This window comes from Manis javanica, chromosome 8 (assembly GCF_040802235.1).
Source record: "Manis javanica isolate MJ-LG chromosome 8, MJ_LKY, whole genome shotgun sequence".
In the NCBI taxonomy this organism is placed as follows: domain Eukaryota; kingdom Metazoa; phylum Chordata; class Mammalia; order Pholidota; family Manidae; genus Manis; species Manis javanica.
The window spans coordinates 59386783-59675140 of record NC_133163.1 but is presented as its reverse complement, the minus strand read 5'-3'; the positions used below and the strand labels follow the sequence as shown (position 1 = coordinate 59675140).

The following is a 288358-nucleotide window of genomic DNA, read 5'->3' as shown; positions in this document are numbered from 1 at the left end:
CCGGTGCTAGGGAGGCAGGGCGGCGGGACTAGTGAGCGGGTGCCTGGGACCGGCACCTGAGGACAAAGAATATCCCGCATTTTTCCCTGTGGGACCGGTGGGTGGGTGCCTGAGACCAGCACCTGAGGACGGAAGAAATCGCGCGTTTTTCCCCTTTTTTTTCTCTCTTTTTGCCGAGTGCTTTTTGGAAGCCTTGAAGGGACAGGGACCCCGGTGCTAGGGAGGCAGGGCGGCGGGACTGGTGAGCGGGTGCCTGGGACCAGTGCCTGAGGACAAAGAATATTCAGCGTTCCTTCCCTGCGGGACCGGTGGGTGGGTGCTTTTTGGAAGCCTTGAAAGGACAGGGACCCTGGTGCTAGGGAGACAGGGCAGCAGGACCAGTGAGCGGGTGCCTGGGACCGGCACCTGAGGAGAAAAAAAAAAAAAAAAATCGCTTGTTTTTTCCTTTTTTTTCCTTTTTTTTTTCTCTTTCTTTCTGTTCCCTCTCTCATTGTGGCTGCTGTTGTTTTGGTTTGGAGAGTGCTTTTTGGAAATCTTAAAGGGGCAGGACAGGTCACTTAGACCAGAAGCAGGGAATCTGGGGATCTCTGGGCACTCTAACCCCCTGGGCAGCAGGGAGCACAGAGGCCCCTTACGGAGATAAATAGTCTCCTGGCTGCTCCCCCTCCAACGGGGCTCCACCATTTTGGAGGAACAGCCCCAGCCAGGCCAAGCCCACAGCAACAGCGGAGATAAACCCCAAAGCAACTGGGCAGGAAGCAGAAGCCCTGTCTGCGCACAGCTGCCCAGCACAAGCCACTAGAGGTCGCTATTCTCCCAGGAAAAGGCTACAAACCAACAAGAAGGGAAGCTCTTCCAGCGGTCACTTGTACCAGCTCTGCAAACTATCTCTATCACCATGAAAAGGCAAAACTACAGGCAGACAAAGATCACAGAGACAACACCTGAGAAGGAGACAGACCTAACTAGTCCTCCTGAAAAAGAATTCAAAATAAAAATCATGAACATGCTGACAGAGATGCAGAAAAAAATGCAAGAGCAATGGGATGAGATGCAGAGAAAAATGCAAGAGCAGTGGGATGAGATGCAGAGAAAAATGCAAGAGCAGTGGGATGAAGTCCGGAAGGAGATCACAGATGTCAGGAAAGAGATCACAGAAGTGAAACAATCCCTGGAAGGATTTATAAGCAGAATGGATAAGATGCAAGAGGCCATTGAAGTAATAGAAGCCAGAGAACAGGAACGTATAGAAGCTGACATAGAGAGAGATAAAAGGATCTCCAGGAATGAAACAACACTAAGAGAAATATGTGACCAATACAAAAGGAAAAACATTCGTATTATAGGGATACCAGAAGAGGAAGAAAGAGGAAAAGGGATAGAAAGTGTCTTTGAAGAAATAATTGCTGAAAACTTCCCCAAACTGGGGGAGGAAATAATCGAACAGACCATGGAATTATACAGAACCCCCAACAGAAAGGATCCAAGGAGGACAACACCAAGACACATAATAATTAAAATGGCAAGGATCAAGGACAAGGAAAGAGTTTTAAAGGCAGCTAGAGAGAAAAAGGTCACCTATAAAGGAAAACCAATCAGGCTAACATCAGACTTCTCAACAGAAACCCTACAGGCCAGAAGAGAATGGCATGATATACTTAATGCAATGAAACAGAAGGGCCTTGAACCAAGGATACTGTATCCAGCACGACTATCATTTAAATATGATGGTGGGATCAAACAATTCCCAGACAAGCAAAAGCTGAGGGAATTTGCTTCCCACAAACCACCTCTACAGGGCATCCTACAGGGACTGCTCTAGATGGGAGCACCCCTAAAAAGAGCACAGAACAAAACACACAACATATGAAGAATGGAGGAGGAGGAATAAGAAGGGAGAGAAGAAAAGACTCTCCAGACAGTGTATATAACAGCTCAATAAGCGAGCTAAGTTAGGCAGTAAGATACTAAAGAAGCTAACCTTGAACCTTTGGTAACCACGAATCTAAAGCCTGCAATGGCAATAAGTACATATCTTTCAATAGTCACCCTAAATGTAAATGGACTTAATGCACCAATCAAAAGACATAGAGTAATAGAATGGATAAAAAAGCAAGACCCATCTATATGCTGCTTACAAGAAACTCACCTTAAACCCAAAGATAAGCATAGACTAAAAGTCAAGGGATGGAAAAACATATTTCAGGCAAACAACAGTGAGAAGAAAGCAGGGGTTGCAGTACTAATATCAGACAAAATAGACTTCAAAACAAAGAAAGTAACAAGAGATAAAGAAGGCCACTACATAATGATAAAGGGCTTAGTCCAACAAGAGGATATAACCATTCTAAATATATATGCACCCAATACAGGAGCACCAGCATATGTGAAGCAAATACTAACAGAACTAAAGAGGGAAATAGACTGCAATGCATTCATTGTAGGAGACTTCAACACACCACTCACCCCAAAGGATAGATCCACCGGGCAGAAAATAAGTAAAGACACACAGGCACTGAACAACACACTAGAACAGATGGACCTAATAGACATCTATAGAACTTTACATCCAAAAGCAACAGGATATACATTCTTCTCAAGTGCACATGGAACATTCTCCAGAATAGACCACATACTAGCTCACAAAAAGAGCCTCAGTAAATTCCACAATATTGAAATTCTACCAACCAATTTTTCAGACCACAAAGGTATGAAAGTAGAAATAAATTCTACAAAGAAAACAAAAAGGCTCACAAACACATGGAGGCTTAACAACATGCTACTAAATAATCAATGGATCAATGAACAAATCAAAATAGAGATCAAGGAATATATAGAAACAAATGACAACAACAACACTAAGCCCCAACTTCTGTGGGATGCAGCGAAAGCAGTCTTAAGAGGAAAGTATATAGCAATCCAGGCACACTTGAAGAAGGAAGAACAATCCCAAATGAATAGTCTAACATCACAATTATTAAAACTGGAAAAAGAAGAACAAATGAGGCCTAAAGTCAGCAGAAGGAGGGACATAATAAAGATCAGAGAAGAAATAAACAAAATTGAGAAGAATAAAACAATAGCAAAAATCAACGAAACCAAGAGCTGGTTCTTTGAGAAAATAAACAAAATAGATAAGCCTCTAGCCCAACTTATTAAGAGAAAAAGAGAGTCAACACAAATCAACATAATCAGAAATGAGAATGGAAAAATCACGACAGACTCCACAGAAATACAAAGAATTATTAAAGACTACTATGAAAACCTATATGCCAACAAGCTGGAAAACCTAGAAGAAATGGACAACTTCCTAGAAAAATACAACCTCCCAAGACTGACCAAGGAAGAAACACAAAAGTTAAACAAACCAATTACAAGCAAAGAAATTGAAACAGTAATCAAAAAACTACCCAAGAACAAAACCCCGGGGCCGGATGGATTTACCTCGGAATTTTATCAGACACACAGAGAAGACATAATACCCATTCTCCTTAAAGTGTTCCACAAAATAGAAGAAGAGGGAATACTCCCAAACTCATTCTATGAAGCCAACATCACCCTAATACCAAAACCAGGAAAAGACCCCACCAAAAAAGAAAATTACAGACCAATATCCCTGATGAATGTAGATGCAAAAATACTCAATAAAATATTAGCAAACAGAATTCAACAGTATATCAAAAGGATCATACACCATGACCAAGTGGGGTTCATCCCAGGGATGCAAGGATGGTACAACATTCGAAAATCCATCAACATCATCCACCACATCAACAAAAAGAAAGACAAAAACCACATGATCATCTCCATAGATGCTGAAAAAGCATTTGACAAAATTCAACATCCATTCATGATAAAAACTCTCAGCAAAATGGGAATAGAGGGCAAGTACCTCAACATAATAAAGGCCATATATGATAAACCCACAGCCAGCATTATACTGAACAGCGAGAAGCTGAAAGCATTTCCACTGAGATCGGGAACCAGACAGGGATGCCCACTCTCCCCACTGTTATTTAACATAGTACTGGAGGTTTTAGCCATGGCAATCAGACAAAACAAAGAAATACAAGGAATCCAGATTGGTAAAGAAGAAGTTAAACTGTCACTATTTGCAGATGATATGATACTGTACATAAAAAACCCTAAAGACTCCACTCCAAAACTACTAGAACTGATATCGGAATACAGCAAAGTTGCAGGATACAAAATCAACACACAGAAATCTGTAGCTTTCCTATACACTAACAACGAATCAATAGAAAGAGAAATCAGGAAAACAATTCCATTCACCATTGCATCAAAAAGAATAAAATACCTAGGAATAAACCTAACCAAAGAAGTGAAAGACTTATACTCTGAAAACTACAAGTCACTCTTAAGAGAAATTAAAGGGGACACTAATAAATGGAAACTCATCCCATGCTCATGGCTAGGAAGAATTAATATCGTCAAAATGGCCATCCTGCCGAAAGCAATATACAAATTTGATGCAATCCCTCTCAAATTACCAGCAACATTCTTCAATGAATTAGAACAAATAATTCAAAAATTCATATGGAAACACCAAAGACCCCGAATAGCCAAAGCAATCCTGAAAAAGAAGAATAAAGTAGGGGGGATCTCACTCCCCAACTTCAAGCTCTACTACAAAGCCATAGTAATCAAGACAATTTGGTACTGGCACAAGAACAGAGCCACAGACCAGTGGAACAGATTAGAGACCCCAGAAATTAACCCAAACATATATGGTCAATTAATATTTGATAAAGGAGCCATGGACATACAATGGCAAAATGACAGTCTCTTCAACAGATGGTGCTGGCAAAACTGGACAGCTACATGTAGGAGAATGAAACTGGACCATTGTCTAACCCCATATACAAAGGTAAACTCAAAATGGATCAAAGACCTGAATGTAAGTCATGAAACCATTAAACTCTTGGAAAAAAACATAGGCAAAAACCTCTTAGACATAAACATGAGTGATCTCTTCTTGAACATATCTCCCCGGGCAAGGAAAACAACAGCAAAAATGAGCAAGTGGGACTACATTAAGCTGAAAAGCTTCTGTACAGCGAAAGACACCATCAATAGAACAAAAAGGAACCCTACAGTATGGGAGAATATATTTGAAAATGACAGATCTGATAAAGGCTTGACGTCCAGAATATATAAAGAGCTCACATGCCTCAACAAACAAAAAACAAATAACCCAATTAAAAAATGGGCAGAGGAACTGAACAGACAGTTCTCCAAAAAAGAAATACAGATGGCCAAGAGACACATGAAAAGATGCTCCACATCGCTAATTATCAGAGAAATGCAAATTAAAACTACAATGAGGTATCACCTCACACCAGTAAGGATAGCTGCCATCCAAAAGACAAACAACAACAAATGTTGGCGAGGCTGTGGAGAAAGGGGAACCCTCCTACACTGCTGGTGGGAATGTAAATTAGTTCAACCATTGTGGAAAGCAGTATGGAGGTGCATCAAAATGCTCAAAACAGACCTACCATTTGACCCAGGAATTCCACTCCTAGGAATTTACCCTAAGAACGCAGCAATCAAGTTTGAGAAAGACAGATGCACTCCTATGTTTATTGCAGCACTATTTACAATAGCCAAGAATTGGAAGCAACCTAAATGTCCATCTGTAGATGAATGGATAAAGAAGATGTGGTACATATACACAATGGAATACTACTCAGCCATAAGAAGTGGAAAAATCCAACCATTTGCAGCAACATGGATGGAGCTGGAGAGTATTATGCTCAGTGAAATAAGCCAAGCGGAGAAAGAGAAATACCAAATGATTTCACTCATCTGAGGAGTATAGGAACAAAGGAAAAACTGAAGGAACAAAACAGCAGCAGAATTACAGAACCCAAAAATGGACTAACAGGTACCAAAGGGAAAGGAACTGGGGAGGATGGGTGGGCAGGGAGGGATAAGGGGGGGGAAGAAGAAGGGGGGTATTAAGATTAGCATGCATGGGGGGGAGGGAGAAAGGGGAGGGTGGGCTGCACAACACAGAGAGGACAAGTAGTGACTCTACCACATTTTGCTAAGCTGATGGACAGTAACCGTAATGTGGTTGTTAGGGGGGGACCTGATATAGCGGAGAGCATAGTAAACATAGTATTCTTCAGGTAAGTGTAGATTAAAAATTAAAAAAAAAAAAAAAAAAGAAAGAAAGAAAGAAAAGGGGGATTACTCCTTAACAGGATAAAACTATTGGTAAATCAAAGATCAACGCATGCTTTAAATATCCTTAATGTTGATCACTTAAAGGGTGTCAGATGATCAGCTATGGAGGTGCTCTTTTCTGATAATATTCCTTTCTCTTAATTTAAAAAAAAAAAAAAAAAAAAAAAAAAAAGCAGTTACTGTGTGCTGACCTCCAATGAGTTCTGCACAGTGGTATAGAGGGCATGTCAAAGTGTGGGCAAAGGGTCTGTTTGTTTCTATGCAGAAGATCAAGGCCTAGCTTGGATACCCAGAAAATGAACTAAGATACGATATGAGGAGGAGCTTCCGGCATCAGCACTCTCTGGAGGACTCGTGCCGGGGGATGATCATCAAAAAGCCTCCACAGGGATCCGGACGATGCTGCGGTTGTGGCTGCATCCAGCCCACAGTCTCCTGGACTTGCCATAAGAAGGAGGAGGGAGATGTCTAGGCTGGCATGTGCATACAGTGAGACAACGAATTTGACTGGATCTGTACTGTTGGAACTCAACCAGGAGTTGGGAGGGGTGCAAGTTGTAGCACCCCAAAATCTCATGACTATAGACTATCTATGGTTAAAAGAACATATGGGATGTGAACAGATCCCAGAAATGGGCTGCTTTAATTTGTCTGATGGTTCAAGTACAGTTGGAAAATATCCATCATATCATAGATAAATTTTCACAAATGCCTAGGGTGCCTAAATGGTTTTCTTGGCTTCACTGGAGATGGCTGGTAATTATAGATTTGCTTTGTTTATGTCACCATATTCCTATTATGTTAATATGTGTGTGCAAATTAGTTAGTAGTTTAAAACCTATACATACTTAAGGTACTATACAAGAAGATATGTCAAAGAAATAATCAATCCTCCCAAGTTTCCTTCATATGCTACATCTATAGCTTTTCTTCTTCCTTCCTAATTACAAACCTTAAATAGAATTCGTGCCTCATATAGAATTTACCGAGTATCATAATTCCTCCAGGTGGTAAAGATACCTCGAGACAAGTGCTGGGCATAGAAGCCACAGGGCATAAATCTGCAAAGAAGTAAAAAGCTAACCTTTGCAAACAATATGGCTTCTCTCTCACTTACCAACTTTACATTTCCCTGTATGGCCCCGGAAGATGACTGGTTAGCCAGAGACGGGTAAGATTCCTCAAGGGAGGAACAACCTAAGACAGGCACAGTCGCAGGGGGGCCATCAGGTGAGAATTTGGGGATCAACAGAGGTGAGGCTCAGAACCTCACCCCCCCTGCTTTGAGAGAAATCTTCTGCATCCGTGGATGTCTTGCTGCCCTTGTCTAGCCTGGATTAATACTTAGTCCATAGGCACACACCTGATCATCTGATCATCTACATTTGCCTTCTTACAGCACTAAACTATGTTTTCTACCTTTATCTTGCATCTACCTACCACTTCAGCATCTTATTAAAAATAAAAATAATAATAATAATAGGAGAACTGTGGGATCAACATATAAATCAAGTACAAAAATCAAATGAATATTCATATTTGACCTGATTGTTTATAGGTCATAATGCATGATCAAAACCGAAAGTTTCTGTGATGAATGCCCTTGTACTGTTCACCATGTAAGAACTTATTCACTATGTAAGAATTCGTTCACCATGTAAGAACTTGTTTGTTATGCTTCAGAAGATTGGAGACTGACGAGAATTAGGCTTGAGATGGATTAATGATTGTACATTGAGCATTGACCCCCCTATACTGAATTTTATTGTTGTTAACAACCATTTGATCAATAAATATGAGAGATGCCCTCTCAAAAAAAAAAAAAAAAAAAAAAAAAAGAATAGAAAATATGACAGCAACCAAACAATGCAAGAGATAGTTGAGTATTTAAGAGCATATTTATTCTCTATAAATTAGACTTTAAAGACACCACTAATAACTAAGGAACCAAATGCTAAAACCTTTATTCTCTGACATTTGCTTTTTAACTTAAAATAACTTATTTAATTGGAGAAAAGAAATAGCTATCATTACTGATAATTGTCCTTTTGTCTATATTCAGTATACCCCAGTAGAGAGAAAAAGTAATTTATTATGAATAACATATAATAAAAACATTCTAAAATTAACTAGAAATTATCTTAAATTTTATATAATAAGTAAATCACTAAAACAGGACATTAAGTTAAAGGACTTTAAAAAATAGGCCTTAATTTATCTAAGTACCTGATGATTTGTCCGTAGATTGTCGATTTGTTTCTTAAATACTGTAGTCCAAAAATCTTTACAAATGAATTTCATGATATCTAACTCATCCTTGAACCTTGCAGTATCTTTTGTAAACCTAAAAAGATTGACTAGATGTAATACAGTATTTTTCCTCCAAAAAAAGCAGGAGAGGCAAATTATTCACTAATTTCAAAAGCCAGAATAGTACTGAACATTTGACAGTCATAAACTCAAAAGCGCCAAGCAGAGGAGATCCCATATCAATGGATTCACATTCTCAAATAATTACGGTGTTAAAATTAGCCTAACAGTATATTAGTTTACCAGTAAGCCACAATTTTAGGTACAATTCATTCTAGCATAAAAAAAAAACAGGCTGAACATGATCCTGGTATTGTTAAAGAAAATACAATAGGAGTTCACTATTCAGAGAGTGAGAGATAAACACTAAAAAGAATTGACCTATAAATTGAAAGATTACTGAATTTATAAACATAGACTCTAAGGCATTCCTATCCTTATGCATTTAAACAAAATTCCGCTTAAGTTTAAGAACCTACTAAACCTTAAGTAGGAAATGCAACAAGATTTTAGTTGTTTCAGTATACCAAAGTTTTCAGAAAAAAGTCTAAAATGTAAAATATCTATTTTCTTCAAATACCAAGTCATAAAGTTGGATAAAAAAGTTAAAATAGCATCAGACCTAATAAGATAGTTCAACTTGTGATATTAAAGAACACAGAATAAATAAAATATGGGAATTAAAATTAAAGTTATCTCAAATTTTAGGTAATCTTTTGAAATGGATCATCTTTGTTCATAACCTACCTGGAAGAAAATTTTCAAATCCATACTGCTCACCTTTCTATCAATCCTTGTCCCACTCGAAACCCCATGTTTTCCAGTTTAGTAATACAGCGTCCATTTTCCTATTTTAAAAAATAATAGTTTTGAGTACTTTTAGAATGCCAGAATGTTAATATTCAAAAATTGTTTTAAGATGTTGGCTAAAAATTTTAATGTAAATATTTACACTTTTTCCACTGAAACACTGAATTACAAGTGATACTTGAATTTTCTTAGCACTAATCATTTTCATAAGGCAGTAAGATAAACAGGAACTGCTACTTATTAATACTTTTCAGAAGCACCAAAGCCTCTTCCTAACTACAGCTACCCCCCTCAACACTTTTTTCTATTTTCAACTATTTTCATCTCTTCAATTATAAAAGTGAGGTTAAAGGTATCACCTTTGACTGTTTTCCATCAGCCATTCCCTTTGTGCTGTCATTGAGTTTTATGGTTCCCTGCTTCAAAATCTCTTAGAGTCATCCAAGTTTTCCGGTTCTCAGTGAGTCTTCGTTCATGATCCCCCCATCCTATGCCTGGAATCACGCAATTACTTTGCAATTCCTTTGACAGTCTCACCTAGTCTTAAGGCTTTAAGTATCACCCCTTATTGTAACACTTTTCAGACTGCCCAGATCCTCTAGATGACCTACAAAGCCTTATACAATCCAGACTGCTGTACCTCTCTGACCTCAACCTTCTACTTTTCACTCATTTGTCTCTAGCTACACTGGTCTCCTTGCTGTCCTTAAACATACAGCCATGCTCCAAACTCAGGGCTCTAGCAAGGGCAGCTCTTCCTTCCGATAGTCACATGACCAATTTCCTTACTTCAAGTCTCCACTCACATGTCACCACCTCAGTGAGGCCAATTTTAACGATCTTCTTTAAAACCACAACATCATTGTTCTTCAGAAACTCCCTGTCCTAGTAATTCTCAAAAGTGTGTCCCAAGACCAGCAACATCAGCATCTCATGGGAACCTGTAAAAACTGCAAATTCTGTAATCCCACCCCCAATTTATTGAATCAGAAACTGCAGGTGTGGAGTTGTTTTTTAAGAAGCCCTCTAAAAAGTGATTCCAATGCCCGATCCCATTTCCCTGTTTAATTTGTCTCCAAAGAACTTTCATCTTCTAATACACTATACATTTTATTAATTTTATATTGCCCATGTATCCCCATCCTCACCCACTGCTAGAACACAGTTCCGAGAGGGCAGTGATTGTTACATATTTTGAAGCCCGTATGTCTCCCAGTAAGTACATCACAAGCCTCATTATTTACTGAACTTTCTTCTAAGGAACCATGTACTTCACTAGTGGGGCTGTGACTTCTCACTTTATTTTCAGTATGGATTTTACTGAAAATAGCCATCTGGAGGCCCCATAGGCCCCTCAAACTAGGAATATTTAAAATGATAGTCATTATCTTGTTCATTTACTTTGGCATCCGTGACTGCTCACTAGTAGATACCAGATTTTTAGAAAAATTAAACGAGAATATTTTATCCATTAGCCTTTAAAAAAATTTATATTTTTTATAAATTGGTAAATGCCTAATTGTTCAGTTTTCAGAGATTTTAATTCCTCTTCATAGTTTGACAATCCAATTTGGAGGGTGACAGTGGTTCTTTCCTCTATTTCACTTCAAAACTTACAGCTTTATGTCTGAAAAGATATATTAAAACCATTTCTAGGTGACATTATGTGCCTTCTTTTACATATTTTTATTACAAAAAATTTGAAATAGAGACACTAATGTAATGAATCCTTATACATCTAGGTTCCAACATGGATTCTAATCCTTAAGACTGCCACATAACTTTTTAAAAATCCATTTTGCTTATGTGCACTTTCAACTTTTTCCCATCATAAATAAATTGCAATAGGAAAAGAAAGTTATTTTTTTCTTTTGGAGTTCCTTTCTTATACGACTAACACATCTCTTAAAATTATCAGTCATGATTAGAATAGCTGTTTTATTTTAGTTAATCCATTGGAAAAAAGAGAGGAATTAAAAAAAAAAAGATTTTCCTGGGCCAGAGTTGGAAGAGGGAAAGAAATGAATGAGAGAGAATGAAGAGAATGGTGGGTGAAGAGCAAGGATTTTATAATAAAAGAGTAAAAGGAGTACATTGCTAATTATTCTTTGGGGAAAAGGGAGACTACCTTTGCACAAACAGCAAATGTCTACTACTCAGCATTTAGCACAGATGTTAAACATAAAAAATCATTGATTGTTGGCGATAAAGTTTGGTCCTTGGAAAAAATACTTATTATAGTGAGTCTGAATAAGAACAGAACTTGCTTCATTTTCAATAATCCGATATTTTCCTAATGAGATCTCCAAATGCATTATGCCCCTCTGCCAAAGACTGAATGTCTTCCCTCCAAATTCATATGTTGAAATCCTACCCTATAATGTGATGGTATTAGAAGGTAGGACCCTTGGCAGATGATTCTGTCATTAAGATGGGGCGCTCAAGAATAGGATTTAGTGCCCTTATAAAAGAGACCTGAAAAATAGCTAGCCCCTTCCACGTGAGCACACAGCCAAAAGGCATCTATGTATGAGCCAAAAGCAGGCCTCCACCAGTCACCAAATATGCTGGCATCTTGGTCTTGGACATCCTAGTCTTCAGAACTGTGAGAAATAAAGTTCTGTTGTTTATAAGCCACCCAGTCTATGGTATTTTATTATAGCAGCCCAAACAGCCTAAGACACTATTCTTTTTGTAGTTTACAAACCAGCAGTACCTTTTTTTGGGTGTCTGTCCTACAGAAACCTCAAAAAATTCAGTCTGTCCAAAATAATTCATTATCTTCACCTCTTTCTTCTCCTTTATTCCTTCTCCATCCAACTAAGCTGCTCAAGCTAAAAACTCGGGGATAATTTTTAACAATCACTCCTATACCTAAACATGTCCCAGAAATTCTACCTATCTTCTTCTATCCCTGTCTTAAATCAGATCTTCATTATCGCCTACCTAGACTGAAGGAATGGATCGTCTAACTACAAGAATCTACCCTCTCTCATCTAAACACTGGATTCTATTTCAAAAAGCAAATGGGCCATATCATTCCTTTCCTTACAAGTCCTCCACTGAGAAGGTCCGAATTCTTTGGTCAGACAAGGTTCTTCTAGCTTCAGTTCTCAACCCTTCTCACCCTCCACGCATTCAATCTAGTCACAGTGAAATGCTTAAGCATTTTAAATACACCACAACACTCTTTCTTCATATCTCTATACCTTTACTATGCCTAGGGTGATCTTCCTACCCCCACTTTCCACCCCTCTTCGTCAACAGCATTATAGAAAGGGCTACTGACCTGAGCATGACTTTGGAGTATCTCATTTATAAAATCCATTACAACTCCATGACTCTAATTACCACCCACTATAATATTTACTGAACCCCTATTTCATAACAACTGTGAGACAGGGGTTCTATCTAATTCATCTAACCCATTGTCAGGCCCACAACAAACAATATTTTCCAAATAAATCAATGAGTGAATGAGGACTTCCACATATTAGGAGTGACGTCCACGAATATGGGGTCATTGTTTCATTCATTACTCTATCCCTGCTCCTAGAACTACCTCTGACATATAATGGGCATCAAACAAGTATTTTTTTAATTAAACTTGTGTTTCCTATTTACAGTAACGCCTGCAAACTTTCCTCTACTTGGACCTCAGATCTCATAGGCCTTCTGTCTTCGAGTCGTGTGGGAGTTGATATTGGTTAGGGATCTGGAGGGAGGGTCAGGATTCTCTTAAGGGTGGGACAGGTCTATCGAGTGGACTGCTCAGAAGTGCTAGCTTAATTAAGTAGGGGCGCCAAAACCAGCTGTGCAGTTTACCCTGCCGTAGATCACGGTAGGGAGAACGTTGAAAGTAAAAGCTGTGGCCTGCAGGACAGATACGAGAATGGATAAAATGTATCAGGTAGTACAAACTGCGAAAGAGATGAGGATTAAAGATTAAAGACAGCCGCTAAATCCTAGGGCTGAGGATACCTGGAAGAGGACCGCTGGTTTGTCTACGTTTGTCTACGCTCGGAGGTGTTCAGTGGTGATGCGACAGGGATTTAAGAAAAGAACTGAGGGGAAAAAAGGAGTGTCACCGCAAAAGGACCTGAAGGGCGTGTGGCAGCACTCACCACCTCCCCCTGCTCCGCGGACTTGTACACCCCAGACACCATCTCGTTATGGAGAAGCAAAAACAGCGCCTCGTCCGCCATTTCCCGCTTATTCTTCCAAGCTCCGGGCTTCAGCTCCCGTTTGGGCCGGGCTCCGGGGTTCCAGCTAGCGCCTGAGCTATGCGAACTGCGCCGCCGCTCCCTCAGTTCGCACCCGTCCCTCGTCGCTAGGAGGCCGAGGAATTCACTCCGTCCTCTGAAGGCTGGTACCAGAGTGAGCACTGAAGCCGGGAGAGCACAGCCCAGGGCCACAGGCTCACCACGCTCCCGGGTGAAGAGTCTGACAGCAATGGGAACCAAGCCCAGCCGGCAGAGGCCCGGTCCCGCTCCAAGGCAAGGGGGGAAAAAAACAACTTCCGGTCCCCTCTACCCCGGCATTCCGCCAACTCTATGGTCATCGAGTTCCTTTCCCTGGTGAAGACCTGTAGGAAAAAGGTTCCTTTCCCACGTGCTGTCCGGAGGTGGCGGGTGGTGAGTGAAGTAAAGCAAAAGAAGGTCCCGCTGCCGTCCCTGTGTTAGTTAGCAGTGTTAGAACTTACAAGAATGTCTATTAGCTTCATTGAAAGCCTCCACATCTGCCATGTTCCCCAAAATAAAAAGTTGTAAAGAGTAAATAAATCATTTTTTCAGGCCATAAGTTTTAGGTATATTGGGAAATGATCCGAGTCCATTTTGAATTAAGCCTGGGTATACAAAAAGTTTTAGAGCTATTTCGGCCACCAGAAAGTTTACTGGGAGTGAGGTGTAAGGTACAAGAGAGATGAAGTAAGCAAAGAAAATGATAAACTTGAACAAGAAAATACAGATTAATTAGAGGAATAGGTGAATGGAAAAGTGCTAAAGACTTAAGAAAATCGACATCACTATGAAATGGAGTTTATAAGAATCTACGGTGGATGTGAGACAACTACGGAGGTGCAAATACATGTTACATTATATGCACCTTTTACATTTGTCAAACTGGCTCAAAGGTATTGATTAGCCTGTGATTACATTTTGCTTAGTAATTCACAAGGGCAGAACTTCTTTTCCAATTAATTTATTGATACTCTCCAGCTGAGACAAGGACCATGGGTGTAGTCAGTAGGGTGAGGGCCTCTGGAAAAAGACCCCTATCAAAACTCCATATTAAACAATTAAGCAAAGACAAAGTACATTAATTCTCTAAAATAAAATATCAAACTAGGAATATAAGCATCTTCAGTAAAGATTAGTTAAAAGTAAAAAGCCAGGAGTAACTTGGCCTAGAATATTTGAACATCTCCCAGATAAGAAAATACCTCAACATAGCCCATGTCTTGTTTGTGTCAATTAAATGAGGTATTGTAAAATTTACTTAAGTCTGCTAAAAGGCCCAGTTTATCTTTAACTTTACCCAGATGCTGCTTTTCCTCCTCCAGCCCAAATCAAGTCAATAGCTCAGCTCACCTTGAAAGTAAGACAAGCAGCCTTGAGTGATATACTCCCAAACCAAGAAAGTGCTATCCTGAGAAAGAATCAATACAGTAAATTTCTTATGTTAACTCTGCAAAATAGTCCAAAAAATTGATAAGAAATGTAGTGTCTCTTTAAAAATAAACATTTAGCGACCATTTGGTGGATCTACATCCCTAGCTCTTTGTCTCTCAACTGCCTATAAATACCCTAGACACCGCTAAGGACTCTCATGTCCCCTCCTGGTGTGAGCCAGGAGCTCTGTCCTCTCACTGTATCTCTAAATAAAATCCTCTCCCTGGCTCTCCTACCTTGACTGCTAAGTTCATTCTTCGACTCTGCAAACAAGAACCCCGGCATCACAACTAACACTGAAATTTCTCAGCTTGGTCACAATAAATTTAAGATCATGATCAATAATTGGAATTATGACATCTTTTTTTTTTCTTTTCACATGTCCCTTCTCCCTTCTAATGTTTGTATCAGTTTATTCAATCATCACATAAATCCAGCATAAAAATTCCAGCTAAGATGGAAAACATTAGTGTAGTTTTGCAGGGTATTTTGCAACCATGATCTTAATTTTTCCAGCACTAAAATTTCCCATATGTGAAATGAAGTCCCTTATGTTTCAGTTGTATTCTCCCCTCATCACCAACATCAAGGAACAGGAGTCCAAGCCCACCATTTCTGTCAGAGTAAACAACTAACCACTTTAGTAAGATTGTTTTCTCAAACCACACTAACATGGGGTTCTTAGAATATTTTGAAGAACAGAGGGAAACTTAGGTTTATTGATCATCTACTAAATGTCAAATGCTGCATTCCACTGATTCTGTCCCATAAAAGAGACTGTTAAATTGCCCATGATCCTAGTAATAGAGTCTATGGAAGTAGGAATAGATACTATATTTTTGTTAACTCTAAAAACATTTTCCCATAGAACAAATGTTACATATAGCAGTTAGTATCCACTATTACCAGATTCTCATGCTTCATGTACTGCCTATTACAAACTGTTGTAAAAAGGATCAGTGAGACAAAGTATGCTCATAATCAGAATTAAATAATTACATATCAACTTTTCATCCCTTACTCAGCTTTACTTTTCTGTAGCATTTCTCAACCCTGACATGCTGTGTAATTTACTTAGGTCTATCGACTGTCTCCACACTTGAGGGTGGAGACTTATTGTACACTGATACATCCAAATACGTAGACTAGTGTCTGGCACATTGTAAGCACTCAATAAATATTTGTTGAGTCAATGAATGAGTGCATAAATGATCTTTGTTTCGTGAGGAATCTACAAACTCCACCGAGGAAGAACCCCAGGAACTGTGTTCTCAGCTCTATCCTCAGAGACCAGCATACTGGGGACACACAGGTGGGGCTTTTAAAGGCGGTTGGATGAATTAAAGTGGTAGTTCAAGTTACATACTATTGGCCCGCTAAAGCTTGGTACAAAGAGGATGCTCGACTGAAGGAACTTGAGAGCCCAAAGATTATTTATAACACTGTCTCTGTGGAAAACTGCTTTCTGAACTATAATTCGCAAGTGTTATTTTTGGAACAAAGCCAGTTCTCACGTTGGCAGTGTAGGTGGAGCAGGACCTGAGGTCAGATGACACCCATACACCAAACAGTAGAGCCGCTCTCCCAAACTCTGTATTAAACCAAGCAGCTCTAGACTAGGTTACGGGCTAAGGCCTGCCTCAGAACCGCTTTCCTTTTCTTCTAAGACAGCGTCGCACGGGGTGTGACCGCGCGGTGGTTCTCGGCCGGCGTGGTCTAGGGACCGTTACAGTATCTGCAGACTCAATTTCCGTATTAGTAATAAGAGGCACTTCCATCAAGCTTTTTGTTGTGATTGATAAAGCATGCAGAGCGTTCCACACGGAGTACAGAACAAGACTGCCTGTTCCTTTTTCGCTTCCCTCTGCCCGTTTTGGCGTAACCTTATCCTGGGAAGCCTGCGCCACTCCTCCCACCCACTCTATGGGCATGCGCGCCAGTAGAACAGCCGCACCCTTTCGTAATCAAATCATTGACTGAGGAAGAGGGGAAAATAGACTCGAATACATCCTACTCTGTGATTAGGTGGCTAAAACGATGTAAAGTACGTCAGATCACAGGTTTAAAAGGCTGAAAAACACCGCGATCTTCACCAGGAAATCAGGCTCACAAGCCCGCATCTCGGGGGACCCGTGGGCTCTCAAACCCGCCCCGGCCCTGCGAATGATAAGGAGCCCGGCCACCCGCGGGGAACTGGGTAAGGCGGGGACCGCCTGGACGACTTTTCCTTGGTTCAGTCCCCCTTCCGGTCGCTGAGTGGTTGAGGCCGAAAAACTACGCTTATAGTCATTGGCTGATCCCAGCTGTCAGTCCTCTCGCGTCTCGCGGCGCGACACAGCCGGCGCGGCCTGTAGAGCAGTCGGGAAGCCTGCCGCTGGGAGAAGATGGCGGTCGCGGTGAGAACTTTGCAGGAGCAGCTGGAAAAGGCCAAAGAGAGCCTCAAGAATGTGGATGAGAATATTCGCAAGCTCACCGGGCGAGATCCGAATGATGTGAGGTAAGGGGCTATGGAAAACGCCGGTTCCGAGAGGCAGCTATCAAGCCGGGGTGAATTGGGGGTGGGGAGGTCGGCCAGTCCTGAGAAGACTGGAACTTAGGGGCGCGTTCCCGGGGCGGCGGGAGAACTACGTCCTCAGTGAGGTGCGATTCCCCAAGGCCCCGCGGTCGGTCCCGGAGCTCAGGTGTGTGAGGAAGGAGAGCGGGGCCCGGGTGTGCTGCGCTGGCCCCCCGGTCTGTAGGAAGGCCCGGGCTGCCGATTCCCGCCCTTGGCCCCGCAGGCCCGGCCCTGCAGCACAAAGCCCCTTCCTTGTACCGCTGCCGCCGGGCCCGGGGCTGGCGGGAGACCCTCCCGGGACGCCTTCCGCCGCCTCGCGCCTAGGCTCCTCACCACGTGCGTCTTCCTCGGGGTTGGCAAAATTAGGACCGGATTCTTAATGTGTAGTGGCATTGAAGTAAATACAATTTCTGTGATACTGGTCTTGGAGAAACAAGGAAGTTAAAATAGTATATTTCCTGTCCAGTTTCAAACACGTGGATTTGAAACCGTCTTTATACTTTTGGTTATTTTTTCCTTATGATGAATCGCACCCGTGAAATTATTTAGTACCTCTAGGTGTGTCCACGTAACAATTTTTGTACTAATTTGTAAATATCTCACAGGCCTATCCAAGCCAGATTGCTGGCCCTTTCTGGTCCTGGTGGAGGTAGAGGACGTGGTAGTTTATTGTTGAGGTAAGATTTCCTTAGCACTTAATTCATATGCTAACACTACTGGTAGTTATTCCGCTAAATTAATATATCCGTTTTAACAAAATTTGTGGTAGAACTAGGGTTAGAAATGTTTGTGTTTGTTTAAAGTTTTGATCAGCTGTAGTTTTCTGTATAGTTAATCCTGGAACTTGGTTTACTTGCAAACTGTTGAGATTGAAGACTATATTAACTACCAGTTTTGTATATACACTTGATTATTTTTGTAGTTTTTAGAAAATGATGTAAAAACATCTCGGGAGTGAATGTTTACTTGAGGTTGCTTTAATTGGGTTTTTAAGACACCAGCTAAATTTTCTTGGTAAGTGGAAATGTTCGTCTTAAACTTCAAGTGGTTTAATGTTGGACATTTTTAATTGCAGGCGTGGATTCTCAGATAGTGGAGGAGGACCCCCAGCCAAACAGAGAGACCTTGAAGGGGCAGTCAATAGGTATGTTGGAGGAAAAGGCATTCTTGTATGCTGTTTTCTGAGGTAGCTTACAGATACAAGTATTTAATAAATATTATTGAATTGTATTAGAATTGAGTAATATTCCTCTTCCCCTTGATATTTGATTGAATTGAGACAGCAATTATCTCTCAGAACTCAGTTCTTTACGAACCGTAACAGAAATTTTACCAAAATAAAGGTCATGAGAAGAGTAAGATTGAGAAAATAGCCAATTTGTGCAACCTAAAAAACTTAATCACCTTAAATATTATAGAGACCAAAGTTTGGATTGGGTATTTGTGATACATTTTGTCTTTTAGTACCAGAGGAAAGAGTAAAATAGGATGGGCACTGAAAAAATGTGGCTTCTGGAACTGTGTCCTAGAAAAAGTCACTTTTCCTAGGTATGTACTTCTGGCAAATATTACAGTGATGCTTAAATTCCTTTTCCTATGTCAGGCTGGGCGGGGAGCGTCGGACGCGGAGAGAATCACGCCAGGAGAGTGACCCAGAAGATGATGATGTTAAAAAGGTAATTGAAACTAAAGAGTTACTTAGAGGATGAGCATAGTATTTTCACTTTACTACATTTAAAAGAGTGCCGTCATATACTACTTAAATTACTAAGATGTATTTTCTCCTGCAGCCAGCTTTGCAGTCTTCAGTTGTAGCTACCTCCAAAGAGCGCACTCGTAGAGACCTTATCCAGGATCAGAATATGGATGAAAAGGGAAAGCAAAGGTATTTTTAGCATCCATTTACCGGGGGAGACTCCTGTCAGATAATGCAGTTTGAGAAGATTGAAGGAATTATTCAAATGCCAATACTTATAGGAAATGGCAGGCTTAAACGAAGTGAAACCTATCGCAACTGAATTTTCTTTTTCTGTTCTTTAGGAACCGACGAATATTTGGCTTGTTGATGGGCACCCTTCAGAAATTTAAACAAGAATCTACTGTTGCTACTGAAAGGGTATTTATGCAGTTTTTTCCTTTCCTTCCTTTAAGTTACCAAAGTAGTGAATTACATGCTTTTTTAAAAGCTGAAAAACTCTCTTAATTAAGATATTTGAAAGCCTAAAAATAAGCCAAGGAAAACTTAATGAAGTTGTTGTATTGTTAACTGATTTTTTGTTGTTGAGCTGCTATGAAGTAACTGAGGGAACTTCTCTTTGTAGTGCAAAGAGTTCTGGTTGGTGCCTCAAGAGAACCAGTGCTTTCTAGGGAGTTGAACTCCATGATCACTATAACTAGTTTTTGTAAAAAATTTTTTTTTTAGTAATTCTAATTTTTAAAACTTATTTATACACTCAGAGGCAATACTTAGCACTTTTGAAGCACAAAGTATAAACGTTGTCTGCCCTCCACAGTTTAACTGTGCCATCTTTTTAGAAGCTTTTATTTACTAAGGTTGCACAATTGTGTCCTTGGAGTTCAATACTGAATTACTGCTGCTAACGGAGATGTAGTGGAAGGAGAGAGAGCTAGTCATTTATAGGATATGAACAAAATTTCATTTCAGCTTTCAATTGGTGACTTTACTAGAGAATGTAAAATGTATAAAAGCATTTTAATGTTTGAGGAATAAGTCATTAGGTTTTTTTAAATAGTTGACTGTTCATTAGGATATTACATCGAATTCTTTGATTTAGAGACAGACTGAAGATAATCTACAAAGATAGTGCTTTTCTTTTTTAGTTCAATTTATGAAAGAGTCTTCCTAGAAGTTAAGTTGGAATGGAACAGTAATTTAATATAGCTAATGGCCTTGAAGTTCAGATTTTTACATGAAAAAGTTCTGGTCCCCAGTTCCTCAAAGAGAAATTGCAATCAATTTCAAATGCTAAGTGGTAAATTTGAATTAGCTGGTATTCTGAATGGCAAATGTGAGACATCTAAATACTTTAATAATATAGAGTTTCACATAATCAAGATACATAATAAGCTTTTAAAGATTATTATTTACCTTCAGCAAAAGAGGCGCCAGGAAATTGAACAAAAACTTGAAGTGCAGGCAGAAGAAGAAAGAAAGCAGGTAGAAAATGAGAGGAGAGAACTGTTTGAAGAGAGGCGTGCTAAACAGACAGAATTGCGGCTTTTGGAACAGAAGGTTGAGCTTGCGCAGCTGGTGAGTAGTATTTTGGAATTTTAGGATTGGTAATCCTTTATGTTTACAAAAGTACTGACCTTTTACCTTTTCTGCAGCAAGAAGAATGGAATGAGCATAATGCCAAGATAATAAAATATATAAGAACTAAAACAAAGCCCCATTTGTTCTATATTCCTGGAAGAATGTGTCCAGCTACCCAAAAACTAATAGAAGAGTCACAGAGAAAAATGAATGGTAAGTATGTCAGGAGGCCCATAGAAATTTTCTTAATGGGTTGTATACATATATTTCTTTGTTTCCTGTAATAATTGTGATTGACTAGTTCACTTCTCAAAACAAATACTCTAAAATGTTAATGTTGGCGGGCAGGAGCATTTGTTACATTTTAACCTGAAACATACATACTGTAGGCAGACATACTGTAGGCAGTGCTTAATGCATGTGTATTTCTTAAGCATTTGAGGGAGATGACTTTTTTTTGTAGCCACATACAAATGCTAATGAAGAAAATAGTGAACATGGATTAGTCCCTTGAGGGAGTACACATGGAAGAATAGGCACCTCTAAGACAGTTGTTAATGATTTGCCTCTTGGGTTCAGAAGAATTAATGTATGATATGATACCATAAAACTGACTTTTAAAGAAATTTTATTCTTTTATTTAGCATAAAGTAAATAGCAAAGATTGTTCTGTTTTTCTATCACCTAGATAATATGGCAGAGTTTTGTCTGCTGCTAACTTAGTATATGTAGGTTTGCAGTAGATCTTTGCTTTTGTTGTTGTATGTCAGTTTTATTTATTTACTTGTCATAATCAGTCTTTAGTCATTTCCTTACAAAAATTAAAGATCAACGACAGTTGTGATGAGGTGTCAAATTGTGACTTTGAAGTTTAATGATAGTGAACTGCACATGTCAATTTTTTTATTCTTCAGCTTTATTTGAAGGTAGACGCATCGAATTTGCAGAACAAATAAATAAAATGGAGGCTAGGCCTAGAAGACAATCAATGAAGGAAAGAGAGCATCAGGTGGTGCGTAATGAAGAACAGAAGGCGGAACAAGAAGAGGGTAAGGTGGCTCAGCGAGAGGAAGAGTTGGAGGAGACAGGTAATCAGCACAATGATGTAGAAATAGAGGAAGCAGGAGAGGAAGAGGAAAAGGAAATAGGGATAGTTCATAGTGATGCAGAGAAAGAACAGGAGGAGGAGGAACAGAAACAGGAAATGGAGGTTAAGATGGAGGAGGACACGGAGGTAAGGGAAGGTGAGAAGCAGCAGAATAGTCAGCCTGAAGAAGCTATGGATGTGCTAGAGATGGTGGAAAGTGTCAAAAATGTGATTGCTGAGCAGGAGGTCATGGAAACCAATCAAGTGGAAAGTATAGAACCTTCAGAAAATGAAACTAGCAAAGAATTGGAGCCAGAGATGGAGTTTGAAGTTGAACCAGATAAAGAATGTAAATCTCTTTCTCCTGCAAAAGAGTATGCTAGTGCTGTAGAGATGGAAAATGAGCCTGAGGATAAAGAGGAGAAAGAATCTGAGCCCCAACCTGAGCCTGTTGCTCAGCCCCAGCACCAGCCCCAGTCCCTGTCCCTGTCTCAATCCCAGCCCGTGGCCCAGGCCCTGTCCCTGCCTCCTTCCCTACCTCAGTCCCAGCCCCAGCCCCAGCCCCATCCCCATCCCCATCCCCATCCCCATGCGGTCCCGCAGCCCCTGTCCCAGGCTCAAGCCCAGGCAACCCCGCAACCCCAGGCAGTCCCCCAGTCCCAGCCTGTCCCACAGCCCCAGGCAACCCCCCAGCCCTCCTCCCATCCCGACACTTTGCCCATTGCCGGCTCACAGCCAACACCTCAGGTCGCCCTCGAGCAGGGGCAGCCACTCCCTGCAGAGGTTGTCAAAGCTGTCGAGGGCACAGGGGTAGCCGTTGTAGCGGTTCCTCTCGATGGCAAAGGCAAGGCCAAGGCGAGGAGCAGCAGCAGGGGCCGCGCTAGGAACAAAGCAAGCAAGAGTAGGAGCGGCAGCAGTAGCAGCAGCAGCTCTAGCAGCAGCTCAACCAGCAGCAGCAGCGGCAGCAGCTCCAGTAGCGGCAGCAGCAGCAGCCGCAGCAGCTCCAGTAGCAGCTCCAGCACGAGCGGCAGCAGCAGCCGCGGCAGCAGCAGCAGCAGCACGAGTAGCAGTGAGAGCAGAAGCCGGAGTCGGGGCCGGGGGCGCCGCAGGGACAGGAAGCACAGGCGCAGCACGGAGCGCAAGCGGAGGGACCCAACAGGGCAGGAGCGGGGGCACAAGGCCGCCAAGGGTGGGGGGAGGGACGCCAAGGCTCCCAAGGATAAGAGCGCCCGGTCCGACAGAAAGAGGTCTGTGTCAGAGAGTAGTCGGTCGGGCAAGCGGCCAGCGCGGAGCGAGAGGGACCGCAAGGCAGACAGGAAGGACAAGCGGCGCTGACGGCGCGGTCGCCGGCCCGTCGCAGCAGCTGGCCAGAGGAGTGGGACTGCCCTGCTTTGTGAGGAGAATGCTGCCTTAAGCATTGCATGTTGTAAAAAATCTTTTTGGATAATACAGACTGTTTGTTTACCAGACATTCTTGTACTTTTTGCATAATTTTGTAAGAGTTATTTATCAAAATTATGTGAGGTTCCAAAATATGTAAAAATAATAATAAAAAAAGATTAACATCCCTTGTCATCTTTTTTAAATATCCTATACTCTTCAGGAGGAATCTGTATATTTTAATAGGTAAATCTTTAAGTCTCTTCCCAAATCTGTATAATACATTCATTGCTTTCGTAGAAATAAATGTGTTTATTTCATTAGTTTTGAGATGTCGTCGTTGACGCTTGTATAATACCTCTTGATAACATTTTCAACTTTTGTCATTAGATACTGAGTGTGGTTAGAATGTCTTTGAAGGTCTCACTTTTATTTGCCTTAGGTATTTGAGTTGTCAGATCTTCGCAGCTTTGAGGGGAGACAGTCTCCTTAAAATCATTTACTTTTTCTAATGATCTTGTTATTTTAATCTAAGCATTTTTCTGTTTCTCATATTTGGTAGATTAAGCAGTATGATTTGGTGGGCATTTTCTTCATGATTATGGGAGCATCATTTGTCTCCAAGGTTACTTTTGGGATAATAGCATATGCATCTGTTAAAATAGTCACATCCCTAGGGAAGGGAGGTAGAAAAGTATATTCTAAACTTGGTTTTGAGTTTGTGGTCTTGTCTTAACTTTTGTGTTGGCTTTAACTGAAACATGCCAATGTGTGTTTTCAAGACTTTTTAAGTTGTATGAAAGTTTACAAAATGAAGGAAGTTCATCTACACTTGAATCTGTAAGCAAGAACACAGTGTACCAAGTGATGATTAACTTTGTTTTATAAATCTGTATGCATCTGGAGTATCTGTTGCCCATTACTATACATGTGCAAATAAATGTGGCTTAGACTTGTGTGACTGCTTAAGACTAGTACTTGTATTAACTTTGTGATGCTTCATACAAGAGCACATAAATTGCAAATGGCCTTTTTTGATTTCATTATTTAACATTGTAGCTTTAGGTTTGATTTTGAATACTTAAACATTCTCTTGACAAGTAAATGGTAATAGTGAAAATGTCAAGCATTTCCAGCATTGTATAAATGTAAGCGAACATGTTAAAGAACTGTTTTAAAATCCTTGGTGTAATTATTAAGCAGAACAAGCAGAGCTTCTCAAACTGCAGAGCTAGCTACCTGCATCCTTGGGCCATTTATTTCCACCAAGAGTCACATCATATGGGAATTTTAATGCTCTCCATGCGGTGCAGATTTTATTTTTCTCTGTCATGATGGGGAAAAGACTGGTAAAAGGGATGACCATAAGATTAACCTGATTCTTAAAATTCTTACTCTGAATCTAAAATAATTATATGTATTAAGATCCTTTGTACAAATTCAGTTTTCACTCATTTTTTACCTGGAAAATTTGAAGAACAGTCATGCTTATGAAAGATAATAGTTTTGGCTTTAAATTTTTAATGGTGGTGATTGGGCTGTGATGCATGGCGATGGAAAATAACTGGAACATCAGAGCAATTTTCAGTTGAGTCTGCTGATATGTAAAGAACTCTAATACTGTTGATTTTACTTACTTGAGTGGTATACATTTAAAAGTGGGAAGGTTTCATTTTTAAAATCGAGTTTTTAGATTTTGATGTTTTCAATTAATGCTTTATCCTTAGCAATGAAATTTTAGGGAATTTATGTTCAGAGAACATGTAATTGGTTCTTTACAAAGATACAAGGAATGTTACAATGTAGAAGTAGAGACAGTTTCCTAACAGGAAAAAGACAGGGCCACTCCTCTTAGGTTACAAATCAGTGCTTATGGAAAAATTGGAACCTGGAGAGAGCTAAGTAAAACTAAGGACTGAAATTAGTTTGGAGTTCTTTTAATAATTAGCATTAAGGGGCTGTTGAGGAAACATTTTGTTGACTGAGGTTCCAAGATTTGCACAGCTGTAGCATATTCATGATCTTTAATGGGCTGTATCTCCAGTCTAGGGTTCATCTGTTCACTCTCTGGAACTAGAAACTATACTTGTGTATACTCAAGTGATTAGAGGTAAGTAAAACCCACCAAAGCAATTGTACAAGAATTATAAATTGACAAAAGGAAAGCTAATGATTACATGACATAGTAATGCGGGCCGGTGCTGTCAGAATAAGATACTAAAATGTTTTAGGGTTCAATTAACAATTTTTAAAAACTTATTCAAATCCTTGGGTAAAAAGCCTTAGTGGTTTCCCCTTGAGGTAGTGCCCAGTGGCCCAGAAAATGTTGGCAATGTAGATGTGGACCTTCCTACTCCAGTCAAAGGGGAAGAATGCAACTTGGTAAAAATAAACCTACTTCCCACTGCCATTTGAGTATCCTATTTAAATTTGTAACCACCACGTTGCTCGCCCTCTCTGTCCTCTTCCCTTGCTTTATTTTTTCCATAACATTTAGCATGCTGTTGTATAGTTAGAGTTTGGTTTACTGTCTACTGCCCACTAGAATGCAACCTAGATAGGCAAGATGGGGTTTTTTGGCTTGTTTTATGGCTTGTTTTAAGTAATCCCATTGGTCTATATCTAGGATGGGGCCTTGTATGTCATAGGCAATATGAATATATTATGACAGGTTCTTAATGTGGCTTATGTAATTTAATCTGCTTGTTTAATTTTAGTTGCCATGTCCAACACATCCACATATGCTTATTTGAAACAATGAACCCAGGTAAAAAGGAGCCATTGTGGCTGGAGCAGAGTAAGCAAGGCAAAAAGTAGTGAAGTAGTTCAGAGGTTATAGAGGGCTTAGTTTAGGGCCTTATAGGCCATTTAAAAGCCTTTAATAACTTTATCTGTGGTGAGTCAGCATTTGAACAGAAAAGTATAGTATTTATGTTGTAACACAGTTACTCTGGCTGCTGTGCTGAGAAAAGAGTAAATAGGCCAAGGTCAGGAATGGAAACATTTGGGATGCTGTTGCAACAATTAGGCAAAATATAGTGACAGACCAGGGTGGTAGCAGAAGTGATCAGATTCTAGCTGTATTTGAAGATAGTTCCAAAGGGATTTGCTTGTGGCTTGTGTGAGAAATACAGAATGAAGATTTTACATGAGCAACTAGAAATGCCATAAGCTGAGATCAAAAGACTACAATGAACAGACTTGGGGATAGTTGAGATGGGTGAGGCAGGAGATTAGTTTTGAGATTTCTATTAGCCAAGTGAAGATGTGGAGTAAAGGAAGACAATCTTTGGGTTCAGGAGATCTGTACTGGAAATAGGAATTTCAGAGTTCTGAGCATGTCAATGATAAAGTCAAGGAGTGAGCAGATAGAGATCTAATGAATTCAGCAACATTTGTCATTAGTGACCTTCAGAAGAATAGTTTCAGGAGAGTGATGGGGTTAAACACCTGATAGGACTCTAGATGTACAGATAAGCATTACTTCCAATTGTAGTTAAATTGGACTAACCCTCCACTGAGAACCAGAAAAGCTTTTCTAATATTTATAAATGGCTTTGGAGAACCATTAAGGCACTAAAGAATTAATAGGGCCATGATCTGAGAAAGGAGGAAACCCAAAGGAGCACATGGAATTTAGAGCTGTTTTACCCCTAAAGTTTATGGAAGAGGACGTCAAGAAGCTGAAAACATCCTTCTACAGAAGGAGCCAAGCACACAGTTTGGGATTCAACAATCACTGAAATGAGGAGCTCTTTAAACCCTACCATATCCCAGGCTATGGGTTTTAGACTAGTCTTCAGAGGAACTGAACCCTAGTGGATTATGTGATAGATTTGGGTTTACTGGTGCTTCTGGCCTAACTGCTCAGGAGCATAAGTTATATCTCCTATGAAGATGATAGCACCAGAGTCTTGCATTATCTATGCAATTTTCTTATGCAATCAGACATAACTAGGAATACATGGAGATAAGATCATGTGATCAAAAAATGAGAACAGCCACGAGGGGTCCTGATAATGCAGATAGCCCTGGACTTTGAAAATAACTGCTTAGTATATTCAAAGAACTAGAAGTAAGATTGAGAATTTCAACAGAGAATGGAATACTTTTTTAAAAAGAACCAAAAGGAAATTTGAGAACTAAAAAATACTTTTTGAAATCAAGAATTAAGTGGCCAAATTTAACAGATCAGAGATGGTCAATGAATAATGGCTGAGGGTTTTCCCTTTCCACAACTGGAGAAACAGAAGGCCCATAGACTCGAACCTCAAACAGGATAAATAAAACAGCTTAAGCATATAAAACTTTTGAAGATGAAATACAAATTGCAAATGTATGGGAATTTTCTCATCTGTTTATTGATTTCTAGCTTAATTCCACAGTTCCTAAAGAGCATACCCTCTCTAATTTCAACTGTTTAAATTTGGTGAGAATTGCTATTAGGCCCTGGATAAGATTAAGTTTGGTCACTACTACATGCAGCCTTGAAAAAAAATGTTGATTCTATAGATATTTGCAGTTTAGTTTATATCATTTAGGTGCATTTTATTGTATTATTCAAATCTTTTATATCCTTACTGCTGTTTTGCCAACTGTTACCAAGAGGTGTGTTATAATTTTGCATTATCATGGATTTGTCTTTCTCCACTCAATTTTTATTTTGTGTATTTTGAGGCTGTTATAGTAGGTACATATACATTTAAAATTGCATCATCTTCCTTGTGAATTAGCCCTTTTAGAATTTTCAAATGTCTCTATTTCTAACAGTGCTTTTGTCTTAAAGTCTGCTTGACCTGAGATTAGCATGGCAACTCCAGCTTGCTTTGGGATAATGTTGGTGTAATCTACCTTTTTCCATACTTATACTTTCAAGCTTTCTGTAAGCCTTATATTAAAGATGTGTCTTACAAACAGGATATATTTTTTTGAACCAGTATTATAGCCTTCATCTTTTATTTGTAGTATGCTAAAATTTAATTATTAATATATTTAGGTTTAAATCTACCATTTACTAATTGCCTTGTTTTTCTTGCCTATTCTGTTTTTCTTTCTTTTGAGCTGAATGACTAATTATTAATATTCTATTATTCCCCCTCTATTAGTTTGATACATTTTTTTCTTCCCTGGTTTTCCTAGGACTTACAACATGCTTCCATGCATGATGCAAGACCCTTAGAATGTTTTACTCCATTTACATGCTGATTTTCCATGTAGTTTGTGTAAATATATTTTAAGCCTCAAAACATATTACTGTGGATTTATACATTCTGTATTCATTTACTTTTCATTGCTTTTCATACTTTATCTGCCTACAGAACATTCTTTAGGCAAAATTACTTCTAATGTGGGTCGTTTGGTGATTAGTTTTCTGTTTATCTTTGTTTACCTTGAAGTTTTTTTATTTCACCTTCATTTTTGAAGGACATATTTGCTCAGTGTAGAATCCTAGATTGATAGGTATTTTCTATCTACACTGTGAAGATACTGTTTTACTGTCTCCTATATTCTGTTGTTTCTTTTGAGAAGTCAAATGGCAGTTTTATTTTTGCTCCTTTGAAGGTAATTCAAACCTTTCCCCCAAGGAGAGGAGGAAGCAGGGAGCAAAGGAAAAAATTAACAGGCTCAGATCATTTAACCAGTGAATTGGATAAGCATAGAGGAAGAGGAAACACTTCTCAGATCATTTAATTAGGTCTGTATAACCCTGATAGCAACATGACACAAGGATATTACATGAAGGGGAAAATTACAGTGCAGGTTCACTCAAACATTGATGTAAAAATCTTAGAAGTTGGAAGGTCAAATCCAGCAATGTATATAAAGGGTATACAGTGGTGAAATTGAACTTTCTCCTTGAGATTGGAAACAGAATATCCACTCTCTCTTTTTTCATTCAACATTTTTCTGGATGGAAAACTCTAGTGCAATAACTCAAGATGAAAAAATAAGTGGTAGGAAGATTGGAAAAGAAAAATGAAAACTGTGTCTATACAGAAAACTATAAAAGATAATTGAGAGAATTTTAGAAATAAATGGAAGAATGTACAGGTTCAATTTTTAGGACTTAGAAGTCAATTTCCCCCAAGTTGAGCTGCAGATTCACTACAATTCCAGTAAAGTTTCCAACAGTGTGTGTGGGAAGAGGACGGTGAGGGAGGGCAGCACATGAGAATTGGCAGCATTTCTATAATGTATATGGAAATAGAAAAAGTAAAGAACTAAAATCCCAAACAAAGTGAAGACTGACTCTACCAGACAGCAAAGACTTTTTATAAGCTAAAGTTACTAAGACTGTGGTACTGGTGCAAGTACAGTCAAATAGACCAATGAACTAGAGTCCAGAAATAGGTGCTCACCACAATAGCTAAAATTATAAGTGACAGTATCAATCACTGGTAAAAAGGTTGTGGACAAAGGGAACTCTCATACTATTGGTTACAAAGTACTTTTGTAGAATCACTTTAGAAAACTGGCAGTATCTGCTAAAATACATTTCCCCATATTCTATATTAAAACAGTTTTATTCCTAGGTATATACCCAGTATAAAAGTATGCACTGTTCACCAAAAGATATGCATAATGTCTTAGAAATTAATCTGTGGATAGTAGTTACCTTTAGGGAGAATGGAGAGATTAATGTTTGAAAGCAAGCATGAAGGACACTTCTAGATTACTGGTAAAGTTTTATTTCTTCACCTGGGTAATGGTTACACTTTGAGCTAGTCCACTGAGCTAGTTATATACTTTATGACTTGCACTTTTTGTACCTTGTTATACTTAAAGCCATCTCAAACATGCTTATGGATTATTGTTACTTCTAAATCAATCCAAACAAGTTAGTCTCTTAAAATGTGGGTGTTAATAACCCAGCTTATTTTAAGTTATTCAATTCAGGAAGCAGTTACTGAACATCTGTTTATTAAGTAGACATTTCAGGCATTAGAGATTGAATGGTAGTCCTTACCTTCCATTACAGAGAAAAAATTTAAGTCGATTTCTTTTACTATCTTAAGGACTGATAATAGTCTTTCATTCTACAAATATTTCTTGAGCATTAACTATATGCATAAATGGGAGTTAGGAATTGAGTGGTGATTGAAAGGGAGCCATTAATTTGAATAATTTCAAAGGAAAAAGTGAAGATGAAATAATTTTCTATAGCACGTAAAGATAAAAAAACCTTATGAATTCAAAACCTTCAAATAGGTGACATAGACCTCATTGCTTTCTAAAGATTCAAAAGTCTATAATATATTGTGGTATTAATTTCTAAAATTTCTCACAATTTTCCTACAAGAATATTTACTAAAACTAAGATTGTAATGGTTATGTCATGGAATTAATTTCCTATGAGGTGATAACAGTGTTCCTTTAATGTGCAAGTAAGTACTTACAAAGGTAAATACTGTTTGCTGGGCAATTTTGGAAGACGTCTGATTTTTTATTTGGAAGAAGTTACTGGGGAGATAAGCAGTATTAGCAAAAATTGAAAAAAATAGATGTATGTATCTTCAGAATGTGGAAAACTTCAGAATCCTGATGATATGACCTAAGCCTGGAAGTGGAATATTTTGTTTCCAGCCATGGTACACAAGTGCCAATGAAAGGACTAAAATGTATGCATATATAACAAATCAGATTTATGTGTTGGCCCCAAGGGAGTCAGGGGAAACCTTTGTTAGCAATGCAGAGGGTTTCTAGGAACAAGTAGAACAAATGTTGTTGGTTGTGGTTTGGAGAGGTGTGAAGTTAGAGTGTGTGGTGATTCACAGTGTCAGCCTATGGTGTACTTAATTATTTTTCAAAGTATTTTCAGTTAAAAAATATAAAAGTTCTGATCAAATAAGTTTAGGAAGTTATATCCCTTCTTTAGAGATTTATAATGTATATAATCAACTTATTAAAGGCCCTGAGAAATTCTATGGCAAATCACACTGCTTAATTTTGTGTTCTAATTTGGCTGTGGAATTTTCTTATTTAAATGAAAAGCTATTAGAAGGTTTTAAGTTAGGTTTTAGAGTAGGGATTAAAAAAATTAAGATCATGTTTTAAAACCTATTCCTCACTATAAACAAAAAGATTATTCTTCCAGTTATCCACCTTTCCTGTTACTGTAGGTGTTATTTAACAAGAAGGGAAAAAATATATACTAGAGTAGGAATAGAGCGTGGCCAGTGAAAGATCCTAACAATCTTAGTGTTGCTTAAAATTGTCCTCCAAAATACTTTTTATCTGCGTAAGAGAGAAAAAATGCCCCCAAATGAAGTATGGGGTACGAGGATGAGCCCAGGTCACAAAATTTCTGTTTTTTGAAGTTTGAGGTTTTATTTTTTTAATTCACAAAAATTTTGCATTCTATATCATAATTCAGTACTATGCTGAATTACAAGAATTATGTTTAAAATTACCTATCCTGAGGAAAACAATACCTAAAAATTTTCCTACTTGTTAATAAGCTAAATGCTCATGCATCCAGTTTATCGATTTTAGGACAAAGTGAGATGTTCACTCCTTGGCAGTCATCCCATGGCTAACCAACAAATGTTATAAATTAAGAGAGAGAGGTGAAATGCAGCTAAAAATGTATTAGTGTGTGGTTTTCATGCTACCATTGATTGATATTTCTTTAAGTGTATCCTCTTGATGAGAAGTCAAGTGTTAAAATGCTGAGAGAGATTGGATGGGATTAAAGATGATGGCATGAGAGGTGAGACAAAAACCTCCACCCCAAACCACATATAATATGAAAATATAACAAATACATCAAATACTGAAAGAGCAACAGGAAAGAAGGCTGTAGCAGACTGTCTACACCTGGGGAAAACAGCAGACCTCAAGGAAGAGGTTAATGTACCAAAGCCACAATCTGGAGAGATCCAAGCCCTTCCCCCACACCAGCTCAACAGAGGGAGGAAGAGAAATGGAGCAGGCAAGGGTTGGAGGCCTAGGACTGCTGAACACCCAGCTCTGGAGATCTGCTCTGGGAGTATGAACCTACATTACATGGTGCTCTGGAGATTAGTGGGGTTGGAAAGCTAAGACAGGCAAAATACTTGGAGAGACTGAGATTCCAGACACGTGTGGAAAACGGATCCACATTCAGCTGCTCTGGAACAAAAGAAAGGTGGACAGTATGAGAGACTTCCTAACAGCAAGAGGGCTGCTAAAGGGGCAAGTATTGCACAAAGCTTGCTGCTCAGGAGAAAGGACAGGTGAACAAAATTGTCCGGGCACATTCTGTCCAGTATGTTGGACACTTTAAGGAACTTCGGGTGCTCCCTCTCCCTGGCTGACTATGCAGCTACAAGGCACCCTATGAGGCACCCTACCAAGCCTGCTGTGCCTTCCTCCTGGCCAGTAACAGCTAGCAAACTGGCTGCCCCTGCCATTGCACCAGGCCAGCCAGAGGGCAGCACTGACTATAGCAGCTACAAGTGCAAAGCACACAGGCTTCTCGCTGCATGCTCAGCCCACTGGAACTGGCAGTGGAGACAGGCACTGCATCTGGAGAGCAGGAAAGACCACTTTCCTCCCCCCAGGCACCAGTGCCTCTCTGCTGCAAACCCTGGCATTGCTCCAGGAGCTGAAAGGCTCCAGAGAGTAGAGCACCTGGGCCCTAGAGGGCGCTACCTACAAATATGAAATGTCAAAGGAACCTGGTTCAAACCAAAATCCCACAAACACCACAAAGAGGGCCAAGTGAAACTGAACTCATCAATCTTCCTGAAAGATTTCAGAATAAAAATCATGAATGTGCTCATGGAACTACAGAAGACAACAACTCAGGGAGTAATTCATGAATGAGAAACATATGTTCAAGAATACAATATCTGAAATGAAACATACAATGAAGTGAATTAAAAGCAGATTAGAGGAGACAGTGTAAGTAAAATAGTAATTAGAAAACAGGAATGCAAAGAAGCCGAGGCACAGAGAGAAAAAAAGGATCTATAGGAATGAAAGAATAATGAGAGAACTGTGTGACCAATCCAAATGGAACAATATTCACATTATAGGGGTACCAGAAGAAGAGAGAAAAAGGGAGAGAAAGTGTCTTTGAGGAGGTAACTGCTGAAAACTTCCCCAATCTGAGGAAGGAGATAGTCTCTCAGGCCATGGAGGTGCACAGATCTCCCAACACAAGGGACCCAAGAAAGACAACACCAAGACACATAAATAAAATGGAAAATATCAAGAATAAAGACAGAGTATTAAAAGCAGACTTAGAGAGAAAAAAGATCACATACAAAGGAAAACCCATCAGGCTATAATCAGACTTCTCAACAGAAACCCTACAGGACGGAAGGGAGTGGCACGATGTATTTAATGCAATGAAGCAGAAGGGCCTGGAACCAAGAATACTCTACCTGGAAAGATTATCATTTAAATTTGAAGGAGGGATTAAACAACTTCCAGATAAGCAGAAGCTGAGAGAATTTACCTCCCACAAACCATCTCTACAGTCTATTTTGAAGGGATTGTTATACACTGAAGTGTTGCTAAGGCTAAATAGTGGTCACAAGAGGATACAAAACCAGAGTAAAGAAAATAGAACAATTAATTACTAGGCAGATGCAAAATCAAATCAGCTACCCCCAAAATCAGTCGAGATATACAAAGAGTACAGAATACGATACCCAACATATAAAGAATGGAGGAGGAAGAAAAAGGAGGAAACAAAAAAGAACCTTTAGATTGTGTTTATAACAGATTACTAAGTGAGTTAAGTTAGACTGTTAGGTAGTAAGGAAGTTACCCTTGAACCTTTGGTAACCATCAATCTAAAGTCTGCAATGGCAGTAAGTACATACCTACTGATAATCACCCTAAACGTAAATGGTCTGAATGCATCAATCAAAAGACATAGAGTCTGGATGAAAAAACAAGACCAACATATATGCTGCCTACAAGAGACTCACTTCAAACCTAAATACATACACAAACTAAAAATGCAGAGAAGGAAAAAGACATTTCATGCAACCAATAGGGAGCAAAAAGCAGGAGTTGCAGTATTTGTATCAGACAAAATAGACTTCAAAACAAAGAAAGTAACAAGAGACAAAGAAGGACATAATGATAAAGGGGTCAGTCCAACAAGAAGATATAACCATTATAAATATCTATGCAACCAACACAGGAGCACCTACATATGTGAAACAAATACTAACAGGATCAAAGGGGAAAATAGAATGCAATGCATTCATTTTAGGAGACTTCAACACAGCACTCCAAAGGACAGATCAACCAGACAGAAAATAAGTAAGGAGACAGAGGCACTGAACAACACATTAGAACAGATGGATCTAATGGACATCTATAGAACATTCCACCCAAAAGCAGCAGGATACACATTCTTCTCTAGTACACATGGAACATTTTCCAGAATAGACCACATACTAGGCCACAAAAAGAGCCTCAGCATATTAAAAAATATTGAAATGGTACCACTGAGCTTCTCAGACCACGAAGGTATGAAACTAGAAATAAATTACACAAAGAAAACAAAAAGGCCACAAACACATGGAGGATTAACAACATTCTCCTAAATAACCATTGTATCAATGACCAAATAAAAATAGAGATCACGTAATATATGGAGACAAATAACAGTAACTCAACACCAAAAAAACTGTAGGATGCAGCAAAGGCCATGCTGAGAGGGAAGTATATTGCAATACAGGCTTACCTCAGGAAAGAAGAACAATCCCATATGAATAGTCTAAATTCATAATTAATGTAACTTGAGAAAGAAGAGCAAATGAGGCCCAAAGTCAGTAGAAGGATTGACATAATAAAGATTAGAGCAGAAAGAAATAAAATTGGAAAGAATAAAACAATAGAAAGAATCAAATAAAGCAGGAGCTTGTTCTTGGAGAATATTAAAAAAAATAGATAAACTCCTAGCCAGACTTATCAAGAAAAAAAGAGAGTCTACTCACATAAACAGAATCAGAAATGAGAAAGGAAAAAAATCACTAAAGACACCACAGAAATACAAAGAATTATTAGAGAATACTATGAAAAATTATATGCTAACAAACTGGATAACCTAGAAGAAATGGACAACTTTCTAGAAAAATACAACCTTCCAAGGCTGACCCATAAAGAAACAGAAAATCTGAACAGACCAATTACCAGCAATGAAATTGAATTGACAATAAAAAAACTGCCTAAGAACAAAATCCTGGACCAGATAGCATCACTGCTGAATTTTATCAAACATTTAGTGAAGACCTAATACCCATTCTCCTTAAAGTTTTCCAAAAAGTAGAAGAGGAGGGAATACTCCCAAACTTATTCTACGAGGCCATCATCACTTTAATACTGAAGCCAGGCAAAGATACGACAAAAAGAGAAAACTACAGACCAATATCCCTGATGAACATAGATGCAAAAATACTCAACAAAATATTAGCAAATTGAATTTAAAAATACATCAAAAAGATCACCTGTCATGATCAAGTAGAATTTATTCCACGGATGCAAGGATGGTGCAATATTAAAAATCCATAAACACCATTCACCACATCAACAAAAAGGACAAAAAGCACCTGATATCTCCATAGATGCTGAAAAAGCATTTGCAAAATTCAACATCTGTTCGTGATAAAAACTCTCAACAAAATGTGTATAGAGGGCAAGTACCTCAACATAATAAAGGCCATATATGACAAACCCACAGACAACATCATATTTAACAGTGAAAAATACTGTTTTTTTCATACTTTCATACTTAAAGCTTTTCCTTTAAGATTGGGAACAAGACAAGGATGCCCACTCTCCCCACTTTTATTCAACATAGTTCTGGAGGTCCTAGCCATGGCAATCAGACAAAACAAAGAAATAAAAGGCATCCAGATTGGTAAGGAAGAAGTTAAAGTGTCACGGTTTGCAGATGACATGATATCATGTGTAGAAAACCCTAAGGAATCCACCCCAAAATTACTAGAACTAACAACTGAATTCAGTAAAGTTGCCAGATACAAAATTAATACACAGAAATCTGTTGCATTCCTATATACTAATGATGAACTAGCATAATGTGAAATCAAGAAAACAATTCAATTCACAATTGCATCAAAAAGAATAAAATACCTAGGAATAAACCTAACCAGGGAAGTGACAGACTTATACCCTGAAAACTTCAAGACACTGATGAGAGAAATTAAAGAAGATACCAATAAATGGGTATACATCCTGTGCTCATGGATAGGAAGAGTTAATATTGTCAAAATGGCCATCCTGCCTAAAACAATCTACAGAATCAATGCAGTCCCCATCAAAATACCAATGGCATTCTTCAACAAACTAGAGCAAATAGTTCTAAAATTCATATGGAACCACAAACGTCCCCGAATAGCCAGAGCAATCCTGAGAAGGAAGAATAAAGCTGGGGTAATTGCGTTCCCTCACCTCAAGTTCTACTACAAATCCACAGTAATCAAGACAATTTGGTACTTACACAAGAATAGATCCATAGATCAATGGAACAGAATAAAGAGTCCAGATATAAACCCACGCATATATAGTCAATTAATACATGATAAAGGAGCCATGGATATACAAGGGGGAAATGACAGCCTCTTCAACAACTGGTGTTGGCAAATCTGGACAGCTACATGTAAGAGAATGAAACTGGATTACTGTCTAACTCCATACACAAAAGTAAACTCAGAATGGATCAAAGTCCTGAATGCAAGTCATGAAACCATAAAACTCTTAGAAGACATCATAGTCAAAACTCTCTTGAATATGACCTTGAGCAACTTTTTCCTGAATGCATCTCCTTGGGCAATGGAAACAAAAGCAAAAATGAACAAATGGGACTTCATCAAGCTAAAAAGCTTCTGTACAGAAAAGTATGCCATCAGTAGAACAAAAAAAGCATCCTACAGTATGGGAGAATATATTTGTAAGTGACCTATCCAACAAGGGGTTAACATCCAAAATATATAAAGAGCTCACATGCCTCAACACCCAAAAAGCAAATCACCATATTAAAAAATGGGCAGAGGATATGAACAGACAATTCTCTAAAAGAAGAAATTCAGATGGCCAACAGGCATATGAAAAGATGCTCCATATCACTAATTATCAGGGAAATGGAAACTAAAACCACAATGAGACATCACCTCACACCAGTTAGGTTGGCCTATAATGTAAAGACTGGGAACAACAAATGCTGGTGAGGATGCGAAGAAAGGGGAACCCTCCTACACTGTTGGTGGGGATGTAAATTAGTTCTAACCAATGTGGAAAGCAATATGGAAGTTCCTCAAAAAAATAAAAATAGAAATACCATTTGGCCCGGAAATTCCACTCCTAGGAATTTACCCAAACAAAACAAGTTCTCAGTTTCAAAAATGTTTATTGCAGCACAATTTACAATAGCCACGATATGGAAGCAACCTAAGTGTCCATCAATAGATGAATGGATAAAGAGGTGGTACATATACACAATGGAGTACTATTCAGCCATAAGAATAAAACGAATTCTACCATTTGCAGCAATGTTAATGGAGCTAGAGGGTATTATGCTCAGTGAAATAAGCCAGGCAGAGAAAGACAAGTATCAAATGATTTCACTCATCTGTGAAGCATAAGAACAAAGGAAAAACTGAAGGAACAAAACAGCTGCAGACTCATAGACTCCAAAAAGGTAGTAGCGGTTACCAAAGGGGAGTGATGGGGGAGAGTGAGTGGGGAGGGAGGGAGAAGGGGATTGAGGAGTATTATGATTAGTACATATGGTGTAGAGCAGGTCACGGAGAAGACGGTGTAGCATAGAGAAGATAAGCAGTGACTCTATGGCATCTTACTACACTGATTGACAGTGACTTCACTGGGGTATGGTGGGGACTTGATAATATGGGCAAATGTAATAACCACAGTGTTTTTCATGTGAAACCTTCATAAGAGTGTATATCAATTATACCTTAATAGAAAATATACAGAAATTGTTTCTGACCTGCTGGTTTCTTTTATTCTAATCTCGGAAATTCTCTATTTTTTGAAAGAAGAGAGATGACTCGTGATGATATTCCTTTAATATATAAATTTCCAAGCTGTAGTTCTCACCATTTTCTTATACTTTCTCAGTGGTGTGGTTTTCTTCATATACAAATGAAATTACAGGTTTAAATGGCCCTAGAACAAGGTCAACTCTTCATTTCAAATGTAAACTTCAATTATACAGCAGCAATCATTTCATGTGCTCTTAAACACTCAGTTTTCCCTTGCATTTGTTAATTGAGATTACTATACCTGGAAAAACTATGTGCTAAATAAGCCATCACTCTCAGATACTCTTAATCATTCAATTTATTTTGGTTTTGATAGTTTAATATGATACTTTTTTATGTTAGTTTTGAAATATAACTAGAGAAGGGTGAATATGGTGAATATCCATATCTCCACCACATGAGTTGAGCTATGGAACATTGGTAGTGATTTAGCAGCATTTTGTATGTCCCTCTAATGGATCCTTCTTCAAAGGGGTGCCACTGTTTTGACTTGTGATAATCATTGCTTTTCTTTATAATTTTAATACCTATGAATGCATTTCTAAAAATATATTTTAAAAATGTCACTTAATTTTGCCTGATGCTATATTTTATATAAATAAAACCATATTGTACTTGTTTATGACTTGTTTTTACTCATATTTTTAAGAATCATCTATTGTAGTTAATTGTTTTCATTGCTGTATACTTGTCCATTATATGAAAATAACTTTTTAAATTAATGCTGATGATCCTTTAAGTTCTTTCCAGTTAGTGGTTGTTATAAAAATATTGTTCATACAGAATTTTGTACATCTCCTGCTGTGTGTGTGCAAGATTTTCTCTAGGGTAAATATCCTAGGAGTGACATTAGGTTATTGGCTCTGTTCAACTTTACTCGATGTTGCCAAACTAATTTCCAATGTGATTATACCCATTTATATTTCAACATGCATGGATGTTCCTGTTACTCTATTTTTTACTTTCTGATTAGTAGCTCATGATTTTAATTGAATTTCCAAGATTGCTAATGCATTCAAGCATGTTTTCATAGATATATTATTGACAACTTGGATTTCTTTTTTTGTGAAATGCCTGTTTCTTGCCTGTATTTCTGTTGAGTTGTTTTTTTATTATTTATTTATTAGTAGGAATTCCCATATATATATATTCCAGATACTAGGCCTTTGTTGGTTATATTATCACAAATATTTTCTCTAAGAAGTCCTTAATTTTAACATAGTCAAAGCGATATATAATTTATATCTTAAGAAACCCTTTCCTACCCTGAATTTGGGTACATATTCTCACATATTTCATTCTCAGGGCTTCATATGTTTGCTTTTCAGATTTAAGTCTTTAAATTTTTAGATATACATTTTAAGTATGGTACAAGGAATCTAATTTCTTTCCTTTTTTTTTCTTTTAAACAGGTAGATTACCAGTTGTTCCAGCACCATTCATTGAAAAGACCTTTCCAGTGGTGTCTGATTTTGGATTCTTTATGCAGTTCCCTGGGTCTATTTTTCCATCCCCATATCCAACATTACACTGATTTAATTACATAACCTAAGTGATACCTGTCAGGGAAAATCTCTGCTGCTTATTCTTTTACAGTGCGTTTTGGCTATTCTTGGCCTTTGCACTGCCATATACAATTTGTTAAATTCCACAAAATAGCCCATTAGGATTTTGATTCAGATTGCATTGCCTAGATAGATCTGTGTTGTCCATGTGGCTGTTGAGCCCTTAAAACAGTGGTGAGTCTAAACTGAGATGTGCTGTATGTGAACAATGTATACTAGATTCCAAAAACTTTGTATGACCAAAAGAATAAATTATTGCATTAATAACTTTTTTTATTGATTATATCTTGAAAATGATAACATTTTGGATTTATGGGATTAAAAATTAAATGCATTACTAAAATTAATTTTACCTGTTGTTGTTTTTTTTTGCTAAGTGGCTTACTAACAAAGTTAAATTATATTTGTTGTTCACATTGTGTGCCTATTTGACCACAGTGCTACAGATTAATTTGGGAAGCATCAAAACCTTTGCAATATTGAATATTCCAAACTATGAACATTTATTCAGTTTCCTTTAATGCCTTTCCCATAAAGATCTTACACATCTTTTGTTAGGTTTTATTCCTAGCTACCTGACTCATACATGGATAAGATTATTCCTTTATTGTGAAGAACACAGATAAGCAAAACAAACTATATACAAGTTAGTGAATTATCGATGCTAACACCTAAATAATCACCCAGGTCAAGAGGTAGAACACTGCCAGGACCCAAGAAGTCCCTCTCATCCTTTTTGGTTTCTCCCTCCCTTGCCCACCCTCAGAGGTAACCACTGCTAAAGTATCATATAAGGAAGCTATTAGACTGAGTGGCTTTACCGCTTGGCAGCCTTTGTAAGCAAACTGAAACCTAAACCAGAATAAATTTCTATAAATGCCGCACAGTTAAGAAATCAAAAACCTATGAACAACAAATCACAAACAGCTAACCAGGCTTTTCCAATTAAAGTAATTGCTTAAGCCAAACCAATCAAATAATTTCCTTGCTTTGCTTCTCGCCTGCTCTATAAAAGCCTTTCCCTAGCTCCTGACCAGAGTTTGCCTAGCCATTTTGAGTTTGGCACTGCCCAGATTCCAATCAGTGTTTGCTCACACTCTTCAAAATGTTAATACACCTCAGTTTATCTTTTGATAACACTATCCTGACTTCATGGTAATCACTTCCTTGATTTCTTTCCCAGTTTTAAAAGTGATGCAGACATCCTAAACACTATGGTTTTCGACTTCCCAAAAACTTAACTACTAATAGCTTACCATTGACCGACCAGTAGGCTTCCTGATAACATAATTTACAGTTTGAATAACTGTTTTCTTACAATAAAGTAAGCTAGAGAAAAGAAAATGCTTTTTCAAATTGTTGCAAATATCCAGAAAATATTCCAGTATATTTATTGAAATAAACCCACATAGTTCAAACCCATGTTTTACAAGGATCAACTGTATACATACATATGTGTGCACATGTACAAACACACACACATAATCTGTCATCTAAAGTCCAGTTAAAAATACCCAAATGCTGTATGAGTATATTCTTATTCATGATGAGAGGCATTCTTGGAGAATGTTACAGTTGGATATGCTTATGTTAAGAGTGCACAACTTTCACAATAGCCAAGATATGGAAGCAGCCTGAATGTCCATCAGTAGATGAAGGGATAAAGAAGATGTGGTACATATACACAATGGAATATTACTTATCCATAAGAAAAAAACAGATCCTACCATCTGCAACAACATGGATGGTGCTAGAGGATATTATGCTCAGTGAAATAAGCCAGGTGGAGAAAGACAAGTACCAAATGATTTCACTCATATGTGGAGTATAAGAACAAAGGAAAACTGAAGGAACAAAACAGCAGCAGAATCACAGAACCCAAGAATGGACTAATAGTTACCAAAGGGAAAGGGACTGGGGAGGATGGGTGGGAAGGGAGGGACAGGGTGGGGAAAAAAGAAAGGGGCATTACGATTAGCATGTATAGTGTGGGGGGGGCGCACAGGGAGGGCTGTGCAACACAGAGAAGACAAGTAGTGATTTAACAGCATCTTACCATGCTGATGGACAGTGACTGTGAAGGGGTATGTGGGGGAGGACTTGGTGAAGGGGGGAGCTTAGTGAACGTAATGTTCTTCATGTAATTGTAGATTAATGATACCAAAATAAAAAAAAGAGTGCACAACAGCCTCACTGCCAGCTACTATTGAAGTTTTGCTTATAAAGACAGATACTCAAGCCATTTTTTCTGGTTGACTCCAAATTTTAAAAAAAATTCATATATCTTGTAAAAAATTTCTTCACTTTGAAAATAAACATGCCTTTTCAGATATCACTAATTTAAGTATGGTAAACAGGGAGTAATAGAGAGAGACAGAGAAAGAGAGAGAAACACATTTCCATATACCTGCTAACACTTGGTATTGTCAGTCTTTCTAATTTTCCTTTTGTGGTTAGTGGTTAGTGTATAATGACATCTCATTGTAGTTTTTGAGTATGTTTTCCTATATTTTTTTAACCCTTTGGGTATTCTCTTTGGAACTGTCTCTCCTTGATTTTAAGAGTTTTGCATATATTCTGGAAATGAGTGCTTTGTTAAATATATGCACTATAAATATCTTCCAATTTGTAGCTTGATTTTACCTTCTAGGAGCCTTATTATCTTACTGTTCACTTGCAACTCTGTAATTTTCCTGGAATTAGTTTTTGTGTATAGTGTGAGCTGGGGACTAAGTCTCATTTGTTTTTCCCATATGAATGTCAGATTGCCCAACTTCAGTTATTGAAAAGTCTGTGCCTTTCACACTGCTCTGCAGTATCACCCTTTTTCCATATCATCTTTCTCCTTTACCTCCTATATCCTCTATCTATTCATATATGCATGGTTCTCTTTCTAGACTCACTATCCTATTCCACTTGTCTATTGTTCCATTCTTGAGCTAATACCACTGTCTTAAAACTGTAGCTTCATAATAAGTCTTAATGTCAAATAGAGGAGATTCTCCCACCTTGCTTTACTTGACTCTCCTGGCTATTCTTGCCCATCTGCATTTTCATATAAATTTCAACTTTTGAATATCCATGAAAAAATTGTTGTGATTTTGATTTGAATTGCTTTGAACCCATAGATCAATTTGAGAATTGACCCCTGTACAATATTGAGTCTAACAATCCATGAACATTGTGTATTGTTAAAAATCAGGATAATGATTATTTCCTTTTGTTTTATATAAATATAATCTTTATATTCATTCAACATCAGACTTGTGAGATTCATTAATTTTGTTACTTATAATTGTAGTTTTTTTATTAGTGCATTATTCCATTTTATGAATATCCCACAGTTTATATGTCCATTCTATTCTTGGTGGACATTCGTGTGATTTCCATACAGTTTGAGGCCAGTATGAACAGTGCTGCTATCAACCTCCTTACTCATGTCTTTTCATGCACATTACTTACACATTTCTCAGGGAGTTTATAAATCACCTGATTTTTAAGTTAAAATGGAAAGTGCCTGTGGCTTCTTCTTCTTCCGTTCCAACAATCCACACCATCAACTCTTTCATACATAAAATGCTTATTTCTCTTAAGAGATATTTTTCTAGATCTCATTTCTTTTCCTATGGTTCCTTTCTCAGATTTAAAATTTGGGTTGTTTTCGTACTTGTCCTTGCAAAACCTCTTTCATTTCATCTTCTGCCTCTAATTTGATAAAAAGTTCCTTTAATTCTCATAAATACTTTTAAGATTTTCTTTTTACATTTTTACATTTACCCAGGCATTCTGAGTGTTTTCAGGGGAACAGTTAACTTAGATGTCTAGCTATCCATATTACTAGAAATAGAATTCAATGTAATTCAACAAATATTAACCACTTACTATATATCAGGCTGTCTTCTAGGATTAGGGATAGAGTATTAAAAAAAAAAAGACGAAATTTCAGTCCTTATCCCAAAGTTCTCAACCAATATCTCTTCAAATATTCCTTCTGTCCCATTCTTTCTTTTCTCCTTGTTTTAAGCTTAAACATATGTTAAACCTCTGATTTTCCTCAGTTACTTTGTACCTATCTTTTACATCTTTATATCTCTCAATCCTGGTTTCTGGAATTTTTCAGATAAATATTCTAGTTTATTAATTCATGTCATGGAAGCATACATGTTTTTCCCCTCAATGAAACAACTCAGTTTATAGAGACAAGTATTCAAACCACTGTTATTTTGTTTAAATATATATACAACTGGCTTTTGAACAATCTCTGTGAAGTTAAAAATTTGCATATAACTTTTGACTCCCCAAAAACTTAACTACTAATAACTTACTCTTGACCAGAAGCCTTCTTGATAACATAAACAATTAATGCATAGTTTGTGTATGTATGATATACTGAATTTTTACAATGAAGTAAGCTGGAGAAAACACTTTTTCAAATAGTTGCAGATCTCCAAAAAAAGATTCCAGTATATTTATTGAAATAAACCCAAATGTAAGTGGGCCCACATAGTTCAAACCCATGTTGCTCAAGGATCAACTATATACATACATATGTGTGCATGTGTGCAAACACACACACAATCTGTCATCTAAAAGTCCAGTTAAAAAGACTCAAATGCTCTATGAATATATGCTTACTCATGGTGGGAGGCATTCTTGGAGAATGTTACACAGCTGGATATGCTTATGTAAGAGTGCATAGCAGCCTCACTGCCAGCTACTACTGAAGTTTTGCTTGCAAAAAAGGTATTCAAACCACTGTTATTTGGCTATAACTATGGCTACAACTACACATTCTTTTCTGGTTGACTCCAAGTTAACAAAAAAATTCATATATCTTGTTAAAAATTTCTTCACTCTGAAGATAAGCATCTTCTCAGATATCAACAATTTAAGTGTGATAAACAAGAAGTACACAATTGAGTAGTACAGTGTGTAATTTTATCCAAACAGAAGAATTCACTTACTCCCTGTCTCTCATCCAGTTAAAATATGTTTTAGTATGTAATTATGTTGCAGACATTTTTTAAAAATAGCCAAAATTGTAGCACATGCTATACATATATGATGAACTTATCATCCAGTTTAAGGAATAAAATGGGGCAAAATAATGAAAACCTTTACTCATTCCCCTATCCCCACAACCCAGAGTTACATTTTAAGTTTTTAATTAAGTTTTCTCATATGTCTTTTAAGCATATTAAGATCCATCACTTTATAATATCTTTTAACAGGGGCCCTTTTCTCAGCTTGCCCGTCATTTTGTGATGCAAAATTAATTCATCTTAATGCTCAATGAGATTTTCTTTACTATTACATGAGCTTCACTTGTTATTCTCAAGTAGTTTTGAATCTGGACTTAAGCAAATTCACGCACATAAAATTGATGAGTCTAAGAGATGCCTGAAGCATACTGGAAAATTATGCAAATTTATACTACCAGCTATAGATAATATTGCTTTTCTCTCCACATCCTTACCAATGCTGAATTTTGTCAAATATATATATATATTTATATAATATATATATATTATATAAATATATATATATTTTGCAATCTCATAAACTAAAATCTTATTCTAATTTTTATTTCTTTAATAAAAAGTCAAACATATTTTCTAGTGGATTTGTGCTTTGGAGTTTTTCTTACATTTAATTTTTAATTTATCTGAAATTATTTAGTTGTTAGAAAAAAGTAGGGATCAACTTTTTTTCCAAGTTTCTATTTGTCCCAATATAATTTATTGAATAACCTTTGTCTTCCTCCCTATATTGAAATGCAATCATATAGCATATTACCATGTGTTCTTGGTCTATTTATGAACTCCATTCAGTTGAGTGCTGTATTGTATTGCTTAAAGTTATTTTATTTATTTTATTTTTAAAGTTATTTTTTAATAGGTTTGAATTATAGGTTTTAATCTGGTGTGCTATATCCTCCCTCAATTATGCTTTTTTTTTTAACTAGGCAAAGAACTTCAGTAACTTTTGCTCCAAACTTTATTCTCAGCCTCCTTCACCTTACTTAGCTGTAAAGAATGACTTTTGTATAAGCAAAAACTGAAGAGGTGCAGTGTCCAAGGGGTTTGGGCTTAAAACTATCAGAGATCTAGATTTTATCAGATCCTTAAAAATTTTAAAAGCAGTTCTAAAATGAAAGAGCACCTCCTAATAACTTCTTCATTTTGTCTTCTTCAAAAATTGACTCCAGTTTGCCACTTTCTTGGAAGCCACATGAAAATTCTCCATGAGATCTGGAAATTTATAATCATCAACCTCTCCAGTAGCAAAGCAGTGCTTTCCTATTCACAGATGCTTTGGGCAGAGCTTCAGCCAGAAAAACTACTCAAGACTGTCTGCACCAAGCTAGTTTAAGTCAGCAGCTTTGTCTAGGCAGGGCCCCTAAGGGTGAAAGTGTTGGCTGCCAGAGATGCCTTAATTGTAGAGTTGTTAAAATGCATCACAGTGACGCCTGAAATTGAGGGTTGTTAAGTGCATCACTGTTCCTTGGTTTGTGAACATAGTCACTTCTTCAACACCAGAGATATTGTTTACCCCTAACTTTCCTTAAACTTTTAAAGAAGAACTGAATTTTTTTTAATCATGTGCTGTAGCTCTTCTATGAACCACCTTCTTCTTTCTGTGAGCAGTTCCTTTCCCACCAATATGCCCTTGTGCATTCAGTTTCCTGAATCTCTTCTGCTCATGATAGTCCCTTTCATCTTATTGGAGCAAAAATGGGGCTGCACAAGGGACTGAGGCTGTTGCTCAGGGGGTCTCAAGCAGAGCAACTGGGATTGGGGCACACACATGGGGACACCCCCACTTATACTTCATTCCCAAGTTTCCCAAAACATACTTACATATTTAATGAAAACTTTAAAATCACTTTTCACATTCCCAAAAAAGCGGTAATTTTTATTGCAATTACATTGACTTTATAATTTAGGAATGATCAACATCTTTGAATAATAAGTATGTCTAAACAGAAACTAGCTTATTTTGCTTATGAATAGCAAACTGGAAATTTCCTATATACAAACAACAACTAAGTGGAAACATCAGGACAGGAGAAAAAACCTATTCAAAGTAACAAAGATACACACACAAACCCTCGGGCTAAACTGAATAAAAATGTGCAAGACTTGTATGACAAAAACTATAAAATTTTACTAATATGTATAGATGATAGAATAAATAGAGGGGCACACTAGTTTCTGTCACTAACAATGCTCTGTTGAATCTCCCTCTCTTAACAATTCAGTCCAATTTTGTAATCTTAAAAAAAACCCTGTATTATTAAATGGAAGGACAAAGGGTTGAACAGACTTCTTCAACTGCATCTTGTTTTATAGTCTCTACTCTGAAACCATTTATTTCACATAACTAAAACACTTGAATCAAAAAGAAAAAAAATCCCTAGAAACCTGAAATAAATGGATACAAATGACATTTGGAGTATATCAGATTAATGGCATAACCATACAGAAAAAAAATATTTTAAATGATTTAAAAACTCAACCATTTGATGTTCCTCCCTGGTGGGATATACCTAAGGAGTAAAAAGAACCACAATGAGTTATTCAGTTGCAATTGGTAGTTCTATTATTAGTAGTAATATTAGTATTATTGCTTTGAAACTATTTTACAGACAATATTTATCATATATGTATATATTTTAGATATACACAAGCAAATAAGCAATTATGTTAGTGTCATTAGAACAAAGATTTTCAGGAAAATAAAAAGACAAATATAAAAATCAAAGAATTTAAGGAAAAACTCTACAATATTTCATTTGAATTGGAAATAACCATATGAACTCACAATTTATTTTTCTTTCTAAGATTCACACATTTCCTACCTTTTTCTACTAAGGGGGCATAGAAATAATGGCAGTCCAATAGCAGTGACACCCCCAGTAACCACCTGCAGTCTTTAGATGCCATTTTCCAACAAAAGGAAGCAGGGATCCCTGACGAAATGGCTGCTTCTAGTTCTGGGGTAGGAAGTATACAAAAGGAGCTTGAGACATCTTGTCAAGACAGAAAGCAGGGATGCTATTAATACTACTGCAGTTCTGTGGGCACAGGAGCCAATTCCAAAGAGTTTACGCTGTCCAAATTTGGGACAATTTGAGGCTTACATTACATAGAAATTCATGTGCCCTAAAAAAAAAAAGAGAGATACCATGAGAGGTTTCTGGGACAATAACTAATTCTGAAAATTGATGAATAGAGGAAAAGAATTATTTATGCTGCCATTTTTTTTTTAGATAATTATTTTTTATTGAAGGGTAGTTGACACACAGTATTACATTAGTTTCAGGTGTACTACACAGTGATTCAACATTTATATACATGATAATTCTAGGTACCAGCTATCACCATACCAAGCTGTTACAGTATTTTGACTATATTCCTTATGCTATACATTACATCCCGGTTACTTATTTATTTTACAATTGGAAGTGTGTATTTTTTTTTTTGTGGGGCATCTCTCCTATTTATTGATCAAATGGTTGTTAATAACAATAAAATTCTGTATAGGGGACTCAATGCTCAATGTATAATCATTAATCCACCCCAAGCCTAATTTTCGTCAGTCTCCAATCTTCTGAAGCATAACGAACAAGTTCTTACATGTAGAACAAATTCTTACATAGTGAATAAGTTACATGGTGAACAGTACAAGGGCAGTCATCACAGAAACTTTCGGTTTTGATCGTGCATTATGAACTATAAACAGTTCAAATATGAATATTCGTTTGATTTTTATACTTGATTTATATGTGGATACCACATTTCTCTCTTTATTATTATTATTTTTAATAAAATGCTGAAGTGGTAGGTAGATGCAAGATAAAGGTAGAAAACATAGTTTAGTGTTGTAAGAGAGCAGATGTAGATGATCAGGTGTGTGCCTGTAGACTATGTGTTAATCCAAGCTAGACAAGGGCAATAAAACATCCATGGATGCAGAAGCTTTCTCTCAACACAGGGGGGGAGAGGTTCTAAGCCTCACCTCTGTTGATCCCCAATTTCTCACCTGATGGCCCCTCTGCGACTGTGCCTGTTTTAGGTTGTTCCTCCCTTGAGGAATCTTACCCGTCTCTGGCTAACCAGTCATCTTCCGGGGCCATACAGGGAAATGTAAAGTTGGTAAGTGAGAGAGAAGCCTTATTGTTTGAAAAGGTTAGTTTTTTACTTCTTTGGATATTTATGCCCTGTGGCTTCTATGCCCAGCATTTGTCTTGAGTACACTGCCATTTTTATGTGAACTATATTTCAGAGTAACCAACTTATAAATGAGGAAAATTAACGATAGAAGAAATACAACTGGTAAATGCAGAAAGAATGATAGCATTAGAAAAACACTATTTTGAAACTCTCAGTTGACAAATTAAGCAACAGTCACTCCATTGCCTGTCAAAACTTTCAAGTGATGTATTGATAGAGAAATTTATAATGGACAGAAGAAGTTGCTAACACTTAAACCACCTGATAAATCTTAACACCATTAGAACTTTAGAACCAGGCGCCTGCTTTCTAATGTGATGCAATATTAAGTTGCCAGAATCATATATTATTCCCCAAATTGAATCTGAATCTAATTGAGCCTCTAGAACTAACGTGCAGGAAATGAGAAAGGAGGACAGAAGAACATGCTAAATGAAAATACAAGGGTGCAATCCTGGAGGTGGGAAATTCTATAGGACAAAGGTGCTGGTTTTTTCCACAAATAAATGGCATTGAAAATAAATGGGAAGGAGGGAGATGGAACTATTATAGATTCAAAGAGACTTAAGAGATATATAAATATTGCCCAAATGTGGATCTTGTTTGAATCTGTTTAAATAAACTGTAAAAGGATTTTTTTGAGACAATTGGGAAATACATAGTCTAGGTATTAGAAAGTGTTAAGGGATTATTCAATTTGTTAAATGTGATAATGCTATTCTAGTTACATTTTTAAAACATCTAATATTACAGTCTGAATATTTATGGATGGGATTACATGGTGTTTGGGATTTGTTTTAAAATCTAGCCTTTCCATAAAATGGTGTGAATGGGGTAAATAGGTGAAATAAGAATGGAAAAGCTGGTTATTGTTGAAGGTAAATGATGAATACATGGAAGTTCATTATACTATTCTATACATGATAGTATACTCATATACTTTTGTTCATGTTTGAAATTTTTATAATAAAAATTTAAAAGACAGGAAATCCTTGCTCAGCCAAATGGTCCATCTTTTTGTGCTGTCTCCTCTGAGCATTTAAAGTGAACAGATGCCATCAGGGGTGCCAAGGAGTGTCTCAGGAGACCTTATTCTCTTTATAAATTTTCTTGCCACCCAAAAAAACATATGACCTAAATAAAAATGGCATGCTTTCTATACAACATAACTTCAGTAAGAATCCTCTATCTCCTCCTTCCAACCAGATTGCTATATCCAGTATAAAATTTCTAGAGCCACATTGATCAAATATGTTCTCAAAGAATTTCTTGCCCTTCCTGTAATTTGCTTAAGCCTTTAGCACACATCCCTTCCAACTGGAGGGATATTAATAGGTTCTTCCTGAGTTTCTTTCATGTTACCTGAAACAGTTAATTGTGCTAATAAAACAGGACTTATGGTTAGCTCCTGACAACCTTGTAAAAATTTGATGTAAGCCATCTATTATGGGTCTAATATTATTTAGAGTTTGTGATATGAGATTGGGGCTTTATTATTTTTTTTAATATCAAAATAGATGACTCTTCCTCTCTTTACTCTTTGGATGTGTATCAAGAGAAGAATGCTGAATAAGAGTTCACATATATCCCTTTTTTCTCTGAAAGAAATGACAAATATCACTACAGCAATCATAATTTTATATACTTAAGATTTATCAAGATTTTTGTTTTTTTTAATCTTAAAAATAAGATGTTTATTTTCATTTGCACAATAACAAAAATCTGGGTATTAAATAAGCACTCAAGTTCATTTTTTGCTTTTTGGATTATGTGATGGCTAAGTTTACCATCACATTTGAATGTGTCAAATTCATTGGCCACAAGTGCCCAGATATTTGGTGAAACATTATTCTGGATGTGTCTATGAGGCTGTTTTTGGATGCAATTAACATTTGAATTGGTAGACTGGATAGAGCAGATTGCACTCCCTAAAGTGTGTATGCCTCATTCAAGCAGTCTATGGCCTAAATCTTGGAAATAAGAGGGAACCCCTCCTGTCTGATGGCTATGAGCTGGAACACAGAGCTTTCCCCCCACCCTTTTGGATTTGAACTGAATCATTGACTCTTTGGTTCTGAGCCTGCTAGTTTGGGGACTGAAACTTATACTGTCAGGTCTCCTGGTTCTCAGGCCTACAAACCATGCCATGTATATATCCATCCTGTTGGTTCTATTTCTCTGGAGAACCCTAATAATCATTAACTACTGCTTGATATCCTTCCATTGGCTGGACTGGGGAGCTTAAGGGATCACTGCCATATCCATCACAAATGTTTATGATTTCAGGTTGTTTCCCTCATTATTTTCCTTGTTTCCATAGGTTTGAATGTTTTTAAACCTCAGACCCATAATTTCAATTGAAAATAAAAATGAAAAATTTTTCATTAGTTCACATTAGAAAAATAGTCAGAGTGGAGGCCAGGATGGTAAAAGTTGCTCCCTTGAAAATTGTAAAGAAAACTTCATGAGCCTGGCAGAGTTCACACTCTGTAAGGATATCACCCAGAGATCCATGTTCCTGTTGGAGAACTTTGGTGTGAAAGAAGCTTTACCTCTGTGTCAGAGGCAATGCTGTGTAGTTATTATTCCTGGTGAGAGAGGAAGATAAAATTTGCTCCCTCTTCTCTCATTTGCAGTTATGTGGAGCCATGTACTTTATTCTGGTCAATAGTATGTAAACAGGAGTAATTTACACCACTTCCAGGCCTGGTCTTTAGCAACATCGAATGCAGTTCTCTTCTTCTTTCATAGTGGCTTTGAACACCTCATCTTCCGGATGGTGTAGCTAGGGGTTAGCTGTGTCAAGGACAGTTCACATCTGACAGTAGTATGAGCAAGAAATAAACCTTTATTGTGTTAAGCCGCTGAGATTTCTGGGTTGTTTGTGATCCTAGCTAATGAATTACCCTGATGAATACACACTGTGGGGACAATGCTGTATTAACTCCTACTTTGTGTAACCTTCTGAGTAACGTCCCTAAGTGTAACCTCCCTAAGTATCTGTATTCTTTGCCATTAAAGGAAAAGGAGTTTTATATCCTGCAACTGTTGGTGAGTTTCCACAGATCACATCACCATACTTTGGTATCAGCTATTTAGTAAACAAAACATGATATACTAGCTTACCATTGGTAGTTTATCAGATTTGTAGGAAATGATAGTTTCTCCTGTAATCACAAGAGAGCCTAGTGGCAAACACCCTTTCAAAAAATCTCGCTGTATGGACAATCGTGGAGTCTGTAGCAGGTATCAGCATCAGCAATGTGACATTAGCATAATCTGTGGCCTCCACTGCACTACATTCTCCTCACTTTTATTTGAATGGAACAATAACACCAGTGGGTTCCCTGATATTACAAAAGTGTCAACTATTCCCAGTCATCTCTGCAGATATAATTTTTCTGCTCTTTGATATTTTAAGAATATACAATGTGAGATAGTAATATTATGCTGATTTTGCTTATGAATAATCTAATAAAAAAACCAAAATCATACAGTTAAATTGACAATCCAAGAGAACAAGTGTCCTTAAAAGTGGAAAGGAAGATGTGACTACAGAAAAAGACACAGAGAGATGTATCATTATTGGCTTTGAAGATAGAAGAAAGGGCCTCTGAGAATTTGGAAAACACAAGGAAACAAATTCTCTCCCAGAGCCTCCGAAATAGAACAAAGTCCTGGCAGCACCTTAGTTTTGGCCCAGTGAGACCTACATTGGACTTCTGACCTACAGAAAAATGAATTAATTAATGAATTGCTAAATAAATGAGTTTGTTTGTTTTAAGCCATTGTCTCTGATAATCTTATAGCAGCAATAGGAAAATATAATTATATAATTAAATCATGACATTTTGGATGTATTTGCTTAAATAAAATATACTTGAAGTTAATTTCACCTCGCTTTTAAAAAAATCATTTTTAATGTGGCTACTAGAATATTACATACATGGTTCACTGTTGATTTCTACTGGAAAATGCTGATTTAGAACCTTATGTCTTGGTCATTCTGGGTGCTGGAGCAAATACAAAATTACTTTTTGAGAAGACTCTTGGACTGTCCCCAAGCCCTCCTTTGGCTTACCGTCAGGGTGAGACTAGGAGGTGACTTCCTGTTTAGTCATTTGACCTCTTGAACTCCTCAGCTTTCCTAAGATAATATCAACCTTACCTCCACTTTGCTGAATTAATGATTCAACATTAATAGGCAGTATAGAACAGTTACATTCTACATATTGTTGGGAGGTATGACTGCAGACTCACAGTTGTTCAGTACTTAGAATATGAACAAAAATCACAGTTTAATGCTCATTTAAACTGTTTATGGCCAAAATTACAGAGGTGAAGGTAAGTGTTACTATGGGCCTTTCTGTAAGCCTAGTTCAGGACTAACAGTAGATATTTGCAAAAACCAATAGAGGTTTTTGTGCTAGAAACTAGATAATAGAGACCAAATATTTCTTCTTCCTGGGCACACATTTCTTAGACTTCCCTGCAGGTAGTTTGTAGCCGTGTGACTGGATCTGTCCAATAGTAGTGAGCAGAGGGGGTATACTTCCAGGCCTGGCCATAGAAGCCCATATACTATCATTCACATGTTACCTTTCCCTTCTGTGATAACTTCAGAGACCATGTGTTTAAGAGAGCAAAAACCACAAAATGGAAGCATTATGGATCCCCAAGTTACCACCTGCAAGAAAGCCACCAAAGAAATTTGCATAACTGACTTTGTGATTGAGAAAGAAACCATTCTTTAAGTCACAGAGATTTTGTGATTTACTTGTTATTACAGCATATCTTAGCTTACCCTAATATAGTTCTATTTAATAATGACTTTTTAGGAGCTGTTTAATTCTGGAACCACATGGTTAACTTTATTTCCAATCACACATAATTTGCAAAGTATATATGCCTATCATCTAGCAGGTAAAGAGCTCTTGAAATATATATAATGCAGAAATGTGTCCTTGGAGGCTGATGTGATGATTCACAAATTCATAACAGAAGAGCATGATTGATTTTGTTGTAATTCTATAAAGTTACAGTTTAGTGCTCTACTGGAAGCTAGGTACTTACAAATTCCAAACAAAAATAGTCAGGTGTCACTTTCTCTTGTTTCTATTCATAATTTTAAGGTCTAGTATTTTCCCACAAAGGAAGTATTTCTTCAACTAAATTTTTATTATCTCAAACTGCTCCCAGATTCTTTTGCATAGTAGCAACATTATTAAAGTATTTCTTGATATTTTTGAAGCTTGAAGAAAAAAGTCAAAGCTCCTTTGCCCATTTTTGTTTATTTAATGTTGTTCCACATAACTATTTTGTAACCAATAGGAACTTCAATTATAGATCAAAGCTAACTTTATTACTGAAGCTTTTAAAGTCTATGTAGTATTTATATTTATAACAAGTCAATGAGGCTATTCTTTTAAAAATCCTTAGTCAACACGCAAATAAAAACACTTCCCTATATGTTCATCACCCAGCTATAGTGAGAAATGGCATTTGATCTGGAATCCTAGATTCATGTCAAGGCTACCAGTGCTTCACAAAGCCAAAGTTGTACTTTTTTGGAGGGGGAAGTGGGGAGAAGGTAAGAGGAAGAATGAAGTCCATGAAGAATGAAAATAATAATCATTTAGAGTGATTCATTACCATTCTTATTACCAAGAATTCACAGGGATATCTCTGTACTTTGTCTTGTCCAGCTGAGTTACAGTATCATACACCACATAGCTATGCTATTAACAATGTCATGTTGTCCTGTACTGTTGTTTCTAATAATGCTCATGCTTAAAAGTTCAAGAGGACTAATCACAAAGGCCTTTAATGAGAAAGGTGCAAAATTTCTGCACTGAGGCCTTGGAAGTGAGATATTTAAAATGGCATAGGTATGAGATCTTGAAACATATTAGAAGCTGTAACAGAGTCAAGCTTAGTCATAGTACATAATGGTTGTAATGTGAATTTTTACTTCTGTGGCTATTTGCAGTAAACTTAAAATCCCAGCCAAATTTCACTTGCCCTAAAGATTACCTTCAAAATGGCTTTTTGCCAGCAACTCACATATTTTCAGAGAAATATAAATTCATTTAAATATAAGTATAAGAAAAATGTTACTAGAAAAATAATGGCAATTATTTCCCAGGATCTCATAATATGTTCCAAATCAAAATATCAATGACTCAATTATTCTCATTGTTAATGAAGTTACTTGAGAGTTGATATCAGACATTCCTCCAAATAGAGAACTGTTTAGTTCAGAGGGACTTGTACAAAATGAAAAAATTATTAAGAACAGTAAAGTTGATACAACAGTGGAGGCCCTTTGGTGTTTCTTTCAGAGGTATCAAAGATCTGCAGTGCTAAAGTGAACAAGGACATAATTATTACCATGCTTTACAAATTTATAACTACAAAGGGAATTTGTCATTTCTAAATCAACCATAATAATCACAACATTCAGATAATGGCAGAAACTTCTAAAACAGTGTAGCATGTGAAGATGAATTCCCAATATTCTTTCCATCACATTGTAGGGGATAAAGAAATTTAATTTAAAAAACATAATAGTATCAGAGGACCCAGGAAAAATTCATAACTTGTCAGCATCTTGGACTCCTGGCCAGGAAGCCATCATGCCACATGTTTCTAGGATCTCAACTAGCAACCTTTCTCACAAAAGTTTAATAAGTCAGTAAAAATTGCCTTGATCATATTGATTTGATATAAAGTAAAATGTACTTCATATGGTTGTTCTGTGAAATGTTGTTGTAATGAAAACTGCAGACTCATATATATCATAAATGGTAAGTAGTGTTTGAAAATATTATGTCTTGAGGAAATACAAAACAAACTCCTAAGGTGATAGTATTATAAAATGTTTGAGACATGGGGGGAAGAAGAAAGGGGGCATTACAATTAGCATGTATAATGTGGTGGGGGTGCACAGGGAGGGCTGTGCAGCACAGAGAAGACAAAGTGATTTTACAGCATCTCACTATGCTGATGTACAGAGACTAATGGGGTATGTGGGGGAGACTTGGTGAAGGGGGGTGTCTAGTAAACATAATGTTCTTCATGTAATTGTAGATTAGTGATACCAAATAAAAAAATTTTTTACAGAGGAGAAAATTTAATCAGAAGGATTAGTTGACTTTCTTTTTTGAAATGCGAAAAAGAGAGCAGTTGAGCTACACAGCTGAAGATAGAACATTTAGTCATGAGGTATGAAGGATCTTGCTCTTGAAAGGAAATCATTTACTCATTCACTTATGTATTCTTACATTCGTTCAATAAAAAGTTACCGAATGACATATTTTCTAAGTGATTTAACCTATGAGACCAGAAGAATAAGTAGGAGTTTTAGCAAAAGCAAAAAAGTGAAGTTGTATGGTAAAAACGCAGATAATGTCATTCTCTTCCTTAAAACTTCCTGTGGCTGCTCTTTGCACTTAAGATACAAATTCACACTCATTTCCACAGTCAAAAGACCCTGCATGATTGGATCTCTATGTCTCTTACCTCATCTCCTACTACTCTCCATATAACTTATCACTGCCTGCAATTATCATTTGTCTGCTTATTCTTGTCTGTCTCCCTCCATTAGCATGCAAGGTCCATGAGAGCAAGGACTTTGTCCTTTTCCCTCCTGTCTCTCCAGTCCCTGGAAGAGTGCATGACACATCATGGGCATTTAATAAATAATACCTATCTCACACAAGATGAGATTTGTATGTGAAATGTTAAGTTCACTGGTACAAAGTCTGTACTCAACAAATATTAAATCCCTTTCTTACTCATTGACAAGACTAATCAATTCGGTCTCCTGAACAGTAAATAACTCACATGTATCATCTTGGATGCAGACGATGTTTCATACTGTTATTCAAAAACACACAGTAAAGGAATAATGACAGTGTGTGGGGAATTCTTTTTTTAATCCTCCTAATCCATTTTCCACTCTGCCACCCTACTCTATGTACCTGAACCACAGAGTTTTAAGACTGCTTCAAAGAGTTCCTTTCTCTCTGGCTTCTGGCTGAGTTTGGCCAGTGGAATGTATGATCAGGAGATCATAATGTAGGAAAGTGACGTTTTCTTGACTGAATTCCTTTACTGAGGCTGCGGATTCTGGTTGAGCTGCCCTCTCCTGTAGTTCTCTCTCGGCAGTAATCACCATTCCTTCACGCCTGGGGATGTTACATTCCCTGTTGCTTTCCCTTAACCCTGCTCACACCTTTGTAAATAGTCCTTCATTAAAATCTCCTCAATCATTGAGTAATACCAAACCTCAAAATGGAATACCCATCTCTTCCTGGTAGAACTCTGACTGATACAGACAAAATGAGAAAAAGTAGGTAGAATTAAGACATTATCTTCATCAACACAAAAGCAACAAAGGTAAGAAGAGCCATGGTGTGACGAGCACAAACGGGCCAAAAGGTGCATGTTTTGTCATCTCCTCTTTTTGCATCTGTGGGTCACTAGCTTCTGAGGTTGGATGCTCCAAAAGTAGACACTGAGATGGAGCCTGGGGTTCAAGGAACCCCAGTGAAAGGAAGGGGGAGAAAGCAGAATTGGGCAGAGAGGAAAGTCAAACTTCAATGGAGGCTCTACAAAGCTTCCGTCAATCCAGCCCAACAGGGAGCTCTAGAGTGAGGAATGCCTGTCAGAGTGTACCATGCACCATTTTAGGCTTAGATGACCCTGTCTTGTACACCTTTGTCATTTATCCACAGATCACCCAGGAAGGAGTGATCTGGAGTAAGGAAGTTCTCCGTAGCAAGGCAGGCCTTCAAGTAGCTGCCCGCCAGAGGTTGCCTGCGAACTGTATTCCCTGAGGAGGGGATGCAGAGGGCCAGCTCCATGTCTTCACATCGGATTGAGTCCCAGTCTCTCCTGGGCTTTTTCTCTCACTGCACACCTAGCCTTTGGAAAGAGTTCTACCACAGGAACTCTTTCCAAAGGCTCTGTTCTAGCGCCCCCTCCCTAGCAAAAATACACCCCAGTTTAATCCATTCAGATAAAGAAGTGACTTTATCCCAAGTCACTTCTAATCAAATTTCTCTATCTTATAAATTGCCAGAGGAACAGGCAGCTGGTTGAAGGAATTATATTCCCACTTTAGGAAATATGAGGTACAGACAGCCAGTACGGTAAAGTATTAGAAGTTAACATGGCTAACAGTAGAAGCACAGCATTCGTGATTGTGTCTTCATATTCTCATGCAAAGTATTGCTTTGTGGTATTTTCTGAACATGTGCGGCTTTGATGATTCATGCTTTAGCTTCATGCAGTAGAAACTCCTATGTCCTGTACATTTCTGGAGAATGTTATAGACCTTCCAAATCAGTATCCTGACAGCTACCATGAAATCTTCCTCAGCAGCAGTATTATACTTTAATATTGACAGAACACTTGATCTGAAAAATGCATCAGCAATTAAATAGCATCTGGCTAAATAAATGTGACTGTTTTTTATAAGGAAAATTGATACTTTGGTTTCTTTAATGGAATGTTCTTACCCCTTTCATGTACCACCTCTCCACCTGAGTCAGTTAGAGACAGTTCACATTGTGCTGCCACGTTTTCAGGTATCTTGTAAAATTATCTTTAAATAATGATCTCACCATAAAATGAGATCATTTGAATACATAAAGTAGCAAGAAAGTGGGAGCATTTCTAGTAGGAGTAAATCTTTTCAGACTGATATCTTAGGCGAGAATTTTTCACTTATTTTTCTTGACTCAAATCTCCTTCAGGCCAATTGATAGACAAATTAAAATTTAGGTGAGTTCTCTCTCTTAACGTAATTCATAATTAAATGAATCAGTTCAGAACTTAGCCATAATGTCTTAATATTAAATACAAAAAAGGATAAAGTACACTAATTATAAAGTATCTCTATTTGATGTTATAAATTGTGCAAGTATTTTCTGTCAAATTTAGAGCTGAAGAGTTAATCTTTCTTTAAATGTCTTTGGTAACATTTTCATAGGTTTACAAAAGTATTCAGGAAACTAGCATACACCTTTTTGAGTGTGCATGTGTACAGTCATGCAGTGCTCTCATTGCAAGCTAAATGACCCTCAATTTCATCTGCATCAGATTCTTTCTGAGAACCTTGTTGGGAAACAAACAAAAACATGCTTTCTTTTTTAGGACCTTGAAAGCAAAAGTCCATCATATCAGCTGGCTCAGGGGCTGCATATTTGTCTCACTTATGTCAGGCACTAAAGGGGAGTATGGTGTCATACAAGTGCTGCCTTCTGCACACTGTACTTGCAGCCATGCCCAAATACAGGGTAAAGTATAGGAAAGAAGGGCTTATTGAAAATACTGTCTTAAGATTGAAATAGACAACTGTGGTTTCTGAAATTTTACTGAGATCTAGTGTTTTATAAAAAACTTCCCCAAATAGGTCCTGATCTGTTTTTGGCAACAATAACATTCAAGTAACTTTATTTTCATAGCTTTATTGTTATTTAAAAATGATATATGTTCACTGATTTTAAAAAAGAAAGTCAAACAATATAGCAAAGTACACAGAAGAAATGAATACAGTCAGCTAGCACTATATACTTCCATGGCATTGGGGAGGATTCTTTGAGACATCTCTCTTATTCTCTCTCCACTCACAGAAATATGCATACAATTTAAGATTAATGGGATGATACTATAGTTTCTGTTTCTGGAATAGTATTATTGCAGATGGAGTAGGCATTATTCTGTGGCAGATGTCTTGATTATTGGTGGTAAAGCATAGTGTTTATGAATAGGAGGAATCATGGTGCCTAGGTTTAAATTTCTTCTCCACTCACTATATGACATTGGGCAAGTGATTTATTTAACCCATCTTACTGTACTTCAGTTTCCTCATATGCAAAAATGGGGATGATAAAATTAGCTACCTTAGAGAGTTTGTGTGAGACTAAAACCAAATCACCTAATTGACAGCACCTGGAACATAAGTACTTACTACATTTTAACTATTATTCTTGACTAATACAAGTTTCAACTTTAACTTTGTAACACTGAAGATTTTTAAAATTAAAGTTGGAATATTTTTAGAATACAAAAGTGGGATTTTTTTCAAATAACTTTCATCATATTTCAAAACCATGCTTTTAACACAAATTATTACTGCTTCTACATATAACTATATACTTTCTCCATTAATGCTGGGATTTGCATGCAGCAAATCCTCAGTTTGTATTTATTGACTGATCTACCTGAAGTCTTTAATAGAAACAGATGAACTACCTTTCTTGTGGAGGCCTGTTTAAGAATTGTTCTATTGAATGTGAGGTACCTTTAAATGAGACAGTTTTACATGGGCCACCTTTGTAAGACAGGAGTCCAACTAGAAATCCCTGTTAATTATTAAACTCCTATGTATTATCTGGATACCTGACACTGCAGATTGAGAACAGAGGGTGTTTGTCTCTTAAATTAAGCCCAAACATCGATAGAAAATGTAGTTATCAAGGGATTTAAAAAACCCAAAGCTTTTTCTCTTATGTTTAGTAAAGAGGGTGGGATATCTCCTGCTTTGGCTGACATTTCTACAGCCTAAACAATTTGAGGATTCCTGCTTGTTTTAGCATGGCGGAGCTTGGAGTTCACAGAATCTTCCTTTTGGTTATTTCTCTGACAAAGTGTCTGGAGGGAACAAAATTGCTGGCAGACTTTAAAAAATGTGGTGACTTGGAATGTGAAAGTAAGTTTGCTTTTCTTTTTTTCCTTCTTTTACTCTTAAACTGAGGCTCTGAAATGACATAAAATGTCATTGTAGTCATATGCGATAAAAATAAGCATTAATATCATTGAGAAATATTTGCAATTATAAAGCACAGTCCACATAAAAAGGAAATCTTGTGATAGTTTTTAATGTAAATATGCATTTACATATTCACAAGGGGAGCAAAGATCAGCCTGATATACAAACATATCAGAAATTATAAAGATATGAATCCAGGCGTCAAAAACAAAGTAGCCATTTTACTATTTGTAAGATAAATATAGTTGATGTGTAATTGAAAAAATATCAAGCCATTTGATAGTTCTTTATTTACAAAACCCTTATATTTTTAGTTTCTATTGCATAATCAGGACCTTCTGATTCTCATGTGTTTTCTAAAACTTTTTATTTCAAACCATCATGATTTATTGTCTAGACTTTATTAGTCATTTCTGTTTTCACTCATATGTAAAAATACTGAAATTAAGAGTACATAATTTTGTTTATAAACTTGAATATTAAACTTCCTCTATCTTCTACAAAGAAAAGCTAATTTTCATTTTATTGCTTTAGGACTTATTTTCTGTTATTAGCATTACGGTACAAAATGAATAGCATCCCAATATATTAAAATTGCTTTAAATATGTTCTATCTCTATAGTATGTGAGAATTATTTTTAATTTGCAACATGTAAATTAAAAATATGCAAAGCATTATTATAAACATAAATAATTTATAAGTAAAATTTTTATGAGTAAACATTTTCCTTAGTTATTTGGCTATGTAATTTAATACAGAGAGATTTACTAGATGGTGTATTATTATAATAATAATGATCTTTCTTTCTCTCTTTAAAATCTCATTTTAGTTTCTTGAGGGCCAGACACAGAACATGGAAAAGGAATATTCAAATATACAGTAATTTATAATATTATTTTAACTTTAATTACATGACTTAATAAAAATGTTTTACATATGTTAATATAATATTTAATATGCTGTGTATATTACTTTATGTGTTAAAGGGCTAATTTTAGCATATGTGATTATGATCATACTTACTGAGGGCCTATTATGTGCTGGGTCTGGAGGGGTGAGGAGTGAGTTCCTAAGAGGAATAAAATGAGATGGAAGACAAGTTTCCTGCTCTATAGGAACTTTCATTCTAGTAAATGGTGACAAATAGGTCAATATGAAACAATAAGTAGTGATACAACATAAGGATAATAGATAATATTAAAGTTCAGAGAAGGGGCAGAGTAGGCTGGACTGAACAGGAATGTCTCATAGAGGAAGTAGCATGTGAGTTGACCACGAAGAGACTGAAGGGTTTTTAGGGTTAGGAGAGGGGAAAGAAAGAAAAGCTCAGATATGGAAGGCGGATGTTGCAGTGAAAAGAATCTTAGTTCCCCCTTATCCAATGGGTTACTTCCTACAGTTTCAGTTACCTGTAATCAACCACAGTCCAGAAACAGTCAATTCTCCTTCTGAGTTATTGTCAGAAGATCAGTAGTAGCCTAATACCACGACGTCACAATGACTACATCATTCACTTCATTTCATCGTGTAGGCATTTAACTATCTCACATTCATCACAAGAAGGGTGAAGTACAATACAGTAAGATATTTTGAGACAGAGAGAGACCATACTCACACAACTTTATTATAGTATAGTCATAATTATTCTATTTAGTTTTTTTACTATTTATAATAGAAAAATTATTTTATTATTGTTGTTAATCTCTTACAGAGCCTAATTTATAGACTAAACTTTATCATAAATATGTATGCATAGGAAAATCAGTAAATAGGGTCCAGTACTACCTGCAGTTTCAGGCATCCATTGGGGGTCCTGGAAGATATCCCCCAGGGATAAGGGGGGACTACTGTAGTAGGTACCAGGAAGAAAACTAATTACCTTTTCCTTCCCCTCCTTACTGATGAGAATGATAAGGACACATTCTAGGGACAATGGACAGATGAGCTTGCCTGTAAAGGAATAAAAGGAAGTAATTTTAAATAAAGAAGGAGGACCCTAGGTTTCAAGATAATGGACAGCCTTGGATACCAAGCCAAAGAGCTTAGAATTGATTCTGTATGCAGTAGGAAGCCTGTACATGTTTCGGAGAATAAATGATATGAAGAAACTAGCATTTCCAATTCATACACAAGATATACTGGAGGAAGGCAAGATGGGAGAGGGAGAAATAACATTTTAATTTAAATTGTGTTTCTGTTTACATGTCTACATAGGTTTAATAAGCAGAGTCTTAGCCATAAGAGATTACGAAGGACCTGACTGCCGATACCTGAATTTCACTAAGGGAGAAGAAATATCTGTTTATGTTAAACTTGCAGGAGAAAAGGAAGATTTGTGGGCCGGAAGTGTAAGTATCTAATCTTAAAAACTGAATGCAGAATAAATGGCCAGCCTGAACAAGGATGCATGCTTTTCACCTCTAAAGGCAGTTTATCTGAGAATTTCAAACATATATATATATATATATATATATATATATATATATAGATCCTTAACATCATAATATTCTTTAAAAAAAAACGGTCATGCCGAGTGTTGTTTCCAGCATTGCTATAAAAGTAGTGTTTGGTAAGGCAGTCTGGTTGGGATGGAGAACAAAGAGTGCCCTGAAATTATTTTTACATAGCATGCATAGTATTTGACCTTAGATTTTATATTGACTTGGAGAGTAAATTTACTTTAGAGGTGCCGATGGGGATTGTTGATCCCTTGGAGCTGCCAATGGACAAGATACACAAGGAAGTTACAGTTAATCATATTAAAAAGACGTCTTTCTGAGCAAATAAAAGACTAAGTTGTTATTAAAAAGATCTTCAGAAGATTAGTAGCCTAGGGAAGTGAGGTATATGAATTTTTCACGGAAAAAAAGAAGAACTGGGAGAGGATTTGGCCCGAAGTCCTAATACACTGAAATTCCTAAAAGCCTGAATCATCTTTCTGAATATGTAATATAGGAAAATTAATGATTAATCTTTTAAGTTGAAAATAGGTCTGTATCTTTGTATCATTATGCTTTAGAATGAAAAGATGTCATGATAAGTGATTTTGGTCCCAGGCTTGCCGAGTGTGACCAATTGGATACATGTATCATTTCCACATTGAATGTGCAGCCTTTGTGATCACTATTTGAAGGAGCAGATTCTATTTGGATCTGTCCTGTTTTTTGCATAAGGGGCTGTATTACTGAATCTCTGTCACTGGTCAGAATTGTTTTCCTGGACTCTGCAACTCCCAAGATTCCTTCTTGCGTTTGGTCCCTTAAACATACCAATGTATGTATTTAATGCACTGGAGGCACCCAATGCAGCTCTGAGAAAATTGACACAGTAGATATCATAAAAGGAAAAGAAATCTTTCTTTCTTGTTTACCATGTGTGAAACTGATAGTTCCACACAAAAGGAGTGTGTAATGTGTAGTGCCAGGGTGAAGTTTCAAGTACATTTAGTCTTGTGCATTAGGTGTTCCATCCAGTCAGATAACTGTTTAAGGAATCTTACTGTAGAGCTGGAAGAATTACAGTTGAGGTGTAATGGTGCTGGATCAAAGAACAAAAAGAAACATATTCTTTGAGCTTTAATAGGGATAGGAAATAATGAGAGTGGTTGTGTGAAGCCTTCACTCTCAGGGGACATCCTGCATGTACTTAAAGTAGATTAGAAGGATCTCTATTACCAAAGTAGCCCCGGGATGGATTGAATGGAACCAGATTTTCCCTGGAAGACTCAGCTCTTCACTATCTTGAATCTATCTCAGCCCATCCGAACTTAAACCTTTTACCTGATTCTGATATCCTGAAAATGCTGAATATGTCACAGCTCCATCTAGCTTGGCCATCACCATTTCCTTGCCTTTAGATATTTACAAATATAAATCTACCTGGGCAAGGAAGGTCATTAAGGAACACAAAAAGGAAGAAAATAAGTATGTAGGATGGTTTTCCCTCTGAAGTTTGAAAAAGTGGATCTTTGTTCCCTCAAATTAATGCTGTCCTTTTGAATAACAAAAGGAATATGATTCAGTCCCTTTCTTTTAGATGGCAAATGAAAGCTAATTAATGTTTGTGATATGGAAGAGATGAAAGCTGAGGACATGGGGCAAAATTAGGTTCAATAGTTATTATTGCTTTGATAACTCTTCCTTGCTAATCTTTGTTCTTGATCTTGATAGAAAGGAAAGGACTTTGGATATTTTCCCAGAGATGCAGTCCAGATTGAAGAGGTGTTCATATCTGAGGAAGTTCAAACATCAACTAAAGTGAGTAAACTCATTTTGGTTACTGAATTGAATTTAAAATTTTTTGGCTAAAACAGTTTTCTGTAGCGTAAGTGCCATTGGTTTTGTATCTTGTGCAGTGAATACATAAAATAGTTGGTCTCACTCTGGGAATAATAGAGAACTCACTCTAGTAATAATCTGAGTATGTGAGTAAAATTAGGTAAGACAAAGTTGTTGATAGGCAAAGATTTTGCTTTCTGAAAAGTTAAGACAGGCAGTAGAGTGTAGCTGTTAAGAGCATCATTTCTGGAGGTGGACTGAGTTCAAAGCCTGAATTAGCCACTTAATAACTATGTGTCCTTATGTGCCTTAATTTTCTCATGTGTAAAATGAGGATGTTCATAATAGAGCACTACCTCCTAAATTTACAGAAGAAAAATGAGCATATGTAAAGTACATGAAACAACACTTAGTGTTATGTAAATGTTAGATATTATTACTAATATTATTGTCCTACTGGGACAAAATTTATTTTCCATCACACTCTCTAGGTCTCCTCTGTACACCCTTTGGATATTGGAGTTTTAAATGAGCTTGATAATATCGGGTTTGATCATGTTAGGCTTGATGATGAAAAAAGGGAATCAGAAAGTGACTTTTCAATATGTGAATCTGATTAGCCCATTGTAACTCTGGGGGGAAAATATGTTCCTAGCACAGAGCAAATAAATCTTTGATGCTGAAATCAGTCAAAGGGAGAAATACAGTGGGAGAAACCCATTTATTGCTTACAAGCAGTCATCTACTCCTGCTCGCCTGTGTCTCTCATAACCCAGCTTCAAAGGCCCCACCAAACCTCTACCAATCAGGTGCACGCTCGCTCCCCACCCCCACTTTAATCGTCTCTTGATATGGAGATGGACTACTTCTCTCCACGCCTTGGAAACACTTACTGATACAGAGATACACTAAGGCCAGGGGAGAGATTCCGGAAATATTGCAATTTTACCCACAGTCCACCTCTCCAGAAATCTCATCTCACAACCTACTCACTCCCCATCTTCTACAATGGCACTGTGTGAGAAAATGGGAGCATTGTAACCAGACTAATAATACACAGTAACAACAGCAATAACATCATATAATCCTCAAGCCAGAGGATTCATTTGGGTTCAAAGTCCTATGCAAATTAAATCCATAGCTTGCACATTCCACAGGCAGTCAGTAGCTGAACAGGTAGGGAGTTCAGAGCAAGCATCACATAGCAGTTGCAGACAGGGAGTGGGTCCAGGCCACAGGGACTATAGAAGAAAATAATCTTAAGGGTGATAATATACATGTTTTAATGATACCAGCATAGGTAAATCTTGCCCATCAGGTAGGATGCATGCAAGAGAGTGGTGCTGTGACAAGACAGTGGCAGGAATGGGATCTTGTCCTGGTCTAGCACACCAGACCTTCACCCACCTCCCTGTGGGAGTTACTGATGGGTCAATATATAAGACTATGGGAGGTACATGCACTGGCCATAAAAGATAAAACAAAACTTCCCTGTAAGCTGTTCTTACCTCCCAGATGTTTTGTGCACACTACTGTGATCTTTGAGGGCCACTCTGCTGTTACTCCAGGAACACAAAGGAGGCCAGCTTCCAGGCCTTTTCCCTAAGGTGCCAGAAGGGCCAGCCATCACTGGCCATGTGTTGAAATGTCCAGGGCCATGTCCAATCAACAGAGTATCCAAGGTTGAACACAGTTGTTGCTGGCAGCAGGATGTTGCTCTGCTGGCCATATCCTGGCTTCAATAACTCCTCTTTGGTGTGCACATATAGTTATATAGGAGAAGTGGCAATGTGTGTTAGCATGTCCACAGGTCTCAAGGCTCCTTTTTGGGGCTTCTCATTCAAAAGTTGTCCATAAGTGAACTGAACAGCCCTATAGACTCTTGGTGTCTGACTTCAGGCCAGATTTCAATAAACTTCTCTATCATGTCTGCTCTGGTAGGGTTATATGGTACATGAAATATCCACTTTATTCCTGAATGTTGCACCAATTCTTGTAATACATGTCAAGTAAAGTGGGTGCCTTGATCACTCTTGATCCTCAGCAGCTGGGCATAGGCAACAAAGAGACGTTCTAGGCCCCTTTTGGTGGTTTGCTGATTTGGACTATGTAGAGGAAAAGCAACCAACAGTCCAGCTGTGTCCACACAAGTCATGACATACTGGTATCCTTCTGATATGGGCAGAGGCCCAATATAGTCTATCTGTCACCTGACATGTGGTATCGGCTCCTTTACTATTGACCCATGTTGCTAGGTGTCTTGGTGTAAGTCCCTCTTAGAGCACATGAGAGGGACTCTGCTGACTTCTTTAAAGGTCAATGGTGAGCCCCACCGATGGGCTACGGCCCACATTATCTTTTGCCCCACATGTAGCAAATGCTGATGTAACTATTGGGTTACATCAGAGGCAGGCTTTCCTTCTAGCCAATGCACCTAGGCTAGTGTGTCTGCTTCATCATTTCTGGGTATACCAAAGGCAAATGGCCAGTCACATGATATGCAGAAACTTTCTTAGTCTGATCAGGGGACCATAGGTTTTGCCACAACTCTTGCCCCCAAAGGGGCCGGTGATCAACCATCCAGTTGGCATGGTACCATGTCAGTAGCCACAGGGTTAAGCCCTGATAGATGGCCCAGCTGTCAGTGTAGACAACTATAGGGGAAGGCTCCTGGGTGATCACAAGCCATACTGCCCACAACTCAGCCCATTGACTGCTCTTCCCCTCTCCATCCTCCATCTATATTGTCTCAGTCTTAAGATGGAAAGCCATAGCCCTCCACTTCAATGGCTGCCCATGACTGGAGCTCTCTGTGTACCAAGCATCTTCAGGTACAGGGGATTTTCCCTCCTGATAAGGACTCCTGGTTATCAATGGCTCAACAGCAAGTTCTTCTTACTTTCCACTGGTATAGGTCACTGGCCCAAATAAGTATTGGAGTTCTCCACTTCAGAGGCTAGTAGAAAGGCCACTATGCTGCTGTAAATATGCACCCCATTCGACCAGTGTAGGTGTCTGTGCCACACCACTCTGTGGCCTTTGGGTCCAGTGTCACACCCACCCTATGATGGGATACATGGTTTTTATCTCAGTCAGAGCTGTTCTAGTGATGGGCTCTATAGCCAGCAAGGCATGGTACACAGCAGCCAGTTGTTTCTCTGTCAAGGTGTACCAGACTTCTGCTCCTTTCTATAGTCGTGACCAGAATCCAATAGGTTGGCATATCCACTCAAGCTGCTGCCAAAAATCCCATCCATAACCATCTTTGGTTACATGATCGTCTAGCTCACAGGGCCTTGGTGAGTCCATTACACTCAAGGCCTGTACAGCCTTGACTGCTCGCTTAGCAGCAGTAAAAGCAGCTGCACATGTTTCAGTCCTGCCTGATGCTCTTTCATACCAACTGGTATAAGGGCTTCAGAATTTGTGCCAAGTGTGGGATAAACACTCTCCAGTAGCCCCAAAGACCCAAAGACTCTTGTAATACTGACACAGTGGTAGGGGTAGGGAAAGCCTGGACCTTGCCTATTATTGCTTCTGGGATAACTTTAGTTTTACCCAAGCAGACAACCCCCAAGAACTTTACAGACAAACCAGGTCCCTGAACCTTGGTGCTTTTCACAGCCCATCCTTTCTCCTGTAGATGTTGCAGCAGTCTAGGAACTACATTTTCTAAATATGCAAGAGAATCAGATGTGAGCATAATACCATCAATGTAATGCTACAGCTGGCACCATTTGTGGTTTCTTCCATGTGGCCAAGTCCTGGGCTACAAGTCCATGACAAATGGTGGAACTGTGGAGGTAGCCCTGCGGAAGGACAGTGAATGTCCACTGCCAGCCTTCCCACATGAAGGCAAACTGCCCTGGACTTTTCTATGCTATGTGAGGAGAAGAAAGCATTAGCAAGGTCCACAACATAATGATACATCCTTAGATCATGATTGAGGGTGTCCATAAGGGCTGTTATAGAGGGGAACAGCAGCATGCAAAGGGGGTGTGACTTTATTCAATTGCCTGTAATCCATGGTCATAAGCCAGGAGCCTTCTGGCTTTTTCACTGGCCACACTGGGAAATTAAAAGGACTATGAATGGGCTTTATGATGCCCACCTTCTCCAACTCCTGTAGAGTTTCTCCAATTTCCTTGTGTCCCCCAGGCTATTTATATTGCTTAGTATTTGTCCCCCACCAAGGTACCAGCAGAGCTATAGGAGGGTATTTGGCATGTCCTCTCAGAACTGCCTTTACCACATGTACCCTCACTCCAAACTCACCTGCAGTCGTCTGTAACCACAGGCCCTGCATGATATCCACCCCCAAAATATATTCAGGGATTGGAGAAATGTACAAAGTATATTTCTTTAGGGATAAACACCCTACCCTTAATGGGATTTGGGTTTTTTTCATTTTAAGTGGCTTACCCCCATAGCCATCTATTACAGCAGGGGTCTCATGAAAACACTCAGAGTTGCCATAAGTCAGAGAACATTCAGCTCCTGTGTCCACCAGCACCAGGACACATTGTACATTCATGAGGGACCAATGCATTGCTAATTCTACATGTGGCCTCTGGTCCCCACCATGTCTTCCAAGATGGGGGACTTGACCTTCCCCTCAGTCAAACTACAATTGCCAATTGTCATCCTGTGGGGGTGAGGGCCCAGGCAGAGTCTGAGTACTGTCTCCCAGGAAGTCTTGCAGGGACACAGGTCAGACATTCAGACATGGGGCTTTGCCTCTGGCTTCCATGTCCTGGACCTCAGCGGCTGAAACTGCTCTGGCTTTAAATGGTGCCACAGTTACAACAAGATCCTATTGGGCTGTTGATCAAGTTTTTTTTCATTCTCTCCGCCTTTATCAAGTCAACCCACAACTCCTGGAAACCTTCACAGGGGCCCTTTGCACCTCTCCTTTCAGTCATAGTTCATACTTCCTTCCATGCCCTTATTGTTTCAACCTCCCCCCAGATCTGCTAAAGTACGAGAAGCCTCACTTATGGGTTGCCCTATGTGGGGAGCAAAAGTAGTCACTAGGGACCCAAAGACAGATGGGGGAGCTGTATGGAGCACCAGATTTCTCATTCCCATGGTGAAAAACTCCTCATTGGGGCCCTGGGGTCCATATTATAGATGATATTTTTCATGCCCAGCTGCTGTAACACCTGCTAGAGCTCTGCATGTTTTCCAGCTAGTGAATAAGTATGGAAAATCACCCTGATTAGGCTGCTGTCAGGCAATGCAGAAGCACCTGATTCCCTGAGGTGTGATAGGCATTTTGCAACCACTACCAGAGGAAGGGTGAGTCATCAGAGAAGCCAGTCTACGCATTTTGGAACCTGACATAACAATGTTTTCGACCCCCATATCTCAGAGATGCAGAAGCCATGTAGGCAGAGGTTCTGATGGCTTCTGCCAACACTGTATGCTCATGCCCAGTAGCTCATCCCAGGAATAGGGGTGGAGCATGGAGCACTCCACAACCTGGGTATGGGGCGTCTCTTCCCCCCTAAGGAGCCCGTGGTTGTTGCAGTTCTTAATTACAACTGGGCTGGCTTTTAATACAGGAGAGATTGGTGCCTCTGGTGGTTGTGGCACTGGCAACAGTTCTGCCCTCAGCCCCACACTGTCATCGTCTCCTGACATCTCCTTTACCCTCTCCAGGGCTGAAGACTCTGCTCCTTCCTCCCACTCCCCCACGGCCTCCTGCACCACAGCTTATCTTGCTGCTTCCTCCCTCATTGCTAATGTATCTTCCAGGAGTGTGACCTGTCTTCTCAATAACTGTCTCTCTTTCTTAAGGGAATTCCATAAGTCATCACACAGCTCCTCTAAGTGATGCCGAAGTGTGTCTTTCTCCTTGATAACACTTTCTAACATCTCAGGACAAACATCCCACAATCCCGGCAGCTACATTGCCACTCAGGGCCTCTAAGCAGTCTTCTATCTCTTGGAGGGCTAATTCCACAGCTTCCGGTGTCTCCACCCTTCCCTAGTTCTGGGGAAGGCCCACCCATCTAGGAGGTGCTTTACCCTAGACTAATTCCCCACTAGAGGCTCCCTGAATGGAAGTCCCATGGGTGGGGTTTCCCAGGTGAAGCTGCACCATCCACCACTGCCAGAGGGAAGGATGAGTTGTCACCGTCCACCACAGCAGCCACTGGGGCTTCCTCACCACACACAGTGGGGTTTCTCGGTATCTCCCCACCATCTCTACGGGTAGCCTGCCCAAGCATGGAACCCATAAAGACATTTTGGGTTCAGAGGTCCTACTGACTTCCACCAGGTGTAACTCCAGGGTAAAATATGTTGCCAGCCCAGGGCAAATAAACCTTTGAAGCTGAAATCAGTGAAAGGGTGAAATAAAGTGGGAAAAACCTGTTTATTGCTTACAAGCAGTCATCTCCTCCTGCTTGCCCATATCTCTTGCAACCAGGCTGTCAAGGCTGCACCATACCTCTCCTGTCCCATTGCATGCTCACTCCCCACCCTGCTTGTAATCACCTATTTATATGGAGATGGACTACTTCTCTCCATCCAATGGGAACACCTACTGATATGGAGATGCACTAAGGCCATGTGAGAGATTGTGGGAATAAGAAATTTTACCCACACTCATTACTTCAAATTCCAAGTTAAGCCAATTTACTTTAAATAAAGTTGGTGTAAAGTAAGTCATCCTAGGTAAGCAAACTTTCTATTATCTGGCTCTTTCCCAGCACAAATTCTGGGATTAACTGTTCATTTACTATATAATTACTGGTCCTGTCAATTCTATCTCCAAAATATATCTGGAGTATGTTGTCTTTTCATCATTTTCAATCTCTGCATGGCCCTAACCCAAAGCATCATCATCTCTTGATTAGAATACTACAGTATAACTTTCTAACTGGTCTCCTTTCTTATACTTTTGCCCTCTTCCAATCCATTCTCCAAAAAGCAATGGATCCTATAAAAATAAAAAATCCCAAAAGTCAGATCATTTCATTCCTTTGGTTTAAAGCCCTTTAACAGCTTTTCACTGAACCTAGAATCAAGCCCCATTCCTTATCCTGGCTCTATGTGATATGTTCCTCTTCCCATTGCCGAACCTGTCTTTGCCACTCTCCTCTTACTCACTGTGCTCCGGGCCATGCCAGTGTGTTGACTTTGTTAGAACGTGTCAAACGCTTTCTCAGGCCTGAGACTCAAACAGGTTGTTCCCTTTGTCTGGAATACTTCCCCAAATCTTTACTTGGCTAGTTCCTTCTTATCCTTTAGGTCACAGCTTAAACATTAGTGCCTCAGACAGACCTTCCATGATTATTCTAATAGAATTATTGCTTCTTAATCACAGCTTCCTGTTTATTTCCCCCAGAGTGCTGATCACAATTTATTACTTTTATTTATTTGTTTTTGTTTACTGTAGAATTCCAGCACCTAACAGTATAGAGCACATAAAGCATACAGAAGTCCAAAATTTTTAGGTCAAGTTCCCTGAAAACAAATTCTGAGATGGACTTTTGTATCCAAGAAATTTACTGGGGATTGCTCTTAGAAATAGCACCTGTGTAGAACCAAAGGAAAAGCCTGGTTGGGCACAGAGAGAAGTTGAACTGTGATGCAGTTGTAACAAAGGTCATAAAGAACTCTGAAGCTGGGATGGACTTCCAGAGTTGTCTTGAATAAAGGCAAGGGGTTGGGCCTTTTTACTGTCTCATTACTGGCTCATCTGGAGTAGTGTAGGCTAGTGTTCATTATTCCTTACTATTATTTATTATGGATACTAGTTACTATTGTAAGCATTTGATTCATTCACCTGTAAGGTCGATATTGTCATTATTCTCATTTTACAGATAAAGTGACTGAGGCATAGAAAGGTCATATAATTAATTCACCCAAGGTCACAGAGCTAGTAAATCACAGGGTTAGGATTTGACCCCAAAGGATTTGGCTTGAATTTGTCCTTAATCACCTACTGTATTGCAGTACCAAAAATATATTGTAAAATGTCAATTCTAAAGTTTATTTTTAAAAAATTCTGAGCTTTGTTCTCATTTCATGGTGGTGATATCCAAAGAGCAGTGCATATCATTGCTTCAAACCTTCAGATTAAAAAAAAATAGCTTCACCATTTTTTTCTTGATGATTTCGCTCTTCTGTGAGATTAGCAAAGGTTTCTCCACCTCCACTGGCTATATGCAATATCTCAATGAAAGAAGTTTAAATGTTTTTGCACAATTTTTAACCAGGTCTTTGTGCTTCAGTCTCTTGTATGTATGAGCTGTGACCATGTGCTGTGAAATTGTTCTCCCTTAAGTCACTCTACAGCTTTATGTGTCCATTCAGTGCACTCTTAGGAGGAGTAAGATTTTGTGAATGTGTATGTCTTTTAATGAGTTTATTTGCAGAATATACTCAGAGCCTTGATTGTATCTACTTATCAAATTCTTCAACTATTTTATAACAAATAAATCCTAAGATAAAAAAATTTTTCGTTTAGGTTTATATCATTAACCCTGAGAAGTGAGTTGTGATACAAGTGTTTGAGATAAGGAGAGCTGATTTTAGTTTTTGCTCTGATGTTGAGCTAGTTGTGTGGTTTGGGGAAAATCATAGTCATCCATTTTAAATGATTTGGGGAGAAACAAAGAATTTTTGTATATTTATGTCAATCACAATTGCTTTTTCCTTTTAGGAATCTGATTTTCTTTGTCTTCTTGGAGCAAGCTACATATTTGAAAATGAGGATAGTGAGTTAAACAGTGAAAGCAGTGAAAAAATATATCCATATAAAGAAGATGAAGACGAAAAATCTAGTGTACATGAAAGTGATTTTCAGATAGAATCTGGATTTTATTCAACTTTTGAAAGTACTTTGTTTGAAGACCAATTTCCAGCATTAGAGTCTTCTGAAGATATCAGAAGTAGTAGTAACTCAAAAGACTGGGACAGAGTAGAAGCTGGAAATGTGGAACAGGATCCTATGCCAGAAGTAGATCTTGTCCCACCATCCTCAACTGTGTCTGAAGTGAAAGCGTGGTTTGGATTCAGAAAGGAATTTGAACCTTCAGAAGAAAGCTCCCTTCAAAGTAGAAAAATGGCAGCTGAAGGTGAGATTGGCCTAGAGGAATTAAATAATGGTGAGCTCCAAACAGAACATAAGCAAGAACCTGAATCAGATCTCAATTCAGTGCCAAAGAAACAGTCTGAACTAGTATCTGAGTCAGAACACATTCTCAACCCTCAAGCCACTGGTTGGTTTGACATTGGATTTACAAGATACTTAGGTATTGGAGGTGAGGATACTGGGCTTGAATTATTGTCCAAAGAAAGTGATCCACCACCTCAAGATGTTCCTAAGTCTGTAGGAACTGAGGAAGAATCCACAGTTCCATGTGCAGAAGTATTAACAGAAAAAGAAGACACAATCACTAATGACAGCTCAACTCTCAAGCGAAGTTGGTTTGATTTTGGTTTTGGTATGCTGGGTTTTGCATATGCTAATGAAAATAAAATTATATCAGATGATGGAAAAAATGAAGAAGGAGATGGAGGAGATAAACATGAACATCCTCCAAGTGAATTGGACCCTGATAAGGAACAGGAAGTTAAAACAATAAAAGTTATGGATATGGAAGATCAAATAAACAAGAAAAGTGCCTTAGAGAAAGCAGATGATTCAGATGCCTTGCCATATTTTAAAAAGATCTTGTATAATTTTGATACTTGGAATTTCCAGAATATTCCAAAGGAAACAGATTTACCATTTCCCAAACAGATACTGGATGAAAATCATGTAGTTGGAAATGATCAAACAGAAGAATTTTCAGCTGAAAATTATCCTACAGATAATATGAAAGTTATAATGTTGAGGAGCAAATACAGTCAGTCAGGTTAGTATAAAAATATCTGTACTGTACTTTATTTTTGGAAATAGAATTTATTTTTATAAGTACAAATCATGAAAAAGTCCAGGAATCCATGTTTCTCAAAATATTCAATAATGAACAATAACCTTGTCACTAGACTTTTTATCAATTTCTTGTTTACTCTGGGACTTAGATCTTATAAAATAAAATCCCAAAGGAGAAAGAATGATTGGAAGTATGTGGGTGTTCCAAGAAGATCTTAAGGTATTTTACAATAAATTTTTATTTTCATTAAAGTATTATATATAAGCAGTTTAGAAATATAAATAGCTCTAAAGCTATTTTTTAAACAAAAGCAATTTCTGTTCCGTCTGTCCATCTCTCCTACCACCTCTGTCCCAGGGACAATAATTTATTTATTTTTAAAACAAATTTCCTTTAGTATTTATCTCTACTTTCTAAATGGCATGTTTATATTGCTCTGCTTTGATCAAAGTATTTTAGACAATGTCCATTGATTGTCTATTCTGGTAAAAGGATTTTTGCTCATTTACAGTCTCTTTTTAGGGCATTTTTACCTTCCCATTATAATAATATTTAAATGGCTTTCTTAGAAAACTAAGCTTGAGAGGAAAAAATTAAGCGAGGAGAAACAGTATTTCAAAATAGTCTTGATTCCTAAATCCTATTTTATTCTAGGTCTGTAGTCCACCCCCTCCCCCGCAAGAACTATGATCACAGGGATTTTCTTTAAGTGTGCAAGATAATAAGGAAACTCAAGCAGAAATAAGGTAGAAAGTTTTCAATTTTTCCCCTCAAATTATCTCAATTCTGGGAGCTCAACAGAGGGCAACAGAAGAGAGCCAAGTGTCAGAGGCTATTTCTCTATCTAGATCCAGGTATCTAGTAACACCTATGATTAAAAACATGTGAACTGTATTTTAAGTAAAGAATCATGAAACATGACTTTCCCACATCTCTATTCTGATGTCTCTGTGTTGGGCAGATTAGAAATTCAGCAAATGTTGGCTTCAATTGAACCCTGGAATGACAGAAAATCTTTCACAAGAAGAGATCGACAGTGTTGCAAACTCAGAAGGAAACACGTTTCCATTTGAACTATGTGGTTTTCTTGAATTTCCAGAATTATATGCCATTTCTTAATACTGAGCTCTAAGTTGATTGACATCCTCAACCAGAACATAGATTAGATTCTAACTCTTTTCTAAATGAGAAAGGTGTAGGTGTGATGCTTTTCATGACTAAAAACATTAGAGACCTACATTGTGATACGCTATGGAGAAATTATTTTGTTCCAAACTTGTTAGATCCTAAAGGAATATTTGTCAAAAAGCAGATAAGAGTAATTGGAAAGAAAAAGAGAGAGCAATTAAAACAAAGCAAAACAATATGAGGTCCAGAAATACAGAAGATTCAAAATACAGATACATGAAAATATTTTAGAGCACACTTACAGAAACTCCAGGGATCCTGAATATCATTTTAGTAGAATTTATCATTCTATATAGTGATGCTGGGAGAATTTCTAAATATGAAAAACCTGGTGAACAGTCAAATGAAAATTATGCAATTGTGACTAGTTTTGAGGGACTTTCATAAAAATATTCAGAAATTCCTTGAAGTTTGAGAAAAAGGATATGCCATACTATAAACAAAGTAGATTATTTTAAAACATCGTAACATTAACTGAATGAAAACCAAACTGGGGTCATGCAGTTTATTTAAAAAAATACTAAAAGAGGAATTCAGATAAAACTGCAGCCAATATTTTTAGATAATTTCAACAAGTATTAGGAAATAACAAATGAAACTTGCCTTAATTAGAAAAAGTGTATATTAGGAAATAACAAACAAAACTTGCCTTAATTAGAAAAAGTGTATAAGAAAAATAAACCACTGATCTTGAATCAATATTTGTGAAAAGCCGAGACTTGAGATAACCACTTTTACAGAAAGTTGATAGAGGATTTACAAGACATAAATTAGGCAACAGTTATTTTTATTACAATATTAATAATTATTTACAAAAAGACTACAAACTGTTTCCTAAGTACAGTTAAAAATGAAAAATTATTCATTATTTTATTTGACTTAAAATTCTGTTTATAACAATTGTAAGAAAGGCATATCTGGATCTAATGTAAATCTTGAAGCTTAGGTTTAAGTCATGAGAACAATACTCTGAAACTGCAAATACGAAAATAGAGGAAATATTGAATGAATGAAGATTGAAAAAATGAATATTTCTTAACAGATTTATTTCAAATGCAACTTAAAACAATATCTTAAAAGAATGAACTTAGACACATATAAATTTGAGTGTAATTAATTATTGAATAAGCCCCTAATGTCATTAAACATCATTGTAGATAACTATTTGAGTCCTGTATTTACAACAGTCCCATAGTATTCAGTCTTCTGAGTTGATTGATCATTTTTAACCTTAATGTCCACAGGCTGCATTATTAAATTACTGATATATATTTGCTCACTTGGGACTTCTTTTAAGCAATGCTAAATAAGTGGCAGCATGAAAGTGCTGTGCTAAATTCATAACTAAAAGAGCAAATTTAGACATGAATAATTAACTTACTATCTTTACTTATTTACTTACTATTGTTTTCAGGACTACACTGATACTTTTCTATACTTGTTTTAAAAAGTAACTGATAATTAAATCCCACAGTTTACTTGAATACTGTACTTCAGGCTAGAACTAGTAGAATTTTTTTTCTTTCATGCTTTTTGATTATTTGGTTCAATCAAATGATCAGTTTAAACTATGTTTGAAAATTGCATTGTCTTAAAATAACTGGCTATTTGACATGGCATGTACAGAAATATATGATACAACATTAAAAACATGGCAAGTTTTGACATAATTTTAAAAAATTAATTTTGGGGAAGGGTAATCCTTTTTAAATGAGGTTTCTCAAGAGATATGCATACATATTTGTACTCTAAATTTGAACTCAGGCATATCACTTCAAGGTATAAATCATTTAAATATTTAATATGTGGCATAAGAAAGCTGAAAAGTCAGGAATATTTAATTTAATTTATTTTATTCTATCATTGAATTCCTTATTTCATTGAAATGCAGAATAAAACTTAACATTTTCCCTTAAGTAATGATCATATTATTAGTAGGATAATATGTATTTTTACCTGACAGTAAAGATTTATCAGACTTCTGTAAAAAAGCAGGGAAAGATTTTACAATCTCTTGAGATCCTTTTCAGAAATTTATGACACCCTCATTTAAGTAATATGTGAACTCATGAGATCACCAATTTAAGGAAACATCAATCTCATGTGAAGTTTTACCTTTTCCAGACACATGCATTGTATAGAAATGACATTCAAAATGCAAGTTAGGATTGATTTTAACTTGATTTCTCAGCACACCTTGTGCTGTTATTGGATCTGAAAGAGAAAATAAGCATATGCCTGTGTATACTCATGGAGGCATGTATTTTACTAACAGATGAATGAGAATATCTTGCAGTTATTTTTAAATTCTATTTATAAAATCAGTATTTTCCCTCTACTGAGCCAACATACAAACTGTTATTATAATGTTGCTAGTTTTCTATTAAAAATTTCTATAATACATGGATAACTCCTAAAATAACTTAAATAATGATGTCAAGAATATATTTTGGACTTACATTACCTCTATTTGTTTTATACGACACACGCTAGTGAATTAGTAAATAATATAATGTGCTTTAAGATATAAAACATCCTTTAATTACTAACCAATAAGGATGCTCTCAATCATATCTTCCTCCAATATTTTCACTTGGTATAAGGGATATATTTGATTTTAGGATTTAAAAACCTTCTATTCATCATTGTTTCCCTTATATACTCATTGGATGATATGATATATGATATAATGTAAGACAATATACTATACTGGACATGGGATGAGGGGGCAAAAAGATTGAACTTTGAAATTAATGAAGCTCCAAGAGAGAAGAAAAACTACAATACCTGACATTTCATTGGTATCTTATCATTTCAGATTTGTTTTAAGTATCATAATATGGGTGCTTTTCTGTGCAAATAGCTAATACAGTTTCTTTAGTAATGGGTGGTTCTTCCATCTTTGGAGCAACCTCATTAAAGTTTCACAATAATGGCTTTTATATTTAATAGTACATATTAGCAAAATGTGTTGTAGATATGGATGATCCAGTGGAACAGATTTCAGACCTTGGAAATTAATTGCCTTAAGTTCTAATATTGTCTTTCTTTGTATAACTAGTTCAGTTTGTTCTATTTATTAAACAGAATTAACTATCAACACCAAGTAGGCTGTAAATAATATAAATAATTTTGGTCACTTGACTGTTTTTTTGATTCTTTAGCAGATAAAGAAAAATCTATGTTGCCAATTTCTTTAACAGTAGGGGATATATATTTTTGTAATGGCATTTCAATACTATACATTTTTGGAGAGTAAATGTGTCTAAGAGGAATTAAATCCAATGGGGAAGTATTTACTGTCTTATTCATAAGTTTATATAGTATAACCTTATGTTAGTTTTTTAAAGTATTGTTTTTAAAACAAAAAGGCAATGTAGAGAATAGAATTACATACAGTTTTTAAAAATTCTTCCTTGGTCAAGGAATAAAGGAAAGGCTATGTGGCAAGCTGAATAATGGCCCTTCAAAGATGTCCATGTCTTAATTATCAGAAACTCAGACCCATGTTACTTTACATGACAAAACGGACCTTGTGGATGTGATTAAATGAAGCATCCTGAGATGCAGAGATTATGCTAGTGGGCCCAATACAGTCACAAGATTTCTTACAGGAAGAAGGTGGGAGGGGCAGAGTAAGAGAGAGAGAGATTAGAAGATACTACACTACTGGCTTTGAAGATGAATGCCAGGCCCATGAGCCAAGGAATGCAGATGACCCCCTGAAAGTGAAAGGAAGGAAATGGATACTCCTCTAGAACCTCCAGAAAGAACACAGCCCTGCCAACATCTTTGTTAGGCCTTTTGACCTCCAAAGCTTGAAGACAATATATTGTGTTGTTTAAGTTACTGAGTATATGGTAATTTGTGACACCAACAGTAGGAACCAACACAGGCTATAATTTATATTTTAGTGAATTCTTCCCATAATATAGTGTCACAATGACGACAAAAATTCAAAGAATGACCTGCCTAAAAAATACAAGGGAAGCCCATAACAAAGCAAATATTAAGAAAATCCCAAAACATTTTTCTCTTTATTTGCAGATATGGTCTCTAAAACAGAGATACCTATGAGAATTCAAGAAGAAGTACATTTCAAAACTCCATCTTCTAAAAATAATGAAGATAAATCAAAAGCTTCACTAGATACTGAAGGACCCACTAAGATGGAAATAGACATATCTGTGGAAAACACTTTGCCAAATCAGTTTTCAACTGATTATTCTTTGTTTTCTCAAAATTACATTGCTCAAAAAGGTAAGATACAAGTTATTTGCTCTCTAATGCAATAATTAAAGAAGAAATTAGATTAAAAAATTACATCATATCAAGTATTAACATTTTTATTTATGAATTGACAGATGATGCTTCTGAGCCTCAGATTTTGAAATATTTATTTCAATTTGATATTTATGATTTCATGAATTGTGCATTTTCACCAATTGTAATTCTTGCAGAAAGGGTAAGTTGACTTTTTATCTTTTGCAATAATTTTACTAATTTTGCCAAATATAAGAGCAGTTGAAAATTATGTTTGAGTGAATCCTCCCCGTGCAAATGTTAACATAATGTTTCTCTTTCTATGAAGTCTTACATGTAAGATTTCTCCTTATATGAACATTTGGTTGCATGGATATTGTTAAGGAGTTTGAAAAACATTTCCTTAAACTTTGTTGATCTTGAGTATTTTTTTTCTTCTCTTTCTTTCAAATCAGGAAAAATTATACTAAAAGAGCTAATACCTCAGAATTAGTATGAACTACAAATGAGTCTTAAAACAAATTATTAGTATCTGAATGATAGCTGTGACTTCAAAAATGGTATCATGTGAGAATCTTACAAAAGGAACTAATATAAAAAAATTAACCAAGCTATAACAAAAATTCCAAAATTTGTTCATTTTTTCATTTATTGTAAAGTCTACTAAATCCTCCATTTATTGTAAATGAGATACTGCAAAGGGACCTAGCTGTAGTACTTAACACAAAGGAGGCCTTTCACAAATGTTGGTTCCTTCTCCCATCTACTGCTACCATTTAATAATTGAGGAAATAAATTCATTTAAACATGAAATTTAACAGTGTTTGCCTTCAAGGAGATCATTGTAGTTGGAGGACACATGTAGGAAAAGCAATAATGATAATACATAATAAAATAATGCTGGAATGCTGTAGGATGCTACTGATACATAGAAGGAGCTGTTTAGTAGACTGGAAGTGGTAGAAAGAGAGGGTGGGGAGGAGCCTGGGAGTGTCTCAGAAGACATCATACTTGAGCTAATCTTGAAGGAAGGGTAGGAGTTCCAGACAAGGAAAGAATGGGCATTCTAGGTTGAGGAGAGGGCATTTTTAAAAGTACACAAGTGTGAGAGACCATGGAATTTTTGGAGGACTATCAACTATTCAGTCTGATTGAATGTAAGGTGACACTGAAGATATATACAGAGATTATCAAGAATAGTTTTTTGTATGTTATGATAGGAAGTTGAACTCTTATCTTGTAGATGATGAGGCACTATTGGAGAACTTTAATCAGGGAGTAAAATGAAAAAGTTTCATTTATAAACTCTCTGTCAACATTATCAAGTAAGGATTGAACAGGTAAAGACCAGATTCAGGGAGCCCAGTCAAGAAGTTACTGCATTTGTTCAGGAAATGACTGGTGAAGGTCTAAATCAGAGTTTACAAACTGAAATGAAATGAGTGAAGCTTAATTAAAGTGAAACTGGAACCAACTGGAGAGTGTATGCCTTCTCCAAAGGATGTACTGCTATTTACTTTCAGCTTGGTTTTGCCAAATCTTGTATTATGTCAAGAAAAATTAGAAATCTGGATTTGTGTGTGTGTGTGTGTGTGTGAAATCTCTTAATTTTATTGCTGGCAAATACTCAGATTAAAAAGAAATATCATGCAGGTCAGATAAAACATTCTGTGGGTTGGGTTGGCCCATTAGCCTACATTTCTTAACCTCCAGTCTGATGGTGGTTGTTAAAATGATTTGAAGGACAAACCAGATATATCTTCTGTAGATAGAAATAATCATATTTGATGATTGACTAAGTGTATCAAGGAGAAGAAAACATAAAAGTATGGATAACTTACCAGGTTTCTAGCTAGGATGACCAGGTAGATGGTGGTGTCACCAATTAGTCTTTGTGAAAACTGGGCTTAATGACATTGTTTTGCTTTCAGAGGCTTCCTCTTCCCTTTCCTTGCTAGTTTCCAGAGAGTTGACATTCCCTGGTAAATAAACCCAGAGAAGTGAGTAATTTACTCTGTATGATTTGGTCTTGAAGATTGATTAAAAACTTTACTTAGAAATCCAGTCCAGCATAGGAAAAAGAAAAACTAATAATAGTGATGGTAATAATAAGTCATAATGGAATTAATTGTACTTGTTATGTCTTACTGACATATCCCTCACTTACCATCCCCTCCCCCACAAATTATACCAATGAAGTTACTGACTTAAAAAAAATAATTTATTAATCAGTATATCATAGTCACCTCTCATATGAAGTGCTTATTCAATAAAAGCTATGCAGAGTATGCTTGTTTTTGTGGATTCAGTAAATATAGTCAAATACATTTTACTTGAACCATTTTGGTTGAAGTTCTTTAGACATGAAAATATTGAACTTATATTAATGTTAATTATCTTGTGACCTTGGAAGGTCACTTATTCTCTGGGGAAGTCTCAGGTTTAAAACTCTTTAATATCAGAACCTTAGGCTAGATGACAGGCTGCTGGTCAAAACTGGCTTGCACATTGTTAAAAAAATTATGAACCAATTGCCAACCTTTAAAAAGGTGAATTCATATAAAAATCCTTATTTCTGGGTTCTCTTGAAAAAGCAGAACTTGTAATAGATAGTTTCCTATTCTTATATGACAATAAGAAGTTCAAGTTAAATAGTGCTTACACTGAATAGATATGCATTCTTCATTTCCCTACATTTATTTCACCTGTTTAGCTTCTACAGGGCTTTGAGTGCTGTATAGAACATTCATAATTGCACTCATGTTCTGAAGCCGAGGCCCTAGACTTCCAAGGGTGATCTAGAATTCTAACAATTTTTAACAATCTTAGTGCATCTATTAAGCATCCATAATACAGTTTTGAATAGCTGCATTAAATAGAAAATTTGAACAACTTTCAAGTTAAATTTATGCTAAAGAGTTTCATTTTCTTCTTGCCTAAATGTTTCAGATAATTGTTTCTACTCACTGGTAATTTCAGTTAGATTTTGTACACAGCATACTTTCTTTGAATTAAGTAAAAGAAATTAATACCACTTTTTATATCCTTTATTCTATAATTTCTAATATTTATATATTCTTAACTAGAATGCTTCATTTATATGTGGACTAAACAATGGAAATTACCCAACCCTAGCTCAACAGGTAGCTCGTGATCCATTATGTTCTGAGTACAACTCTTGCATCACTAGCACAGAGAATGAAAATGTGGCTTGGCCTGTTTGATTTTCTTCCAAAGGACTAGATCTCATAACCTGTGATACTGCCTGTTTAATTAAATGGGAGTAACTAATACTTACAGTTTTGCAATGGGGCCCTTCATAAGGGGGAGTGTTTCAAGGTTGTGGACAAAGTTACTGGTTAACATGTTCCCAATGTTTTTGAATGCTTTCTGTAGCTGTCACAGCATTTACTTTTTAATTTTCTTTAAAGCAGGACTATATAAAATGGCAAAATCTCTTCTCTACTTACGGAAAATCTCTGAATCTCTTTTACATGGTGAAAATCATGTACGCTATATCAACAGACTATAGAATAAAACATTCTATTTAATTTTTATCAGTTTCCAAATTCAGGATTTCTCTTTTCATTTGTAGATTTTAAGAGGACAGTTAAATGTGTGATATTAAAAAAATAAGTATAGTTAGTTGGAACTGATGTCCATGAAATTGCATGATGGGTTGGTACTCACAGCTCCACCTATAGCACCCCTTTACCACACAAGTGTCAAAACAGGATCACAGACTATGTGGAAACAGAAAGAGTTCAGGATGTATTAGAATCTGAAATCTTTCTCAAGGATATGAGGTGGTCAGTAGAACTTTTATTTACACGTGAGAATATTTTAACATGAACTTTATAAAAAATGGAGTTGAAAGATCTAGAGGAAGAGGTAAGTTTCTATGACTTCAGTGGAAGAAATTAGATTTGAATCTGGCACTGAGTTTAAGTTTTACTGTGATTTTGTTATGGGGGAGACTTTTAGATTTTTCTTTTCAAAATTTAATTAGCTTTTTTTGTCCCTAAGCTTTGTTTTTAATATTTGGAATGGTAATTATTTAAAAATTGGAAAGGCCAAAGACTTCCTTGGAAGGGCAAATGGATTTTTTTAAATGTTTGAGGTTATTTAAGTCCTGAAAGGTGAAAATGATTGAATTCCCTTAAAATTTCATACTTACTAGAGAATGTTTTCTCAAATAATACATTCTAATTGAGGCGTACTGTTCTGAGAGTATTCTAAATGCTAGCATTTATATATTGCTTTTTTTGACTTTAATAAGCTATTCACATAATTTAATTTCAATACACACTTGTCCAACACATGAAAGTTGGGTAATACCTTAGAGATGGAGAATTATTAAGCAATTTCTGCTACTTTCTGATACTGATAGTTCCTGTGACTCCTTAGGCTGATGTGGCAAATTAGAGTGAGCACTTTGAGCTCCAAAAAGCTAGGCAGCATTTTGGTCCTGAAAATCACTTGCTGTGAACTTGGGCCATGTTTGGATTCTTTTTGGCACAGCAGTTCTGTTGCTGGTAGTGCTTCCATTAGGAAAATTTCCTTAAATTTTGTTCAATAAAAGATTTCATTGAGTTCTCTTGGGTGACTGGTTTAGGAAGAAGTATCTGTTCGCTTTTGAGTTGCTTCACCAAGGACTTGAGTTAAAAGGCCGAATTTGGTGAGGATTATCGTGCTGGCCAGGAAGATTTGGTGACGGTTTATCCTTTAAAAACACCTCCCACGAACAAATCCAGCCCCCGGTACTTTACTCAGGACCTAAAAATAGTGTCCTAAACTTAGACAGCAAGGTGCTACTTTTAGCTTCTCTTCTCAGAGAACCACATGGGTCCCTGAGGATCCACACGGGTTTGTAACCAGGAGCTCATGGGATTTAAGGCAGTTCTGCCTAGCAAGTGCCCAGGTAACGCAGGTAAAAGTGAGTAAACGCCTCGAACCCTTCGCTGGGCAGAGGAGACCCGCTCGTTGTAGAAGTTAAACTCTGCCCAGGCCACAGCTGACCCGAGACGTCTTCCCGTCCCAAGTCCAAAGTGCGGGCACGGTTGGCACGACGCACAGGCGCAGGCCCTGCAAGCCATTTTCTGATTGGAACACCGGCGGCGGCCAGTTTCCAGGGCCCGCGCGCTCCCCCGGGGTACGACGCCGTCAGGACTTCCGTGGGGTGCAGATAGCAGGCTCCTGCGGGGCTGCGCGAGGGAAATGGGGGTCGAGGCTGGCCCTGGAGCTGGCCCTTCTCCGGAGGGGCCTCGCTGCCGCCGCTGCCACCCAATGTAGGGGGTTCCGGGCCATAGCCCTGGTCTTCGGAGCTGTGCGGTCAATACACAGGGCAGCGCCGAGGTTCTCGACTTCAAAGGGTGGGCGGCTGCGCCAAGCTGAGCGTGTCGCCTTTAAGAATGCCAGACAAGGACACGTCTACGAACTGCGTTCGAAGGAGGAGGGGAAACTTGCGGGCTCCACCCCCCACTCCCGACCCCGCCTCCCCGCCTCCCCGCCGCGGCCCGGCCGAAACCAAGCCGAGGGCTGGGCCGGTGAGGGGTGAAGGCAAGTTGCAGGCTCATGCGCGACCGGCGTGGACCTTCGGTTCATTGGGACTTAAAGCGTAACGTCGGGGCCGAGGCTCCTCGGGCGGGCAGCGCGAACACTGAGGCCTGCCGGCGCGCTTCCCTCCAGTAACCCCCCGAAGCCGGCTCCGCAGTGGTCTGCTCCTGTAGCCGGGTGCGGGCTGGGGTTCCGGATTCAGCGGCGCTCGTTCTCTGCCGCTTATTGTGGCTCGGCCAGGCCCCGGCCGGGGCCACCGGAGCCAAGGTAGCTTTGGCGCGATGGAGGGGCCCGGGACTGCCCCTCAGCCGTACTTGGGGTTGGTTCTCCAAAAGCTACGCAGGGTGAGTCTGGGCGCGAGCAGGGTCATTTGGCCCTCGGGGCGCGGGAGCCGCCCGGCGGAGGCAGCAGCCGACTTTGGCTTTGGGGTCTGAGCGGCTGTGGTCAGAGGTCCTGAAGCCCGTCCTCGGTCTGTCCCGGGCCTGGCCTGGGTCCGACGCGGTGCCTCGGTTGGTACTTGGGCGGTTTCTTGTGTGATGGAAGGAGACCTGGAGATCAGGGAGGTGGAGAGAGCATTTGCTTAGTGTGACTTTCAAAGGTGTGTTAAATGTTTCCTGATGCCTTAAACGAATTAGCTTTTCCGTCCTGTTATTTGTTTTGGATAGGGGTCAGTGACATGTGATTCTCCCGACTGTGAGAAACTTGAGGGTTGATCCTTTGAAATGAGTTCCTTATAGTGATGAAACTTCTCGTCTTGAACGGACACCTAAGCCTGGACGAGTAGTTGGGATTCTAATTATGCATTTTCTTTTAATAAAGATGCTGTTTTGAGATGCTTTACTGTGAGAGTATTCTCCGCTTCTCTCTGTTTTGTTAATGTAAAAGGTCACGTTAATGTAACGTCTGGAGATATTAAACTCCTAGAGTTCAAAATTTATTTTTGTCAGGTTCAGTTTATAATCAGATTGCAGCGATTTTTCTCTGTGTGTTGCTGTCTTTGTTGACATATTAAGGGGGCATTTAAATCACCGTATCTTAATAAAGTATTTGCATTAAAATGTAAAAAGCCTTCATAAATATTGAAGCAGTTATGATTATTGATTTCTTGTTACATAAATTAAAAAGGACTGTTGCTGTGATGTTTGTTCATTCAGCTATAATGTGTCTAGTGATTACACATAATGAATGAATGAATGACAGTTACATGGAGTTTGGGCCACTGGTATCATGCTGATGAGGGGGAGAAGACAAAAATACTAAGTACAAAGTGATGAAATGCTTACTGAATCATACACACAAAGTGCTAGGGAAATTGGTGAGAGAGATATTTTCTTGAGTGTTTAGGAAAGCCTTTCTAGGCTTTGCCTAGCTTAAGCAGAGGAGGTATGAAACAACGTGGTGTGCGCAGCTAACTAGGAGCTGTATTGCTAGTGTAAAGTGGGCTCGGAGTGATGTGCAGTGATGCTTGCTGGGGACCTAAATAGGTTCCAGGTGATGTAGTTTCTGGAGAGTCTTTGAACAACTTCAGTGGTTAGACTTTTGGTTTAAATAGATCTTTCTGATAGTAGCATATAAATTAGATGTAAGGAAGGCAAAACTAGAAACGGTGTAAAGGAGAGATAACAGAGTGGTCAAGTAGGGATAGAATAAGGGTACTGAATGGGAAAATATCTAGTCGCTTAAGAGCTAAAATGGGTAGTAGTACTTTATTGAGTAAATGTGAAGGATGAGAGAGAAGGAATCAAAAATTATTTCCAGGTGTCTGGCTATGGCAGGTTATTCACAGAGACAGGGTTCATAGGAAGAGAAATGTATTGTGGGATGAGAGATCATTTCAGATTGGATGTTTTTCCCTTTACTAAATACAGTAATCAAAGCTTAGTTCTTATAGGCCTGTTAGCAGAGAGAGACATGGGGACGGGTAGCTAGATTTTGTAGAATTTTTTTCTAGTCCTATAACAATATATTCATCTGGATGATTTTTTTGCTTAATGACGCTATAATTATCAGACTGGCCTCAGGGCTAGGGATAGCACAACACTGCTCTTTACTTTTATTAAAAAAAATTTTTTTTATTGAGTTGTAATTCACAAAGATTCAGCTCTTACATTATGGTCTGTGATCCATTTTGAACTAATTTTTATATATGGTATAAAGTATGATCCAGATTCATTCACTCTTTTGCATGTGAATATCCACTTGTCCAAGGGCCATTTGTTGTAAAGACTGTTTTTTCCCCATTGGTTTGCTTTTTATGCTACCGGAAATCAATTGATCATTAATTTAATAGTTTTTTTCTAGATACTCATTTCCCTTCCACTGGTCTATATGTTTATTCTTAGGCTCTTACCAAATTGTTCTGATTATTTTAGCTCTGCATTAAGTTTTGAAATAGGGAAAATTGTTTTCTTTTGTAGTATTGTTTTGGCAGATAGGTATGATAGATTTGTCAGGCTATCTATCTATGTATATATATCTATATATAAGGAAATACTATACCTTGCATTTCCATACGAATTTTAGAATCAGTTTGTCGATTTTTGCAAAAGAGACAGTTGGAATTTTGATAGGGATTACATTGCCTCAATAGATTAATTTGGGGAGTATTGCCCTCTTGACATATAAAGTCTTCCAATCTTTGAACATGGGATGTCTTTCCATTTATTTAGATCTTAAATTTCTTTCAACAATATTTTGTAGTTTTAAGAGTATAAGGTTTGTGCTTATTTTGTTAAATTTATTCCTGAGTATTTTGGTCTTTTTAATGCTATTGTAAGTGGAAATGTTTTCTTAATTTCATTTTCAGATTGCTTATTGCTATTGTATAAAAATATGACAGATTTTTCTGTATTGATTTTATATCCTTTAACTTTGCTCAACTTGTTTATTAGCTCTAAGAGCATGTGTGTGTGTGTGTGTGTGTGTGTGTGTGTGTGTGTGTGTGTGTGTTGTTTTAGAATTTTCTATATTTGAGGTTATGTCATCTTCAGATGGAGACAGTATTACCTTTTCCTTCACAGTCTGGGTCCCTTTTATTTCTTTTTCTTGCCTAATTGTCCTTGCTAGAATCCCCAGTATAGTCTTGACTCAAAGTGGAGTGAATGGACGTTCTTGTCTTGTTTTTGATCTTAAGGTGAGAGCTTTCAATCTTTCACCATTAAGTATGATGTTAGTTGTGGGTTTTTCAAAGATGCTCTTTATCAGGTTGAGGAAGTTCTCCACAGGCATAGTTTTTGAGTGTTTTGATCATGAAAGAGTGTTGGATTTTGTTAAATGTCTTTTCTGTGTCTAGTGAGATGATGATTTTTTTCTTCTTCATTTTATTAATATGGTATAGAGCATTGATTCATTTTTGTTTGTTGAACCAACCCTGAATTCCTGGGATAATTCTACTTGGTCGTAGTGTAGAATCCTTTTTGTATTCTTCTGAATTTGGTTTGTCAGTATTTGTTGAGGATTTTTGCATCTAGCTTTATAACGTGTGGTTTTCTTTTCCTGTGATGTGTTGTATTTGTATGTCATATCAGGGTTGTACTGGCTTGATAGAATGAATTAAAAAGTTTCCTCCTCTTTTGTTTTTTGGGAGTTTGAGAATGGTGTTAATTCTGTAAATTTTGACAGAGTTCATGAGTTAATACATCTGGTCCTGGATTTTTCTTTGTTGGAGGTTTTTTTTATAATGCTAACTCAGGTATTTACTTGCTATAGTTCTAATTAGTTTTTTTACTTCTTGAATTAGTTTTGTTAGTTTATGTGTTTTTTATAATTTGTCTGTTTCATCTATGTTATGTAATTTGCTGGCATACTGTTGTTCATAATATTCTCTATTGCAGTCACTGTTCATCAGTGTAGTAAGATGCCGCAGAGTTACTACTTGTCTTCTCTGTTCTACACTGCATTCCTCATGATTCCCCCACACCATGTGTACTAATCATAATACCCCTCATTCCTATTCTCCCTCCCTTCCCACCCACCCTCCCACACCCCTACCCCTTGGTAACCGCTAGTCCCTTCTTAGAGTCTGTGAGTCTGCTGCTCTTTTGTTCCTTCAGTTTCTGATTCTGTTTATGTGTGTAGACTCTTTTTTTTTCCTTGATAAGTCTGGCTAGGGGTTTATCTATTGTGTTTATTTTTTCGAAGAACCAGCTCCTGCTTTCATTGATTCTTTCTATTGTTTTATTCTTCTCGATTTTATTTATTTCTGCTCTAATTTTTATTATATACCTCCTCCTACTGACTTTCGGCCTCATTTGTTCTTTTTCTAGTTTCACTAATTGTGAGTTTAGACTGCTCTTATGGATTGTTCTTCTTTCCTGAGGGTAAGCTTGTATTGCAATATACCTCTCTCTTAGCATGGCCTTTGCTGTATCCCACAGAGTTTGTGGTGTTGAATTATTGTTGTCATTTGTTTCCATATATTGCTTGATCTCTGTTTTTATTTGGTCACTGATCTATTGATTATTTAGGAGCATGTTGTTAAGGCTTCATGTGTTTGTGGGCCTTTTTCATTTTCTTTGTGTAATTTATTTCTAGTTTCATGCCTTTGTGGTCTGAGAAGCTGGTTGGTACAATTTCAATCTTTTTGAATTTACTGAGGCTCTTTTTGTGGCCTAGTATGTGGTCTATTCTGGAAAATGTTCCATGTGCACTTGAGAAGAATGTGCATCCTGCTGCTTTTGGGTGTAGAGTTCTGTAGATGTCTGTTAGGTCCATCTGTTCTAATGTGTTATTCAGTGCCTCTGTCTCCTTACTTATTTTCAGTCTGGTTGATCTGTCCTTTGGATTGAGTGGTGTGTTGAAGTCTCCTAAAATGAATGCATTGCATTCTATTTCCCCCTTTAATTCTGTTAGTATTTGTTTCACATATGTACGTGCTCCTGTGTTGGGTGCATAGATATTTATAATGGTTATTACCTCTTGTTGGACTGACCCCTTTATCATTATATAATGTCCTTCTTTGTCTCTTGTTACTTTCTTTGTTTTGAAGTCTATTTTGTCTGATACAAGTACTGCATCACTTGCTTTTTTCTCCCTATTAGTTGCATGAAATATCTTTTTACATCCCTTCACTTTTAGTGTATGTTTTGGGTTTGAAGTGAGTACCTTGTAGACAGCATATAGATGAGTTTTGTTTTTTCATGCATTTAGTGACTCTCTCTCTTTTGATTGGTGCATTCAGACTATTTACATTTAGGGTATTATCCATAGGTATATACTTAATGTCATTGAAGGCTTTAGATTCATGTTTACCAAAGGTTTAAGGGTACCTTCCTTACTGTCTAAGAGTCAATTTAACTCACTTAGTATGCTATTACAAACAGAATCCAAAGGTTCTTTTTTTTGCTTCTTCCTCCTACATTCTTCATATATTAGGTATCATATTCCATACTGCTTGGGTATCCCTTGACTGACTTTGTGGTTAGTTTATTTGATTTTGCATCTGCTTAGTAATTAATTGTTCTACTTTCTTTACTGTGATTTTATTTCCTCTGGTGACAGCTGTTTAGCCTTAGGAACACTTTCATCTGTAACAGTCCCTCCAAAATACACTGTAGAGATGGTTTATGGGAGATAAATTCTCTCAGCTTTTGCTTATCTGGAAATTGCTTAATCCCTCCTGCAAATTTAAATGATAATCTTTCCAGGTAGAGTATTCTTGGTTCGAGGCCCTTCTGCTTCATTGCATTAAATATATCATGCCACTCCCTTCTGACCTGTAAGGTTTCTGTTGAGAAGTCTGTTGATAGCCTGATAGGTTTTCCTTTGTATGTGATCTTTTTCTCTCTCTGGCTGCTTTTAATACTCTGTGCTTATCCTTTATCTTTGCCATTTTAATTACTATATGTCTTGGTGTTGTCTTTCTTGGGTCCCTTGTGTTGGGAGAACTGTGTACCTCCATGGCCTGAGAGACTATCTCCTTCCCTATATTGGGGAAGTTTTCAGCAATTATTTCTTAAAAGACACTTTTTATACCGTTTTCTCTCTCTTCCTCTTCTGGTACCCCTATAATGCGAATATTGTTCCATTTGGATTAGTCACACAGTTCTTTAAATATTCTTTCATTCCTAGAGATACTTTTTTCTCTCTGTGCCTCAGCTTCTTTGTATTTCTCTTCTCTAATTTCTGTTTCATTTATCATCTCCTCTACTTCATCTAATCTGCTTTTAAATCCCTCCATTGTATGTTTCATTTCAGATACTGTATTCTTTAATGATTGAATCTCATTCCTGAATTCTTCCCTGAGTTCTTGAATATTTTTCTGTACCTTGTTAGCATGTTTATGATTTTTATTTTGAAATCTCTTTCAGGAAGACTGATGAGTTCAGTTTCACTTGGCCGTCTTTCTGGTATTTATGGAATTTTGGTTTGAACCAGGTTCCTCTGACGTTTGGTATTTGTAGGTAGCGCCCTCTAGCGCCCAGAAGCTCTACTCTCTTGAGCTCCTCAGCCTCTGGAGCAATGGCAGGGGTCGCAGGCAAGCGGTGCTGGTGCCTGTCAGGAGGAAAGATGTCTTTCCTGCTTTGCAGCCACAGTGCCTGTTCTCCCCTGCCAGGGCCTGTGGGCTGAGCAAGCAGGGAGAAGCCTTTATGCTACGCACTTGTAGCTGCCATAGGCAGGGCCTCCCTCTGGCTGGCCTGGCACCCTGATGGGGCAGCTGATTTGTGAGCTGGTGCCCCCCAAAAGCAAGGCACTGTAGGGTGTGTATCACGGTTGCTGGCTTCGGAGCTGTGTAGCCAGCGGGATGGAGTGCCTGAAGCTCCTGGAAGCTCCCAATCTGCTGGGCAGAGTGTGCCCAGACAATTTTGTCCACCTGTTCTTTCTCCTGAGCAGTAAGCTCTGTGCAGCCCTTGCCCTTTAGAAGCCCTCTTGTTGTTAGGAAATCTCTCAGACTGTCCTTTCTTTTGCCCTAGAGTGGCCGGATGTGGATCCCTGTTTTCCACATGTGGCTGGTATCTCAGTCTCTCCAAGTACTCCACCTATCTTAGCTTTTCCTTTATCTCTATGATTGGCTTTGGGAATGACCACCTCCCTCCCCACATTATGGGTGATACCATAACCCTTTGGAAGAAGTTTGTGATTTCAATAAAACATAGACTGTAACAGATGGTCTGACTATAAAGTGGTCCCTCTAGGACATGCACATAGATTTGTCCCAATAAACCAGTGTTATAAAATTCAAGAGTTGTTGTCACAGATTTGTGAATTATCATTATAGTGGTAATTAAAACCTTGAAAATAGATGAGATTAAAAGGAGAGTATGTTTTGTAAAAGTATCTGGCATTTAGCTTGTTAATAAATGTGAAATAAGTGAATGGGTGGATGGATGTTAACAGCTTGTCTTGAGGTAATTATTATTTTGCAGATGCTGTTTCACCTTGCTGAGGCTGAACTCTAATTCTGCCCTACTTCTTTTTAGACTATTTGACTCTAAAGCTTTCCTAATCCCTTTTAAAGGATAATAATTGTTATTACTTTTACTTTATGGTTACCAGTTTACATTTATGTAAAATAAAAAGAGACCTAAGAAAATTAAGAGGTATACTAAAAACAGTTTTCATCAAACTTGCTTGTGAATAATGAGTCAGTCAGTCCTCCTTTTAAACTTTTGGTGGTTTACTACTAATTACAGGGGAAAAAAAACCCCTCAATTTTTTAGCATGACTAATATATAAAGGGGAAATTATTTTGTTAAGTTCTGTATTTTGGAGAAGTATGCTGTCATGGAACTTTGCCTTATAATCAAGTATTCTCAAGGCTTGTATGTTGACATTCTATTATGTTGTCTTTATTAATATATATCTTGTTTACTTGAGGTTAGATGGAAAACAATTTTAATTTTACCCTACCACATTTTGTCAATTTGATCGTTTCTTTTAAAATACTGGGTCTGTAACTCCTTTAGTACTCATGTTTTTGCGTGAAATAGGTCTTACGTGTTTTGCGATTAATCACTATTATTTTATGCAGGGTTACCTGTCTCTTCTAAATTTTAGGACCACTTTACCTAATTGTGTCTAAATCATATTTATTGATGTTTGATTTGGTTATTCTTTCTATACTTTTGTGAGATAGGATACTATAATGCAGTTAAAAATTTAAGGGTGGAAAATCTCTGTGAGGAAGCCAGAATATTTAAGACTTGAGCACTGATTTGAAATGAATTCTTGAGTCCTAGATTCTTTTCTGTTCTTCAGTCTACGAGATTCAACCAGCTCAAGGCTTTAACCTAGAATTTACCATCTCCTTTCAGAACAGAAGGGCTGATAAAATGCTATTGAACTTAAGAATTATCATTATACTAAAGATAGCTGCATTTTTTATCTGAGTGATGCTTTTAGAGTTGTCCCTGAAAGTGTTGGAGTGTTGTAAAGAAATCATATTGATTAGATTTTCAAAGCAGTGTGCATTTTGTTTTGAAATGGTGAGTTGAAAGTAAGATGCTTAGAGAATATATGAACTGTAAAGAAACTTATTTTCTCCACAGTATTGTGTGTTGAATGCCTCTTTTTCTCAGAGGCAGAAATATATTTATATCTCTATATCTATTTTATGATGGATTGGCTATATTGATGTCATATTTCTGAGAACTGGTGACCGAGGTAATGTAGGGGGAGACAGAGGTAGAGATCAGGGTAAAGGCAGTATTTTTTACAAGAGGTATAAGCAAGTGTACTTAATACAGATTAATGAACTGTGGTGGCAGTTTGGAAGGAGTATGTATGTGAATCAGAATTATACAAAAGATTTTGGGGAGAATAGACAATAAATGGTGTTTCTTCTTGGTAGAAAGGGAAGATTTGCCATAGAGGGTCTGGGTTGAACCTGGAAAGAACCAAACCTGGTCAGACTTCAAATTTTTCTTAAAAGGACATTTTTCTTTTCCTCCCTACCATTTTCTTTTCTATGTGATCAAGTAATACTTGGGGCCTGGTAACAAAGAAAAAAATAACACTATTGAGTCAGGATGGATACTGAATTAGCCCAGAGAAAGATGAAATACAGAAGCAACTGCAAAAGCCTTAAGCTGTTTTGTGCTGAAAGCCTGCTAGAGAGAAAAGTAATGTAGAAAGGCCATGGTTATAGGATTGTGGTCTTTGAGGTGGAATAATAGAAATAGTTATCTTTACTGAGTGCCTGACCTGCATGTTCAAACAGCATTATTACCATTACAGATAAGATGAAGGAGCCACAGAGGTAGAGGGACACAAATTCCAAACCCAAAGCTCCTTTAGTGGTTTTCACTTTTCCTCCCCACCCACTACCCCCACCCCACATAGGGAAATCTTACATGGAACCCAGCATACTCTGTACACAAAAAGCTTACCTTCTTTCTTTGACCTCCTCTCTGCACTTCTCTCATTCTCAGAAGCTCTGAGGCACCTCTGTAGAACTCCAGTTTGGAAATCATTGCATTTCACTATATTGTGGTTCTTAATCAGTTGGTGATAGTGTTGGAAAGTTGCCAGAGAAATGTGCCCTGATACCCTGTGTTTGTTGGTAGTCTGCCAGCCCATTTTGTGAAAAGTGTGTTAATAGCGTTTATACATAAACTTGTACTTATGTTTGTGTTGTAATGTGTTTAGGCTGCTGTTAACAGAAATGCCCTATCTCGGTGGCTTAAACAACTTTTCTTATAGTTCTGGAGGCTGTGCACCAAGATCAAAGTGCCCCAGATCCTGTGTTTGCTGAGACACACTTCCTGGTTTATAGTCTTACTATAACCTCATGTGGTGGAGGGGTCAAGGGAGCTCTCTGTGGCCACTTCTTTGACAGTATAAATCCCATGCAGGAGGGCTGTACTCTATGACCTAATCACATTCCAGAAGCCTTACTTCCAGTCACCATTATACGGGGGATTAAGTTTTAACAAATAAATTTTGGAAGGACACAGACATTTCATGTATAGCAGTTTGCAATCAGCAGTTTTTATCAAAAGTGTGTTTTTAAGAAGTTAATTTTCTTTGTCTTGAAGGTTGTGGCAGCATTGCCTGAAGATATGAGACCAGGTCCTAATCCCTATGGTTTTCCATGGGAATTGGTGATATGTGCAGCTGTCCTTGGGATTTTTGCTGTTCTCTTGTTTTCATGGAGAGGTTTTCGATCGGTAAGTCACCAGTGCTGTATACTAAGGGAAAGTTCACTTTGCCTTCAGGTTGAACAAGTAATATGAGAATCATAGCTCTTATTTTAAGGGAACAAATTAGGTTGTCATTATAGGCTTATGGGTTTAAATACCTAAGTGTAAACATTTTAAAGAATTTCTGTGTAGGAGTATTTTACACTAATACTGAAACACTGCCTTTATTAATTTGTTCATTAGGTCTGTGTTTATTTATTTATTTGTTTTTATTAAGGTATCATTGATATACAATCACATGATGTGATTACTACATATCCCCTATTATCAAGTCCCCACCACATACCCCATTACAGTCACTGTTCATCAGCGTAGTAAGATGCTATAGAACCACTACTTGTCTTCTCTGTGTTATACTGCCTTCCCTGTGCCCCACCCACATTATGTGTGCTAATTGTATCGCCACTTTTTCCCATTCTCCCTCCCTTCCCACCAACCCTTCCCAGTCCCTTTCCCTTTGGTAACTGTTAATCCATTCTTGGGTTCTGTGAGTCTGCTGCTGTTTTGTTCCTTCAGTTTTTGCTATGTTGTTATACTCCACAGATGAGTGAAATCATTTGGCACTTGTCTTTCTCTGCCTGGCTTATTTCACTGAGCATAATACCCTCTAGCTCCATCCATGTTGTTGCAAATGGTAGGATTTGTTTTCTTCTTATGGCTGAATAATATTCCATTGTGTATATTTACCACATCTTCTTTATCCAATCATCTACTGATGGACACTTAGGTTGCTTCCATATCTTGGCTATTGTAAATAGTGCTGTGATAAACAGGGGTGCATATGTCTTTTAGAATCTGTGATCCTGTGTTCTTAGGGTAAATTCCTAGGAGTAGAATTCCTGGGTCAAACTGTATTTCTATTTTTACTTTTCTGAGAAACCTCCATACTGCTTTCAACAATGGTTGAGCTAATTTACACTCCCACCAACAATGTAGGAGGGTTCCCCTTTCTCCACATCCTCCCCAGCATGTTGTTGTTTGTCTTTTGGATGGTGGCCATCCTAACTGGTGTGAGGTGATATCTCATTGTGATTTTAATTTGCATTTCTCTGATGATTAGTGATGCGGAGCATCTTTTCATGTGCCTGTTGACTATCTGAATTTCTTCTTTGGAGAAGTGTCTGTTCATATCCTCTGTCCATTTTTTAATCAGGTTATTTGTTCTTTGGTTGTTGAGTTGCAGGAGCTCTTCATATATTTTGAATGTTAACCCATTATTGGACATGTCATATATGAATATATTCTCCCATATTGTAGGATGCCTTTTTGTTCTACTGATGGTATCCTTTGCTGTACGGAAGCTTTTTAGTTTGATATAGTTCCACTTGTTCATTTTTGCTTTTGTTCCCCTTGCCTGAGGAGATATGTTCATGAAAAAGTTGCTCATGTTTATATTTAAGAGAGTTTTGCTTATGTTTTCTTCTAAGAGTTTTATGGTTTCATGACTTACATTCAGGTCTTTGATCCGTTTTGAGTTTCCTTTTGTGTATGGAGCTAAACAGTAATCCAGTTTCATTCTCTTGCATGTAGCTGTCTAGTTTTGCCAATACCAGTTGTTGAAGAGGCTGTCATTTCCCCATTGTATATCCTTGGCTCCTTTATTGTATATTAATTGACCGTATATGCTTGTGTTTATATATGGGCTCTAAATTCTGTTCATTTGATCTATGGGTCTGTTCTTGTGCCAGTACCAAATTGTTTTGATTACTGTAGCTTTGTAGTAGAGCTTGAAGTTTGGAAGCATAATCCCCCGTGCTTTATTCTTCCTTCTCAGGATTGCTTTGTCTATTTGGGGTATTTGGTGGTTCCATATAAATTTTAGAACTATTTGTTCTAGTTCGTTGAAGAATGATGTTGGTATTTTGATAGAGATTGCATTGAATCTGTAGATTGCTTTAGGCAGGATGGCCATTTTGACAATATTAATACTTCCTACCCAAGAGCATGGGATGAATTACCATTTATTAGTGTCCTCTTTAATTTCTCTTAAGAGTGTCTTGCAGTTTTCAGGGTATAGGTCTTTCATTTCTTGGTTAGGTTTATTCTTAGGTATTTTATTCTTTTTGATGCAATTGTGAATGTAATTGTTTTCCTGATTTCTCTTTCTGCTCGTTCATTGTTAGTGTATAGGAATGCCACAGATTTCTGTGTATTAATTTTGTATCCTGCAACTTTGCTGAATTTCGATATTAGTTCTAGTAGTTTTGGAGTGGATTCTTTAGGGTTTTTTATGTACAGTATAATGTCATCTGCAAGCAGGGACAGTTTAACTTCTTCCTTGCCAATCTGGATGCCTTTTATTTCTTTGTGTTGCCTGATTGCCGTGGCTAGGACCTCCAGTACTATGTTGAATAAAAGTGGGGAGAGTGGGCATCCTTGTCTTGTTACTGATCTTAAAGGAAAAGCTTTCAGCTTTTCTCTGTTAAGTATGATGTTTTCTGTGGGTTTGTCATATGGCCTTTATTATGTTGAGGTACTTGTCCTCTATACCCAGTTTGTTGAGAGTTTTTATCATGAATGGGTGTTGAATTTTGTCAAATGCCTTTTCAGCATCTATGGAGATGGTCATGTGATTTGTGTCCTTCTTTTTATTGATATTGTGGATGATGTTGATTTAGTTTCAAATGTACCATCCTTGCATCCCTGGGGTGAATCCCACTTGATCATGGTGTATGATCCTCTTGATGTATTTTTGAATTTGGTTTGCTAATATTTTGTTGAGTATTTCTACATGTATATTCATCAGGGATATTGGTCTGTAGTTTTCTTTTTTTGTGGTGTCTTTGCCTGGTTTTGATAGTAATGTGATGCTAGTTTCATAGAATGAGTTTGGAAGTATTCCCTCCTCTTCTATTTTTTGGAAAACTTTAAGGAGAATGGGTATTATGTCTTCTCTAAATGTCTGATAAAATTCAGTGGTGAAGCCATCTGGTATGGGAGTTTTGTTCTTGTGTAGTTTTTTGATTACTGATTCAATTTTATTGCTGGTAATTGGTCTGTTCGGATTTTCTGTTTCTTCCTGGGTCAGTTTTGGAAGGCTGTATTTTTCTAGAAAGTTGTCCATTTATTCTAGTTTATCCAGTTTGTTAGCATATAATTCTTTGTATTTCTGAGGTATCTGTAGTGATTTTTCCTTTCTCACATCTGATTCTGTTTATGTGTGTAGATTCTCTTTATGTGTGTAGATTCTCTTTTTTTCTCCATATGTCTTAGTAAGGGTTTATCTATTTTGTTTATTTTGTCAAAGAACCAGCTCTTGGTTTCATTAAAATTTTTTCTATTGCTTTATTCTTCTCAATTTTATTTTTTTCTTTGATCTTTATTATGTTCCTCCTTCTACTGACTTTGGACAATATTTGTTCTTTTTCCAGTTTCAATAATTGTGACTTTAGACTGTTCATTTGGGATTGTTTTTCCTTCTTTAAATAGGCCTGGATTGCTATATACTTTTGTCTTAGAACTGCTTTTGCTGTGTCCCACAGAAGTTGTGGCATTGAGCTCTTGTTTTCATGTATTGCTTGATCTCTGTTTTAATTTGGTCATTGATTCATTGATTATTTGGGAGCATGTCATTAAGCCTCCATGGGTTGTTAGCCTTTTAGTTTTTTTGTACAATTTATTTCTAGTTTCATACCTTTGTGGTTTGAGAAGCTGGTTGGTACAATTTCAATCTTTTTGAATATTCTGAGGCTCTTTTTGTGGCCTAGTATGTAGTCTATTCTGGAAACTATTCCATGTGCTCTTGAGAAGAATGTGCATCCTGCTGCTTTTGGGTGTAGAGTTCTGTAGATGTCTGTTAGGTCCATCTCTTCTAATGTGTTGTTCAGTGACTCTGTCTGCTTACTTATTTTCAGTCTGGTTGATCTGTTCTTTGGATTAAGTGGTGTGTTGAAGTCTCCTAAAATGAATCCATTGCATTCTATTTCCCCCTTTAATTCTTTTAAGTATTTGTTTCAGACATGTAGGTGTTGCTGTGTTGGGTGCATAGATATTTATAATGGTTATAGCCTCTTGTTGGACTGACCCATTTATCATTATGAATGTCCTTCTTTGTCTCTTGCTACTTTCTTTGTTTTGAAGTCTATTTTGTCTGATATAAGTACTGTAACACCTGCCTTTTTCTCCCTATTGTTTGCATGAAATATCTTTTTCTATCCCTTCACTTTTAGTGCGTGTATGTTTTGGGATTCAAGTGAGTCTCTTGTAGGCAGCAGATAGATGGGTCTTGGTTTTTTATCCATTCTGTAACTCTGTGTCTTTTGATTGGTGAATTTAGTCCATTTACATTTAGGGTGATTATCTATAGATATGTACTTACTGATTTCCTTGGTTAGGTTTGATTCTTGGTCACTAAAGGTTCTAGGCAGCTTTTGATTCTTGGTTACTAAAGGTTCTAGGCAGCTTCTTTACTTCTTTACTATCTTTACTTACTATCTAGATAGTAAAGAAGTACTTGAATACTTGAATGTACTACAAGTACACAAGTACTCTACCCAGCAATACTATCATTTAAATTTGAAGGAGGGATTAAACAATTCCCAGATAAGCAAAATTTGAGGGAATTTACCTTCCACAAACCATCTCTACAGTGTATTTTCAAGTAACTGCCCTAGAGGGAAGTGTGCCTAAGGCTAAATAGCTGTCACCAGCGAAAATATAACCACAGCAAAGGAAGTAGACCAAGTAAATACTAACCAAATGCAAAATGAAATCAGCTACCCCCAAAATCAGTGAAGGGATACACAAAGAGTACAGAATATGACACCTACCATATAAAGAGTGGAGGAGGAAGAAAAAGAAGGGAGAGAAAAAAGAATCCTCAGATGGTGTTTATAATAGCATAATCAGTGAGTTAAGGGAGTAAAGAAGTACTTGTAGTACTTGTACACAAGTACTTGTAGTACTTGAATGATGGGAGTCGCGGGCAAATGGCACAGGTGTCAGCTGGGAGGACAAAAGTCCCTTCTTGCCTGCCAGTCACCTTGCCTGTCTCTGCTGTCTGTGCTGGTTAACCACGCACAGGAAGGGGACTCTGGGTTAATCCTCTAAGCTGCCATTGGCGGGCTGGCCCTTGGCCCTAGGCAATTGTGGGAGTTGCAGGCGAGTAACATGGATATTTGCAGGGATGGAAAAGCCCTTTCATGCTTCTTGGTCACTGTGCCTGTCTCCACTGTTTGTGCCCATTAACCACATGCAGGGAGTAGCCTCTGCGTTAATACCCTAGCTGCTGTCGGTGGGGCTGCCGTCCTGCTGGCCTAGTCGATGGCGGGGGTTGTAGGCAAGTGGCGAGGATATTTGCAGGGATGGAAAAGCCCTTTTGTGCTTCCTGGTCGCTGTGCCTGTCTTTGCTGTCTGTGCTGATTAACTGCTTGCAAGGAGCAGCGTCTGGGTTAATCCCCTGTGCTTCTGTGGGTGGGCTGGCCCTCCGGATGGCCTAGGGTGATGGCGGGGGTTGCTGGCAAGCAGTGCAGGTGTTTGCAGGGACAGCAAAGCCCTTTCATGCTTCTTGGTTGCCTTGCCTGTCTCTGCTGTCTGGGCTGGTTAACTGCACACAGGGTGAAGCCTTTGCGTTAAGCTGTGTAGCTGCTGTATGCAGTGCTGCCCTCTGGCTGTTCTGCAGCGATGGTGGGGCCAGCAGGTTCACGTACTGGTGCCAGCAGGGAGGAAGAAGCGGCAGGCTGCTTATTGCCATGAAGGGCCTCGAGGCTGCGTTTCCAACCATGGTGATAGGTCGCCGGAAGCTCCTTAAAGTTCCCAAGTTCCCTGCCTGTTGGGCTGAGTGTGCCAGGACAATTTTGTCCACCTGTTCCTTTTCCTAAACCCTTGCCCCTTTAGTAGCCCTCTGACTGTTGAGAGGTCCCTTAAAGCGTCTTTTTTTCTTTTGTCCCAGGGCACCCGGTTTTGGGAACCCGTTTGCAGTCTTAGTCTCAGACTTTGCTTTTCAGCTCCTCTAATCTCCAGAGCACCATGCAGTGTGGGTCTATGCTCCCGGGGTAGATTTCCAGGGCTGGTTATTTAGCAGTCCTGTGCTTCCACTCCCTCCCCACTTTGATTCTTTTCCTCCTGCCAAAGAGTTGTGGTTGGGGGAGTGCTCGGGTCCTGCCGGGTCATAGCTTTTTATCTTACCCTTGTCTGTGACATGTTGACTTCTCTCAGATGTAGACTGGCTAGTGTACTCTTACTTCTAGTCACTCTTTTAGGAATAGCTGTATTTGCTGTATTTTCAAAATATATGTCGTTTTGGGAGGAGATTTCCTCCACACTTCTCATGCCGCCACCTTTTCTCCTTGTTCTTTTCTGTCCATTTGATTCTTATTCATTTGCAAGTAATCTGTTTTCTGTGGAAGCTTTTAGAATCTTTTGATTTAATATTCTTTTTTCGATATAGTGTGTCTAGGTTTGAATATTCGTTTTCTTATTTCTTCTTTATAATTCTCTGAAATCTTTAAACATGAGCTCTTTTATCTTTTTAAAATCCTTTAAACTCTTTTAAAAAATTAATATAACATTTTTTAAATGGGAATTTTCTTCTGTATTTTGCATTGTTTTCCCCTCTTTTTGGGACTAGTTTTCAGGTGTTGGCTCTTCTGAATCTGATTTCTGTACTGCTTTGACTTTTTTTTCCAAATTTTGTATGGTGTTAACTTTTGAGATAGTTCCTCATCCAATGTTTCAATTCACTTATTATTCCTCATCTAGTGTACTTTGACTTTTAAGTTTTGTCTCTTTTAATTTATCCCTAAACATCTTCTGTGGATGATTTAAGTCCCCATTGTTTTTTCTGCTTGCTTATATTACCTCAGCCTTAAGCCTGATTTCCATATAAAGTAATTTTCCTTCGTTATTTGAGATAGAGAAGTTAAAGAAGAAAATGGTTTGTTTGCTCTTTATACTCAATTCAGATCCAAGGCCCAATGGTAATGTTTCCTTCAACTGTGTTACTTTGGATATTAGCTCTAGGGGAGAGGATAACAGGGCTTTTGGAATTGTTTTAGAGTTATTTTTGAGGAACAATGGGCTGAATGAAATGAAAGGGGTATCTTTAAGATAGAGTTATTTCAGAGTCTTTCATATGCTAATACACATTGTGAATCTTCAGTAGTGACCCTTTAATACATAACCTTTTTCTCATTGGAAACAGAACACTTTCCGTTAACTTGTATTCATACTAAGGTATTAAGAAACCCATTATTTTGAAGTTCGCAGTAGAAGTTAAATCAGATATACTTGAAAATATATTTGTTTTAATGTTTTTTTTCTTAAAAATTTGTTTCAGATTAGAAGCTGGCTTTATGTGGGTAAGCTCTCTTTTCTATTATAGATCTCATCATTGTTTCTAATTTTAAGACTTTAAAAGTTTCAAATGGTCATGACCTTACTTTTTTTTCAGAAAGAGAGAAAAAACTTGCTGTAGAACTTTCTATACTAATTGAAGAAAAATGTAAACTACTTGAAAAATTTAGCCTTGTTCAAAAAGAGGTAAGACATTTTTGAAAATGTTAACATTCATGGTAGAACCTGAGGACTTCTACTTTTCAGTGCATATTCTTCTATGTAAGTTTAAGATTATTAAGATTATTAATGCTTATTTTTCAAAGTGTGAGTGTTCAGTTGCTACTCATATTACCAATCTTACTAATTTTAACCATTGTGGAAGGTGTGTAATGGTGTCTTATTGTGGTTTTAATTCACATTTCCTTGACTGATGAGGTCAAGCACCTTTTCATATTTTTTTGGCCATTTGGATATTCCTTTTGTGAAGGTGCCTGTTCAAACCTTTTCACTTTTTGAAAGGTATGATTATCTTTTTCCTTTTTGATATGTATGATTTTTTCTTATTTTGTGTATGAACCCTTTGTTAGATATATATATGTTGTAAAGATCTTCTTCCAATCTGTGATTTGCCTTTTTATTTCAAATGTGTCTTGGTCAGCAGAAGTTCTTAATTTTAACATATCCTGTTAGGAAATTTAATTACAATTACATTGAATATATATATCAGTTTGGAGAGAACTGACATTTTTACAATGTTGAGTTCTTATCCGTGGACTAGGGTGTATCCCTTTATTTATATTTTTAAAAAATTCTCATTATTTTATATATTTTTGTTTTGAGGTTTTACAAGGCTTTTCTTAGATTTATTCTCTGGTTTTGATGATTTTGAAATTATTATAAATAGTACATTTTTTGTTCAGCTCCTTTGTTAAGAGATAATTCACATACTATGAAATTCACTCATTTAAGGTATACAGATGAAAGGCTTTTAGTATATGCAGAGTTGTGTGTCCATCACCACAATCAAATTTAAACATTTTTATTACCCCTGAAAAGAACTCTGCACCTCTTACCTATCATCTTTCACCTAATCCCCCCTACTCCCAAGCCCAACTCTCTACCTGTTTCTATAAATTTGCCTATTCAGGTTCCATTTCACACAAATGGGATAGTACAATATGTGGTCCTTTGTGACTGGCCTTTTTTCAGTTCCATAATGTTTTTTCGGTTCATCCACATTGTAGCATTTATCAGTACTTAATTTCATTTTTTTTTTTTGCCAAATAATATCCATTTCCCAGTTGATGGACATTTGGGTAATTCTGTGTCTTGGCTATTACACATGATGCTGCTCTGGACATTCATGTACAAGTTTTTGTGTGAATATATGTTTGCATTTCTTTTGCATGTATGCTATGGGTGGAATTGCTAGGTCTGTATGTAACTTTTTGAAGAATTGCCAAATTTTCCACAGTGGCTGCACCAGTTTACATTCCCACTAGCAGTTTGGGAATGTTCCAGTTTCTCCACATCCTTTCTACACTTTTTATTATCTGTCTTTTTGATTGTGGCCATCCTAGTGGGTGTGAAGTGGTATCTAATTGTGGTTTTAATTTTCATTTCCCTGGTGGCTAATGATGTCGAATTTCTTTTCATGTGCTTATTGCCTTTTGTATGGTTTCTTTTTCTGTATATCCAATTAGTTACTTTACCTGTTTTTTAATTGGTTTACTTATCTTTTTATTATTGAGTTATAACGTTGCATATTATAAACATGTGTTCCTTATGAAATATGTGATTTGCAAAAATTTTCTATCATTCTTTGGGTTGTCTCCTCACTTTCTTGGTGGTATCTTTGAAGCATAACAGTTTTTTAATTTTGATGATGCTCATTTTATCTATTTTATCTTTTGTTGGTTATATCAACAAAAGATAGATCTTTTGGTATCATAACCTAAGAAACCATTGCTTAAAACAAGTTCACAAAGATTTACATCTGTATTTCCTTCTAAAAGTTTTACAGTATTTGTTCTTATGTTTAGGTCTTTGATCTGTTTTGAATTCATTTTTGTATATTGTGTGAGGTAGGGGTCAACTTCATTCCTTGGCATGTGGATATTCAGTTTTCCCAGCACCATTTGTTGAAAGGACTATTCTTTCCCCACTGAACTGTCATGACACTCTTGTTGAAAATCAGTTAACATAATTGTGAGGGATTGTTCCTGGACGTTTCTATTTCATTGATCTGTATGTCTATCTCTATGCCAGTTCCATACTGTCTTGATTAGTGTAAGTCCTCCAACATTTTTTTCCCCCAAGATTGTTTTGTCTACTACAGAATACTGAGTCCTTTGCATTTTCTATGAATTTTAGAATTAGCTTTCAATTTTTACAGATAAATTGGCTGAGACTTTGAAAGGGCTTGTGTTGAATCTGTAGATCAATTTGGGAAGTTTTAACAAAATTAAGTCCTCTGATCTATGAATATAGATGTCTTTCCATTTATTTAGGTCTCCTTTATTTCAGTAATGTTTTGTAGTTTTCAGAGTATAAGGTTTGCACTTCTTTTGTTAAATTTATTCCTAAGTATTTTATTCTTTTTGATGCTTTGCATATTGTTTTTTAAATTTCTCTCTTGATTTGCTCATTGTTGGTATAGTGTTTACTCTCTTGTCATTTTCTAAACAGTTAGTGAGGTGTCCACCCTTTTATTTCTGATATTGGTTGTCCTTTTCTCTCTTTTTTTGCCCCTTTATCAGTCTTGACAATGGTTTATCAGTTTTTTAGTGTTTTCAAAGAAAACTCTTTTTGCTTAGTTGACTCTTCTACTTTTTTTCTGTTTAATTACTGTCTTTATTACTTCTTTTTTCACTTTTTTTTGGTTTATTTTGCTTTTTTTTGGTTTACTTTGCTCCTCACTTACTGGGATGGGTACTTAAATCATTGAGTTTTTTGCCTTTTATAACTTCTGCATTAAAGCTATAATTTGCTCTGGAAGTTTGGCATTCATTAAAGCATTTTCAGATCATTCAGTATAAAATATTATAAGTTTTTATTGTGATTTCTTCTCTGAAACATTGGTTATTTGGTAGGGTATTTATTAATTTCCTAACATTGGGATTTCCCAATAATTTCTGTTATTAATTATTAACTTAATTCTTCCTAGTTCTATTTAATTTAGAGAATATAGTCCTACATTGTTTGAGAATTTATGGCTTAGCATAAGATCAATTTCGGTATATGTTTTATATGCAATATAAATGTATGCCTGTCACTGTCCTTGTGCTAATACCACACTATTTTTATTTACTCTAGTTTGTTAGTATAAAAATATAGAAATCCAGTCAATTGTTAATTTTTTATTCTTTTTGTTTATTGGTTATTGAGAGAACTATGCTAAAATTTCCTAATGTGACTGTGATTTTGTTTTTCTCAAAGTTTTGTCAATTTTATATATATTGAGGCTATGTTAGGTGCATGCAGATTTAGAATTGTTTTGTTTTCCTGGTTAGTTGGATCTTTTATCATTATAAGATGACTTTATCTCTGGTAATTCTCGACTTTGTTTGATATTAGTGTAGTTATTCCAGCTTTCTCTCTGTATTTCCCATTATTTTACTCTCAGTCTTTTTTTTTTTTTTTTTGAGAGGGCATCTCTCATATTTATTGATCAAATGGTTGTTAACAACAATAAAATTCTGTATAGGGGGGTCAATGCTCAAAGCACAATCATTAATCCATCTCAAGCCTAATTCTCGTCAGCCTCCAATCTTCTGAAGCATAACGAACAAGTTCTTACGTGGTGAACGAATTCTTACATAGTGAATAAGTTCTTACATGGTGAACAGTACAAGGTTTTGTACTGTTCAAAAACTTTCGGTTTTGATCACGCATTATGAACTATAAACAATCAGGTCAAATATGAATATTCGTTTGATTTTTATACTTGATTTATATGTGGATCCCACATTTCTCCCTTTATTATTATTATTATTTTTATTTTATTTTATTTTTATTTTTTGTTTTTTATATTTATTTCATATGAAACAAAAATCACATGAAAAATAAAAATCAGTACAGGTAGTGAAAGCCATGCAGGGAACCAATCTAGACCCCTCCCCAGTCTCAGTCTTTTTATATACATACAGATCTTTTCCCATTATTTTACTGTCAGTCTTTTTATATACTTATATTTAAGCTGTCTCTTGGAAACAGCATATAATTAGTTGGGTTTTACTTTTTTTTATATCAGTCTAAAAAAACCTTTGTATTAGTGTATTTGCATTTAATGTAATTTCTAATTAGGGCTGAAATCTCACATTCAAAGTATTTATTTCTATTTGACTCACCTGTTCCATGTTATTCTGTTCTCTCTGATTTCCTTTTGGATTGAAATAGTTTATTTTTTATCAGTTCATTAATTTCTTCATCATTGGGTTAGTTACAGATTTAAAAAATTTTTCTTTTAATGGTTACCTTAAATATTATAACATGTATCCTTAATTTATTAAAGTTGCATTTAAATTAGTGCTGTTTTTACTGGACAATGTAAGGATCTTAGAATGCTTTAATTCCATTTGCCCCCTTTTATCCAAGTGTGATTATAGTATATTTTGATTTTATGTTAATAGTCAACATTCATTTGGATTTGTCCACACACATTTATTATTTCATCGCTTTTTGTTTTACTCTTCATTTCTAGCCTTCATCTGGGATGATTTTCCTTCCTCTAAAGGAAAACATTGGTCTTTCCTTTGTGAAGTACACTGTTGATAAATTATCTCAGTTTTTGTTTGGCTGATAATATGTTTATTTCTTCATTTTATATAATACTGTTTATAGAATTCTAAGTTAGCAGTTATTTTCTTTAAACACTTTTTTGAGTATATCATTCTACTGCTTTTTTCCTATCATGTTGTCTATGGGTCAAAGTCAGCTCTAAGTTCTATTAAATTTTGATATTAATCGGTGGTATTACATCTTTGTATCTTTTTTTCTTATCCAGTTTTTAAAATTTCAATTAAAAATTTACAATTCCTACAATTTTGTATAGTAAAGTAGATATTCTTAAATATGCAATTCAGAAGATTTCAGCAGACATAGTCATCCATGTATTTACCACCCCCATCAAGATATAGATCATTTCTGTCACCCTTAAATTTCCCTTGTGTTCATTTTCAGTCAGTCCCCTATCTCTTCCAAGCAACTACTGTTTTTATTTCTATCACTATAAATTAGTTTTTTGTCTGCTTGGAGTTTGTATAAATGAAATCTTACTTTGTGTCTGGCTCTTTTCAGTTAGCATTAAATATTTGAGACTTAGTATGTTGTTTCATATATCAGTATTAGTTTTCTTTATGCTGAGTAAATTTGCATTGTATCAGTATACCATGATTTGTTTATCCTTTTGTCTCTCAGTATGGTTATTTCAGCATTTGGCTGCTATGAAGAATATCGCTGTGATCATTCTCCTGGATTTTTTTTTGTGTGTGGGCATGTGCTTTCATTTTTCTTTTCTTTTCTTTTTTTTTTAAATTTTATTTTGGTATCATTAATCTACAATTACATGAAGGACATTATGTTTACTAGGCTCCCCCCTTCACCAAGTCCTCCCCACATCCCCGTTCACAGTCACTGTCCATCAACATAGTAAGATGCTGTAAAATCACTACTTGTCTTCTCTGTGTTGCACAGCCCTCCCTGTGCCCCCCCCACTATACATGCTAATAGTAATGCCCCCTTTCTTTTTTTCCCACCCTTATGCCCCCCTTCCCACCTGTCCTCTCCAGTCCCTTTCCCTTTGGTAACTATTAGTCCATTCTTGGGTTCTGTGCTTCTGCTGCTGTTTTGTTCCTTCAGTTTTCTTTTGTTCTTATACTCCACATATGAGCGAAATCATTTGTTACTTGTCTTTCTCTGCCTGGCTTATTTCACTGAGCATAATACCCTCTAGCTCCATCCATGTTGTTGTGAATGGTAGGATTTGTTTTTTTCTTATGGCTGAGTAATATTCCATTGTGTATATGTACCACATCTTTATCCATTCATCTACTGATGGACACTTAGGTTGCTTCTACATCTTGGCTATTGTAAATAGTGCCGCGATAAACATAGGAGTGCATCTGTCTTTTTCAAACTGGAGTGCTGCATTCTTGGGGTAAATTCCTAGAAGTGGAATTCGTGGGTCAAATAGTATTTCTATTTTGAGCATTTTTAGGAACCTCCATACTGCTTTCCACAATGGTTGAACTAATTTACATTCCCACCAGCAGTGTAGGAGGGTTCCCCTTTCTCCACAACCTCGCCAACATTTGTTGTTGTTTGTCTTCGGATGGTAGCCATCCTTACTGGTGTGAGATGATATCTCATTGTGGTTTTAATTTGCGTTTCTCTGATGACAGCAATTTGGAGCATCTTTTCATGCGTCTGTTGGCCATCTGTATTTCTTCTTTAGAGAACTGTCTATTCAGCTCCTCTGCCCATTTTTTAATTGGATTATTTGCTTTTTGTTTGTTGAGGTGTGTGAGCTCTTTATATATTTTGGATGTCAACCCTTTATCGGATCTGTCATTTATGAATGTATTCTCCCATACTGTAGGATACCTTTTTGTTCCATTGATGGTGTCCTTTGCTGTACAGAAGCTTTTCATATATTTCAGCTTGATATAGTCCCATTTGTTCATTTTTGCTTTTGTTTCCCTTGCCCGGGGAGATATGTTCAAGAAGAGGTCACTCATGTTTATGTCTAAGAGATTTTTGCCTATTTTTTTTTCTAAGAGTTTTATGGTTTCATGACTTACATTCAAGTCTTTGATCCATTTCGAATTTTCTTTTGTGTATAGGGTTAGACAGTGATCCAGTTTCATTCTCTTACATGTAGCTGTCCAGTTTTGCCAGCACCATCTGTTGAAGAGACTGTCATTTCCTCGTTGTATGTCCATGACCCGTTTATCGAATATTAGTTGACCATATATGTTTGGGTTAATGTTTGGAGTCTCTATTCTGTTCCATTGGTCTGTAGCTCTGTTCTTGTGCCAGTACCAAATTGTCTTGATTACTGTGGCTTTGTAGTAGAGCTTGAAGTTGGGGAGTGAGATCCCCCCCACTTTATTCTTCCTTCTCAGGATTGCTTTAGCTATTCGGGGTCTTTGGTGTTTCCATATGAATTTTTGAACTATTTGTTCCAGTTCATTGAAGAATGCTGTTGGTAGTTTGATAGGATTGCATCGAATCTGTATATTGCTTTGGGCAGGATGGCCATTTTGATGATATTAATTGTTCCTAGCCAGGAGCATGGGATGAGTTTACATTTGTTAGTGACCTCTTTAATTTCTCTTAAGAGTGTCTTATAGTTTTCAGGGTATAGGTCTTTCACTTCCTTGGTTAGGTTTATTCCTAGGTATTTTATTCTTTTTGATGCTATTGTGAATGGAATTGTCTTCCTGATTTCTCTTTCTATTAGTTTATTGTTAGTGTATAGGAAAGCCACAGATTTCTGTGTGTTAATTTTGTATCCTGCAACTTTGCTGAATTCCGATATTAGCTCTAGTAGTTTCGGAGTGTAGTCTTTAGGGTTTTTTATGTACAGTATCATGTCATCTGCAAATAGTGACAGTTTAACTTCTTCTTTACCAATCTGGATTCCTTGTATTTCTTTGTTTTGTCTAATTGCCGTGGCTAGGACCTCCAGTACTATGTTGAATAACAGTGGGGAGAGTGGGCATCCCTGTCTTGTTCCCGATCTCAGAGGAAATGCTTTCAGCTTCTTGCTGTTCAGTATGATGTTGGCTGTGGGTTTATCATATATGGCCTTTATTGTGTTGAGGTACTTGCCCTCTATACCCATTTTCTTGAGAGTTTTTATCATGAATGGATGTTGAATTTTATCGAATGCTTTTTCAGCATCTATGGAGATGATCATGTGGTTTTTGTCTTTCTTTTTGTTGATGTGGTGGATGATGTTGATGGATTTTCAAATGTTGTACCATCCTTGCATCCCTGGGATGAATCCCACTTGGTCACGGTGTATGATCCTTTTGATGTATTTTTTAATTCGGTTTGCTAATATTTTGTTGAGTACTTTTGCATCTACATTCATAAGGGATATTGGCCTGTAGTTTTCTTTTTTGGTGGGGTCTTTGCTTGGTTTTGGTATTAGGGTGATGTTGGCTTCATAGAATGAGTTTGGGAGTATTCCCTCCTCTCCTATTTTTTGGAAAACTTTAAGGAGAATGGGTATTATGTCTTCTCTGTATGTCTGATAAAATTCTGAGGTAAATCCATCTGGCCCGGGGGTTTTGTTCTTTGGTAGTTTTTTGATTACCACTTCAATTTCATTGCTGGTAATTGGTCTGTTTAGATTTTCTGTTCTTTCTGGGTCAGTCTTGGAAGGTTGTATTTTTCTAGGAAGTTGTCCATTTCTTGATTTTTGCTATTGTTTTATTCTTCTCAATTTTATTTATTTCTTCTCTGATCTTTATTATGTCCCTCCTTCTGCTAACCTTAGGCCTCATTTGTTGTTCTTTTTCCAATTTCGATAATTGTGACATTAGACCATTCATTTGGGATTGTTCTTCCTTCTTTACATATGACTGGATTGCTATATACTTTCCTCTTAGTCTGCTTTTGCTGTATCCCACAGTAGTTGGGGCTTTGTGTTGTTGTTGTTTGTTTCCATATGTTTCTGGATCTCCATTTTGATTTGGTCATTGATCCAGTGATTATTTAGGAGTGTGTTGTTAAGCCTCCATGTGTTTGTGAGCCTTTTTGCTTTCTTTGTACAATTTATTTCTAGTTTTATGCCTTTGTGGTCTGAAAAGTTTGTTGGTAGGATTTCAGTCTTTTGGAATTTACTGAGGCTCTTCTTGTGGCCTAGTATGTGGTCTATTCTGGAGAATGTTCCATGTGCACTTGAAAAGAATGTGTATCCTGTTGCTTTTGGATGTAGAGTTCTGTAGATGTCTATTAGGTCCGTCTGTTCTAGTTCAGTGCCTCTGTGTCCTTAACTTATTTTCTGTCTGGTGGATCTGACCTTTTGAGTGAGTGGTGTGTTGAAGTCTTCCAAAATGAATGCCTTGCATTCTATTTCCTCCTTTAATTCTGTTAGTATTTGTTTCACGTATATTGGTGCTCCTGTATTGGGTGCATGTATGTTTATAATGGTTATATCCTCTTGTTGGACTGAGCCCTTTATCCTTATGTAATGTCCTTCTTTATCTCTTGTACTTTCTTTGTTTTGAAGTGTATTTTGTCTGATACTAGTATTGCAACACCTGCTTTTTTCTTTTTCTGCTTTTTTTCTGTTGTTTGCATGAAATATCTTTTTCCATCCCTTGACTTTTAATCTGTGCATGTCTTTGGTTTTGAGGTGTGTCTCTTATAAGCAGCATATAGATGGGTGTTGCTTTTTTATCCATTCTATTACTCTGTGTCTTTTGATTGGTGCATTCAGTCCATTTACATTTAGCGTGCTTATTGAAAGATATGTACTTATTGCCATTGCAGGCCTTAGATTTGTGGTTACCAAAGGTTCAAGGTTAGCTTGTTTACTACCTTACTGTCTAACTTAACTTGCTTATTGAGCTATTATAAACACGGTCTGATGATTCTTTATTTCTCTCCCTTCTTATTCCTCCTCCTCCCTTCTTCATATGTTGGGTGTTTTGTTCTGTGCTCTTTTTAGGAGTGCTCCCATCTAGAGCAGTCCCTGTAAGATGCACTGTAGAGGTGGTTTGTGGAAGGCAGATTCCCTCAACTTTTGCTTGTCTGGGAATTGTTTAATCCCTCCTTCGTATTTAAATGATAATCGTGCTGGATACAGTATTCTTGGTTCGAGGCCCTCCTGTTTCATTGCATTAAGTATATCATGCCATTCTTTTCTGTCCTGTAGGGTTTCTGTTGAGAAATCTGATGATAGCCTGATGGGTTTTCCTTTGTAGGTGACCTTTTTTTTCTCTCTGGCTGCCTTTAATACTTTGTCCTTGTCTTTGATCTTTGCCATTTTAATTATTATGTGTCTTGGTGTTGCCCTCCTTGGATCCCTTGTCATGGGAGTTCTGTGTACCTCTGTGGTCTGAGAGGCCATTTCCTCCCCTAGTTTGGGGGAAGTTTTCAGCAATTATTTCTTCAAAGACCTTTTCTATCCCTTTTTCTCTCTCTTCTTCTGGTACCCGTATAATGCGGATATTGTTCCATTTCAATTGGTCGCACAGTTCTCTTAAAATTCTTTCATTCTTGGAGATCCTTTTCTCTCTCTCTGCATCAGCTTCTGTGCGTTCCTGTTCTCTGTTTTCTAGTCCATTAATGGTCTCTTGCATCTCGTCCATTCTGTTTTGAAGTCCTTCCAGAGATTGTTTTATTTCTGTATATTCCCTCCTTAGTTCTTGCATATTTCTCTGCAAGTCCATCAGCATGGTTATGACTTTTGTTTTGAATTCTTTTTCAGGAAGACTGGTTAAATCTATCTCCCCAGGTTCCTTCTCAGGGGAAGATGTAGAAGATGTCGAAGCTGTGTGGGTTAGTCTTGTCTGGATCAAATTTTTTTGCCTTTTCATGTTGATAGGTGCAATGGTGAGCTATTGACTTGTCTGTCAGCTGGGAGAGCCAAGACTTTCCACTTGCTCCTGGCCTTTCTTTACTGGGACAACTGCGACCCCTAGTGGCTTGTGTTGTGCATTTGTGTGTAGACTGGGTCTCTGTATCTTGCCCAGCTGGTATGGAGGAAGCTCCCTTGCTATGGGCGTGGCCAGCCTCAGGATGCTGCTCTGCTATTGTGAGGCCCCGGAGGGGTAATGGACGGGGTCTGTTTGGTTGTTTACCACCGTGAGGGGTCTCAGAGCTGTTGCCCAGGGTGTTAGTGCGCCCAGAGTTCCCTGGAATTTCCAGCTGCTGGACTGTGACCTATGATGCTTCCGTCCAGCGGTGGGGTACCTGTCCTTTAAGACTTTCAAAAAGCACTCGCTTTTCTTTGTCACAGGGGCACCAGCTTCGGGACCCACTCACAGGTCTTAGTGTCCTGTTTCCCTAATATCCAGGACCCCATGCATACACTGTGTGTGCGCTCTGGTGTGGATGGCTGGAGCTGGGTGTTTAGCAGTCCTGGGCTCCCTCTCCCTCCCCGCTCAGACTCCTCTTCTCCCGCCGGGAGCTGAGGTGAGGGGCCTCGGGTCCCACTGGGCTGCGGCTTGTGTCTTACCCCTTTTACCAGGCACTGGGTTCTCACAGGTGTAGATGTAGTCTGGCTGTTGTCCTGTGTCTTCTGGTCTCTCTTTTAGGATTAGTTGTATTTGTTGTATTTTCAAAAATATATATGTTTTTGGGAGGAGATTCCCACTGTCCTACTCACGCCGCCATCTTGTTTCCGCCTCCTCGTGTTTTCATTTTTCTTAAGCACATTCCTAATAGTGGAATTGATGGGTCCTAAGGCAACTTCTTATAAAGTTTAACTTTATCAGTCTTGGGGTTCATGGTGATTCTAGAATGAGTTTTGGAGCACTGTTGATCATTACTTTTTCAAATATTGGTTTTGCATATTTTTTCTTCTCTCTTCCTGAGACTCTAAATAGTTGTATGTTGACTTTTTACTCTATCCCATATATCTCTTTTGTTCTTTTCTGAATTTTTCATCTTTTTGCTCACACTTCAGTCTGGATGTTTTCTTCTGATCTAGCTTCTGTCTTCTAACTGTTGTCATCTATGTCTTCGTATCTTGTAAACCTCTGTGAAGACCTTAATTTCATTTACTGCCTTTTTTCAGTTCTATAGTTTCAGAGTGTGTATTTTTATAGTTCTTGTTTCTGATTCAGTATTGTTCTTTAGTTCCTTTTACATATTAAACTTACTTAATGTCTCACTGAGAATTCAATTATCTGCATCCTCTGAGAGTCTGTTTCTCTTGCTCATTTTTCTTCTTGGTTCTCAGTCAAATATTATCTTGTTGAATGCCAGGTTATTTTGTGTTGAGTGTCAGTGGTAGTATAACAAAAATTGTAGAGATAAGTTGGAGTTGTGGGTGGTGATATCTTTCTCCAGTATTTACTTTGGCTTCTCATAGGCAGCTAGACTAGGGACATTAGGATTCTTAGATGACTTTAATCACAAATTGATATGTGTGGAAGTTTGGCATCAGCGCAAAGGATTGGTTTTTTGATTTAGACTTTATTAAAGGGTAGCCATTTTGGGTTGGTATCTGTTAACCTGTTGCTCCTGTAACAAATTACTGAAAACTTAGTGGCATAAGAAAACACAGATTTATTCTCTTATAGTTCTAGAGGTCCGAAGTCTAAAACTTGTCTTACAGGGCTAAAATTAAGGTATCAGCAGGTTGTTTTCTTTTGGAGGCTTCAGGAAAGAATCTGTTCCTTGCTTCTTTCATTTTCTAGAGGATATGCATATTCCTTGGCCCATAGCTGCATCACTCCAATCTCTGCTTCCATCTTCACATGGTCTTCTCTCTTAACTTTGATCCTCCTGCTACCTACCCTCTTATAATGATGTTTGGGGGTTATATTGGGCCTATGAAGATAATCCTGTATATTCTCCCCATATCAAGGTCCTTAACTTAATCACATTTGGAAATTCTGGGTATTAGGGCAGAATTTGGGGAGGTCATTCATTATTCATCCTAGCACAGGGTCCCATCGTAAAATCTGAGCTAACTGGCTCATCCTGCTGAGCAGGTTCTGAAACCCAAGTTTTGCCCTCTCAGCTCCCAATTCTACTGTTTCTTAGCCTATCAACCTCTACTTTTGTAGGGGAAAGGAAATGTTAAATGCTGGACTGCCTTTTTGAGGATTCCTTCTGTCACAGATTCTCACTGTTTTGATAGCTCTCTGAGGCCTTCAGACATACCCGGTTTTTTTTTAGTATTTTTGCCCAGCTTTGCTTGTTCTTAGTGAGAAGGTTGATCCCAAACAATGTAGTCTTCCATTTATTTACTTTTTTGAGCATTGAAGTCAGTGCATTCTGCCACATCTTAAGCATTATAGGTTTCATTGTCTTTATTTTACATTTTTAAAGATTTTATATTCCCTACTTGCTTTATTTGTTGCATTACTTGAGTTAGAAGTGAAAATTTCTGAAGGTCAGTTAGTATAAATTTCTCTTTAATGTATAGGCAGACTTTGGACAGCTTTCTTAGTCTTCAGAGTGAAGTTTTGCCATTTTTCGCAAGCTAGTGGGTTGTGATATGTTAGCCTGGCTTTGTTTGTTATAGTGATCATATTTGAAGAACTTAAAGCTAAATATACAAGTAAATTGAACATACATGTGAACAGTGGATTCTCTCAGCTTCTTAGATACTTATCCATATAAATTTTGAAGTAAAATTTGTAGTTTTTACTTAAAGTGTTGTTTTCTTTCAGTATGAAGGCTTAGAGTCATCATTAAAGGATGCTAGCTTTGAGAAGGAGTCATCAGAAGCACAAAGTTTGGAGGTAAAAACAAATAATAGGATCATAAAAGCTGAGGGGAAGATTTTTAGTGAACAGCATAAACTTTAATGTATCTTCTCAAAACTATTTCAAAGGACATGTGAAAAAGCATGTCTAATGTTAAAACTTAAAAAGTTAAATATGGGAAATAGAACATTAGCAGGTAGCATAAAATATAACAATTTGAATTCTTGTAGCAAACTTTCTTTGAGTGAGGCATACTCAGCTCATTGCAATCTAGGGCTATATGGAAGCTCTTTCCTCTTCATTCCTCAGAAATATATTAAGATAGCTATTCCTTTTTTGACCTGGTTTTGCTACAGAAAGGAAAAATAGCATTCATTTTAATAAATTTAGGAATAATTGGTAACAATAAACTATGCAAATTGTGGCTGTACTTGCCGTTAACTTCATCCCTAGTATATTTAGGAGCTGACTACAGTTAGATCAAACATTTATATTATAAGCAGTGGTGTGCTGGTAAATGTTTAACAACTGGCTCTCTGAAAAGCAGAAGCCCTTTTTAGTATTTGTTGAATTCTGCTGGGTACTCCTACCATGACCAGTTTCAAGGTACCAGCATGACATCATTGAATGTTTAGTTTGGAAGATATATACGTAGTTGGTTCTTCTCAGCCAGGTATCATTTGGCTAATAGTAAGGAGGGAAGGCATGATAATTTGTCATTTAGCTGAACTATGCCAGATTAGGGTAAATAATAAGTGCCTTACTACTGTTCAGAGATGGAAGCATTGTAAAAAGCATACTACTAATAAAGTAGTGAACAACAGACTTTGTACCATTGGTGGCATACGTGTTCCGTCAGTCCATCTTGGCAGCTCTCACTCAGTGATGTTTATAATCATCAGAAAGTCTATGTATCATGATTCAGAATTTCTTAGTAGAGTCCAAAGGAAATTATAAATTGAATTCCATATGAAATAAATTTCTTAATATTTTCTTTCTTCATTTGTAAGTTATTAATATCCTCAAAAACTTGCTGAAATTATTTTTTTATTTGTTGACTGTTTTAATACCCATTCCAGGAGTAATTTATTGGTATGATTAAAAATGAAAGAATTAAAAAAAGACAGAAAGGATTTTAGAAGGCATTTATTTAGCACACCAACAGAAGAGCAAAAACGAGAGCAAAGGCATATACCCAAGCTTGGTAGTGTTGTTGGTTAAATAAAACACACCGATTTATTCTCAAGGTATTGAATTTACATAATGAGGAGTAAAATTAGCTGAATTTTTGCTTTAAATGAACATTTTGGAAAGTTTTCTATAAGTTTAGCAATTTTTAAAAAAGTGTTTTCAATATTTGTAAACGTAGTTGAATATAACCTATAATACAAAATATTTGATGGTTGAATCTATAGATAAAATTAAAATAGAGTAATTTTGATTCAAGTCAGAGAATTCTTATCAAATAGTCAAATTAGGGGAAGCACATATAAGTAGGTTTTTATCTACTATACTATATAGTATGTACTTCTGCTTTTATTTTGGCTGGCATTAAATTCTTTGAATCTCGGTTTATTTTTTTTTAACAAGTTTGTTGAAGAATCACAAATATCAGAGGTATGTTTATTATAGCATTTAAAATCCAATTGGAATACTCTAATAATGAATCATTTAATTAAAGTGATCACGATCACAGAAAATATATAATTTAATGTAGAGTATTACTATGAAGCAGGCTTGATTGTTTTTGAGTTTATTTTTAAATTTTATTAAGTCTAATTATATTAAATTTGATTTATTTCTCATTTTTCTCTTCATAATGCTTTAAAGCAGAGGTTGGCAAACTAGACTGTGGGCTCTCTGGTTTTGTAAATAAGATAATTGGAACACAGCCATGGCTGTTCATTTAGTATTATCTTTGCTTTCTCACTATATAGTTATAGTTGAGTAGTTGGGACAGAGACTGCATGGCCTGCAAGCCTGAAATATTTACTCTCTGGTTCTATATAGAAAACGTTTGCTGACCCCTGTTAGAATTGCTGTTACTTAAATGTCATAAGAATAAACAAATATATAAACTTATTTAACTTTTAGTATATATGATTGATTATAGTAATCTGATTAACTCTAATCAAAAATTCCTATGTCGATCTTATAAAATTGCTTTCCTCTTTTAGGCAGTCTGTGAAAAGCTAAACGGGTCCAAATCTGAACTTGAGGATGAAATATTTTTTCTAGAAAAAGATTTAGAAGAAGAGAAATCTAAACATTCTGAACAGGATGAATTGGTAAGGCTTTTGTATTTGTGGAGACTGTAGGAAAAAGAAAGTTATTGAATCCTAAAAATTTAAGATGATACCAGTTACAGTATTGCATGCACTGTAAAAAGTCCAAAAACTATGAAAGTTTTAAAGTGGAGAGTAAAATTTTGCAGATCCTGCAGCTCTTTTCATTTACTAGAAGTTGCTATTACCATGTTAAGTTTCTTGCATATTCTTATAGAAATTTCTGTATGAACTATGAAATTCCATATGGAATTATGGAAATCACATAATTTAAGTTGAATAATCAAATGTATAGTGGATCTTTTTTATTACTCAAAAAGTATATTAAGGACATTTTAGTTTTCCTTTATTTGTTATTCTATTTTAGTATGTGTCTTAAGGAAGATCTTGATGTGTGTGAGATTATTCAGTAAGATATATTAATGGATTATCTTGAGACTTTGTAACTTAAATGTCATGAAATATTAAAGATGCGATGAAATACTGTTGTTAGGTAACTTCCGTATAAAATCCCTTTAAGCACGTGGCTGGGAAGATTTCTTAATGTAAGCTCTCATTTTTTGAGCAAAAGTGTTTTGCTAAAAATTTATCTAATATATATAGCATCTGGAAGATTTAGTAAATATTTGTTTATTGACTGATACTGTCTTTCTAGATGGTGGATATTTCAAAAAGGATACAGTCCTTGGAAGATGAATCAAAATCCCTGAAATCACAAGTAGCTGAAGTAAGTTGAATTAACCTAATAGGTATGTTGCTTTTGAAAATTGTGTTTACTATTTTACTATTAAAGAATAAGATACATTAGAATTTGAGTTATAGGAGTCTTAGATGCGTAGTTTTTCTCTACAGGGTACCTCAGGAAAGTTAATTTTTTCATGGGACAAGTATTTGAGCTATTGCTATGTATTGGTCACTGTTGAAGGTGCTGGGCACTTGACATTAGTAGACAAAGTAGAAACACTCTCAGGGAGTTTAATTCTGGTAAGAGAGATAATAAGTTAACAAAATTTGCTACATATTAAGAGGTGTACAGGAAGTTAAAACATTTGTCCAAGGCCACATGGTAAGTTAGTGGCAGAGCCATGACTAGATCCTGATTCTAGGCCAGCCTTTTTTCTGCTATACCATGCTACCTCTTCTGTTAATATCTATATGCTTTTTACTTTAATCCCATGTTGTAGGCATTAAGTGTAAATAAGACCTACTGTATATAATTAATTCTTATAAATTTGATAATGTATTTTACATAGGCCAAAACAACTTTCAAAATTTTTCAAATGAGTGAAGAACGACTTAAGATAGCTATAAAAGATGCTTTGAGTGAAAATTCGCAACTTCAGGAAAGCCAGAAACAGGTTGGTACTATATGGGGATTCTTCAGCTTGTGAATATATAATTATAAATGTTCTGGACATACTCATGACTGACCAGTGGGCAAGTGTAGGTTTTTCCTGAAGAACACTAGAGCAGAACAGTCTCCTAAATATCCTTCAGTGTCTCTTCTGTACAGGATACAATAGTATATACTCCTAGTACCCTCTTCCCCCAAGAGTGAAGTTGCTTTCAGGGCATTTAGCATTTTGATAATCACTAAGCAAATAGCATTTAGCACTAACTTCTCAAAGCCAGACTGAAGGAGGGCAGAGAATAGCCACTAGAGTTATTGAAGCTATGGGTCTGGGGCCTTAAAAATAAAAGCAGTTCTGCTGGTAGATCAAGTGAGAATTTCTTTCAGTCTCTTCCTCCCTTATGTGTATGTGTGTCTTCCCCCATGTGTATGTGTGTAGACACTCCCACATACCCAGATTTACTTACTCACCCACTCTTCTCCCAATACAGTTATAGTGTTTCAGTGGGAATATTTTCAAGTGATTATGTTATTTACAATTTTCTAAATATTACAGCAGAGCTACATTGTATGTGTTGTGATTACATATTCTGCTTTACCCAACATTTTATTTGCCCTTAAGCTAATAATTGTCATTTCCTATTTACCTATCTTTAATTTATCTGTATATGTTCTTCTAGAGATGTTAATATTTATGCATTCAAATGCTTTGGTTAATCTACTGATTTCATTTTTTTCTTGAAGCAATCCTTCCTGGGGCCTTCTGTCCTCCTATGTCTGTTAATGCTTCTGTTGCCCTGAGATTTCATTTCACTCCCATCCTCCTGCTTGTCTTGGATATTCTATTCCTGTATCTAAGACTTGCTTTTCTGTGCTTAATTCTCTTGATTAGCTTCCTGACAGAGAGGTGTGAAGTTAACTTTAAAAAATTGCATGCCTGAGAATGTCTTCTTCTGTCATTGTTACTGGCATTTTGTTTGGATATCTTCTGGGTTGAACATTTTTTTTCTTGCAGTTTTGATATTGATCCATTCTATTCACTTGGCAGTATTGCTTTTGAGAAGTCAAATGCTATTTAGATTACTGAACCTTTTTGTTATCTGCTCTTTGCTTCCCTGTAAGCTTTAAATATCATTCATTATTTCTAGTTCTCTGAAATTTTTTGATGATGTGCCGTAGTGTGAGTCTTACTTCATACATTAGTTAAACACTCTCAGTCTGGGAACTCTCTTAATTCAGTTCTGGGAAATTTATGTGAATTACTTCATACTTTTTAGGGGTATTTCTCATGATATGGTAATCATTTGAAGATAACTTCTTTGGTTTCTTTGTCTCTATGATTCACTCATTTATCTGATATTTTTGTTTTGCTTATTCTTTTTTTGTTTCATGGTTTTATCTTCTTGATGAGGATATGTAATTTTTTTCTTTGTTGAAATGTTTTTCAGTTCTCTGAGTTACCTTATTTCCTTTGAGTTCCTTTATTTTTTGTTTTGGTCTGTGTCTTTTATCTAAGAGTTTCTTTTCTCAGATATTTGGTGATTCATAGCTGTCTGCTCATTTAATAATGAAGCTCTCCACATGTAACTGGGAGTTCTGTGTTTGTTGCTCGTGGCTCTTTTATAGGGTAATTTGATAGGGTGTTTTGCTGAAGGATCCCCATATACTGATATCGGAAGGCCATTTTCCATAGGGATCATTCTTGCATTGTTTCCATTGGAGAGGTATGCCTACCTTTGCTAACACTGAGATAAACAGCTTAGTGAGGGAAGGAGTGCTGTATCTCACTATTTAGAAAGTCAACTTTCATTTAATAATCACATGTTTTCAATATTTTACTCACACCTCCGCCTGGGCCAGGTGTTCCACAGTTTTAGGTTCCACCTCTCAGGAGAATAACCCTCTAGGCTTTTGCCAGATGTGTTATGTATGCCTGAAGTATGTGTGTGTGTGTATGTATGTGTATGTGAAAGATGGGATGGGTAGGAGGATTCATTGAGAATAAGAATGTGTGTATATGTATGTGTATATACATGAGAACATGGGGGACTAACTGCTTTTTATAGATACTTTTAGGCAGTTCTCTTTTTTTTTTAATCCTACTTAAACCTCCAGTACTAGTGACTCCAAATTATGAGCATTTCTGTGTTTTATCAGATCAACTTGCCTTAGATTTCAGCTCTGGTCTGCTAACTTTTCCATGATGTTTCTCTTTTTCTACTTTCCACTTCTAGAATTACCTTTTTCTTCATCACCTATTCTCTGTTCTCCTTGTGGTTTGTACCTTTAAAAAAATTTTTTTTTACTAAACTCCTTACTTTCATCTTTGTAGACTTCAGGAGACAGCGGTGGTAAACCCTGTGTTAAATTTGCTGTTAAAAAAAAGTGCCTTTTCTACCTTTAAAAAAACTTCACCTACTTTGTCTTACTCTTTACAGCTGCTTTTGTTTAGTTCTTTTTTAATCACCAAAGTTCTCGAAATGAATTATTTTGTATTCATTGGTTCTGTGTTCTAATGCACACCTTCTCTAATCTTTCAAGACTGCATGCCAAATATGCAAGCAATTTCTTTAGTAACTCACTAGAGATCACCTGATCACTAAAAATACATTTTTTCTTCTATCATTTGTTTTTAATTTGTCATGTCATCTTATTCTATTATATATACATAAAAAAGGATTAGCTTTCCCTGTACTAGGAAATATGCTAATGAAGTATTAGTTTTGCAGAGAAATCCAATAATTACTGTTTGAGAGAATAGAGTTCTAAAAACTTTAAATAAATTTGGGCTTTCTTTCATAAATATATGGGCTATTTCTTTTGTGAATTGTTTACTTATTTTTTTACCTATTTTTCTTATTGACTTCTAAGAGCTCTTTTGCATATTAAAGTTACCAACACTTTGCTACATATAAGAATGACTTTTTTGTCACTTCTTTGGTTTTAGATTTTATTTCTGTTATTTTTTGATTTATGGAGCTTTTAAGCATTATGTTGTTAAGTCTGCCTTTTTTAATCTTTATCTTTTGAGTCATGTTCAGTGCGTATGTATATGTATTCTTTCCTCTTCAATAAAGTATATACAATAAAAGATTGTTTATGCAGAATTTGATGTGTTCCAAATTAACAGTATTTCTGAGGGTTAGTTATTTTAACTATAGAACAACACATGATTAAAAAATAACATTTTATTGCAAGTAAGGTATAACATGTTATATGGGATATAAAAAATGGTAAGAAATGACCAAATCTAATTCATATATATGTCTCAGAAAGCCTTTCATTTGATAAATTAGTTATGTAAATCAGTTGAACGATGTTATTTTACGTTACTCCTCTTTTGGAAGCTCTTTGAAAACAGGAGTACCCTGTCTTCTTCCATCCTATCTTTCCTCCTATGCCCCTTTCTAGCAATACATTGTTTTGTGTATCTGTAAATGATACACCTAAATGTGTAAATAAATGTATCTATACATAAGTATGATTAATTTGCTTGCTTTTCCTTTTTTTGTGGGGTTTTAATTTTAGCTTTTACAAGAAGCTGAAGAACTTAAAGAACAAGTGAATGAACTAAATAAACAGAAAATAACATTTGAAGACTCCAAAACATATGTGGAACAAGTTCTGTATGATAAAGAGAATCAGATCATGGTATGGTTCTGCTGGTTTTAGAGCTGAGTCAGCTAGAATTTTATACTAATTCTGAAATTTGAAAAGTTTTGTTTTTAGCAGTTTTATTTTGATAATTTATTTGGCCAAATTTGAGGATGTCTGCTATTTTGGCCTACAATTTAATTTGTACCAGTATTATAATCCTTGCTACCAAGAGCTCCTTGAAGACTTGTAGTTTTGTAGTATATATATATCAACATTCTGTGTGTCCTTTTTTTCTTCTCTGTCTTTAGCCTAGGTATTTAATGAAGAAAGAGAAATGATGGATTTTACTTTTGTCTTTGGACTGCCATCTGTTTCTGATGATAAGAAGAGGTTGGAGTTTTAGAAATTGGACAGATGAACTTACATGTATTGGCTGAATATCTTTAATACCTAAATTAGCAGTTGTATATAACTCACAGAGATGAATACTTTTTAAAAACTAAATCTAATGGAAACTTGACTATAAAAGGAATGAAATAATTGATATTACTGTTAGGATTTGTTAACTTTTTCCTACTTCCTGTCTCCCCTTTTAACCCTTTTTCTGCCTACTTTTAAAATATTTTATGCAAACAGATACTCAAGTGTGAGTATCTATTCGTAAGATATAAAATTAACATTCTGTAATCTGCACAGTGAAGTGGATGTTATCTTGGAAGCTCTACATTTATGTTCTTTATGTTGCTACTAAGAATGTTTTAGGAATTGTGTTCATAATTTGACATACTATTTTATTTTTTTCCCTAAACTTACTGTGCTAGAGGATTTGGGATTCTTAAATAGAACAAAAATGAGATGTTAATCTCAAACTCTAGTCAGCGCTGTAAGCCATGTTATTTGTACCTAGAATTCGCAAGAGGAAGGAGATGAAAGGGTGAAAATTGCAGAGCAGAATGGGTTACTAGGTGGGTCCTTCCATAGAAATACACAGCACAGTGATTCTCTTACCTGTAAGTGCTAGATAATCATACTTTGTTCAGGAAAATTCAAGAAGTGCTGTTGAATCGGAAAACTTGTAATATTCCTATTCAGATTCTCTTTAACAATTTTTTTTCTTTATTTCAGTTGAACTCCTCAGCTGGATGTAGACTTGAATAAATTGAATCTGTGAAGTCTGTGATCTTTCCATAGATTATATATTTCACTTGCTGATTTGTTTGACTTCACAAGATTTACTGTCATGTTAATGGCCATTCTTATTTGTGACATGAGAAATGTCATACAAATGTTTTGCCATAAGGAAAACATCTTGTTACTTTATAGTCATGTGACGTATGTGACAAAAATGGGCCATTATCAAGTATTGTATTTGATTTCTAAATAACCACTTTTGGTTTTTAACTTGCAGAGTTTAATAGAGTTTTTCAGAGTATTTATACATCTTAATACTAGGTGGAACATAAGACCTTATGTTGTTATCTATGTGGATTGATTTTTAAACAGCTATACATTCAGAAGTTGTAAAGACGTTAGCATAAGGCATTGTCTTATCTTTTTTTCCCCCTTTGCTAAATATCAAGTCTCTGACTGAACGCTTGCTAAAGATGAAAGATTGGGCTGCTATGCTTGGAGAAGACATAACAGATGATGATAAGTTGGAATTGGAAACGAAGAGTGAATCAGAACATGGTGTGCACTTAGGTATTAAGTAATGACATCCTCTTTTGCTAAAAATGATGAACTAGCTCTTGTATTTCCTTTAGTTCATGTACACACTTATACACTTCTACTTTGATACATCTTGTCCATCTGTCTCTAATATTCTGTCCCTCTCTCACCATCCCTTATAGTTAAGCTTCAGCTAAAATACCACCTTTTTAGTAAATCTTCCTTCAACTCCTCAGATAGACTTATAGCCTCCTTCCTGTCTATTCTTTTTCTATAATGTACATGTCTTCATTATAGCAGTATTCATACTGCATCCTAATTATTTCAATGCCTGTTTTTCCCTGTACTGTAAGCTATCACATGGATTGGTATGTAGTTTGAAAAATGAGTGTTTTATAGAAGAATACCTTAGGATGCTTTATTTTTGCTTTAGTCAGTTGGTCTGGACGGTTAAAGTACTTCAGTCTTAGCCATCCCAAGTTGTTACTGCCATTGCTGGTTGCAGTCTGGAAACTCAGGCATGAGATTAGTTCACTATAGCTACTCACTGTATTCTCAAACTAATCATATTCCCTTAAATTTGAAAAATTTTTGACATAATTGTAGACTCACAGGAAGTTGCAAAAAGAGTATAGAGAGGTCTTGTGTGTCTTTCACCTACTTTCTCCCAATGGTAGTTCTTCTGACTTCAGTGTCCTTTCTCTTTTCTCTCCCTCCACCCCTTGCATAATTAACAAATTCATTAAGAAAGGAGAAGGTATGATTTGTAAATTTTTTTCTTTGATGATAGCATTAATGCAGTGGAAGAAAATTATATTCTCAAAGTAAATGCATACATTTCTGTTTATACTTTTTCACTTTTTTATCATGTAAGAATAATTCTTTTTCCAATGAGAAAACTCAGGCTTGCTTAAAATAATTGATTTGCAGTCTAATTCCACTTATTTACTATGCTGAAGGATTCCAAGAACCGTTGAGACTATGACTGTATTTAGGTGAATACAAAAGCCTTGTTTTAACTCTGTTCTTTGAGTTAGTGGTGAGGAACCTTTTAAAATGTTGTTATGGTATTTCCAGTGCTTTTATTGTTTAGTCTCTTGGGAGCACATCCAAGCCATTATGTAAAATTCCTTACTGTACTAAGAAGAGGAGTAATAAGGCTCTAGTTAGATGAACTAAAATCATTTTGATGTCTACTGTGCCATTGTACTGTTTTCCCAATTTATTGTCGTTTATTTATTTATTTATTTATTTATTTATTTTTACTATAGATAATCAGCCGAAAGGAGCTTTGAAGAAACTGATTCATGCTGCTAAGGTTTGCATTACTACATATGAAGAATATAGATGAAGAAATAGAACTTGGATTAAACCCTTATGTTCTTAGTAACTATTTTAGAAGTCAACTTTATAGTCACCATACAAGTGATCAGAATTTTTATCATTTTCTTTTGTCTTTTTAATAACTTCAGAAATTTATATTGTTAATTTTTAGAGTTTATCATAATAAAAAATTGCAAGGTCTGCACTCATTCCTTTAAATGAATGTACATTAAAAAATGTTTACTTGTATTTTCTTTCATACTACCCTCTTAGAGCATTCTTTTTCTTGGTCTTAGTATTTTCCTATTCTTATTGCCCCAGATCTTATTTTGAGAAGTAAATACTAGGTTTATTTTCTTCTGGTTTATCCTTTTCCTCTTCGATCCTAGTAGTTACAGTATCCTTATCTTTACCAATCCATCTGAAGTCTTGGTAATATAGTTTGAAGGTGGCTGTAATAAGAATTTGTGTGTTGAAAGTAAACAGAATGAAAACAGTCACTGTTTTTAAGCATTTGTCATGGATCTTCTGTGTCTGAAATTTATAACTATGGATGATATAACTTTCTGAGATGGAAGCTGCATTGCTGGTTCATGTATGCTAGGCAGTAATTTCATCAAAGTGATAAAAGAGCTTCAAAAGATTGGGGTGGTACATCAATATTTTGTTTGCTTATTTTTTTTTTTGGAATAATTGATTAATGTTGCTTTTTTTCCTTCTCCCATTCTTTGAAGTTAAATGCTTCTTTAAAAACCCTGGAAGGAGAAAGAAACCAAATTTATACTCAGTTATCTGAAGTAGATAAAAAAAAGGAAGAGCTTACAGGTAATCTACTGCTTCTAATGTTTTCTAAATAAATACATCTCCTTACAGAGAATGGTATTAACTGAATCAATTATGAGGAGATACATTTTGTTTTTTACTTTTACTTTTGTTTTTTATTTGTGAAAATTAGTCTTGAGTTTTTTGTTGTTGGTAAATAAAGCCTTACGGTTTCCTCCATATTCATATGAAGTTAAAATAATGAAATTATTTAAAAACATGTAAAGCCATACTTACCTTTGAATTTCAGTATTGTATGTGTGGTATGGTTTTAGATGTTAAAAGGTAGAAAATTGAAACTTAATTTTAAACAATCTTTGTTAATTGCAGAATTGATCTTCAGTAGTGGTACTATGTTTTATAGATCTTTCTTTTCACAGTATAATTTGCTCCTTGTCTAAATCAAACAACCCTAATATCAATATGCACAATATATTACCACAGATAGGTATGATATTAGACCTGTGAAACTGAAGGTTTTTTTTCATTGAAAACATTTTTATTGATTTTGCCAATAGTTTTTTAAAAAAGTGAACAGATTCTGTCAGTTGTGCTTGAAACATTTTTATGTTGATAGAAGTAACATCTCATTAAAAAAAAATTCACCTTAACCATTTACATAAAAAAAAGAATGGCAGGACATAAGCAAATGTCAACAGTGATTATCTTTGAATATGGGATTGTGGATAGATTTTTATTCTCTTTTTACTTATCTATTTTCAAAAATTTCTATAAGTGAACTGTATTTATATTGAAACCCTTTTTTGAAAAGGTTGAACCACTGAAGATATTTATAAAAATTTTCATAGCCCTTTTGTAGATGATACTGTAGTTAGATTTTATAAAAATTATCATAGCCCTTTTGTAGATGATGCTGTAGATTATTTTTGGATTTTGAGAAACAGTATTAACTTAAAAATAAAGTTTTGCTCTATATACTGCATAGTACAAAACTAAAAGCCATGGGAGGTTCACAGAAGGAAAAGAGAATGGAACCTGCTTTCAAGGAAGCTATATTTAGTATATTAACAGATACTCAGTGAGGAACTGTGTGTATTAAGTACAGAACAGCAAGGAATTTGCTCACCAGTTACCCCATCCCTTTGTACAATTTTTTAACAAATCTTAATTATTTTTTAAAGCTAGTATTTGGAAACCCTATGTCTGCTTATACCCTTCTCCCAAATCTAATTTGCTTTTTTTAATGGATAATGAAAGATAAATTTCTATAAGTGATTTTCTATCCATAACAGGAAGGTTCTCTTTTAAACTGTTTTCCCTCTTCTCCTGTCTGTTTTGGTAGTCATTTACAGTGCTCTTTTAAGATACAGAGAAGTTAAAACAAAATAGTTATAGTAGAAGTACAAAGATATAGTGATGGCTTAAGTGTCGCTTTATAGTTTCTTTTTTCCCAATAGGGATGATACAATTTTAAGAAGGATAATATCTGACATTAATGTTTGTTAAATGATTGTTCTTGGCAATGGCTTAAAGCCTAAGTCAACATATTCTTTTCTGTTGTAAAAAAAATTTCTATGGATAGACAGATGTGCATCATTTCCTGTGCATTTAATCACTGAATGTATTTTCTTAAACTGTCCTTTTGGTGTGTAAATTTAATAAATGAATAATTATATACATTAAATAATTATATATAGTCTCCAATATATTAATGCTCATTAGTATGATTTTGTGATTTTGAAATTGCCGCCTTTAGGCAGAGTACGTTTTGCTTTATATTAAGAATTGTTGTGTTGATTCATACACATTTTAGGAGATGGCACCTCACTCTTAGAGGAGTTCAGAGTTGAGATTATTATATTGGGAAAGAAATGAGTTTTAAAAAAGCACTAATTATAAAGCATTCATAATTATTTAGAATTCGTAACTATTTAGAATTGTTAATTTTTGTTTTTAATAGATGATTCTTCTAGGTAGTTTAGCAGTTGAAACAAAGCCAAAGTTGGTATTTCTCCTGTCTTGATCTGTTTTAAGCTAGCATGACTTTGGAGCATCTATTATCAGAAGAAGCAAATTTCTGGCTTGATTTACATATCAAAATTTTGGCTTAAAAGGAGGCTTGGTAGAAGTTAAGTATTAGCAAGTAAACTTTTTACTCAATAAAAGCAGGCATTGTTCATCATGTGGAGGTTGTTTCACAGGGAATGTTAAACTAAGATATTTTCCTTCAAAACTCTAGCCCCCAAAACCTTGAGAATTTTAGTGGCTTTTGGCTCCTAGCCTGACAATTAGATGCTAGCATTAGAATATTGGAGGTTTTGGGAACTCTTTAAATAATGAAAAGATTTATAACAATTCATGTGTCTCTTTAATTAAAATATTAAAAAACAGGTGAACAAAATATAGATTTTCTGTTGGAAAAAAATTTAGTTTATTAAGAAGTTATTATTTTTGGTAATTTTTATCTTTAGGAAATGTTAATGTGTATCTCAAGATATTCCTTTAACTGTGATTTTGAATTTTCTATAGAGTGTATTAAAAACTTTCAGACTGAACAAACATCTTTGCAATCAGAAAAAGCACAGTTTGAAAGTGAGAATCAAAAGCTTCAGCAGAAACTTAATGTAATGACTGAACTGTATCAAGAAAATGAAATGAAACTTCACAGGTAATAAAAATGCTGCTGCCAAGTCCACTGAATGGCAAGTAAAATAGCTTAAAAATATTGCACATTCAGCTTATGTGATGTTCAGAGTTTTCAATATATGGTTTGGTTATATTTCATCAGTTTAAGAAAGTTATGCAATCTTGAAACTTTTTCTTCTGAATCTGACTACTTTTTTCCACCTGCTATAGTACTAATAGGATCCGAATCACCATCATGTAGTGCCTGGTTTATTGCAGTGGCCTCATGCGTAGCTTCTCTCTACCCTTAATTTCATGTACTGGTTTTCAACAGCATGACTCTTCTAATACTTGATTATGGGTATTGTCACTCTTGCTTGGAGTCTCCTAGTGCCTTCACTTAGGATTTAAACCGGAGCTTTTTTCTTGGCCTACAAGACCCTGTAAGATTTGGCCCCTGGCTACCTCCTTAATTTTAGCTTATTCATTTATTGTTCCCTCACTGCCCTTCACCCACACCGGCCTTCTTGATGATCTCTAGCATGACATGCACATCTGTACCTCAGCGCCTTCTGCCCTTGCTTCTTCTGCCTGGGATGGTGTTTGAGCCAATTCTTCATTTCATCTGGGTGTAGGTCCCCATTTTGCCTCAAAGACTCCTTCCCTGCTACCCTAACCTAAATAATACCTGCCGTTCCATGTCCCCTTCATAGGTTTTATAGTCCTCAGATGATTGATTGTCTTTTCCCTCTCCCCTCACATTAAATGTACACTCTATTAGAGAATTACTTTATTCTTTTCTCTTCTATATTCCTAGTAAATAATATTCAGGCCCATGGTAGTTATTCAATAAATATTTGTTGACTATATGAATAACTGTTTAGTGCCTTAATATACTGGAGTGAAAGATTTGTGTGCGTGTGTATTCTGAAGCGTAAATGCACAGGTACACAGAATACTGTTGAGATACCTATTTGGAGGCTACAGATTTTCAGATACCACTATAGCACCTATTTTTTATCATAAGAAAAAATGACATGTAACAGACTTTCAATTCCCTTTAAAAAATTAATGATAGTTATTACAGTTGATCCTCATTCAGAGAATCTTTATTGGTGAACTTACCTACTTGTGAAAATTTATTTGTAACCTCAAAATCATCACTCACAGAGCTTTACTGGTCATTCTTAGACATGCACAGAATGGCAAAAAATTTGTACCACCCAATTTGCATATTACCAGTTGTGCTTGAACAAGGTGATGCTCTGCCTTGGTGTTTTCAGCATTCAGTCCTTAAATCAAGTGTTCTCACAGTATTCAGTGCTATATTTTTATGCTTTTTGTTGATGAATTAACTGTTTAAAATGGTCCACAAGGGTAGTGCCGAAGGGTTGTCTAGTGTTCCTAAGTGCAGAAAGGCTGAGGTGTGCCTTATAGGGAAAGTATGTGTGTCAGTTAAGATTTTGTTCAGGCATGAGTTATAATGCTGTTGGCTATGAGTTCATTGTTAATAAATCAACAATATGTATTAAATACAGTGTCTATAAAGAGAAACACATGAAACAGGGTTATGTATTGATTGATGAAAATGCTGTGACCAGAGCTCATAGGAACCTAACCTTGTTTTTCCTTTAGGAGCAATGGTTCAGTATTTGCTAATGTAGGATTTATGGTCACTTTATAAGAAATGAAGAAATGACTAGTGGGAATGAGATTCTGTTTTGTGTATTTGGAAACTGGTAGAGAATATTAATACTCCATTGACATCAGGATGTTTGGTGATTGGTTAAGTTCTTTCACTGCTGATCATTCTTTGGATTCAGTTCAAAATTTAAAAACCTTATATTCATCATGGACCTCTGATAGGGACTGCTCAGGATATGAAAGAGAAATATGACTTGACTAAATGGAAGAGCTACAGAGTAGCTTCCAGATTTCATCAGTTGGTCTAGTAATGGACCAGTAAACCTGGAAATGGATCTTTCTTTTTAGGTTAAGATGAAAGATATTGTGAGTAAAGTTTGGACATAAAAGGGGTTATTTGATGTGAAAGGAATACTTTTGAGTGTATCTTTTAAACAAAAAATATATGGTTCATATAGAATGTAATTAGGATTATTAATTTCAAAGAAAAAACTTCTCTGTAGATATTTAAAGCAAGGATGGGAAGATGAGTAGAATCCTAGCTCTGTGTTGTTCATATTGTGATTTCACTCATTTATTTGAACTGTTTTATGAATTCCTAAAATATTGTATATTCCATTCTCATATTTAAATTAAAATATTCACTACTGAAATTCAGTGAATTTTGCCACTGGTTGTTTGTCAGAGGATAATATAGAGAGTTGATAGTACTAGTAAAATGTTAAATTCAAATTCTTGCCCATATACAGTATGATTTAGATTCAGTCATTTTATAGATCCTGGATTGGTTTTTCATGACTAATACATTACATTACTAGCACTTTTCCAAATTTAATATTTGGAAGAAGGGAAGTAGTATAACATAGATGATTAATATGTTGCTTTACATATATGATTTTTTAAAGTTATATATTGGGTTTCCTGTCTTAGTGTAATTGCGATCATTAATGAGCCCCTACCTAAATTTAAGATGGAGTTCATGGACTTTACTTCTCAATGGTAGGGGTATCAAAGAATTTCTGGCCATTTTTAATCTCAAGAATCTGTAAAAATACCCCTCTTTCCATCTCTAAGCCCAGTACACTTTCATGCTTCTCCTAAGGAGATGACTTTTATTTTCTTATTGTACCTATGAAACGGTTGACCTGGGAAGTGCTTCTAAACAATAGGTAACATAGTGTGTGGAGTGTAGAACATTACTGCTTCCCTGTAGAATTTTTTCCATGGTTTGTCATGCTTCTCCCCAAAGTTGGTGAGGAAGGGGAGGTATCCATAGTTAGGACTTCAAATGTGTTTTCCTGTGGTGTCCAGTGTTTCTTAAGGGACCAGTGATACCATGTGATAACATGTGAAACAGCAGGTATAATATAGTATAATGGAGTCACTGCTTGCTAGCTTTATGCCTTGGCTCAATTACTTAGTTTGTGCCTCATTTCTTGTAGAGCTGTGGTAATTAAGTAATATATACAAAAGTCTAAGAACATTTTCTGGAATATACTAAATGGTTCAATAAATTATCAATTGTTATTAAAAGAACTAGAAGTACTAAGTAGGACTATTACTCTACTTTTATTGGGTTCATTATAAGACTGTGTGTGTGTGTGTGTGTGTGTGTGTGTGTGTGTGTGTGTGTGTTTGTGTGTGTGTATGAACTTGCCTGGAAGGCTAATTACGATTTTAACAACCAATTTAAAAATTATTGAAATACCAGTAATTGGGGACTGCTTATCTAATAAATGCAATGCTGCTTTATACAGGAAGGCTTTACAAATAATATATAGTTAAAATATTTTTAATATTTACCTTTGATAATCTTATTTTTATGGTAAATTCTTATAGAAAACTAAACTTTTATATTAGCAGTACTCTGTTAGACAAGATCCTTTATAATTTGAACTTATAATATCAAATTCTATACCAGCCATATTTACACAGGTGCTTTTTTTCCTTCTTGTGATGTTTTTAGTGGTATGCAGTTTGCTTTATGGAAATCAATTGTGATATAATTAAAAAGATATAATTGATTATTACACTTAGTAAGCAAAAATAAAAACACATTTTGTTTTAAGGAAATTAACAGTAGAGGAAAATTACCGGTTGGAGAAAGAGGAGAAACTTTCGAAAGCAGATGAAAAGATCAGCCATGCAGTTGAAGAGCTGGAGACCTATAGGTAGTAAATATATTTTACCCCTTCTTCAGGTGGGGAGGTATCTAACAACCCAATATCAGAAAAAATAATAAAGCAACAACATACTTTTGTTTCATTGTTGTTCATTTAGATGTTTTGCTATTATGCAATGATACAGAAAATATAAAAAGGGAAAAGTGTTTTTCTTTCAGAGTGTGTAATTTTAAATCTCTCACATTAGGTGTATTTGAATATGGGCAATCCTATTTTATGTTACTATCAAGAAATTTATGAGTAGTCATTAATTTCAAGATCTTTCCTCTTTGGCTCAAATGGGGCAGAATGCATACAGTATTAATGCATTCACCAAGTATGTCACAAGAAGAGTGAACCACAATTGAAGTTCTGAAGAAGGGAGAAGGGTTTATAAGACTATAGTCTAGTTTTTTCCTTGGTTCACTACTCAGTAGTTCCATGGAAATTATAGAAAACCTAGAGAAAATAAGGGGGCAGGATTCAGCAGTGTCCTAAGTAGTTGTGATACCTCATTTTACATTTGGAAAAGTAAAGTTGAGTTTTATCCAAAAGAAGGAATTATGTTGTTAGTCTTATAAAGGTAATAAGTAACATTTTATTTCATACAGATCATTGACTTCCTAGAATTTTATTAAGATTACCAGCATCTGAATAAATCTTCCAAGAGCACGCATCTTAAAAATAAAAACAAACCGGTATATCATATGAATCTTTGCATGACCTTTAGTTTAGGTTAAACCAAGTAGTAGTACCCTTAAAGCTTAATTAATACTAAAATTATATCAGGAAAAAATATACTTTAGAACCTCATAAAGGGTGATTAATATATGGAGTTCTGGAGTTATTATTCACATGAAACAAATGTTTACATGAAGCAAAATTAATATTTCAGTAGAGGCAGTGTGGTCTATCATTTCTTAATATGCATTAATAGTAGAATGATTATTTGTTCCTTATAGAAAGCGAGCCAAAGATCTTGAAGAAGAATTGGAGAGAACCATTCATTCTTATCAAGGGCAGGTATATATGTATGTGTGTATGTGTGTGTGTGTAACTTAAGCAGTTCTGATTTCTTTGAACTGGTATCTCTTTTTTTGATGCAGGTATATAGTTACTTGACTAGTTGCACACTTCTCTTGAGGTTGTTTCTGTCTCTGTGGAACATTTCTAGGGAGCTGAAGGTTCTGGGATGAGACCTTGTTTAAGGTTGCCATGTTTCCTGCTTTCAGATTGTGGATTGAATAAGTAAACAAACATATATAAGCTGTGGGGTCTCACATTCATTTGTCCTAGTTGTCTCTTAGTGGGCAGTTTCTGTTGTAGCTGATCATTTCTTAAAACAGAAATTTACTGGATGGACAAGAATTTCAGTTGTTTTTACATTCAGTTTTTATTTTAAAGTACAGTAGAGTAGAGCATGTTTGTATGAAAATTTGCTTTAAAAATCTTACTTTTCAGAGATATTTGGGTGATTTTTGAATTTATGAGTTGTGTACTGAATCATATTGGTAGATGTGAGTGTTTTTTACTTACAAAGAATACTTATCAGTTGTATTTTAATGACTTTCTTTTTCAGATTTTTTCCCATGAGAAAAAAGCACATGATAATTGGGTAAGTATTAAATTCTCATGAGCTCTTTGTCTGATTGTTCTTTTTCCTAATATAAATGAGCAGTGTAAAGATACATATTTACACTGAACATAAAGGTAGTATTTTTAAAAAGTCAGTTTCTTTTTATTTTACAAGTAGTGAAATTATGTTCTTTGTGAACTAAATACTTTTTGTTACACCACAGTTATTCACAAAATCTGTTTTTTCCTTCTCTGCTTTTAGCACATTGCCTCTTTGCAAGGAGTTTAACTCTCTCTGGGCAGGTGATGTAATGTTCATGGATTCATTGTTTTAAGGCACTGGGTTGCCACTAATTACTTGTGGAGAACTTGAAATTCTCTGGTTATGTTTATTCATCTGTAAAACAATGGGATTAGAATAAGTGATATCTAAAGCCTTTTTAAGTTCTGAAAGTCATACGGTTCAGGTATCTGATTCTCAGTGATAAGGATGCAGGTTTTGACTGATTATAAGACTGATTCTTCTAACATGTAGAACTGTTGTAACATTTGGCCTTTGGACGATTTGAGGCAATTTGCATAGCAGGTGAATTCATGCGGTCTGGAGTCAGCCTGTCTTGGTTGGAATCATGGTTCCATCACCTGCCACTGGTTTCTTTATTTATAAGATAGACCTTTATTTATAAGATAACCTATAAGATAGATATCAATAGAACCTATTTCATCAAATTTTTGTCATGTTTAAGTAAAATAACTCATCTAAGGCTGTTAGCTAGGTGCCTGACATAGTAAGTACTCAGTAAATATTAATTCTTACTACCATTGTTGTTATACTGAAGTTTGGGAGATATTTCTTAGGCATGGATGTTTCTTGTAGTGGAGATAGGTTGAGAAATTAGATAGGTTGAATGTCAAGGCCCTTCTCAATTCTAAGATTTTGTGTATTTCTGTATTGAAGGTTCAAGTAAAATTTGTTAATTAATTAAGTTGGGATTAGAGATGAATTTTGTCTTAAAGGCTTTTTTATATATATTACTCAATTCACACAGTAACTCTGTAAAGTAGGTATTAGAATTCAAGTTTTGCAGCTGTGTAAACAGCCCAAGATCACATGATCAGAATAAAGAGTGGAGATAGAAATTTTGACCATTTACATTCTAAAACTTGTGCTTTTCCTGATACCATACATTGAATTTCTTGTTTGGTAAATAGTGACATTGACTTTATATTAAAACATAACAACAAATGCCCTGTATGTCTCAAAATGAAAGGTATTTTTCATATTTTATAAAAATAATGTATACTCATTATATAAAAGTTTGGACCATATAATATAGAAAGGTACAAAGAAGTAAGCAGCAGTATCACTTTCATTTTCTTTAATTGAAGTATGGTTAATATACAATCTTATATTGGTTTCAAGTATACAACAGAGTGGTTCAGTAGTTATCTACATCATTAAATTCTCACCCCCACTAGTGCAGTTACTATCTGTCAATATAGAAAGATATTACAGTCATTGGCTAAATTCTTTATGCTCTGCTATCATCCCTGTGACCAACTTATATTATGATTGAGATTTTTTAACCCCCTCACCCTCCCCAGGCACCCATCCCAATCCCTCCTCCATGGTAACCACCAGTCACTTTTCAGCAACCATGAGACTACTGCTGTTTTGATGTTTGTTTTGTTTGGATCTTGTGTTCCACAAAAAAGTGAAATCTTATGGTATTTGTCTTTCTCTACCTGGCTTATTTCACTTAGCATAATACTCTCTAGGTCCATTCATGTTGTCACAAATGGCAGAATTTATTTTTTATGACCAAATAGTAATATGCTGTGTGTATGTACCACATCTTCTCTATCCATTCATTTATTGATGAGCACTTTGGTTGCTTCTGTATCTTGGCTACTGTAAATAGTGTAGTGATAAACATAAGGATGCACTTCCCTTTTCAAATCAGGGATTTTGTTTTCTTTGGTTAAATTTCTGAAAGTGGAGTTACTGGGTCATATGGTATTTCTCTCTTTATTTTTTTTGAGGAACCTCCACACTGCTTTCCACAGTGGCTGCACCAATATACATTTCTACCAACAGTGTAGGAAGGTTTCCTTTTCTCCACATCCTCACCAACACTTATTATTTCTTGTCTTTTGGATAGTGGCCATTCTAGCAGATATAAGGTGATATCACATTGTGGTTTTTATTTGTATTTCCCTAATGATTAGTGATGTGGTGCATCTTTTCATGTGCCTGTTGTCCACCCAATCTGTATATTTTCTTTGGGAAAATGTCTGTTCAGGTTCCCTGCCTATTTTTTAATTGGATTATTTGTTTTTTTGGTGTTGAGGTGTATGAGCTCTTTATATATTATTGATGTTAACCCCTTATCAGATAAATTATTTACAAATGCATTCTGCCATACTGTAGAATGCCTTTTTGGTCTGTTGATGGTGTCCTTTGCTGTACAGAAACTTTTTAGTTTGATGTAATCCCACTTGTTCATTTTTAATTTTGATGCCCAAAGAGATGTGTCCAGAAAAAAATCGCTCATATTTATGTTGAAGAGATTTTTGTCTTTGTTTTAGAAGTTCTAAGAGTTTCATGGTTTCATGACTTATATTTAGGTCCCTAATCCATTTCTAGTTTACTTTTGTATGTGGGGTTAGACAGTAATCCAGTTTCATTATCTTACATGTAGCTGTTCAGTTTGGCCCACACCAGTTGTTGAAGAGGTTGTCTTTTCCCTATTGTATATTCATGGCTCCTTTATCATATATTAATTGACCATACATGCATGTGGTTTTTTCTGGGCTCTCTGTTCTGTTCCATTGATCTGTGGGTCTGTTCTTGTGCCAGTACCATACTGTTTTGAATACTGTAGCTTTGTATAGAGCTTGAAGTTAGGAAGCGTAATTCCCCCAGCTTGTTTTTCCTTAGAATTACTTTGGCTATTCGGGGTCTTTTGTGGTTCCATATAAGTTTTAGAATTATTTGCTCTAGTTCATTGAAAATGCCATTGGTATTTTGATAGGGATTGCTTTGAATCTGTAAATTGCTTTGGGCAGGATGGCCATTTTGACAATATTAATTCTTCATATCCATAAGCATGGCATAGATTTCCATTTGTGTTTTCTTCAGTTTCTCTCTTGAGGGTCTTAAAGTTTTCAGAGTACAGGTTGTTTTGATGCAATTGTAAGTGGAATTGTTTTCCTGATTTCTTATCTGCTAGTTTGTTATTAGTATATAGGAATGCAACATATTTCTGTGTATTAATTTTATATCCTGCAACTTTGCTGAGTCCAGTTATTATTCTAGTAGTTTTTTGGTGGTCTTCAGGATTTTCTGTATATATCATATCATCTGCAAATAGTGAATTTTACTTCTTCCTTAGCAATTTGAATGCATTTATCTCTTTATCTTATCTGACTGGTATGGCAGGATCTCCACTACTATTTGAATGAAAGTGGTGAGAGTGGACATCCTTGTCTTGTTCCAGATCTTAGAGCTTTTTGTCATTGAGTATGATGTTGGCTGTGGGTTTGTCATATATGGCCTTTATTATGCTGAGGTAATACCCTCTAAACCCATTTGTTGAGAGTTTTTATCATGAATTGGTGTTGAATTTTGTCAAATGCTTTTTCAGCATCTGTTGAGATGATCAGTTTTTTATCCATTTTTTTAATGTGGTGTATCATGTTAATTGATTTACTAATACTGTACCATCCTTGCATCTGTGAAATAAATTCCACTTGGTCATGATGGATCATTCTTTTGATGTATTTTTGAATTTGGTTTGCTAATATTTCATTTGCTAATATTTGCATCTATGTTCATCAGGAATATTAGTGTATAATTTTCTTCTGTTGTGGTGTTTTTGTCTGTTGTTAGAGTGATACTGCTGCATAGAATGAGTTTAGAAGTATTTCCCTATCTTCTCCCTTTTGAAATACTTTAAGAAGGATGAGTATTATCTCTTCTTTAAATGTTTGGTACAGTGCAGCTGTGAAGCCATCTGGTCCTGGAATTTTGTTTGTTCAGAGTTTTTTGATTACCAGTTAATTTTTGTTACTGGTAATTGGTCTGTTCAGATTTTCTGCCTCTTCCTTGGTCAGTCTTGACCAAGGTACTCCAGAAAATTTGTCCATTTCTTCTTGGTTGTCCAATTTATTGGTATATATTATTTTTCATAGAATTCCCTAATAATTCTTTATGTTTCTGTGGTATCAATTTAACTATTCTTTTTTCATTTCTGATTTTATGTCCTCTCTCTTTTTTTCTTGCTAAATCTCTAATTAGGAGTTTGTCTATTTTGTTCATCTTCTCAAAGAACCAGCTTTTGGTTTCATTGATTTTTTTTCCTACTGTTTTATTCTTCTCCTTTTTATTTCTGCTGATCTTTATCATGTCCCTCCTTCTACTGACTTTGGGTTTCATTTGTTCTTGTTTCATTAGTTGTGAGTTTAGACTGTTTATTTGGGATTGTTCTTGTGTCTTGAGGTAGGCCTGAATTGCTATATACTTCCTCCTTAGAACTGCTTTTCCAGTGTCCCTCATGTTTTGAGCTGTTGTATTTTTGGTTTCATTTCTCTTCACGTATTGGTTGATTTCTTCTTTGATTTGTTCATTGATCCATTGAGCGTAAACTCCAGCCTTATGCTCATATCTTCTGGTTACATGAAACACATTCCCTTTTAAAAAATTCCCTAAATTAAAACTTTTTTACATTGAGTTTATTGAAATGGATATTTGCTTAAGTGTTTGTGGTACTTGTATGCCATCATTGTGATATTTATATATACTTATCTTTCATTTTAAGTGTGTATACATGTATCTTTTAAAATATACTGTTTTCTTTAAGTTGGCAGCTCGGACTGCTGAAAGAAACCTCAATGATTTAAGGAAAGAAAATGCTCACAACAGACAAAAGTAAGTATCTTAGTGGGAACACTTTAAAAACTTTATTATAGTTATCCTTAATTGTTATTTTATTAATTAGTCAATACTTTTATAAGGATTAACTAGAAACCTTGCAGTGAATCCAGCATATCTTGTAGAGAAATATCTATGGGTTTTACTAGGTGTTACTGGATTTTTAGTGTGAAACACTTTAGAGAGATTAGTTAACAGAAGAAGGAAACCGTTTGCATATTCTTTTGTAAACAGTGTAACTTCAAAATTCAAAAAAGGACAAAATCGAAACAAACCTGTATAGGTAGAAGGAGATTTACAAGGGAGGGAAGGAGAAAGAGAAAGGATGAGCCTTTGGACAAAGTAATTCTTAGAATATTGGCATCTGATAGTGAGTAAGTAGATAGAATAAATGTTTATTATTTCTGTTATCCTCTGGTTTTATTGTATTGGGTGTCATTGCTTTACAATAATAATGAAAAGGAGGATAAAAGTTTATGATGTACAAAGGGAAGAGTAAATGCTTTTCTATGAGGATTGTAGCAGTCTTCCCAGAGTGTTAAAAATTCTTGCTAGAATGTACTATTAACATTGTCCAGTATTAGTTTTAGTTTTATTCCAACCTTTTCTACTCAGAAATTAAAAACCAAATGATTAAATGTTTTATTTCAGATCTGATAATCAAGAAATAGAAATAATATTCTTAAAATATCACATTTTTAAGATAAAAAGTTTAGGCATAAAATAGTGGGATGCATTAAATTCCTTTTTTATGTTATGATTGGAATCATATGGGTAACATCATAATGGAAAGCATACGTGACTCAGAATCAGGAATCCTGTTTTTTAATCCTGACCTTTTAATTTTGAGTAAGTTATTGAAACTCCTGTCCTTAATTTTCTAAGTTATAAAGTGGTAGACCTAAAATGGGTGACTTTGGAGGAAGGACCCTGCTATTTCTAAAATTTGGATTCTGTTATACAGTACTCATTTATAGTCTAGTTTTGAAGAAAAACAGTTCCAGACCTCAACAAAACATTACTATTGCTTGGCAAAAAAGAAACCACAATAAGTAGTGTGGGATATAGAAAAGTATTTTGGTCAGAATAATTTTTAAAGAGCTATTTCTTCTATTGCAGATATTGAGATACTGAAGAGTAGGTTGTACTTGATAGTGGCATTTTTCTTGAAATGTGGGTGTTTCTCTTGGACGAGTAACTTAGAAATGTTTGTTTTTTATTTGCAGATTAACTGAAACAGAGTTTAAATTTGAACTTTTAGAAAAAGATCCTTATGCACTTGATGTTCCAAATACAGCATTTGGCAGAGGTAGTCTTTTTTTTTTTAACCCCTCATTTAAAATATACATACATACATATATATATATTATATATATATATGTATATTGCACATACAGTTTATATTAGTGTAAATTAACACTATTATTTATAAATATTTTAGGTTTTAGAGCCAGGTTCTCTGAAATCTTGGGAGCCAAAGTCTCCCAAGTTTCTGAGTTTTGTTTCTCTACTAATAATGTAAATAACTGCTGTCACCCTAATTCAGTGGGATTTTGTAAGATGATGTCTATTTAGTATCTTGAGCTCCTTGATAGCAAAGTGCTTGGCACATAGTAAAGGACTCATTAATTGTTTTGGAGAATGAATGAATGAAAAGTGTTTAAGTGGGATAGCATTGTAACTGTTTACATATTAATCTATGGGGTTTGCTTGAATTATTAAAATAAGTAAAACAATTGTTTTTTTATTATATAAAATACTAATTAAAAATTGGGAAACCTTAATAATCTGAGTTTGATTGCTTTAATTACACCCAGGAGAGGGAGGACATGTTCTTTGGAAGATGTATTTAATATTTCTGTCCATTTGTTAATTAGCAACTTTAATGTTCTTTAATGGTTTTGGTATTAGAAATAGCTTAAATTTTTCAAAATAATTTTGGTTGAGTTGGAATTAAGCTTCTGAGGCAGTGAAAATAAACCTATCTTTATATAGTTAGAATCCCATTTTAATAACCATTGAAAAGTTGTATAAATTACTTTTGAGAGTCCAGTTTCATTAAAATGAGTCTATTTGTACATTTTGAATAGCAGATTATTATAAATTTCAAATAGTAACAATTTGGAGTGGGAGGAATTATGCAGAAGGAATTATTGTCTGAACTTAATGCAAAAGTTTTAGAGGGGGTTAATAATACTTCTGAATCATTTGTTGTAACTATATTTGAATATCACATTAGCTACACGATATAATTTCACATGCTTAAGTATTATTTTTGTGGTGTTTACATTTATTTGTTTTTTGATGTTGATTTTTGATCTTTGGAAGCATAACCATTATTTGGGAATGGTGAAGTTTGTAAAATGATAGGGCTCTTAGTTGTATAGTGGTAGATACAGTGATTTATTTCATAAATAAATATATGAAAATGAATTTTTACTGGTAATCAAAAGTAATTTTTGATGCTTCAGAATATTTTGTTTATGTCTACTTTTCAAAATCTGAGCTTTACTTAAATAATTCATGGCCCAAACAACCTGTCTAGCTCTGATTTAAACTGAGCTCTTCCATGTTACAACCCTCACCAGTTGAAATATCCGGAAACGTACTGTCATTATGAGCAAAATGAAACCAAACAAACTTCATGCTCCTTAAATCCTCTTTATAGCTCCAAAATATCACCAGTATCCTTTGCTTAATATTGTATGTTTATCTAAGTGTGTCAGTTACTAAGAGGATAATGTTTTTATTGACCAAGTTGTCCATTGACTAGACAGACTTTAAAAACACAGGCCTCCATATTTAATTCTATTCCATATTAGCAAACTGCAAAGCATAGTTAGTGTAAGACATGCATTAAACTTAAATTGACAAAAGGATGACTTACTGGTAGTTGTTGAAATGGGATTCTAATCTGTAGGGTAGTTCCTTGAAACTATGAATTTAAATATGCTGTTTTAATTATTCCAGAGCATTCCCCATATGGTCCCTCACCATTGGGTCGACCTTCATCTGAAACGAGAGCTTTTCTCTCCCCTCCAACTTTGTTGGAGGGTCCACTCAGACTCTCACCTTTGCTTCCAGGGGGAGGAGGAAGAGGTATATTGTTTAAACATCTTTATTACTCCAGATTTCTTCCTTCCTTTATATTTCCATCTCAGCTTGTCTTTAAAATAAACCTTTGGAAAAAGCAGGCATTCCTTGCACTTATTTTGGGGTAACTTTTGTTTGGATAAAGAGTCTTATCTAATTTTCATATATTCATATATTAGAAACAGTATTCTAATTACATTTTGGTCAATCACTTAATGCATATTTTTTAAAATCATTGTTTTGACTTTATGTATTATACTACATAATATAAATTTTATAAAGAATACATAAAATGCAGTAATATAACCTAGCATAAAATTGTATTTTAATGAACTATAATTAGAGTATAGAAATTTTGTTTCATTCTCATGATCTTTTTATTGTAAAAAATCAGAAAACCAAAGAATCTTTTTTAGTGTTGAGGAATTTAGAAGTGCTCTCTTAGAGGCAGTTTTGATGGGAACCTTAAATGAGACCTAAATCATTTGTTGATACTTTAAGAAACCAACCCAAGATTGTCAGTTTTGTTATCCCCTTATCTATTTTTGAGAATTTCAAGAGCTACTTCAAACCTAAGCAATAGCAGTTGGTCTTTCTGCATTTATCTCATCAGCACTCATTGTGGTGTTACCTAATGGACTTGCAATTTCCCTCTTTTGATCTCTCACCATACTTTGTTCACGTTAAGTTGCTTTAAAATCCTTCCTTGAATTGTGGTAAGATTCAAAGATACAGAACCCTGTTTATCCCAGTATCAAGTCTTAGGTTTTTAGCCCCAGGTCTGTGTTATTTTGTAAGAGCTAATAGCATTAAATTAAATTAAATTAAATTAAACACCAAATCAAGTTAAATAAAATTTAAACACCAAACTAAATCCAGCATACCAATGGTCATATATTCAAACGGATATTACTCATCAAAATAATCTCTTGGGGAGTCTGTGTACTTTCCTGTTGAAGCTGCCATTTAAAAAATTGTTTTGAAACTCTACTTGGAATTGTCTTCAAAGAATATGAGAAAATTAATTTCTTACTTTATGGTTATGAGATAGTCTCCCTTTACCCATTTCCTATTTATATCATCTTTCCCTGTTCTCAGTGTGGTGCCCTTAGCTCTGGTCCCTCCTACCTCCCAGTCCCAATACAGGTTGGGCCCACAGTCTGGAGATACTTCAGAGAGAGCCCTAGCTTGTGTTGGCTTTGAACTGAAAGCTGCTAGTGAAAGAGACTGAGCTGTAGATTGACTCTTGGAGCCCTAGGGGAGCTTTGCTTTGAGCACTTCAGGAAGGGGGATAATTTTGAAATTTACATGCATATTGTAAGTGCCCTAAATCCATTTTCCCCCCAAATTTTAACCTTAACCTATAGTAAGAAATATATTTTATGTTGTTTTATATACCAACATAAATGTAATTGAAACTAGTTACATGAAATAGACTACCCTTACTATTTTTGATTCTTTCTGATATTTTCCATTCAGATCTATTCCATTTATTTAAAAAAATGCTGATTAAGACCAAGTTATTTTTGCATCACTATGGGTTGTAGCCAGCAGTGCCTTAGAAATAAGGGTATAATTGGCTAAACTGCAAATGTGAGTCACTGGAAGTTGAATGACATTAAGTCAAGGATTGCTTGTAATTAATTGAATATTTGAAATAAGAGTAAAAATTACCTTTGATTTCTCCTCTCCTATTTAAATTACTTTCCTCTACTTTTCCATTACTTTCAAGATATGATATGTTTGGAATATTTGCAAGGGTGTTTTACTATTTGTTAGAAAAGTATGGAAGTTTTAGGTAAGTTGTCAGCAGGTCAGAAGGGACTTGATTTGGACTGAAATATTCTGACCCACCAGAGAAGGATGACCAGTACCCATTCCTTTCCTTCCATTTATTATATTCTTAAGTTTGAAAGTTTGAATGAATATGTATTTGAGTAAGATTGAGTATAAGGAAAATCATTTCTTTTTAGAGTAAGTTGTGTGCAACTTTTGGTCTGAATTTTAACCTTTAGCATTTATAAGTTTGTAATTTTTCATATGGTAATAATTTGGTCCTTTGGAAGGAAGCAGTCAGGAGAAAGCCTTTGAATTGCTCCCTTTAAGATCTGTGCTTCACTCTAGATGAACCCAGCCTAATTGACTCTTGCACATTTTTTATGAATTTAGTTTTCTGCTTTTGAGCCTATTCTTCTAATAAGCTGATTAGAAGGATGAATAAACCAGAAGGAAAGATTTGAGGAATTTAGTAGAATGTACAACTATAACGAATAGAGGAAGCTGACCTTCTGACATAAAAGTCAGCTGACCTTCTGACTCTACAAAAGAGAATAGATAGAAAATTTTTAAAAAAGATTACTGTATATTAAAAATGAAAGAATTCTTATGTTGACTGCACAAATTTTCAAGTAAAGGTCAGTTAATTTAGTTTCTTCTTAAAAGAGGTACTGAAATGTGGGAAACATTTTATAAAGATTTCTATTAAAAAACTTTTTAAAAAGCTATTCCTTAAAAGGAATAAGCTTTTGTTTTCTGAGAAATATAATTTTGAGATCTTATTTTCTTCTCAATGATAGATAAATGAGGTATTAATATATTTTGTTTTTTAATGCTTAAACATTTTTTATATTTGTCTTTTCCATTTTATTTGAACATGAGTTATTATGTGAAGTACTGTCATTTCTGTGGGCATATAAAGGGAACTTTGAAATGATTCCCCTCTTTTGTGAACATAAGCATGCCATATTTTCTTATCCAAATGAGTATAATCTTGTTCAAAATATTTATGCCAACAGACTGTTTTTGAAACTGTTGTCTTAGACTTGCCTTTCCAGAGATGTGAGTTCTTTTTAAGAAAATTTTTTTTAAGGTGAATTTGATATTTAGAAATTGCTAAAAGCCATTATAAGTGAAATTTGTGTGGTAAATATGAAGTTTGTAATCAGACTGGTTAAAATCATATTTAGACAGAAGTAGAGAGTCATGTCACAACACTGAAATGTAATTTCTTGAGTGGCTCTTACATTAATCTGAGTACATTTCTTAAGAGAGTTGTTCTGAAAAATACTTTGTGTAGTTACAGAACTAGTAAACTAGGTATTTAGCCCCTAAAATGACTGTTTTAAAGGATTCATGCTCCTTTTAACTATTGGGTTATTAGTAACAAAAACCTCATTTTATAGTTATTTTACTCTGTTTGGTATAGAAATCTTTATTTTGCAATTTACTTTCTCCCCTGTATTTTTCATATGTTATATTTATAATTTACAATTTAGCCACTGATTTTATATGTAAATGATGGTGATAACATTTAAAAATGACTTCTATAGGCAAGTGTTTGTTTATATATATTTATATTATTTTTTCCTTGTTGTCCTAGAAATGGCTTTGATAGGGAAGGGTTATAGTCTAATGTCTTAGGGAAACTTTGTTGGGATACAGTTTTACTTTTTAAAAAGTATCTGGATTTTATTTGATGACAGGTTTTTATAATACTTTTTTAGATAAAACTGAATTTTTTTTCTAATTAGGCTCAAGAGGCCCAGCAAATCCTCTGGACTATCAGATTACCAGTGAAAGAGGAGAATCAAGCTGTGATAGGCTAACTGATCCTCACAGAGCACCGTCAGACACTGGGTCCCTTTCACCTCCATGGGAACAGGATTGTAGGATGATGATCCCTCCATCAGGTATGGAAAGAATATAGTTATTGTTTATATTTGAAAGGCAACCAGTATGTACAACATACAGGAATGGAAAAAAAAAGAAGTACATGTGTGTCCTGTTTTAGGAAAAACCATGATATGTATTAGAAAATAACAGTTAACACAAATTTCTAAACAAAATAATTAGGGGTGATTGTTTACATTATGGAAAGCTGTTTTATCCACCCCCAACCCCTAGTGGACTATTTTTATTATTTTTGTTACTCATAGAAATGTTACATGTCTATATAGAAAATCCAAACAATGTAGAAACGGTGATTAGGAAGATGAAAAAATACCCCTTCTCATCTTACCATGCCCCTTCCAGAATTTAGTTCTATATCTTTTAGGGATTTTTTAAAATGTATTCATAAACATAGGTATATAAATTCTTGAATCATTTCTGTTCAATTATACTATTCACCTTCTTGTAATTGTCTTTTTCACTGAACAATATATCTTAGATTAACTGCCATAGTATATTACCAGAAGAGTCACAGCAGAATATCCTGAAGTAAGGCTATAGTTGCTATTCTCCTAATAGCTTCTGCTGTCCCAAGGAATCTTTTCAAATTAATTAGTTTGCTAAACTTTTATTTAGGTATAGAGTTTCAGGGGCACTGTTATGTGAACTGAATTCTGTTTCTTTGTATAAATTGATCATCATTAAAAAAATACTACCTCAGATTCCTTCTAGGGGTGTTAGAAAGGGAAGAGTATTATAGTAAAATAAACTTTAATTCTAAGCAATATGTTTTGCTGTGGTGGTGTGTGTATGTTCTCTCAAGTAGTGGCTCTTTATACTGTGGTTTTCCTTTGTTTGATATCACTAAAATATCAGCTTCATAAAAACACAGATTTGGGGCACTTTTTTCAGTGCTATGTCCCCAGCACCTGGAACAATGCTAGGCATGTAGTATTTGCTCAGCAAATATTTGTTGAATTAATGAATACCAGAGTTATTCTGAGAAAGCTGAGTATGTATATGCCATGACTCAAAAACTCTTTTAGGAAGGTAACATAGAACATCATCTTTCAAAGATTCTTTCTTGACGTTAACATTCATTAAAAGTTTAGCTGTGATAAAAATGAAGATTAATTAACTATAGCCCCTTTCTGAAGGGACTTGATTGCAAGATTGTGGAGTAGCTCATATCTCTGCATCTGTGCAGAAGACCTTCCTTTATGGAACTTAAAAGCAGTCAGTACCAGGAGTCCCTGTCACATCTGCTTTCTTCCCTAGTAAGTGGTTCTAGTGTAGTTGTTCTCTAATTTGGCTTATCATTAAAAATAACCTAAGGAACTCAAGAAAAATGCAGATACCTGGGTCCTACGTCATATCAGACCTTTGGAACATGAACTCTGGAGGTAAGACCTCTATTTCTAAAAAAATACCCTAGATGGTTCCAAGGGATAGCTAAATTTAAAAACCTCTAATTCTCTTCATTTGTTACTCTTCCTATATGGAGAAGGGCACTGAGTCCCCAGAGATTTGCTGACAAACTTAGGTTAACATCTAGGTGAATAGGTGACCTATAACTCAGATAGTAATGACTTTATTATTGTTGTTCATTCATAAAATTAGAAAATAATTTTACATGTCCTTTAATGATTGCCTGAAATCTATAATTGTTCAGGCTTTCCAATATTATCTCTCAGATCCCTGAGTCTCTCTTCATTTTGTTTCTGTTGTTTTTATTATTACTATTTTCTTCTACTGTTTTTATTTTTCTTCTAGTTGAATAATTTCTATTGCTCTACTTTAAGTTTACTGACTTTTCTGTCATCTCCATTCTGCTATTAAGATATTTTTCAGTTCCAGAATTCCCATTTTTTAAATAGTTTTGATTTATCGGCTGAGATTTCTTATAAGCTTTTTTTAAAACCTCATTCAGCATAGTTTTGTAATAGCTTCTTTAAAGTCCTCATATGGTCATTCTAACATCTGGGTCATCTTGAAGATAGCCTCTATTGGTTGTCTTTTCCCTTAGAATGAGTCACATTTTCCTGTTTCTTGGTATATAATGAAGAGTTGTGGGTTCTTTCCTAGACATTATGGAGACTGTGTATTTCTACTATTGTTAGTTTTGTTTTGTAAGTCAATTAAGTTGGTCAAACACAAACTGTAGACTTTTTTCTCCTGTGATGGGCAGCAGCTCAAATATCAACTCAAGGTTTTAGCTTTTATTTATGTATAGAGTTTCAGGGACACTGTTATGTGAACTGAATTCTGAAAACTGAAAATTGCTTAGCTTTGCCTCACACATGTGTGGTTGAGGAGTTCGCCAAAATAGTTCGCCCAAGGAGACTTGGCAGAAAACTCAAGAGTTTTGGGCTCCACTTCTTTGGATCTCATAGGCTTTGTCCTTTGCTTCTCAAGCCAGGGAGATCTGAGAGTATTAACTGATCTATGCTGCAGCTTGCCTGTAGTCTGCCTTCAGGCTAAAATATAAAAATGGAAAACTTTCCTTTACCAGCCCCTTCTTCCAAGTTCCCATTCCTTTCCTAAATTTGCCTACTTTTGTTCATGCTTCAGAGCCTTAAGTTAGTTATTTTTAATTTTTAGAATTTGTCTAGGTTTATTGAGATATAATTGATACATAGCACTGTGTAAGTTGAAGGTGTAGCGCACAATGATTTGACTTAAAAATATCGTGCAATCATTACCACAAAAAGTTTGGTTATCACATGTCATCTCATCTAGATACAAAGTAAAAGAAATTTTCTTCCTTGTGATGAGAACTCTGTATTTATTTTCTTAACGTTATTTATATCGTACAGCAGTGTTAACTATAGTCCTCATGTTGTAAATTGTATCCCTAGTACTTATTTATCTTATAATCAGAAGTTTATAAGATTATATATCTTATAATCTTATAATCTCCAGTTTTCCCTTTCCTTTCCCCTCACATCTGGTAACCACAAATCTGATCCCTTTCAGTTTTTTTGGTTTTTTTTTATAGAGATTCCACACAAAAGTGACATCATACAGTATTTGTTTCTTTCTGTCAGACTTATTTCACTTAGCATAATGCCTGTAAGGTCGATCTGTGTTGTTGCAAATGACAAGATTTCCTTCCTCTTTATAGCTGAGTTATATACCGTTATGTACATTATTTCCATATCTTGGCTATTGTACATAATTCTTCAGTGAACATGGGGGGGCAGGTGTCTTTTTGAGCCAGTATTTTTGTTTTTTTTTGCTAAATATCTAGAAGTAGAATTGCTGGATCATATGGTAATTCTATTTTTAATTTTTTGAGAAACCTTCATATTGTTTTCTGGAGTAGCTACACTTCAGGTAGTTATTTTTTGTGAGTTGTCCAGAGTTGTTACAGGTGGGAGGGTCGGTCTGTTATGAGTTTACTCTGCCATATTAGAAGTGGAACCTAATGTCCCTTATTTTCTAACTAAAAATTCAAAATTGTGAGCTTCAAAATTAATGTCTTCATAGAAGAGGTATGTATCTATTCCATAGAGAATATCTCCAAATAGTTTCTGATCCATTTAGTTTAACTGATGGGTTACCTGTGTCAACTCTAATCTTAAAGAAGTGGAATAATTCTATAGACATAGCCAAGGAATTGTAAAGGCTATTCTAGACTTTATGGATAAATGGGGTAAAATGAGACTGAGACTCTAGTTTGAATTGAAGTAATGCTGATAAATGCAGTTAGCTACTTAGCCCTATTCCCATCTAGAGTAAAATTACAAAAATAGCCTATGTTTGCCCTTGGGACATCTCTATCCTATCTAAATAGTCACCACAAGTTTCTGGGTTAGTTCTTTTATTTTGTGTTACAATTAGCTAATTGGTGTATTAAAGCATTGAACAAAAAATGAGGAGACCTAGCATTTTATCTTACATTGTTTTTAATTTTTTGTGTAATCTTGAACATTGCATTTTGCTTGTCACTGTTTTCTCACCTGTAAAAGATGGACTTCCATAAAACAGAGATGGTAACAATTAAAGTAATTGCTCCCTACACTTTTTATTATGTTGAATTATCAGGGCTTATGAAGAGTCCTGCTTTCCAGTAATAATCATGTCTTTAAGGTATTTCTTAAATTTTAAAGTGTTTTAATTTAAAACACTTGTGTTAAAGTAATATGGCAACTAAAATAACTAAAATTTTGAAGAATATGGATTCTGTAGTTGAGATTTTCTGTAATTTATATTCTGTAAAAGTATTAAGTATATTTTGTAAAATTCACATATTCCATTAATGTATTAGTATTGGCAGAAATTTTTAAGTTTTTCATGGAGTTTTGCATGAGTAAGCAGAATAATTTTAAAAGATTCTTTAATTCTAAGGAATCATTTGTTTTAGCACTATTAAATACTTTGAAGGAGGAAAAAAAGCATTTGTACTTTATGTATATATTCAATTCTAGACATTTTTGTTGCTTAGATGTCTTGTTGGCAAGCGTAGACCTAGTTTCTTCAAGTAATCAGCATTTTATTCTCATTATATTTTTGCTGAAGATTCAGTCTTCTCATAGAATAATATAGGTTTTCAACGTCTTTTTTCCCCAAAACTCTGTATGGAATATAATGGTTATTAAAGGGTAATACACAGATTTGGCTGCCATATTTGGATGAGGCTGAGTCTGCTCCAGCACAGTTTGTGCACAGAGTTGATTTGAATAATGTACAAGTGCATTGTATCTGTCCATATAACATTGTTTCATGGCTTTATAACTTAGATTGCATATTATAGAGTAAGAAATGTTTAGGTAAACAAACATTGGGACTGGAAATTAAGAAATCTGGTTTCCAGTCTTTACTTTTTTACCTTTTAAATGATTTCTGAAACTTGTTTTATCTCTTTGGACCTCAGTCCTTTATATACTGAGAGAGATACACTAAGTGATCTGTGTAATCTGTTTTAGATGAATTAGTCAGGTACTAATGGTTAACACTGGGATTTGCTAGATAATTTTCAATCTAGTTGATAGACCAAATAATATAATATATAAAATTAGTGAAACCAGACTACATACAGCATTCTTCTCTCAATCTGATTGATGAACACACCTTTTTCATTTTTAAAAACTTCCAATCTGGAGACTTCCTTCCTGTTCTAGGTCAAGCTGTAATTTACTTGGATTGGTAAATGTTGACACAAGTAAGCTGTGGGAAGTTGTGTAATACCCTTAGCAACCACTGAAAAGTCTTTTTAAAGAGATACACTCCAAAACACTGTAGGTCGGATTCAGTAAAATGCAGTTCTAAAAAATGTCTAAGTAACCCACAGGAATGCAGGAAAAGGAAAATAGTAAAGTAAACAGAAGGAACAAATAGAAAAAAAAAATAGGGCAGACTTAAGCCCTAACTTAACAGTAATTACATTAAATGTAAATTGTCTAACATCAGCCTTTAAAAGACAGATTGTCAGAATGGATTAAAAACACATCCATGACTCAACTATCTGTTGCCTATACAAAACTCATTCAAATATAACTGTAGGTAGGTAGTTTGAAAGCAAAAGGATGGAAGAAGATAGACTATGCAAACATTAATCAAAAGAAAGCAGGAGTGGCTGTATTAAAATCAGATAAAGTAGACTTCAGAGCAAAGAAAATTACCAGGGACAGAGAAAGACATTATATAATGATGAAAATCATTGTAATGATAAAAAGGATCAAGAAGACATAGCAAATCCCAAATGTGTTATATGCCAAACGACAGAGCTACAAAGCATTTGAAGCAGAGTGATAGAACTGAAAGGAGAAACACACAAATGCACAGTTAGAGTTAGAGACTTCAGTGCCTCTCTCAGTTGATAGAAAACTAGACAGACAGTTCACCAAGGATATTCGAAGAAATGAACGGTAGAAGAATCAACCAACGGGGCATAATTTGTCTTTGTAGATTGTGTTACCTAATGGCTGCAGAATAAACATGATACTCAAGCCCCAACTGAACATTTCCCAAGTTGGGTCATAGCCTGGGCCATGAGACAAACCCCAACTAATTGAAAAAGAATTGAAATTGTGTAGTTTGTTCTCTGGCCACAGTGGAATCAAACTAGAAATAATGAACTATTGATACATGCAGCAATTTGGATAGATCTCAAGGGCACTGTGTTGAGTGGGAAAAAAAATCTTGGAAGATCAGATACTATATGATACTGTATGATTCCATGTATAATGCTCTTGAAATAACAAAATTATAGAAATGGAAAACAGATTAGTGGTTGCCCTAGGTTAAGGATAAGTAGGAGGAATGTAACTACACAGAGTAGACTGAGGGATGTCTTTTCAGTTAGTCTGCTTGAGCGCCATGGTGGTTACAGGAATCTACATACCATAAAATGGCAAGAATGCTACATATGCATTGTACAAATGTTGGTTTCCCGGTTGTTGCACTATAGTTATGAAAGATGTAAACATTGGGGAAAACTAGATAAAGGGTATGTATTATTTTTACAGCTTTTGGGAATCTTCATTCTAAGATCAAAAGTGAAAAGGCACCCTTTTTATTGATACAATACACATATAAGAAAGTGCAGGTATCCTTAAGTAACTTGATTTTTTCCACAATTTGAGCACACTAGCATTCAGATCAAGAGACAGTTTTCAGTTTATTTTTATTCATCTTATGAATTTAGATAGAAATCTTTACAATTTTAGCAGGAAAAAAGGTTCTTGATAATATAAATAAGTTATTAATAATTACATATCATGTATAGTAATCAGAATTAGAACTTTAGCAGGAATATATTCTGGAAATAACCAGCCCACTATAAGCTCTTAATAAATACTAAACTGTGACAAATATCTAAGCAATGAGATACACCTTGCTCCGTGCTTCATTCCGTGAGAAATGTGACTTCATTCTGTGAGTCTCATCCTTGTTGCTGAAGGATAGGAATAGAAAAGCAAAAACATGTAAGTGCTTTTCTAAGCTTCCCTTTGAATCAGGCAGAACAGTGAATATTTGACTGACCAAAAGCAAGTCATATGACAGAATTTAGAATCAGTGGACAGGAAATATAGTCCACCTCTTGAAGAGAAGGATTCAGGGAGGGGTAAAGAATTGAAATCATGAATGCAGTCTGCTAGAGGGATTATACTTTTATAATGTGTTTTCATTTGTTATAATAACTGTTTAAAAAGTGTATGTGTGTACTAGAATATTCTTAGATTTAGAATTACTCTTTGGAGGAAAAGAATATAAAGTTTTTTGTTTAGCTTTTCTAATGAATGGCTTCTAAGTAACTGCCTTGCTTTTTCTGCACTTGCTCTTGTTTACAAAGCTGTGCATATTAAACAATTCTGAAGAGTAATAGTTTAAGCAAGATTTTAGAAAATCATTGAGTACTAACCTGAACTCCCATATTTAGTAGTTATACATGTTAAGATATATGTATATTGAAATATTTTTATGCCTTATTTAAACTGTAATTAGTAACACATTTCAACAATACTAGTAACTAGTCATTCAAATACGAAAAGTAATGCTAGAATTTAAATGATAGCTTTTTGACTGTGGGAATGAATCTGCAGAATTCTTGGTTTAGCCTGTTATTTGATGAGAATTGAGAATTATATCTACAGGGAAGTTAGAAATAATTTATAGTACAGATATTATTCATAGTAATGATTCATCATATGTAAATGATTACATTCATGAACCTAACAAGAATGATAGTAATTGTCTCTAAGTTCATGTAAATATGTTATTTTGGTAGTATTTTACTTAAAAAAAGAAGTATAAGAAAACCACAGATACTTTAATGAAGCGAAGTTTCAGTTTTTATCACTTTTTTTTATACTGGTATTGATCTCTCACTGTTCCTCTTGATATTTTAGTGCTCTAACTTCAATAACCTATTCCTGTGTCTAGCTCTACCATCTCCTTTTCTAACAGGGAATAGTAATAGCAAATAAGAAAGAATCTTAATTCGCAGCAGGTTTCATGATACCTAGAATAGAGAGATATGAATAAAGGGGAATTCTGTCATGTCCCCTCCTTGTGTTTTTTTGAACTTAGGTATTCTAGTTTTAATTGTTGAAAGAGCAGGGAGTGTGTATATGGATTCTGTCATTTTTGTCATTAGGCAATTTTACTGATTTGGATAATACATTTTATGTAAGGGGTAACGGAGACTTAGCAGTTATGTCTTGGTGGTATTATGAATTAAGTCTGGTCTTCACCCTGGCATGTTTCAAAACTTGCTTTTATCCCTTTTTCTAGAAGAGCTGAGCAAATAAGAAACATGTACAGCCAAGTTGATGAGGACAGTTTTAAATTTTACTTTGAGAAACAAAAGCAGGCTCAGCAGGTGAGAACACTTGGGATAGCTTTAGAAACACAAGCATAGATTTTGACTTTACTGGTTCTTCTTTGTAGACATTTATGCAGACCATGGTCCTGCAGTTTGAGCATTCTTTCAGATGAGCCATTGATAGAATTATAATTTGTCTTAGTTTAGGACCATTTTGATCTTTTTGTTGAGATTTTAGAGACTTCATAAACTTAGTAAGGTGTCCTAAAATCTTCAGCAATGCTTTTATCCTTTTAGAGGATGATATTTACTTAAAAATTTTGGGTTTGCACTTTTTTGGGAGTGTATGCCTCTTGTCTCATTTACATCTTCTTGTATAATGGCCCTCTATAAGTTTTAATGATTATTATTTGATAAGTTACTGCTATATATATTTAATAAACTTTAAAAATCTGTGATTTTTCAGTCTTCTTAAAAAGAATAGATTGAGAAGAGATAAGGATTTTTGAAAAATTTTGCTTTCAGTAAATGTGAGAGATGAGGTAGTCGGAGGAAGAGGGGTTTTTGTTTTCTTAAAAAAGAATTACAACATGTTTATTTGCTGATGGTAATAATCCAATATGGAAGGAGAAATTGATTATGTATAGTTTTAAAAGTGAAACCCCTGAGTAGTAAACAAAAAGGATGAGATTCAGAGTGTAATTGAGAAATCAGATAGGAATTGAGTCACTTTATCCATTGTATAAAAAGAAGGAAGGCAGAGCAAGTGCGCGCAGATGTAGAGATTGGTGAGGGTAAGTGAGGTCATCCAGTTGCATCGGTGTTCTTGACAGGGCGAAGATCCTTAACTTGGGATGGGAGGTGAGGGGACTGACAGGGATTTGAAGAGACAGAAAAAGGTATATACTATAGCCATTTAGGAGACGAAAGGAACTAATATCAGTGAAGTATAGTATGAGTACAGGGCAGTATTAAACATCTATTTGAAAATTAGGGTCATAAATTTGAGACCAGTAAATGCTATATTTTTAATATAGTTTATAATTATAAAAAATGTCATTACAATTGCTTTGGGGTGCTTACTTTGTTCCAGGCATTATGTTAAGTGTTTTTATTTTCATTCTAACACTCTTAAGAGTGATATTCTCATTTTAGAGGTGAAGTAATAAAGACACATAATGTAGTAAAATCCCATATATTACTTTTTCAGAATTTACATGTTAATACTTGCTGCAGGTGTGTGTGTGCCTGCATGTGTGTGTATGTATGTGTGAATGTGTACATAGAATATAAGAAAAAATAGCACAGTATATAAATGATTTGAAGTCTATTCTGTTTCCTTTTTTTTTTGGAGAGTAAGGCAGAGGCTTTTATTTAGAGATAAAGCAAAAGGACAAAGCTCCTGGCTCATGCCAGGAGGGGACAAGAAAGTCCCCTATTCTGTTTTTTGGGGCCATTACCTTCTTTCTCCCAGAGGCAACTACTTGTGAGTTTAGTATGTATGTAAACTTACAATCCAAATATGATTACCAAAAAAGCTATATTTCTGTTTTATCAAGTTTCTTTATCACCAGTATGTTCTTGAGTTCTTTCCATTTTTATATACATAAAGTTTATAACTTTATTCAATACATAAATATACCACAGTGTATCCGCTCTCCTTTGATGAGCATTGAGGGTGTGTCCAGTGTTTCACCACTACTAGCACTGCCGCAGTTAAACCCTTTTGTACATGTGTTCTTTAGAGATGAGTCCAGGAAGTGAAATTGCCAGGTAATAGGATGCGCATATTTTCAGTTTTCCTCAAGAATGGCTATGCAAGAAGTATTTGAGAGTAACAGTTTCTCCAATACTTGATGTTAAACTTTCTTGAATGTTTGCAGCCATATTTTTTATCTCATTTTTCTTTGAAATTTGATTATTAGTGAGCTCTGGCATCTTTTCTGAGGTTGTTGATATTGTAGGGGTATATTTTAGAAACAAAATAATGATATAGTATCTTGAAACTTTGTTAAGAAGAGTTGGGAGATTAACATTTCCCAGTTTTTACCCCCTTGCCCAACTCTGCCTTTTATTTAATCCCATGTTTAAAGTAGAAGGGAAAACTCAATTTAGATCTGAGTGGTTGGTACTGGCCTTTTCTTCCATTTGGCTGACTTCAGACCTACTAAGACAACTCTTTGGTAAGGTTCTGAAGGGGGGAAGAAGTAAGCCTTTGAGACTGGTTGGATCTTTATCTCCTAAGTCACATCCCTTGACCCTTAGGAGCTCATTTAATATATATTGACTCTGGTTGATGCCAGGTGGTTTCCTTGGTTTTATGTGTAAAAGTGTGTCAGTAGGATTCCATATGGCTGATTCAGATGAGGAGTCCGACATACTCAGTATTGTAGAGAGTTCATATTATAGGCCATTTTCTAGGATAGTCATGGAAGGCATTTTGGGGCTGTTTATCCCCATCTATAAGGAGAGGAGAGAGTCACATATTTCACCCCCTTTGGCCCTCCCCATTTTTTTGGAGTTGGCGTATGCATACCACATCTATCAAGGTCTGCTGTCACCCATCAAAGATGATAGACTACCTGTATTTTTTCAAGAACAATGACTTCTATAAAGACCCAGAAATGACCATTTTGTCAACATAAATGACCCATGGGGACAAAAGAGGGTGGCTGTAGAAGCATCTCAGTTAATGTCTGTACTAAAACTTGTCTATTCAGATGTCCTTAATCTGAGCATTGTGAACCTTCCATTTATCACTGAGTCCGAGATCTTCCCCTTTAGTTTTAGAGATATTAAAGTTACCGATGGGTTACTGATAACCTCTGAATTATCCTTTTTCTGCTCTGGTGACTATTTTTTAAAAATCATTGTTCTGCAAAATTTCTTGATATGCTTACAACATACTCTATTTTTTCTTTCTTTGCTGGTAGCTGTCTACTCAGACTCTTTTATAATATACTGATGTATCCACCTCCTTACACTATTAAAATTGAAAGTTAAATGAATGTATATAACAAAATTCTATCCATATATTCTAATTTAGGTAGTAATTGAAACTTTCAAAATCCAGAGTAGCATATTATACTTCTTACTACAAAAGTATTTAAAGTTATTTCCTTTGGTAAAATATGTAATTTTCTTCAAGTTATTTACTATCGTTTACCAAGAATGTAGGTCAGAGTCTTTTAGGAAGCAAGAGAAATGTCTGCATTCACTGTATTAAACTTAAGTGAACCTGATTTACTTTTATACTAATAAAATATTTTAAAAACTTGTTTTCTAGGTCAACCATATCCTGATGCAACTTTTCCTTCACAAAGGCAAGACAAATTTTATTCCAATTCTGGTAGACTCTCTGGACCAGCAGAACTTAGAAGTTTTAATATGTCAGCTTTGGATAAAGTGGGTAAGAAATACTTTGTGTGTGTGGTGTATGTGATTTTTTAATAATGGTAGTGCGCCAAAGAACTGAAAGCTGAGTAAAGGACTGATGTAATTGCTATCTCTGGTAGCTCTTAAGGCCAGAATCTCTTACTTGGAAACTTCTTGGTTGTATGTGTCTTGTTATGTTGTGCACGCCTGCGGTGCCTACATAGGCGGTGGTGGTGGGTGTGGATATCATGGTGATGGTTTACTCTGTGTACCTGTGATGGTACATGTTACTCAGTACTTTGAAGTTTTTCCAGCCCGTTTACGTGTATCCCATTCAGTAATCAGGGAAACTAGGCTAGTGTGAATGTGTTTGTGAAAATTCACCAAAATAATAATTTGGGTGTCTGCTCTCTTGCTGGTTTTTACCTTATTTAAATTTTTCATACTTAGTTTTAACTAACATTTATTGAGCAACTTAATATTTTTCAGGCACTCTTCCTTAAACTACCTCATAGCAATTCACTGAAGTTGAGAAATATGTATATCTAATCGATCAATCAGAAGTACATAACATTAAGAATATAAAAAGGTTAAAAAATAAGTAGAGAATTAAAATAAATTTGTTGGTTAAAAACTTTCCTTAAGAAAGGGTATATACTGCGGAGGGGTCGTTATCTGGTTGAATATATGTTATATTAGAAAAATCAATCTTTTTTGAATAATAAAGAAGTAGGCCTATGTTCTGGATTTGTGTTATGTTATAATTAACTTAATTCTTTCTGTTTGACTTTTTTGAAATTGTATTTCCCCATTAATTCAGGTTTAATGGGATGAAAGTGTATGTGTGATTGAACACCTTTATAAACTAATGCTATTTAAAATTTTTTACATGACCATGTTTTTCATAATTGTACAATATCCAATTAGATTTTTTTTAAGTGCCTACTTTTTAGAAGGTGCCCTGCGTGACATAGCAGATAATATTATGAGGTATAGTTTCTGCCTATAAGACACTAATGATTAAATAGGAGAAGAAGACAAATATTCATCTTTAATACTGGTCTGAATAGTAAGTCCCATTAGAGAATAGGCTGTGTTCATAGAAAGGAACTGTCATCTATTTAAAATATCAAGGAAAATGCCCATGAAGGCAGTGTCATCTGAGCTGCTTTTGAGGGAATTGAAAAATTAGTTTGGAGATGGAGGTCTGTGCAAAAATCATGAACAGCATATGCAAAAACAGAAAATAGACAACATGAGTCATTATGGGTAATGACTGTAAAATTGAGATATTAATCACTTGGCAAGGTCTTATGAGGGTTAAATGAGTTAATGTGTGTGGAAGTGTTTTGTAAATAGAAAAGTTCTGTGTAAGTGTAATATATTACTAGTGTGTCAATATGGGCTATACACATGAAGGGGAATGGCGAGTGATGTAGTTGAAACACATTGACTAGTACTAGTGCTCAGTGAACATTTATGGAATGAAAATGAATTATCTGGTTTTATCTTCATGAACCTATGAAATAGACACTATCATCTTCCCTTCATAGATGAGGAAACCAAGGCTCAAAAAGATGCCAAGTTGGAAGTATCAGAGGCAGGATTTGAGCCCATGTCTGTCTGACTCCAGAGCCATGGCCTTGATCTCTATATTTTATTGAAATGGGAGGGCAGTGGAACCAGCCACCGATGCACTAAATGTCTATAGAGCACTTACTGTGTGCTGGGCGTTCCGGTGGTTGCTGTCTTCCAGTGGTGACTAGGAGCACAGCGTTCTTACACCTTGAAGCTGGTCAGGGCCTGCAGGCAGTTGCGCTACATAGTGACAAAAGTAATGAGTATAAAGTGTTACAGGAGCATGTGGGACACTCACCAAGTATTGGTGTTTTGAGTGTGGAATAGTCAAGAAAATCTTGGAGGACATATAACCTGAGAATTAAGGGAGGAATTAGCTGGATCCACAATAATGGTGAGAATGTTCTAGGAGAAGAGAATGACATCTTTAAAGATTTAGAGTTAAGATCTAGTGAACTGTGGTTGCAGCATGGGAGTGTGAGTCAGGGAGTTAAAGCAAGTAGTGAAAAGGTAAGCAGTGCAGAGTTCTCAGGGCCCTGCAAACCTCTTCAGAAATTTGGCCCTTACTTTCAAGGTATTGGGAACATATTAAAGGATTTTAAACCGAGAAATAATATAATGAGATCTGCATGTTAGAGAAATTACTGTGGTTGTGTTATGGTGAATAGATTGGAGGGAGTGGTCAAGATTGAGGACAGGGTAACTTTTTAGGAGATCATGACAGTGAATGATGGTGGTAATTAGCAGAGGGGATAGATAGATAGATGTGAGCAGATGTAGAGAAAATAGAATTGGGAGGATTCAGGATTGCAGGCGTGGGGAGAGAAGGGGAGGAAGGAGTCTTGGCTGATGCCCAGGTTCCTAGCTGTGGCACGTGGGCCATTCATTGTTCTGAGAAAAGGAACTGCAGACAGTTTGGTTGCAAGGATTCTAATACTTACAAAATTAGCACTTGTGAGACACTTGCATGAATATTCAAGTAGGCAGTTCAGGCTTTGACATCCTAGGAGAAATACCTAGATCTGAATTACACATCTGGAAGTCACCAGTAGTATATACCAAATAAAACTGTGGGAATGGATGGGATTTCTCAAGGAGAGAAAGAGAAGAGAATAGGGCCAAGGGTGGAACTCTGAGGAGACTATCATTTAAGGACAGAGGTAGTAAGAGCCTACCACAGACTAAGGAGCACCTAGAAAGGAGAGATAGAAGGAAGGGTGCCATTACAGAGATGAAGGCTGAGAATTTAAAGAGGGAAGGAAGTGTTCAACAATAGCAAGAAATAATACAAAATAAAGACTTTAAATATCTATTTTAATTTAGCCAAAAAGGAGACTTTTTGATCTTGGGGAAATTATTTCAGTGAAACAGTGGGTGTTGCATAGAAAGTGCAGTAAAATGAAGACAAAATGAGAGGAATTTGGAATAATATATACAGAACAATTCTTGATTATGAAAGAAAGAGGTAGCTCTAGGGGGATTCTCTTTTTCTGTGTCATTTTTAAAAAGTAGTTGGGAGACAGACTTCAAGAAGGGACTAGGGGTTACCAAAGGGGAGGGGTGGGAGAGGGCAGGTGGGGAGGGAGGGAGAGGGGGATGGAGGGGTATTATGATTAGTATACATGGTGTGTGTGGGGGTCATGGGGAAGACAGTGTAGCACAGAGAAGACAAGTAGTGACTCTGGCATCTTACTATGCTGAGGGACAGTGACTGCAATGGATTTGAGCCCATTGGGGGGGACTTGATAATATGGGTAAATGTAGGAACCACATTATTTTTCATGTGAAACCTCCATAAGAGTGTACATCAATAATACCTTAATTTAAAAAAAGGTAGTTGGGAGAGACTTGGTGATAGGACGTGTCTGTCAGGAAGAGCCCTGGGAGCTCTGTGAGGAGGGTTCTGAGCTCAGAATCAGGGTCACAGGTTGTCTCAAAGGGTCTTTTTCCATGATAATAGGAGGAAAGATTATAGTTGCTGATACATTTATGTGATGGTTACAAAAAATAAGAGCATTTCTAAATAATTGGTTTTGTAGGTTTGAGGAGAATGGAGGTTTGAAATAGCCGAGGATAGAACTGGCTTAGGAGACAGGGAAAAGGCTAGGCAGTGTGCTGTTTAAAGTTTGGCTGCAGATCCGGCAGCCTGGGGCAGTGCCAGTCTACACGGCTCTGTGTTTCATTTCACCTCCAGAAGTGGTAAGTGGTTCGGGTCTCGGCACAGTGGAAGCAGAGTGTTGGATCGCTGTCTAAAGATAGCACCGAAGTGTTGTCGTGGGAAATGGCCAGCAGGGCAAGGAATTGATGACTGGCTGACGTGATGGACTTTGTAGTCCAGTTAATGAGGGTAGGAATTGAAGAAGGGAGGAATCTGCGTGCTATCCGAGGGCTGGAAGCTTCAGTGACACCCAGGGACGGGTGGAGTGAGAGTCAGCCAGTCAGTCCGAAAGCTAGGGAGATAGGCCGCTGTGGTCAGAGAGGGTTGTTTAGATTTGCCTTCTCAGAAACTGAGCAGTTCTTGATGATAACAATGTCCAGGAACGTTTATTTAGAAACAATGCCTAAAATCAAATGCTGGTCTATGTTATCTGATGGGGGAATAAGGAAGGAAGGATGAGAGGAAGGAAAATGATGAGGGAAGGAAGGTGGGAGGGAGATAAGAAAATAAGGAAGTAAGGGAGGAGCGAGAGAGGTGCTCCCCCTAAAAGTCTCCTTGCAAGGCTGCTTGCAGCAGGTTGCCTAGAACCCGACTAGGAAACTCAGTGCCCCATGCCTTTGCACAACCTTGAGTCAGCCAAAATTTCCGGGGACCTCAAACTGGTCTTGGGGTCCTAAAATAGGATGCTGACAGGTTGCTGGTATCAAGCTGGTTTATGCACCAACTGGGGGAGTGGAAAAATATCAATGTCCTTTGTAATCTGGATATATTCTAGGAATGGAGTGAGAAATCATGTATATTTTATGGTTCTTAACTTTTATGTCTAGATGGGCCACTACCTTCTGAAATGGAATCCAGTAGAAATGATAGCAAAGGTGATGTTGCTGTAAGTATTGAAAGTGGAATTTTGTCCATGTATTCAGGAGCTTTCTAATCTGTTGGTTTGCTGTAATAGGAATTTAGCTAGCAGTCTAGCTTTTGATGATATAAAGCTGCTTTTCTCATTTTGATGATATAAAGCTGCTAGTCTCAACCTAGACTAGAGGCTTGAGTTAGTTTGCTATAGTTAAACAAGAATTTGTATTTTCTCCCTTGGATTTTTTATTTGAATGTTTTAATAATATATTATTTAACAAATATGATATATTTGTTATGATGTGTACATACATACAAATATGTAAATATATGTATTTGTTACTGTGTTTATAATTTCAGTTTTGGTCACTCTATAGTATGTTGAAAATATAAATATAAATATTTCTTTTTTTTGGAATATGCTTGATAAAAGAATGTGTATTTTGGTGCTCTTGGACTATTCCTGTGTTTTATCTTTAGCCAGAATATTACTTTGTTGTTTAAAGCTGTTTTCTATTAATAAAATGTTTGTGATAGTAAAAATCCACTTGCTGTATGTAGAAAACTGAATCTTTGTGAGGAGCTTTTAAAGACTATCATAGACTGCTTTCTGCGTAGGTGCCATCATGCTTTCTTTAGAACCTAAGATTTTCAGAACAACAATTGCAGATTTGCTGTTGTTTTAATGACTGCCATAATCTCAATTTGTTATAGAATTTAAATGTGCCTGATTCATCTCTCCCTGCTGAAAGTGAAGCAACTGGCCCTGGATTTGTTCCTCCACCTCTTGCTCCAATCAGAGGTCCGTTGTTTCCAGTGGATACAAGGGGCCCGTTCATGAGAAGAGGTCCTTCTTTTCCTCCACCTCTTCCAGGAAGCGTATATGGACCATCCCGAGGTTATTTTCCATCAAGGGATTTTCCTGGCCCACCACGTCCTCCATTTCTAAGTATGCTTTTTTTTAAAAAACTAAATATGTGTTTTATAGAGTAAATCAGAGAGATTAATTCTACTTTCTGTTCATATAGTAATACAGTGCAAGAAAATTTTTCTCATGTTTTGTGAGTGTACCATTACTTTTCCAATATGGGAAGGCAGCTAGCCATTGGTACACTGTAAGGAGGCTTCAGTTTGATTCATCTTAATAATGTGGAATTATTCCTGTATTTCAGTAGTCAAGAAAGTCTTCAGCTTTTTGCAGCAGTCTTATGTTAAGACTAAAATTGTTTGATAGAAACTGGTTACTGCATCAGTTAGTAAAAATAATCACAGTATGTATCTCACTATTAAAATTACTGGCCAAAATATTTTTTAAGAAATCTTTTTCATAAGTAGTTCCCTTGTAATCCTACTTATTTAAAAACTAAAGTATTTATCATATTTGGACTAACTGTTGAACTCATTAAAATTTTCATAGACTTACATAAAAAAAGGAATAATTGATTGTATTTATATCTATACATTGCCAATTAGAACTATAAGTTTCTACAGAATAAATACATAGTTACCACACACTAGGCAGAGGCCTATTACTTGTCTAATGAGGTCATTCCTTCCCTTATCTCTCTTTGTTTATAAAGTTTAAGATGAATTTAAATGAACTTTTTGGGGGAATTTCAAGGTGATGTTTGATATATTTATAAATGTTTTAGTATAATATCAAAAAAGAATTGGGAATTACTGAACTGAATATAAGTCCGGTGACAATTATGTTACATGAAAGCTTTTTTTAAAGTTAAAGTAAGTTTTGTATACTTTGAAATAATTCCTCTCCTTTTTAACAAGTGTTAAGATGTTAGATTTTCATAGGATAAAAGCTGTCTAAATTAATGATATTCCCTTTAGTCATGTGTAATTGAAGAGAGTATATTTTCTTCAAGGTTGTAAAAATTCATTTTTTTAGATTAAGGATTTATTCTGCCATCAGTTTTTAAGTATAATAGATACTGAAAGTTATAAGCTACTATATTAGGGCTGCAGAATAGGTTCTTAAAGTTAAAAAATGTCTTTTATCAATCTCTTTGAACAGTGAGAAATACCTACCCACCAAGAGGTTTTCCTCCTTATCTTCCCCCAAGAGCTGGATTTGTGCCCCCTCCCCCACCTCCTGAAAGTAGCAGTGCGTTCCCAGCAGGGTTGACTCGGCCTTCGCATGAGCCAGCTGCTGAACATCCAGAACCACAAACAGAAACTTGACAATATTTTTGGTCTCTCTTCAAAAGTAATTTTGACTTCTCTCTCATTTTCAGTTAAGTAACTGCTGTTACTTAAGTGATTATACTTTTGCTCAAATTGAAGCTTAATGAAATTTATAATTCTCAGGATAGTATTTTGTAAATAAAGATGATTTAAATATGAATCTTATGAGTAAATTATTTCCATTTTATTTTATTCAAGATGGTATAATTATTTTAATTTGATTAACTAATCCACTATCTCATGAACAATAATAGGAATTTGATATATGTAATCTTTCAGTTGGGGATGTTTTAAATCCCAAAAGGCTGTTTGTGTCTTTATGCTCAAGAACTGTATTTACTATGGTTGTAGACAAATGTGAAAATAAATTTATGCTTAATTAAATAAATATTAATTGATTTAAAGACTTGTTTGGCATTGATAATAATAATAATAAAATCATCTAGTTTTTCCATAAATATGGCTCCATTAGTTAGTTTTTTACTTCTTCCAGTAGATTTGAGGATCAAAATTAAAGTTTTATATGGATCTTTCCCTTTCATTTATTGTACAAATATGTGCCCTCTTTCTTGCACAAGTAGATATGAATGACCAAAGCAACCAATTAACATACTTTTAAAAGTCAAAGTTGTTTATATTTTAAGGAAAACCAGAATATTTTCTAATGGCAAATTTCAGATTTTGGATCATCTTAGCTCATTCACTAGTTTCCTCTACAATTTTATTTCTCTCTGTTCATTTGTAAGATATTTACTGTTTTTAGAGGGGAGTGTTCGATTTACTGTAGGAGAAGTGTATTCAGGCAATGTGTCATCATTTTGAGCTTTGGACTCAGTATCTATAGAATGTTTCTCTAACTCCAGTTTGTATTCTATTATTAGTCTTTTTGCACATTAATATAATTATGAAAGGAAAGGCAATTAAGTGTAGCTAATAAAATATTACAATACTTAGGTTGAGAACTTGGTTGTTTTTAGTTGTTTACTTGGATATTGTCTTCAATGCCGAAAGACATAATTTAAATATTCTTGAACACAGCAGTGATGCATTATTATTGGAACACTTCATGCCAGTGTTTCCCGACATGTTCTTTGGAACACTCTTCTTGTGAGTTATTTCCACTCTTTTCATTGTTACCCCCCCACCCCTTAGAAAAAAAGGCGAAAAAGAGAAAGGCTCCATGTGAAATGCTTGGATAAAATATTAAGTAGAATGGGAACTGTAAAGGTATCATTACAGTTGGTGTTTAAAAACCAGATTTCAAGGGGAAATATAAACTCCTTTATAATGAAGAAGAGAAACAGGAATGGAGCGATACAGAACATTCCAGTCAAGACAGAATTTGTTGTTTGCCCTCAGGTCGGGGAGAATTGGCTCATGAGAGAAGAGAAGGAGAGCGGAGAATACAGATCAAACATGATAGAGAGAGTGGTAATCAACTGAGGAGGCAGAACCATAGAGGAGGCAGGGAAGACATTGGATGAGAGCAGGTGGGAGACAGGAAGACCAGATGTGAGCTGAGTAGGTTAAGGTACTTTGTGGTTCTAGAATAAATGAACGTATTTAGCTTTAAAAAATATTCTTCTTAAAGTCATAGAACCAAATGGAAATAAATTATAGTATTTAATTAAATAATAGTATGTATTTTAATAGTAATTAAAATAATAGTATTTTAGGATGAATAGCAAGTTTTTCCCATTTACTCATTTCCCTGGTTCTATTTCCTAGTTTCTCTTTTAGCTCTTTTTCCATATTTTATTCTGTGATTGTAGAATTTTAGATCTCATACCTCTAATCCCTAATTAGATTATATTACATGTGTGATTTATTAAATATATCAGTTGGGGTATTGATTCCTTGAGATGAAAAATTAGAGGACTTAACATGTATACTATTCCCATCCCCATTTTCCTTTGCTCTTTATATTTGATATTTATCTCAATTAAACTTTTCAATTGTTACCTTTGTAATTTGAATATATTTAAACCTCTGTTAGTGCTCCTTCTCTGTATTCCACCTTCCCTTATCCCCTACCCTGGCCAAAATCCTGTTCTCTTGGGTATACATTTATGTTTTCAAGATTGCTAATAATTATGCCTATAAGCAATAACCTCTCTTCTAGGTCCGTAGTGGATTTAAAATTCAAAAATCAATAAATACAATTTACATTATCATCATTTAAATATTATTCACTGTCAGGCCAAATCATATACTAAGTTTATATTTCCTTCTCTATGAACCGCAGTGTCATAATTCCTGGGTCATTCTGAAGAGAATGTTCTTAAACATCAAGGTCAGATGAGTATTTTTTTTTATCTTGCTCTGTCTTCCTGCATTTACCCATAATAGTAAAAAATAATAGTCACATTTTGGTTAGCTTTATACCTAAGCCAAGTATACAAACCCCTTTTCCACTTTTCTAGTGTGTTTTTTCTGCCCCCACCCAAAATTATTTATCATTATCATGCCCTAATTAAAAAAAAAAGTCTCTGTTGGATGTATTATTTATTTATTTGTTTGTTTATTTTTGTTGAAGACTTGTAAGCCTTTGTTCTTGCTGCAAACCAGACTGGCTGCTCTCTAGACCTTTGAACAGAAACTGTCTTTTTAATGACTTCTTGGGATTGTTTCTGTTTCATAGATCCTCTATCTTGTTGGGTTTTATTTATTTTTTTTAGGTCTTTGTTTTACTAGAGTTTACTCTTAATTTCCTAAGAAAGAATATAGAGAATGTAAAATTTATGAATCCTTGGATGTTTGGAAAATTTCAATCCTCCCATCCCCTTTCTTAGTTTATGTGGGTCAGAGTTTTGAATATATTATTCTTTTAGTATCAATTAATATAAATATATTGTTCTTTAATATTCATTTTTGTTGATAAGAAGTGTGAAGGGAATTTGATTCTGTTGTCTGTAGATAGCCTGATTTTTTTCCTATAGAAATGTAAGATTTTATTTTTGGTGTTCTAAAAATCAGTTTGATGTGTCCTCATGTGAGATTCTTTTCATTCACTTTTGAGTTATGTCAGATTCTTTGAGAAGCAGATTCCAAAATGGAATTAGATACTGAAGAGATTTATTGAGGGAGACACCTGGGAAGGCTTAAGGGGAGAGAGCCTTCAGACTGACTCAGATCGCTCTCTGTGAAAGGACAGAGGATAGGAAGGAAGACTGGATAGAAAGAGCCTCAGATTGCTGGGCAGCTCGGCAGCAGCCTGAGCTGGGCAGAGGCAATCCTCAGGGCAAAGATGGCCTGTTGGAGGATCTCTCATTGGGTAGGAATGGCTCTACTCCAGTAGCCCTGTGTGCTCTGTCCTTGGCTGGGAGCGGACCCCAGGGAGAACCTGGTCTTGGCATGAATGCTGCATGTGCAGCAGCAGTTGGAGGTTGCCGATAACTATATTCCTTGCAACAGTCTGTCTCTTGAAGGGAGATAGGATGGGTATACTCTTGTCTGTCACATTGTTAGGCACTTAAACTCTGAAGAGCTGTGTCTTAAAACTCTGGGAAATTCTTTTTTCTCTTTGGTAAATTTTTGCTACTTTTTCTCTCATACTTTTCACCTTTTTTTTGTTGTTGTGGAAAATTTTCTCAACTCTATATTCCAGTCACTCACATAAAGTTTTTATTTTCAGCAATCATGTTTAATCTTTAAAAGCTTTTTTTAAAATTATACTTTGTTCCTTTTTCATAGATCCTATCTTTTTTGTAAGGATAAAATATACTGAACTAGATGGCTCTTACTCTTCTGGCTTGGGTTAAAGTCCCATTTCCGAACCAGTCCTTTGTGGCTGGGACATGAAATCAGAAGCTATCTCCTATAGTTGAGCAGGGTAATCCCAACCTGAATTTGTGGAATAAAATTCTTATAAGAAGGGTTCTTTTATCAGAAAGCAGAAATAGTAGGGTCCATTACACACAAGAACAATCTTATTCCTCTTTTCCTAGAAAGCTAGGGTTTTTGTTTTAAGGTTTCCAGCTTGCTTGTGTAAACTCGACTTTGTGTGAAAATGTAAAAAAAAAAATTCATGCAGAATAAATATGAAATATCATTTTTTAGATTTAAAAAATTGTTTTGGGAATAGTTCCTGTGTCAAGGAGCTATGGCTTATAAGGGAATACAGCATAGTGTGTATGCAGCATAATAGTATGATGTGGTTGACAGAACAGATTAAAGATTTATATAATGTTCAGTATCCAAATTAGATTTAGCAGTTTTTGGATAATTTTGTTCTCTTCTGAATGCCATGTTAAATGTGGCTTTACATTCTGTCATCTTAGTAAATTTTAATGATTTGAGGATATGTTTAGTTGAGAGATCTAAGAGTGTAGAAAGGGGAAATATACTTTAAAAAGGATCTTAAAACCTGATAAAAGCTTGCACTGATGCAGTGGAGCAGAAAGAAGTCCTAAGGACTGATGTTTAGTGTGTAAATGGGTACAGAGACTCTATACAAAGCTAGGGCTAAACACTGAATATAAAGATCTTAGAAGACTCACTTTAGAAGATTCAGAAGCTACACTGTAGTACCGCTTCCTCTAGTGATGACTTGTGCATGCCCATACTTCCCACCGTAACTGAGGTCATGATAAAAAATAAGTGTGCTCTGAGGGAAAACCAGGAGATACAACAGGAAAATTAGCAACCCAAGTCACTAAATTGAGATAATAATCTGAATGAGGTTATGAAGTATATTTTTTAAATAACTTGCGAGAGAAAAGAAAGAATGAAAGCCACAAAGAACAGGACAGTATGAACAAGGTCAAGGCCTAATTGTAAAGAATCAAGTAGAATATCTAGAAATGAAAAAACAAGTCACTGGAAAAGCAAAACTCAAGGGATGAATTAAATTAGCAGATTGGACCTAGGTAAAATGAGAAAAAAAATATGGATCTGAGGAAATTACCACAATATAGTGCAGAGATAAAGAGATAGAAATTATGAAAGAGAGGTTAAAGGACATGGAGGATGTAAGGAAAAGCCCAGCAGGAGACTAGTGTGAGTTGCAGAGGGAGAGACTGGAACAAAGGCAACATTCAAAGAAATAGCTGAGAATTTCCCTGAATTGATAGGAGGCATAATTTCTCAGACTGAGGAAGCACTCTAAAGTCCAAAGCAGATTAATAAAAGCATACCTATATCTAAACATATCATTGGGAATATGTGGAATATTAAGGAAATAAAATTCTAAAAGTAAGCAGTGACGAAGATAAATTACCTTATAAACAATCAACAGACTGATAGTAGCCTTCTTGGTTATTGTACAATAATGTAGTATGGAGTACTTTTTTTTTTCAGCTTTTTTGAGTTGTAATTCAAATAAAACTGTAATATACTTGAAGTGTACCATGTGATGATTTGATATATGTACACACTGTGAAAGGATTCCTACCATGGAGTTCACACATCTATCACCTCACCTATTTTCTTTTTTGTGTATGTGAGAACACTCATGTCCTACTCTCTTAGCAAATTTCAGTGATACAGTATTATGAATGCACCATGTTGTACTTAGATCCTCAGACCTTATTTATCTTCTAACTGAAAGTTTATGCCATTCCCATTTTCCCCATCCCTCGGCAATGACTATTCTGTTCGTTTTTGACTTATTTCACTAAGCAGAATGTCTTCCAGGTTCATCCATATTGTTGCTGCACATAGCAGACTCCTTTTTAAGGCTGAAAAATATTCTATTGGGGGTGTGTGTATGTGTATATGTTTTGGACAGTTAGGTTGTTTCCTTGTCTAGGCTATTGTAACTAATGCCACAGTGAATATGGGGGTACAGATATTTCTTCAAGCAACTGACATTTCTTTTGGGTATATTCACTGAAGGGGCATTGCTGGATCATATAGTAGTTCTACTTTTAATATTTTGAGCAACTTCCATATTGTTTTTCCATAGTGGCTGTACTAGTTTACATTCCTGCCAGCAGTGTATAAGGTTCCTTTTTCCCAAATTCTCATCAGCATTTATCTTGTTTTAGATAGTAACCATTCTAACAGATGTGAGGTGGTGTTTCATCGTGATTTTGATTTACATCCCTGATAATTAGTGATGGTTGAACATCTTTTTATGTACCTGCTGGTCATTTGTATGTCTTCTCTGGAAAAATGTCTATTCAGATCCTCTGTCCATTTTTAAATTGGATTATTTGGTTTTGGCTGTTTGGTTACTGAGTCATGCCAGTTCCTTGTGTATTTTGGATATTAATCCCTTATTGGATGTGTGGTTTGCAGTTATTTGCTCCCATTCCATAGGCTGTCTTTTTATTTTGGTTGTGGTTTCCTTTGCTGTGCAAAAGCTTTTTAGTTTGATATAGTCCCACTTGCTTATTTTTACTTTTGTTGCCTTTGCTTTTGGTGTCAAATCCAGAAAATCCTTACCAGGACAAATGTTAAGGTGTTTACCCGCCTTGTGTTTTCTTCTTGGAGTTTTATGGTTTCAGGTCTACGTTCAAATCTTTAATATATTTTGATTTTATATATTGTGTAAGATAGGGGTCCAGTTTCATCCATTTGCATGTGAATATCCAGTTTTCTCAATACTATTTATTGAAGAGACTTTCTTTTCCCTATTGTGTATTCTTGGGGCCTTTGTTGAAAATTGACCATATATGTGTGGGTTTACTTTTGGGCTCTGTTTCTTTGTTCTGTTTCACTGGACCATGTGTTTGTTTTTATGATGGTACTAGGATTTGATTATTATAGCTTTGTAATAGTTTTGAAATCTTCAGGTGTCAGAGTTCTTTCTAGCTTTGTTGTTCTTTTTCAAGTTTGCTTTGCCATTTGGGGTCTTTGTGGTTCCATAGAAATTTTTAGGATTTTTTTTCTTTTTCTGTAGAAAAGGTTATTGAAATTTTGAAGAGGAATTGCATTGAATCTGCAATTACATTGGTAATGTGGACATTTTAACACTTCCAATCTAATCTGGGGAATTGGGAAGGTTATTTTAGATATGTAAATTTCATATATTTAGTAAGCTGTGTTTTCAAAATATTTAATACATTTTTTCCAAGATGATCTTGTATATATCTATCTGCTGTTAGGTTAACAACAGTTGAAAGTAAATGAAGAACCAGTTTTATGTAACTAAGTCCAGCCCCTCATGTCAGATTAGGAAACTGAAACTCCAGTAAGAATCTGTCCAGAATAGAGTAGAAAACAGATGTCCAGCCTCCCATTTTAGTGCTTTACTTCACCGACCTATATACATATAGGTATAAAAGGTCTTCTTTTTTCATGTTTTGGGTACTGTTTTGGTACTTTAAATACATAAATACATTGATTCATTCAAAGGAGTTAGATGTGTCCAGGAAAAAAGGAAGCAGTGGGTATGATGACAGTTCTTTGTGTACAACACATTATTCCCAGGTGAGGCAGTACCTGGAGGAGTCAGTGTCATGAATGATTAAGGAGGGAAGATGGAAGAAGGAAAACCGTTTTCTTTCTTATAGAAGACAGCTATTTGTCTAACAATCAAGAACAGAGAGTACAAAGCCAAACTAAAGTATTACAGGGGTTTATGAACTATTTAATATTGGCAAATTAAAGTATTTTTGCACCAGTATAGTTTTTAAAAATAAGGAGTTCCTATAACATGTATTTTACCATATCAATAATATATTCTAAATGCATAATACTTTTGGATTTTGTGCTAACCAATCTGTCATTTGCTTTTAAGCTTATATTTTGGCAAAGAGCTAAAAAAAAAAAAAAAAAAAAAAAGAAGACTTTCCAAACTAGTCACCCTAACAACACATTTTATGATATATTCCCAAATTTAAGCTTTACTGCATCAGACTACAACAGGAGCTAACATGGTCATGCACAATGTAAAGATTACTGCAATTTAACACTAAAAATGTTTTCATGCTTCATATACAATAAAATGTATTACAATGATCACTTTTTAATGCTTTATTCATTGATTAAAAGAATATACATTTAACATAAACCATACAACATCAGTCATCAGGTCAAACATTCAGCTGGTTTCCTTACAATTTCTGTCAGGAGTTATTTTATCTGATCACATTTATAAGATAAAATCTCACCACATCTGGCATTTATACACACTGTGCCAGTGGATTCACACTACTGATGTACATATAAAATCCGCATGGTATGTGCTCACTGGAGACAAAACAGTGCACACCTGTCAAAAGGTCATTTTAATATAAGATGGTAAAACCATTTGTAAAATACATATAAACTTTTTCCATAAATAGAATCATATCTGGACATCTGTTGCATAAATTGTGTTTCCAAAGCTTACAATAGAGCAGCCAGGTCTCAGCACTGCTGGGCACCCACGTTGGCTACTTAATTATTGCAGGCTGTCCTTTAACATTAAATGCACAACATTCGTACCACTTAAAACTGGGGTCAGGTGGAAGTCTCACAGAGACCACGTCTGTACCGCGGTTGCCCTGAAACAGTTAAATTGGCTTTTAAAGCCTCTCAGATATAACAAGGTTTTAAAACATACTTCATGGAATGTTCTTCATGTATCATAGCAGCTCATACCTGTGATAGAACAGGCTTTCAGTTTGTCCTTTCTTTCCTTTACATTCACTCTTCACAGTGAAACAGGTGCATGGTTTTTTTTTCTTTTTTTTGTTTTGTTTTTTCAGAGTTCTGAGGTTGCTGACTGAGCCACAGCACAGCTGTGTACCACAGGTCGAAAATTCGACCTTAAATATTACAATCTAGCAGTTTCTGGCTGGCCAGAGTGGGCCGGCCCCTGCCAGCATGTGGGCACTTCTTCAGTTAAGTCTATTCTTTGGCAGCTGACACGCGCGCTGACAGAGAAAAATCCAGTGACTTGTTGCTAGGGATTTCACGACTAATGTTTATTCGTAAGCATGTGTGTGTACATTTCTGTTTTTTACTTTCTTTGAGGAGGTTTTACCCTGCAATATAGCTTGTTTCTTCCTCTACTATTTGAAATCTGGGCTAAAAAGCTAACTTGAATGAATAATGTAATTGATGAATAAAATTATGTCAGTTATAGTTTTAAAAAAAATCCAACAATTGGAGTATTCATGTTTATGTAAATGATTAAAGAAATTAAGCAATGTTCTAACCTAGTATTATACAAAATTCAGAATGGTATTTGGTGATATCAACTATTATATGTGATGAAAGGTAAATCTTGGCTTTTCTGCTAAGTATAATTCATTTGAGATATTATCCTCCCTTCTGCCATTTCAAATAAGAATTAATGAAATGCTATCAGAATGCATGCATGCAGTGCATTGCATACAAATCCACCAGGCTATGGATATATATCTCTCTATATATATGTATAAAAATAGTTTGGCTCCTGAGCTCTTTACTTTGACTCAAAAAGAATAAAAACATCAAACGGCAGAGTAACTCAGTGAAAAATAAAGTTAGCCAGCAACCTCAAACCACCTTCGGTTGTATATCCTTAAGGTTTGGTAACAAGTCCATTAACCGTGAAAGCCCTATACATTGTCACTTTGAACTTCTAAACCAATACCCGACTACGTTCTTTGATCAAGAAGTAGAATATACATATATAATTCTATAAACTAATACTGATTAAACACAGCATAAAGGGATTAATTCACACTACTGAAGAAAAAAAACATAATAGGACCCTACTTGCATATGTAACCACAGGAATTGTACATTTTTAAAAAAGCTAAATGTCTTCGCTGAAGTTTTGCATCTCTCTGTAAAAATGACGATTTGGTTCAGTGAAGACACTCAGTGATTCAATGTCCATGACTGCATGCCAAGGTTGACCTAGGCCCAGGGATACCTGCTCAATGAGGTTATGCACGGGATCCACATCCTGGTCGGCCAGTTCACCTTGGTCAAAATCAATGCTTTCTTCAGTGACTTCAAGGACTCTGAGATCAGAGCCACGAAGACGAGCAATGGCGATAAGGTTGTGTGCCCACACTGTGTAACCTTAAAAATAAGCACAAGACAAACACTGTCATTTCTTGGTGTTTTGTTTTGTCTATTTGATTAGTCTTTTCCACAAACTTGTATCTCACTTACTGCTTTGTTCCTTTCCCTTTAACAAAACATTGAAATTGTAAAAGGAAGTATGATTGTTTAGCCCAGAAAAGAAAAAAGATCGTGAGTTTGATACTGTCTCCAAGAACATCACTGTAGATGGTGAATTGATAGGTGCTGTAATCCCATTCTGGTATTAGTGCACGTAGTAAAATCAAAGACATTTATATTTATAGCTTTAGATAGAGATATAAAAAACATTTTTATTTTATATGTATCCATTAACAATGCACAGTAAACTGGTATTTTTCATTGGTAAAAAATCATCTCCTATGATGTTTCACAGTCAAAAGTTATGAAGTGACACTTTAAAAATAATTTTTTTGTCAGTAGCAAATATGTAAAATATTAAACAGTCATGGGACTATGTATTAACTTCAGAATAATCGTAACTTCTTGGAAAGAATAAAGGGCAATGGATGGAAGGGCATTAGGTGCATCTAACATCTTATTTCTGAAAAGAAGAAAAAGACTGGCTTAAATTAACCTGACATTTCTTTGTTCTATAAAAAAATCTACATTTGACTTATTACCTTCAATATTGACCTATTCTTTGCTACTACCTCTGATAACTTGCCAAATTATAAAGCAAAACTTGAAAAGGTACACACTTTCCCACACACAAATGGGGTTAAAAAATTAATTTCAAAAATAATGAAACGGCTAACAGAGTTTAAGATGTTCATAAGGACTTTCTATTTTGTATTCTGTAAATATAAGTTCTACAAAAGGAAGTTAAAGTGTTCTTCTAACTTGTTAGAGTAGCAACTCTCTTTTCAAATGAGAATAGTTCACTTTAAGATGAAAGGTGACAGTATAACACAGAGAAGACAAGTAGTGATTCTCCAGCATCTTACTACGCTGATGGACAGTGACTGTAATGGGGTATGTGGTGGAGACTTGATAATGGGGGGAGTCTAGAAACCATAATGTTGCTCATGTAACTGTATATTAATGAAACCAAAAAAAAAGGTGCCAGTAAGAAAAAGCATACCCAATCAATAGAACCATCATTTAAAAAATGTCATACAGGTTAATATGCTGATACCTAGAATCTAGAAGATAAAGCAGTCATCACAAAAGAAATCATTCTTTTCCTTCTCTGTTATATTTTTATAACAGATTAGGGGAAGTGTGATTAGAGGAAGAAATATATAGAAATATCACTGTCTACTTTTAAGTGGCATATCTTATTAAATATAAAAATTTGCACACTATAAATATCAGTTCTGTCTTTTTATTGCTCTAAAATACTTTGGGTGTAATATCAATATCAAAATATAGTGAAGAAAAATCACCTACCATGAACTGCCAGGAGAGAGAGCTTTGTGCACCTCCATGCTAATAAAACCAGTGGATCTTCATTTCGGTTGTCACTAAGATCTGGAAAACCAGACGTGTCAATCACATCATTCATTAATATAAAGTGAGTGAGAAACCTGTCGTACTGCCTAGATATAAGATCAACAATAGCTCCGGAAACACAAGTGATGTAGCTGTCAAAATGAATCCTCTCTAGTGGTATACTGGGTTTCAGAATTTTTAACATATCTTCACTCTTGATATCAAAAGCCATTATATAGACCCGAAGGCTGGTGCTCTTCCGTGACAAGGCTTTCCAATGCTCATCACTTGGCATATTGTCCAGAGATTTGTGCATTACAGAAACATTGTGGACCAGGAGAGACAGTCGCTGCAAAGGCACATGGTTGCTGTCAGTTAAGACTCTTGCCATCTCAGCTGTAAAGTCACAGAAATCCAGGGCAAGTGAGCGCAGATTCACAAATCGCTCCAGTTCAACTGCGGTGATGAGGGTGTTGTTACCAGGTATATTGTTGTCCAGTAAACTCAGGTGCTCCATGGTGTTGGCAATAGAATTTGAGAGAGATGACAATGATGTTGGGGTTACTATTTCCAGCATAAACCCACAGGACAGCCATTTTAGTTGCCTACTATTACTTAGTATTTCTTCAAATAGCTGCTGAATTCTGTAGGGAAAACAAACCACAACAATCCTGTTAGCATTTAACTCTATTATCTTTGAACAATGACTTGAAAATAGGCAATGAAGTGGGATGCAATGTTGGGATCCATTTTCTCTCTTTTGTTAACTTCTATCCAACCCACAAGTAATATTATCATAAATACTACTAAAATTCACATTAAAATATGAATAATATGTATTAAACATATAGATACAGTAAACATGTATATGTATTAAACATCTAGAAATATGTTCATCCAAGGAAAGCAGCACTTTACAGTAGAAAAGACTGATGCTATACAATTTATGTTATAGCAAAGGCAAGTACAAAAGTAACAGTTTTAAATAACACTATCCAGCAAATTCTCTGATTTGTCTTAAAGATTTATGACATGGAAGGCACATATTGATTACTATATTTCATAATAAAGATATTTCCAGGACATATGTTTTTAAGAAAAAAGTATCATTACTCTTCTGATTTATCAGAAAAAACTAAAATTATTATATAAGCCCCTTTCCACTCTATAACTTACTGTTTAATTTTTTTGCCATCAGGGTCCACCTTGCTGAGGTATGTATTTGACAGACTTCCTTGCTGTTGTAAAATGCTTATGTCTCCAAAAAGACTAAACTTCTGGAGGTTCCTATAAGACATGTAATTTAAAATTATTGTGTAAATAATTACATCAAAATGTATCCAAAATAAAAATATGCAGCAGATATATTCTAGAAAAGTTTCAGCCTTATAACTCAGAATCCAATTAACTACTTTCTGATTGCTTTTTACATACAATGAAAAGCAACATGATATGGCAGAAACAGCAAAAGCTCTAAAGAATGAAGATTGGGGTCTAATAATTAGTTCAGGAACTCAATATTTTAATGATTACAGAAAAGTGGTCTTAATGTCACTGGGACTCAATTCCTTATCAGTGACAGTATTTACCTTAAAGGGTTTAGGAATGAATAAATAATAAAATGACATTTGAAAGAACAGTATACATTCTTTGATATAGATGTTAATTATAATTAAAAAATTTCCCAAACCAACTAACTTAGTTAATGTGTTAAATGTGCAAGGGTAGGGTACTGCCCTGAAGATATCTTCTCAGTAAGAAATATTCTTTGATTAATCTAGAGAACCTTCCCTGGTTTTATGATCAAATCTATTGTTTATGATCAAGAGATTTAAAAAATCATGTAAAAATTGGTTTCAGATAATTTTACCTACCAAACATTTTTCTAATAGTAAAATTCTAAATAAAGCAGGAGAAAACAAGTAACTGGATAAGGATAAAACCTAAATGCTAATGATAACCAACTGGAGATTCCATTTGTAACACAATTTAGGGATACCTTTAATAAGAAATGTATAATCCATAAAAGTGGTAAAAGATGTAAGTAAATGAAAAATAACAATTCTTGATAGTATGTCACATTTCCCCAAATTAATAACCTTAGTTTCACTAAAAAACCTGATGATTTTAAAATTCAGCTTGAAGAATAATCAGCAATTCAGTTTTTCATCCAACCAAATATTCCCTGAGGGCCTAACTAAGTGCCAGACTCTACTGGAGACATGACAGTGATCAGGTGCTGTGACAGACAAACATACGGTGCTACATAGTAGGGGATCTGACACTGTGCAGGCAGAGAAGTGTTCCCTAACATAAATCAACTGAAATGGGACCTTGCAGATATGTGGGAGTTGGCAAGGAGGAGGAGCGTAAGGAGAGGCTGCTACAGAGAAAAGGCGAAGCATGGGCAGAGCCCCTGAGGTTGAAGGGAGCCAAGGAAGGATGGGACACTGAAAGGAACCCTGGGTGCAGAGAGAGTGAACATAAAATGGAATGAGGCTGTAGCTGCAGATGGAGTTCTGTGGCAAAAATTTTTGGCTTTTGCCTTCAAAACAATGAGGTACCTCAAAACAGTTGTAAGCAGGGAATAAACATGATTAAACTGTATCTGGGAAATGCTGTTGTTAGAACAGCCTGGAAGAAGGCATGCCGAGTCTAAGTGTAGAGACTAGTTAGTAACTTAAGAGAGAGATGAGAGGGAAATGCTGTAAGGGAAGGATTAAAGATGGCGGCGTGAGAGGTAAGACAGAGGCTTCCTCCTAAAACTGCATATAATATGAAAATATAATTAATACAATTAATCCTCAGAGAGCAACAGGAAAGAGGACTGCACCAGACTGCACACAACTGGAGAAAAGAGCAAACGTCACGGAACAGAGTAACGTACCAAAGCTGTGGCCCTGTGGGACCCAAGCCCTCCCCCCACCCCAGCTCACTGGCGGGAGGAAGAGAAACTGAGCAGGGAGGGAGTGGAAGGCTTGGGACTGCTGAATACCTAACTCCGGAGATCTGCTCTGGGTGCACAAAACTACATTTCATGGTGCTTTCATGATACTCTTGTGATTATGGGGTTGGAAAGCTAAGAGTGGTAGAATTCCTGGAGAGACTGAGATTCAAGCCGCTTATAGAAAGCAGGGATCCATATCCAGCTGCACTGGGACAAAAGCTTATACCTGTGTGCTCGGCCCACTGGCTCAGGCAGTGGAGACAGGCATAGCAGCCAGGAAGCAGGGAACAGCTCTTTCCTTCCCTCAGGCACCAATACCGCTCCCCTGTGACCCCCGCCATTGTTTCAGGGGCTGAGCAGCTCCAGAGAGTAGAGCTTCTGGACACCAGAGGGTGCCACACACAAATATGAAACGCCAAAGGAACCTGGTGCAGAGTAAAATTAATATAACCCTGGAAAGATGACATGGACCTCATGACTCTTCCTGAAAGGGAGTTCAAAATAAAAATCATTAACATGCTAATGGAGGTATGGAAAGATATTCAAGAACTCAGGAATGAAGTCCCGTCAGAGATCCAATCGTTGAAGAGCACAATGGAGGGTATTAAAAGCAGATTGGATACAGTGGAGGAGATGATAAATGAAATAGAAACTAGTGAAAAGACATACAAAGAAGCTGAGGCACAGAGAGAAAAAAGGATTTCTAAGAATGAAAGAATATTGAGAGAACTGTGTGACTAATCCAAATGGAACAATATTCGCATTATAGGGGTACCAGAAGAAGAAGAGAAAGAGAAAGGGGTAGAAAGTAACTCTGAAGAGGTAATTGCTGAAACTTCCGCAATTTGGGGAAGGAGATAGTCTCTCAGGCCAAGGAGATCCACAGATCTCCCAACACAAGGAATGCAAGGAAGATAACACCAAGAAATATAGTAATTAAACTGGCAAAGATCAAGGATAAGGACAGACTGTTAAAAGCAGCCAGAGAGAGAAATAAGATGACATACAAAGGAAAGCCCATCAGGTTAACATCAGACTTCTCAGCAGAAATCTTACAGGCCAGAAGGCAGTGGCATGATGTATTTAATGCCATGAAGCAGAAGGGCCTGGAACCAAGATTACTTTATCCAGCAGGATGATCATTTAAATTTGAAGGAGGGATTAAACAATTTCCAGAGAAGCAAAAGCTGAGAGAATTTACCTCCCACAAACCATCTCTACAGTGTATTTTGGAGGGACTGCTATAGATGGAAGTGTTCCTAAGGTTTAATAGCTGTCACCAGATGTAATAAAACCATAGTAAAGAAAGTAGAACAGCTAATTACTAAGCAAATGCAAAATTAAATTAACTATCTCCAAGGTCAATCAAGGGATAGACAAAGAGTACAGAATATGATACCTAATATATAAAGAATGGAGGAGGAAGAAAAAGGAGGAGAAAAAGAAAAGAACCCTTAGATTGTGTTTGTAATAGCATATTAAGTAAGTTAAGTTAGACTCTTAGATAGTAAGGAAGTTAACCTTGAACTTTTGGTAACCACGAATCTAAAGTTGGCAATGGCAATAAGTACATACCTGTTGATAATCACCCTAAATGTAAATGGACTGAATGCACCAATCAAAAGACATAGAGTCACTGAATGAATAAAAAAACAAGACCCATCTATATGCTGCCTATAAGAGACTCACTTTAAACCCAAAGACATACACAGACTAAAAGTGAAGGGATGGAAAAAGATATTTCATGCAACTAATAGAAAAATGCAGGAGTTGCAATACTTGTATCAGACAAAATAGACTTTAAAACAAATAAAGTCACAAGAGACAAAGAAGGACATTACATAATGATAAAGGGGTCAATCCAACAAGAAGACAGAACCATTATAAATATCTATGCTCCCAACACAGGAGCACCTACATATGTGAAACAAATACTAATTGAATTAAAAGGGGAAATAGAATGCAACGCATTCATTCTAGGAGACTTCAACACTCCACTCACTCTGAAGGACAGATCAACAAGACAGAAAATAAGTAAGGAAACAGAAGCACTGAACAACATATTAGAACAGATGGACTTAACAGACACCTACAGAACTCTACTCCCAAAAGCAGCAGAATACACATTCTTCTCAAGTGCACATGGAACATTTTCAAGAATAGATCATATACTAGGCCACAAAAAGAGCCTCAGTCAATTCAAAAAGACTGAAATTGTACTAACCAGTTTCTCAGAACACAAAGGTATGAAACTAGATATGAAACTAGAAATAAATTATACAATGAAAATGAAAAATCCGACAAACACATGGAAGCTTCACAACATGCTCCTAAATAACCAATGGCTCAATGACCAAATAAAAACAGAGATCAAGCAATATATGGACACAAATGACAACAATAATTCAACTCACAAAATCTGTGGGATATAGTGAAGGCAGTGCTAAGAGAAAAGTATATTGCAATACAGGCCTACCTCAGGAAAGAAGAACAATTCCATATGAACACTCTAAACTCACAATAAACGGAACTAGAAAAAGAAGAACAAATGAGGCCCAAAGTCAGTAGAAGGAGGGACATAATAAAGATTGAAGCAGAAATAAATAAAATCAAGGAGAATAAAACAATAGAAAGAATCAGTGAAAGCAAGAGCTGGTTCTTTGAGAAAATTAACAAAATAGATAAACCCTGAGCCAGACTTATCAAGAAAAGAAGAGTCTATACACATAAACAGAATCAGAAATGAGAAAGGAAAAATCACTACAGACATCATAGAAATACAAAGAATTATTAGAGAATACTATGAAAAATTACATGACAACAAACTGGATAACCTAGAAGAAATGGACAACTTTCTAGAAAAATACAACCTTCCAATGCTGACCCAAAAAGAAATAGAAAATCTGAAGAGACCGATTACCAATGACGAAATTGATTTGGTAATCAATAACTAGCTAAGAAGAAAACTCCTGTACCAGGTGGCTTCACCGCTAAATTGTATCAAACATTTAGTGAAGTTTTCCAAAAAGTAGAAGAGGAGGGAATACTTCCAAACTCATTCTATGAGGCCAGCATCACCCTAACACTAAAACCAGGCAAAGACACCACAAAAAAGAAAATTACAGACCAATATCCCTGATGAACATAGATGCAAAAATACTCAACAAAATATTAGGAAACCGAATTCAAAGATATATAAAAAAATTCATCCATTATGATCAAGTAGGATTTATTCCAGGGATGCAAGGATGGTACAATATTAGAAAATCCATCAACATCATCCGCCACATCAACAAAAGAAGGACAAGAACCACATGATCACCTCCATAGATGCCGAAAAAGCATTTTACGAAATTCAACATCCATTCATGATAAAAACTCTCAAGAAAATAGGTATATAGGGCAAGTACCTCAACATAATAAGGCCATATATGATAAATCCACAGACAACATTATACTTAACAGCAAGAAGCTGAAAGCCTTTCCTTTAAGATTGGGAACAAAACAAGGATAACCACTCTCTCCACTTTTAGTCAACATAGTTCTGGAGGTCCTCACCACAGCAGTTAGACAACACAAAGAAATAAAGGGCAGCCAGATTGGTAAGGAAGAAGTTAAACTGTCCCTGTTTGCAGATGACATGATATTGGACATAAAAAACCCTAAAGAATCCACTCCAAAACTACTAGACCTTATATCTGAATTCAGCAAAGTTGCAGGATACAAAATTAATACACAGAAATCTGTGGCATTCCTATATACTAATGATGAACTAGCAGAAAGTGAAATCAATAAACAATTCCATTCACAAAAAGAATAAAATACCTAGGAATAAACCTAACCAAGGAAGTAAAACACCTATACTTTGAAAACTACAAGACACTCATGAGAGAAATTAAAGAAGATACCAATAAATGGAAATATATCCTGTGCTCATGGATAGGAAGAATTAATATTGTCAAAATAGCTATCCTGCCGAAAGCAACCTACAGATTCAATGCAATTCCTATTAAAATACCAATAGCAATCTGCAATGAACTAGAGCAAATCGTTCTAAAATTCATATGGAACCACAAAAGACCCTGAATAGCCAAGGCAATCCTGAAAGGAAGAATAAAGCTGGGGGGATTACGCTCCCCAACTTCAAGCTCTGCTACAAAGCCACAGTAATGAAGACAATTTTGTACTGGCACAAGAACAGAACAATAGACCAATGGCACAGAGTTGAGAGCCCAGATATAAACCCAACCATATATGGATCAATTAATATAAGATAAAGGAGCCATGGATATACAATGGGGAAATGACAGCCTCTTCAACAACTAGGGTTGGCAAAACTGGACAGCTACATGCAAGAGAATGAAACTGGATTATTGTTAAACCCCATACACAAAAGTAAACTTGAAATGGATCAAAAACCTGAATGTAAGTCATGAAACAATAAAACTCTTAGAAGACCACATAGGCAAAAATCTCCTGAATATAAACATGAGCAACTTTTTCCTGAACGCATCTCCTCGAGCAAGGGAAACAAAAGCAATAAGGAACACATGGGACTATATCAAGCTAAACAGCTTCTGTACGGCAAAGGACACCATCAACAGAACAAAAAGGCATCCTACATTATGGGAGAATATATTTGTAAATGACATATCTGACAAGGGGTTAACATCCAAAATATATAAAGAACTCACATGCCTCAACACTCAGAAAGCCAATAACCTGATTAAAAAATGGGCAGAGAATCTGGACAGACAATTCTCCAAAGAAGAAATTCAGATGGCTAACAGGCATATAAAAAGTTCATCCACATCACTAATCATCAGGGAAATGCAAATTAAAACCGTAATGAGACATCATCTCACACCAGTAAGGATGGCCAGCACTGAAAAGACTAAGAACAACAAATGCTGGTGAGGATGCGAGAAAGGGGAACCCTCCTACACTGCGGGTGGGAATGTAAGCTAGTTCAACCATTGTGGAAAGCAATATGGAGGTTCCTCAAAAAACTAAAAATAGAAATACCATTTGACTCGGAAATCCCACTCCTTGGAATTTACCCAAAGAATACAAGTTCTCAGATTCAAAAGGACATATGCACCCCTATGTTTATTGCAGCACTATTTATAATAGGCAAGATATGTAAGCAACCTAAGTGTCCATCAGTAGATGAATGGATAAAGAAGAAGTGGTACATATACACAATGGAATACTATTCAGCCATAAGAAACAATTCCTACCATTTGGAACAACATGGATGGAGCTAGAGGGTACTATGCTCAGTGAAATAAGCCAGGCAGAGAAAGACAAGTGCCCAGTGATATCCCTCATTTGTGGAGTATAAGAACAAAGCAAAAACTGAAGGAATAAAACAGCAGCAGACTCACAGACTCCAAGAATGGACTAGCTTTTACCAAAGGGGAGGGGTGTGGGAGGGCGGGTGGGGAGGGAGGGAGAAGGGGATTGAGGGGTATTATGTTTAGTACACATGGGGTGAGGGGTCACGGTGAAAACAGGGTAGCACAGAGAAGCAAATAGTGAATTTGTGGCATCTTACTACACTGATGGACAGTGACTGAAATGGGGTATGGGTGGCGACTTGAGAATGTGAGTAAAGGTAGTAACCACATTGTTTTTTCATGTGAAACATTCATAAGAGCGTATATCAATAATACCTTAATAGAAAATAAAATTAAATAAAAATAAAATTAAATAAAATAATAAAATAGCAATAAATAGATGCCTCATTTTGAGGCCAGGAGACTGTACCACTAACAAAGGAATTGTGTCACATAATCCTTTCACTTAAAGATGAAACTGTGATATGAGTTTTATTTACTTATTGTACTCATTGTTATTTTTTGTTGAATTTGCAAGTGAATTAAAGAGACCAAAGGATTCTCTTCTGCACAATGTCCACACCATGCACTTGTTCACAAGGCATGTAACAAAAAGGTATTGGGAAAACATTTCAGTTGGTTAGAAAGTTTTTTTTCATCTTAATTCTTCAAATTAATTTAGCTGTGTTCCTATGGAAATATTAATCAGATACAATCTACTTACTAGTCCCCTTGCAAATCCTAATATGTATTGTGAAAGAGCACAGTGTTTGATAATCAATTTTTATAAAACACGCAAAAGGCCATACTATTGCCAAAAGAGGATTTCTTCTACCTAATTGCATTTTTCTTTAATCCTGTTTTAAAAAGTTAACAGTTCCAGATCCAGAGCTAAATCATATCATTAAGTACTTACAACTTAGAAACTTTGCCTACAGACTGCTTTCCTACTCTGTTTATTCAATTATTACAGTATGCATTGTGTGCGAATGATTTGAAAAGTTATAGCAGTTATGTTCCAGTTATCCATGAGTTAAGACTTGGAGTGGAAATAGAGTTTTAAAAAGATTACTTTAAAAAAATCAGGTGATAATAAGGAATTATTGGTAACTTTGTTACGTATATTAATGGCACTATGGTTATATATAACAATGTCCTTAATTTTCAGAGCTTTATACCAAGGTGTGCAATGTAAAAATAATGCTGGTGTCTTGGATTTGCTTTAAAATACTTAAGGGAAGATAAAAGACAGTAAATGTGGCAAAAACCTTAATTTACTAAATCTGGGTAATAGATTCATTGTATCTAGTTTTTATGTTTTCAAAAATTCCATTTAAAAAATCAGAAAAGAAATCAGAAAGTAATTCTCTAATTTCTTAACTGGTAAGTTCGGTTAATACCTGGTAAAGGTGATGAGATCAGTGATTTGGGGGTAAAGGGAAGGAAGAATCTACCTGCTTCTTCCTTTCCACTTAGTTCTACCATCTTGAACCCTTAGCTCATATGAGGGCCAGATTTAGGCAAATTCCAAGGAGTAATGGGTTTACATGAAACAGGAAAGTGAAAGAGAAAACAGAGGGAAAGGAAAATTGCAAGTGACTGCTGTAAGGAAGACCAGGACATTTCTGGGCAATTCAACAGACTATTTCATATGTATATAAGGCCTGTATGAATAGGGTATTGCTTGAAAGTACTTGGTGGTAAAGGAGCTAAATATCAAAGATCAAATCATGTTTCCAGAAAATAAACTGTGTCCAAATCCTAGGTATTTTTCTTTAAAGAGTACAAATCATTAATGAGAAGAAAAAAAATGAATAAAAATAGCCAAAGGAAAAATATTTTTAGACATACTTAGGGAGTAGTAACTAAAAGGGCACTGTAATGTGGCTGAACAATTACATCTTTTTTTTTGTACTTACATTGTTTACTTACTTCTACATGTCCTTCAGATAAAAGTAAATACAGAATCAGAATATTCATCACTTCCACTGCTCCTACCCTGGTCCATGCCTGAATTATTGCAACAGCTTCCTAACACAGCTCATTGCTTCTACCCTTGTCCTCCTACAAACTAATTCCCAACACAGGAGCTAGAATGTTCCTTTTGAAATATTACATCATGTCAATCCTCAGCCCCAAACCTTTTCATGACTCCTCATCTCACTCACAGTAAAAGTCAGTCGTTATGTTGTTAGGAAATCCAACCTGGGAGACCTCCCTGCACACTGGCTGAGGCCTCAACCTAGGAAAGGGTTCTTGACTGATGGAGAAAGAATTCATGATCAGGTCGAGCAGGTACAAGCAAAGAACAGTTTAAGAAAGTGAAAGTACACACTCAAGGGAAGAGTGCAGACATGTCCTAGAGGTGAGCAGCAGAGCAGTTTAGTAAAGCAAAATACACACTCAAGGAAAGAGTGTGGGCGTGCTCCAGAGATGAGATGGGCTGGTGGGGGTTGGGTTGGGTTGTCTAATAGCTGGAGTTTAAGCAGAGGGTGGAATATTCATTAGGATAGGTGGAATTTTCTCAGAATAGCGGGGGGATTCCTGGGAAGTAGGGTGATTCCCTCTTCTTGTCCTTACATGTTCTGCCTCAGAACTGTCACAGCACCAACAGGTGTGATTTTTAATATGCAAATGAGCATATAGGAAGTTAGGGTCAACTTCTCCACGTTGGAACCAGTCAGTTTTGGCAGGTCTGTTATCTATGCCCTCACTCCCTAAGTCCCACAAGAACAGGTTTATAATGTAACCAAGCATCTAGCTGAATGTAAACACGAAAGTCCCCAACCCCTTCCTTGCTCATTTCTAGCTATCGACCTACTATAAGACATAAAAGGCGGCTAATAAAGGCCTATTTATTTCCACATCACCTTCCCCCTTACCTGGCTGACCTCTTCTACATCTTATTGCTTTCTAGGCTGTCTTACATAAACATGTCAGTCATAGTCCTTGCAGATCCACTCCTCTACTTACTGCTACTTTTCCCCCAGGAATCAATTCCCAGAAAGACACACAAGGCTTGTTCCCTTCCCTCCTTCAAGTACAGTTAAGAACAATTAAGACTTTCCTTAAATTCCCTGTTTTTACATAGCATCATTCCTTCCCCACATCCACCATTCCCATCTCCCTTAACTGCTTCGTTTTGCTTCATAGCAATACCAACTGTGATACTATTTATTTTTGTCCTCTTTTTGCACTAGAATAAGCTCTACAGATGGCAGGGCTGTTTGATTACTGTTTTATCTCCTGTCACTAGAACAGGACCTGGCACTCAATAAATACTTGTTGAGTAGTATATTTACCATGGTTCATGACAAAAATCAAGGTCTATTTAGCTACCTCACACATCACAAATCTAGGGAGTAGACCAGTTTTCAGGTACATTATACACTAAGAATCCCTCTGAAATGAAATATTTACCAAGAGAAGTGAAAATTATTTCTTAAAAGCTGTGATATGCACTTACCTCTTCAACCATGTATTAATATATAGTTTGATATACATAGTCAAGTTGTATGAAAAACATACAACTTAATATGTATTAAATTTAGACTAAAAAGAGGTATCCTGTTCTCTTTTTAGCTTAAGAATTTCCCTATGAATTAAAAAACCATCACAACTTTTGATACAATTTTATAAAAACCTGGATATAGATTCATTGGGTTAGTATGGGAAATCCTTTGAAAACAATATTGACCACCAATGAGTCTAAAAAAGGTTCTGCAAGGTCGAACTGCAGAGCCTGGCTAAACCCTTCATCTTTTTTCTATTTCTGTTGGACTGTTTAGTACAACTGAGACCAAAGACTTCTGATGTTTGGTCATGATGTCCTTGTTTTCTCTGAGAATTGAGTTACTTTATCTGTGGCAGCAACTTTAGAATGTTTTCTTTCATTGCAGAGGACCCACATTATTTCTTTGATAATAAGTAGTATCAGTGGAAAAATGCAGATGTAGTCACCTTAAATTAGAGTTAATGCAGCTGAATGCTAACTATGAAAAAGGGTAATACAAAAGAATTTTAAAAAAAAGATGCTTTTAAGGTTAAAGCCTTTCCCACAGAGCTCATATAATGCAATTTTTTTCCATTTCTAAACTGGTAAAAGCTACATTAAACTATAACATTGCATGGAATTCTTTCAGGTCAGTTCTATTATTAGTCCATGTTCAATATCAAGTGTGTACATCCACAATACACTTTTCAATAACGTATTTCCTACTCTCACAAATGCCAGTGAATGACCATGGCCAAATCAAACAAATATCCTTTAGTGAAATGTTAACAGAACTTTCTGCCATGATGGAAATGCTCTATTCTATGCTAATATGATAGCTACTAGCCACATATGGCTATTGAGCACTTGAAATGTGGCTAGTGTAACTGAATCTTTAATTTTATTTAATTAAAATTTAAATAGCTATTTTTAGCTAGCAGCTACTATATGGGACAGTACAGCTTTAGAAACCAGAAAGAAGCCACAGGCCTATAATATAGTCTTTATTATCTTCATTGGGATCTGTTAACTAAAAGCCATTTTCCAAGAATTTGCTTTACAAATTCACTTATCATCCAAGAATTATCATCTTCAAATCCCAGTTTTTACACGAAAGGGTTTATTTAAATATGACTGACATTTAAAAACTGCTATTTTACATGCTATTAAAAGATTATTTTAACAGCACTAAGGACAAGACAACTGAGCGAGTCTCACAGAGAAATGATAAAAAATATTGGATTCATCCTTTTCTCCATCTACATCCAAGCAACAAGTACTCTTGGCTCTATTGCCAAAATATATTCCAAACCTATCTACTTTTCATGATCTCCACCATCTCCAAACTACTATTATCTCTGCCTAGATTATTTTAACAGCTTCCTAGTATCCCCACTTCCTCTTGTTTCCTCTTATAATTCATTCATTCCACAACAACCACAGTGATTGTCCTAAAATGCAAATTACATTGCATTACTCTTGTCCTTAAATTTTCAGTGACTCCTCTATTCTTAGAATATAGTTCAAACTTATTCCACAAGCCCACAATACCAATCCCATTCCTACCTCCCTCTATACTTCAGAGCTCACCATGACACTACTCACTCTCACTCACATGGTTCTGCCATACCTTTTTTCCTACTGCACCTACAAGTCTGAAAAATTTGTCTGGCCTAAGTAAGGCCTTGGTGCTTACTACCTTTTCTGCTTGGAATACTATTGCTCAGATCTTCAGATGCCTGACTCTAGCCATTTATGCTGCAGTTCAACTGTCCATTCTGTCTGATACTGCCACCTGGTCACTATTACATAGCCCTCTTTCATTTTTACAACTGAAATAATCTTTCATTTGTTTACTTGTTTCTGTCTTTCCCCTTTAGAATGCTGATTCTATGGGGAATGGGGAATTCATCTTCACTGCTTGGCACACAGTACGCCCTCAATAAATGGAGAAGAAAAACAGATTTTTAAAAATAACTAAGGTCCTATATACATTGATCAACTTGGGTAAACTATCATCTTAGGTCCTATACACATTGATCAACTTGGGTAAACTCCTCTAAGGCTGCCTCAGAACTAACAGATTACCATGGAGATAATTTAATCACTCCACTCAAAAGATGTCTGACAGCTTCATATTAACACAGAAAAAGTGGTATTTTATTCACAAACTTTTCTTGAGTTTTACTCTCTATCCTCCATCTACCAGTTTCCAATCATTGTTAGAATGCACCTATGGACAATAGAGAGCCCTAATTCCTCTCAGCAGCCCTCCCAGGACTTTAGTTTCTTTAGCAGGTTAGAGTCTTCACTCTTCTCAATGACCTTGAGGCTATCCCAGTGGAACCATTTCGTCAGTTTAAGGTAAGAAAAAAGTCTGTTCGGTATGCATCATCTCACCTCTCTTCTCTTTTAAGGAACAGCCTGTTGGACAGTGTAGACTGGTCAGAGAGTTTCAGTGTATCTTAATATATTTATTCTGTAAATAGGCTTCTTTAAGCAAATAATAAAAGTGAGCTCTCAAAGGTAAAATATTATTACATCATGATGGGGAAAATATTTCTAAGACTGAGGGCTGTTGGAGATAACACCTTTAGGCATTTCCTACTGTCTTAGACAGTAATATGAAATATCCAAAGAATTTTTTTACCCTTTTTTAAGATGTAATTTTAAATGGTTATCTACGTTTTTTTTTGGGTCTTGGTAGACTGATGTTGAGAAAATACTACAAACTCAAGACTCTCCTTCCTTGTGAATACCAAATCAATAAGACCAAATCTAAGAATTATTAACAGACCTTCTACTATTAAGATGGTATATAAGCAGGCTTAGTCATGAAATGGTTAACCTACAAACATGTAGTTGGAATTGTAACCCAGATTTTTAATAAGAAAATCACCCTCATACAAAATCTTTCTGACCTGTTGCAGTATTTATCTTTAAAAAAAGTACTGCCCCCAATTTTTCATTTAATCCAAAAAAGGTTTACGTATTTTATATATTAAACATCATTAAACATATTAAAATAATATTAAGTATTTTATAGTCCAGAAAAGGATAAACCAGGTGATGACAATGTACATATGCCCACTGTTTATGTATTTTTAGTGGTTGTGTCTATTAGCTATTATCATAAATCTTATTAATGAATTTTTATTTTTCCTACAGGAATCTGAAATACAGCATTTCAATGGCAGTACTCAACAACCAGATTAAATCCTAAAATGTCTGTCTAAACTATTTCTTGTAGAACAACTGCAGAAGGAATCCAGCTTATTTAACCTATAATACAGGTGGATTAGTACTTACTGTATTTCTGTTTTTACACTTCATCAAGAAGGAGGCATCCTAGCGTCTGACAGAAGGGAGCTCTGAAACCTGGAGGAGTGTGTTTTACCCACTGAGGCATTTTTGCACCTCCCTGATCTTCATCTGCTGCTCCTGATGCCTAAGGTATGAGCACGGTGGCTGTGGTCACTCAGAGTACACGTGCAAATGAAACCCAGGAATCAAGCAGAACAACATGCAAATTTCCCTCTCAGCACTACCCCTGGAAAGTTTCCACGATTCAAGATTATAGTTTTAGTTCTTCTAAGGGACATGAAAATCACTGGAACACAACAAAACAACAGTTGAATAGTAAGAATTATATAAAGGAATTTAGCACAAAGTCTGGAAGCATAAAGCCTGTGACCTAGTAGGTTTCAAATCCTCCTTTTCTACTTGTAAAATGGCAGAAATCATAAAACAAAACCACTGTAAATTTAACTTCAAAATATATACAACAATGCCAAGTGTTGCCTCTCCTCATTAGTTATTAAGTTTTATGGTTGTAGAAAACAACCAAAAAAAACACTAAATGAAATTGTTTTGGTCTTCAATAAATCTAAGTCTTTAAGTGATTGTGGAAAGAAATAAGAATTGGCTTTATCAGTTACCAAATAAACAACTTGATTAAAATATTTTCAAATTTGTTAAAATTTAAAGAAAACTAATCCCTTTTACATTTGTAACATTCATAATACTTCCGATATTACTAGAGTATCTCAAGATATTTTCAAAAATTAAGGTAAGACTAACTTATTTCCAAACATGAAGATAATTTTTAAGGAACTCTTTGAAACATTGTTAGTACAAATAATACATGTCATGATCCTACACTTTAATTTCATACACATACACAATGAATATGCTCTCAAAGCAGCATAACATGCAGCACTATCCTATAGTAAATCACAAAAAAACCTTAATATAAAGGATGCTAGTATGTGGTATTTGTATAGGGTAATCACTGACCCAGAAAGCAGGCATAGGGTGGCCTTTATAGACAGACAGATTGAGATGCTAATAAAAGTGTACCTACAACTTCTATTTCTCAAATATACCTCAATAAAGCTGAAAAAAAGTGGTAGGGGTGAGGAAGGGATGGAGAGAATAATTAAAGAACAACAAAGGAAAGATATGATTTTGCCTTTGGAACAATATCCATCCAACCACCAAGCCAGTTATTAAAAGACTTAAAAGGAGCTAGGCCCTGCATAGGTCTTGTTCTTTCTTGGACCAAAGACATGCATTTTTTGGATGGTTCCTCATAAATGCCATCTAATCACAGAACAGAAAAATCTAATTGGTACTTGCTGAATTCATCTGTACTCTTGGTCCAGTATTAAGTGCTCACTGACTGAATCTTTTTAACTTCTGGGTCAGTTGGTCCTCTAAGCCATACATACATTCGATTCTGACAAAGATTCTGCAATCTGATTAAGACCAGTTTATAACCTCAAACAGCCCCTCTTGCCACATATCAAAGCAAGGAAACAGAATGAACTGGTGCAAAAAGCTTTCAGAATTCAAAAGCCACTGGAATGATGGAGTCGTACCCCAAATACAACTTAGAGCTATAGGCTTATCTCCTATCCTTTCGATTTGGACAGAATTAAGGGTATATAGCACCTAGCATTAAACCAGGATCTTCTCTCAACCCTGTGTAACATAATTTGATGTTCAACAAAATGTATTTATTGCAAAAGGAAGGACACTCTCTTGCTGAAAAGTGATCGTGTATGATAATGTGCACATCACTTGACCCTGTTAAGCACCAGTTTCATATCCATAAAATAGGGATAATAATAGCTGCCCTGCCTAATTCACATGGTCATTAAAAGGATCAAATAAGATAGTGTATTTGTGAACTGCTAAACTCTTATGACTAAATAAGCTGCTCCTTTTTTTAACCTTTGAAATTTCTTCCAATTCATATTTAATTATAAGGTTAGTTAAAATATCCAGACACAGAAAATCTAAACCAGTAGGTTTTGGAGAGGGCAATAAACAAATAAAGGAAAATACTGATTAGGATAATAGGTCAGAACATAGGAAGTTAGTCCCAGAATTACAGTAAAAGTTCTGATGCAAAATCAGAACAGTTACATGCTTACGTTTTGCAGATAATGGCCAGTTCCCCCAACACACACAAACACCAAGCTGTACTGAGCTACTTTTAGGTTAATCCCTGGGAACAAGTTGAGTCTGGAGGTGCAAGGGGAGCAACTCCCAACCCTGATGATCACGATCTTCCCCAGTTCCTTTAACAAACACTTCTCCTACTCTTTGCGGCTGGCCTACTTGAGGTATTCTCGGTAAGAAAATGGCTGTCAGAGATTTCTTTTAGGGTGAGTCTTGTAACTATTAAACACCAGTAGCATACCTACTCCTTCTCCAAGCACGAACTATTTAGAACTGACAGGCTCAGAGTCAGAAAAACAAGGTTATATTTCGTTCCTCCCAAGACTCAAAGGCCTCACCCTCCAAGCTTCAGTTCTCCCATCTGTAAGATGAGTAATGACGGAGCCTGTCCCCTCCATCCCAGTCACCGAGAGGATGAATGAGACAGTGCCTGGAAGGCGCCAGGAATGGTGTCTGACAAACACCAAATCCATCACTATTTATAAAGTATTATGGTAAGTCCCATTATGCACTCCCACCTCAAGTAAATCTCCGGTTAGAACTGACACCCCCAGTCACTGAAGAAAGCGACGCTGAAGCTGGTCGGGCGTATGCGCACTGAATCTATTTCGGGCAAGCCGGCAACCCAGGAGAGGGGGAGAGGGATAGGAGGACGGAAGGAGGGTCCACGACAAGCCTACCTGTTGTTCCGGATGCTGACCAGCACGCACAGCACCAGCTCTAAGTAGGTGCGCAGCACTTCCAGCCAACGGGTGGAGAGCTGTAGGGTCTCGACTTCTTCCCCGCCAGCCCCGGTGTCCGCGCCGCCTCCGTCGCCCGGGCCGCCGCCACCGCTCAGGTAATTCTCAGCGGCGAACTCAACGCGCAGCTCTCGCACGAACCAGCCGCACTTGCGCATGAGGAATTCCAGCCGAGGCTGCTCCGCGGGGGAGACGCGGAGGCAGATGCGGAGCTGGGGCCAGAGAGCCGGGTAGAAGAGACACTCACGCCAGTGCGAGCAGGAGGCCGAGGCCCGCAGACGATCGGGCGCAGGCAGGAAGGAGAAGATGTGCACGATTAACTCGCTGGGCAGCGACGCGGCGCCCGCCGCCTGCCCGCACAGAGCCATCCTGTTCCGCCGCCGGGCGCCAGCCCCCGGCCGCCCCCGCAGGCCCCGGAGCAGCCCCCGCAGCCGTCGCAGCTGCTGCAGCCGCAGCCGCTGCCGCCGCCACCGCGCCACCTGGGCGGCCCCGGCTCGGGTTCGAGCTCCCGGCGGTCGGGGATGCGGCCCTGACAAGAACAACATCAATGACAAGGAAGGAGGGGGCGGAACCGTCGTGGGTCTCGGCGGAACCAAACGCAGCACACGTTGTGGAGAGGGGGAAAGGCCTCTGCGGAGGTGGTCTCCAGCCAGCCAGCCTCTGGCCGCTCAAATTCTACTCACGCGCGCCCGAGGCCTGCAAACGCAGTAACTTGAAACCCCTCGCTTGTCCTTTTTAAGGGTCCGGAAGCGGCTGAACTTACTGTTGAAGAACACTGAAGTCCTCCCCGCGCCTGGAGGCGGAGGCAGCGCAGTGGTAGGAGCTGAGTTTGACGTCACCGGCGGTAGGAGGAGCCCAGCAAGATCGGGCGCTGCTTCCGGAAGAGGGGAACGCCCGGTCGCGGGTGGGGCGGGGAGCCGCAGCACGTGACCCCTGGCGCGCCCAGGCTTGCGGGGCGGGGCACCGCGCACGCGTGGTGCTAGAGCTAGGGGCGAAGTCCTGTCCCCCACCGGCCGCCAAGTCCAGTGAAGTCTGTAAGTCAGTTAACTTTTTGGGATAGGCAGTGGAAGTGGCGGAACTCTGGTTAACACGAGGGTTCGTGACGCTTCTCATTATACGTTTCTCAGTTGCAGTGCTGAGGACTCAGCCAGAGTGCTAGCCCGCTGGGTCCTTTTCAACAGCCCCACCTGCCCAGATTTTGGTTGAGTTTCCGAGAGAGAAGGTGAGCGGGTGAGCTCCCGCGCTGCTCCGCACGGTCAGTGACTGGAGAGGAGACGCGCGGGGCGGGGCGGCCGAGAGGCCCTACAGGCCGCCCGCGGACACCACCCCTGGTGGGATACCTGAACCTCCGCGCACAGCTGTGTGTGGGGAAGGCGTGAGGACTGCGCCACTCTTTGGATTTTGGGGGAGAGGGGGGGAAAAAAGGCAAGTGAGTTAAGATCTACTGGTTGATTACCAGTCTCTTCTCCAGGGTTTGAGGGAGACTCTCAGTTCGAGTTTTTTTTTCCCCTTTAAAAAAAATCTTGGTGTCATTAATATACAATTACATGAGCAACACTGTGGTTACTAGATTCCCCCCATCATCAAGTCCCCACCACATACCTCATTACAGTCGCTATCCATCAGCGTAGTAAGATGCTGTAGAGTCACTGCTTGTCTTCTCTGTGCTATACTGCCTTCCCCGTGCTCCCCCTCACTGCTACATTGTGTGCTAATCGTAATGCCCCTTAATTCCCTTTCTCCCTCCGTCCCACCACACCTCCCCAAGTCCCTTTCCTTTTGGCAACTGTTAGTCCATTCTTGGGTTCTGTGAGTCTGCTGCTGTTTTGTTCCTTCAGTTTTTACTTTGTTCTTATACTCCACAGATGAGTGAAATCATTTGGTATTTGTCTCTCTCCGCCTGGCTTATTTCACTGAGCATAATACCCTCTAGCTCCATCCATGTTGTTGCAAATGGTAGGATTTGTTTTCTTCTTATGGCTGAATAACATCCCATTGTGTATATGTACCACATCTTCTTTATCCATTCATCTACTGATGGATACTTGGGTTGCTTCCATTTCTTGGCTATTGTAAATAGTGCTGCAGTAAGCATAGGGGTGCATATGTCTTTTTGAGACTGGGCTCCTGCATTCTTAGGGTAAATTCCTAGGAGTGGAATTCCTGGGTCAAATTCAGTTTGAGTTTTAAAGGCTCTAGTTGAAAGGAAGCTGGTGTAAAGGTTTTGTTTTTTATCTTGGCACCCCTAACTTGAAACTCCTTCAAAGGATTGTTGAAACTGTCCTTTAACTTCATCACAATTTGGGAAGTAACTAACTGGTTGTAAGGTCTGGTCAAGTCAGAAAGGACTAAGTGATTTTATGTAATTATTGAGGATTGCTTTAGTGAGTTGAGGCTGCTGCTTCAGAGCCTTAACTATGATCTTAGAGCAGCATTGTTTCTCGTGGTAAACACCAAGAAGTTCTTCTACATACTTTGGGCTCTTTGAGGGCAAAGCTCTCCATGCTGCTTAGATGTCTTTGGATGGGCCGCATTGCCAAAGATTTTGTTTGGTTACCTCTGAATGCTCTACAGCTGTGTGCCTGTTTTAAAAAAAAATGGCAATCATTGTTGGTAGGTCACTTTTCTGAACCTCTGTCTGCAAGAGTACCATCTATGTAATTATTATACGTTATGAATAAATTAATGAGCATTTGTGGAAACAGTGAATTAGCAAGTTGAGACTTAGATTTTAACTCATTTCTTAAAACTCATTGAAGTATTGTGAAGTGAACTACAGACATCTAGATCTTCCACTGCTAATAATTCGGTATGCATCTCTAAAGAAGCATATTACTGTACAACAAAAATATTATCACGCACAGAAAAACTTCTTAATATTATCTAATATTTCATCTTCAAATTTATACAATTATTTCCCAAATATCCTTCTCAGCTGTTTTGTCTAAACTAGGACCCAATTAAGGACTCACTTGTTTTTGCTTATATATTTCAAGTCTGTATTAATCTGGAATAGTTACCCGCCACACACACTTTTTTTCCACCTCTGATTAGCTAAAGAGAGGAGGCTTATTATCCTGCAGAATATCTCCCCTTCTGTAATTGGTTTGACTACTTTCTCTTGTTGTTTAGGTTACACCTCTGAATTACTAATTAATCTGGACATTAACTCAAATGGCTTTATTAGGTTGGTGACATTTTGATCTCCCTATGCACGTAAAGTAGTGTGTTTTGTTTTTTCTCCTTAAAAGAAAGTAATTAGGAGGTGTTATTTTGGTTTCATACAAGTGTCAAACTCCCCCTTCAATCATTCACTTAATTGCTAACAATAATTGATAATTCTTGCCTGAATCTGAATTTTATTAGGGGTTGCAAAATGATAATTTCTAATTCTCTCATTCTATTTACATTTATTAATTCATATTCTGTAAAGTAGAAGCTTGCTTTCATATAAACTGGTAACATTTAGTTGCCCTGAAATACAGCTCCTTTTGGAAAGGCAGGGAAAAAAATGGTTTGTTCTTTTTCTAAGAGTTTTTCTGGCTTCTGTTTTTTTCTGAACATCTTTATGTACTCATGCATTTTTGTATGTTTTAATCATCCTTTTTGATTCTCAAATTTTGATGCTTCTAGTACATTGCTAAAGGAATTCTATGTAATTATTACTATAGTTTTTAAAAACTCCTTAATCATTTTTAGTAGATGTAGCACTGGACTGGGTGGGGGGAGGGGCAGGAATTTGATGTTTTGTCGTCTTTGCTTTTGCCATGATTTAGCTGGGTGACATTTAAATACATTGATTAACCTTTTTGGGCCTCACTTTTTTCATCTGTGTACGTGAAGAGTTGGGCCAGGTTCCCTGCAGCTCTGATGTTCTCTGATTTAAAAAAAGGAGACTTTTATTGATAATTTACATGTCATAAAATTCACCTATTTCAAGTATACAAGGTAATGATTTTTAGTGATTTTACAAAACAGTGCAACCGTCACTTCAAATCAGTTTTACAACATTTTAGTCCCTTTAAAAAGATTCCACATGCAACTCTCAACAAAATGAGTATGGAGGGCAAGTACTTCAATATAATAAAGGCCATATATGACAAATCCACAGCCAACATTATACTTAATAATGAGAAGCTGAAAGCTTTTCCTTTAAAATCAGGAAGAAGACAAGGATGCCTAATCTCCCCACTTTTACTCAGCATAGTACTGGAGGTCCTAGCCACGGCAATCAGACAACACAAAGAAATAAAAGGCATCCAGGTTGGCAGGCAAGAAGTCAAACTGTCCCTGTTTGCAGATGACATGATATTGTAAATAAAAAACCCTAAAGAATCCACTCCAAAACTACTAGATCTAATACCTGAATTCAGCAAAGTTGCGGGACACAAAATTAATACACAGAAATCTGTTGCATTCCTATACACTAACAATGAACTAGCAGAAAGAGAAATCAGGAAAACAATTCCATTCACAATTGCATCAAAAAGAATGAAATACCTAGGAATAAACCTAACCAAGGAAGTGAAAGACCTATACTCTGAAAACAACAAGACAGTCATGAGAGAAATTAAACAAGATACCAATGAATGGAAACACATCCTGTGCTCATGGACAGGAAGAATTAATATTGTCAAAATGGCCATCCTGCCTAAAGGAATCTACAGATTCAATGCAATCCCTATCAAAATACCAATGGCATTCTTCAACAAACTAGAGCAAATTGTTCTAAAATTCATAAGGAACCACAAAAGACCCCGAATAGCCAAAGTTATCCTGTGAAGGAAGATTACGCTCCCTGACTTCAAACTCTACTACAAAACCACAGTAATGAAGACAGTTTTGTACTGACATAAGAACAGACCCATAGCAATGGAACAGACTAGTGAGCCCAGGTATAAACCCAAGCATATATGGTCAATTAATATATGATAAAGGAACCATGGATATACAATGGGGAAACGAAGCCTCTTCAAAAGCTGGTGTTGGCAAACTAGACAGCTGAATGCAAGAGAATGAAACTGGATAATTGTCTAACCCCATACACAAAAGTAAACTTGAAATGGATCAAAGACCTGAATGTAAGTTATGAAACCATAAAACTCTTAGAAGAAAACATAGGCAAAAATCTCTTGAATATAAACATGAGCAACTTTTTCCTGAACACATCTCCTTGGGCAAGGGAAAGAAAATAAAAAAAATAAACAAATGTGAGTACATCATGTTAAAAAGCTTCTGTAACAGCAAAGGATACTATCAGCAGAACAAAAAGGCATCCTACAGTATGGAAGAATATATTTGTAAATGACATATCCAACAAAGGGTTAACATCCAAATTTGTAAAAAACTCACATGCCTCAACACCCAAAAAGCAAATAACCGTATTAAAAAATGGGCAGAGGATATGAACAGACAATTCTCCAAAGAAGAATTCAGATGGCCAACAGGCACATGAAAAGATGCTCCACATTGCTAATCATCAAAGAAATGCAAGTTAAAACCACAACGTGTTATCAACTCATGCCAATTAGGATGGCCAACATAGAAAAGAATAGGAACAACAAATGCTGGCGAGGATGTGGAGAAAGGGGATTCCTCCTTCATGCTGGTGGGAGTGTAAACTAGTTCAACCATTGGGGAAAGCAATATGGAGGTTCCTCAAAAAACTAAAAATAGAAATACCATTTGACCCAGGAATTCCTCTCCTAGGAATTCACCCTAAGAATGCTGTTTCTCAGTTTGAAAAAGACATATGCACCCCTATGTTTATTGCAGCACTATTTGTAATAGCCAAGAAATGGAAGCAACCTAAGTGTTCATCAGATGAATGAATAAAGAAGATGTGGTACAAATATACAATGGAATATTATTCAGCCATAGGAAGAAAAAAAAAATCCTACCATCTGTAACAACATGGATGGAGCTAGAGGGTATTATGCTCAGAGAAGTAAGCCAAGCGGAGAAAGACAAGCACCAAATGATTTCAGTCATCTGTGTAGCATAAGAACAAAGCAAAAACTGAAGGAACAAAACAGCAGCAGACTCACAGAACCTAAGAATGGACTAACAGTTGCCAAAGGGAAAGGGACTCGGGGGATGGGGGTGTGGGATCAGAAGGGAGGGAGAAGGGGATAAAGAGCATTACAATTAGCACACGTAATGTAGCGGTGAGTGGGGGCACGGGGAAGGCAGTATAGCATAGAGAAGACAAGTAATGACTCTATAGCATCTTACTACATTGATGGACAGTGACTGTAATGGGGCATGTGGTAGGGACTTGATAATGAGGGGAATCTAATAACCACAGTGTTGCTCATGTAATTGTATATTAATGATTCTAAAAAAAAAGATTCTACATGCCCATTTACAGTTAATCCCCTCTTATACCCCCAGGAAACCACTAATATACTTTCTGTTTCTCTTAATTAGCCTTTTCTGAACATTCACTTAAGTGGAATCATACAATATAGGATCTCTTGTGTCTGGCTTCTTTCACTTAGCATGTTTTTGAGGTTCATCCATGATGCAGCGTGTGTCATTAATACATTCCTTTTTATTGCTTCATGGTACTCCATTTTATGGGTTTTTTTATTCTACCCATTCACCAGTTGATGGACATTTAAGTTTCAAGTTTTTGACTATTATGAAGAACATTTCCTATGCAAGTACTTTGTGGACACATGTTTTCATTTCTTTTGGCTAGATAACCTAGGAATGAAAGTGATAAGTTGTATGGTAGTTTTATGTATAACTTTATGAGAAACTGCAAAACTGTTTTCCAAAGTAGCTGTATCATTTACGATTCTCTCCAGCAATGTATGAGGGTTCCCAGTCTCTGACTTTCTGAAGATCTAGAGATATCTCTGATTGATTTGAGATTGATATTTTACCATATTCTTAACATTTTACTAGCAACAAAGTACCTCCTCTTTGGATACCGTTAATAATTAGTCTTTAATTATTAGGAGTAATTCCTAAAGGAAATAAAAATATGTCAATCAGCTATCAGATAAAATTCAGCTTCTTCATGTTACCTTTCAATTTTTTAGTTTTATATTAATTAAAAGGTAGGAATACTATTATTAATGATGAGCTAAGACATGAACTAATAGGATACAGTCTTGTTCAGTTACAATAATAAAATAGTAAATTCCAATGATGGCATATAATTTGTTTATTTTATAGAAAACATCTTTAAAATTAATAATGAAATATTCAGTATATTTATTCTTAGCATATTAAGTGAGTTAGATTATTTCTCGAGATTTATGTATACTATACTTGATAAAGTAACAAAATTGACCTCTAAAGGACAGAATGAAATCACATTTTGTGAAGTTATAATGTCTGAATTTTATTCAGAGTGTGGAAGTACTAACGTTTTATAAATCTCATCAGTTCTCAATGGTACTAAGCTCCAGGTTCCAAAAATGCCATATTGTCACTGTAGCACCTAGCCATGCTTATTTAGATAGGAAACCCAGGCAACAAATGTGGATAACTCTAACATCAAGGTGGACATGTGCTCTGGTGGGTTGATTTGTGTGTGTGTTGATGGTCAAAGGTTTGTTCTGTTTTCTTGTTAGGTTTATTATTGATCCTTTCAATATCTTAATTCTTGTTAACCTATTTTTCTGGAAAGAAACTAAATGTTCAGTATTCTTATATTTATTTTTTAACGTGCTAAGCATAGTACTTTTTCCAGTTAGGGTATTAGGATATTAAATATTTTTTTACTGTACCTTTCTTTCCATTCTTTGACAAGTTGACAAACAAATAGTTAAAACATAACTTTTATTATGCTTAATCACTTGCAATTTTAGAACAGAAATCCATGAATATAGAGTTTATTTTAGCTGCATCATGAAATGATATTGAAAGCTACCAGTAAACATGCAAATTGCCTAAATTCAGACATTTCTTGAGAAATTTTTTTTTCTGAATAAGGTCTGGGTTTGAGGAAGACAGCGTTGGCAGGTAGAGATGCTATAATTTCCAATCATCTATTAGTATGCATCCATAAATTTATTTACAGGCCCAGGAGCCTCCTGGGAGAGTAGAACTGGGAACCTGATTTCTCTTCACCTTTGTCTGGTGGATTGTTATGGTCCCTAATGAGGCCATATTGCAGGAACAGGAAATGAAGGCTTGAAGGGAAATTTAGGGTGGAGAAAATCTGCCCTGGTGAGTTGGATGCAGGGACCAAGTCATTGGTTTATTTTTCCAGGTGCAGATCCCAAAGGAGACAGGAGCAAAGAGAGAAGTGGGTCCTGAGCAGTGTAGTAAGGAGTGGAGAGGACTGTGATTTACCATAGGATGCTTCCACCAATGGGAAAGTGGGCTCTGTGTTTCTAGATTTCCTAGTTTTTCAAGAGAAACTAAAATGCTTTTTTCATAAAAGATGAAATGTCCTGATTGCTAGCTTATTTCACATTAAAAACTATTCTGTGGGCTAAATGAAACCAGATTTAGTCTGAAGGACAGCAGGTTAAAACTTCTTTACTAAGAGCTCTCATGCATGTGGGCTGGGGTCACTGTGTTCCAGTAACTTAGGCCTGCTAGCAGATTCCTATGTTTTAAATTCATTCCCAGAGTTATTTTTTCTTATCCATCCCTTTCAGAGTTTAAAGAAGAAAATGAAAGGAAAAAAGAAAGTTTAACTTGAATGTCTAATTATAGCATTACTGCCTTCTTGCCTTTTATTCCAGGATGGGTGTTTTTAGTTGTAACTTTGTGACTTTTGTTGCTAAAAATATATTTAAAAACTGAGTATTGCTGTCTTTAATACAGCTGATTCAACCAATAGGGTTCCTTGACTTCTAGTTAAAATCACTAATTGGCTGATTTTAATTATCTTGGTTGGAATTGGATAGCTTACATTATAGGCAGTATCACACACAGTGGGACTCAAGGAGTATTGTCTCTAAGGAATCATTTTAATTGGGTTCCTTTGATGCTTAACTAGCTTAAATAATGAGGGGATTTTTCTTTTTTTTATGGATACCATAAGGGAGTTTTGAGGACATCCATACACATGCGTCAGAGCATACCTGAGTCTCACAGAGACTAGAATCTAAGGTTACTCTCTTCATCTCTGAGTTCTGAAGTCTCTCCTTGTTTCTCAGCAAGCTTCCTTTGCTTTTTCATTTTGTGCAGGCCTCCACACTGCTGGAGCTTAATAGTCTACAAGATCTTCTAGTTCAAGTATCTGCTTTCATTTGCAAATTTATTCTTTCTCTCCAATTGAAATTCTTTAGAGAATCCAACTGGGTCATCTTTGGAAGATAGGCCATAAAAAAGCTGATGGCATTCCTTTGTTGGCTGCTTTAGAGCAAAGTGTTCCTGCTGTAGTAGTCCAGTTAACTGAATTTACAAGGATGATGTAACGTGCTGAATGCTTGGGGCAGCTAGATGTGGGGATTAGGGTGAAAGAGGAACGAGCTTTTTTCATAACAGGGTGTGGGCCAGCAATCACTTAGAAATCTGTCTAGTACAGTAGATACCATGGTTCAGTGATTTTTATCCACATATGTCTAGAAGTCTGTATTAAAAATAGCCTAAGCTGACAACTGATTTCTTAGTTGTTGAAGAGTCTTCAGATAGTCTCTTTGGTTTTCCTTATTCTTGGAATACCCATCAAAGATATCCAGGTCATACTAGTAGTGTTAGGCTGGAGAAAGGAAAAACAAGGACATGCAAACATAACAGAGAGATGCCATAGAGGGAGAACAGACCAGTCCCCAAAGTCCGTGCCGTATATGGAAAGGGAACAGCTCTCCCTGAATTCCATCCTGATGTGCCAACTAAGACCCGGATGTCAGCCTCCTCCCTCTTGGAAAGAAAAAAGTTTCTAGTTGACTATTATGTCACCTTTAGCCAATCATACCTCTCAACACCCCCCTAAAATAGTTTGCCCACTCCTCCCCTCCTAATCCCTTATAAGTGCGCCACCTCCCTAACCGTGTGTGACTTCTCTGGCCTCTGGCAAGAAGGCCACAGAACCTCACCCCGGGGTATTTAAATAAATTACCTGGCCCTTTGTTGCCTCTCTTTGCCTGCTTATTCTGGCTAGAATTTATCTTACAAGTAGAATATATAAGATTTTGTCTTGAAGAGATACATCCTTTTGGTTAATAACTATAGCATATCTCATTGCAGAATTCAATATTTAATCGTTTGGAAAAATCTCTTAAGCCTATTAGGTGCTGAAAAGGAGAAATGATGAATATTTTCATGTAATAAACATTAATTGGAATGTTGCTTTGCTCTCAGGCAAAGGAGTAATTGATATGCCAACTCTAATCAGTTATGGAAGCTGAGGATTACTGTGTTGAGAAGGATTTTGGATTTTGACATTATTGGTCTATTGGGAAGAGTGCCATGCTTGATTTGTGATGTTTGCCATGTGAGAAGGAGTTGTTGACCTGAATGACTACCCTAACCTTGGTTCATTATCTGTCAAATTATTGTCAGAATGGTACAGTGTATTAGTGTTTGTTTTCTACTTTCCTTTATTGTACCTGTACACTCTTCAGTGGATTGTATTCATGCCAATTCCTTGTATTGTGAGTAGCAGCAGATCACTTAAGTATTATAAGTAACTTTTTTCAAATTAATTTTTAAAAGCTACAATGATATTAAGTAAATTTCTGAATATGAAAATTTATCAAGTCTTAACGGGATTCTCTACGAGTATAAACTACTTCACTTACATAGAATATTAAGGGGGGAGATTTGAACTTTTACACCACAAGGAAAGTATAACAAATTTTCCATTGACTTGAAAGATACTAATTTATATACAGGAAGATTCTCCAAAATATAGCCTTTAAGCAAGAAGTTTCTAGTAGAAATTTGTTATTTTTTTCTTAATTAGAGTAATATAGGAACATGGTAACCAAAAAAATTGTACAAAAGAACTTTTGATGAAAAGCAACAAGTTCTCATTCCTTGCCTCCCATTTTAGGACCCACCCCCAGAAACAAACATTTTGAACTATTTTGCTGTTTTGTTCTTGAGGTAACTTTAAATTATATGGCTATACCTACACTCCTTAGTTGATTAACTTTAAACGTCGTCTATTATGTCCTTTTATAAAAGATGAATTCAGTTACTCCTCTCTCTCATCTTCCTACCAATATTTGATAGTTAAGTATGATTTTTAGTTTTTCTCTTGGTTTCTTTAAATATCGATCATCTTTTGCTGCATAGTCTTTTTTTTTACTAAGGTATCATTGATAGTATAATCATATGAGCAACATTGTCGTTTAACTAGATTCCCCCCATTATCAAGTCGCCACCACATATCCCATTACACTCACTGTCCATCAGCATAGTAAGATGTTATAGAGTCAGTACTTGTCTTCTCTGTGCTATACTTCCTTCCCCATGCCCTGCCTACATTATGTGTGCCAATCATAATGCCCCTTAATCACCTTATCCCTCCCTTCCCACACACCCTCCCCAGATACTAATTCTAGTAGTTTTGGAATAGATTCTTTAGGGTTTTTAATGTACAATATCATGTCATTGCAAAGGCGGACAGTTTAACTTCTTCCTTACCAATCTGGATGCTTTTTATTTCTTTGTGTTGTCTACTTGCTGCAGCTAGGACCACCAGTACTGTGTTGAATAACACTGGGGAGAGTGGACATCCTTGTCTTGTTCCTGATTTTAGAGGAAAAGCTTTAAGCTTCTTGCTGTAAAGTATGATGTTTGCTGTGGGTTTTTCATATCTGGCTTTTATTGTGTTGAGGTATTTGCCCTCTATACCCATTTTGTTGAGAGTTTTTATCATGAATGGATGTTGAATTTTGTCAAATGCCTTTTCAGCATCTATGGAGATGATCATGTGATTTTTGGATGATATTAATGGATTTTCTAATGTTGTACTGTCCTTTCATCCCTGGGATGAATCCCACTTGATCATGATGTATGATCCTCTTGATGTATTTTTGAATTCAATTTCCTAATACTTTGTTGAGTATTTTTGCATCTATGTAAATCAGGGATACTGGTCTGTAGTTTTCTTTTTTTGTGGTGTCTTTGCCTGATTTTGGTATTAGAGTGATGTTGGCTTCATAGAATGGGTTTGAAAGTATTCCCTCCTCCCTCTTCTATTTTTTGGAAAACTTTAAGGAGAATGGGTATTATGTATTCTCTAAATGTCTGATAAAATTCAGCGGTGAAGCCATTTGGTCTGGGAGTTTTTGTCTTGGATAGTTTTTTGATTACCAATTCAATTTCATTACTGGTAATTGGTCTGTTTAGATTTTCTATTTCTTTTTCGGTCAGTCTTGGAAGATTGTGTTTTTGTAGAAAGTTGTCCATTTCTTCTAGGTTATCCAATTTGTTAGCATATAGTTTTTCATAGTATTCTCTCATAATTCTTTGTATTTTTTTGGTGTCTGTAGTGATTTTTCCTTTCTCATTTCTGATTCTGTTTATGTGTGTAAATTCTCTTTTTTTCTTGGTAAGTCTGGCTGGGGTTTTATGTATTTTTTTGTCTTCTCAAAGAATCAGCTCTTGGTTTCATTGGTTTTTTTCTATTGTTTTATTCTTCTCAGTTTAGTTATTTATTCTCTCATCTTTATCATGTCCCTCCTTCTACTAACTTTGGGCCTTATTTTTTCTTCTTTTTCCTGTTTCAATAATTATGAATTTAGACTGTTCATTGGGGATTGTTTTTTCTTCTTTAAATAGGCCTGGATTGCTGTATACTTTCCTCTTAGACCTACTTTCATTGCGTCTCACAGAAGTTGGGGCATTGCGCTGTTGTTTTCACTGTGCCCCACAGTAGTTGGGGCATTGAGATGTTGTTGTCATTTGTCTCCATATATTGCTTGCTCTCTGTTTTAATTTGGTCATTGATCCATTGTTTGTTTAGGAGCATGTTGTTAAGCCTCCTTGTGTTTGTTAACCTTTTTGTTTTCTTTGTACAATTTATTTCTAGTTTTATACATTTGTGATCTGAGAGGTTGGTTGGTACAATTTCAATCTTTTTGAATTTGCTGAGGCTCTTTTTGTTGCCTAATATGTGGTCTATTCTGGAGAATGTTCCATGTGCACTTGAGAAGAATGTGTATCCTGCTGCTTTTGTGTGTAGTGTTCTGTAAGATGTCTCTGTTAGGTCCATCTGTTCTAATGTGTTGTTCAGTGCCTCTGTCTCCTTGCTTATTTTCTGTCTGGTTGATCTGTCCTTTGGATTGAGAGGTTTGTTGAAGTGTCCTATAATGAATGCATTGCATTCTGCTTCCCCCTTTACTTCTGTTAGTATTTGTTTCACATATGTAGGTTCTCCTGTATTGGGTGCATAGACATTTATACTGGTTATATCCTCTTGTTGGACTGACCCCTTTATCATTATGTAATGTCCTTCTTTGTCTCTGGTTACTTTCTTTGTTTTGAAGTCTATTTCGTGTGATACAAGTACTGCAACACCTGCTTTTCTCTCTCTATTAGTTGCATGAAATATCTTTTTCCATCCCTTCACTTTTAGTCTGTGTATGTCTTTGGGTTTGAAGTGAGTCGCTTGTAGGAAGCATGTAGAAGATTCTTGCTTTTTCATCCATTCTGTAACTCTGTTTCTTCTGATTGGTGCATTTAGTCCATTTACATTTAGGGTCATTATCTATAGATATGTACTTATTGCCATTGCAGGCTTTGGATTCATGGGTACCAATGGTTCAAGGGCAGCTTCTTTACTATCTAGCAGTCAACCTTAACTCATTTATTCTGTTATTATAAACACAGTCTAATGTTTCTTTTTTCTCTCCCTTCTTTTTCTTCCTCTCAACTCTTTGTATGTTAGGTGTCATATTCTGTACTTCTGTGTATCCCTCGGCTGGCTTTGTGAGTAGCTGATTTAATTTTGCATTTGGTTAGTATTTAATTGATCTACTTCCTTTGCTGTAGTTTTATTTTCTCTGGTGACAGCTATTTAATCTTAGATACACTTCCGTCTAGAGCAGTCCCTTGAAAATACACTGTAGAGATGGTTTGTGGGAGGTAAATTTCCTCAATTTTTGCTTAATCCCTCCAAATTTAAATAATAGTCTTGCTGGGTAGAATATTCTTGGTTTGAGGCCTTTCTGTTTCATTGCACTGAATATATGCCACTCCCTTCTGGCCTGTAAGGTTTCTGCTGAAAAGTCTGATTATAGCCTGATGGGTTTTCCTTTGTAGGTGATCTTTTTTCTCTCTCTGGCTGCTTTTAATACTCTTTTCTTTTCCTTAATCTTTGCCATTTTAATTATTATATGTCTTGGTGTTATCCTCCTTGGGTCTCTTGTGTTGGGAGATCTGTGGACTTCCATGGCCTGAGAGACTATTTCTTTCCCCAGATTGGGGAAATTTTCAGCAATTATTTCTTCAAAGACACTTTCTATCTCTTTTTGTCACTCTTCTTCTTCTGTGAATATTGTTCCATTTGGATTGGTCACTCAGTTCTCTTAATATTGTTTCATTCCTAGAGATCTTTTTTCTCTTTCTGCCTCAGCTTCTGTGTATTCCTGTTCTTTCATTTCTATTCCATTCACTGTCTCTTCTACCTCGCCTAATCTGCTTTTAAATCCCTCCATTGTTTCATTTTAGTTATCCACCTCCTGAATTAATTCCCGAATTCTTGAATATTTTTTTGTAGTTCCATTAGCATTCTTATGACTTTCATTTTGAATTCTTTTTCAGGACAATTGATGATTTCAGTCTCACTGAGCCCTCTGTCTGGGGTTTGAGGGATTTTGGATTGAACTAGGTTCTTCTGCCTTTTCGTAGTCCTGGGCATTGGGAGTCATCGTGGGCGAGTGGCGTGGGGGTCAGCTGGGAGGACAAAGTCCCTTCTTGCTTGCCAGTCACTGTGCCTGTCTCTGCTGTCTGTGCCATTTAACCATGTGCAGTGAGTGGCTTCTGGGTTACTCCTCTAAGCTTCAGTGGGTGGCCTAGGACCATGGAGGGGTTCACCAGTGAGTGGTGTGGGTTTTGATGCAATAACAAAGTCCCTTATGGCTTCCAGTCTCTGTGCCCATCTCTGCTGTCCATGCCAGTCAGCCAGAGTCAGGGAGCAGCCTCTGGGTCTGAGCCAGTTATCCGGGTGTAGGAAGAAATATCTGGTTAAACTGTGTAGTTGCTGTAGGCAGGGCTGCCCTTTGGCTGGTCTGTAGCAATGGTGGGGACAGCTGGTTTGCGTGTAGGTGCCAGCGGGGAGGAAGGAGCAACGGGCTGCGTATCATGGTGAGGGGCTTCGGAGCTGCTTTGCCAACCAGTGGGATAGGGTGCCTGAAGCTCCTGAAAGTTCCCAGCCTGCTGGCCTGAGTGTGCCAAGATGATTTTGTCCCACTGTTCCTTCTCCTAAACCTTTGCCACTTTAGCAGCCCTTTGATTGTTCAGAGGTCCCTTAAAGTGCCTGCTTTTCTTTTGTCCCAGGGCAGCCAGTTCTGGGAACTTGTTTGCAGTCTTAGTCTCAAACTTTGTTTTTCAGCCCCTATAATCTCCAGAGCACCATGCAATGTGGGTCTGTGCTCCTGTGGTAGATTTCTAGGGCTGGGTATTTAGCCATCCTGTGCTTCCACTCCCTCCCTGCTCTGATTCTTTTCCTTCTACCTTTGAGCTGTGGAGTGCTTGGGTCCCGCTGGGTTGTGGTTTTTACCTTATCCCTTTCTGTGAGATGTTGACTTCTTCCAGATGTAGACTAGCTAGTGTACTGTTACTTCTGGTAACTGTTTTAGGATTAGTTGTATTTGCTGTATTTTCAAAATATATGTGGTTTTAGGAGGAGATTTCTACTACAGTACCCATGCCACCATCTTTTCTCCCTGCTGTATAGTCTTTTGTGTACAAGTGGGTAGATTGTGGCATATTGGATAGCTGTTCAGCAGATACTTGCTTCTCACCCACAGTGGGGGTTGTTCTGCAGCAAGGGTTGGGTGGTTGGGCAGTTCTTGGGCACGGCAGGGCATGGCAAGTTGCAAGATGCTTGGGCATGCTGTGGCAGCAAGTCTCCCAGGCTCCCCACTAGTGTTGGTGAGGCACAGAGCACCGGATTTGGCCCACTGTAGGGAGAAAGGAGCTCTCAGAGATTGGTCCTGTAGTTGACTTCCCAGTTGGGATGAGACAGGGTCAAGAGAGCAGGGAGAGCCTCCCTCTGCTTGGTAGGCAGCAAGGTCCAGTGCTACTGGGCTGAGTGGGCTGGTGCACTTGCGGTGCATAGGAAAGTGCCTCGGGGCTGAGCCACTAAAAGGGGCGGATGGAGCATCTAGGGCTCCTGAATGTCTGAACATTTTGGCTGAGGGAGAGTTGGGGAGTTATGTCTACTTGCCTTTTCTCCTGCAGAGAGAACTCCATCCAACCTTCACCCCTCTGCTACCCCTCCTATTTCTGGCAAGGCTTTCAAACTGCTGCCTCTGTTTTGGGTCTCAGTGGGACTGGAGGAGTGTGCCTGTCCTCCACAAGTGGCTTGAGTCTCAGCCTCCCAGAGTGGTCCACCTGTCCCTGGTGTCCAGCCCCACTAATCACCAGAACCTGATGCAATGTGGACTTGTGCTTGCAGAACAGATCTCCAAGTCCAGGTGTGCAGATTTCTTGGGTGCCTATCCCCTCCCCACTTTATTCCTCTTCCTCCTGCCTGTAGGCTGGTATGGGAGAAGGGATTGGGTCATTCTCATTCATGGCTCTGCCATTTTATCCTTTTCAGTGTGATGTTCTCTTCTTCCCTAGGTGTAAGTCGTCTGTTCTGTAGTCTTCAGGTCATTTTCAGGTTTCATTGTATTTGCTGTAATTGCTTCCTTGGTGCATTTGTGGGAGGAGGATTCTGCCTTGCTTTCCTACTCACTATCTTTTTTCTGTCTGAACAGTTTTCTGAATTTTTCTTCTATTATTTATTTATTTATTTTCTGTCTTCTCTCTGTGGTCCTTCTGTTAGTCTGATGTTGAATCTTTTAGATTTGTTTTCCACTTCTTTTATCTTTTGTTTTCCTATATTTTCCTCTTTCTTTTTTGCTATATGTTCTGGGAAAAGTCCTTGTCTTTATTTTCCAGTCCTTCTTTTGAAAAACATTTTCAGCAGTCATGTTTATTTTCTAAAGACTCTGTTTCTTTAGTGCTCTTTGTTCTCATGGCATCCTGTTTGTATTTTATGGATACATTGTCTTAAAATTCTGTAAAGATACTAATGGGTATCTTTTTTTTTTTACACTGCCTTCTTTTCCCTGGATATTCTTTGGGGACTAGGAATTTTTGCAAATAATCTCTGAAATAAGTTTTATTTATTTTTCTTCTCTACTCCCAGTTTTCCTCTATGTTTGGAAATTCTTCAAGCCTTTTTACTTAAGGATAAAATAATTACTGATGACTTTTGCAGTCTGGTGAGGTGACATGCACTTTCTTTGTTATTGAATAACTAGATGTACTTCTGAAAGACTTCTTTTCTGAGAGCCTGACTGAAAGCCCTTTCTATGTAGGTGGGTTATATAAAAACTGGTAAGCTTTAGTTTAGGATGTGTAAGCAGAAGCCTATTAGCTGGTGTTTCTTCATTGCCATTTGACATCATTCTGGTTGTTATTACACAATCAATCAATCAGTCAATCGAGGTAGCTAGCTAATCTAAATCTCCAAAACAGTTTAGGGAGATTTAATGGTTATCTTTTGTTGTATAGCAAACTTTCCCTAAGGTTAGCAAAAAAGCTCAGTGGCTTAAAACATTTAATTCTTAATCTTGTGGATCAGCAGTTTAGGCTGGGATCAACTGGGTGGTTATGGTCTCAGCTTTTGTCAGCTGTATGTGTTAATGAAATTGACAAGCTATTGGCTGAGGCAATAGGGGCAGTTGGGCCTTATATCTCTTTCATGCTACAGCAGGCTAATCTAGACTTGTTCACATGGCAGTTGCAGGACTCTATGTGAGGTAGGAAGAGAAATGCATGGACTTTTGAGATACAGACTTAGAACTGGCTTAGTACTTACAGTTACTTACTTCTATTGGACTCTTCTTGGCCAAAACAAGTCATAAAGCCAGCCCTACAAGGAATAGGGGAAGAGACTACACCTTTTGATGAGAATATCTACAAAGTCATACTGCAAAGGATATTAATTCAAAGAGGAGTAGAGAATTATGTTTAGCTTTAGCTATCCTTTCTAAGGAATTGATATATTGTGTATTTATTCTTTCTCTTTTAAAAATAAAGTTTTACAGTTTCCTGTGTGTTTCTGTGTATATAAACTGTATATATAGCTTCATATTACCAAATAACCTGGACAGTTTTTAAAGTGGTAAAAGTAGATTTTATAGAGGAACTATTGTAGTAGGTGAAAAAAGACCTCAGTACAGAACTGTGGTCAGTTTTGAATAAAGCATGGAGAAATGGGGATTTATAGCCAAGGAGGGGTTAGTGGATGGAAAATTACTAAGAGGAAACATTACAGGCAGGGGGGATTCTGGTTAAACCAATTTGACAGGATTCTTGCTGAAGGCAGACCAGGGTAATTAGATAATTACCTAATTATATAATTGAGGCAAATTCTTGCTAAACTGATTTAGCAGGATTCTTGCTAAAACTAGGTGATACAGAGATGAACACAAAAGCCCAAAGGTTGAGGCCTTGTTGAGAAGAAGGTTCAGAGGAGCTTGGCCAAACTTTGGCCAAGGAGAGAATCTTTGTTAACATATGTATATATACACTGAAAATTCTATACGAATGACTCAGTATTTAAGAGTTCTTAAGATTCTGTTTGTGAAGATTTAAGTATAATAAGGAAATGAAAAGTATGTGTTCAGCTTGTGTGTTGGAAAATTTCCTATAGAATATTGCGATTTTCTTCCTTTGGAAAAAGAGAAGGGAAAAAAAAGCATACTGTATTTAGAATTTAGATAGTATGTTTTTGTTTCAGATATATGGCCAGTGAGGCCTAGATAGGAGAACATTTTGATTTCTTGAATATTGCCAACATTTTTTCTTCCCATAGTAGTTGAATAGTAACTAGATTCTTTATTTGTCTGGTCATAGGGAGGTAACTGGCAAATAAGAGATAATCCTCTACTTCCATTGCAACAGTCTTGGCAAAGAAAGTCTGGTGAGAAGCAGGCTATACTGTAAACTTTTGGAGCCATGGTGTTGGGCGCACCGTTACAAAAAGTCCCAGTCTCCAACATGGGTTGATGGTGCTCTGAGATACAACTACTCCTTCAGCTTACCCCAGCACAGAAAATTTAGGGATCCTCACATTTGACTCATGATTCATGAGGACACTGACATTATATCCCCATCAGCCATATCTGTCTTAAGTTGAAGAGTACCTTTACATGAGAGTGTTACTGACTGAGATTCTGTTTTTCCCAGGATTGTGTCTCAGAGGCAATGAAGAATGAAGCCAACAGACAAGAGTATACAGCAACCAATAAAGCTTTTGATGAAGATTGAAAGAAAAGTGTTCCTGCTGATCAGGTGGGTCTCCAAGGCAGGATGCTTTTAGGGCTGTAGTGCCTAGGGTTTATAAGCACATCAAGGAGAAAGTCACCATGGTTGCCTAGGACCTGTTGCTAGGGCCTGGCTGGAGAGTTCACATGGTTGCCTAGGACTGTTGCTCAGGCCAGACTAGGGGCTCAGGAAAACCCCTTGTTTCCCAGGCTGGCCATTCCAGGGAGTAGTTCTTAGTGTCCCACTTGGCCAGCTGACCACAATGCCTGATGTCAGTGTCCTGCTTGGCCCATCTCTACCAGAGCAACACCTACCCCACTGGTTACCTCCTGCCTCAAGAGGACCTTACATGTGACAAAAATTGGGAGATTGAGGCTCATTATAATAATAATGATAATATCTGCTCCATTTAAATAAGTACCAAACATTCCTTTGAGCTCCATCTTAAACTCAGTGTGCCTCATATCAGACTCTTATCTGTTTTTCTAAAATCTAGTTCTTTTCTAGTGTCCCTTAATAAATGGAATCACCATCCATTCTATTCCTTTAAGCAGAAACCAGCTACGTGTCTTTGAAGAGCTTCCACACCCTCATTCCCATATATTATGCAAAGCCAAGTCCTGTCATTTTTTTCTTCTTAAAATATCTCTGTAGTTCATCCTGTTTTCTTTCTGCTGCTACCACACTAGTCTGGGCATAGGTTATTATCCCATATTCTAACCACACTAGTCTGGGCATAGGTTATTATCACATATTCTACTCATGTACTACTGCAATAGTATCATCTATCCACCTTTACACACACCCACTCCCATCCACCACACATCTGAAATTCATTCTGCATACTACAACTGGAATCTTTTATAGTACAAATATGGTTATATCCACTTAAAAAATTTCAGTAACTTTCTGTGGCTCTTAAAATGAAGATCACAGTTCTTACCATAGTCAGCAAGGAAATGGTATTACTGTTGAGACTTGAGAAATGTCCAAATGAGTGGAATAATCAGGCATTTTCTCATATGGCATGTTTTTGAATTTATACATTTAAGGGCCTACAGTCAAGATGGTACTCTCCACTGATGTTTAGTCAATGAAGGCAAACAGGTTTAACACTAAATTAAATTTTTTAATTCATAGACATTTGTAAATGCTCATTATTTATGTATTTTGGACACCTGTTTATCAGTAATCATCCTTTTCAGCTTTATTGACATAGGGTGTTGACATATAACATTTTGAAGGTAAAGGTATACAAGGTGATGATTTGATACACATACATATTGCAAAATGACTGCCACAGTAGATTAGTTTGCATTCTGTGTTTATGAGTCTGTTTCTGTTTTGTTTGTTCATTTTTAGATTCCACATGTAAGTGAAATCATATGGTATTTGTCTTTTTCTGTCTGACTTATTCCACCAGGTTGTCACAAATGGCATAATTTCATTCTTTTTTTATGTATAAGTAATATTCCATTGTATGTATGTATGTACCATATCTTTATCCATCCGTCTATCAATGGACACTTAGTAGGTTGTTTCAGTATTTTGGCTTAGTAATGCTGCAGTGAACATGGGGATACATATATCTTTTTGAGTTAGTGTTTTTGTTTTCTTTGAATGCCCAGAAGTAAAACTGGTTTATCAATGGTAGATCTATTTTTAATTTTTTGAGGAACCTCCATATTGTTTTCCACAGTGGCTACACCAATTTACATTCCCACCAACAGTGCCTGAGGGTTCCCTTTTCTCCACATCCTTACCAATACTTGTTATTTCTTGACATTTGACACTAGCCATTTTAACTGGTGTGAGGTGATATTGTGGATTTGATTTGCATTTCCCATATGATTAATAATTTTGAGCATATTTTTAGGTAAACATTTTCTTTGGAAAAATATTGTGCCAAATCCTCTGCCAATTTTTTTATTAGATTGCTTATTTTCTTGCTTTATTTTTATTTATTTATTTATTTTGCTGTTAAGTTTTATGAGTTCCTTGTGTACTTTGGCTGTGAAACCCTTACCAGCTATGTGGTTTGCACATATTTTCTTGCATTCTATAGGTTGCCTTATGATTTTTTTTGATTGTCTCTTTCACTCTGCAGAAAAAATTTTTTAGTTTGATGTAGTCCCACTTGTTTTGCTTTTGTTGCTTGTGCTTTTGGTGTCACTCATAAGATCAATGCCAAGACCAGTGAGTATCACAGAGCTTTCTCCCTGTTTTCTTTTAGGAGTGATACAGTGTCAGGTCTTATGTTTAACATTCTTTTCTTGTTTCTCTGTTGTTAGACCACTTTCCTCCAAAAGAGTATTGCAGTTCTTGAGATGTCTTAGGGAGCTTTTACAGAAAGTATTTGTTTCTGAGAATCTTTAAGCTATTTGATGGAGAGTGGGCTTTGTAGCAGGTGGCCAGGGCCATAGTTAGTAATGTTCTCTTTTCCCCCAGTCTCCACCTACCTAGATCACTATCCTTTATTTTTCTGCTTGTCTATCCTTTTGTCAATAGCCAAAATATATTTGTTCACTCCTGAGAATAGACTGCACAATATTCTAATCAACTAGTACAAATGGTAACTGCTGTAGCTAGAAGACGTTCAAACATTTTTGCTAAAGGAAAAATATCTTGGCTCATTTTCTTACAGATTGAACAGGGAACTTTTTATTTATCTTTTATGGAGTGGAATGTTAGTCCTTTTTTTGTGTATTGGGATTTCTCTGGGAACAATTTTAGGATAAAAAAGTACTAAGGACATAAGGATTTGTGCTGTCCCATTGTCTATAAGATTTTACCTAAAGATTTCCATTTTAAGAAAAGGCTGTTAAATAGAGCTATTAGAATAAATAATTAAAAGATAATATAAATTTCAGAGAAGACTTAACATAGCAAGTTGGTAAGTGGGACTTCTCCTGCTCCCTCTGATTTTGGGCTGAGGTCCCAGAGCTGAGAACAGAGCATATTAGTGCCTAGGAATTCTAAAGTAGGATACTTCTCCATCTGTGTAGAACTTGTTATGGCTACAGCTCCTCCCAAGGAAGCAGTTCTAGGCGGCTTACATATAGTGGCTTTGTGTAGTGCTATGAGACTCTGTCAACTCATCTATAGTGGATTAGTGTTCCTTTCAGCTGCATCTGGGCCAGGGATCTACAGGATGCTTCCATGAAGGCCCTGCCCACATAGGGGCAATGTCACCATTTGCTGGTCAGTGAGATTCATTCTTTCTTTGGGAATGACATGTTTTTTAACAAGTTACAGCAATATAGGCAGTTGGTTATGAGAACAAAAAAATCAGGACCACACAAATAACTGAGTCATATTAGTGTTGAAACAATAAAATAAAGATCTACCAACTTCAACTAGAGCTGCCTGAATCCAAATCTTCAAAAAATACATTTTTATATGATCAGTTGTATTTTAATTTTATGTAAGTTTGTTTTCAAGTGTAAGATTTAGGCTACTGGAATAGTAGTCATGATTTGTCAGTTTATGGAAGGCAGTATTTTCTGCTCCCATTCTCCATACATATCTACTTGAAATCCTTATCTGAATGGCTACATTTGTTGTACCAGAGATTCTATTTGAAATTTCCACTGTAATTCTAGTCCACTTGAGCTGTAAGAACTGACAACATCTTCTGTTGCTATCATGACTCCTTTAGGCACAGTTAGATTTTGTACCTATCAGGAAAGGAGGGTTTGGAAAGATAGTGTTTATTTTACAGTGTAATAATCTTTTCTTAAATGTTGTTCTCAATTCTATCCCCAAAGTGCCACTGTCAAATAAAAACTCTACTTCTAAGGAGAAAGGATGTAATGGACAATCAGGATTCAAAAATAGTGTTCATGCTTATGGTGGGTTTGATAGATTAATGTGTGGGTATATAGAAATCTGATAGGTTAAACTAAAGTGAGAGAGGAGAGAAAGAAATAGAGCCCTTCTTTCCAGGTTTGTGCTTTCTGTGAAACTGAGAGAATGATCTGGTCTGTATAACATAACTGTAGGGCTCACTAACTTTCTGTAGATTTTTCTGGAGAGTGAGTGTATTGAAATTCTCATTGTCACCCACACCTCTGCCTGTTAAGTAGATGGTGGGGGAAATCGATCTTCAAATTAAAGGTTGGGGTGTGTGAATTAGAAATAGAGAACATGCAGGAAACCCCCACCTGACTATCTGGCTACTTCAGTTGAGGATAATTCTTGCTTTTCTTCCTGGTAACTTTTCTATCTGGTATCACTTAACTTGGTCCCTCTTGACAACATTTCTCCATGAAAGCACCTTTTGTCCTTCTTTCTTATATCTTACTTCCATTTTAGGGGCTTTTCTTTAGCAGATGTAGTTTTTCACAGTCTTAAGTAGTTCCCATTAGCAACCAGTCCCATGGCTTAGCTTCTGGTAGTGTTATAGCTGATTTGACCGCAGGTCTCTTGCTTTCTCCTGTAGAAACATCATCTGTTCTCAGTTTTCTTTTTTAACCTCAATTCTTACCAGGTACTTCCTTTCTGTTCCTCCACCTCAATGGACTTATCCATACCAACATGGTGTGGTTTCCCAACTATGGCCCATTGTTTGATATTCCCACTCCTCTTTGTCAGCTCCTGATTTTGGCTTAAGGATTACTTTTTCTGTGATTTCCCAGATGGAATTAATTACCACCTCCTTTGTGCCCCTCATCTATACTCTGAACGTCTGTCATATCATCTATAATTCTTTGGTGTTATTTACATATATTTTCCTTGAGTTAAGCAGAAATGAGATATCCCCGCCAAACCCTGCCCAAATTGCAGATTTTTGAGTAAAATACAGAATGTTCTTTTAAGCCACTGAATTTTGGGATAATTTGTTGTGAAATCATAGAAACTGAAATAGATTTTGGTATTTGGAAGTGGAATGCCATGTAACAGAGACCTAAAATTGTAGCAGTGGTTGAAACTAAACTAGACAGGACTTGACAGTGGCCAGTAGTTTGTAGGACTTTGAAGAGATTGTTAGTGGAAGTCTGATAGCCCTCAAGGAGGATTTCAATGAAAGTTTAAAGGAAAGTAAAAAAATATCACTAGTAGCTTGTAAGTCTGGGGAGAGGAAATCCCAGGGCAAAATACCTCTAAAAACCGAAATCAGTCAAAGGGAAAAATAAAGTTTAAAATCCGCTTATTGCTTACAAACTGCAGTCCTGGGCCTTCTCTCTTTCCTGCTCCAGCAGAAGCAAAACCAGCTCTCCCTCTCAGCTACAAACTGCAGTCCGGGGACCATCTCTCTCCTTTGCTCTGGAAGAAGCAAGCCAGCAAGCAAGCCAGCCCCTCCCTTTTAACCTCTCAGGGTTCAGACACACCCTTGGTTGCCCAGGTAATTACCCATTGATATGGGGATGAACTCTCTACCACTGACTAATGATGCAAATGCCCTAAAGCCATACTTCTCTTCACCCTTGAGCATCTGTTGATATGGAGATGTACTAAAGCCAGGCGAGACATTCTGGAAATACTACAATTTTACCCACATAGCTGGAGAAAAGATCCTTGTTGTATAACAACAGAAAGTTTAGCAACATCGTCATCCATGATAATGTAGAAAGTAGAAAATGGTTATAATGAATTGTGTGATAAAGATATTTCCAGGGCTATCTGAAGGTGTTGTCTTGCTATTTCTTGCTGCTTATAGTAAAAATACGATAGGAGAGAGTGCTATGGTATGAATATTTGTGTCCCCTAATAGTCATATATTGAAATCCTGATGCCTAGTGTGATGGTATTAGAGATGGAGCCTTTGGGAGGTGCTTAGGTCATGAGGGTGAAGTGCTTATGAATGGGGTTAGTGTTCTTAAAGAAAAGACCCTAGAGATCCCTAGCCTCTTCCACCATGATGGAACACAGCAAGAAGTTGGTAGTCTGCAACCCAGAAGAATGACTTCACCAGAACCCAACCATGCTGTGAGAAATAATTTTTTATGTTTACCACCCAGTCTCTGGTGGTCTTTAATAGCTGTCTGAGCAGACTAAAAGAGAGAAGCTAAGGAAAGAATTGTTAAATATAAAGAAACTAGAACTTGTTGAGTTCAAAAATAAAACTCTCTTTTCCAGTTTCTTCAGATTGCAGACAATTTTCAAATTAAAAAGGTCTTATGGAAAGAGATAAAATCTAGGATATTGTCCAAAAACATGGTTTAACAATAAACCAAGGGAGTGATTGTAAAAGTCTTAGTTAAGGCCTCAGAAAATTTAGTGTCATGCTTGTAAGTCTGGGGAGAGGAAGACAATACTCCCTCCAAGGATCTTGAGGACATGCCGTGCCTCACAGATCTTCTTTATTAAACAAAAGGTTCTCTAAGAATTTTAAGAGCACTGTCCTTCAGAACCCTTACAGGAAGCTGAAAGACTGATCTTGAAATTTATGGGTGTGGCTTTGTCTACTGGAGTGCATTCCAAAGTGATTCACAAGAAATTCATGCAATTTAAAAATTAAAAAAAATTTTTATGAAACAGTTTTGGGTTCACAACAAAATTGAGCAGAAAGCACAGAGAGTTCCCTTCTACCCCTGACTCTTTTATGTGCCAGAGTGATACATTTGTTAAAAATCAATGAATGTGCATTGAAACATCATTATCACTCCTGGTGTGTAGTTTACATTAAGATTTACTCTTGGTGTGTATTCTGTAGGTTTGGACAAATGTGTAGTGACATATACCCACCACTTCGGTACCATGCAGAACTGTCTCACTGCTTTGAAAATCCTATGGTGTTCATCTCTCTCTCTCCCCAACCTCTAACAACCACTGATCTTTTTAATGTCTCCATAGTTTTATCCTTTCCAGAATGTCATATAGTTGGAGTCACACTCAATACATACTTGGCCTTTTTAGACTGACTTCTTTTGCTTGCACTTTTTTTTATATACAATTTTTTTTATTAAGGTATTATTGATACACCCTCTTATGAAGGTTTTACATGAAAAACAATGTGGTTACTACATTCACCCATATTAATGAGTCCCCCCACCATACCCCATTGCAGTCACTGTCCATCAGTGTAGTAAGATGCCACAGAGTCACTACTTATCTTCTCTGTGCTACACTGTCTTCCCCATGATCCCCCCTATACCATGTGTAATAATCATAATACCCCTCAATCCCCTTCTCTCTCCTTTCCCACCTGCCCTCCCCCACCCATCCTCTTTGATAACCACTAGTCCCTTCTTAGAGTTTGTGAGTCTGCTGCTGTTTTGTTCCTTCAGTGCTTCGTTGTTAATACTCCACAAATGAGGGAAATCATTTGGTACTTGTCTTTCTCTGTCTGGGTTATTTCACTGAGTATAATACCCTCCAGCTCCATTCATGTTGCAAATAATAGGATTTGTTTCTTTCTTATGGCTGAATAATATTCCATTGTGTATATGTACCACATCATCTTTATCCATTCATCTACTGGTTGATACTTAGGTTGCTTCCATATCTTGGCTATTGTAAATAGTGCTGCAGTAAACATAGGGGTGCATATGTCTTTTTGAATCTGAGAACTTGTATTCCTTGGGTAAATTCCTAGGAGTGGAATTCCTGGGTCAAATGGTATTTCTATTTTTAGTTTTTTGAGGAACCTCCATATTGCTTTCCACAATGGTTGAACTAGCTTACATTCCCACAGCAGTATAGGAGGGTTCCCCTTTCTCTGCATCCTTGCCTGCATTTGTTGTTCTTAGTCTTTTGATGCTGTCCATCCTAGCTGGTGTGAGGTGATATCTCATTGTGGTTTTAATTTGCATTTCCCTGATAATTAGCAGTGTGGAGCATCTCTTCATGTGCCTGTTGGCCATCTGAATTTCTTCTTTGGAGATGTGTCTGTTGAGATCCTCTGCCCATTTTTTAATCAGGTTATTTGCTTTCTGGTTGTTGAGGCATGTGAGTTCTTTATGTATTTTGGATGCTAACCCCTTGTCAGATATGTCATTTACAAATATATTCTCCCATAATGTAGGATGCCTTTTTGTTCTACTGATAGTGTTCTTTGCTGTACAGAAGCTTTATAGCTTGATGCAGTCCCATTTGTTCATTTTTGCTTTTGTTTCCCTTGCCCAAAGAGATGCATTCAGGAAAAAGTTGCTCATGTTTGTATTCAGGAGATTTTTGCATATTTTGTCTTCTAAGAGTTTTATGGTTTCATGACTTACATTCAGGTCTTTGATCCATTTTGAGTTTACTTTTGTGCATGGGGTTATACAATAATCCAGTTTTATTCTCTTGCATGTAGCTGTCCAGTTTTGCCAGCACCAGTTGTTGAAGAGGCTGTCATTTCCTCATTGTATGTCCATCGCTTGCATTTAAATATACAAAATTATATGCATTTAAGCTTCCTCTATGTTTTCTTATGGCTTGATAGTTAATTTCTTTTTAACATTGAATAATACTCCATTGTCTGGGTGGTTTATTTATCTGTTTACCTACTGAAGAATGTTTAGTTGTTTCCAAGGTTTGGCAGTTACAAATAAAACTGCTATATATGTCCATGTACAGGTTTTTTTGCAGATATGCATTTTCAATTCCTTTGAGTTAATACCAGTGGGTATGTTTGGTGGCTGGATCATATTGTGAGAATATGTTCAGTTTTGTAAGAAACTGCCAAATTGTTTTCTAAACTGGCTATACCATTTTGCATTCCTACCAGCAATGAGTGGGAGTCCCTATTACCCTACAGTCTAACCAGCATTTGGTGGTGTCAGTTTTTTGGATTTTGGCCATTCTAGCAGGTGTGTAGTGGTATCTCATTTTTAATATGCATTTCTCTAATAACATCATGTTGAATGTTTTTTTCATATGCTTGTTTGCCATCTGTATATATTTTTTGGTAGGTGTATGTTCAGATCTTTTGTCCATTTTCAGGCTGTTCACTTTTTTGTTGTTGAGTTTTAAGAATTATTTGTAAATTTTAGATATCAGTCTTCTATCAGTTATGTTTTTTGCAAATATCTTTTCCCAGTCTGTGGCTTGTCTTTTCATTCTCTTGATCCACATAGGTTTTAAAAGATTATATCAGCTTGGACTAAAAGGTATAATGAAAATGAAAAGAGGTCTTTGAAAGGAAACATGCTAAAAATATCCCTACTTGGCAGGGAATAAATAGCCCAGAGTGGTGAGTCATGAGCCATAGTGATTCATTCCCAAGCAGTACAACTGAGCCCTAATTGAGGAACTAGCAGCATATGCCCAGGTGGATTTCACACTTTTCATGGACCAATGACTTCTGTCTCCTTTTCCCCTTTTTGAATAGGAGTGTCTATAGCAGTTACCCTGTGCCTTCCCCACCATTATGTATTTGTGTTTGTGAGGGCACATAACTTTTTTGTTTACAGCTCTTCAGATCAGGAGGAATTGTACTCAAGGGGCTATGTTTAAGGAACTATATCCAAGAAGTTCATCCATTCCTGGACCTCCACCTTCAGCTTGATGTTGTGGGTAGCAAGGGAGGGAATGAGTATATTTTGTCTACAGGAAGGATGTGAACTGCTGTGGCCAGAAGGTGAACTGGGGCATGTTGTATTTTCAAAAACAGGTCTCAGCTGTATTTCTGTTCCTGCATGCTTTTCTAGAACCTTTCGACTTCCCATCAAGAGACTGAGTTTATTTTCACTCCCCTTTAACCTGAGCTGGGCTTTGCACTGATTAATGGAATGTGGAGTAAGTGACACCATATGACTTCCAAGGCTCAATCATAAAAGGTGGCATTGCTTCTGCCAGGCTCTCTCAGGATATTTACCTTTGGGACCTAGCTACCATGATGTGAGAAAGACTAAGCCACATTCAGAAGCCATTTGTAGATATTCTAGCACCTGCCAAGGTCTCATCTGATAGCATCAACTACCAGCCATGTTAGTGAATAAGGCTTTATATAATTTCAGTCCCCAACCCCCTTGATGCTGAGTGGAACATAGATAAACTATTCCCTCTGAAGCCTGTCCAAATTGTAGATTCATAAGTAAAATAAATATTGTTTTAGGTCACCAAGAATTAGGGTAATTTTGTTTTTATGCAGTCATAGTAACAAATGTGAAACAACTAGAAAGGTTTATAGCCTTTTGGTTTATTTTTTAATTAAGTTTTGGAAATAAAGATGCTGGCTTCATGAAATGGACTGGGAAACATTTCACCTTTTTTTTGGGTGTGGAATAATTTAAATAACACTATTTGGTTGTTGAAAGTTAGGTAGAACTCAGATTTAAAGGGTTTTGGGTGTATTATTATTTAAGATAATAATTACCTTTCCAATCTCTTCTTTGGTAATAGGTCAAGTTGAATTTTCTACTTGGCTTACTTTGGGTTATTTGTACTCCTATGAAATCATACATTTCTTCTATTCCTAGTCTTGCTAATATTTGTTTTGTCGTACATTCTTAAGCAGGACCATAAAGGGTATGTGTGTGTGTGTTTGTGCTTGTGTATGTATCATATTAGTCTTAAAAAAAATCTTTTGGAATTATTTATCAATTCTCCTACTTTTTTTCTATATCACCTATTATATCTGGTATTTTTATTCATTCTTCAGATTTTCTTTTGGTTAATTTTGTGTTCTTTTTTGTTTTGATATCGTTAATGTACAATTTCTTGAACAACATTATGGTTACTAGACTATTATCAAGTCCCCCCACATACCCCATTACAGTCACTGTCCATCAGCGTAGTAAGATGCTATAGAACCATTACTTGTCTTCTCTGTCTATCCTGCCTTCCTCATGTCCCCACCCCCCCTACATTATGTGTGCTAATTGTAAAGCCCTGTTTTCCCCTTTATCCCTCCCTTCCCACCCATCCTCCCCAGTCCCTTTCCCTTTGGTAACTGTTAGTCCATTCTTGAGTTCTATGAGTCTGCTGCTGTTTTGTTGCTTCAGTTTTTTCTTTGTTCTTATACACCACAGATGAGTGAAATCATTTGATACTTGCCTTTCTCCGCCTGGCTTATTTCACTGAGCATAATACTCTCTAGCTCCATCCTTGTTGTTGCAAATGGTAGGATTTGTTTTCTTCTTATGGCTGAATAATATTCCATTGCGAATATGTACCACATCTTCTTTATCCATTCATCTACTGATGGACACTTAGATTGCTTCTATTTCTTGGCTATTGTAAATAGTGCTGCAATAAACATAGGAGTGCATATGTGTTTTTCAAACTTGGCTGCTTTATTCTTAGGGTAAATTCCTAAAAGTGGAATTCCTGGGTCAAATGTTATTTCTATTTTGAGTTTTTTGAGGAACCTCCATGCTGCTTTCCACAATGGTTGAACTAATTTACATTCCCACCAGCAGTGTAGGAGGGTTCCCCTTTCTCCACGTCCTTGCCAACATTTGTTGTTGTTTGTCTTTTGGATGTTGGCCATCCTAACTGGTGTGAGATGATATCTCATTGTGGTTTTAATTTGCATTTCTTTGATTATTAGCGATGTGGAGCATCTTTTCATGTGTCTGTTGGCCATCTGAATTTCTTCTTTGTAGAACTGTCTGTTCAGATCCTGTGACCATTTTTTTATTGGATTATTTGCTTTTTTGTTTGTCGAGGTGCATGAGCTCTTTGTATATATTTTGGATGTCAACCCTTTATCGTATCTGTCATTTATGCATATATTCTCCCATACTGTAGGATGTCTTTTTGTTCTACTAATGGTATCCTTTGCTGTACAGAAGCTTTTTAGTTTGATATAGTCCCACTTGTTCATTTTTGCTTTTGTTTCCCTTGCCTGGGGAGATATGTTCATGAAGAAGTTGCTCATGTTTATGTCCAAGACATTTTTGCCTATGTTTTTTCTAAGAGTTGTATGGTTTCATGATTTACATTCAGGTCTTTGAGTTACCCCCTTGATGCTTTCGTGCATGGGGTTAAACAATAATCCAGTTTCATTCTCTTACATATAGCTGTCCAGTTTTGCCAAGACCAGCTGTTGAAGAGGCTGTCATTTCCCCATTGTATATCCATGGCTCCTTTATCATATATTAATGACCATATATGCTTGGATTTATATGTGGACTCTCTAGTCTGTTCCACTGGTCTATGGGTCTGTTATTGTGCCAGTATCAAATTATCTTAATTACTGTGGCTTTGTAGTAGAGCTTGAAGTCAGGGAGTGTAATTCCCTGTGCTTTATTCTTCCTTGGCAGGATTGCTTTGGCTATTCGGGGTCTTTTGTGATTCCATATGAGTTTTAGAACTATTTGCTCTAGTTCATTGAAGAATGCTGTAGGTATTTTGATAGGGATTGCAATCTGTAGATTGCTTTAGGCAGGATGGCTATTTTGACAATATTAATTCTTCCTAGCCAAAAGTATGGGATGAATTTCCATTTATTAGTGTCCTCTTTAATTTCTTTTGAGAGTGTCCCATAGTTTTCAGGGTATAGGTCTTTCACTTCCTTGGTTAGGTTTATTCCTAGGTATTTTATTCTTTTTGATGCAATTGTGAATGGAATTGTTTTCCTGATTTCTATTTTTTCTAGTTCATCATTACTGTATAGGAATGCAATAGATTTATGTGTATTAATTTTGTATCCTGCAACTTTGCTGAATTCAGATATTGGATCTAGTAGTTTTGGAGTGGATTCTTTAGGGTTTTTTATGTCCAATGTCATGTCATCTGCAAACAGGGACAGTTTGACTTCTTCCTTGCCAGTCTGGATGCCTTTCATTTCTTTGTGTTGTCTGATTGCTGTGGCTAGGACCTCCAGAACTTTGTTGAATAAAAGTGGGGAGAGTGGGCATCCTTGTCCTGTTCCCCATCTTAAAGGAAAAGCTTTCAGCTTCTTGCTGTTATGTATATTGTTGGCTGTGGGTTTGTCATATATGGCCTTTATTATGTTGAGTTACTTGCCCTCTATACCCATTTTGTTGAGAGTTTTAATCATGAATAGATGTTGAATTTTGTCAAATGCTTTTTCAGCATCTATGGAGATGATCATGTGGTTTTTGTCCTTCTTTTTGTTGATGTAGTGAATGATGTTGATGGATTTTCGAATGTTATGCCATCCTTGCATCCCTGAGAGGAATCCCACTTGGTCATGGTGTATGCTCCTCTTGATGTATTTTTGAATTTGGTTTGCTAATTTTTTGTTGAGTATTTTTGCGTGTATGTTTATCAGGGATATTGGTCTGTAATTTTCTTTTTTTTTGTGATGTCTTTGCCTGGTTTTGATTGGTGATGTTGGCCTCGTAGAATATGTTTTGGAATATTCCCTCCTCTTCTACCTTTTGGAAAGCTTTAAGGAGAATGGGTATTAGGTCTTCACCAAATGTTTGATAAAATGCAACAGTGAAACCATCTGGTCCAGGAGTTTTGTTCTTAAGTAGTTTTTTTGATTACCAATTCAATTTCTTTGCTGGTAATTGGTCTATTCAGATTTTATGTTTCTTCCTGGGTCAGCTTTGGAACTTTGTATTTTTCTAGATAGTTGGCCATTTCTTCTAGGTTATGAAGTTTGTTGCTATATAATTTTTCAAAGTATTCTCTCATAATTCTTTGTATTTCTGTGGTGTCTGTGGTGATTTTTCCTTTCTCATTTCTGATTCTGTTTATGTGAGTAGACTCTCTTTTTTTCTTGATAAGTGTATCTAGGGGTTTATCTATTTTGTTTATTTTCTTGAAGAACCAGCTCCTGCTTTCATTGATTCTTTCTATTTTATTCTTCTCAATTTTATTTATTTCTGCTTTAATCTTTATTATGTCCCTCCTTCTACTGACTTTGGCCTCATTTGTTCTTCCTTTTTTAGTTTCATTAATTGTGAGTTCAGACTGTTCATTTGGGGTTGTTCCTCTTTCCTGAGGTAGGCCTATATTGCAATATTTTTCCCTCTTAGCATGGCCTTTGCTGCGTCCCACAGATTTTGTGTTTTTGAATTATTGTTGTCATTTTGTCTGCATATATTGTTTGATCTCTGTTTTTATTTGGTCATTGATCCATTGATTATTTAGGGGCATGTTATTAAGCCTCCATGTGTTTGTGGACTTTTTTGTTCTCTTTGTATAATTTATTTCTAGTTTCATACCTTTGCGATCTGAGAAGCTGGTTGGTGCAATTTCAATCTTGTTCAATTTACTGAGCTTCTTTTTTGTGGCCTAGTATGTGATCTATTCCTGAAAATGTTCCATGTGCACTTGAGAAGAATATGTATCCTGTTGCTTTTGGATGCAGTGTTCTGTATGTATTGATAAAATGCAGCAGCAAAACCATCTGGTCTAGGAGTTTTGTTCTTAGGTAGATTTTTGATTACCAATTCAATTTCTTTGCTGATAATTGGTCTATTCAGATTTTCTATTTCTTCCTGGGTCAGCTTTGGAACTTTGTATTTTTCTAGATAGTTGTCCTTTAGGTCCATCTGTTCTAATATGTTGTTCATTGCCTCTGTCTCTTTACTTATTTTCTGTCTTTTTGATCTGTCCTTTGGAGTGAGTGGTGTGTTGAAGTGTCCTAAAATGAATGCATTGCTTTCTATTTCCCCCTTTAATCTGTTAGTATTTGTTTCACATATGTAGGTGATCCTGTGTTGGGTGCATAGATATTTATAATAGTTATATCCTCTTTTTGGACTGACCCCTTTATCATTATGTAATGTCCTTCTTTGTTTCTTGTGACTTTGTTTGTTTTGAAGTCTATTTTGTCTGATACAAGTACTGCAACTCCTGCTTTTTTCTCCCTGTTAGTTACATGAAATATCTTTTTCCATTCCTTTACTTTCAGTCTGTGTATGTCTTTGGGTTTGAAGTGAGTCTCTTGTAGGCAGCATATAGATGGGTCTTGTTTTTTAATCCATTCACTGTCTCTTGGTCTTTTGATTGGTGCATTCAGACCATTTACATTTATGGTGGTTATCAACAGGTATGTACTTATTGCCATTGCAGGCTTCAGATTCGTGGTTACCAAAGGTTCAAGGGTAATTCCTTTACTATCTAACAGTCTAATTTAACTCACTTTGTGTGCTGTTACAAACACAGCCTAAAGGTTATTCTTTTTTTCCCCCTCCTTTTTCTTCCTCCTCCATTCTTTGTATGTTATGAATCATATTCTGTGCTCTTTGTCTATCCCTTGGGTGACATTTATTTAGCCTTAGGAATACTTCCATCTTTAGGAGTACCTCCAAAATGCACTGTAGAGGTATTTTGTGGGAGGTAAATTCTCTTAACTTTTTCTTATCTGAAAATCATTTAATGCCTACTTCAAACTTAAATGATAACCTTGCCAGGTATAGTATTTTTGGTTCAAGGCCCTTCTGCTTCATTGCATTAAATATATCATGCCACTCCCTTCTAGCCTGTAAGGCTTCTGTTGAGAAGCCTGATGGTAATAGCCTGATGGGTTTTCCTTTGTGTGTGATCTTCTTTCTCTCTCTAGCTGCTTTTAAAAGTCTGCCTTTATCCTTGATCTTTGCCATTTTAATTATTATATGTCTTGGTGTTGTTTTCCTTGGGTCCCTTGTGTTGGGAGATCTGTGCACCTCCATGGCTTGAGAGACTATCTCTTTCCCGAGATTGGGGAAGTTTTCAGTAATTACCTCCTCAATGACACTTTCTATCCCTTTTTCTCTCTCTTCTTCTTCTGGTACCCCAATAATGTGAATATTGTTCTGTTTGGATTGGTCACACAGTTTTCTCAATATTTTTTCATTCTTAGAGATTCTTTTTTTCTCTCTGTGCCTCAGCTTCTTTGTATTCCTCTTCTCTAATTTCTATTCCATTTACCATCTCTTCTCCTACATCTAATCTGCTTTTAAATCTCTCTATTGTATGTTTCATTTCAGATATGGAATTTCTTAATGATTGAATCTCTGACTTAAATTCATTCCTGAGTTCTTCAATATTTTTCTCTACCTCCATAAGCATGTTTATGATTTTTATTTTGAACTCTCTTTCAGACAGATTGGTGAGTTCAGTTTCATTAGGCCCTTTTTCTGGGGTTTGTGAGATTTTTGGTCTGAACCATGTTCTTTTAACATTTCATATTTCTGTGTGATGCCCACTAATGCCCAGAAGCTCCAGTCTCTGGAGCTGCTCAGCCCCTAGAGTGAGGTTGGGGGTCATAGGGGAGTGGAGCTGGTGCCTTGAGGAGGAAAGATCTTTTTCCTGATTCCTGGCTGCAGTGCCTGTCTCCAGTGTCAGAGCTAGTGGGCCAAGCACACAGGTGTAAGCCTCTGTGCTTTACATCTCTAGCTGTTGTAGGCGGAGCTTCCCTCTGGCTGGTCTGATGCCAGCACAGTGACTCAGTTTGCCAACCAGTGCTGGCAGGCTAGGAGGAAGGCACAGCAGGCTGTGTGTCACAGTGGGGGGCCTCGGAGCTGAGTAGGCAGACAGGGGAATGGGGCACCTGAAGCTCCTCAAAGTTCCCAACCCGCTGGGCAGAGCATGCCCAGACAACCTTGTCCAGCTCTCCTCTCCCCAACGCAGCAAGGTCCATGCAAACCCCGTTCCTTCAGCAGCCCTCTGGGTGCTAGGAAGCCTCTCAAACCGCCTGCCTTTCTTTTGTCCCAGAGCGGCCAGATGTGGATCCAGTCCTCCACAAATGGCCGTAGTGTGTCTCTCAAGTACTCCACCTGTCTGAGCTCCCCAACGCCCAGAGCACCACACAGGGTGGGTTTCTGCTCTCAAAGCAGACCTCCACGGCTTGGGGTTCAGCAGTTCTAGGCTTCCATCCCCTCCCCCGCTCCATTTCTCTTCCTCTTGCTGGTGAGCTGGGGTGGGGGAAGGGCTTGGATCCCGCCTGATAAAGGCTTTCCTACGTTTCCCTGTGTTCGTGAGGTCTGCTCTGTTCCTGAGGTCTGTATGCAGTCTCAGCCTTCTTTCTTGTTGCTGTTTTAGGGTTAGTTGTAGCAATTAACTATATTTTCATACTATTTGTGGTTTTGGAAGGAATTCTCCATCTCACTTCTCATGCTGCCATCTTGAATCTCCTAATTTTGTGTTCTTTTTAAAAACAAAACCATAAGCATAATGTTCTTACCATTTATTCATTTGTCTTCATAATGAAAGGATTTAGGGACATAAATTATTATCTAAGTGTGGCTTTTGCTGTGTTTCCATAAATTTTCACATATTTAGCTTTTAATTAATTTCTAGAGAGCTTGTGATTTTTCAGTTTGATCAAGAATTTTCAAGTTATTAAGGTGTTTTAAACCACTTAAAATTATTTCTAATATAATTGAATTATATTCAGTGAGTGTGGCCTGTAAAAAATTTACTTTTAAATATTATGGTTTGGTTTGTGGAAACTTCTATAAAACTATAAGCAAATTAAAATGTAAATTCTCTCATTGAGTGAAGTAAGATTCCATATTGTTTTAGTTCAGGCTGCTATAACAAAAATATCATGGAGTGGGTGGGTGGCTTAAGCAACAAATATTTATTTCTCACAGTTTTGGAGGCTGGCAAGTCCAAGATGAAGGCACCTGCTGATGTGGTGCTGGTGAAAGCCAGCTTCTTAGTTCAGAGAAGGCTGTTTTCTGACTGTGTCCTCAGAGGCAAGAGAGCTCACTGGGGTTTATTTTTATAAGGACACTAATCCCATTCATTGGAGCTACACCATTATGATCTAATTACCTCTCAAAGGCCCTGTCTTCTAATACCATCACATTGGGTTTTAGAATTTCAACATATTTTCAAATTTTTGAGGACGCATTCAGTCCATAACATTCTGCCCTTGATTTCCCCCCAAATTCATATTTTTCTCATATAGAAAATACATCATCCATTCCAATAGCCCCAAAAGTCTTAAGTCATTTCAGCATTAGCTATAAATTCTGAAGTCCAAGGTCTCTATATGTAAATCAAATGTGAATGAGATAAGTATGATTTCTCCAGAGGCAAAATTCTCCAGTTTAAGTCTGTGAATAAAATGAGTTACGTGCTTCCAAAATGGTAAGACAAAGGATAGATATTCCTACTCCAAAAAGGAGAAGTAGAATATGTCATTGGTTGTGTTCGTTCTTCTAGGTTCTTGTCCTGCTGCAACAAAGAATTGAAAGCCAGAGACACAGTAGTGAAACAGAATGAAAGTTTTATTTGAATACACTCCAAGGCAGGAGTGGGCTAGAATCAGAGTCAAGGTAGATAAATGCAAGTTTGAGTCCACTCAAAGGGAGGAGTGGGCCAGAATCAAGGTAGACAAAGGCAGGCTGCTTACTGTGAGGCTTCTTTTATGGGGTTTTTGGCAAGGCAGAGAAGTCCTTGCTTGACATTCTTTGCCTTTGAGGGCTTTATATGATTGGATGATTTGAAAACATGGTGCACTGACATTTTTATTTGGGGAATTTTTGTCATCTTGGGAGTTCCTGTACTCTGAAGTTTCTTATCTGGGGAGTGTCTGTGCCCTTTTAAGTCACTGTCCTTCTCTGGATTTATTTAATTAATCCTTTGAGTTATCTCTGGCTCTCTAGCTTTAATTAACTCCCTGAGTTCTTTGTGGGCCCCACCCTCTTTTCATCTTGCTCATATCTGTCTTTCTGTCTAACAGAAGAAGGGGATGACAATTTCCAGGTAAGTGTGAAACCTAATAGGGCAAATTCTATTAGACATTAAGGGTGGAGTATAATCTTTGTACTGATGTTTCCCTTCCAGACCCATTGGGCTGGCAATATGTTGCCAGGCAGCTGCCTCTAGGGAGGACTCTCCCAGCATAGCAGGTGAAACCTCAAACTGGACTGGGGAGGGTTCTTGACTGTGAATGAGAAAAATTCTCCAACAAGTCAGAAGACTGTAAGTAAGGAAGGTGTGGGTAAAATCGCAACATTTCCAGAATCTCTTGCCTTGCTTTAGTGCATCTGCATACCAATATGCCTTTCAAGGGATGGAGAGAAGTGGTCCATCTGCATATCAATATGTAATTAAAAGGGTGTGGAGGGCTTATCTGGAACAGAGGGGTTGGGTGGAACTCTTTTATGCTGTAGATGGGATGCAGCTTGTAAGAAATACATGGGTTTCTTAAACTTTATTTCTCCCTTTGACTGATTTTAGTTTCAAAGGTATTTTGCTCTGGGATCTTCCCCCTGGAGTTACATCGGCAGGACCTCTGAATCTGAAATCTGCTTACATGGATGCTATCCTTGGGTGGACTGCCTCTAGGGATGGTGGGGAGATGCCCGGAACCACCCCGTGGATAGTGGGGATGCCCCAGTAGCTGCAATGGTAGAGGGGGCAGCTTTACTTTGGAACACCCTATATGTGTGACTTCCATTTGAGGAGCCCCTAATGTGGAATTGGTCTAGGATAAAACACCTCCTAGAGGGGTGGGGTTTTTCACAGAATTGAGGAAAGGTGAGGACTTTGGAAGCTGCAGAAGTAGCCCTCCGTCTGTTAGAAGACTGCTTAGAGGCTGTAACTCCGGGGGGGATTCCCAGGGCAAAATATCTTTGAAACCAAAATCAGTCAAAGGGAGAAATAAAGTTTAAGAAACCCTTGTATTTCTTACAAGCAGTCATCCCATCTCTCTCTTGACCAGGCTGCAGCAGAGAGCTCCACACAACCTCTCCAATCTAGATAAACCCTTGCACGCCCTTGTAATTACCTATTAATATATAGATGGACCACTTCTCTCTACCCCTTGAAACATCTATTGATATGCAGATGCACTTAAGCCAGGCAAGAGATTCTGGAAATATTGCAAGTTTACGCACAGAGGCCCTGAGAGGCTGTGTAGCAGCTGGCACTGTAGAATCTCTTTTCATCAATATGGTGAAAAGTGTTATCTATAGAGAGAGGGTTATTGAGGAGAGAGAGGGTTATTGAGGAGAGAGAGATTTCAGCAGGAGAGAGACACACTTCAGCATTGCTTGGAAGAGCTGGGCAATGACCTATGGAATGCCCTTAAGGAAGAGAGACAGTTATTGAGAGGACAGGTGGTGCTCCTGGAAAATTCCTTAGCAGCAGTGAGGGGGAGGCAGCTGGAGAGTCCATGTTGCACAAGGTTGTGAGACAGGGACCATGGATATAGTCAGAGTAGGGTGAGGGCCTCTGGAGGGGGCAGGGCAGGATATTTGCAGTCAGAGCAATGTAACTACATGCAAGGAACCCCCCCCCCCTGCTAAAACTCTTTTATCTTAAACATTGAGCTCTAGAATCATTCTTCAGTAAAATCAGTTAATGTTCCCCAGATAAAGAAGAGTAGCACATGTTTTATTATGCTAACCATTTATAATCATGTGTAAGGTTCTCTTTAGCATACTAAAAGGCCCAGGCCTATGTGCTATCTTTCTCCTTCAGATCTGATGAAGTGATTTTGCAAACTGGGCAACTAATTTAGCAAGTAAGCCCAGGCATAAACAACAGTAAAAGGCAGGAAGGATTCCACCTTAAAGATAAGATTGTATTTTAATACCCAAGAAGTTAAGAAGTTAGAAATTCTTAACTTACTCTTTAGCAAACAATACCTCAGCCCACCTTGGGGGGTCTGAGCAGGTGGCCTTGTTTCCTGTGCCCCCATACCAAGATGCTGGTATCTCAGGGAGAAATCATCAGAGTAAGTTGCTTGTGTTGTTAATTCTAAATATTCAGAGACCACTTAACAAGTCCACACCCCTAAGTTTTTTCATGTTCTCGAAAAATCCTCAGCTACCTATAAAACCCCCTAGACAACGCACCACTATGGACTCTCTTGTCCCCTCCTGGCGTGAGCAGGGAGCTCTATTCTCTCACTTTATCTCTAAATAAAAGCCTGTACCTTGCTTTCCTACCTTGACTGTTTGTGAAGCTCATTCTTCAGCTCCACAAACAAGAACCCCGGCGTCAGTTGTGGGGGAGAGGGAGGAAAGAGTGGTGCTTTCCGCTCCAGAGATGGTGGAAGAGGTGTCAGGAGAGGAAGAGGGGGTGAGGCTGAGGGCCGATTTGTTGCTGAGGCCACTGCCTGAGCACCAGCCTCTCCTGTATTAAAGGCCCACCTTGTTCTAATTAAGAAAGTAAAAACACAACAACCAGGGGCTCCTGAGGGGGAGGAGCCTCTTCCTCCTCAGGCTGTGGAGCACCTTATGCTCTGCCTCTATACCCAGGATGAGCTGGTAAACATGAGCGTCTGGTGTTGGCGTCTACCTACATGGCTTTTACATCTCTGGGATATGGGGATGGAAAACATTGTTATGTCGGGTTCTGAAATAAGTGGATTGGCTTTCCTGATGGCTCACTCTTATCTCCGGCAGCAGTTACAATGTGCCTGTCACTACTCAGGGAATCGGGTGCTTCTGGATTGGCTGACAGCAGCCATCAGGACAGTTTGGCCTTATCAGGGTGATTTACCATACTTACCCACTAGCTGGAAAACTTACGCAGAACTCCAACAGGTGTTGTGGGAATTTGCCCCGGCCGGCGGGGAGTTCAACAAGGGTTTGAGGGGAAGTTAACCTGGATGAGAGACAAACCAGACACAAAGAAGGAGACCAAGTCGAAAGTCTGATCAAGGTCTCAAGGTTTATTCTTACAAGGTAGATTATATAGGAGCTAGGAGGGGGAAACAGCCCCAGCTGAAGTGGCAAGGGTTATCTAGGTTGCTAGGATACCTAACTGAAGAATGTTCTCTGGAAAAGATCATGGGTGGGGGATTACTGAGAAAAGACAGAATGTTTTACTAAGGAGGAAATGTTATCACGGCAGCTGCTTAATCTCTATCCCAGTGGTCTAATCGCAAGCTGGGTCAATTGATCTTTCGTAAACGGGGCAGGCTTGAGAGACTAGAGACCTAGGAGAAAAGGGCGAGACCATTGTTTCTATGGCCTACGGCTCCCAACAGGAATTGGGTATAAGAAATATCATCTATAATATGGACCCCCACGGCTCTGTTGAGGAGTTGATCACCATAGGAATAATAAATTTTGTGCTCCATACAGCTACCCCATCTCTCTTTGGGTCGCTAGTGACTGTTATTGCCCCCCCACATAGGGCAACCATAAATGAGACTACTCATACTTAAGCAGATCTGGGGGAGGTTGAAACAGTAAGAGCCCAGAAGGAAGTATGGGCTATGACTAAAAGGAGAGGTGCAAAAGGCCCCGTTAGTATCTCAAGGACCCAGATGTAGGTTGATTTGATAAAAGCCAGGGTAGTGAAAGAAAAACTTGATGGGCAACTGTGGGTAAAATTCTAACATTTCCAGAATATCTCACCTGGCTTTAGTACATCTGCATATCAATAGGCGTTCAGATGTAGAAAAAAGTATGGCTTTAGTGCATTTGCATCATTCCTCAGGGGTGGAGAGAAGTTCATCTCTATATCAATGGGTGATTACCTGGGCAACCAAGGGAGTGTCTGAACCTGGGAGGTTAAGGGGAGGGGGCTGGCTTGCTTGCTGGCTTCTTCCAGAGCAGAGGAGAAAAATGGCCTGGGACTGCAGTTTGTGAGCAATAAACGGGTTTTAAATTTAATTTCTCCCTTTGACTGATTTTGGTTTTTAGAGGTATTTTGCCCCAGGATTTCCTCTTCCTGTACTTAAAGCAGCCCAATAGGGTCTTATTACAACTGTGGCACCAATTAAAGTCAGAGCAGCCATTCTAGCTGCTGAGGTCCAGGACACAGAAGCCAGAGGCAAAGCCCCATGTCTGGCCTGTGTCCATGCAAGACTTCCTGGGGGACAGTACTTGGACTCTGCCTGGACCCTCACCCCCACAGAATGATTATGTTTGACTGAGGGGAGGGTCAAGGCCTCCACCTTGGGGATGTGGTGGGGACCAGAGGCCACATGTAGAATGATATTTATTAGTCTTCAGTTAATGTGAAGTGTGTCCTGGCCCAGGTGGACACAGGAACTGAATGCTCCATGATTTATTGAGACCCAAGGAATTGTCCAGGGACTCTGCAGGGTGGGGCTGAATGGCACAAGCCTGAATCCCCTTGAGAACAGGGTGTCTAATACTGTGTGATGTTATGCTCATGTCTGATTACCTTACAGATAAATGTGGCATTTTGTAAGAGGTTTTTGGTTTTGTAGGCTACTGGAGAGTGTTTATTCAGCACTTGACACAAATTCTGAAGGCTTTATGCCATTTGGTATGAAAGGGCATCAGGTGGGGCTGGCATGAAACATGTGCATTTATCTCCACTCTTGCAAAATGAACAGTCAAGGCCATAAAGGTCTTGAGTGAGACAGACCCATCAGGCCCCTGTGAGCTGGATGTCCATGTGACTGAAGACGGCTGTGGCTGGGGCCTTGGCAGCGCCTTGTAGACTGTTTGCCTTTTGCATTGGCCCAGGTGCATTGGCTAGCAGCCTACCACCATAGTACTGCACAGCCTACCTCGGGCAGAAGACAATGTAGGCTGTAACCTGTCAGTGGGGCCTGCCTTTGGCCTTCAAAGAGGTCAGCAGAGCCCTGTCAGAAATGCAATGTGTGATTTAGTCCCACAGTAACCTGGAGACTATGTGGCCTTGGACATTTCAGTACATGGACCAATGATGGCTGGCCCTTCTGGCACCTTGGGGACAAGGCCTGGAAGCTGGCCTCCTGTGTGTTCCTGGAGTAACAGCAGAGTGGCCCCCAAAGATGATGGTAGTGTAACCAAAAAGGCCGGAAGGTAAGAGCATCTTATCAGGGAGTTAGATCTTACCATTGTGGCCAGTGCATGTGCCTCCCATAGCCTTACATATAGACCCATCAGTAACTCCCACAGGGAGAGGGGGGAAAGTCTGGTGTACTAGACCAGGATGAGATCCTATTTTTGGCACTGTCCTATCACAGGACCACTCTCTTGCATGTATCCTACTTGATGGACAAGATTTGCCTATGCTGGTGTCCTTAAAACGTGTATAAGGTTATTTTTTTCTACAGTCCTTGTGGCCTGGATGTGCCCCCTGGCTGCAGTTGCTGTGTGATGATTGCTCTGAACTCCCTACCTGTTCAGCTACTGACTGCTTGTGGAATGGCGATCTATGGACTTAATCAGCATAGGACTTTGAACCTAGCTGAAGCCTTCGGCTTGAGGATTATAATGATTTTATGTTATTAGTCTGGTTACTATGCTACAGTTTTCTTGCACAGAGGCCATTGTGGAAGATGGAGAATGTGTAGATTGTGAGGCAAGATTTTCTGGAGGGTGGGCTGTGGGTAAAATTGTAATTATTTCCAGAATCTCCTGCCTGGCTCTAGTTCATCTGCATATCAATAGGTGTTTCAAGGGGTGGAGAGAAGTGGTCCAATCTGCATATCAATGTGTAATTATAAGGGCTTGGGAGGGCTTATCTGGATGGTAGAGGTTAGGTGGAGCTCTCTTCTACTGCAGCTGGGTTGAGAGAGACAGGACCACTGCTTGTAAGGAATACATGGGTTTCTTACACTTTATTTCTCCCTTTGACTGATTGCAGTTTCAAAGGTATTTTGCCCCAGGATTTTCCCTCCATGAGTTACAGAAGGAATTCATGAAAGTGAGAGTAGCAAGGAATGGCAGCTGCTTGCAGGCAGCAGAGAACAGAAAAGTGCGATGGGAAAGGAGCATGGGATGGAGTGAGATGATGTTCTGAGAACTTCCCAAAGAAGGAAGATTTTCAGGCAGGCTTCTGCAACTGTAGTTCTGTCCAGGTCACCCAGGCAATGGGAATTTGCAGGCCCAAATCTGTGCTCTCAGCAGCCCCTCCCTACTTAGTGGAGCCTTGGAAATAGAATGAAATAGCAAAAAGACAAAACACAGTAAGTTGAGCTGTGAGAAAGCTTTATTTAAAAGTATGCACTTAAAGTGTGGTCGTCCTCGGAGGAGGCATGCTGAAAGGCTAGGGATTCTCTCTTTTTAAGGCTTTCAGGAAGGGGTAAAGGGGGGGAAGAGGGGCTTATTAGGCATAGGCTTGACCTGTGGTCTCACGATGTCTCTCTCCAGTGAAGGATACTATGTCCTCATCCACAGTCAGTCCTCTAGATAATTCTGTAAGATAAACTTAACACAGGGATTTATTGATCCTGTTCTTCTCCAAGACAGTGTTTACCCTCAAGCAGTGGGGACATATCATTGCCCTGCCTTAAGATTGGGTGGGTTATTGTCTGATTACCAAAGAATATGTTAGGAATCTTACTTCTTAACTCTCTTCTTTTTAAAATGGAATTGTAGCTGTAAGATGGGTTCCCTCCTGTTCTTATCCTGTTTATATCTCAGCATTTATATCTTGGCAGCAAAAATTAATCATGATGCTTGTCCCATGTCCCTGCCCCTCCTCAGCATCACCCCCATGGCTCTGTGTAGTGGTTCTGCCCAGGCTGTGGCTCTTTCTCAGGGTCCTGCCACTGAGGCACTGGAAAGGGCTATCCTGGCCATTTGGCTGAATGTGAGCTGCAAGGAAACTTTGCAACCAAATGTCTCTGGATGGGGAGTGTGAGAGAGGAAAAATAAAAATATACTAATTTATGTGTAATTTACTGTTGGTAAGCCTAGCAGCAAAGAGACATTGGTCAATTGCTCTGACTCTGATGAATTTATAAATTGAGATCATTGTTCATGCTTGCAGAGGTGACCTGACCTTTTGAAACCATTCTGTTGCATGGGGCTCTTATATTCTGGGTCTGTGGTGGCAGTGGCATTCATGATGATCTCTCTGAATCACCTGGGCAGTGGAGGGAGGTGAGGAGATGAGATGTCTCAGCTCAGCAGGAAAGAAGGTGTGTGAATTCCTCCTTCCTCCACCTTTTGTTCTGTATAGCCCCTCAATATTTGGATGGGAAGGCAGTCCACTGAGTCCACCAACTTAAATGTGAATTTCATCTGGGAACACTCACAGACACACCTAGAAATGTTTAACGTGGGCACCCCATGGCCAGTTAGGTTTACACATAAAATTAAGCAGTACAAATGTACATAGAAAAAAATCTTTGAAATAGATGAACTCAAGGAAAGTCACTATGGAGACCTTCCTGAATTAGTGGGTTGGAAAAATCAAGTGGAAGAAATATCTAACAACTAAGAACAAATACAAATAGAGAAATAAATTATGACAAAGACATGCAATTAAAGATTCATTTTCCATATACTCTTTCAATGAAAATTTCTGGAGCTTTTGCACCAAAATAATGGTATAAACCAAGGAAGAAGAAAACAAAATTGAGGAAACAGGATCCAACATGAAAGAGATGCAAAGGAATGTTGGTGAAGAGAGTGTTGGTAAAGAAAGACACCAAATACAGCTGTGCAGCAGGCCTGGAAATAAATCAGTCCAGATGGAACAGGTTAGAAGGCTCAAGAAGAGACTTCTCCAAAATGAAATTAATAAAATACCTAATAGGTTTGAGTTTATTGAGAAGAGATTCACACAAGTTCTGGAGAATATGGGGATACTTGCTTATTTGCCTTTTAATTTGTTTAGTATCAGTCATTGCCCACTCTTTCAATGCACAGTCACACTAGAATATCAACTCGTGATAATAACAGGGACTATGTCATTTTTGTTCATTGCTGAATTGTAAGCTGCAAGGAAAGTACATGTGACATGATTGGCCTTTAATAGAACTTTGTTAAGTCAATGGAGGAGAGAAGAACAGAAATAATAAGTAAAATCCCTAAGGAAGAATATGTCAAGTGAGAACAAGATGAGGACTACACTGTTTAGTACGTCTTCTATCTTCTATTTTAGAAGTAGAAGGCAGAACAGGTTTTATGGAAGGAAGATGAGAACTGATCAAGATAAGTATGAGAGGATGAAGTGCAGAAGAGTGATAATCATTGTTGCCTAAGGCTTCAGAAGTCAAACTGGGTTTGACAACTTGGACATTATTGGTAATTTGTGGAGTAGTAACCAAGAGATGAATGTGGGAAAAATGAGATCCCAAGGAATTATGCCATAAAAGGGAGAAGCGAACTGTGGTAGCAAGTAAGGTCTTTTATGAACTCAGCTGACTGAAGGAAAGAAGAAACCTGGGTTCTTTAGAAACAGGACTTTAGAAACAGTACTCAGAGGGCTATTTTTTCCCCAAGACAAAAGAGAATTGGTGTTTCATTATGTAGGGAGGAAATAATGGAGAGAAAGAAGAGGAAGACTGAAGAAAGAGATGGTTTATGAATTAAGGTCTCAGAACTTACTTGGTATAGGTTGAGATCAACCTTAGAAAGGAAGACAAGAGGGAAAGAGGAATGGATGGAAAATAAAAAATCTAAGGCAAATGGGAAGAACATAAAGGAATTCACATCAGATGTTGCTAAGTGGAATAGTTGTCCAGGTTATCTGCTGAGAATGCTTGTGTACAGAGCCCCATGAGAATTGTCTTATGAAACAGGGCACCTCCTAACCACCCCCATTTCTTTTGCACATTCTTTGGCCCTTTCTTGACTGAAGGTGAGTGTCCATGCTCCCTGGAAATGATGTCCTAGAGAGTTCTGAAGGAGAGAGGTCTTTAGACCTTGTTCAGACTCAGATAGGAGACTGGGTCGAGAGCCAACTATCTTTTTCCTATAGGAAAAGAAAGTTACAAAGAGAGGCCTAGATGCTCTGGAGTTTCCCAGAATTGATAGGATCTGACTAGATCTCAAATTCAACTCTGTGATTATGAGTTGTGTAAGTAATACAGATAATTCAAGTAATACAAGTTTCAGATTTTTTTGTACCTCAGCAATTCTGACTCAATATAAAATAAATAAGATTTATTTATTCTGAATGTTTCCTCTTAGTTGGTCTTCTTAACAGATAATGACTGAGTCCATCAATTCTAATTTTAGACTATCCTATGATAAGTAAGAGTTTATGAATTATATGCTTACAAGAAAATTACCTGCTAAGGTAACTTCATATTTGTTCTTTACTCTAATAACTTCATATCTAGGAATTTTATACATTGTAATTTTTTGGGACAAGGTAAAAGATACTATGTATATAAGGGAGTAATAAAGTACATACCGAGAGTTAAAATGTTTATTTAAAATTGTTTTGAATAATAAGTTTGTATAAACTGATACTTGCCTTGGCTATGCTTTGTGATTGTCTTTCCTTTATTTACTTATCATGTACTTAATAACTACAATGTGTAGGTCTGTTCCAGGTGCAGGGAATACAAATGTAGAAGAGTTACAGCCCTTGAATTTTAAGGAGTTTACAGTCTGGTTATAGGAAATAGACATTGTAATAAAATAAATACAATAGTATATTATATGTGCTAAGAAAGAAGTATATACAGGGTGAAGAAGGGCCCAAGGATGGGAGTAGTCATTTTCTGCCTCAGAGGGATGGAAACCTGCTGTGAAGAAAGGTTTTACTGAATGAAATAATGCCTGTAAGGTTTTTTTGTTAAGTTTGCTGTTAGATAATAGAAAGTCTTTGAGGACAGAGAACCTCATCAAATAACTGTGTTTTGACATAAAGGAAGAATTTCAGTAAATTAAAGACTCTGAGGTTTCCATACAATTGTACGTTTAAGACTATTATGAGATATTTTTAAATGAATACCAGTAGGTGGCAGTGTTACCCCATGAAAAAAGGTCACTGAACACTGAACGACTTTCCTGAATTTCCAAACCTGATAATGAGGGTATTCTGGGTTAAAAATAGAAGAGAGAAAGTGAGTTTGAATTTTTTTCTTTGGAGGCCAGCTTTTCCTTGAATAAGCCAATGTCTGAATCCCTGAGCCTCAGAAATATCCATAAAATTGACTTGGACACTTCTCATCCTAAGGCCTGTGGGAGTCTGAAGCCCTTCTCAAGATTTCTGCATTACATTGACCCAGAAACAAAACTGAGCTACATGTCTGATGTTTGCTAAAAGCCCATTCACATAAAAGATTCATGAGTTTAAGAGCCCTTAGTGAATATTTGGGGAAAGGATAGCAGTAGAGTTTTACATAGCAGCAATACAAACAACCTCGAATAAATCAGGGAGCCTCCCAGATCTAAAAGTGTCCTTTGGCCACTCCATGGAGTTTTACTGAATTCTTTTGTTTCAGCCCATCTTATCTGGTTGGCTCCTCTTTTCCTCTTCTTGGTCTTGGAACTTCAAGTTTTCCCTCTCCCCTCCCTTCCTCTCTCTCCTCATCTTCCAATTTCCCTGTCTCCTTTCCTTCCCTCTTCCTTTCCATTTTCTCCACCCCCTTTACCTTTTCCTCCATGTCCCACTGCCACACCCCACCAAGGTGTTATATTTGCCTTTCATCCATCCATCATATTTTTTTATGCATTTTATGTAGCTCATGCCCCCTCCTTGAGGGCAGAAGTGACAATCAATAACCCTGAAACTGAAAGCAAACAATCTTTTCAGTGTAATAAAAATACTTTTAAAAGCATATCCTGCAAATTCTTTTTTAAAAACTGCCATCATGGTTTTCATCTGGTGGTTGCAGGTTTCTCCTTAGCAGGCTGATACTAAATGAGTTTCTTAATGTTCTCTGTGCCTCCCTACATCTTCCATGGGCCTAGAAAATAAATCCAGGTTCCTTCCATCATCTATCATATTTTCATTATTTGCCACTGATTTTTTTTTTCATAGGGGTCTTTATCTGTGCAGTCCAAAGTGGTCCCAGGATTAGTGCCAATTGCCAAATTGTGATTGGTCTGCTCTAGGGGACCATTTCTCCCCCTAAACATTTACTATGAAAAATTTTAATATAAAGAAATTTTGAAAGAAATGTTGACTATATTGCCTAGATTTTATGATTGTTAACATTGTTATATTTGCCTTCCATCCATCATATTTTTTATGCATTTCAAAATAAATTGCAGTCGTAAGTATACTTCATTCCTAGACCTTTTAACATGCATGTAATTAACTGGATTTTAATATTTGGGTTTTTGTTTGTTTGAGGTTAATTTTATGTAATGATGATATCTAAATCTTAAGTGTCCCATTAAATAACTTCTGACTAATGCAAAAGCCTGGGTTACTCAAACCCCTATTAAGATAAAATTTTTATAGGAGGGTTTATTTGGTTATTAAGTTTTTCCACATACAGGGAGTGTAAAAATGGTTAAGTTCTAGCCTTTTCAAGGTTAAACTATAGTTTTCTGAGTAAACTATGGGAGGAAATTACTTATTGTAGTGAAAGGGATTTTAGGTTTTATAGGTACAGAAACACATCTCAGATTAAAGTCTGCATCTGTGCTTTTTGTTGTTTCAATTTGATCTCAGTGACATTACAAGTAAGCAGAAACATTCAGAAGTGTAATGGTCAATGGCTGAGAATTAAAGAGCAGGAACTAGGTCTGTTTTTTGATACGTCTCTCAACTAGAATGCTTTATACCTTCAGCACTCAATAAATATTTGTTGTTGCCAGTCTATGCCAGTCTATCTGCTACAAAAATTTATTGGGTCTCTTTTATGGCTATTTCTTGTTCACCTAGAAAATAATCATGGGGTCGTAGAAATCAAAGCCATGGAGTGTGTCACGCATCTTTCTTAGCTGTTCATCAGTCAGTACTTGCAGTAGGGTTAAAGATAGAGGATATGATTCTGAGAGTTTCTCAAGGGAAGAGAGTGGAAGAAAGAAGGGCAGCTAAATTCAGACAAAGTGTTGATGTCCCAGGAGTAAAAAGACCTGAATATTGAGCTCTTATGCTTCCTTTTGGAGTTCAGACCCAGTGCTTGACCTTTCCAGGGCCTGCAGCTGCATGCAGATGAGTAGTTACTGCTCCTCAAAGATGATTGTATGGAAAAATTCTGATACATGCTTATAGGAAAGACTGTATAGCACAACAATGGTGTGTTATTTTATTAAACTCAGTTATAGTCAAGGAATTCAGATGTATTTTATATGCTACACCAAATTTCAATACACAGATGTCTACTGAAGCCCATTACAAACCATTGCTTGTCATTCTTTGAGTGTGGTTTTCACCTCACTGATTTAAAGTCAAATACACAGAATGAAATCTGTCCCTGAATTGCCATGTTTGTCACAAATATTTTTCTTCTCAGATGAAAATTTTCTCCAGAAGAAATAATAACAGTAGTATTTTGGTCAGTGTTCAGTTTTGGAGAATAAAACTTGAACTAGTTTAAGTAGAAAGAGATTTAATACAGAGTATTAAATGGCTTACAGATTCTAGGTTGAGCTCCCAGTAATGATTCCAAAACCCACACTGGCTATGAGGTATTGTTGCCTTTGCCACAGTCAGGATGCTGTAATATCATAAAGACACCACAACTCTTAGTTCCAGAGCCTCTTCTGTAAGCAGAAAATAGCCTGCCAAATTGGGAATTTGCTGTTACAGCTGCTGTCCCAGACTGTGGCAATGATGATCCAAGCCACATCAACAAAACTTGATGCCAAAGCCAAGTTTAATATCTGATTGTAGGAATATAAATAAAATTTAGGACTAGGTGCATGGGGTTGGGAAATTGTTTTTAGCTTTTTAGCCTCAGCACAGAAGCGGTTAGAGTATGTACTGAGTGAGCAATTTTACAGTGTCTACTAAAAATATCTAACATTTGAAGAGTCAACCAACTTGGCAAGGGCATTCCTAAACATTCCTTCTTCCAAGGATACACCAGATGTATAGGTACACTTGGAGAAATTCCCTCTGAAGGAAATCCAGAAACTAGCTGAGCAACCCTTACACATCAGGCAGATGAAAAAAATACAAAATGGGCAGCAAAGGTTGAGACAGACTCTCACCATAAATCTTAACCCTAGTCCAGTGCCATACAATTAAGAAGGAACCCCCCAGCCTCCAGATGTCTGAGGAGCAAAGAGTTTGGAGTACACATCTAGCACCCCAACTTTTGATTCCCACTTGAGGGATGGGCCCCTAAAATGCCCAGCTCTGAAAACCAACAGGGCTTGCCATCCACAAGACCCATAAGACAATAGCAAACAAAATAGTTTCTGAGAGGTAAGAACATGTGGGTGCTTGTTGCATCTATACCCCCAAGGTTCAGCATTGCGGAAATAGAGAAACTGCCTATTTCCCAGTTTTACCCTGAAAGGGGTCTGACTGTATACAAGCTATTGTCTGAGGGTTTGGTGTCTTAATTTAGCATGCATCTAGGGGCTTCTGTAATACCCCTTGAAGATCAGGGAAGCTATTGTACATTTCAACTGCCTACGCTTTCTGGCTTGCTATAACAATAAATCTAGTTGCCAGTATCTCCCTAGAGGGAGCTTATACACATATATGGGGCTCCAGCATTTGTGCTGTAGCCTACAGGTTGGGTCCCTAAACCACCTAGCCCTGACAGCCAAAAAAGGCTTGCATTCATGAATCCCATAGGACTATAACAAAGAAGCAGTTTTTAAATGGTACAGAAATACCCCTCTTTGGCTATACACCTGGCTCAGTGCAAAGGGAGCAGACAAAAATGCCTATTACTCAGTTTTTCCCTGGAAGGGGCTTAACTATATACTTTTCCATCTGCTGCCTGGAGGTCCAGGTTATAATCAGTCTGTATTTAGAAGTGTCTACAGTCCTTCTCTTTGGGACACATATGAGTCTTGACACACCCTTACCTACTGGGAGCCGTTAAGAACAAAGATGCTGGCTTGAACAAACACAAAGGTTTGAGAAACAGGCAGGAGATCGGGATGAACTGATTAACAAACTTCATCTTCTACATGAGACCACTCTGTCAAACAAAGAATTTCAACAAAGATATAGAAAATATTTTTTAACATTACCAAATAGAGATCACAAGAGCTGAATAATGAAATAATTGAATTGAGAAATTTAGTAGATGGTGCCAAAACATAGACTAGATCCAATGGAAGAATGTATCAACAAACTTGAAGATAGTGCAGTAGAAATCATCCAGTCAGAAGAGCAAAAAGAAAAAAGAATGAAAAAAGAGTAAATATAGCTAAAGGGACTTAAGGGATAGTGTCAAGTTGAGAAACATATTAACTATGGGAGTCCTGAAAGGAGATCAGAGAATACTTTCAGCAGTGTACAGATCACGAGACAGAAATCAATGAGGAAATGTTAGACTTAAATTACAAGTCAAGCCAGATGTACCTAACAGGCAGATACAGAACATTCCATCCACAGCAATAGAATACACATTCCTCCAAACACTCCTGGAATGGTCTTCAGGACAGATCATAGGCCACAAAACAAGTCTTAATAAATTTGAGAAGACTGAAATCAAAGCATCTTTTCTGACAAGGTATGAAAAGAAATCAGTTTCAAGAAAATTAAAAATTCACAAGTATTTGGATATTACAACATAATTCTGAATAGCAAGAAGGTCAAGGAAATCAAAAGAGAAATAAAAAAACTTGTAACAAGTGAAAAAGGAAATACAAAACACCAAAACTTATGGGATGCAGCAAAAGTAGTTCCAAGGAGTTTATAGTGATAAATGCCTATATTATGACAAAAGAGAAATCTCAAACAACCTAACTTTATACCTCAAGGAACTTGAAAAAGAACACACTAGACTCAAAGTTAGTAGAAAGAAGGAAACAGCAAAGATCAGAGTGGAAATAAATGGAACAGACTTAAACACGATAGAAAAGATAAATGTAATTAAGAGCTGTTTTTTTTAAAGATAAAATAGGCAAACTGTTAGCTAGTCTCACCAAGAAAAAAAGAAGACTCAAAATCAGAAATGAAGGAGGAGACATTATAACTGATTCTCAGAAATAGAAAGGATCATAGAGAACACTATGCACAATTACATACTAACAAATTGGATAACTTAGAAGAAGTGGATAAATTCCTAGAAACATACGACCTACCAAGACTGAATCATGAAGAAATAGAAAATCTGAGCAGGTCAATTACTAGTAAGGAAATTGAGGCAGTAATAAAAAATAACCCAACAAACAAAAGTTTAGGACCTAATGGCTTCACTGATTAATTCTACCAAGTATTTTAAAAGAGTATCCATTCTCAAACTCTTCCAAAAAATAGAAGAGAAGGGACACTTCAAATCTCATTTTACTAGGCCAGCATTATGCTGATAACAAAGTAAGACAAGGACATTGCACAGAAAGAAAATTTACAGGTCATTATCCCTGATGAATATACTTAAAAAAAAAATAACAGATTAGCAAAAACCAAATTCAACAATACATTAAAAGGATCATACACCACAAGCAAGTGGGACTTATGCCATAGATTCAGTAACGGTTCCATATCCACAAATCAGTGTCATCCATCACATTACGTAGTGAAGATAAAAATCACATGATCATCTCAGTAGATAGGGAAAAAGAATTTTAGAACACTCAACAGCATTTCATTACAAGAACTGTCAACAAAGTGGATTAGAATGTGCTTCAACATAATAAAGGCTGTATATGATAAATCCACAGCTAATATACTCAATGGTGAAAAGCTAAAACTTTTCTTCTAAGATTAGGAGCAAGACAAGTATTCCCACTCCTACTACTTTTATTCAACATAGTACTGGAAGTTGTAACCAGAGCAATTTGACAGGAAAATGAAATGAAAATTTCAAATAGGGAAGAAGTAAAATAGTCTCTTTTTACAGATGACATATAAGAAAATCACAAAGGCTTCACTATAAAATTGGTGGAACTAATAAGTGAACTTAGTAAAGTTGCAAGATATAAAAGTATACAGAATTGTAGCTTTTCAATACATTTAGCAACAAACTCAAATAAATTAAGGAAACCATTCCACTTGTATCAAAAACAAGATACTTAGGAATAATTTGGCCAGTGAGGTGAAAGTTCTGCATACTGAAAACTGTAAGACATTGATGATAGAAATGAAGACACAGATGAGTGGAAAGATATCCCATGTTCGCAGGTGGGAAGAATTAATTTTAAAATGTCCATTACATGAAATCCCTATCAAAATTCCAAAGGTATTTTTTGCAGAAATAGAACAATCAATCCTAAAATTTGTATGGAATCACAAAAAAGGAATCACCTGAAAAGTGAAAACAGTCTTGATCAAGTCAAAACTGGAGGTATCACACTTCCTGACTTTAAGCTATAGTAATCAAAATAGTACAGTATTGGCATAAAAACAGACACACAAAATCAGTGCCAACAATAGAGTCCAGAAATAAAGCCATGCAAAAATGATGTTAATTTCTGGCAAAGGAGTCCAGAATATGCAATGGAGAAAGGATAATCTCTTCAATAAGAGTACTGGATAGCTGCATGCAAAAGGATGAAACTGGGTCCCTGTATTACACCATACACAAAAATCAACTCAATGTGGATTAATACCTGAAACCATAAAACTCCTAGAAGAAGACAGAAGGTAAGTCCCTTGACATCAGTCTTGTCCGTGTTTCTTTAGATTAGGCACCAAGAAAAAAGGCAACAAAATAAAGTGGGACTGCATCAAACTAAAAACTACACAGCAAAGGAAACCAACAAAATGAAAAACTAAGAAGTGGGAGAAAATAGTTGCAAACCAGATATCCAATAGTGGGTTAATATTCATTATATATGAAGAACTCATATAACTCAATGGGAAAAAGACGGCAACCTGAATAGACATTTTCCTAAAGACAGCATATAAATGGCCTGTGGGTACATGAAAAGATGCTCAACGTCACTAATCATAAGGGAAATGCAACTCAAAACCACAGTGAGATATCACCTCATACCTGTTAAGATGTCTGTTATCAAAAGGCTGACAGATAACAAATGCTGGTGAGGATGTGGAGAAAAGGGAACCCTTGTATGCTGTTGGTGAGAATGCAAACTGGTACAGCCATTAATGGAAAATATTATGGAGGTTCCTTAAAAAATTAAAAATAGGACTACCATATCATGAGCGATCCCATTTCTGGGTATATATGCAAAGGAAATGAAATCTGGAGCTTGAAGAGATACCTGCACTCCCATGTATAATGTACATTTTCACAGTAGTGAAGATATGGAAATGACCTAAGTATCCATCTACAGATGAATAAAGAAATGTAATTATCTCTCTGTCTAGATATAGATATAAACATATTGTAAAGGCAGAATATATAATATATAATACTAGGTTATTTTATTTAATGGAGTAATTATATATAGTAGAATATTATTCAGCCATGAGAAGGAATCTTGCCATTTTTAACAACATGGATAGACTGAGGGGATTTGTTAAGTGATGTAAGTCTGACAGAGAAGGATACACCATGGTATCACATGTGGAATCTAAAAAAGCTGAACTCAGAAGAGCAGAGGAAAATGGTTGTTGCCAGGGACTGGGGAATGGGAAAAATGGGGAGAAGTTAGTCAAAGGGTGCAAACTTCCAGTTAGATGATGAACATGTTCTTGGGATCCAATGTAAATCATGGTGTTATTAATACAGTATTATATACCTGAAGTTGCTAAGAGAGTAGATTTTAGATGTTCTCCCCATAGAAAAAATGGTGATTATGTGAGGTAATGATTGTGTTAATTAACTTGATGGGTGGGGGAATATCCTTTCACAGTGTGTATGTACAACAAATCATCAAATTGTAAACTTTAAATATCTTACAATGTTAGTTGTCTCAATAAATCTGAAAAGGAGAAATACCTAACATTTGTTAAAGAACTTATGCTTGAGTCATGGTGATTTTTTTTTTTTTTACATAAATCATCTCATTTAAGTCTTTAACTACTCAGGAGGCTAGACCCTATTAGGTACTTTTTATGTAATCATAGCCACTTCTACTGATTAGGAATCTGGTGCTTAAAAAAGTTATTTGCTGAAAGTCAGTTCACACAAGAATGTAGTGAAATTGGATTTTGAAACTAAGTGTGTTTGACTCTGAAGTTGAAAATATGGACCCTTGCTAATTATGCTATACTGCTTTACCTAGTTTCCTCACTAATTAATTAGTATACTGCTTTCCTAGTTTCCTCACTAATTAATTAGAAAATATTTGGGTATCAGCAAGACACTGTGCCAGGATTATACATAAACCTTATGTATGATACATTATATAAACCTTCCAATACAGTATTAGTCTGTTAGACATAAATGTATACACAATTATGCAAGGTAGGAAATAAGTATTAGAAGAGAATAGATAAAATGCTTTTGGATTAGTCAAGGGGAGAGATTTCTTCTTTTGGGATTGAGAAAGAAGTCTAACTTAAAGTGGACTTTTAAAGGCAATTGGCTTTTGAACAATTTGAAAGGGAGGAAGTATATTCCATAGTCACGGAAGTAGGAAATAATAAGGCACATGTGGAACAATAGCTATTCCACTTTCGTTAGAATGAACAGAAAATAAAATGGAACCAACCATACAGTTACTATTCGATGGAGCCTCCATATGCATGATTAAATCAGGTAGAATGTAACAGGATTTGGGGGTATGAAGGAATATACTGAGCCAGACGCTTGAGATCCTAATGAACATGGGGTAGTGATTTGGAGGCTGGTAATGACAGTGCTAAAAATGGAAAGAAAAGAGTGATTATATTCAATGGCAGGAGCTTCAAAGAAGAGGACATTGTTGAAAGATTAAAAGAAAAAAGAAGTTCTAAAGTAGTAGCACAGAGCCTGGAGAGCAGCTGACTTTTGAGTGCCCTAGCATTTCCCTCTCTGACTACATGGATACAAAGGTGAGAGATGACATGTTTGCTTTCTCCCAGGGTCTCTATTATCTCACTTCTTTAATTAGTCCCTCTTCTTTAGAATTAGGTTCAGATTAGTAATTGCCTTATTGGTTACTCTGTTTCTTGAGAAATGTAATAATCAACAAAGAAATCTAGGAATATTTCAGATTACCTGCTTTGTGAGAACCAAGTGAGAGTATGTATTTGAAGAGCGTAAAGTGCTCCAAATACCTTTATCCTTACAAATCACATTAAAAATAGGATGAGAACTGGAATCCTCATAAAATTTCTACAAGTGATGTCACTATTGTTTTAGATAAGAAAAATTGTAATAAAGACCAACATTTCACCAATTACTAAGTTAAGTTCTTAAGCCCTCTGTATTCTACTTTGTGATTCTGGGACTTGGGCTCTTTAAACTCCATTTCTGCTCTTGTCACCTGCCTTCCCATTAGGTTTGCTGGTAGTATTAGGGGGAAATTTGGAGACTGAAGGGGAAAGAAAGGACTGGCTCCATCCTGTCCACTTGCAGTTTCTTTCCTGCCTTCTTTCTGTTCCTGTGAACATCAGCCCAGCAATACTTTACCAGGCAGATGCAGTTCCCTCTTACAGCATTAATTGACACTCATTTGCAGATTTTCCAGCACTGTCAGAAAGAGATTCATCATGTGCAGCCCTTCCAGGCCACAAATCAGGCAAGCAGCATCCTCTCCTCAGAAGTTTGAGTCCCTTTTGTGGATAATTTAGGATTATATCTTAATTGTACATAATATGCATTTGTTATATAGTGTTATTTAGTAGCACAATAACATTTTTCCAAAAAATTAATTTTGACATAAACATAGACAAATAAAAATCGAATAAGTGTAGTTTTGTGAAAATCTTGCTGCACTGCTCTTATCTTTCTCATTTTACTGCAGACTAATGAAAACTGCATTAGAGCCTTACTTGCCGTGAGGAACCATCTACTTAGTACAAAAGATTAGGTTTTAAAGTGTTTTACTTTGGCCCAGACTCACATATTCAGTTGAGATAATTGACATTTTTGGTTCCAAATCAAGCCAGATTAAGTTCTAAATTTATTTTTGAAAGATAGGATGTAAAGGCCAATCATAAAAATTTGGTCTGAGGTGGTCAATTTGAAAATCTGAGATCTGTATTTCTCCTTTGGTATCTTTCATCTCTACAGAACTCTTAAATTTAAGAGAAAAATCTTCAGTTTGGTCTCATTGTACTTTCTTCCTTTATCATTTAAAAACCCATAAAGTTAAACATGAGTAAGTTATTACATATGAAAGACTTGAGGGGAAGAGGGTCTGGATTGTTACTTCTTTCTGGGACTGAACCTGTACTGGGGTTCTGGTTTTAGTTGTGAAATCAAAGTGGATCAGTTCTTCATAGCCAAGGAAGTCACTTGTCTCTGTCTGCCTGTCTACCTGCCTGCCTATCTGTCTGTCTGTCTGTATATCAATCTATCTATCTATAGCCACCCATTAAAAGAATGTAGGAATGAGTAAAATAATAATTAAAAAACATTTCTCTCCCAATTTTTCCATTCTGCTTCCTTAACTCACCTCAGAGCACAACCCAGTTTATTCCATTATTCATTTGCACGTTTTCTTTGATACACATCCTAGTGATCCAGAGCATCTTATCTTCTGCATTCTGTATCCATAATTTGTGATTGTCCTTGAACTTCCAAAATAACAGTGCTTAACTCTTGAAGTTTAAATTTTATGGTCTCAAGAGTTGATCTAGTCTAGGTGTGGTCTCACAGTAACCTAATTTACTGGACAGGAATTACTGTTTTTGATTAACACCAATATTTAAGTTTCTATGGACGTGGTAATGGTGAGAGAGCCAATAATGACTATTTTGCTCTTTTTCTAGGGTACACTTTTTCTGGCTAGGCACTTCAAAAACCAATGTAATGATCATAAACTTGCTTTGGTGAACAGAGATTTAGGTATAGGGGAATAACATGATCCTAAAGCATTTTTAAGCTAAACTATTTCAAATTATTCAATTCATCCTTCTGATTTTTGGGATATGTCATTTTATTAAAGCATAATTACATTGACTCTCCTTTATTTAGAAATGATATAAATAGTGCTTTAAATTTTTTATTACTATTTCTTTGTTGGAACTTGTCATTTTGAATTATGTTTATTTCAACCAAAGGTGATGATTTTCTCTGAACTTTGATCTCACCTTTAGCTTAATTCTAGGAACATGCTGTATTTTGGTTGTCTCAAATGGATATGACTGTTTTTAGCTATTGATTTTAGCTATTTCCTCTTACTCATTTATAGAGCCCTTTGAATGTTTGCCAGAAAATGAATAATTGATCCTCAATGATGGAAAATCAACAAAAGTTAAGAAAGTTGCATCAATTTACAACAAATAAATGAACAAAGGTGGCTAAATCTATGATGATCCCTGAAGTAGATACTTCATGTGATCACTGTCCAATGTCCAATTCAAAAGAATTGCCTATTACTTGGAATAATCTCCAGCACAAGCAGTGGGTACCCAGTGACCACATCTTAGTGACCTTGAATTCCTGTCTATAACTGAGTTATTCAGGAGGATTTATCTTATCTAACCTTGGTCAATCAGATTATTTTTCTCAAGAATTTAAAATATTTGGTATTGATACTTTAAGAGACTAGAAGTTTTGGCCCTGGGTCAGATCAATGGCAATGCTGTCGAAACAGAGTCTTTGAACTTCTGTGTTTGTGATACCTACTTACCCTGGTCCTTGCCATTTTTGAGTATGTGTTTTCAAATTTTTCTTAAATTCTGTGATTTACCCTAGTACCCTATTAATAAGTTTCTCCTTTGGCTTAGACTAACCAGAATTGACTCTAGTTTCTTGCCACAAAAATACCCTAGTGAAAACAGAAGGGAAGAATGTTGAATGAAGAATTGATGGTTTAAAATTACCAGAAATTGGAAAGAAATATACTGATTAAAATTAGGTTGTGAATAAAACCTTAACTTGTTTAGGCTTCAGGGAATTTGTTCTTTAAATATTGTCTTTAACAAACTCTTTTGTAAATAATAAATGCTATTTTGCTTGCATTTAAACAGCTCATTCCTATAAAGACAGTGTATCATTAACCTAAAAAATGTCTTTTAGGCCAATTCATGATTATTAGAACTGTTGAAAAATAGAAGAAACATATTTTATTTGACAGCTACATTATAAATAAGCAATTTTATATTCTCCCAGAGGGGAGAGGAATAACTTTAGTAAGTTTCTGTGTTTCAGAATAATATCAACCTATATTTATGGAGATGGCTTTTATTATAGGAAATAGTTTGCTGTATTTGACCTACATAACACCTAGTTCTCCAGCCTGTTAAACTTAACACTATTATCTCAATCAGAAAATGTGGAAAAATAACTCACATTGGTAAATTTTTGTGTATGTTGCTATGATAATTAATACCTTTTGGGCATCCTGCCTAAAGTAATCTACAGATTCAATGCAATCCCTATCAAAATAGCAACAGCGTTCTTCAATGAGCTAGAACAAATAGTTCTAAAATTCATATGGAACCACAAAAGACCCCGAAAAGCCAAAGCAATCCTGAGAAGGAAGAACAAAGCTGGGGGGATTATGCTCCCTAACTTCAAACTCTACTACAAAGCCATAGTAATCAAAACAATTTTGTACTGGCACAAGAACAGACCTGTAGATCAGTGGAACAGAATAGAGAGCCTAGATATAAACCCATATATATATGGTCAATTATTATGCAATAAAGGAGCCATGGATATACAATGGGAAAACAACAGCCTCTTCAACTAATATTGGCAAAACTGGACTGCTACATGTAAGAGAATGAAACTGGATTATTTTCTAACTGCATTCACCAAAGTAAACTTGAAATGGATCAAAGACATGAATGTAAGTCATAAAACCATAAAACTCATAGAAGAAAACATAGGCAAAAATTTCTTGAATATAAACATGAGCAACTTTTTCCTGAACACATCTTGGGCAAGGCTAAAATGAATAAATGGGGCTATATCAAACTAAAAAGCTTCTGTACAGCAAAGGACAACCTCAGTAAAACAAAGAGGCATCGTATAATATGGGGGAACATATTCATAAATGACTTATCTGATAAGGGGTTAACATCCAAAATATATAAAGAGCTCACATGCCTCAACACCAAAAAAACAACCCGGTTAAAGAATGTGCAGAGGATCTGAACAGACACTTCTCCAAAGAAGAAATTCAGATGGCCAACAGGCACATGAAAAGATGCTCTACATTACTAATCATCAGGGAAATGCAAATTAAAACCACAGTGAGATATCACCTCCCACAAGGTAGGATGGCCAACATCAAAAAGACAAGGAACAAGTGCTTGTGAGGATGTGGAGAAAGGGGAACCCCTCCTATGCTGCTGGTGAGAATATAAGCTAATTCAACCATCGTGGAAAGCAATATGGAGGTTCCTCAAAAAATTATAAATGGAAATACCATTTGACCCAGTAATTACACTCTTAGGATTTACCCAAAGGGAACAAGATCCCTCATGTGAAAAAAGACATATGCACCCCTATTTACAATAGCCAAGAAATGGAAGCAACCTAAGTGTCCATCAGTAGATAAATGGATAAAGAAGAGGTGATACATATACACACTGGAATATTATTCAGCCATAAAAAGAAATCCTGCCATTTGCAACAACATGGATGAAGTTAGAGGGTATTATGCTCATAGTTAAATAAGCCAGGCAGATAAAGACAAGTACCCAATGACTTTACTCTTTTGTGGAGTATAAAAAGAAAACAAAACTGAAGGTAAAAATATCTACAGACCCACAGACTCCAAGAAGGGATTAGTGGTTACCAAAGGGAAGGGTGTGGGGAAGGTGGGTAGGAAAGGAGGGAGAAGAGGATTAAAGGGCATTATGATTAATGTGCATAATGTAGGGGAGTTACGGGGAAGGCAGAACAGCACAGAGGTGACTCTATAGCATCTTACTACACTGATGGACTGACTGCAATGGGGTGGGGGGCACTTGGTAATATGGGGTGAATGTTGAAACCACAATGTTCCTCATGTGAAACCTTCATAAGATTGTACATCAATGATACCTTAATTTAAAAAAATAATTACCTTTATTCATCCATTCATTCATTCTACAACCATTTAGTGCATGCCTGTTATGTGTCAGGCTTTGTAATAGTGTCTGCCATTCATCAGTTAAAAAATAGACAAAGATCTCCAGTCTTGAGTTGCTTATATTGTAGTTGTAGACTAGGTCTACTTTTTGTAGTTAATTCAGCTATATTTCTGTTGGCTTTTAATCAATCTGAAGTTCACTCAATATTATCAATCAGAATCATTCAGGGTATTGTTAGTGTGTAGTGGGGAGAGACTGATTGTGGACAAAATCGCCACACTACAGATGTAAAAAATTCACTGAAAGTCTTTTAAATTTTGTGTTATAATTCATTGAGTTATAGAACAAAGTTCATATTTTGATTTTTGCTAAAAGAAAATTAATATTGCAAATTAAGGGATGAGGAAATTTGTGAATATATATACATCTTTATATATGCCAAATAAATATCCATTTGCCTCACACATATATACATGCACTATATTATGTAAATGTTCTTCATGAACTGTTTTGCCAGATCCAGCTCAAGGGCTCGTTTAACTGTCCTTGGGAATTTTAGAAAGAGAAATTATTTTAAACAACACAAGATGGACAGAAGCTCAGTTTATCACTTTTATAAGTTAATTACCATATTGATAAGTAATTAACTATAATGAATTCAACAGTCATAAGGAAATCATTAAGTTGATTTTTAGAACTGAGAGCATTGTCACAGCTAGCTAATTGCTGATGGGCATTTGCATTTTACAAACTTACTGCTGTTAGTGAATATATTCCTGCTGTGCCATTGCTGCTTCAGTCTGTGCACCTGACCTGTCAGGGTGGAAGTTCCAGCCCTTGCCTTAGTCATTGGGCCAGGGCTTTTGTGAAAACTATGGGAACCTGACTTGGTTACTGTTTATCCTTCCATCTGAACACTGCATTTTCTTGTTGACCAGATAGACAAGTTCGGCTTTCCTTACTGATAAGCAAAAGATTTAGAGCAGCAGTTTCAAAGCAGTTGTCTTCTTAGGGAGTCTGCAAGGTCAAAACTGTTCCCATAATAATATTCAGACTTTACTTCTCTTTTATCTCCAGAGGCTACATGATGTGATGGCATAGTTGCTCTGATGTTAATGTGTAATAAGTGTACTATGATTTTGAACAAAGTAAATTAATACATTTAAATATTTCTTCTGTTTCAATTTCTCACATGGCAGTGATTGATTGATAGAGTCCACATAAACAAACGTTCTTTGACGTCCCCATAATCTTTAAGATAGTAAAGGGATTCTGAGACCAAAAAGTTTGAGCACTGCTGTCTTAGAGTAATATGAACAATTGCTTGAATAAGTTAGTGTTCATAGAATTATATTTTAAATGGACTTTTCTGTATATTTAGACATCATTTTCTAGTTGCCACAGACTTGGGCTGCACTAGCATGGTAATAAAATGCTGTTCAAGGTTCTGTTTTAAGCTTCTATACTAAAATGGTGCATGCGCCTTGTAAGGTACATTTTAGTTGACATCACTTGCCATTCATTATGGAATAATTGATTTGCCAACTTAGAACTTTAAATGTGGATTTTTCATTGCAGATGGAAGTGTACCTTGTAATAAATAACTATGAATCATTCTAAATAATTGATAATAAGCTTTCAAGTCTTAAAATTATAACAAATCTTTTCTGAAGGTTAGATATTTACCTTGGTTTATTTGGATTGTAATACTTTGAATCTGTATACCACATATTTTTTCAAATTAATAGTTATATTTACTTCACTTAGGGAATCTTTGCAAAAATGAGTAAGATTCTTCAAAACATGCCAGTGAAAGTAATTTCAGTTAAGTTTAGGTAATGACGGTAGCAACATGTAAAGCCTCTTTTAATGTGTGTAGTATTTAAGGTATAAAAATTATTTCAATTTCCAATATTTATATCCAACATTTAGGCTTTCAGTAAAGGTACTGTGTATCTCCTGTGGCAATTTGAAATAACTGTGTAAGTCTGGAAGTTCATGTGTAAATTTATTTTGATTACAAAATATTAATAACACTAATAATTTTAATGAGATTATATTCTTAAATAATTTGAAATTTTATAAGGATCCTCTTTTCAGGTAGATGGTATAGACAGGAGAAAGGGGTATCCTTTGGGGAAAAGATTAACGTAAATTGCAAAGTAGTCAAATTATTCATATACACTTTCAATTATTAACATAACTACAGTGAAACTTTTATCAGAAAATTATTTCCAAGTATAGCACTATTTTTCTATGTTGGAAGACATGACAAAAGACAATTAGTACTCTAATAATTAATCTGCTATATAAAGTAAATCCTCAGTTAACTACGGACTACTGTGATAAAATACTCTTTTGGTTAATAGAATTTTTCACATGTCTGTGAAAACTTATGCCTTAAGCATCACAACTTTTTTTGCTTTGAAGATCTGAAGCTGAAGAAATGGAAAACCAGTGTAATGGTGTACATATGGAATTTACACAAAAGAACATTTTTGGCTAGGTTCAGTATTTACATGGTTCACATTTAAAAAGCCCAGAGTGAAAATCCTTCCTTTAGTCCTTTGCTCCAACCACCGGTTCCCTTACCTGGAGTAAGCTTGGAGTCTGGCCCAAGTCACCAACACCTTCTGTCTAAACTACTGCAAAAACTTCCTAATATATACCCTGCTTCCTTCTTAGTCCATCCTGGTATCTATTCCCCACACAGCAGCCAGAGTGATGCTTTTAAACATGATTCTATCATACCACTCTTTTCTGAAAACCTTCAGTGATTTCCCTTCTCATTCAGAGTAAAATATTAAATCCTTACTAATGTTGATAAAGCCCTAAAGGATCTACTTTGTCTCCCTGTTACCCATTTTATATTCTCTGTTCCTTCCTTGTAGTTTCCACCATGCTCACCTCCTTGTTCTTTCCTGGTCATTTGCACCTGTTTCTTCCACCTGAAATGTGGTTACCCTGAAATTATTCAAACTATCCTCAGGCCTGCTCAGGTTTATTCCTTATCGTAAAGGTCTTTCCTAATCATTCTGATCACCCAGCGTTCCCTAACCCCCTTCCCTGATTATTTTTCTCCATAAAACTTCCCCAAATGTTTAAAAATGTAACCCACAATTTTTTAAATCAGGTATGGTTAAGCCAATAAGTCAGGAGATGATTGCCATCAAAAACACAGTTTGCAACTCACTGTTCAGAAGAAGAGGAGCCATGCCATGCCACGCAGGGCCACATGGGGAAGCACAATGTGGGTTAGTCAGGATACAGAAAGAGTGAAGGGACAGCATGGGCCAGAGCCTTTATTGTGGTTGTAAGTGGGAAGGAATGGGAACAGCAACAACTGAGAAAATTTAGGATTGGATAGTGTCTTGCCAATGGGTTTCAGCCCTGGCAAGTTCGCTATGGATTCAATGTGACCAAAGAAACTGACAGCAAAACATTCTTCCAGTGAAAGAGTTATACCCAACTTTATTTCCAGGTGGCAGGTCTGTCACTAGAATCCCATTCACCCAAAGCGAGTCTGCATGCAGCAAGCAATCTCTGTCTCTGGGCCCCTCTGTCTGCACAGTCATCCTCTGGGCCTTTCTGCATAAACTTAAAACAGCACAAAGTTATTATCTCAGTTCTTTGCAGGGCAGAATTCTGGTTATGGGTTGATTATTCAGATCCTCTGCTCAGAATCTTACCAGGGTGAAATCAAGGTGACAGCCAGAGTTGCCATCACATCTGAGGCTTGGAGCCCTCTTCCAAACTCTCTAATTGTTATCAGAATTCATTATCTTGCAGTTGTATGACTGAAGCCCCCGATTTCTTTCTACCGTCAGCCAGGGATCACTCTCCACCTTCATGTTCTAACAAGATGGCTCTCTTCTCTCAAAATATGGCAGCTTTCTTCTCCAAGGCCACTAGGAGAATCTTTTGGAGAAGGCCCACCTCCTCATTAAGGGCTCATTTGAATAAGTCAGTTCCACCTAGGATAATCTCCTTTCAATTAACTTGAAAGTCAGCTGATTATTAACCTACTCATTAGAGTGATGGCCCATAATATTCACAGGACTTTGACAACCAGTGGGTCAAAGAAGTCACAAGAAAAGTTAGAAAATACCTTTACATAAGTGAAAATACTAAAACTTACAAGATGCAGTGAAAGCAGTGCTAAGAGGAAAGTTTGTCCAACCACCCTTGAAAAGAAGAGAATTATACAAGGCATGCACACCATAGGGTGGGAATCTTAAGGGCCATCTTAGAATGCTGCCTAGCATAAGTCATGATGTGAAGTAGGTAAATCAAAAAATACAGGAACAAGCATACTATTCAAACTTGTATTTAGACTTTTACAACTAAAAAAGATAGTTAACATAGCTTGCTTTTGAGGAATGGACCCAGGCAGGAAGAGAGACTGCTGCTTTTCATCATATGCTTTTTTGTACTATTTGATTTTTTTTTACCCTATATAATTACCCTGATAAAAGCAAAGGACAAAAAAAGAAAAGGTCACACTACTGACCCTGTCCATGGCAATTAAAAACTCATATGGTTTATTTTCACTTTGTGTATCACCTAAAGCTGCAACCATCCCTAACTTCTTGACACAACCACTCCTGGTTTTTCCTCCTACTTTTCATACTTGTTTCTTTTCAGTGTTGTTATTTTCTATTATGAAAAAAATGCTATTGTAGAAAATTAGAAATCACAGACAGGGGTAGTAGAAAAATCCCACTTTCATGGGCTTCTTTTCCTATTTTCCTCTTCAGTGTTCAAGTTATATTGTGCTGACTCTTTGGACTTACTCTCTTCTCTCTCTACCTACTCTCCCTGTATGACTTCAGCTATTCCTGTGGATTCAACTGTCTTATACATGCTGATGATTGTGAAATGTATATTTATAGCCCTAACCTCTCAAGTTCCACATACATATTTTTTTTCCTGGATATCTCCAACTACTTAGTGTACTGGCAGCTCAAACCAAGTAAGTCAAAAACTTAATTTACTATTTGCTACCATCAAACATTCTCCTTCTCATATTTCCTGTGCCAGCTGATAGCATGACCATGCACTCAGTCTCTCAAACTGTAAGCCTTGAAGGCATCTGCCACATCTGCCTATTCCTCACCATTCACGGTCACTAAGTCCTCTTGACTATACATCAGATCAATTGCACATCTGATACAATCTCACCATCCCCACTACCACTTCTTGGCTAAGGCTCCTTTCTCTTTATTTATTTTCATCTACCACTCCTCCACCTACTCATCTATCCTCCAGACTCCTAAGAGTCATCTTCCTAAAAACCAAATTAGATTACACCATTCCCTGGCTGAAAACTCTCCTTCCTTCCAGTTTCCTCTAGGATTAATTCCAACCCAACTCTCACCCTCATCTCCATTTGCTCCTCATCCCTCCCCTGATCAGCCTTCTTACCTCTCTACCATGCAAACACAATCTATCTTCTAACCATACTGAATTTCTCACCATTTGATAAATATGTAATATTTCTTTATAATTATTTAATTCTACACATGCAATTATCTCTGCCTAAAATATTCTAGCCTCATATCCATCCAGTTCTCCTCCTTCAAACCTTCTTGAACACTGCTTGTTGCTACAGCAAACCAATTCTACAAATGCACCTGCCCTTTGATAATCCTTTGTCTGTACCTTTGTCTGTACATGGAATGCGTTTATCAAACTCCTACTCATTTTTCAACACACAGCTCAAATGCTGCTTCCTTTAGCAGAGATTTCCTCATCTCTTTACAAGAGCTCATTCCCTTACCTCACAACATACAGTTCTTAATATGATTACTGTATTTTTCATTATCTTCTAATTTAGCAATCTTCCCCAATCAACCAAGATCATATTCAGGACAAACTATATTATTATTATTATTTTTTTTTTTTTGAGAGGGCATCTCTCATATTTATTGATCAAATGGTTGTTAACAACAATAAAATTCAGTATAGGGGGGTCAATGCTCAATGTACAATCATTAATCCATCTCAAGCCTAATTCTCGTCAGTCTCCAATCTTCTGAAGCATAACGAACAAGTTCTTACATGGTGAACGAATTCTTACAGAGTGAATAAATTCTTACATGGTGAACAGTATAAGGGCATTCATCACAGAAACTTTCGGTTTTGATCACGCAATATGACCTATAAACCATCAGGTCAAATATGAATATTCATTTGATTTTTGTACTTGATTTATATGTTGATCCCACATTTCTCCTATTATTATTATTATTTTTATTTTTAATAAAATGCTGAAGTGGTAGGTAGATGCAAGATAAAGGTAGAAAACATAGTTTAGTGCTGTAAGAAGGCAAATGTAGATGATCAGATGATCAGGTGTGTGCCTATGGACTAAGTATTAATCCAGGCTAGACAAGGGCAGCAAGACATCCACGGATGCAGAAGATTTCTCTCAAAGCAGGGGGGGTGAGGTTCTGAGCCTCACCTCTGTTGATCCCCAAATTCTCACCTGATGGCCCCCCTGCGACTGTGCCTGTCTTAGGTTGTTCCTCCCTTGAGGAATCTTACCCGTCTCTGGCTAACCAGTCATCTTCCGGGGCCATACAGGGAAATGTAAAGTTGGTAAGTGAGAGAGAAGCCATATTGTTTGCAAAGGTTAGCTTTTTACTTCTTTGCAGATTTATGCCCTGTGGCTTCTATGCCCAGCACTTGTCTCGAGGTATCTTTACCACCTGGAGGAATTATGATACTCGGTAAATTCGATATGAGGCACGAATTCTATTTAAGGTTTGTAATTAGGAAGGAAGAAGAAAAGCTATAGATGTAGCATATGAAGGAAACTTGGGAGGATTGATTATTTCTTTGACATATCTTCTTGTATAGTACCTTAAGTATGTATAGGTTTTAAACTACTAACTAATTTGCAGACACATATTAACATAATAGGAATACGGTGACATAAACAAAGCAAATCTATAATTACCAGCCATCTCCAGTGAAGCCAAGAAAACCATTTAGGCACCCTAGGCATTTGTGAAAATTTATCTATGATATGATGGATATTTTCCAACTGTACTTGAACCATCAGACAAATTAAAGCAGCCCATTTCTGTTTTCATCCCATATGTTCACATCCCATATGTTCTTTTAACCATAGATAGTCTATAGTCATGAGATTTTGGGGTGCTACAACTTGCACCCCTCCCAACCCCTGGTTGAGTTCCAACAGTACAGATCCAGTCAAATTCGTTGTCTCACTGTATGCACATGCCAGCCTAGACATCTCCCTCCTCCTTCTTATGGCAAGTCCAGGAGACGGTGGGCTGGATGCAGCCACAACCGCAGCATCGTCCGGATCCCTGTGGAGGCTTTTTGATGATCATCCCCCGGCACGAGTCCTCCAGAGAGTGCTGATGCCGGAAGCTCCTCCTCATATCGTATCTTAGTTCATTTTCTGGGTATCCAAGCTAGGCCTTGATCTTCTGCGTAGAAACAAACAGACCCTTTGCCCACACTTTGACATGCCCTCTATACCACTGTGCAGAACTCATTGGAGGTCAGCACACAGGAACTGCTTTTTTTTTTTTTTTTTTAATTAAGAGAAAGGAATATTATCAGCAAAGAGTACCTCCATAGCTGATCATCTGACACCCTTTAAGTGATCAACATTAAGGATATTTAAAGCATGCGTTGATCTTTGATTTACCAATAGTTTTATCCTGTTAAGGAGTAATCCCCCTTTTCTTTCTTTCTTTCTTTTTTTTTTTTTTAAATTTTTAATCTACACTTACCTGAAGAATACTATGTTTACTATGCTCTCCCCTATATCAGGTCCCCCCTAACAACCACATTACGGTTACTGTCCATCAGCTTAGCAAAATGTGGTAGAGTCACTACTTGTCCTCTCTGTGTTGTGCAGCCCACCCTCCCCTTTCTCCCTCCCCCCCATGCATGCTAATCTTAATACCCCCCTTCTTCTTCCCCCCCCTTATCCCTCCCTGCCCACCCATCCTCCCCAGTTCCTTTCCCTTTGGTACCTGTTAGTCCATTTTTGGGTTCTGTAATTCTGCTGCTGTTTTGTTCCTTCAGTTTTTCCTTTGTTCCTATACTCCTCAGATGAGTGAAATCATTTGGTATTTCTCTTTCTCCGCTTGGCTTATTTCACTGAGCATAATACTCTCCAGCTCCATCCATGTTGCTGCAAATGGTTGGATTTTTCCACTTCTTATGGCTGAGTAGTATTCCATTGTGTATATGTACCACATCTTCTTTATCCATTCATCTACAGATGGACATTTAGGTTGCTTCCAATTCTTGGCTATTGTAAATAGTGCTGTGATAAACATAGGAGTGCATCTGTCTTTCTCAAACTTGATTGCTGCGTTCTTAGGGTAAATTCCTAGGAGTGGAATTCCTGGGTCAAATGGTAGGTCTGTTTTGAGCATTTTGATGCACCTCCATACTGCTTTCCACAATGGTTGAACTAATTTACATTCCCACCAGCAGTGTAGGAGGGTTCCCCTTTCTCCACAGCCTCGCCAACATTTGTTGTTGTTTGTCTTTTGGATGGCAGCTATCCTTACTGGTGTGAGGTGATACCTCATTGTAGTTTTAATTTGCATTTCTCTGATAATTAGCGATGTGGAGCATCTTTTCATGTGTCTCTTGGCCATCTGTATTTCTTTTTTGGAGAACTGTCTGTTCAGTTCCTCTGCCCATTTTTTAATTGGGTTATTTGTTTTTTGTTTGTTGAGGCGTGTGAGCTCTTTATATATTCTGGACGTCAAGCCTTTATCGGATCTGTCATTTTCAAATATATTCTCCCATACTGTAGGGTTCCTTTTTGTTCTATTGATGGTGTCTTTCGCTGTACAGAAGCTTTTCAGCTTAATGTAGTCCCACTTGCTCATTTTTGCTGTTGTTTTCCTTGCCCGGGGAGATATGTTCAAGAAGAGATCACTCATGTTTATGTCTAAGAGGTTTTTGCCTATGTTTTTTTCCAAGAGTTTAATGGTTTCGTGACTTACATTCAGGTCTTTGATCCATTTTGAGTTTACCTTTGTATATGGGGTTAGACAATGGTCCAGTTTCATTCTCCTACATGTAGCTGTCCAGTTTTGCCAGCACCATCTGTTGAAGAGACTGTCATTTTGCCATTGTATGTCCATGGCTCCTTTATCAAATATTAATTGACCATATATGTTTGGGTTAATTTCTGGGGTCTCTAATCTGTTCCACTGGTCTGTGGCTCTGTTCTTGTGCCAGTACCAAATTGTCTTGATTACTATGGCTTTGTAGTAGAGCTTGAAGTTGGGGAGTGAGATCCCCCCTACTTTATTCTTCTTTTTCAGGATTGCTTTGGCTATTCGGGGTCTTTGGTGTTTCCATATGAATTTTTGAATTATTTGTTCCAATTCATTGAAGAATGTTGCTGGTAATTTGAGAGGGATTGCATCAAATTTGTATATTGCTTTCGGCAGGATGGCCATTTTGACGATATTAATTCTTCCTAGCCATGAGCATGGGATGAGTTTCCATTTATTAGTGTCCCCTTTAATTTCTCTTAAGAGTGACTTGTAGTTTTCAGAGTATAAGTCTTTCACTTCCTTGGTTAGGTTTATTCCTAGGTATTTTATTCTTTTTGATGCAATGGTGAATGGAATTGTTTTCCTGATTTCTCTTTCTATTGATTCGTTGTTAGTGTATAGGAAAGCTACAGATTTCTGTGTGTTGATTTTGTATCCTGCAACTTTGCTGTATTCCGATATCAGTTCTAGTAGTTTTGGAGTGGAATCTTTAGGGTTTTTTATGTACAGTATCATATCATCTGCAAATAGTGACAGTTTAACTTCTTCTTTACCAATCTGGATTCCTTGTATTTCTTTGTTTTGTCTGATTGCCGTGGCTAGGACCTCCAGTACTATGTTAAATAACAGTGGGGAGAGTGGGCATCCCTGTCTGGTTCCCGATCTCAGTGGAAATGCTTTCAGCTTCTCGCTGTTCAGTATAATGCTGGCTGTGGGTTTATCATATATGGCCTTTATTATGTTGAGGTACTTGCCCTCTATTCCCATTTTGCTGAGAGTTTTTATCATGAATGGATGTTGAATTTTGTCAAATGCTTTTTCAGCATCTATGGAGATGATCATGTGGTTTTTGTCTTTCTTTTTGTTGATGTGGTGGATGATGTTGATGGATTTTCGAATGTTGTACCATCCTTGCATCCCTGGGATGAACCCCACTTGGTCATGGTGTATGATCCTTTTGATATACTGTTGAATTCTGTTTGCTAGTATTTTATTGAGTATTTTTGCATCTACATTCATCAGGGATATTGGTCTGTAATTTTCTTTTTTGGTGGGGTCTTTTCCTGGTTTTGGTATTAGGGTGATGTTGGCTTCATAGAATGAGTTTGGGAGTATTCCCTCTTCTTCTATTTTGTGGAACACTTTAAGGAGAATGGGTATTATGTCTTCTCTGTGTGTCTGATAAAATTCCGAGGTAAATCCGTCCGGCCCCGGGGTTTTGTTCTTGGGTAGTTTTTTGATTACTGTTTCAATTTCTTTGCTTGTAATTGGTTTGTTTAACTTTTGTGTTTCTTCCTTGGTCAGTCTTGGGAGGTTGTATTTTTCTAGGAAGTTGTCCATTTCTTCTAGGTTTTCCAGCTTGTTGGCATATAGGTTTTCATAGTAGTCTTTAATAATTCTTTGTATTTCTGTGGAGTCTGTCGTGATTTTTCCATTCTCATTTCTGATTATGTTGATTTGTGTTGACTCTCTTTTTCTCTTAATAAGTTGGGCTAGAGGCTTATCTATTTTGTTAATTTTCTCAAAGAACCAGCTCTTGGTTTCGTTGATTTTTGCTATTGTTTTATTCTTCTCAATTTTGTTTATTTCTTCTCTGATCTTTATTATGTCCCTCCTTCTGCTGACTTTAGGCCTCATTTGTTCTTCTTTTTCCAGTTTTAATAATTGTGATGTTAGACTATTCATTTGGGATTGTTCTTCCTTCTTCAAGTGTGCCTGGATTGCTATATACTTTCCTCTTAAGACTGCTTTCGCTGCATCCCACAGAAGTTGGGGCTTAGTGTTGTTGTTGTCATTTGTTTCTATATATTCCTTGATCTCTATTTTGATTTGTTCATTGATCCATTGATTATTTAGTAGCATGTTGTTAAGCCTCCATGTGTTTGTGAGCCTTTTTGTTTTCTTTGTAGAATTTATTTCTACTTTCATACCTTTGTGGTCTGAAAAATTGGTTGGTAGAATTTCAATATTGTGGAATTTACTGAGGCTCTTTTTGTGAGCTAGTATGTGGTCTATTCTGGAGAATGTTCCATGTGCACTTGAGAAGAATGTATATCCTGTTGCTTTTGGATGTAGAGTTCTATAGATGTCTATTAGGTCCATCTGTTCTAGTGTGTTGTTCAGTGCCTGTGTGTCTTTACTTATTTTCTGCCCGGTGGATCTATCCTTTGGGGTGAGTGGTGTGTTGAAGTCTCCTACAATGAATGCATTGCAGTCTATTTCCCTCTTTAGTTCTGTTAGTATTTGCTTCACATATGCTGGTGCTCCTGTATTGGGTGCATATATATTTAGAATGGTTATATCCTCTTGTTGGACTGAGCCCTTTATCATTATGTAGTGGCCTTCTTTATCTCTTGTTACTTTCTTTGTTTTGAAGTCTATTTTGTCTGATATTAGTACTGCAACCCCTGCTTTCTTCTCACTGTTGTTTGCCTGAAATATGTTTTTCCATCCCTTGACTTTTAGTCTATGCTTATCTTTGGGTTTAAGGTGAGTTTCTTGTAAGCAGCATATAGATGGGTCTTGCTTTTTTATCCATTCTATTACTCTATGTCTTTTGATTGGTGCATTAAGTCCATTTACATTTAGGGTGACTATTGAAAGATATGTACTTATTGCCATTGCAGGCTTTAGATTCGTGGTTACCAAAGGTTCAAGGTTAGCTTCTTTAGTATCTTACTGCCTAACTTAGCTCGCTTATTGAGCTGTTATATACACTGTCTGGAGATTCTTTTCTTCTCTCCCTTCTTATTCCTCCTCCTCCATTCTTCATATGTTGTGTGTTTTGTTCTGTGCTCTTTTTAGGGGTGCTCCCATCTAGAGCAGTCCCTGTAGGATGCCCTGTAGAGGTGGTTTGTGGGAAGCAAATTCCCTCAGCTTTTGCTTGTCTGGGAATTGTTTGATCCCACCATCATATTTAAATGATAGTCGTGCTGGATACAGTATCCTTGTATCCTTGGTTCAAGGCCCTTCTGTTTCATTGCATTAAGTATATCATGCCATTCTCTTCTGGCCTGTAGGGTTTCTGTTGAGAAGTCTGATGTTAGCCTGATTGGTTTTCCTTTATAGGTGACCTTTTTCTCTCTAGCTGCCTTTAGAACTCTTTCCTTGTCCTTGATCCTTGCCATTTTAATTATTATGTGTCTTGGTGTTGTCCTCCTTGGATCCTTTCTGTTGGGGGTTCTGTATAATTCCATGGTCTGTTCGATTATTTCCTCCCCCAGTTTGGGGAAGTTTTCAGCAATTATTTCTTCAAAGACACTTTCTATCCCTTTTCCTCTTTCTTCCTCTTCTGGTATCCCTATAATACGAATGTTTTTCCTTTTGTATTGGTCACATATTTCTCTTAGTGTTGTTTCATTCCTGGAGATCCTTTTATCTCTCTCTATGTCAGCTTCTATACGTTCCTGTTCTCTGGCTTCTATTCCTTCAATGGCCTCTTGCATCTTATCCATTCTGCTTATAAATCCTTCCAGGGATTGTTTCACTTCTGTGATCTCTTTCCTGACATCTGTGATCTCCTTCCGGACTTCATCCCACTGCTCTTGCATTTTTCTCTGCATCTCATCCCACTGCTCTTGCATTTTTCTCTGCATCTCATCCCATTGCTCTTGCATTTTTCTCTGCATCTCTGTCAGCATGTTCATGATTTTTATTTTGAATTCTTTTTCAGGAGGACTAGTTAGGTCTGTCTCCTTCTCAGGTGTTGTCTCTGTGATCTTTGTCTGCCTGTAGTTTTGCCTTTTCATGGTGATAGAGATAGTTTGCAGAGCTGGTACAAGTGACCGCTGGAAGAGCTTCCCTTCTTGTTGGTTTGTAGCCTTTTCCTGGAAGAATAGCGACCTCTAGTGGCTTGTGCTGGGCAGCTGTGCGCAGACAGGGCTTCTGCTTCCCGCCCAGTTGCTTTGGGGTTTATCTCCGCTGTTGCTGTGGGCTTGGCCTGGCTGGGGCTGTTCCTCCAAAATGGTGGAGCCCCGTTGGAGGGGGAGCAGGCAGGAGACTATTTATCTCCGTAAGGGGTCTCTGTGCTCCCTGCTGCCCAGGGGGTTAGAGTGCCCAGAGATCCCCAGATTCCCTGCTTCTGGTCTAAGTGACCTGTCCTGCCCCTTTAAGATTTCCAAAAAGCACTCTCCAAACCAAAACAACAGCAGCAACAATGAGAGAGGGAACAGAAAGAAAGAGAAAAAAAGAAGGAAAAAAAAGGAAAAAACAAGCGATTTTTTTTTTTTTTTTTTTTTGTCCTCAGGTGCCGGTCCCAGGCACCCGCTCACTGGTCCTGCTGCCCTGTCTCCCTAGCACCAGGGTCCCTGTCCTTTCAAGGCTTCCAAAAAGCACCCACCCACCGGTCCCGCAGGGAGGGAACGCTCAATATTCTTTGTCCTCAGGCACTGGTCCCACGCACCCGCTCACCAGTCCTGCCGCCCTGCCTCCCTAGCACCGGGGTCCCTGTCCCTTCAAGGCTTCCAAAAAGCACTCGGCAAAAAGAGAGAAAAAAAAGGGGAAAAACGCGCAATTTCTTCCGTCCTCAGGTGCTGGTCTCAGGCACCCACCCACCGGTCCCACAGGGAAAAATGCGGGATATTCTTTGTCCTCAGGTGCCGGTCCCAGGCACCCGCTCACCAGTCCCGCCGCCCTGCCTCCCTAGCACCGGGGTCCCTGTCCCTTTTAGGCTTCCAGAAAGCACTCGCAGAAAAGAGAAAAAAAAAAAGGGGAAAAACGCGCGATTTCCTCTGTCCTCAAGTGCCGGTCTCAGGCACCCACCCACCGGTCCCACAGGGAAAAATGCGGGATATTCTTTGTCCTCAGGTGCCAGTCCCAGGCACCCGCTCACCAGTCCCGCCGCCCTGCCTCCCTAGCACCGGGGTCCCTGTCCCTTTTAGGCTTCCAAAAAGCGCTCGCCAAAAAGAGAAAAAAAAAAAAAAAAAGGGGAAAAACGCGCGACCTCCTCCGTCCTCAGGCACCGGTCTCAGGCACCCGCCCCCAGGTCTTGCAGGGAGAAACGCGGGATATTCTTTGTCCTCCGGCGCCGTTCCCAGGCACCTCCTCACCGGTCCCGCCACCCTGCCTCCCCAGCAACGGGGGCCCGTCCCTCTAAGGCTTCCAAAAAGCGCTCGCCAAAAAAAAAAAAAAAAAAAAAAAAAAACCGCTCCGGTTTCTCTCTACCCGCCGGGAGCCGGGGGGAGGGGCGCTCGGGTCCCGCCGGGCTGGGGCTTGTATCTTACCCCCTTCACAAGGCGCTGGGTTCTTGCAGGTGTGGATGTGGTCTGGATGTTGTCCTGTGTCCTGTGGTCTCTATTTTAGGAAGATTTTTCTTTGTTATATTTTCATAGCTCTATGTGTTTTTGGGAGGAGATTTCCACTGCTCTACTCACGCCGCCATCTTGGCTCCAAACTATATTATTTTTATCTATATCATTAGTACTAAACACAATTTCTGGCACATACTAGGTGCTCAAAAAAGTGTTTTATAAAATAAAATTAACTTGTATATATATATATATATATACACACACACAGAGTCATCTGCCACAACTGCCTATTCCTCACCATTCACGGTCATTAAGTCCTCCTGACTATACATCAGATTAACTGTATATATATATATATAGCCACTTGATTTACAAAAAAGGGCAACATTATGGGGCATATCCATCTTGAAACATGAATCTTGTCCTTATCTCATGCTATATGCAAAAATTGATTTCAGATGGATCATAAAGCTAAATGTGATTTGAAATTCTCAATCATAATACAAGTTGGCCATGGGGAAAGAAGTACGGCATTGAAAATACAGTCAATGATTCTGTGACATCTTTCTATGTTGACAGACAGTAACCACACTAGTGGAGGTGAGGATTTAATAATATGCATAACTGGTGAAATACTGTGTTGTATATTTGAAACCAATGTAAAAGTGTTTATCAATGATACTTCAATAAAAAGCTAAATGTGATTTAAAAATAAAGCTTCTAGAAGACAAATTTATACTAATTTGTCATGCAGAAATAGAAAATAAATACAATTTTTAATTCCAAAAGAGCAAAACAATTTATTTACTTTATCTCTACTTCACCTTCCTTGTCATTATTTAAATGTTAAGTTTAGTTCTTTACTAAAATGGTTAATTTTGTGTGTTTAATTCCCTTTGCTGCTATTTCTTGTTCTTTTAATGTATCATCTTGATTCCTATCAATGTGAAAGAAAGATACTAATATTAACAATTATTCTATTTTTTTCTCCCAATTTCTACCTTTCATCTGGAGTGACAGTGAGGCCTGCTGGTGGAAGAAACCTGGCTCCAGTTTGGGACATCTGAAGACATGCAGCTGTGCAAGGATGAAAATATTGCATAATAAAAGCACAGTGCACCTGCTCAGAGTGAATTATTATTAGTCCATAGCAATGTGAATTAATTGAAATACGGAGTATGCTCTTGTTAGTTGATAAAACTTGGGCCTTTCAGGGAAGCTCTGCCCTGCCTATGAAACCATTCCTGGGGATGCTCAGGGAAGACAAGTAAAAACTGCCAGAAAAAGGCTAAGAGAAATTAATTGTAGGAATTCTGCCTTGGAGGCTAAGGGATAATTTAAGTTTATCTGATGTTGAGAGACTTACTGAAGTGTAATTTCATGCTGTGAAGATAAGCAACAGCTCCATCTAATTGGGAACCTCAGCATCATTGGATTTCCTGTTCCTCTTCAATCTGCTTGAATCCTTTGCTGTTAATGAAGCCACATTTTACAGAGATCTTTGGAAGTGTGAAAATAATGTTGTCCAACACCACCTTCTATGTATTTTGACTGATTACCATTAAAAGTCTCTTCTGTAACCAAAATTGTGTTCTGGGTTTGGTTTAGGTTGTTTCTAAGAGTTGAGAACCATAAACAGTATTTCCAACATTATGAACGTATCACTGTGTTTGAGTTGCAAGTAGAAGAAACAAGCTTTAGTTAACTTAAACAAAAGAGCTTTTTCGGTAAGGATCTCAGGGAGTCCATGGAGTTGATGGAAGGTTTAGAGACCAGGCTCAGAAACTTAGTGCCACCACTAAATTAAATGTATGGGAAATTTAAGTCCTAGGATATGGAATCTGAGAGATACCACCCCCATTCCATGGGAGGGTAGGTAGAGGAAGAATCTGATTTCTCAGAGGTACTCCTTAGGGACTTCTTAGACTTTCCTCAGTGATTGAGAGTACGGCACCTTGAGTACAGTTACATTGAGATTATACCCTGTGAAAGAGAAAGAATTGCCCAGTGGGCAAGGATGCCTGGATGCCGGGCAGTGGAAAGAAAATGCTGAAGACCACATGGTGTCTAGGATTTACAAACCTGAGGCTTCAGGGCCTAAAAGACTGAACTGAAAAGGTATGTGGAGGAAAAGCAGGACTGTCAACAAACATTAAGCTAGACTAAGAAAAGCAATGTCTCCATTAACTAACCTAGATCAAAAAGCCCCTCTAAATCTGGTAATTTAGACCTATCTGCTTTAAAATGGTCATATTCCAAGTAGTGAAGGAGATGGAAAAGATTTCATAGTGTTTTTGCTTGCCTGCAAAGTTTTCTCCATCTTTGATTAATTCCAGATTCAGTGTCCAGAATATTAGTGAAGTATTATTTCTCTTAACTTTTGCCTACATAATAAATCTTGTCTGTGTTCTTTGCTATGCCCAATGCATTAATGTAGGAGACACTCTCTGCTTTCTTTCTCATTCCTCTCTAACCAGAAACCATGCAGAACACAAGTTGCCCTCACTGTATGGTTCCTCCTAACATTTTACTGCTCTGTTTTAGGGGTTGCAAAATGTGACTTGGATTGCAAAGTCCTCCTCTTTAATTACAAAATGTACAGGAAATTACTTTCTGAATGTCTAAGAGCTTGTTTATTCAGACTAGTTCTTCAGTGGGACAACTAAAGTTAAGAGTTGGTAGTTATCTTGATCCTTCGATAGGAAAATCTTCCCGCCTCAGTTACGTAAAAGTGGATTGTTTGGCTGTGATTTGGATAGCTGTATTTGTTCTTCTCTTCACGTAGGTCTTTGGCATAAGTTTCTTTATAAGAAAGATAGATGCAGAAGAGCACAGCCTTATTTTCACAGATTGTGCACATCCAGTGGGATGTTATGTTGTAAGCATGAGATATGATTACCATAACATTAAGGTGGCTGACTTTTCTATTGCCACTTTAAAAAATAAATGTAGAGTATGTATTTACATGTTTTAAATGGTCCCATGGCAATTTATATGGTCTTCTATCACAGCAGTTAACTGTACTTGATTATGTTTGCCCATTTCTCTCTCTCTAGTCTCTGAGTTCCTTCAGAGCTGGGATTATCTCACCTAGCACAGGGCTAGGCAACAGTGTTTGTTGAAAAAAGTATACATAATATAATAAAGGGCAGAAGGGAAAATATGTGAATACCAACACCAAAGAATCTTATCTGATTCCTGAAGAATATATTCACTTCCCTTAGGAAAAAAAAATTCTTACTGTACTGGTATAGACTTTAGTTCCTTGACTTGTAACTGTATTTTAAGCCTTGATGAACTGAAACAGTGTATTCTCACCCTATTTAAAATACCTGGTACATGATCTCATGTCATCAGAAAGTGATCACTAAGTTTTGGGAATTGAGCTTTCAGGGCTTGAGACTTGCAAGCTGGTGACAGACTACTCCAGATTCCAGTAGGAGGTCTGTGTGGGGCACTAATTAACCCACTTCAACTACAGAATCCAGGTCTTCAGCCTTCTCCCCAGAGTGAGCCTCTGCACAATTCCCTTCTCTCTTCTACCCACTCCTATCCAGGCCTCCCCTGCTCCTCTTCATCCACCTGTCAGTGTGAACCTTGGCCCTGGTTTCTCCTTTCAGATACAACATCCTTCTGGTTTGCCTCCCCCATTGAGATGTTTCTTTTTAGTGCATGCATTTAAAGCTACAAACTTTCCTCTTAGCCCTGCTTTCACTGCATCTTGTAAGTTTTAGTATTTTCACTTATGTAAAGGTATTTTCTAACTTTTCTTGTGACTTCTTTGACCCACTGGTTGTTTAAGAGTGTGTTGCTTAATTTCTATATGTGTGTGCATTTTCCATTTTTCTTTGTGCTATTGATTTCTAGTTGAATTTCATTATGATTGGAAAAGATAATTGTTATTTCAATCTTGAATTTGTTAAGACTTGTTTTGTAGTCTTTTGTGCTCTATCCTGGAGAAGGATCTGTGTGCACTTGTGAAGAATGCATTTTGCTACTGTTGGATAGAATGTTCTATATATGTCTGTTAGGCTCATCTGGTCTAACATGTAGTTTAAGCTCAGTGTTTCCTTATTAGTTTCTGTCTAGTTGTTCTATCCATTATTGAAAGTATGGTGTTGGTTTCTCCTACTATTGTGTTGCTGTGTTATTTCTTCCTTTAATCCTGTCAATGTTTGCTTTATGTACTTAGGAGCTCTGAGGTTTCATGCATAAAAACAAAATTGTTATATATTGACCCTTCTGTCATTGTATAAATGTCCTTCTTTGTCTCTTCTAACAGCTTTTGATTTAACGTCTTATTTTGTTTGATATTAGTCTAACCAACTCCTTTCTTTTGGTTGCCATTTGAATGAAAAATCCTTTCATTTTCAGCTTATGTGTGTCCTTACATCTAAAATAAATCTCTTGTAGTCATTATATAATTGGATACTTGAAAAAAAATCCATTCAGCCAATCAGTGTCATTTGATTGTCATTGGGAGTTTAATCCATTTACATTTACATTGATTACTGATAGGAAAGACTATTCCTAATTTTGTTGTTTTCTGTATATCCTGTAGCTTTTTTGTCACACCTTTCCTCTCCTAATATCTTCCTTTGTGCTTAATTGATTTTTTTGGAGTGATGTGTTTTGATTCCCTTCTCATTTCCTCTTGTGTGTATATATATTTTTTATGTATAGCTAATGGAATACTATTCAGCCATAGGGTATTATGCTCCATGAAATAAGTTAGACAGAGAAAGACAAATACCAAATGATTTCCCTCATCTGTGGAGTATAACAATGAAACAAAACTGAAGGAACAAAATACCAGCAGACTCACAGACTCCAAGGGACTAGTGGTTAGCTGATATACCTCTTATATTGGTTTCAAGTATACAACACAGTAGTTCAGCAGTTACCCACATTATTAAATGCTAACCCCAACTAGAGTAGTTACTGTCAGCATAGGAAGATGTTAGGGACTCATTGGCTATAATTTCCATGCTGTACTACCATTCCTGTGACCAACTTATATTATGATTGAGAATTTTTGTGCCCTTTTTTCCCCTCACCCTCTCCACTCCCACCCACCCACCCCAACTCCCCATGGTAACCACCAGTCACTTCTCAGTGTCGTTAAGTATACTGCTATTTTGTTCATTTTGTTTTGTTTTACAGAAATAAGTGAAATCATTTGCATTATTTGTCTTTCTCTGCCTGGTTTATTTCACTTAGCGTAATATTCTCTAGGCACATTCATGTTAAAAATGGCAGGATTTCTTTCTTTTTATGGCTGAATAATATTCCATTGTATATATGAACTACATATTCTTAATGCATTCATCTATTGATGGACAGTTTGGTTGCTTCCTTATCTTAGCTATTGTAAATGATATGGAAATAAACATAGGGGTGCATGTATCTTTTCAAATCAGGGATTTTGTTTCTTTCATGTAAATTCCTAGAAGTGGAATTACTGGAATGAATGATATTTCTATTTTAGTTTTTTTGAGGAACCTCCACCCTGCTTTCCCAGTGGCTACACCAATTTACTTTCCCACCAACAGTGTAGGACAGTTCTCCTTTCTCCATATCCTTGCCAACACTTGTTATTTCCTGTCTTTTGGATAGTGACCATTGTAACTGGTGTGAGGTAATATCTCATTGTGGTTTTAATTTGCATTTCCCTGATGATTATCAATGTGGACCATCTTTTCATGTTGACCGTCTGTGCATCTTCTTTACAGAAATGTCTGTTCCAGTCCTCTGCCCATTTTTTTTTTTAGATAAGTATTTTTTATTGAAGGGTAGGTGACACACAGTATTACATTAGTTTCAGGTGTACAACACAGTGATTTAACATTTATATACATGATAATTGTAGGTACCAGCTATCACCATACCAAGTTGTTACAATATTTTGACTATATTCCTTATGCTATACATAACATCCCAGTTACTTATTTATTTTACAATTGGAAGTGTGTACTTTTTTTTTTTTGTGAGGGCATCTCTCATATTTATTGATCAAATAAATGGTTGTTAACCACAATAAAATTCTGTATAGGGGGGTCACTGCTCAATGCACAATCATTAATCCACCCCAAGCGTGATTTTCATCAGTCTCCAATCTTCTGAAGCATAACGAACAAGTTCTTACATGGAGAACAAATTCTTACATAGTGAATAAGTTACATGGTGAACATTACAAGGGCAGTCATCATAGAGGCTTTTGGTTTTGATCATGCATTATGAACTATAAACAGTCAGTTCAAATATGAATATTCATTTGATTTTTATACTTGATTTATATGTGGATACCACATTTCTCTCTTTATTATTATTGTTTTTAATAAAATGCTGAAGTGGTAGGTAGATACAAGATAAAGGTAGAAAACATAGTTTAGTGTTGTAAGAGAGCAAATATAGATGATCAGGTGTGTGCCTGTAGACTATGTGTTAATCCAAGCTAGACAAGGGCAATAAAACATCCACGTATGCAGAAGATTTCTCTCAGAACAGGGGCGTGGGGAGGTTCTAAGCCTCACCTCTGTTGATCCCCATTTTCTCACCTGATGGCCCCCCTGTGACTGTGCCTGTCTTAGGTTGTTCCTCCCTTGAGGAATCTTACCCGTCTCTGGCTAACCAGTCATTTTCCGGGGCCATACAGGGAAATGTTAAGTTGGTAAGTGAGAGAGAAGCCTTATTGTTTGAAAAGGTTAGCTTTTTACTTCTTTGCATATTTTATGCCCTGTGGCTTCTATGCCCAACATTTGTCTTGAGGTGTCTTTACCACTTGGAAGAATTATGATATTCGGTAAATTTGATATGAGGCACGAATTCTACTTAAGGGTTATAATTAGGAAAGAAGAAGAAAAGCTATAGAAGTAGCAGGTGGAAGAAAACCTGGGAAGATTGATTATTTCTTTGAACATACCTTCTTGTAAAGTAACTTCAGCATGTATAGGTTTTAAACTACTAATTAAATTGCACACACACATTAACATAATAGGAGTACAGTTATGTAACCAAAGTATACCTGTAATTACCAGCCATCTCCAGTGAAACCAAGAAAACCAGTTAGGTACCTTAGGCATTTGTGAAAACTTATCTATAATATGGTGAATATTGTCCAACTGAACTTGAACAGTCTGAGAGAAATCAGACAAATTAAAACAACCCATTCCTGGGGACTGTTCACATCCCATATGTTCTTTTTACAGTAAATAGTCTGTAGTTATAAGATTTTGGCGCGTTACAATCTGCACTTCTCCTAATTCTTGGTTGAGTTCCAACAGTTTAGATCCAGTCAAATTTGTTGTTTTGCTGTATGCACAGGCCAGCTTAGATATCTCCTTCTTCATTCCCATGGCAAGTCCAGGAACTGGTGGGATGAGTGCATCTACACCTGTAGCAGTGCATGGATCTTTGTTGGGGTTTTTTGATGGTCATCTTTGGGCATGAGTCTTCCCGAGAGTGCTGATGTTGGAAGTTCTTTTTCATATCGTATCTTAGTTCATTTTCAGGGTAGCCAAATTAGGCTTCGATCCTCTGTATAAACACAAACAGACCCTTTGCCTACACTTTTATATGCCCTTTATATCATTGTGTAGAACTCATTGGAGGTCACCACACAGGAACTGCTTTTTTTTTTATCATTAATCTATACTTACATGACGAATATTTTGTTTACTAGGCTCTCCCCTATACCAGGTCCCCCCTATATACCCCTTTACAGTCACTGTCCATCAGCATAGCAAAATGTTGTAGAATCACTACTTGTTTTCTCTGTGTTGTACAGCCCTCCCCTTTCTCCCACCCCCCCATGCATGCTAATCTTAATACCCCCCTTTTTCTTCCCCTCCCTTATCCCTCCCTACCCACCCATCCTCCCCAGTCCCTTTCCCTTTGGTACCTGTTAGTCCCTTCTTGAGTTCTGTGATTCTGCTGCTATTTTGTTCCTTCAGTTTTTCCTTTGTTCTTATACCCCACAGATGAGTGAAATCATTTGGTATTTCTCTTTCTCTGCTTGGCTTGTTTCACTGAGAATAATACCCTCCAGCTCCATCCATGTTGCTGCAAAGGGTAGGATTTGCCCTTTTCTTATGGCTGAGTAGTATTCCATTGTGTATATGTACCACATCTTCTTTATCCATTCATCTATCGATGGACATTTAGGTTGCTTCCAATTCTTGGCTATTGTAAATAGTGCTGCGATAAACATAGGGGTGCATTGGTCTTTCTCATACTTGATTGCTGCATTCTTAGGGTAAATTCCTAGGAGTACAATTCCTGGGTCAAATGGTAAGTCTATTTTGAGCATTTTGATGAACCTCCATACTGCTTTCCACAATGGTTGAACTAATTTACATTCCCACCAGCCGTGTAGGAGGGTTCCCCTTTCTCCACAGCCTCGCCAACATTTGTTGTTGTTTGTCTTTTGGATGGCAGCTATCCTTACTGGTGTGAGGTGATACCTCCTTGTAGTTTTAATTTGCATTTCTCTGATAGTTAGCGATGTGGAGCATCTTTTCATGTGTCTCTTGGCCATCTGTATTTCTTTTTTGGAGAACTGTCTGTTCAGTTCCTCTGCCCATTTTTTAATTGGGTTATTTATTTTTTGTTTGTTGAGGCGTGTGAGCTCTTTATATATTCTGGACATCAAGCCTTTATCGGATGTGTCATTTTCGAATATATTCTCCCATACTGTAGGGTTCCTTTTTGTTCTATTGATGGTGTCTTTTGCTGTACAGAAGCTTTTCAGCTTAATATAGTCCCACTTGTTCATTTTTGCTGTTGTTTTCCTTGCCTGGGGAGATATGTTCAAGAAGAGTTCACTCATGTTTATGTCTAAGAGGTTTTTGCCTATGTTTTTTTCCAAGAGTTTAATGGTTTCATAACTTACATTCAGGTCTTTGATCCATTTTGAGTTTACTTTTGTATATGGGGTTAGACAATGGTCCACTTTCATCCTCCTACATGTAGCCGTCCAGTTTTGCCAGCACCATCTGTTGAAGAGACTGTCATTTCGCCATTGTATGTCCATGGCTCCTTTATCAAATATTAATTGACCATATATGTCTGGGTTAATGTCTAGATTCTCTAGTCCGTTCCATTGGTCTGTGGCTCTGTTCTTGTGCCAGTACCAAATTGCCTTGATTACTATGGCTTTATAATAGAGCTTGAAGTTGGGGAGTGAGATCCCCCCTACTTTATTCTTCTTTCTCAGGATTGCTTTGGCTATTCAGGGTCTTTGGTGTTTCCATATGAATTTTTGATTATTTGTTCCAGTTCATTGAAGAATGTTGCTGGTAGTTTCATAGGGATTTCATCAAATCTGTATATTGCTTTGGGCAGGATGGCCATTTTGATGATATTAATTCTTCCTAGCCACGAGCATGGGATGCGTTTCCATCTGTTAGTGTCCCCTTTAACTTCTCTTAAGAGTGACTTGTAGTTTTCAGAGTATAAGTCTTTCACTTCTTTGGTTAGGTTTATTCCTAGGTATTTTATTTTTTTTGATGCAATTGTGAATGGAGTTGTTTTCCTGATTTCTCTTTCTGTGGGTTCATTGTTAGTGTATAGGAAAGCCACAGATTTCTGTGTGTTGATTTTGTATCCTGCAACTTTGCTGTATTCCGATATCAGTTCTAGTAGTTTTGGGGTGGAGTCTTTAGGGTTTTTTATGTACAGTATCATGTCATCTGCCAATAGTGACAGTTTAACTTCTTTACCAATCTGGATTCCTTGTATTTTTTTGTTTTGTCTGATTGCCGTGGCTAGGACCTCCAGTACTATGTTAAATAACAGTGGGGAGAGTGCTCTGCCCATTTTTAAATCAGGTTATTTGTTTTTGTGGCGTTGAGTCATACGAGTGCTTTATATATTTTGGATGTTAACCCCGTATTAGATAAATCATTTACAAAGATATTGTCCCATACTGTAGGTTGCCTTTTTTTTTTTTCTGTTGATGGTGTCCTTTGCTATGTGTGTATGTGTAATAAGGAGGTCATGGCAACAGAAGTAGGGCACCTGAACTTGAGACTAGGGGGAAATAGGATATCTGTGTTATTTGGAATTCATTTATGGGTGCACTGAAAGCAGAAAGAGGTGAGGTTATAGGGAATGATCATTGGAATTAGTAAGCTACAGATAGTTATTGATTGGTACTGTTTCCACTGCCAGATGTCATTGTGTGATTGTGCTAATAAAGTTGTATTTAATATTTCAGGTAACTGTCTTGGTTGAGTTGTGTCACCCTCAAAAAAGATATGTTGGAGTTCGAACTCCCAGTACCTCTGACTATGTCCTTATTTGAATATAGGGTCTTTACATAGGTTATAAAGCTAAAATGAGGTCAGTAGGTGTCCTTGTCAAAAGGGAAAATGTGACACAAGAGATAGCACAAAGGGGGAATGCACAGGTTGAGGTGATGTGTTACATGCCACAGGACAGGACTGACAGCAAACCACCGGAACCCAGGATACAGGCATGCAACATTCTCCCCCGACAGCCTTTAGAAGAAACCAACTCTGCTGACACCCTGAGCTTGGACTTCTAGCCTCTCGAACTATGAGACAATAGATTTCTGTTGTTTCAACCACCCAATTTGTGATGTTTTGTTACAGCAGTCCTAGGAAACTAATAAGTAATCTCATATTATGTTGCATATTTTTTCTCTAAAATCTTTATAAATAATTATTGAACATGTGCTATATCCGTTACTGAAAACACATACTAGGGTATATACAGGTAAATGTTATCACCTGTCAATGGTTGGGAGTCCTCAATCTATAATTTCTCTATTCTTTTTTTTTTTTTTTTTAAGTTTGGGAAAATGTTTATTGTCATAAATTTCTACTTACAATGTAGTTTATAAAACAATTTGGAATATAATTTATAAAAGCATTTCTAGATTTAAAAGGAGTGTGCACCTTAATGTAGCAATTCTATTACTAGAAATCTAAGGAAATAAATTGTCCAAAGATACAGGTATAAGCACATTTTTTACAATTTATGTTAATAGCAACACAAAGTCGAAAATCTATATGTAAAAAAAGCTTCTAGGAATTCATAAGGTGGAGTATTAGGTAACCATCAAAAATTATAATGCAGAGCTATCTTAATTGACATGGGGAAGTTTCCAATATATTTTTAAATAAAATGCTCTTTACACAAGAATATAAAGCAATGATCTAATTTTTTGTAAAAAAATCATACATGGCTCCAAAGGGTATAAAGACAAATGTAAAAAGCAAATACAGGAACAAAATTAAACCAAAAAATTAAAAATTACTTTACTCTCATTCATAACAATAGAGCAGTTTATACAATAATTTGTTTATAAAGACCTGGAAAAACTCAAAACCTTCATCGTTGAATATTAACATCCCCACGGGAGTAGATGTAGAATAAGAATGCATTCTCAGGGAGCATAAATTTACATCCATTGTGGAATGTACCTAATGCTGCCTTTTTTTTTTTTTTTTTGAGAGGGCATCTCTCATATTTATTGATCAAATGGTTGTTAACAACAATAAAATTCAGTATAGGGGGGTCAACGCTCAATGTACAATCATTAATCCATCTCAAGCCTAATTCTCTTCAGTCTCCAATCTTCTGAAGCATAACGAACAAGTTCTTACATGGTGAACGAATTCTTACATAGTGAATAAATTCTTACATGGTGAACAGTACAAGGGCATTCATCACAGAAACTTTCAGTTTTGATCATGCATTATGACCTATAAACAATCAGGTCAAATATGAATATTCGTTTGATTTTTGTACTTGATTTATATGTTGATCGCACATTTCTCCTATTATTATTATTATTATTTTTATTTTTAATAAAATGCTGAAGTGGTAGGTAGATGCAAGATAAAGGTAGAAAACATAGTTTAGTGCTGTAAGAGGGCAAATGTAGATGATCAGATGATCAAGTGTGTGCCTATGGACTAAGTATTAATCCAGGCTAGACAAGGGCAGCAAGACATCCACGGATGCAGAAGATTTCTCTCAAAGCAGGGGGGGTGAGGTTCTGAGCCTCACCTCTGTTGATCCCCAAATTCTCACCTGATGGCCCCTGTGACTGTGCCTGTCTTAGGATGTTCCTCTCTTGAGGAATCTTACCCGTCTCTGGCTAACCAGTCATCTTCTGGGGCCATACAGGGAAATGTAAAGTTGGTAAGTGAGAGAGAAGCCATGTTGTTTGCAAAGGTTAGCTTTTTACTTCTTAGCAGATTTATGCCCTGTGGCTTCTATGCCTAGCACTTGTCTCGAGGTATCTTTACCACCTGGAGGAATTATGATACTCGGTAAATTCAATATGAGGCACGAATTCTATTTAAGGGTTGTAATTAGGAAGGAAGAAGAAAAGCTATAGATGTAGCATATGAAGGAAACATGGGAGGATTGATTATTTCTTTGACATATCTTCTTGTAGAGTACCTTAAGTATGTATAGGTTTTAAACTACTAACTAATTTGCAGACACATATTAACATAATAGGAATACGGTGACATAAACAAAGCAAATCTATAATTACCATCCATCTCCAGTGAAGCCAAGAAAACCATTTAGGCACCCTAGGCATTTGTGAAAATTTATCTATGATGTGATGGATATTGTCCAACTGTACTTGAACCATCAGACAAATTAAAGCAGCCCATTTCTGGGATCTGTTCACATCCCATATGTTCTTTTAACCATAGATAGTCTATAGTCATGAGATTTTGGAGTGCTACAACTTGCACCCCTCACAACTTCTGGTTGAGTTCCAACAGTACAGATCTGGTCAAATTCGTTGTCTCACTGTATGCACATGCCAGCCTAGACATCTCCCTCCTCATTCCTATAGCAAGTCCAGGAGATGGTGGGCTGGATGCAGCCACAACTGCAGCATCGTCTGGATCCCTGTGGAGGCTTTTTGATGATCATCCCCTGGCACAAGTCCTCCAGAGAGTGCTGATGCCAGAAGCTCCTCCTCATATCGTATCTTAGTTCATTTTCTGGGTATCCAAGCTAGGCCTTGATCTTCTGCATAGAAACAAACAGACCCTTTGCCCACACTTTGACATGCCCTCTATACCACTGTGCAGAACTCATTGGAGGTCAGCACACAGTAACTGCTTTTTTTTTTTTTAATTAAGAGAAAGGAATATTATCAGAAAAGAGTACCTCCATAGCTGATCATCTGACACCCTTTAAGTGATCAACATTAAGGATATTTAAAGCATGCGTTGATCTTTGATTTACCAATAGTTTTATTCTGTTAAGGAGTAATCCCCCTTTTCTTTCTTTATTTCTTTTTTTTTAATTTTAATTTTTAATCTACACTTACCTGAAGAATACTATGTTTACTATGCTCTCCCCTATATCAGGTCCCCCCTAACAACCACATTACGGTTACTGTCCATCAGCTTAGCAAAATGTTGTAGAGTCACTACTTGTCCTCTCTGTGTTGTGCAGCCCACCCTCCCCTTTCTCCCTCCCCCCCATGCATGCTAATCTTAATACCCCCCTTCTTCTTCCCCCCCCCCCTTATCCCTCCCTGCACACCCATCCTCCCCAGTTCCTTTCCCTTTGGTACCTGTTAGTCCATTTTTGGGTTCTGTAATTCCACTGCTATTTTGTTCCTTCAGTTTTTCCTTTGTTCGTATACTCCTCAGATGAGTGAAATCATTTGGTATTTCTCTTTCTCCACTTGGCTTATTTCACTGAGCATAATACTCTCCAGCTCCATCCATGTTGCTGCAAATGGTTGGATTTTTCCACTTCTTATGGCTGAGTAGTATTCCATTGTGTATATGTACCACATCTTCTTTATCCATTCATCTACCGATGGACATTTAGGTTGCTTCCAATTCTTGGCTACTGTAAATAGTGCTGCGATAAACATAGGGGTGCATCTGTCTTTCTCAAACTTGATTGCTGCGTTCTTAGGGTAAATTCCTAGGAGTGGAATTCCTGGGTCAAATGGTAGGTCTGTTTTGAGCATTTTGATGCACCTCCATACTGCTTTCCACAATGGTTGGACTAATTTACATTCCCACCAGCAGTGTAGGAGAGTTCCCCTTTCTCCACAGCCTCGCCAACATTTGTTGTTGTTTGTCTTTTGGATGGCAGCTATCCTTACTGGTGTGAGGTGATACCTCATTGTAGTTTTAATTTGCATTTCTCTGATAATTAGCGATGTGGAGCATCTTTTCATGTGTCTCTTGGCCATCTGTATTTCTTTTTTGGAGAACTGTCTGTTCAGTTCCTCTGCCCATTTTTTAATTGGGTTATTTGTTTTTGTTTGTTGAGGCGTGTGAGCTCTTTATATATTCTGGACGTCAAGCCTTTATCGGATGTGTCATTTTCAAATATATTCTCCCATACTGTAGGGTTCCTTTTTGTTCTATTGATGGTGTCTTTCGCTGTACAGAAGCTTTTCAGCTTAATGTAGTCCCACTTGCTCATTTTTGCTGTTGTTTTCAGCCCGGGGAGATATGTTCAAGAAGAGATCACTCATGTTTATGTCTAAGAGGTTTTTGCCTATGTTTTTTTCCAAGAGTTTAATGGTTTCATGACTTACATTCAGGTCTTTGATCCATTTTGAGTTTACCTTTGTATATGGGGTTAGACAATGGTCCAGTTTCATTCTCCTACATGTAGCTGTCCAGTTTTGCCAGCACCATCTGTTGAAGAGACTGTCATTTTGCCATTGTATGTCCATGGCTCCTTTATCAAATATTAATTGACCATATATGTTTGGGTTAATTTCTGGGGTCTCTAATCTGTTCCACTGGTCTGTGGCTCTGTTCTTGTGCCAGTACCAAATTGTCTTGATTACTATGGCTTTGTAGTAGAGCTTGAAGTTGGGGAGTGAGATCCCCCCTACTTTATTCTTCTTTTTCAGGATTGCTTTGGCTATTCGGGGTCTTTGGTGTTTCCATATGAATTTTTGAATTATTTGTTCCAATTCGTTGAAGAATGTTGCTGGTAATTTGAGAGGGATTGCATCAACTCTGTATATTGCTTTGGGCAGGATGGCCATTTTGACGACATTAATTCTTCCTAGCCATGATTATGGGATGAGTTTCCATTTATTAGTGTCCCCTTTAATTTCTCTTAAGAGTGACTTGTAGTTTTCAGAGTATAAGTCTTTCACTTCTTTGGTTAGGTTTATTCCTAGGTATTTTATTCTTTTTGATGCAATGGTGAATGGAGTTGTTTTCCTGATTTCTCTTTCTATTGATTCCTTGTTAGTGTATAGGAAAGCTACAGATTTCTGTGTGTTAATTTTGTATCCTGCAACTTTGCTGTATTCCGATATCAGTTCTAGTAGTTTTGGAGTGGAGTCTTTAGGGTTTTTTATGTACAGTATCATATCATCTGCAAATAGTGACAGTTTAACTTCTTCTTTACCAATCTGGATTCCTTGTATTTCTTTGTTTTGTCTGATTGCCGTGGCTAGGACCTCCAATACTATGTTAAATAACAGTGGGGAGAGTGGGCATCCCTGTCTGGTTCCCGATCTTAGAGGAAATGCTTTCAGTTTCTTGCTGTTCAGTATAATGCTGGCTGTGGGTTTATCATATATGGCCTTTATTATGTTGAGGTACTTGCCCTCTATTCCCATATTGCTGAGAGTTTTTATCATGAATGGATGTTGAATTTTGTCGAATGCCTTTTCAGCATCTATGGAGATGATCATGTGGTTTTTGTCCTTCTTTTTGTTGATGTGGTGGATGATGTTGATGGAGTTTCGAATGTTGTACCATCCTTGCATCCCTGGGACGAACCCCACTTGGTCATGGTGTATGATCCTTTTGATATACTGTTGAATTCTGTTTGCTAATATTTTATTGAGTAATTTTGCATCTACATTCATCAGGGATATTGGTCTGTAATTTTCTTTTTTGGTGGGGTCTTTGCCTGGTTTTGGTATTAGTGTGATGTTGGCCTCATAGAATGAGTTTGGGAGTATTCCCTCTTCTTCTATTTTGTGGAACACTTTAAGGAGAATGGGTATTATGTGTTCTCTGTGAGTCTGATAAAATTCCGAGGTAAATCCGTCCGGCCCCGGGGTTTTGTTCTTGGGTAGTTTTTTGATTACTGTTTCAATTTCTTTGCTTGTAATTGGTTTGTTTAACTTTTGTGTTTCTTCGTTGGTCAGTCTTGGGAGGTTGTATTTTTCTAGGAAGTTGTCCACTTCTTCTAGGTTTTCCAGCTTGTTGGCATATAGGTTTTCATAGTAGTCTTTAATAAATCTTTGTATTTCTGTGGAGTCTGTTGTGATTTTTCCATTCTCATTTCTGATTATGTTGATTTGTGTTGATTCTCTTTTTCTCTTAATAAGTTGGGCTAGAGGCTTATCTATTTTGTTTATTTTTTCAAAGAACCAGCTCTTGGTTTCATTGATTTTTGCTATTGTTTTATTCTTCTCAATTTTGTTTATTTCTTCTCTGATCTTTATTATGTCCCTCCTTCTGCTGACTTTAGGCCTCATTTGTTCTTCTTTTTCCAG

General features: G+C 37.0%; 4 protein-coding genes, 2 long non-coding RNA genes and 1 pseudogene across 21 annotated transcripts in view; 3 read left to right on the top strand and 4 right to left on the bottom strand.

The window, feature by feature from the left end:
* TRAPPC6B (trafficking protein particle complex subunit 6B) overlaps nt 1-13845 on the bottom strand; it is a 19935-nt gene extending 6090 nt beyond the window's left edge. The window contains exons 1-3 of the mRNA XM_017654336.3: nt 13458-13845; nt 9304-9371; nt 8440-8557 (exon numbers count right to left, since the gene is read on the bottom strand). Of these exons, the coding sequence (XP_017509825.1) occupies nt 8440-8557; nt 9304-9371; nt 13458-13538 (267 nt within the window). The 5' untranslated portion in view covers nt 13539-13845. The remainder of the gene's footprint in view (nt 1-8439; nt 8558-9303; nt 9372-13457) is intronic.
* A 3134-nt stretch (nt 13846-16979) lies between these two features.
* On the top strand, nt 16980-24271 carry PNN (pinin, desmosome associated protein). Its single transcript, XM_073211312.1, has 9 exons — nt 16980-17502; nt 18165-18236; nt 18635-18703; nt 19163-19235; nt 19350-19444; nt 19600-19675; nt 20675-20830; nt 20908-21046; nt 21748-24271. Exons 1-9 carry the CDS (start codon nt 17390-17392, stop codon nt 23253-23255), a joined length of 2301 nt encoding a protein of 766 aa, XP_073067413.1. The 5' UTR covers nt 16980-17389; the 3' UTR covers nt 23256-24271.
* A 21797-nt stretch (nt 24272-46068) lies between these two features.
* Nucleotides 46069-46725, bottom strand: LOC118973744 (transcription factor BTF3 pseudogene; annotated as a pseudogene).
* Nucleotides 46726-46807: 82 nt separating this feature from the next.
* LOC118973739 (uncharacterized) lies at nt 46808-85894 on the bottom strand. The gene is made up of 3 exons (XR_005063268.2): nt 84867-85894; nt 82370-82507; nt 46808-47440 (listed from the first exon to the last, which is right to left on the bottom strand). It is a non-coding gene; the product is annotated as an uncharacterized lncRNA (long non-coding RNA).
* Nucleotides 60552-166441, top strand: MIA2 (MIA SH3 domain ER export factor 2). Of its 16 annotated transcripts, none has more exons than XM_073211304.1 (30): nt 60552-60846; nt 63122-63255; nt 65077-65163; nt 73859-75056; nt 80313-80525; nt 80630-80730; nt 96059-96190; nt 103500-103521; nt 103614-103702; nt 116860-116931; nt 118486-118512; nt 119073-119183; nt 119836-119907; nt 120434-120538; nt 124060-124182; nt 125709-125817; nt 127068-127114; nt 127854-127944; nt 130432-130570; nt 134241-134342; nt 135296-135356; nt 135913-135948; nt 140771-140838; nt 142068-142150; nt 143812-143940; nt 147465-147623; nt 159159-159281; nt 163811-163869; nt 164553-164787; nt 165868-166441. In XM_073211304.1, the coding sequence occupies exons 1-30, from the start codon at nt 60732-60734 to the stop codon at nt 166032-166034; spliced, it is 4209 nt and encodes a 1402-aa protein (XP_073067405.1). In that variant the 5' UTR covers nt 60552-60731; the 3' UTR covers nt 166035-166441. The 16 variants fall into 16 exon arrangements, with proteins under 16 accessions (XP_073067405.1, XP_073067409.1, XP_073067412.1 ...); XM_073211303.1 differs by having other exon boundaries at nt 60554-60846; nt 125709-125829; XM_073211308.1 differs by lacking the exon at nt 143812-143940 and having other exon boundaries at nt 125709-125829.
* Nucleotides 166442-173942: 7501 nt separating this feature from the next.
* On the bottom strand, nt 173943-196189 carry FBXO33 (F-box protein 33). Its single transcript, XM_037025532.2, has 4 exons — nt 195363-196189; nt 178614-178724; nt 177396-178081; nt 173943-175982 (listed from the first exon to the last, which is right to left on the bottom strand). Exons 1-4 carry the CDS (start codon nt 195965-195967, stop codon nt 175711-175713), a joined length of 1674 nt encoding a protein of 557 aa, XP_036881427.1. The 5' UTR covers nt 195968-196189; the 3' UTR covers nt 173943-175710.
* A 115-nt stretch (nt 196190-196304) lies between these two features.
* Nucleotides 196305-273446, top strand: LOC108401882 (uncharacterized). Its single transcript, XR_005063273.2, has 3 exons — nt 196305-196456; nt 214752-214856; nt 272881-273446. It is a non-coding gene; the product is annotated as an uncharacterized lncRNA (long non-coding RNA).
* The last annotated feature ends 14912 nt before the right edge of the window (nt 273447-288358 follow it).

Bases quoted from the DNA above. Each gene is read 5' to 3' on its own strand.
- FBXO33 (XM_037025532.2), bottom strand. From the start codon at position 195,967: ATGTTGTTCTTGTCAGGGCCGCATCCCCGACCGCCGGGAGCTCGAACC. The intron at 178,082-178,613 runs GTAAGTTATAGA...TTTTCCCTACAG, and splicing joins GATGGCAAAAAAATTAAACA to AATTCAGCAGCTATTTGAAG. The intron at 175,983-177,395 runs GTAGGTGATTTT...CTTATTTTTAAG, and splicing joins CTCTCTCCTGGCAGTTCATG to GTTACACAGTGTGGGCACAC.
- PNN (XM_073211312.1), top strand. From the start codon at position 17,390: ATGGCGGTCGCGGTGAGAACTTTGCAGGAGCAGCTGGAAAAGGCCAAA. The intron at 18,704-19,162 runs GTATGTTGGAGG...TTCCTATGTCAG, and splicing joins CTTGAAGGGGCAGTCAATAG to GCTGGGCGGGGAGCGTCGGA. The intron at 19,236-19,349 runs GTAATTGAAACT...TTTCTCCTGCAG, and splicing joins AAGATGATGATGTTAAAAAG to CCAGCTTTGCAGTCTTCAGT.
- MIA2 (XM_073211303.1), top strand. From the start codon at position 60,732: ATGGCGGAGCTTGGAGTTCACAGAATCTTCCTTTTGGTTATTTCTCTG. The intron at 120,539-124,059 runs GTTGGTACTATA...TTTTAATTTTAG, and splicing joins TTCAGGAAAGCCAGAAACAG to CTTTTACAAGAAGCTGAAGA. The intron at 127,945-130,431 runs GTAATCTACTGC...AATTTTCTATAG, and splicing joins AAAAAAGGAAGAGCTTACAG to AGTGTATTAAAAACTTTCAG.